This window comes from Tenrec ecaudatus, chromosome 16 (genome assembly GCF_050624435.1).
Source record: "Tenrec ecaudatus isolate mTenEca1 chromosome 16, mTenEca1.hap1, whole genome shotgun sequence".
NCBI lineage: Eukaryota > Metazoa > Chordata > Mammalia > Afrosoricida > Tenrecidae > Tenrec > Tenrec ecaudatus.
The window spans coordinates 46,833,903-47,122,260 of record NC_134545.1 but is presented as its reverse complement, the minus strand read 5'-3'; the positions used below and the strand labels follow the sequence as shown (position 1 = coordinate 47,122,260).

Here is a 288,358-nt window from a genome sequence, read left to right as displayed (position 1 = left end):
CGGGGGAGCGAGGGTGACGCGTCACACCCTCGTCATCCCCTCCCGCAGGTTTCACCCTGCCTCCCTCTGGTTGGTCCCTTTTGATGACGGAGGTGGGATCTCCACTTCGATGGCCAATGAGGAAGCTCACAGCATGCTGCTAGTTGCCGTGGCAACGGGAGCTGCATTACCTTTCGGGGCTGAGCCTGCATCAGCGGTTTTAAGATGTGGCCCTGCTCTACGTTTGAGTGTCGTGGGCGTCGGAAGTTGGGGGACGAGTAAGATCCGAACCCTTGACAAATACGCCAACTGTGTAGATGGGTCCCAGGGCCCCACACGATTGATCAGAGTGGGCTGACCACCAAGCAGCGTTCAATTATAAGGCCCACATGATCCCAGTTTAAGGCAATGGCGTGGTCCTCCCACAAGGGCACGGCCTAGGAGGTGAGGCACTGAGGGAAACAGCAGGTGGTTACGAAGCAGATTAGGGCTTCCGGGACAGGCCCACCCAGAGGTGGGGGACCAACCGCAGTAGCCACACTGGATTGTGGGCCTCACACTGTCCTGGGCAGGAAGGGAGAGCCAACGGTCGCTAAGGCCATCCCCAGCCTCAAGGCAGCTGGCTCTCGGTCTTAGGTGCAATCGCGACCTGTCTTGGACATTCATTAACCACATACCAGTGGTGGGTCTGCAGAAAACGGCGCCTGCGGCAATTCGTTTCAAATGACTGAATGATCTCTCACTACCATGGCGAATAGAAACTGCTCGCTCGTTGGCGCTCCCACCCCGAAGGTGGTGCCCAGGGCACGTGCATACCTACCATACCCTAGCTATGCCTCTGACTCCTGGGGCAGAGGAGGTGATCGGGTTCATTATTCCCATTTCACAGATGGAGAAACCAAGGCCTAAGTGGTCAAGCGCCTCACCCTTGGGCCCTGGGGCCTGGTTCAGCGCACAAGCAGGGCTCGCCCTGGTGTGGTGGCATGTTTGAAGAAGCAACAGCTCAGCCTCTGACCATTTTTGTGGATGGTGGGGATCCCCTGACCATCCCAGACGATGGGGCAGGTGAGTCGGGCAGAGAGCCTGCCCCTGCCCCTGGTGGGCCCGTGTGTGTATGTGTGCATGTGCATGCTGAGACTTCCTCCACTTAGCACCCTGGGGGTGAGTCTAATGGCCCCCACTCCTGGCCTCACGAAGCCCATCCCTTTAGGGTGACAAATGTCCAGCGACCTCCAGTGTGACAAGTGGTTCAGGGCGGCACTGACAAAGAGCACAGTGACAGCACAAGAGAAGAGGGCTTTAATTTGCCCAGAGAAGCCAGGAAGACCTCCTGGAGGAGGCAGCCTTTCTGATGATACACGACACGTTGGACAGAGGTTGCTAGACAGGCAAGGGAGGGCATCTCAGACAGACGGCCTCAACCAGGACTGTGTGCCCCTTAGTCGAGGGCTTTCTACTCAGATAAGCTTTCCTCAAACGGATCGATTCACGGATCCCCAAGGAGCACTGGTAGGGATCCCACTTTGAGAAACACCGGAGTAGAAATCAACCACTGTCAACTCCAGTGATCCACAACAGGCAAATCCCAGGCCTAATGCTGAGAGAAAGGGCCCAGAGACCAAATTTCTGTGACTCCAGTTCTCCAAATCCACCAGCACCCCAAACTGATCTATGGTACCAGAGGTCAGGACAGTAGGCAGAGGTGGCGACTGGATGGCCCTACAGGATGTGGGGTGTGCTGCTTCTTGATCTGGGCATGGAGTCCCCAGGTGGACTCTGGTGAACATCTGCCCAGCCACGTGTTAAGATGTGTTCACTTTTCAGGAGCGCTGGTGGCACAACGCTGAAGTGCTCAACAGCTAACTGGTCCGTGGTTAGAGGCGGCCAGCCGCTCCTCAGCAGAATGATGTAGCAGTGTGCTTCCATCCGGTTCCAGCGTTGGGAGCTTTCTAGGGTCAATATGAGTTGAAATTGTCTCGACAGCAACAGGGTTTAAATTCTACTTCAGGGTTTTTGTTTGTTTAAGTTAACTGCCTCCTACAAATATCAGTGTAAATGCAGTAACTGAAATTTTGTGATCATCATTTACGTGATGCAGAATCTGCTGTGTATATTTTAGATTATTCCAAAATGAAAACAAGACGTGCTAAAGTCTTGTAGAGAATGTCCAGGAGTCTATGGGGTAGTGGAAGCAGTTAATGAGCTTGGCTGCCAACCAGAAGGTGGGAGGTTCACGTTCATTTGGAGGTGCCTCAAAAGGAAGGCTTGGTCGTTTACATGACAAAATCACCCACTGGAGCCTGTGAAGTTCAGCTCTACTCACACACCCGGGGTTGCCAGGAGTCAAAGTCCACTCCACTAGTCCCTAGTTTGGAGGACACTCAGACTCCAGAGAACTTGTCTCTAGACTCCAGCATTGAAAGGCTCAGTCCTGGAGCTGGAAAACTCGATTCTTTTCCATGGAGCTGACTCTAGCGCTTAGTGATCCCATGGGACGGGGTAGCGCAGCCTCTGTGTGTTTTTGAGACAGCATCTCTTTACGGGAGTTTACTGCAGAGCAGCTGGTGGTTTTGAACTGCTGACCTTGTGGTTAGCAGTCCAGTGTGTAACCCACTAGCCGCCAGTGCTAGGAGGAGGGTAAGGAGAAGCCTGGAGACTTCCTGAGGCACAGGTGGTCACCACCCTCTGTGGTCCTTCAGATGGGTGTGCCTGGCTGGCCCTGGGAAGCTGAGGGGCCCAGGAAGATGTGACCTTTCCTCCCAGACTCCCACCCAGCTGGGATGGCCAGGAGATGGGCCCTGCAATGGCGGGTCTTTCTGGCTCCAGTGAGGTCCTGGAGGGAAGACGGTGTCTCTCATGTCTGTGTCCCTGGTGCCCACAGGACGGCTCTGAGGACCTTTACTGCCAAGGCTCCAATCTTACATCAGGAATGGGGGGTGGGTGGGCTGTGGGTCTGTTTGGAAAGGGGTGCTCAACCACAAGCTGGCAGACAACTGAAGGTCCACATGGGAGGAGAGACCCTAGGCGAGATTGTACCCGAGAGCTCCTTGTCAGTTCTCTTGTACGGGAGAGCTGAATACGGAAGGAGATTAGGCCCCAAGGGGGTGGGGTGGGGAGGCCTGGAGAATAAACAGGAAAACCCAGACCTGCCTGCCCATTGGTCTTGCTGGAGCTGGTGACCGTCCAACCAAGCCGGGAGATGGGCTCTTCCAGGTCTCAGGAGAGGGTAGCTGCCCAACTGCTCACATTGACTACTCCTGCCCCCCTCCATCCCCGGACTTTATTCCTCAACCCTGCAGGATTCACCCTCTCACCTCCTTTGAAAAGCAGCCTCCTTGTTTTGATTTTCTTGTCTCCACTCACAGTTTGTTTCTCAAATCATCCTTATGATTCCTTGCCTGAACATTGTGTTACCTAGTGTGTTATAATTTGCCCTATTTCTTCCTTTCAAACAATGCTTTGTTTTATTAACTCGGCTTTGTTCTAAGCAATTCTATTGGTGAAATCCTGGACTTGACATGTCAGCTTTCATTTTTTTCCTAGCTCACCTTAAATTTTAACAACAATATCTCATATTTAAGTGGCCAAAAAAAAAAAAACAATATCTGTTCTTGTGTCACCTAGAACCTCGGGCCTACCGTCACCCTTGAACGTAGCCATGCGATGGTCCCGGTGGAGGGGCTATTATTTATGATTAATAATCATGGCCTTGTGGGGGCTAGCCTGAGTTGTAGGCCTCTTTCCCATGGCCATGGTCTCCCTTGCACCTCCCAGTTCTTGTGCCGTGGGCACCACTGGCCTCATTGGCCACATGAGGAAGATGAAGCTGAAGAGTCCCTCTGGGGACCGCCGGGGGTCACATGGCAGTGCAGGACTTTGGTTTTGATCCAAGGTTCTGGTGCCGCCTAACCCAGCATCAAGGCAACAGGCAAGCAGGACTTCTGGGTCTGCAGTGAGACTCACCAGAACCACAGGGTGGACACAGAGCATAGAGAGTTTGAGCTAGACTCCAGGAAGGACTTCCTGGGAAGATAAATTTAGACACCAGAGTGTGTGGCTAAGGAAGGGTGTGGAGGACTCAGCCCCTCAAGTCTTCAAAACAAGATGAAGGTGAAATTACCCAGCTGGAGTCATTGCAAAGCGTTGCTGCCTGGAGGCAGGGGAGTGGACTGAATGACCTCTGATGCCTCTGCCAGCCCCACAGACTGTGTGCACCCCGCTGCCAAGGCAGGCTGGGCGCAGGAGTGCCCGTGGGTCTATGCGAGACCCAGGAACGGCAGGGAGAAGCCACAGGACGGGAGCTGGAAGAAAGCTTGTCTGGGGTCCTGCCCCTGGGAGGAGTGCCCGCCGCAGCCTCCCACCGCGAGTGAGGGCAGACAGCCCTCAGGGTGGGGGCAGCATTCTCTCACACCCCATTCCTGTCCTGTCCTGCCACTCACCAGGCCTCCAAGGACCTGGCTGACCCTCAGAATTACTGAGCCTGGCTCAGCTGACGAGGCCCAGGAATCTGCATTTCTTCAATGCTCTTGAAAGCCCTGGAGCTAAGGAGTTAGGGGGCCACTGACTGGAGGCACTTTCTTTCTGGGGCCGCCAGTAGCTAGCTCCCGGGTGGTGCACATGACTGAGCTGACCGAAAGGTCAGAGGCTCAAGTCCCTCATGAGTAAGGTGACCAGACGTCCTGCTTTTGGCAGGACAGTCCCAATTTTTAACAATTTTTCCCGCATCCCACGGAGTTTTAAAAAAGTCCCGATTTTTGGAAAGAATGCATGACAAGCTAGGGTATACGGTTTTCGGCTGCCATGTGGCTATTTCGCCAGGATCTGAGTTTTATCAATGGTATCCCCCTGGTGTCCCGCTTTACCAATGCTAAAATCTGGTCACCTTCCTCATGAGTGCCTGGGAAGAAAAGCCTGGCCGTCGCTTTCCCAAAGAACCAGCCTGGAAAGCTCCAATGGAGCATCAATCTTCTTGGACACGGAACTGCCATGAGTCAGAAGCAACTTGATAACACCTGTTTTGCCCAAGCTCCCCACCTCCCGCCCCCTAGGACAGGTCGAACAATGCAGCTGCAGACAGGGGACAGGTCGGCGAGGTGGGATGTTTGGGGAAAGCGCTCCTCCTTCGGACATGTTCGGAGGAAACACAGTGGCTGGCAGAGGGAGGTCCTGTCCGAGCATCGGGCCCGAGGCTGTCCCTTTGGTGAGCAAGGGAGGCTAGTGCTCCCGACAAGACGTCAGGAGAAGAAGTGGCGGGGCTCCCCCGGCCTCCTGACAGACCAGCCGTCAGGGGAGGGTGGGGGAGTCCAGCCCAGGAGGATCTGCCAGCGTCCTGGGGACACGTTGGTCTCTGTTTCTCTCCAGCCCTGACTCACCTTGGGGTAAGTCAAAACCCAAACCCAACCCGTGGCCATCAAGTTGATGGCAACTCACAACTCCACTAAGGGTGAGCTGCAGGGGCAGTCTTGGGGGCCCCCAGGTGGTTGGGAAGGCCGCCAGGAGGAGCCAAGCTATATATTGAGGTCACAGCCAGCTCAGCTAGTGTGGAAGAGCAGTCGGGGAGGGGGCGTTCTGACAGGGACCCGAGGGGAGTTGGGGGAGGCTGAGGGTGGGAACTGAGCCCCAGGAAGTCTCCTGGGGTCCTTCCCTGCTCAGCTGCCCCCCAGGCCTGCAACTGTGTCCTCTAGGAGGCCAGGGTGAGAGGCAGGGGCTCCGGTTACCATCGGGAGCCTGGACAAGGCCTCCGGGTGCTGCTGCTTCCAAGAAGCTGCCTTCAGAAGCATCCACCTGGCCAGGGAGTTGTTTACACGGGTGTCAGCTGTTGATGACACCCCTGCTCGTGCCACTAGCACCCCAGGAAGAACATGCTCTTCCTCACAACGTGTCCCCACTCCTGTTTTTCATGTTTATGGGCATCAGGTGGCTGACAGAGGCACCCACACCCAGCCGTGCACACCAAGTGAGGTCAGCTGGAAAACAACAGCCGCCGTTGTCCCTGGCCAGTGGCTCCGGAGGCAGCCGCCCGCCCGCCCCTCCCTCCGTGCCCCCGCTTGCGTCCCTGCCCACCCAGCCTCTTGCTTGCCCAAACTGTTGTTTATCAACACAGACCCGAACATTCCGCTGCAGCAGAAGTACACAGGGGGCGCGCAGCCTCCCACACCCTGCAGTCAACACGCTCCCACGCGCTCTTCTCCACGTCAAAGCCAGGCTCACGCCCCTTCTCAACGCGCCTGCCGGCCCAGCTGCTCCCCCCTCCCTCCCCACCCTCCCCGCCTGGAAGCCGGCCAGCGCCCCTCAGAACACATGCTTTCTCAGGGGACACGAGGGTGTGTGAGCGCTCAGTGCAATCAATAAGCCGCAGCTGTAGATGGGGTGTAAACATCAACGTGCTCCCTGGCTGCTCCCCCAAAGGTTGGGAGTTCAAGTCCATGCGGAGGTGCCTGCGCAGAAAACTTTGTGGTGGTGTGTCTCTTCTGGACCTGGCTGTCGGCTTTCCTCTCCCCTGCCCGGCTGGCTGTCAGTGTACCTCATGGTCCCCGGCTTCCCGGCTGGGTGACCATAGCAAGGCCTCCCCTGCCCACTCCTGCTGTCCTCACCTGTGAAATGGGTGTGACCACGCCAGGTGGGAGAAGCTTACATAGTGCTTTGTAGTCCAATCACCCCAGGCCCCAGCTGCAGGGAATTGTGGGAGAAAGGGATTTGGAAGGGGCTAACAGCCACAAAAGGTGGCCTGGAGGCGCCCAGGTTCAGGTGCTTGGCTGTCAATCAAAAGGCCAGCTGTTTGAACCTACCAGCCATTCCTGGGGGAGGGGGAATTGGCAATCAGCTTTGGAAACCTGTCCAGTGGGGTTGCTGTGAGCCAGAGGGGGTGGGAACAGGCAGAGGAGATTCCCACCAGCGCCAGCTTTCCTTGTGGCCTTGGTCAATCCTCAAGGCGAGGTCCGTGTTTCTGGTCCGGCCAGGGTGAGCGTCCATTGAGGGGCTGCATGGGGCCTCTGACCACCGCTCCTTGTGCACAGTAGCCCTCCCAGCAGGGCCCTCTGGACACACAGCCCCTTTCACGCTGCCAGGGATGTGCCCCCTCCGCCCCCCCCCCGCCGGGCTCCTCCTCCTCCTGCTCCCTCCAATCCCTCGGAACACAAGTGAGCAGGTGGCTCACATGGGTAAGTGCCTGGCTATTAATAAAAAGTTTGGTGATTAGAAACCTTTAGAAGGAGATTAGGAAGACTGGCCTGGCGACCTGCTTCTGAAGCCTTCAGCTTTTCTCCTGGAGAGCGGCTGGTGGCTTCAAACTGCTGACCTCAGGGTAAGCAGTCCCAGGCCTAGCCCACTAGGCCTCATCTACTTTGAGAAACAGATGTGTGCGCAGAAGAGAGGGAACAGGGTGTGACGGAGGGGGCACCCAGATGGAGGGAAGCCCATCCTGCAGGGGGCGTGCATCCAGTCAGGCCATGTTGGTGAAGTGGGTGTCCCCCGTGTTACAACTGCCTGGCCTGCCTTGATGGACATATGTGACCTTGCCGGAGAGCAGATCCTGGTCTTGTCCCGAGAAGGCAGGGAGCAGGTGCCATGAGACGGGATTCTCACCCTCTGACGCTACGAGGAAGTGACAGGAGCTCTGTTGGCTCAGGGAAGACCTGGACATGTACCACCTCTCACTTCCATGGGGCCCCAGCAAGAAGGGATGATGAAGGCCGCAACACTCGTGTCTAAATATTCAACTCCCAATGGGCTGCTGCAGGCTGCTGTGGAGCGGGCTCCGACCGCAGTCGCCCGTGCCCAGCAGGACCTACCACCGTCCTGGTCACTGTCCCTTTGCCAGCCACGGACACGATCCATCTCCTTGAGGGCCTTGCTCTTGTGGGCCACCCCTCCACTGTACCAAGCATGGTGCCCTTCTCCAGGGACGGTGGCTCCTGACAAGGCCAAAGGATGCACGATGAAGCCTTGCCAACCTTGCCTCCGAGGAGCACCCTGGCCATACTTCTTCCAAGACAGATTGGTTTGTTCTCTTGGCAGTCTGCGGTGCTTCGAATATAGTCTTTCCAGCACCACAAGTCAAATGCCTCCACTCTGTCTGCCTTCTGCCATGTCCAACTTTCACATGCATGTGAGACGATGGAGCATACCAAGGCGTGGGTCAGGCGCACCTTAGTCCTCAAAGTAACACCCTTGCTTTCCAATACTCCAAAGAGGTCTTTTTAAAATCATTTTTATTGGGGGCTCGTACAACTCTTTAATCACCATCCATCCGTTGTGTCAAGTACATGCACGTTTGCTGCCCTCACCATTCTCAAAACATTTGCTTTCTACTTGAGCCCTTGGTCTCAGCTCCTCATTTTTCCTTCCCTCCCTGCCCCCATCCTTCAAAAACCCTTGATAATTTATAAATTATTATTTTTTGGTATGTCTTACACTGTCTGACGTCTCCCTCCACCCACTTTTCTGTTGTCCATCCCCAGGGAGAGGGTTATATATAGATCCTTGTGATCAGTTCCCCTTTTCTACCCCACCTTCCCTCCACCCTGCTGGTATCACCACTCTCACCACTGGTCCTGAGGGGTTCATCTGTCCTGGATTCCCTGTGTTTCCAGTTCTTATCTGTACTAGTGTACATCCTCTGGTCTAGCCAGATTTGTAAGGTAGAATTGGGATCATGATAGTGGGGGTGGAGGAAGCATTAAAGAACTAGAGGAAAGTTGTATATGTTTCATCGTTGCTACACTGCACCCCGACTGGCACGTCACCTCACCGAAACTCTTCTGTAAGGGGATGTCCAGTTGCCTACAGATGGACTTTTCCCCCCATCCCATTCACAATGATATGATTTTTTGATGCCTGATACCTCATCCCTTCGACACCTCGTGATCACACAGGCTGGTGTGCTTCTTCCTGGTGGGCTTTGTTGCTTCTGAGCTAGATGGCTGCTTATTTATCTTCAAGTCTTTACAACCCCAGATGCTATATCTTTTGATAGCCAGGCTCCATCAGCTTTCTTCACCACATTTGCTTATGCACACACTTTGTCTTCAGTGATCATGTCAGGAAGGTGTGCATCATGGAATGCCAGTTTAATAGAACAAAGTGTTCTTGCATTGAGGGAGTACTTGAGTAGAGGCCCAATGTCCATCTGCTACCTTAATACTAAACCTATAAATATATGCTCATAGATATATTTACCCATCCTCATATATAAATATATTTACAGATGTACATGTCTGTATTTAGGCCTCTATAAATGCCTTTTGCCTCCTAGTTTTTTTCTCTATTTCTTTTTACTTTCCTCTTGTCCCACTATCATGCTCAGCCTTCATTTGGGTTTTAGTAATTCCTCTCAGTTACATTGCACTTGATCAAGCCCTACCAGGCCTCCTACACCCTCCTCACCACCAATTTTGGATCACTTGTTGTTCCTTTGTCCCTGGGTTTGTTAACACCACTTCCTTTCCCCCACCCATGTGCCCCCAGAACTGTTGGTCCCATTGTTTTCTCTTCCAGATTGTTTATCCTGCCCATCTTACCTAAATAGACCTGCAGAGATAATAATATGCACACACAAAAAGATAGAACAAAACAAAGTAACAAATGAAAACAAAACAACAAAAATACAATGGCAAAAAAAGTCTGTAAATAGTTCAAGGACTGTTTGTTGATCTTTAGGAGTATTTTCCAGTCCAGTATGATGAGATGCCACACCCTGGCCCCAAAGTCTATTTTTGGCATACCCTCAGGACTTCCTTGCTCTGCTCCCCTTGCTGTTCTGTTGCACGCCCTTAGTGTTCTCTTTAGTGTGGTGGGGTCAAACTGGGTGCAATTCCCACACCGTGTCTCCATTGTTGTCCCCTGTAGGGTTATGGGTCAGTGAGGATGTTGTGTCTCATAGGGGGGCCGGCCATATGGTCCTCTCTGTGCACTGGCTGCTCTGAGCAGGGATATTGTCCTCAAGGCTTGGTGGGCCAGGATGTGCTCCACTCCCTCTTCCCATTCATTTGCTCCCGTGTGCTCTGATCAGACATGCCCCTCTTCTTCTGGGGTGAGGGGCAGCTGTCTGTATAGCTGGGATTGGGGCCGGCCCCCCAGACCACTCTAAAGAGGTCTTGTGCAGCAGATTTACCCAATGCAACACATCTTTTGATCTCTTGACGGCTGCTTCCTTGAGCACTGATTGTGGATCCCAGGAAGACAAATTCCTTGACAACTTCGACCTTTTCTCCACTTGTCGCCATGCTGCCTACTGGTCCACTGGTGAGGATTTGGATCTTCTTTACATGGAGATGTAATCCATTCTTAAGGCTGTAAGCCTATGAATCTTATAAAGTAGATGTGAAAACAAACTGCATGCACTTGATCCTGACCCATTAGCTACTGTATAGGACAGAGTAGAACTGCTCCTGGGGGGTGTCTAGACCCGTCGTTCTCCCTCAGTGTGGCTGCTGGTTTTAATCTGCTGATCTTGCGGCTAGCAGGCAAACTCATAACCACGATGCCACCAGAGCTCCACCAAATCAGGCTAATTAATAACCTGTCAGATAAAATGCTTCATCTTCTTACTGTCACAATTGTACATTCAGGACGGTCTGAAAGGCCAGGTTTGGAGTGAAAATTCTCAGGCTTTGCCGTGCCCCTCCCTGCACCAGGGCATGTGAAGAGCATGGCAGTGGGCCCCATGGGAGGAGGCTCACTGGGCTCACAGGGACCACGGAGCAACCTAACCAGCACATGATGCTGCTCCGGCCGGACTACAGAGCAGTGCGCCTCCGTGGCAAAGACTTGCATCCAAAGTCCAGGGCTGGCACATCAGCAGTACTCGGAGTCTCTTTGTGGCTCAATTTCCTCATCTAGAAAATGGGACTAATGATGCTTCCTTGATAAAGTGATTATTATTTTTAAAAGAGATAATTCATGTAAAGTCCTTAGTGTGATTCTGAAACATAATAATTTGCCAGGCAAATTGTGAGCCATTATTGCGATGATAATTTCTCCACACACACACGGACGGTGATAGCATCGCAGCTGGAGTGGTCTATCCACACACACACGGACGGTGATAGCATCGCAGCTGGAGTGGTCTGCCCAGTCTGGCACTGCGCAGGTGAGCAAACGGGTCACTCGTGGGACTGGGGCTTCCAACCTCCCAGGAACTTGAGTTTTGCTCTCGTTAAATTTTTTTTTAATTACGGATCCTTGTACTTAATATGGGGGAATGGGTGCACATTTTGTGAAGTTTGAGGGCGGAGTCTTCAGCTGTGTGAATGGACTTGGATTGAATCTGATTTCAAGAACCTGACAGGACTAGGATCCTCTAGTTTCCAGAGTGAGTCCTCTCCTGGCCTTTTCCATGGACTGAAAAGATTGTTAGCAATCATCATTATTTCCAGACAAATACTTAGTACGCTCTTGAAAAATGGCTGGTTCTCTGCGTCAGGCACAGCCTGGAAGTCTTGGGCGCTGCCTTGTTTCTACTGTCCCTGCCTCCGAGCAGCTCAGCCAGATCCTGCTGAGTCCGTGGTGTGTTTCTGCAGATGAATGGCTTTGTTGATCTGTTTCCTCCCATTCCTTGTTTTCTTAGGATTTTTAAAAAACATACAGACATGTTGCAAGAATAGAAAAATAACACTTGGATACCCTCCGCCTATAGACAATGGTTTATATTTTTTTTGCCGTGTTTGCTTTGTACGTGTGTGCATCTACAGATATCTTCTCTTTTTAAAATCATTTTATTGGGGGCCCATACAACTCTTATCACAATCCATACATCCATCCATCATGTCAAGCACATTTGTACATTTGTTGCCATCATCATTCTCAAAACATTTGCTTTCTTCTTGAGCCCTTGGTATCAGCTCTTCATTTTCCCGCTCCCTCCCTGTTCCCCTCCCTCATGAACCCTTGATAATTTATAAATTATTATTATTTTGTCATATCTTACACTGTCCAACCTCCCTTCACCCACTTCTCTGTTGTCCATCCCCCAGGGAGGAGGTCACATGTAGGTCCTTGTAATCTGTTCCCCTTCTGCACCCCATGTTCCCTCCACCTTCCCAGTATCGCCACTCTCAGCACTGGTCCTGAAGGATCATATGAGCTGGATTCCCTGTGCTTCCAGTTCCTGTCTGTACCAGTGTACATCCTTTAGTCTAGGCAGATTTTTTTTACTGCTTTATAGATTAATCATTTATTTTTTTTTACCTTTTATTAGGGGCTCATACAACTTTTATCATAATTCATACATATACATACATCAATTGTATAAAGCACATCCGTACATTCTTTGCCCTAATCATTCTCAAGGCATTTGCTCTCCACTTAAGCCCTTTGCATCAGGTCCTCTTTTTATTTTCCCTCCCTCCCCCCTCCCCCCTAGGCAGATTTTTAAAGTAGAATTGGGATCATAATAGTAGGGGCGTGGGAGGGAAGAATTAGGGAACTAGAGGAAAGTTGTATGTTTCATTGTTGCTACACTGTACCCTGACTGGCTCGTCTCCTCACTGAGACCCTTCTTTAAGGGTTTGTCCAGTTGCATATAGATGGGTCTTGGGTCCCCAATCTGCACTCCCCCCCTCATTCACAATTATTTAATTTTTTGTTCTTTGATGCCTGATACCTGATCCCTTCGGCTCCTCATGATTACACAGGCTGGTGTGCTTCTTCCATAAGGGCTTTGTTGCCTCTGAGCTAGATGGCTGCTTGATTACCTTCAAGCCTTTAAGACCCCAGACACTATATCTTTTGATAGCCAGGCTCCATCAGCTTTCTTCACCACATTTGCTTATGCACTCATTTGTCTTCAGCGATCCTGTTGGGAAGGTGAGGAATAGAGATAACATTACATGGATTCCCTAGGACTAGGCTGTCCTGCACGGAGCACTGGTGGTGTAATGGTTACACATTGGTTGTGATCCTCGTGGTTGGCAGTTCGAAACCACCAGTAGCTCCTAGGGAGAAAGACTAGGTTTCCATTCTGGTAAACAGTGACAGTGTTGGAAACCCACAGCCGGTAGGCTAGGAGTCAGCACTGACCGGTGGCAGGGAGCTCGAGAGGCCATCTCACAGAATCATGTCGCCATTCTCACAGCTAAGAAAGGTAGTGTTAGTTTCATAATGTCATCTTATATCCATCCAGGTCATAGTCAAATTTGACCTGATTAGAAAAAAACCAAACCCAACAACTCTGAATGTAATGAATTGAGGGTTGGGACAATATTACCTGAGCGGTGTGGAACCTTGGAGCTCAGAAAAATATAACCTAACATGGAAACCAGTGACAACTGGGAACACACCAAGTGTGTCTTTCCCAAGTTCTTCTAGACGCACACGTGGGTGTTCAGGGTGGGGCACCCACGGAATCCCTCTTCTTCTAAAACACTGGTTCTCAACCTTCCCAATGCCTCAGCTCTTTAATGCAGTTCCTCATGTTGTGGTGACTCCCCCAACCATAACACTATTTTCGTCGCTGCTTCATAATGGTGATTTTGCTACTCTTATGAATCGGGCCACCCCTGTGAAAGAGTCGTTCAACCCCCCAAAGGGGTCGTGACCCACAGGTTGAGAACCACTGTGTTCTAAGACAATGGCTTTTCGAGGGGGGCCTGCAGGAACATCTGCTGAGACTGGCCCCAGGTGTCCCAGACGCTCCTGAAATCTCCCTGCAGGACTCCGACCAGGGGGCGGGGGGCGAGGCTGGGTGGGGCCAAGGACTTGTTCCTGGCCGGCGGGACAGCCAGACTGAGTCCGCCGCTGCAAAGCTGGCCAAGGTCCCGCTTCCAGTCTGCTCTGGCTGCCGCTACTGCTATTGTGACAGGCTCTCCCGGGAGGTGCGCACACTGGCAGCCCCACCGAGGAGTAGCCTGGCCCCCAGAAAGTCTGCTGGAGTCAACATCGCAGGCAGAAAAGAGGAGTGCGCAGCCCAGTTCAGTCCCCGGGTTCTAGGAAATGAGCCTTTGTTTCTCTCCCTCCCCTTTCTGTGTAGATGCAGGGCTCAAGATCAAGACTTGGGTTTTGTTTTGTTTTTTTCCAAGACTTGGGTTTTAAAGCCATCTCCTAACTAAGGACAGCATGAACTAGCACACTGTGCAAAGAAAAGCGGGCCAGCCAGCGCGGTGGGGGTAGGGGGTGGGGGGTGGGATCGGTGGTGAAGCTGTTCTGGTGACCCGAGGCTGCCTCCCTCCCCCCTTCCCAGCCGATGCGGCTCCAAGCTCCCTGGGAGTTGCAGCCAATGTATTTCTGGGCGGGAAGGGAGCCAGGGGTCAGAGAAAGTTCTAATGTATTTTGCAGCGGACCTGACACTTTGCCCAGTGCTCTGGGCCCGTGACAGCTGCCAGGACGCCGTGTTGGGAAAGTCGGGCCAGACAGAGCAGGTTTCAGTGGGGTTGAGAGAGCAGGCGGTTGATAAACATGCAGCTCAGAGATACCCTCAAGTGCACGGGGCGCGTCATCTCCAGGGAGCCACGTGCAGCCAGCTCCGAGAACCAGGATCTGGCCTGGCATCCTGTCGCCCGTCGGAAGACAAGGGCACAAGCACTCTGTGGAGCGGAACGCTTCACTAGTATGCCCTAAGTTAATCCTCACAACAGCCCACCAGGTACTTGGAAGCTATTGCCCCAGCCGTGGAGGTAACAGCGAGCGATCCCTGGCTGCGCACCATGGCTGAGGGCCTCGTCCACCAGGCCACACGCATTCCCAAGCTCACAGGGGAGGGCGAGGCACAGAGAGGCAGAGGCAGTGGATCAGGATCACACAGTCGGAGGTTGTGGCTTTGGAACCACTTGTGTCCAGAGAGCAGGGCCCACTCCGTGGTGTTCCAGATGGACGAGTCGGTTCTGAGGCAGGCGGAGGCAAACAGAAGAGGTGGGTCACGTAAAGTCACGTAAAGAAGGGCTGGGTCACTTAACGTGAGGGCAAGGTTTGCAAACCTTCTGTTTCCTGCCACAGCTCCTCAGAGCCACCCAAGGGGAGAGACACGCCGACAGCTGGCCCTGAGGCCTGGCAGCCCTTCCTTCCTCTTCCTTGACCCAGTTGGTCTGAGTCTTGCTGGTCTTGGCCTCAGTGGGAGTTTTTTGCGGGGGGAGGGCAGACGGTGGACACAATGGACAAAGAGGTAGGCAAGGGGGCAAGCGGCTTTTTGTGCACACCACACAGTGTGAGCCTCTCCCCAAGGCCCAGACCCCCTCAGGGCCGTGAGAATCTTCCCCTGGCACCTCCCTCGGCTGAGACAGTGCCCCGAACCAGGAAGTAAGCTGCTGAACCCAGCCTTGCACCCAGGCCAGGCGTCCGGTCACGTTTCGGCTCTGCTGATGGCCCCGGGCCAGCTGCAGCCCTGTCACCGGGCAGGTGCAGATGGGCTGCCTGACGTCAGCCTGCTGTCCTCTTCGTCCTCCGGGCTCTGCTTTCCCCTGCAGGTGACCGGACCCTGGGGAAGGGGCCCTGGAACACAGAGGCAGCACCAGGGAGGATGTGGACAGACCGTTTCTCTTGGTTTTGTTTTAAAATGTGAGAACTACAGTGCCAGGACGGCGTGTTGGGACAGGCAGAGCAGGCAGAGCTGGTTTAAACGGGTCAAAAGGGAGCAGACAGTTGACAGATCCAGCACTCACGATCAAGCTGTAGGTTTTTCAACACCATTTTGTAACCAGGGACAGCAGGGATCCGTACGAGTGTGGAACTGAAACATGGGGAGCCACGCCACAGCAGAGGGGGGCTGCTTTGGTGCACACCGTCTTGTCTTTTTCTTATGCCCACAGACTTAGCGAGGTGCCGTTCGAAACCAGCAGCAGCTCCATGGGGGAAAGACTGGGCTTTCCGTTCCCCCACAAGGGCTTATGACAGGCCAGCACCGACTTGAAGGCAGTGAACTTGGGTTCGGGTGTAGACTGAGCGAGGATTCCTGGTGGCATCGTGGTTCTGCGTTGGGCTGCCAACTACCCACTGCTCCTCTGGAGAAAGATGGGGCTCTCCTCTCCTGCCAAGAGGTACAGTCTTGGAGACCCACAGGGACAATTCTACCCTGTCCTACAGAGTCACGTCGGCTCCATGACAGTGAGCTTGGTTTAGGACAGACGTATATACATGGTTCTTTTTCCTTTCCTTTTAAAATGGAAAAACAAAACGGGTCCATCTGTACAGTGGCTGCACTCAGCCATACGGAGCCATGAAGCCCTGGCTTGTGGGGCAGCACGAGGAATCCTGACCACGCCATGAGTGAAATAAGTTAGCCACAAAAGGAAATGAGCCCCGCAAGCGGGATTCTGTGTCACCCCACTTAGATGAACTAGGCCAATAGAGAGAGAGAGAGAGCAGGGGTTATTAGAGGGTGGGGTGGAGGGCCTCAGCCTAGCAGGCAGGCACTGGCTTGTGTGAGCCGTGGATTCGTTTGGAGAAAGGACAGTGGTGGTGGTGGACAATGCGATGGAAGCAAAGTCACTGGATTAAGCATGTACACACGACGATCTACATTGCACCACTATCTTAAAAAGGTAGGACTGGGCTCATGTTCACTTCTGAACCACAACTTTCTCATGGCTGCGTGCTCGTCTGTCTGAGAAGGAGCTAACGCTTGCAAGCGTTCGTTCGTTCGTTCGCTCGTTCATTCGTTCGTTCGTTTGTTCGTCCGTCCGGGCGTTCCAGGCTGAGGGCGCAGTGTGCAAGCATGCACCCGTGCAGGCACTGTATGGTCTGGACGGGACAGAGACCTCCCAAGGCTACAATAGAGGGGTGTGGTTGGGGGTGAGGCTAGGCAGGGGTGGGCAGTGGTGGGGTGGTGCAGATGCCAAGTTAAGGCCTTTGGCCTGGCTTCTGTAGTTGACAGGGGCTGTCCATGTCGCACCCTCTAGGGACGGCAGCTCTCTGATGCCGCCCTACATAGTCCAAGTGCACACGAATGTGCCTGAGGCAAGCTCTCCTGCAAAGAAGAGCCTTTCTCATGTTGGCCAGGGGTCAAAGCCTGCCCTGCAACTAGGAACCTTCAGGCCATGCCAGTGAGCTTACTGCTGATGCCCTGTAGAAAAGACCGCCCAGGGGGACCCCGGGTGTCAGCCTCCCGCTCCAGCCCCAGGACTTTCTTTCACCTGTGGAGGTTTTCCCGCAAGAGGGTCGGGAGGTGCAGACATACAATTTTAACAAAGTCTGTGGCACATCTGGTGCCAAGCCCTATGCGAGGCCAAGTCAGAGGAGCTGGAGGGCGCCCATAGCTAGCCCTGAGGGGGGCAGACACACACACACACACACACACACACACTCACACACACACGGGGTGTGTGCTGACAGTCTCAAGTACACACACACAGGGTGTGTGCTGACAGTCTCAAGTACACACACACGGGGTGTGTGCTGACAGTCTCAAGTAAAGTACACACACACACGGGGTGTGTGCTGACAGTCTCAAGTACAGACACACACACACGGGGTGTGTGCTGACAGTCTCAAGTACACACACACACACACACACGGGTGTGTGCTGACAGTGTCAAGTACACACACACAGGGTGTGTGCTGACAGTCTCAAGTACACACACATGGGGTGTGTGCTGACAGTCTCAAGTATAGACACACACACACGGGGTGTGTGCTGACAGTCTCAAATACACACACACACACACACGGGGTGTGTGCTGACAGTCTCAAGTACACACACACATGGGGTGTGTGCTGACAGTCTCAAGTACACACACACAGGGTGTGTGCTGACAGTCTCAAGTACACACACATGGGGTGTGTGCTGACAGTCTCAAGTATAGACACACACACACGGGGTGTGTGCTGACAGTCTCAAATACACACACACACACACGGGGTGTGTGCTGACAGTCTCAAGTACACACACACATGGGGTGTGTGCTGACAGTCTCAAGTACACACACACGGGGTGTGTGCTGACAGTCTCAAGTACAGACACACACACGGGGTGTGTGCTGACAGTCTCAAGTACACACACATGGCGTGTGTGCTAACAGTCTCAAGTACACACGCACACACACTCACACACACACGGGGTGTGTGCTGACAGTCTCAAGTAACAAAGCCACCAGGAGTTTCCTGCCAAGCTGAGCTCGTTTCTCCCAATTTCCCTCATTTGTCTACCCAGACCAGACGGAGCAAAGGGCAGCTATCAAAGGTGTCTGGGATGAAGGCCAGCCACCTCAGGGTTAATGGGTCCCTGGGGACTCAGTGTGGTCAGGTTTCAGCCGGGGAAGAAGGAAGGGGCCCAGCCAGGAGCCCCACCCATTGGGCACAGCCGTGTGCTCTGTGTGCAACGTGCATGCAGGCTGCTAACTTCGGACGCAGCAGGATGGGGCAATTCTGGAGAGCTAACGTGCAGCTGGGCCAGTCCGGAATGCTTGGGGGCAGTGGCCCTGATCCGCCAGGCACCGCCCACAGGCAGTTAATCACTCCTTTTGGCTCTCCAGATCCTGGCATCTGCACTGAGCTGGCCTGTGGCTCATGCACGGTGGGAACAGAGGGAACCCTGCCCGAGCAGCCCGGCACCTGGGCCCATTCCCCCCTGGGCCCAGGTGCCCTGGTCCGTTCCTCCACCCCCACACTGACAGGCATGGAAGGACCTGGAACCAACCCACAGACACACCTGGGAAGCTCCACATGGACCCTACCTGCACACGTCCCATCTGCCCTGCTGGGTTTGGGAGAACAGTTTGTTCTAAGTCAGGCCCTGGAATTAACCTCTGAGTCTCAGGGACAATGGAGACAATGCTGGCACATCATAACCTGGCTGGGGTGTTGTGAGGATTAAGGAGGGCAGTGAACACACCCAGTGGGCGACAGCCGTGGGGAACCTTACTGAGGGGCGAGTTGTGAGCTACAAGCCAGGCTGGGCTCTGGGACAAGACTAGGTAACCTGCTTTCATCCCTTCCTTCCATCACCCATCATCTCTGCACCCAGGGCCTGCACCGGTCATTCATTTGTTTTCTTTCAACACAGCTCTCTTGAACTTTCGGCATTAAAAACTGCTTGGCTGACTGGGCGGCACCCTGGGAACTTTCTAGACCCTCAGTCACATCTGCGCCTGCCCACGTTGTTGTCCAGCTTTTGAAGCACTTCCTACCCGAGACTGTGCTTCTGCACAATGGGCATAAGAGGCTGCCTGACTCCCCGGGGTCCTGGGACAGACTGAGGGTGAGTGAGTGAGTGAGTGAGTGAGTGAGTGAGTGAGTGAGTGAGTGTGTGTGGAGAAAGCCCAGAGAAGCAGAAGGTTTTTTGAGTGCGAAGGGATGTCTGCAGTCTCAAAGTCCAGGCTTCACAGCATGTGAGAGGTAGGCTGGCTCAGGGAGGAGTGTGGGGAGCCCTGGGGAAAGCAGACAGCTGGGGTGTAGGGGGGCAAGGCTCTGTACCCCATGACATCTCCGTGCCAGGGCCCTTTGTCAGGAGTAAAGGGCATACCGCTTCTGTGTCTCTAGCAGGGACACCGAGGGCTGGGGGGGTGTCAAAGACCTCACTCCCCCAAAGCCGGACATGTGTCCCCCTCAGTCACCCCAGATGCAAGAGACCCCTGCCTACACCCCACAATGCACCCGGAGTTTGTCCTCAGATGTAAATCAAATCCAGTCTCCCCCACATGCTGGCTATATGACTTTGGGCAAGTTACTTAATGTCTTTGGGTCTTGATTCTCCCGTGGGCGCAATGGGGATGTGATGGCTCCTTGGTCGGGGTGCTGTGGAGAGGACATAGGGGACATGAAGTGGCAGCGGAGAACAAGGGCCCCTGTCCTTGGCTTTCCCACAGCTTGCCGGCCGTGCCCTTCCCGACCAGAAGAAACCTCATTGGAAATATTCTGAGTATTGTTTATTTGTCTGTGTTGTTTTTGGTGGAAAGGGTTCTATTTGCTCGTGGACCTTATATACGTTAGTTGTATAAGGTGTGTGATGAAGACCTTATGGCGTCCAGTATACAAGTGAGGCAGGGAGAGAAAGGCCAAATAATATATCTCAAGTCACATGGCTAGATGGTGGCAGGGCATGGATTTGAACGCAGGTCAGCCTGACTCACACTCACACACACACACACACACACACACACACACACACACACAGCCTCCTCACCCTGTGTTTCTGCCCCCCTGGATGTTCCCCTGCCCTTTCCTGCCTGTGTCTTAAGGTTTCAAGTTCTCAAAGGCAGGGAGAGGTGTGGGGTTGCTTCCTTGTCCCCTAGCACACAGTGGGGCCTCAGTGTAGGCTGCTGACTGGGTGACAGAGGCCCACTGGGTGGGGGAACTGACTCACACAGCTGGGCAGAGCAGGAGTGCTGTGTCTGGGTCTCCCTCTTGGTGCCCGTGGGGGGTGGGGTGGGGGCACTGAACTGTACATGGTGCTCTGGACAGAGTCCTCCCTGCTGTCCCTGCCATCCCGCACTCCCTCACCCCCTCCCTGGCCCTGCTGGCTCCAGGCCTCTCTACTCCTTCGGCTCCATTGTCCCCCATCTGCCTTGTGCCCTAGCCTTCAAGAAGCCTCCTGCAAGACGTGCATGCTATGTTGGGGTCCGTGGCTTCCCCCCCTTTGGCCTAATGCAGGGCTCTGGGTGGGGAAGCGGAGAGGCGGGCTCCTCCCTTGCCCAAGGAGAGGCTCTTTGTGCACCTTCCACCCAGCTGGGCCTTGCTATTTTTAGAGGGCCCCCCTCCCCTCCCAGCCTCCCATTGGGGGAGGAAATGACTCACCTCAAACCCAGACAGGTAGAGACAGCCTCTCGGTGGGCCGAGGCCCTGCCGGACCCCAGTCCTGGTCATTCTACCTAGATCCCCCTCAAGTGGCTCACCACCCCTCAGCAGGACCCACTGGGACTTTCTCAGGTAGGGGGGGGCATCCAGCAGTGTGGCCTGACTGTGCCCCTCCATACCTTCTCTAGGCCTCTGAGCACAGTGAGGCCAGCTCGGCCAGGGGCTGCACAGGATGAGGACACTGGCCATGGGCCCTCCATGAGCTTCCCCTGGGACCACAGGAAGAACAGTCTGGTTCAGTGGGGAGGGGGGAGGGAGGGAGGTGGGAGGACTGTGGAATCCGTGTGTGGAGGAGGGTGACTGGTTGCCTGGCTTGTCAAGGACTCAGGAGCTGCTGGGGCTGTGGGACTGTCACAGTGGTTGGCATCACGGCTCTGACCAGCAGACTGCACCCTAGGGAGAGGGTGGCTGTAAGGAGCTGGTCGTGACATTGGTTTCCTCCCCCAGCCTCTGGGGACCCAGTCCCCGGTCCTTTCCCTCTCGGAAGGTCTGGTCTGAGAGTGACTGAGCCATGGCTGAGCGACTGGTGAGAGCCGTGCAAAGCCACCGTGTGGAGGCACAGGGGGCTCAGGCTGAGGTGGCAGGGTAGACAGAGGCTCATGGGGGGAGGGGCTGTAGCACAGGCTTGGGGGGCAGAGATGTTGGGAAGGCACCCAAGAATATTGGGGAATAGTGACAGGAGTGCAGGGTTCGCACCAGGCAGGCTTGGTGCCCGCCTTCTTGCTGCTGGGGGCCTCCGAGTCACCTGCTGCCTAACGGGAGAAAAGGGTACCTGTCTTGTCTGCCTGAGAGGTTGTGCTGTAGGGGAGGAGTCAGAGGGGATGCCCGGCTAGTGATCAGGTGGCTTCCCAGTTTAGCTGGGCTAGTGCTGAGCCCTGGCCAGGGCTGAGAACCCACAGTTTTTGACCAGTCAGGGAAGGGGGCAGAGGTGAAGTCTGACTCCAACCCAGCCCAGAGCAGGATCTGGGGCTGTCATCCAGTGACCAAGATGGCTCCTGCCCCTGAGAGCCCCCCCACTCTGGACCCAGGCCGGGGAGCAGGGCCTGTGGCCCCTGCCTATGTGGGCTGCCCCCCTTTGACGCTGGCTCTTTTCCCACCGAGCAGGGTCAGCAGCCCGGGCAGCAGCTGTGATAACTGAGCCGGGGGACCTTGGGCAAACCACTTCCCTTTTCTCAGCGTGTTTCCTGAGCAGGAACAGCGTGGGCCGCAATTCTATCTCAGGCTACACGTGTTTATTTTCGCAGTGGAGCTCCTCCAATCGAGGTCTTCACTCAACTATTTGAAAGCAGTCACACGAGGTAATCAAGAGGAGCAGGGCTGGAGCTTCATTGCCCCTGAGGGTCGAGGGCTCCCCAAACTCACACGTCTGAGTCACAGCCACCTTGTAGAGGGCAGAGTAGCTCTGTCCCTGTGAGTTTCTGAGGCCCTGTCTTTATGAGAGCTCGAAGCTTCACCTTTCGCCGGTGGAGCTCGGCCAGTAGGTTCGAACTGCTGATCTGGCGATTAGCAGCCCAAGGGGTCCTAGCCCATGATGACCTCAGGGCTCCAGGGACAGTTTGAGAGCCAGCTGCTTCTCACAGGGTCTCCCCTCCCTAACTTTACCACTTGCCTCGGGCAGGCCAGGATGCTGGCCTCTTCCCTGGCCCCAGCCAGCCCAGGATCTGAGCTCCCGGGGCCAGCGGCTCCTGGCGTCTTCTACCAAGCGCTGCAATCAGATCTTCACACCCAGTGGTTCTCAACCTCCTAATGCCGCCGTGACCCTTTCATACAGTTCCTCATATTGTGGTGACCCCCCAACCATAACATGATTTCCGTTGCTACTTCATCACTGTCATTTTGCTGCTGTCATGAATCGGGAGACCCCTGTGAAAGGGGTTGAGACCCACAGGTTGAGAACTGCTGCGTCTAACTCCTGGGCTCTGCAGCCCTGGGGTCTGTCGTGTCGTGTTCGTCTCCCCCCCTCACAGTTCTGGGGGCCCCCAGGAGACGTGTGCAGACGCACCAACACAACTGCTAACCTCCACGGGGCACTTCAGGGCAAAGGACTTTAAAATGCTTCATCTCAAAGACACCCTGCCCCCAACCCGCCCCTCCCCCGGACAGCCTGAGGGGCAGGTATTCAATCAGCATTTGACAAGAGGAAAAGGGTCTTGGGGATCATGGGCAGCTTGGACATCCACCTGAACCCAGCAGGCACAGTTATTGGGCACCGGCCCAGACTCCGCTCCCTCTCCTGCTGGCCCTGCAGGCAGGACGTGGGAAAAGGAGGCAAGACGCTGATGAGGAAGCCCGGGATGAGAGAAACTGTCCCCTCCTTGTCCTGGGGGCCTGGCATGGTCTTCCCAGTTGACCAAGGAGGCAGGTCCTTCTCCACCCAGCACTTCCAGCTTCAGTCAGCAAGGGGCCTGCCAGGACCAAGGGGCACAGCGGAGGAGGGCAGTGGCAAGTGGGGGAGGCCGGGTCCTCAGAAGCCAGCACTGCACAAACAAGTCCGGGCAGATGCCAGCGCCAGGCAACTGACCGGGGTGGGTGTGGGGGGTTGTCCAAGGGCCTGCAGGGGGCCCAGTGTCCTCACTTGCTGACATCCGTAGCGCCCCGCCTGGGAGGGACATGCAGTTCCCACTGGTTCTCACACAACAGGCACAGGCTAGGCAGGGCCCCTGACCCCCCCCTCCCGGCGCCCTCCCAGCTGCCCTCAGCCAAGTCGTCAGTTCCTCGAATTGTGTTACAGTGACGGCTCCGCCGGCTCCAGAGCTCATCATATGAGCAGATGTAGGTCATGCAACACAATCCCCAGCCTGACTCCACCCGCCCTGTGAACCCCAGCATGCTGGGCTTGGGGTTCTGAAAGCAGAAGTGGGGTGAGGATGGGTCCGGTCTGGAGGGACCCCAGCCTCTAGATTGGCCTGTTTGCACCAGGCTGGCCCTGAGTCCCCTGTGCAGCCTGATCCATTCAGCAACTGCTGGGGGCTGGCGTCAAAAACCAGGCCAGAGAGGTCTGTGGGGTGATGATAATTATCATTTTTAATTTTACATAAAACTACTTCCTTGTGTAGCATGACTTTTGGCGCTGAGGGTTGGACTCTGGGGTCCGGGGAAAGAGGTCCTTAGCCAGCCACAAGGCAGCCAGAATAATCCCTGCTCCACCTGGGCCTCCCTCCTGGTGGGCAGTGCATGTCGCCGGCAGAGAGGTGCATGGGGTTGATGTCTGGCAGCTTGACCCAGGCCTGTGGCCAGAGATAGGATTGAGTCTCCTGCCTCTCCCGGGGGTGGGGACAGTGGCCTCGCTGCCGAGGGTCCCCAGAGCAGCAGCACGGTGTGCACCTTTGGAACCTGTCCTCGCTCAGGAGGAGGCGCCCCGGGACACTTTCCCTAGAAGGTCCCCAGGCCCTGCTCAGTCCCACTGGAGCAGGACCCCAGGGTGACCCTGGGCCAGTGAAGGTGAGGCTGAGGGGTCCCAGAGGACAGCCATGAGAGGTACCCAGGAGGTGGCTCGACTTGGTACTGGGGGGGGGGTCCCTCCCTCCCTTCAGCAGTGCTCGGGGCCCCACGGTTCTAGGCCTGGGGCTACTGCTCTCAGCACAGCAGCAGGCAGGAGACACCTGTACAAACACCCCCAGAATGACAACACGGCAGGGGGCTGCCGAAGACTGGGTTCTGCAGGGTGAGAGGAGCCCCCTGGGAACCAGGTCAGCATGTGAGAGCCCAGGCAGCTACGAGAACCAGGCAAAGTTCCACTAGGGCAGTGGCAGACTCAAGCGAACACTTGGGGGGGGCTCCCTGGCAGCTTGAAGGGGTGAGCTCCCCATCTGTCCCCAGGCCTCCACTTGCCCTGCCCTCCTGCTCGAGCTCCTCCCAGAGAAAAGTGGGAACAATTGCAGGGGGGTGGGATGGGGGCCGCCAAGAGTGCGCCAGTTCTCCATCTCACGCGGGCCCTGGAGCCCAGGTCTGGCCCAGAAGGTGGGCACCCTTCAAGTCTCTCATGTCTGGGGCTCCGGCCATTCTCTGGAGCGGAGCCCACCCCTTCCTCTCCCAGGCAACTGTGTGGCTCGGCTCGGCCAGTGGGTCATCTGTTCCCGCAGCCTCCCTAAGGCAGGTCCAAGCCTGGAACGGAGAGCTGAGAGCTCAGGGCAGGCTCAACTGCAAGTTCTGGGGCCTGGCCTTCACTTGCCCCTTCCCTCTGGGGTCCTGCCGGCCTCTTCCTTGTCCCTGCAGTGTCCCAGTCACCTTTGTGGTTCCAGTGGCTGGACTGGAAAGTGACATCATCAGTGCTCTCAGTTGATCTGTCTAGGGTGCCCTGGTGGTCACGCATTGGGCTGCCTTCTGAAATGTCAGCAGTTCGGAGCCACCAGCCGCTCTCAGGGAGAAAGACAAGGGCTTTCTACTCCTGTAGAGTCTGGGAAAACGCAGAGGCAGTTCGACCCTGTCCTCTAGGGTCAACTGAAGCTGTGAGCTGGCGTGGATTCGATGGCCCAGAGTTTGGTTTGGGTCTGTGTTAACCACATGATGTGCCAGGGCACTTCGAGTGCTTCTGTGACAGTGCCTCTCACCCCCGGTGCTCCGTTACTCCCATTGTGCAGGGGGCTACCGAGGCAGGAGGCTTGAGGCATGCCCAGTCAGCCAGCAAGTAGGGACCAAGGAGTCCAGCCCGGACAGCTGGCCTTAAGGGCCCACAGACGCCAACAAGCCAACGGCTGCGCTGCTGCCCGCAGGTTGATGCTGGCTGGGAGGTACCCGCACCAACCAGCCCACCACACCAGCACCATCTTTCTGATGTGACCTCTTCTATCCTTCTCCAGCCAGACTCTGGTCTCCCACCCACGCCACCCCAGTGGGTTGTGAACTCCCGGAGCCCAGGGATTTCGGGTCACCTTTTCCTAATCCGCTTTGCAGGTTCCACCCGTAACCTGCAGACATTCAGCAAGGGTCACACTGACTTGCCTGGCTTCTCGGAGACCCTTGGACACTGCTTGCTCTAAGCCTGTTTCCTGAGCTGGGAAATGGGCTGCTTCTCAGTCGTTGCAGTCACGTGACACACCGTCTCCTAGGGATCCTGATTTGCTCCAGAACAGACGCTGTGTCAACAGTTTATTTACCAGCCAGGTGGCTGCCGGGGCAGGGCGCGCGCGTGTGTGTGTGTGTGTGTGTGTGTGTGTGCGTGCATGCGTGCGATCCAGAGCACATGTGGGATGCTTTGTCTGGTGAAGCAGGTCCTTTCTACAGACCCAGCAGCAGCATGTGGGGAGCTAGGGTACAGAGGGGCGGTACTAGTTGCAGTCTTTTTTGCTGCAGCCTGTCCTACCCCTTGGGGCTCCCCCTCTTGTGTATGGAGGGCAGGGGGCGGTAATGGGGATTGGCTGGCAATGCCTATGCCAACTAACTGCAGCTAACAAGTGTCAGCTTGCCGCCCCGCCCCCTAGCTGGACCAGGGCAGGCTGAGGTGACTGGGGACAGGGGCAGCCAATGAGCTCCCAGGCTGCGGTGGCACCACCGGGCAGCCCGCCTGTCTTTGGCTGGCGCGCCGGCAGGAGGGGCCTGGGCCCGCCAGTCGGGGCTGTCTCTGGGCGGCAGGCAGATCTGCCTCTGTTCAAGGAAAGCCCTGCTCACTCTGGCTGTTACAATATTACCTTCTCCGAACTGGGGCGGGGGAGGGAAAGAAAACATCTCCCGCTTTGCGTCCCCACCTGCACCCTGTGTGGTGGGGTCCTGCATCACCTTATACCCAAGCTGCGACGGAGGGGGAGGAGCAGGGGCCAGCAGAGGCTGGCGGTGGTGGTCAGGGGTCCCTGTGCTACCCAGGCCCTGCACCCTCTGCCTGAGGGAGCCAGAGACCAGTGACTTGTCACCCAAACCTCCTCTGGCCCAGCAGCAGGGGCTCGTGCATCCCCAACTCCAGGCCCCCTGCTCCACGCAGACCCACCACGGCCAGTCACATAATAAACATATATTTATAGATGTACAATTGTAGATTTCTAATTCAAGAAATACAGCTTTTCAGGGGATCCGGTGGGATCTATGTTCTTATTGCACGTGGCTCAGCCCATCTCGGGACGCTGACCCAGACTGGACAGGTGGGGTGGGGGCAGAGCGCCAGGGCCTCCGTGGGGCGGCACTTGAGCCCCTGTTCAGTTCTTATCTGCTCACAGGGCCAGGGTGGCCGCTTCAGCACAGGGCAGGACCTTGTTTACAAAATACAGACTTGACATTTCCTCCCAAGCTTCCTTTCCCATCAAAAATCCTTATTTATTGGGGGGAGGTAAAGGGGGAAAAAAATCAGAGCCCAGAGACACTGAGAGGGGACAGTTGTCCCCTCCCGGCTGGCAGCTCGGTAGTAAGGCTTTAGAACATGGCAGGCTCAGTGGCATTTCGCCTGCCGGGCGAAGCTGGGACAATGTTAACTCCAAAAGCGCCCCCCCCCCCCCCGTTGACGGTGGGGAGACACAAAACGGCTCCCGCTTCCCCTGGCAGCAACTGCTGTTTTGAGAAAAATCCTTATTTGAAGGCAAGACTAAGAAAACCATTCTGATCCAAGTACATACAGCCTTTGTCCACGGGGCAAGAGAGGTGCAGGATACCACATCCCCGGGGCAAAGACCCGCCTGGGCGCCCAGCACTGTCTTTCTCCTGGAAGGAGGGCGCCCAGGGTCTCCGAGGATGCCCTTGGTCCAGAGTGGGAAAAACCAGTGGTCACATGGCTCTGTGCCTGAGGCACCTGTAAGGCAAAACCCACCTAAGACTGAGGGGGGCGGGGGAGAGGAGGTGGCCGGGCAGAGCCTGGTCTCCCTCTCCCAAGCCTCCTGCCCTCTGCTGACAGACTGGCCAGGCTCTCGGGAACCAGGCAAAGAGCCCACCTGAGCTTGTCCAAGGGGATAGGCAGCCGGAGGCCAGTGGTCTCAGCCCAGGCAGGCCCCTCCTGCAACCTCTTCCAGGACCCAACTATGACCCATTGGCCACCTGCACCGGGGGCCTTCCAGGGTTCTGCTGAATTTACACGGTCATGATTACTGCTGTTGCCTCGGAGAGCAGGCCGTCCGGTGTGTGCCCGACTTCTCCTGCACCCTCACCTACGGCTAAAGTGGGCTTGCGAAGGACCACGCTGCCGCCTTTCCCAAACAGGCCTCACTTTCGACCACGTGAAAGCACTCTACAAACAAGCAAATCCCTGCACGATTTTTAAAGTAGACTATATATATATCTTTTTATATATGTGTATTTACATATAAATAGATATATATACATACACATGCATCTATAAATTACATTCTCAACAAAGGTCTCTTTCCTCCTATCTTGGCCAAAGCCGCCTCCGCTGGCTTCTACCAGAGGTGACAGGGACTGGGGAGGGGGAAGGCAGACAGCAGGCGCCCCTCCCCCAGCCATTCCCTCCAATGACAATTGCAGCAAGTTTTACATTCTACTTTGTGTTGCCATGGTTTCTGTGTCCTAGGAGAGCGCGGAGCTGGGGCCCTGCCAGCCCTGGGAGGCCTTCCTGGCTGTCCTAAGAGCAGTCTGCAGTTACTGGGCGAGAGAGGGGCAGGTGTGCGGTGTTCGGCCTCCAATTCCACTTTAATTTTTCTTTTTATGTTTTTCCTTAAATATACAGTGCATCACTTGGCTCAGTGCATGTCACCAAAAATTCTCCAGGGATTTCATAGTCTGGGGAGGAGAGGGAGACGGTTAGCCAACAGTTGCAGGGCCCTGTTTTAGCTCACACGGGCAGAACTGCTCCTGTCCTGCCCGCCCCACCCCTCCTCCTGGAGTGCCAACACGTGGCCCCACAGTATGGAGTCTGTGGTGGGAGCTGCACCCACAGGGCTCAGGCAGAGGCAGTGGGCAGGGTCCCAGGAAGGAGAAGCAACTTCTGGACTCTGCCCACACTCCTCTGGCTTTGGTCCCAGCTGACCCCTCTGGCAAACACTGGGAACAGAGCCTACCACCCACGTGGAGTGGGGAGGAGGTTGTTACCGGGCTACCAGAAACTTTCGTTTTTTTTCTCTCCCCAATATACTGAGCAGCTTGGCATCAACCGTGAACTTGTAACCTTCTGTTCCCTTCCTCAGACCACAGGCAAAATGCTTGGGTGGGGCCGGACGCCTGTGGCTTACAGGCTGCCAGGTGCTGCAGTCATGCAGTGCGCTGGCCCCACGAGAAGGGAAGCTGGCGGGGCGCAGTGCCTCAGCATGGTTGATTCCCACCCTGCCCAGTTCCCACTGCCTGGGCGGACGGAGGAAGTAGAGGGCTCTTGCCCAGCTGCTACCCCATGTTTCCCCAGGTGTGGGCACTAACTATCTTGGGTCCAGTAATATTTGGTGGCTTCAATAGCAGGGCACAGGCACTGATGACGTGATGGACAGCGAGGAACCACGAATTCTCAGCCACAGCCATGGACCCCTCCTTCTGCCCGGCTCGTTGGCACCCTGCAGCCTCAGGCAGGGAGGACCTCAGGCTTGGGGACCAACAGAGGGCTGAAGTTTCCAAGTAGGCCTGGAGTTGCCCATCTCTGAGACTGGGGGTCAGACTCAGGGCAAGGAGAGTCTGTGCCATGATCACCAGGCTTCCCCACCCTCATCCCCACCCCCACCGAGCTGCAGGGCGCCGCAGGGCAGAGGAGGCCCGGACTCCTACTTGGCCCTTGGTGGTGTGGCTGGCCAGGACTATCCATGCAGGGAGGCCTGCACCTCTGACAGGCGGCTACAGCTCGGGGTGCCCATCTTCTGCGCTTTGTGGTACATATCTGTGTCGCCGAAGTATCGGGCCCGGTACAGCAAGCCTTCCTCTGCAAAGCAATGATGGAGGCAGGGTCAAGACAGGTTGCTGGGAAGGCAGTGGAGACAAGCTGGCACAGGCCCAGGAACCTAGGCAAAGCTGGTCTCCCATACAGGAAGACCCTGGAGGGCAAAGACCAGTATGTTCCAAAGTGGGTGATATCGCCCCCTGGGGCATGCTGGGCCAATCCAGGGAGACTGTAAAACAGTCACCTACACTGTATCTGTATTATGGGTTTAGTAGAAAAGTTTGTCATTCCTGCGTGGGTAGGTAAATGAGTGTTAAGTAATTGTTTTTTCTAACAAGGAGGTGGTGGACCAATGAAGTCCAGGAGCATGTGTGTCAGTGTGAGTCGGGCTGCTGGCAAGGTCGGGCTGGATGCTCAATCCCCGGGCACCAAGGGGAGCAGCTCCAGGCAGTCTGCACAGTCCCACTCACCTCGGGCAGCCCAAACAAGGGCAATCTGTGGGGACCTGGGAGACAGGGGGCTCCGGGGAAAGGCGCGAGCGGATCCTGGGACCACCAGCGTCTGCGTGAGCCCCTGCCCCCAGCTCTGCGGGCCCGCCTCCTCGCCACCCCACTCACTCTGCTGCTTCTCCTTCCAACAGTTGTTGCGGAGGTTGGCGATGTAATCGTCCTCCACGTTCCGTTCAACGCTTTTGAGGCTGGAGCCCGTGTACTCTTTGGAGAAGGTGTCGGCCACGTAGTAGACGACGCTCAGGTGGTCAGTGACTCGCCGATGGACATGACCCACCGACCTGGCCAGGAATAGAGCAGGCATAAAGTGGGCCCAGGCCCCCAAGCCAGGAGAGGCTGCCCGGGCCACACAGCAGCTCATCCCACCTAGTGTAGAGCAGGAACACACCCAGGGCCTAGAGTGAGGGTCTGCAGACACGCTCGAGGGTCTCTCCTCTAATGGCCGACAATGGCAGACCCTTCCCTCTGGCTCTCTGTAAACCAGACCGCTGACCCAGGGGCTCAGGCTGGGACTCGGGGGAGGGCTTGGGAGCATGTGTGGTTCTACTTCTGAGCAGCTGTGTCATGTGAACTCCTTATTTGTCCCCTAAGCCAACAGCTGCCGAGGCTGCCTGCCCTCGTAAGGACTTCCAGGGGCTTCGGAACAAAAGGACAAGGAAGGTCCTTAGAAGTTGTATCCCCCTAGCATTTGGCTTTTACCGTCCAGTGCTAGTGGCAGGCTCTGAGCCTCAGCACTAGGACACTACCCTGGGGCCGTGGGCCTCTGGCCATCCCAAAGAAGCTATCATTGCCTCCTCTCCTCTACGCAGCTGCAGAGAAAAGGGCTGGTGTCCAGTAGTGGGTGGGGTGGGACTAATGGACCGACCCTGCCCCCTGGTGGCTGAGGGTGATCCTGCCAAACCCAAACTCTCCAAACCCTGCCATCACCACAGGACCCTACAAGAGGCTCCTACAGAAAGGAGCCAAGCCGGTGAAGGAGATCAGGGAGGGGTCCACGTGGGAGCCCTGAATCATCAGATCACTTGCCTGAGTTCACTACTGAGTTGAGAGCATGTGTTCCTTCAACAAACCTTCAGTTTTCTCACGAGCCAGGTATCTTCATGCATGACTTGTCATGAATTTTCACAAGCCAATATTATTCATGTTTTAGAGACAAAGAAACCAAGGCTCCGAGAAATGAAGTCACTTGTCCAAAATCACACAGCCAGGGCCTAGGTTGTAGTCTCCGACCGGGACTTCCAAGCCCAGCCTTCTCTCAGGATCTGTAGATAGAAGATCCTGGGTGGGAGCTGGGACCGTGAAGCCAAGTAGTGTATGTGCGCACTGCCCTAGGGAAAGGGCCCACAGTGTTTCCTGCATTTTCTTGGGGACGATAATCCCAAAAGATTTGCACTCCCCACTCAGCTGCGTTCAAGTCACAAGCCTGCTACATCAAGATCTGAGGGGAGGTCCCTCCCACGGCTCCTGTCTGCCCACCGCCCAGCCTCCCCTCCACTGTGGGTACTCACGGCCGCGGGCTCAGACTGTAGGGGGGACTGGAGACCATGAGCTGGCTGAGAGCTGACACGAGGATCAGGATGAGGATGGGCATCAGTTGGACAAACACCCCCAGCCCGCCCTGGAGGGAAGAGCCAACCATCACCCAGCCGGACCCAGCCCTGGCCAGACTGTCACCAGCTCCCCAAGCACTGGGCCACCACCACATTTTCCCACCCCAAGCCGACCCCGTGACCACAGAAGCTCCTCCACCTGCCAGCTTCTCGGGAAATCAACAGTGGCAGCCGGTGATCCCTGAAGGAAGGAGGGCAGCCACACACAGTGACTGAGGGGAAGGCAGGGGCTGCCTCTAAGGGGTGGGGCTGCATTCTGAACACTGAGAATAAAGGATGTTTCGAAATGTCCAAGGAGGGTACTAGGAATTAAAACGCACACAGGTATTCACTGTGTGGGAATTTGGGATTAAAGAAAATCTTTCTGTAGTTAGCATATACAAATAAAAAACAAACAGAAGGCCACATTGTTGGAGCCTGTCTGCCAGCCTGTCAGTGTCCTACTACAGTGCCTAGAATGGCCACTCGGCTGGCTGCCTGGCGTCGGTCTGAGGCACACAGAGGCGTGCATGTGAAGCCCTAGCCTGTTAGCGCTCTCGTACACGCTTTTGATGCACGCTGGAAAGCACGGAGTATTAGTGCCTAGCTGCCATCCTCTGCAGATCTCTCATGATGTTCACTTTCCACTGCTGTTGGCTGGAAAACGTCACTCTGGCCTTATGAACAAGGGGACTGCCTGCAGGTCCCCAAGGAGCAGCAAGCTCCCACTTGCTCAGACACGTGGAGTGTGGCGCCCTCTGGTGTCCCTCAGCAGAAGGGCAAGACGGCCACAGCGCTCCTTAGCTGAGGGCCGGAGGGCACTTCTGGTCCCAGTGCAGCCAGTGTGGCGCGTCAATCCCTCCCCCAAACCTCCTCACTCACGTCACCCTGGTTCTCCCTGCGCTCCTGCCTTTGCTGGTAGGTGTAGCGCATGCGGCCGTTGCTGTAGACGTGGACGTTACCTGGAGGTCAGAGAGCCTAAGTCAGGAGCTGGGAAGGGATAGACCGTGTCTGCCATCTCCCCACCTCACCCGCTGCCCTCCCATCACCCCAGTGGGGAGGGTGGGGGCACTTACTAGAGGGGAAGCCACCGCCAAAGAACATGTTGAAGAGGTCTTCAGGAGAGATGTCGGCCTCAAAGGTGCGATGGAAGTCCCCATGCCCATGGCCGTGCCGGGCCGCCTGGGTTTTGTCATCACCGAACTGGTCATATTGCTTCCTTTTCTCAGGGTTGCTGAGTACCGCGTAAGCCGTGCCAATGGCTGGAAAGGAGGCGTTTCCTTTAGGCCTGAGGCTGCCAGCGCTGCTCCCTGGATGGGCGGGCACTCACTCCGAGTACCCAGTGATGTAGGAAGCAGGGTGCTGGGGCCAGCAGGAAGCTGGCTGCCTTGGTGGTCAGGCGGGCACAGGGTGGGGGGAATGCAGAAAGGCCCCTCCATGAGGTGGGCGGCCCCATCGGGGGAGGCCAGCACGGAGCGGCTCCTTGGGCTGGCCATGCCTCTTCTGCGTGGAGGCCCCTCTCACAGCGCAGCTCAAGTGCTCCCGAGAGCCAGCTTTCTCCATTTGCCGAGGCCAGGAATCCCGGCCCTCTGATGGAGGCATGAAACCAACGAAGCCCTGTTTTGCTCCTCTCCTCTGAGTTGCCCACTGGGCTGGGGGCAACCAATCAGGTGACACAAGGCAGAGACACAGAGGTTCATGGAAACCAGAGAACATCCTGGTTCTTCCCCTGGTAGCCACACCCCTCCACGGGCCCCTCCACGGATGGTCATGTGTCCAGACCCAGCTGGTATCCCTCTGCCTGTCCACCAGTGTGCACCACCGACCTCACCTCAGTCTTCTGGTCCTCCTCCAGCCGTCCACTATCTCAGGTGGATCGGAACCTAGGGCCTTGCACAGAACTGCTGCCTTCTCCCATCCTGACAAGTCCCGAAGGCCAGACCTGACCTCTCAAAGGGCAGACTGCAGGCAGGGGCCAGGGCTGGGGAATCGTTGCTGTGGCTACCTTCCCTCGCCCATGGAGCTCTTGGGGAAGGGCCCTTGGAGACCACACCCCAGGCAGTGGCACCTGCCTCAGACTAGTCACCACGGGCCTGTGGCCCCAAGCCTGTCCTGCACAGCATACTGCTCAGCCAGGTGGGGGCTGGTCCTTGCGCTCCCCCTTAAAGGCCCCAGGAGAACACAGGAGGGATGAGCAAAGGAAGAAGGGCCTCGGGGAGAGGCTAGGTAGCAGAGTGCTGGCATCTAGCTGGGCAGCTGAGGCCACAACTTAATGGACAGCCTTGCTGAGTCCAGCCACCCCAGAACCATCAGGCCCAAGACCAGAGATACCACGCTCCTCCTACAGCCTCAACTGGCTGAGCACGTGTGCGCGCTCAGGTTACGTGGGGAGGAGGGCAGGGGAGAAGCTGGTTGGGAGGCTACCTGGCAGGAGGTCCTGCCTGGGGCTACCCTCAGCACAGGCCAACAGGTGCCCAGACGAATGCAAACAGGTGAAGCAGGGGCTAGCTCTGTTCGTTACTGCTCAGTGGTGGGGACAGCCCATGAAGGAGGGACAGTCTGAGCTCACACAGAACCTGCCTGGGGAATTTCTGAACCCCTAGGTTTTGGACCCAGGGCCACTTCCTTCTGCTTCCCACTTCCTGGGGAAGCTGTCTTGGCCCAAAGACAAGACAGAAGCCTGGAGTGACTCACCTTTGAAAGCCTCCGTGGCCCCGGGCGCGTGGTTCTTGTCTGGGTGGAATTTGAGGGCCAGTTTGCGGTAGGCCTTCTTCAGGTCTTCGTCGGAGGCCTCTCTGGTCACCCCCAGGATCTCGTAGTAGTCTTTACACTGCTTCACCCTGGGCAGGAGGAGGAGCAGGCAGGGGTCCTTCACCGGGGCCCAGAGCCCTGTCACAGGCAAGGAGGGTGAGGACAGCGCAGGGCACGCACACTGAGTGGCCACGAGGGGCTGCAGGGCATTGCAGGTCTGGTCTGACCTGGGGGTCCTACCACTATGGTGCAGAGCCCCAGGGGAACATCAAGGACACATTCAGGGTCTCAGAGGGCAGCTGCTGTTTCACATGACTCCTGCCGCCGCCCACAGTGCCCTCCTGGATGCCTTCTGAGACAGAGTGCTGGTGTCTCAGGGGGGACTGGGACCCACGGTGGGCTTCCCCACTCACTCTCCACCTCTCTCCAGGTCATCTGACCTCCAGCTTACGGGTAACGCCGAGTTCGGAAATGGCAGGCACTGAACTGCCCAACCCCAGGACCCTGAAGAGCAAGCCTCGGTTCCACCTCCTGGGCCTTTCCCAGGGCTCCCGAAGGCCTCTCTCGTCAGTTCCTATTGCCTCAGTGCAGAGGAGAGGAACGCAGCGGGGCCCCTGCTTGGCAGCACGCTGCGGCCCAGCGTGGCTGTTGGGCGCAGGCCAGCGGAGGCCTGGGCATGCTGATGGTGCCCTCTCTGTAAGCCCCAAGCAGTGAGAATTACCCTTAGGGAGCTGGGTCAGTGGCAGTAGGTTTGCTGCTCCCTCAGGGCCCCCCCACAACTCGAGGAGAGCCCCGTTCCTCCCCCACCTGCCCACCCTGGTTCTGGACTGAAAGGGGACGGGGCAGGATGAGGCTCTGACACACAGCACTGTGTCTGGAGGCAGAGCACCAGCATCATGTCAGTGTTTTCAGCCTCAGCCGTGGGATGTCCCAGTGGGGGTGTCTGGATCTGACACCGCACCCCAGGGTCTTATGGGAAACAAAGCACGGGCATGGGAACTCAGACCGCTTGGACCTCTTGTGTCTGCTGTGGTGGGCTGCCAAGTCCAGACGCACACAGGCAGGCGGGAGGTGACAGATGGGCTGCCCCTCCCAGCTCCCTACCTTTTGACGGCTGCGACCTGTTCTGCGGTGTAGCTTTTGGCGCACTCTCCTCCGCCGCCGGCCTCCCCGTTGGCAGAGGGGGCATCCGCCTCACTGACTTTCCTGTGGGGGGTCTGGCCCTGGGCCGTGTCTGTGGGCTGGGGCTTCTGGTTGAGGGACTCCATCAGAGCTGGGTAAGGAGAGGAAACGGTAAGGGCTCAGCTCCGGGAGCCCTGGGCCACGATGCTGACGCCCCTCCACTCCACTCTCGCACACACCGCTAACCCTTCACACCTCTAACCCCCAGCAGTGTGTGCGCTGGGGGAGGGAGGGGGAGGCAGCCCAAGCCCGCCGCGTTCTGCTTCACAGCAGTGTCAGGTCCAGCAGGCGCTGGCCGATGGGACGGCTGCCGGAGGCCTCCGCTGAGCCAGGATGGGGAGCATGCATCCATCTGCCCCAGAGGGTGAGGGACGGAGTGAGGCTCTGGAAAAACCCGCTGGGTTCTGGCCTGTTATTTTTATATCTCAAAGATTGGCCATCTCCAAAAACTTGACAGGGGGAGCTGTCACTCTGGGAAGGACCAGATTTTCAGCTCTAGGTTCCCGCAGGCTCTGGTGGGGAGGGCCCCCATCTCTGGCAGGAGGCCTCTGGCCTCCGTTTATTCCAGGCACAAAACCAGTGTTCGGACAGCCTCAGTCAGGCTTGGGTGCAGTGTCCTGGGACAAAACCCAAAGTCCTTGTTGGCAGGTTCCCAGGAAGCCAGGCCTCAGGGTCGGTCCCTGAAGGGACCCAGGGTGCCTCTGCTGAGGATGAGGACCCCTTGGGCTTGTCCCCTGCTGGGCTCCAGGTCTGCCCTGAGGCCAGACACCTTCTTTTACACATCTGGGATCTGGGTTTCACTCAGGCTTGGAGCCGAGCTTGCTGGGAGCAGAGCACAGAGCTCACCCAGCAAAGGGAGGAGGAAGGCAGCCCGGAAGGGCGAGTGCAGGAGAGGGGTAAGCATCGGGCGCTGGTCCCTCCTGAGCGCCCACCGAGTGTGTGAGCAGCCTGTCGGACCTTCACGCAGGTGAGGCCCGGATCTGCTGCCACCGCCGTCATCAGGAGGGAGAAGCTGATGTGGCCTTGCTGTGCCCTTCACGCCCTCTAGATCCTGGACCCCTCCTCTCGGCCTGGCCATTACCACTACAAAAGGCAAGTGCAGAAAGAGTCAGGGTTCAACCTCAGCTCTGCTCCTTCCTGAGGTTGACCTTTCGCAACCTCCACGTCCTCATGACGGTGTATGAGGAGGAAGTGAGGTCATTTACAGGTGCACCGAGCACAGGGCCTGACCAGGGGGCAACGGTACAACGAAAAGCTGCTGATGCTGTAACTTGGCCTGGGTATGGGGGGTCTGTCAGCGGCAGGTGGAGGATCAAGGGGTGCAGTTGGTGGTGGTGGTGGTGGCGGGCAGGGGCGGGAGCCGGGGGGCATCAAGGCTCGGAAGTCACCACCTCCACACTGCACACCATGAGACCACCACAGACAAAGAGCCCGGTGCAGTGAAGATGGAGAGGAGCCAGCAGAGCTGCTTGCTCTGTCTTTCCCACAAGTTGTCTGCCGCAGTTTCTCTGGAAGCCCATTGGTTGGAGTTGAGCCTGGGATTACCTAAGGACAACTGGACCAGCCACACATTTCCCACAGGCATGCAGGAGCCACAAGGGCTCACTCCAGAACCTTTGAGGGCAGATTCTGGAAGCCTCTCATTCAGTTACCCAGAGTTCACCACTTTAACATCCCTACTCTGTAAAGACTCCTAAGGCTATACACACCCCTTTCCCACACTGCAGAGAGACCCATGGATGTATGGGTATCAGAAGGTCCCTACACGAGTCAGAAATGAAAGCCATCTGGTTGCTGGCATGCAGGTCTCTGAGATGCTGGCATGCTTGTCTGTGAGATGTGATGACCTCACTCTGAGTCTCCTGGCCCACGGACCACCAAGAGGCAGTATGTAATGAGTAGGTGATGTGCCTTCCTAGCTGTGTGACCTTTGGTAAGGTAGTTGCCATCTTTGAGGAGGTTCCCTGAGGTGTAAAACCTCACTGTGTCATTGAGGAGACGGTGAGGATATGCCAAAGCAAGTGCTCAACACTGCTCTGCGTCCCAGAGACGGGTGTGCACACAGCGGCCCCAGCACCCAGGCTTCTGCCCACTCTTGCTGCTTGCCCCGTCGCCAAGAGGGGCAGCTAGCTTTGCCATCTAATGCCTGCCCAGGATGCAGGGCTGGCTTTGATGCATGAGATCAAACACAGGTATGAGCAGCAGGAAGGACACAGGCTCATCTTTTCCAGGCCAGCTGGTAGGAAGGAACTGTCCCACATGAGCCGGGGGCCGGAGCAGAGAGTCTTGGCCAGGACACAGTGGCCACTTGTCTCTGCAGGTGCTTCTTGGTAAAGTGAGCCAAACTCAACACCACGCTCACTTGCTATCAAGTTGGTTCCAGCTCACAGTGACCCTATAGAGCGAGGCAGAACTGGCCCTGGGTGTCTGAGACAGTAACTGTGCCCAAGAGCAGAAAGCCCCATCTGTCTCCTGCAGAGCTGCCGGTGGTCTTTATCAGGGTCTTTCGATTAGCAGCCTGACGCAGAACCCCTTCGGCCGCCAGGGCTCCTTGTAGAGCGAGCAGGTCTTGGGGAGTTCAATGAGCTATTACTACCGATTTCCTTTGCTGACATGGGCTGTGTAACTATAGAACACGCTTCTTTAAAAAACAAAGCAAAAAAAAAGTGAAGGCTTACATGCTCTCCCTTAAAAGAAAAAACAACAACAACAAAACAAAAATCAACAAAGCCTCCAGATCCCTTACTCCTTGGATCTAAATACTGGTCTGAGTTGGCGGAAAAATAAAACTGAAGTGGATTTGAAGTCTTCTGTGACATCACATTCATTTCAAATGTGATAAAAGAAAAATCATAAAAAGAAAAAGAGGGACAATCTGTGGAAGAGGCTGAGCTGCCGGGAGAGGGCAGCCTGGGCAAAGGGCGAGCATCTCCACGGGCAACGCACAGAACTTTGCTCCGCACTCCGCCATGGGCCAGCAGGAGAACCTGGGCAAGTGACTAGCTTCTCTTGGCATCACTGTGCCCCTCCTAAGGGTGGGGTGGACGGCTGCTGTCAAAGGGCTGAGGGCCCAGGAGCACACATGGCGAACCGGGTCAGACCTCTGAACACTTGGCCAGCCCCTCTTCTTTCCCAGGCGCCTCCATCAGAGGAGGCTCAGTGGCCGCCGGTTTGGAGGTGCAAGCGGGAAATGCTCCTGAAGCTCTGGTGGGGCCAGCCTGTGGTCTGCAGGCTCTTGGAGGGCCCCGGTGCTCAGAGGGAACCGGAGAGGCACCGCAGGGGCGAGCCTGGGGCTGGAGACAGGCAGTGCTTGCTCCTTTGCTGATGAATGGGGACCCTTGTCCAGAGTGACACTGTGTGCTGGTGGCGTAGCGATTACCACCTGCCACTCCTTGGGACAAGACTGGGCCTTCTACTCCCGCAACGGGTTTCAGTCTTGGAAACCCACGGGGGCACCGACTCCCCGGCTGTGCGTTTGGTTTTGCGTTGGCACATTCACTATTCTGTCCACAGAACCCTCTCATATTCCAACCTAAGGTCAGAACGGGTCCTATGGTTCAGCATGAGATGAAACGCGCGGAGCCTCCACCCTCGCCAGTGCCAGACCACCTCACTCTGAAACCGCCCCATCCCCCACCCCTGCATGGCCTTCCTCTCTCTCCCCTGCACTCCAGGGCCTACCATTTCGCAAAATGTCAGAGGAAACAGCCCTGAAGAAATTCTTTGGAAAGCCTGGTCTCTCCTTTCATTATTCCTTAGCCCCAGGCAAAGCCAAAGGCCACCAGGTACAAAGCCTTGGATAGAAACTCCCTGAAAAGGGCTGGCTGGTCCACTACCTCTGTTCTGTGACCTCCCAGAAGAAAGCCTGGCTACTGGTCCCCCCAGCAACTGCCCCATCCTCATGCCTCCCATTAAGGCCCCTCAGCCTACTCCATGGAGAAGGCCACTTTGTGACGTTTCTCCACCCTTCCAGGCTGAGCCTCCCAGGGCACCTGGCCCTGCCCGGTCAGTCCCTCTGCTTCTCTCCGGCTCATCTTCCACGCAGCCTCCTGATCTGCCTGCCTGTTTCTCTGCACTGCGCATGAGAGCTCTCTCCTATCCACTGCGCCCTCTGGTCACCACTGTCCTCCCTTTACCACCAGAAGCGTCCTCTAGGCTTCAGACTCCATGGACCAGTTGGTCACACTGCAGTGGCCAGATCTTTGCTAGGACACTAGAAACTGCCACCAGCACTTCAAGTATCAGTGGGCTCCCCCCCGCTGGCAGGGAAGCTTCCGTGGGGTGTCCAGGCTCACGCAGACTAGGGAGAAAGACCTGGGAATAATACATTTCTGAATATTCACCACTGAAAATCTTGTGGATCTGAGCAGGACTGCGTTTGACCCCAGGGCTGGAAAGGTGTCCTGGTGACACAGGGTTTGGTTGCTAAGCAAAGGTTGGTGACCCCCTCCCCCAACCAAGGTGCTCCTTGGGAGACAACATGGCAGTCAGCTTCCATCAAACTTCCAGCCTTGGAAACCTTTACGGGTGGCTGTGGGTTGAGGCCAACCTGACAGGAACCAGTTTGTCTTTTTACAGACTGCAATGCTGGCAGAGAAGCCCTGGAGATGGGTAGAGGACCAGCAGCGGGTCTTTGTTATACGGAGGTCTGGCTCATGCACTCACACAGCCCCCTCTTCGCAGCTCCACCTCCTACAGCATTCACACCGAGGAGCCCATTCCAGCCCTTCAGCGCAGAGTGCAACTGTCCTGGGGGTCCGACAATAATCTCCACAGCAAGACAAAGCCTCGCCTTTCTATGGTGGTTCTGAACCATCAACCTTGTGGTGAGCAGCCACCAGGGTGACAGTGCTTGATGAGAGACCCCACCCCTACCCTTAGTCCTTTCCCCTATGGCTTTCTAACTCCTGTGGGGGCTGTACCGCTCCCCCCAGCGGCTGGCCGCCTTCTTCTCTTCTTGCTGAGACTCACCCTGCTGCCTCCATTGTCTCGCTCGCTGATGGCAGCACTTCCGCCTGGAACCTGGAGCCCTCCTCAGCACCAGCCTGACAGCTCCTCTGGCCAGTCCCCAGGGCACTGCCCACCCTGTCCAGCTCACCCCACGTCCTCTTCTCGCACAAGCTCAGCTCCCCACGCACAGAAACGCTTAGCACCTCTGTCCAACGACCCCATTCTTCCACACTGCCTTGAATAGGCCCGCACAGCCTCCCTCTCCAGGGTGGCCCACCTGGAGGGGCCTGCCTCCCTTTCATGCAGAGGGCCTGACATCAAAGCAGCAACGGGTATCTAACTGCAGAATAACATAAAAGGCTCTTCTCCTGGTCTGGCCCTCATCTGGAAAGGCCAGATTCTACATTCCAGCCTTTACCCTCTCTCTCTACAAATGACTGCCCCCCACTGCCTCCAAATAGCTCAGAACTTCCCGCCTGCTGTCTCTTCCAAGGATGCCCTTCGGCAAGTCTAGGGTGTCCTCCAAAGCCTGGTTGAAATGCTGCCTCTTGCCCTACTCCCAGAGCCTCCTTCACTGCAATAGAGCATCATTTTATGCACTTGCACACCCCACCCCCACCATGCTTGCAATTTAATGCACAGAAAACTACCCCTAGTCTCCGGGGCGCCACCCTCGCGGTCAGAGGCCGGAAGCCAAGGGCTAGCTTGTTCAGACCCCTCCACAAGTCCTTGGCGTCAAGCACTGTGCTTCATTATGGCAGACATCGCTGCCTTGAGTGGTTATCATTACTTTCTGTAACTTGCTCTACTTCATTAGAACCTACACTCTTTGAGGCAAGGGATCACATTTTCCCTGCTGTCCCTCCCCTGCTATCTCAGTTAGCACCAGAGAGGGGACTGTGCCAGGGACACAAACTCGCTCAACGGAAGGCTGCTGCACCGAGGGCACATGGGAATGAGGGTGGACAGCCACTTTACCACCACGGCCCAGGCCCTATCAGCAAAGAGCAAGGCTGCCAATTGCACACGGAGAAGTTTACCCATCAAGGGACAAGGCACATATTCTTTCAGACAGTACAAAGACGGGCAAGTGACACTTCCCCCTGAACCCCAGGAAGGCTGATCCAAGCTCCTGGATCAACAGATTGCAGCAGATTCGGGCAGCCAGGCAGAATTCTGACAGTGGGAGGGTCCCACTCCACCAGGCTCCTCTCCTACGGAACACGACTTGCTTCACATGGAAGCTTGTTGAGCAGGTTACATTTCAAGGAGGAGGGAACTGGGTCAAAGATCAGCCTGCAGAGCCTGGAGGAGGACCGCTCCAACACCCCAGGCTGCTCATCGACTGCAGCGGGTGCTTTTCCTGCCATCGCCGGTTTAGCTGGGCACGGAGGTGAGGAGACTGGCTGAGGCGCTTCAATTCCAGCTCATCAACTTAATACACGAAACCCAAGATCAAACCCACTGCCGTTCAGGTGACTGGCACACAGGCGCTCCTCTAGGACAGAACAGCACTGCGCCTTCAAGTTTCTGGACTGCCAGCCTTTATGGGGACAGACAGCTTCACCCAGTGCCTAGCTCACAGTGCTGGGGCGGGGTCTTTGTGGAGTCACAGAACTTTCCAATTTCAAGCTGTGTCATCTTGGGCAGGAGGAGCCCTGGTGGCACTGTGGTTATGAGTTGGGCTGCTAATGGAAAGGTCAGCAGTTCAAAACCACCAGTCAGAAAGATGAGGCTTTCCACTCTATAAAGTGAGTCTTGGTCTTACAGGGTCGCCACGAGTCACCATTGACTCGAAGGCAGTGAGATATTTTAAAATCATGGGCAAGTCCCTAGCTGCTGAGATGTCTCTTATGTATTGTGTACAGATAGCTGTTTTTGCTCTGCCTTCTGAGAGGATCCAGAAGAAAACACACGAAAGAGCTTGTTAAACGGATCAGCCATGTGCCTATTATTGGTATTCATCTTCTCTGCGCCGCCCTCTAACTTTCCATCAGAGGAAACCCACTTAGAAAGGCCACATGTGAGTCGGGATGAGGAAGAGGGTCTGTGCTTGAGCCCTCGGCTTACAGAGCAGTCACGCAAGCACAAGTCCCCTCTCTCTTTGGGGCAGATTCTCTGGCCCCTCCAGCTTGTGTTAAGAAAAATGTCTTTATACACTCGGTTACAGAAACTGAGAAACCACCCCTCCTCTGCTCTCTCTGATCCCAAAGCTTGGAGTTCAAGGTCGCTAAGCAGCCTGGAGCCGTCCAGCCACTGAGGGACTCTCTGGTGGGGGGCGTGGGGGCCGTTGGGGAGGTTGGGCTGGGTTTGGCTGTGGCTCGCATCTCCAGCAAGGCCACCTGTGTGAAATCTCACCATCAGGAGATGAAGTTCAAGGAAGAAGCGAGGGACTGTTGGCGAGATGGACCTTTCCGGGTGGTCGCGTGGGGCAGAAAAGCAGGTGTTGGTTTGGGGAGGCTGATTCCTTGGCCCCGAAAGGAAGTGAAGATGCTACAGAGGCGACTTCTCAGGTGAGGGGCAAGACCGTGAGGCGGCACCGTCCTGTCCTTGTAAAGGCCATGATTCTCTTAGAGGCACTGTGCTCACTCTCCCCAACCACCAGCAGTCACCAAGGAACTCCATTGCTAAGCCTGTCTCTGGATCAAGCTTGCACATAAGTGAGAAAGGTTGGGTACTATTTATATCTAAACTGTTAGTCAAATGTTTTTTCTTTGTACACAGTGAACCTTCTGAGAAATTACTTAAAAAAACACCCCCCAAACATTAAAAAAAACATCCTTCACAGAATACAATAATAAACATTTGGTGCACACTGCAAACTGGCGCCCGTTATTACCAACCACCCTATGTGCCTCCAATTCTTCCGCTAACACCCGCGGGGCGGAGGGGCGTTCGTAACGCTGGGGCTGCCTGTACACCATTTCTCAGGCCGACACCTGGCCCCGAGCCATCAAGTGGCTCTTTGGGAAACGTAGTCCTACTTCACGTCCATGAACGTTTCCTTGGCTCCCTTGCCAGGGCTTGGCATTCTCAGGGGCTTTACATCCCCAACAGTTCCGAAAGCACCAGAGCCGAAGCGCTGAAGGCACGGCCGCCGCTGCCAGGAAGTGGCCAGCATCCCGGGCGAACCGAGGGAGAAAGACTCCACCTCCCAGCAGCCACCGCGCGCCCCAGTGCGCAGGCGTAGCCGCGCCTCGCTCCCCCTCCCCCTCCTCCAACTGCTCCCGTCGGTCCGTTCCCGTGTTCCCCCCGTCAGTTCTAAAGCCGCCTCGGCCGCCTTCCCCTCCCGCTCACCGCGGACCCGTGGCGTTGGGTACAGCCGCTGCGCCTTCTCCAGGAAGCGGAGCGCCCGGTCGGGCTGGTTGCTCTGGATGGCCTTGAGGGCGATGCTAATACAGCGCTCGGCTTCATCCTTGTTGGACTCCATGGCGGAACCAGAGCGCGGCGCCGGGGCGGGGAGGCCGGCCGAGCGAAGGGCTGCGCCAGCCGCCGGCGCGTCGCGGGGCGGGCGGGCGCGGGATGATGACACGGCGCCGCCCCGCCCCCGAGGGGTCGGCGCGAGGGCGACGCGCTACCGTAGTTCTCGGAAGAGAGTGACGTGCGGCCGTACGTTCCGGGGCACGTCGGCGCGCCGGCAGCCCCGCGCCCGGGCTCGGGAAGGCTGATGAGCATGCTTCCGGGTTGCTCGCCGTGACCGCGCGCTCGAGCTGAAAGCCATTTGTGTATTCACCCAGATCCTTATTGCGTGTGCACGCACTGCGAAACGCCGAGGGACCCGGGAGCGCAGCGGGTTAAGCGCTGGACGGTGACCCAAAAGATCAGCACTCGGCAACCCCATGGAGTGCTGGGTCTGAATCCAGCAGTTGGTTCGAGTAGTGTGTGTGTGTGTGTGTGTGTGTGTGTGTGTGTGTGTGTGTGTGTGTGTGTGTGTGTGTGTAGAGTCACATGGTTGGAGTACATTGTGTGCGCTCGCGCGTGCGTGTAGAGAGTGGGTCAGAGAGTTCGAGTACGTAAAGCTTATTTTCCTGATGTGACTATCCAGAAGAAGGAGTAGCGAATGCACTAACTCGGAATGGGGATGGTCTTGGTGTTGTGACAGGATGAGCGATGCGAATAAGCTCTAGTCGCACAGGGTTCGATGGTACAGGGGATTCCAGGTGTAGCCAGCCAGCTAGCGTGGGTTAAAAGAATGTGAGCAGTGGTTGTGGAGAGGACTTTGCGCCCCAGAGGGATTGTTTCAAATGGGATCTCTGGTGGGAGTCTTCTATAAGGAGCCCTAATGCCGTAGTGGGGTACGCATGGTGCTGCGAGGCACAGGTCATTAGTGGGATCCCACCAGCTGCTCCCGAGGGGAAAGACCAGCCTGCCTGTTCCTACAGAGATGGGCGGTCTTGGAAACTCAAGGGGGGATTCTGCCGTGATGATCAAGATCTGGTTGGGTTTGATCACATCGGAGTTAAGTGGGCAAGACATTTTGGTAAGTCGGGAAAGAGGTGAAACCAATGACAGGAATAGAGTTGTGTACAAATGGTGGCTTTGGTGTGTGGCCTCATTTGACTTCACAAAGGATGAGGAGGATCAAAATCAACAAGTTCATGGCCAATTTAGTTTTCCGTCAGTTCTGACACTACCTTCCCTGACACTCTCTCCCTGCTGGGTTCATTCACTTGTTGCAGTGGCCACTGGTCACTCACAGACAGCACTCAGGGTTTGGGGAGTTATTGGGAAGTAGCAGGTTACAGCTCAGGATTAGAAGTAACTCAGGATACAGGTCTTTGATCAGGACAGCCTCTTCACAGGCATACTTCTCTATGGCCTTTGGCCTGTTGGCCTCTTGACCTCTACCCTACTCAGCAGATATTACAAAGCTCTTTCAGCTCTGCCAATAAACACCCTAAGACTGTGGTTCTCAACCTTCCTAATACTGCGACCCTTTCATACAGTTCCTCATGTGGCGATCCCCCCCACCACCATAAAATTATTTTTGTTGCTACTTCATCACTGTCATTTTGCTACTGTTATGATTCGGGCAACTCCTGTGAAAGGGGTGTTCGACTCCCAAAGGGGTCACAACCCACAGGTTGAGAACCGCTGCCCTAAGCCATTTCACTCCGCCTGTAAGCCGTGGCCAGAAGGCACTCAGGCCCAGCAAAGTGAATGCACTAGAATCATGGGCTTCTCCTGGAGTGTGGATGCCGGCGCTGTTGGCCAACAAGCGCAGCTCCACCAGAGGCTCCTACCTTCCTGAAGGTACTCAGATTTTGTGCTCCAGGGTCCCAGAACTCTACCCCTCCAAGACCCACCATGCCATCGCCTGCTGGTCTGCTTCTATGGCTGTTTCTCTGCCGCCGTTTCTCGCTGTCTCAGCTGTTACAAGTCTTTCTCTGTCTCCTGGGTCAAGGCAGTTCCCAGAGCCAGGACCCCATGTCCAAAGGACAGGCCTCACTCCTGGCTCTTCTTTCTTAATGGTCATGAAGTCCCCCTTTCTGCCTCTGGGATGGCTCATGTCATGCCTAGTGGAGTCACAAACTGACCGATCCTCACAGTAGGGTTTCACACACCTTAAGAAAAAGGAGGATGGATGGACACTGGCTGCCTCAATGGGCCCAAACATAAGAACAACTGTGAGGATGGGACAGGACCAGGAAGTGTTGTGCGTAGTCATTGAGTTGCAACACGCCGGAAATGCATCAAGGCCACCTACCGCCCACCACAGCCGCCCAACCTTGTGGTGGAGTTACACCACGACTAGCAAGCCACACAAACGCCGCCCACTGCAGCCCAGGAGGGATCTGGGAACAAGTGGAGGGGCTAGTTTCGGACAGCTGCGTGGACACCGGTTTTCAGGAAGGCTGGCCGCGTGTGCAGGTCACTGCAGGCCAGCCGGCAGATTTGGAAGTGGTTGCAGGATGCAGCGGCCCAGGTTGCTTTCATATTCTGGGTTACCAGCAGCAGCAAGGCCCTGCCATGCCCACTCAGCCCTCTTCTTCGCTTGCGTTGCTTCAGCCTGGGAAAACTTTCTAATCCAACCTTCCTTCTCAATCCTGCTGTTTCCTTTCTAGGAGCCCTGGGGTGCAGAGGTTATGTGCACCATATTGGGCTTCTAACCACAGGGTCAGCAGTTCAAAACCTACACTTGCTCTGCAGGAGAAGGATGGAGCTTTCTACTCCCATAAAGAGTTACAGTCTTGAAAACTCACAGGGGCGGTTCTACCCTGTCCTCCAGGGTCGCAATGAGTTGGCATCAACTTGGTGATACCGAGTTCTGTTTTTATTTCATTTTTAAAGCCAACCCTTACTCCTCTGAGCCAGAGTTACCAGAATACCCTGGTAATAAGTCAATCTCTCCCTACCAGGACAGTGACACATACAATAGATAAGTTTCAGTTGTCACACATTGATGGGGTCTGAGTGTGTATCAATGATTAGACACTAGGACCCCTTCCCGGTCATCTCTGAAGTTTGCTAGAATGTTAGAGGGTAAGTAACGTGAGATCTCCTCTGTCCTCTTGAGTATCATGAAGTCCCTTGTTTACTGACCACAAGGCACTTCACTTGGTGGAGGAGGCACTCACTCGGGTGTAAAATCAAGCCTGAGATGTTGTTTATGTTGAAAAGCTGGATCGGAAAGACCCAGCTACTTCCTGACTCGTGGGGCTCCCCTCCTCACATGCAGCTGCATGGAAATGACAAAATCCTGCCAGTCAGTTCTTTGGCGTGGTTGGCAAGTTGTGGAGCAGTAAGCATGTGGGGAGGAGGGCGCATGTGGGATGGTAGGGCCCCTTTATGCCTTCATTCCATATTCTCGTCTCCACTCGTTAGCTAAGCTCTGTCTCGGAAAAGCTTTGTGGTTTCACAGTGGAGTACTGACTGAGCCTGCGTGCCTAGCTAACCTGTCACCGTTGCCATCACTTCTACTTCATACCAGACTTGTTCCCAGCAAATTATGTCGTCTTCTCCTGAGGCAAATTTGCGTTTCCAGGTCTTTCTCAAGCCAAGGATCAGGAAGGGAGCCCCATCTCTGAACAGTTCATGTCAAACATCCTGGTCTTTGGTCTGTATTTTATTCTAAACAGGAACTCGTGTACCAAGGGTGACCTGAAACTACGGTGTCTACTTGACGGTTCTTGGCATCAGGTATCACAGTTGTGAGCTAAGGGAGAAATTGACACTCTTAGCCTTGTCCTGGAACTTGTGGTTGCACATTGGGCTGGTAACTGAAAGGTCAGCAGTTCAAAACCACTAACTCCTCCGAGGGTGAAAGATGAGGCTTCTCCTCCCTTAACAAGTGACAGTCTCGGAGACCCACAGGGCAGTTTTACCCTGTCCTACAGTGTCACTGTGAGTTGGAGTCGACTTAATGGCAGTTAATTATTTTGTTTTTGTTTTATAGTTTTGACTGAAAAACAAAAACTCACTAGCTGGAACTGTGGTATCCGTGAAAGTAACATACTTTCAAAGAAAGATAAGATCCTTAATAAACTCCTTCACAGACATCCAGCAGAAGTCACCAGGCAAAAGAATCTCTGGATCACTTAACTTTACTCTTAGACTTAAATCCACATTCATCTAGGGCAGTGGTTCTCAACCTTCCTAATGCTGCGACCCTTTAATACAGTTCCTCATGTTCTGGTGACCCCCCCCCAACCATAAAATTATTTTCGTTGCTACTTCATTACTCTAATTTTGCTACTGTTATGAATTGGGTGACCCTTGTGAAAGGGCCATTTGACTCCCCAAAGGGGTCGCAACCCACAGGTTGAGAACTGCTGGTCTAGGGTGACCACTAACCGTTAGGTTTTTCTCCTCTAGGATTACCAAGGCCTCACGACCTGACCATGCAGTAGACTGAGTTTCCTAGAGAAGCAACACCAGTGATATTCATATGAATCATAAATGATATTCATGAAGAAAGAACTTTCTATTGAGAAAAAAACTATCATGGAAGTGGCCCAGTCCAACTCAAGTCCACAGGCTAGATGCTAGCTGGAGCACCCAGAGAGCAACACAGCTGAAGCTGGTGACGTAGAGGCAAAGCAGGAAGCTGGCAGATCCCAGGCTGGAGAGCACATGGTTGTGTGGGGCCAAGGTTGTCAGGACGACAAACGGCTCTAAGGTCAGCAGGCTACCTGGGCCCTCAGGAGCTAGATGCAGGATCCAAACAAGCAGGGAGGAGACACGCAGCAAGAGAGAGACCAGTTCACCACACCTCTTGTAGAAATAGACCACACCCTCGAGATGTCCTTCAACGGTGCCCTGATGGAGAGGTTGGCCCGCCGTATCTTCCCACAGGTGGTCAAGTTGACACAAAACCCAACTAGCACACCTTCCCAGGCTTTGAATTACGTTATTGTGCCCTCCCCCTGTCCACTGAGTACACTCACCTTCCAGGGCTCATCTGCCTGTCTTCCTGAATCATCTTTTCCATTTGTCCACATCCGACCCATTCTTTAGGCATCGGCTCGAGCGAGTGCACTTAATAGGCGCATGTCAGGCAACGCGGAGCTCTAGGAACTCGGAAAGCCTAACACCCAAGATTGAAGCGCAGAAAGGGAGCCAGACGAGAGCATGGCAAGGCAGACATTTCAGGACAGTGTGACAGGCGCAATTATGAGGTTGCGGATAATCATCAGAAGCACATGCTGCGAATTGGTTCTGTAGGACTGAAAGGTTTCTGGGTGAGAAGACCAGATATCTGAACTAGGCCAGGGGACTGAGGAAGGGACTGTCCTGCAGGGACCCTTGCTGCTCTGAATTCCCATAGCACTTGAACCTTGGACACCTCCCAGGGTTTTAAGCAGTGGTACCCTCTGCCCATGAGTCTGTCTACATCCTGTCTCCAACTAACCCGAGGTCAAGACATTGCCCTCACCTGCCCTGTGGTCAGCGCTCAGGGCCTGACACGCAACAGGTGCTTCACGGGGATTTTTTAAAAGAATAAAGTGAGTCCTAGAGATAGGCTTTGCTCCCCAACAGCATTTTATCCAGGGATTCCCTGAGCTGGTCAAGTGCTGGCTCCTTAAGGTTTGTCATCGAAACCTGACTTTGGAACCATGAGAATGTTTACTTCTGACAAAGCGAAGCCCGAGCCCCATTGCAGATATCCAAGAGAACTCCTCCATCGTTGGGCATGGCACTAAAATCATACTGGTTCTGGTGAAAGTGTGCACAGTAAATTCGGTTCCCAGAACTTCTCCACGAAGCATTCCGGTGCCATCAGTTCCATTTTCCACAATGTGCCAGCCTTTTCTATGTGCTGAGGGTGGTTTCGAGTGCTCTCCTTTCTCTCCCCCTTCACCGTCTCCTCTTTGCTTCCCAGTAAGCATTGATCCTTCGTCTCACAGAGACGGTTTTCAAATAGAGCACCATACGTGTGGGCAGTACCCTTGATCTTGTGTCCCTACCGCTCTCTTGGGCGGGCTCACGGAATTGTTTGGGTTTAAGGTTTAAAGAGGACCTCAGGGCAGTCATCTCCAGGAGTCCTCTGGTCCCTCCTGGACTCCTGAGGCATTTCTGAGGTCCTCGACCTTTCAGTTGGGTGCTGAAGAAATCCCTTGAACAAATCCCTTGGACGCTTTCTGATAGCATGTTTGGAGTTCCACGTTAATCTCATGTTTCTCCCTCCTTCTTCCACCTGGGGATTTAGCTACGGCTAAATTTGGTCTGTCTCGGATATTTAGCTAAGGCTAAATTTAGCTTGTCTCTTGGATATTCCATCAAATGCAGGTTACGAGAAACCACAGGTTTGCTTGGTTATTTATTTTGGAGCTTGTAACAGTAATATACTCTGCGTGCTCTTGCTGATGTTATCATTCTTAGATGCGCACCCACAGATGTTCCGTGGGATGGGTTGTTCCAGCAGTGTGGTGTAGCGAGTCTGGTCTACCATCAAGCCCATGTTGGGAGCTGGAACAAACGGAAAGTTGGGCAATGGTCAACGCTAATGACATTCGAAAACGAGCTGTGGACATGCTAGGCAGCCATCATGACCTGGCTGCGCTATAATAATGTAGCTGACAAAGTTCACTTTCTAAAGAGAGAGAATATGAAAGACATTTCATATTGTGACCATTTAGTGTTGTGTCAACTTGGCTGCATCAGGTCATCAGACCCAGCCTGATGAAGGGTGTGGCACTTTGGAGGTCTAGCAGACATTGTGGGAGTTGGCTCTATCTTGCCTTCATGGTGGCCTGGATCCTGCATCTGGCTTTGTAGGACAGTGGCTACCATGTGGCCTGCTGAGCGTTTGCCGGTTGACCTTGGCTCCCCTCCCCTCTGCCTCCTTGGTCCCGCGGTGGTCTTGCTTCATGGCTCCTTGCTTCGGCCACTGTGTGAGGCAGGAGTGTCTCTAGCTAGCATCTGACCCATGGACTTGAGGTGGACTGGGCTCCTCTGCTCTGTAGCTGCCCTTGCTTGATATAAATTACTTCTTCTACGTAGACGAGTGCCACTGTTTTTCTCTGGACAACCCAGACAAAACACACAGGATAAAACAGAAACTTGTCTTAGACATTGTTACAGATGAATTGTACTACTCCTCCCCCCCAAGACGTGCCACTTTAGCTAGGTTATTTCTCTGTCTCACTAGCGATTTTCTTTTCCACCTGCCTCTCACAGCACTACTAGTAGGCCCTATAACACAGTGCAGTGGCCACACAGAATTCCGACAAGGCTCACTGTTACGGGGTTTATTATGGAAGTTAGCAGGTGGCAATTCAAGAGCGAAGTGCTCAGAATACAGCTGTTCCATTAGGTCATGTCACAAAGTTCTTTCAGGGCTGCAAATAAATGTACAGGGGACATGCCACTCCACTGAAAGTCTCACCCCGAAGACTCAACTTCATCTCTGCGGGTCAGCAAACTAGAGCACTGCACTCCAGTAGGCCTATTCCCCAGGCACCCAGCTCCAGCCCCAGCTCCAGCTCCTTCCAGCCCCAGCTCCAGCCCCAGCTCCTTCCAGCCCCAGCTCCTTCCAGCTCCAGCTCCTTCCAGCCCCAGCTCCTTCCAGCCCCAGCTCCTTCCAGCCCCAGCTCCAGCTCCTTCCAGCCCCAGCTCCTTCCAGCTCCAGCTCCTTCCAGCCCCAGCTCCTTCCAGCCCCAGCTCCAGCTCCTTCCAGCTCCAGCTCCTTCCAGCCCCAGCTCCTTCCAGCCCCAGCTCCAGCTCCTTCCAGCTCCAGCTCCTTCCAGCCCCAGCTCCTTCCAGCTCCTTCCAGCCCCAGCTCCTTCCAGCTCCTTCCAGCCCCAGCTCCTTCCAGCCCCAGCTCCTTCCAGCTCCAGTTCCTTCCAGCCCCAGCTCCTTCCAGCCCCAGCTCCTTCCAGCTCCAGCTCCTTCCAGCCCCAGCTCCTTCCAGCCCCAGCTCCTTCCAGCCCCAGCTCCAGCTCCTTCCAGCCCCAGCTCCTTCCAGCTCCAGCTCCTTCCAGCCCCAGCTCCTTCCAGCCCCAGCTCCAGCTCCTTCCAGCTCCAGCTCCTTCCAGCCCCAGCTCCTTCCAGCCCCAGCTCCAGCTCCTTCCAGCTCCAGCTCCTTCCAGCCCCAGCTCCTTCCAGCTCCTTCCAGCCCCAGGTCCTTCCAGCCCCAGCTCCTTCCAGCTCCTTCCAGCCCCAGCTCCTTCCAGCCCCAGCTCCTTCCAGCCCCAGCTCCTTCCAGCTCCAGCTCCTTCCAGCCCCAGCTCCTTCCAGCCCCAGCTCCTTCCAGCCCCAGCTCCTTCCAGCCCCAGCTCCAGCTCCTTCCAGCTCCAGCTCCTTCCAGCCCCAGCTCCTTCCAGCCCCAGCTCCAGCTCCTTCCAGCTCCAGCTCCTTCCAGCCCCAGCTCCTTCCAGCCCCAGCTCCAGCTCCTTCCAGCTCCAGCTCCTTCCAGCCCCAGCTCCTTCCAGCCCCAGCTCCTTCCAGCCCCAGCTCCTTCCAGCCCCAGCTCCTTCCAGCCCCAGCTCCTTCCAGCTCCAGCTCCTTCCAGCCCCAGCTCCTTCCAGCCCCAGCTCCAGCTCCTTCCAGCTCCAGCTCCTTCCAGCCCCAGCCCCAGCTCCTTCCAGCCCCAGCTCCTTCCAGCCCCAGCTCCTTCCAGCCCCAGCTCCTTCCAGCCCCAGCTCCTTCCAGCTCCAGCTCCTTCCAGCCCCAGCTCCTTCCAGCCCCAGCTCCTTCCAGCTCCAGCTCCTTCCAGCCCAAGCTCCTTCCAGCCCCAGCTCCAGCTCCTTCCAGCCCCAGCTCCTTCCAGCTCCAGCTCCTTCCAGCCCCAGCTCCTTCCAGCTCATTCCAGCCTCAGCTACTTCCAGCCCCAGCTCCTTCCAGCCCCAGCTCCTTCCAGCTCCTTCCAGCCCCAGCTCCTTCCAGCCCCAGCTCCAGCTCCTTCCGGCCCCAGCCCCAGCTCCTTCCAGCCCCAGCTCCTTCCAGCCCCAGCTCCTTCCAGCCCCAGCTCCTTCCAGCCCCAGCTCCTTCCAGCCCCAGCCCCAGCTCCTTCCAGCCCCAGCTCCTTCCAGCTCCAGCTCCTTCCAGCCCCAGCTCCTTCCAGCCCCAGCTCCTTCCAGCCCCAGCTCCTTCCAGCCCAAGCTCCTTCCAGCCCCAGCTCCAGCTCCTTCCAGCCCCAGCTCCTTCCAGCCCCAGCTCCTTCCAGCCCCAGCTCCAGCTCCTTCCAGCTCCAGCTCCTTCCAGCCCCAGCCCCAGCTCCTTCCAGCCCCAGCTCCTTCCAGCCCGAGCTCCTTCCAGCTCCAGCTCCTTCCAGCCCCAGCTCCTTCCAGCCCCAGCTCCTTCCAGCCCCAGCTCCAGCTCCTTCCAGCTCCAGCTCCTTCCAGCCCCAGCCCCAGCTCCTTCCAGCCCCAGCTCCTTCCAGCCCGAGCTCCTTCCAGCTCCAGCTCCTTCCAGCCCCAGCTCCTTCCAGCTCCAGCTCCTTCCAGCCCCAGCTCCTTCCAGCCCCAGCTCCTTCCAGCTCCAGCTCCTTCCAGCCCCAGCTCCAGCTCCTTCCAGCTCCAGCTCCTTCCAGCCCCAGCCCCAGCTCCTTCCAGCCCCAGCTCCTTCCAGCCCCAGCTCCTTCCAGCTCCAGCTCCTTCCAGCCCCAGCTCCTTCCAGCCCCAGCTCCTTCCAGCTCCAGCTCCTTCCAGCCCAAGCTCCTTCCAGCCCCAGCTCCTTCCAGCACCAGCTCCTTCCAGCCCCAGCTCCAGCTCCTTCCAGCTCCAGCTCCTTCCAGCCCCAGCTCCTTCCAGCCCGAGCTCCTTCCAGCTCCAGCTCCTTCTAGCCCCAGCTCCTTCCAGCCCCAGCTCCAGCTCCTTCCAGCCCCAGCTCCTTCCAGCCCCAGCTCCTTCCAGCTCCAGCTCCTTCCAGCCCCAGCTCCTTCCAGCCCCAGCTCCTTCCAGCTCCTTCCAGCCCCAGCTCCTTCCAGCCCCAGCTCCTTCCAGCCCCAGCTCCAGCTCCTTCCAGCTCCAGCTCCTTCCAGCCCCAGCCCCAGCTCCTTCCAGCCCCAGCTCCTTCCAGCCCCAGCTCCAGCTCCTTCCAGCCCCAGCTCCTTCCAGCCCCAGCTCCTTCCAGCCCCAGCTCCAGCTCCTTCCAGCTCCAGCTCCTTCCAGCCCCAGCTCCTTCCAGCTCCAGCTCCTTCCAGCCCCAGCTCCTTCCAGCCCCAGCTCCAGCTCCTTCCAGCCCCAGCTCCTTCCAGCCCCAGCTCCTTCCAGCCCCAGCTCCTTCCAGCCCCAGCTCCTTCCAGCCCCAGCTCCTTCCAGCTCCAGCTCCTTCCAGCCCCAGCTCCTTCAAGCTCCAGCTCCTTCCAGCCCCAGCTCCTTCCAGCCCCAGCTCCTTCCAGCTCCAGTTCCTTCCAGCCCCAGCTCCTTCCAGCCCCAGCTCCTTCCAGCTCCAGCTCCTTCCAGCCCCAGCTCCTTCCAGCCCCAGCTCCTTCCAGCCCCAGCTCCAGCTCCTTCCAGCCCCAGCTCCTTCCAGCTCCAGCTCCTTCCAGCCCCAGCTCCTTCCAGCCCCAGCTCCAGCTCCTTCCAGCTCCAGCTCCTTCCAGCCCCAGCTCCTTCCAGCCCCAGCTCCAGCTCCTTCCAGCTCCAGCTCCTTCCAGCCCCAGCTCCTTCCAGCTCCTTCCAGCCCCAGGTCCTTCCAGCCCCAGCTCCTTCCAGCTCCTTCCAGCCCCAGCTCCTTCCAGCCCCAGCTCCTTCCAGCTCCAGCTCCTTCCAGCCCCAGCTCCTTCCAGCCCCAGCTCCTTCCAGCCCCAGCTCCAGCTCCTTCCAGCCCCAGCTCCTTCCAGCCCCAGCTCCAGCTCCTTCCAGCTCCAGCTCCTTCCAGCCCCAGCTCCTTCCAGCCCCAGCTCCTTCCAGCTCCTTCCAGCCCAAGCTCCTTCCAGCCCCAGCTCCTTCCAGCTCCAGCTCCTTCCAGCCCCAGCTCCTTCCAGCCCCAGCTCCTTCCAGCCCCAGCTCCAGCTCCTTCCAGCTCCAGCTCCTTCCAGCCCCAGCCCCAGCTCCTTCCAGCCCCAGCTCCTTCCAGCCCCAGCTCCTTCCAGCCCCAGCTCCTTCCAGCCCCAGCTCCTTCCAGCTCCAGCTCCTTCCAGCCCCAGCTCCTTCCAGCCCCAGCTCCTTCCAGCTCCAGCTCCTTCCAGCCCAAGCTCCTTCCAGCCCCAGCTCCAGCTCCTTCCAGCCCCAGCTCCTTCCAGCCCCAGCTCCTTCCAGCCCCAGCTCCAGCTCCTTCCAGCTCCAGCTCCTTCCAGCCCCAGCCCCAGCTCCTTCCAGCCCGAGCTCCTTCCAGCTCCAGCTCCTTCTAGCCCCAGCTCCTTCCAGCCCCAGCTCCAGCTCCTTCCAGCCCCAGCTCCTTCCAGCTCCAGCTCCTTCCAGCCCCAGCTCCTTCCAGCCCCAGCTCCTTCCAGCTCCAGCTCCTTCCAGCCCCAGCTCCTTCCAGCCCCAGCTCCTTCCAGCCCCAGCTCCTTCCAGCCCCAGCTCCTTCCAGCTCCTTCCAGCCCCAGCTCCTTCCAGCCCCAGCTCCTTCAAGCCCCAGCCCCAGCTCCTTCCAGCTCCATCCAGCCCCAGCTCCTTCCAGCTCCAGCTCCTTCCAGCTCCAGCTCCTTCCAGGCCCAGCTCCTTCCAGCTCCAGCTCCTTCCAGCCCCAGCTCCTTCCAGCTCATTCCAGCCTCAGCTACTTCCAGCCCCAGCTCCTTCCAGCCCCAGCTCCTTCCAGCTCCTTCCAGCCCCAGCTCCTTCCAGCCCCAGCTCCAGCTCCTTCCGGCCCCAGCCCCAGCTCCTTCCAGCCCCAGCTCCTTCCAGCCCCAGCTCCTTCCAGCCCCAGCTCCTTCCAGCCCCAGCTCCTTCCAGCCCCAGCTCCTTCCAGCCCCAGCTCCTTCCAGCCCCAGCTCCTTCCAGCCCCAGCTCCTTCCAGCCCCAGCTCCTTCCAGCCCCAGCTCCTTCCAGCCCCAGCTCCAGCTCCTTCCAGCCCCAGCTCCTTCCAGCCCCAGCTCCTTCCAGCCCCAGCTCCAGCTCCTTCCAGCCCCAGCCCCAGCTCCTTCCAGCCCCAGCTCCAGCTCCTTCCAGCCCCAGCTCCTTCCAGCCCCAGCTCCTTCCAGCCCCAGCTCCAGCTCTTCCAGCCCCAGCTCCTTCCAGCCCCAGCTCCTTCCAGCCCCAGCTCCTTCCAGCCCCAGCTCCTTCCAGCCCCAGCTCCTTCCAGCCCCAGCTCCTTCCAGCCCCAGCTCCTTCCAGCTCCAGCTCCTTCCAGCCCCAGCTCCTTCCAGCCCCAGCTCCAGCTCCTTCCAGCCCCAGCTCCTTCCAGCTCCTTCCAGCCCCAGCTCCTTCCAGCACCAGCTCCTTCCAGCCCCAGCTCCTTCCAGCCCCAGCTCCTTCCAGCTCCTTCCAGCCCCAGCTCCTTCCAGCCCCAGTCCTTCCAGCTCCTTCCAGCCCCAGCTCCTTCCAGCCCCAGCTCCTTCCAGCCCCAGCTCCTTCCAGCTCCAGCTCCTTCCAGCTCCTTCCAGCCCCAGCTCCTTCCAGCCCCAGCTCCTTCCAGCTCCTTCCAGCCCCAGCTCCTTCCAGCTCCAGCTCCTTCCAGCCCCAGCTCCTTCCAGCCCCAGCTCCAGCTCCTTCCAGCCCCAGCTCCAGCTCCTTCCAGCTCCAGCTCCTTCCAGCGCCAGCCCCAGCTCCTTCCAGCCCCAGCTCCTTCCAGCCCGAGCTCCTTCCAGCTCCAGCTCCTTCTAGCCCCAGCTCCTTCCAGCCCCAGCTCCTTCCAGCTCCAGCTCCTTCCAGCCCCAGCTCCTTCCAGCCCCAGCTCCTTCCAGCTCCAGCTCCTTCCAGCCCCAGCTCCTTCCAGCTCCTTCCAGCCCCAGCTCCTTCCAGCCCCAGCTCCTTCCAGCTCCTTCCAGCCCCAGCCCCAGCTCCTTCCAGCCCCAGCTCCTTCCAGCTCCAGCTCCTTCCAGCCCCAGCTCCTTCCAGCCCCAGCTCCTTCCAGCCCCAGCTCCAGCTCCTTCCAGCCCCAGCCCCAGCTCCTTCCAGCCCCAGCTCCTTCCAGCTCCAGCTCCTTCCAGCCCCAGCTCCTTCCAGCCCCAGCTCCAGCTCCTTCCAGCTCCAGCTCCTTCCAGCCCCAGCTCCTTCCAGCCCCAGCTCCTTCCAGCTCCAGCTCCTTCCAGCTCCAGCTCCAGCTCCTTCCAGCTCCAGCTCCTTCCAGCTCCAGCTCCTTCCAGCTCCTTCCAGCCCCAGCTCCTTCCAGCTCCAGCTCCTTCCAGCCCCAGCTCCTTCCAGCTCCAGCTCCTTCCAGCCCCAGCCCCAGCTCCTTCCAGCTCCAGCTCCTTCCAGCCCCAGCTCCTTCCAGCTCCAGCTCCTTCCAGCCCCAGCTCCAGCTCCTTCCAGCTCCAGCTCCTTCCAGCCCCAGCTCCAGCTCCTTCCAGCCCCAGCCCCAGCTCCTTCCAGCCCCAGCTCCAGCTCCTTCCAGCTCCAGCTCCTTCCAGCTCCTTCCAGCCCCAGCTCCAGCTCCTTCCAGCCCCAGCTCCAGCCCCAGCTCCTTCCAGCCCCAGCTCCAGCCCCCTGGATCAGCAAACCAAACTCCTTGCATTAAGCACCCAGTGACTCAGTTCCAAAAGGCAGCCCCCTGCCCCAGAGCACGCGCTTTGTGTTCTGCTGGTTGGGAAGTCCAGTGCTCTGTCTCCTGCTCTTGTTCCTGGGGCTGCCGCTGCTGCTTTGAGACCATTTTTTCCCCCTGGTGTCGTAGCTGTCTTCTGGATTAAGGAAGTTCACTGTGCAGCAACCTCATGGCCCAGAGGATGTACTCTACTCCTGGCTTTGCTGTTGAGATGGCCCATCTTATACGGGCAAGACAGCAATCAATGAATCCTGTTAACAAGCACTAAAAGCGGAATCCTGTCAGGATCTTCCCCCACATCTTATCCAGACTCCTCAGGGACAATTCATTTGACGGGAATAACCAACACAGCCAGAAATAATTTACTGGCCTGCGGTCATGATTCTCAATCTGTAATTATCCTTCATTTTGGGAAGGATCATCCAATGTGTGGTAAATCGTAACCTACGTGATAATGAGGTCATTATGTTAATGAAACAGGATACAAATGACAGGGTGTGTTTGTATTTTCAGTCAATCTCCTTTGAGGTGGGTGTGAAAGAGATGAAACAAGTCAGCAGAGGTCAGAAGGACCGGCCTGAGTGCCATCAAGACAGAAAGGTCTGCTTCCCTTCCCTGACTGTCTAGTGCCCCTAGACTAGAAATGCCACCAGCGGTGGCTCTACCAGACACAGCTTTCTTCTCCGACAGGTGAGGAGATGGGATGCCCTGGTTCAGTGCCAGCTCTGGGAGAAGGCTCCCCTCTGCGTCAGCTCCAAGGGAAGGGCCTTCCCTTTTCAACACGTGGGGCATGCCTTGGGGACCATCATGTTGTATCCTGGCGTCAATTCTTGCTCTAGGAGGTTCTCAGCGCAAGGACTCTGGGTCCAAAAGGCATGCTCCACTCCTGGCTCTCCTTTCTATGACAGGCTATGACAGGCCTCCGCGAAGCTTGCTTCTCTTTGATCTCTTTTGAGATTCAAACAGTGACTCAAGCAAGGGTGGGAGTCGAGTAAGGTGGTGACTTCTACACTCAAGACACAACCCCCCTCATCCTGCCTCATTAGAACATAGAAACGGAGATTTTAACATAGAAATAAGTGTTCACAAATTGGAGACCCGAGAATGACCACACCATTCTGAGAACCTTGGTCTGGCTAAGTTGACACATGTTTGGGGGAGGAAACAGTTCCATCCATGACAAAGAGGTGTCACAGGGGACTTACAGCCGAGTGGTTGGAAAGTAACCCCATCGTTAAGATAAGCTCAGATTCAAAGTTGTTTTACTGTGATGCTGTCTATTCCTGGCTCCTCTCCTAAACTATCTGATGATTGAGAAACCATCTAGAGCCTTGTGCCTGGTTAGGGGGCCTTGAAATTGAGAGAACTCATTGTTTTAGGAGGTTCCCAAATCTTTTCACTTACCCCTCTAGACTTGCTAGGTTCAGACCTTTAGATTTACCTGCCATCTGGATATTTCCACTCAGAGGCACTTCCACATGTAAAAATTGGCCTTTCGGCTGCACCCTAACCTTGGATTTACTCTCAGCGGTCCATTCTCATGGAAGAGTAGGGCACCTACTCCATTACCTACCTACACAGAATCGTTTCTTTTTTTTTTGCATGGTAGCATGCTCACCTCTGCCCCACATGATGGTCCCCGTGGAGGGAGAGAGAGTTTAATGGTAGCCCCGGCCCCTTTTATATTCTCTGGGGACATGCAAGCCCCCTAATTACAGGTGAGGACATACGTCACAGGAAGGGGCTGTACTATAGGTAATACAGAAATCAGAAGGGGTGGTCTAGGGACATACACGTAATAGGAAGGGGAGGGATTGGGGTTATACATGTGACAAGATGGGCGCACCCTAGATTCAAGATGGCGACCTAACCTTGGTCATCCTTGGGTGGGTTTGACCTCTCTGGGGTCTCCTACAAGGAAACAGACAACTGCTATCCTTATCAGAAGGGAGTGGGCCCTATTTGTTGTGGGATAAACAGTGGTGACTACTTGCTCTAGATGGCTGATAGCTCTCAGGGAAAATAACCCCTGACCTACTTCTGATGACCTCCAAGTATAGTCATTCCTGAGCAGTTGCCTGGCATATATCTGGGGGAGACAGTTTGGGAGAAATCCTCTGTATCCCACAATTCCCCCTTTGGTTTTATACATAAAATTCAAAAGAGCCACAGTGACTACATGGTTATTTTCTATACGTTAAAGCTGTCCAGGCAAAACATCATGATCCAATTAATATTGCCAAAAATTCAGGCTTAATAGAAATATTTTGAATCCAGGCATGGAGGATAAAGTCCCCCCTAAGTCCATCTGCTATTGGAAGACGGTATGAGAGGGGCTGGCTGCCGCGGCAGGTAGGAAATAGAGCCAAATAGGACTGTCTGCTTCCTTAGGGAGAATGAATCAACCATGTGCTCACGCTGCAGCACAGCTTTAAGGGAGAAACTGTGGACAATTTAGACAACCGAAGGAACATGTACCTGGACTATATCTCCAACTTCCAGCCGTGGAGTTCTAGTCTTCCAGATTCCCTCCGTTCAAGTCAGGGAATAAGTCCCAGTCATATTTCCTACAGTGCTAGTATCCCACATTTCCCCTCTCTGCATTACGTTTAAGATTTAATTGTGCAACGGAGGCAGCATGGTCTCTCTTCCTATCTCTCAGCTTCCTATAGAAGCGACAGGAGACTGCAAGCATCACAATTGTGATGATAAACAACACAGCCAGACTGGAACTTAAGCTATGTGAGATACTTTACACCCAAGCACGAGGGTCCAATCCTTCCATGCCCTTCACGAATTGCTTAATTATATCAGAGCTAGGAGGTGCCTCAAGCCTGTCTTTGAATGTATAGAAAATACCCTTTTTAAGCTGATCAACATATAACGAGATGATTCCCTTAAACCCTTGCAAATGTTTCTTGATCAAATCCCAATCTGCAATGTTACATTATATAGGTAAGGAGGTACACAGAAATCAGTTACATTCCAATCACATTATAGCATAGACAAGTCCAAAATCTTGATCTTTCATCAAAAGTTTGCAGTAATAGTCCAGTTACTATTGTATAAAATGTTCAGTTATGATAGAGTCCCAAAGTCTCTTAGCATCAGCAACGGGATATCTCAGCGGTCAGCAATCACCATTCTCAGGAATCTGCGAGGTCCTTGACGTTTTGAATAACTTCAGTAACAGGACAGGGTCTGGTCACACATCAGCTTCCCTGCTTTCTTCTAGGCCTTGCTGCCTGAAGAGAAATCCACCTATCTCCTTTGCCTGTAAAATATAAACAAATTGCCCCTCTCTTTGGGGTGTCATTAACCTGAAAAAGGAATTATGATTAATATTGGGTGGCTTCTCCATCTCTTCCTTGTCCATCTTTCTCCAAACGTGGTCGCATCTTTTTAAAGAGAGTCCATCAGCTTTATTCTGTAAAAACATAAATGCATAACCCTTTGTCCAGGTGACAGATGAACCAGGATCCCAAACGCTGTTTCCATCATCTTCAGATTTCTTACAATCAGTTTTCTCTGTAGAAGTGAAAATGTGTTTATCTGCCCTAATTTTGTTACACGTTTTTAGAAAGGAGAACATTTTTTTGGTTAAACCGACTAAATGAACTTTGTCACACATAAGATTCCTCTTCTCACCCTTCTGTTTTTTTTAAACAATTTATTAGGGGCTCATACAACTCTTATCACAGTTCATACATATACATACATCAGTTGTATAAAGCACATCTTCACCCTTCTGTTTTAACAATTCAGATTTTAAAGCACTGCTAGCAATCTCAGTTAACTTGCTAGGTCTTGACTCAGTATAAGGACTAGTTAGCCTTCATTGTTATGTAAATTTTCGCTCTCAGCTCTCAGAGAATTAAGAGAGCTGATTATTTGGGAGAACTTCTTACCATACTTTGAGAGACTGAAAAAATTCTAAATTTGTTCAGCTGTTCTTTAAGTAACTTACCAAACAGACATTTTTTTCTCCAAGCTTACCAATAAGGTTACAGGCTCAATTAAGCCGCTTTGCCCTTCAGGCTTCTCACACTGGATGATTTTACAACCTTGCAATCGTCTCTCTTGGTTAACTTCACTCATTCCTTCCAAGCTGGATTTAGGGGAAGTGAATGGGAGGGTCTTAGGCCCTCCTGAATGCCCTAAAGCAATGACTCAGTATCCAAAGTTAAAAAACCTTCTCTTCAATTTCTAATTTCATGTGGGGGTGCTGGTGTTTCCCCACCACAGCATTCCAAAAGACCTCTTGATTTAAAGGGTGGTCAGATTTCTTAAGTACTCTTTCCTGATAGACATACATTTTTACTCTAGGAATGCAAGGAAGCAAAAATTGGCTTAAGCGATCTTCTTTTATAAACCATGATATATCAGAATTCATCACTGCCTTAACCTTTTCATAATCTTGTTCAATAATTCCAGCAACAATCAGAACACCTTGAGAATTTACATTAGACTCTCCTGATAAACATCCCGTAGTTCTTTCAGCGTAGTTCTTTCAGGTAGCGAACCCCAATAACCACTCTTAATTTCTGATTCAATTACAGCTTTTGACTTTACTTCACAACTCTGATCAACTCCAGTATCAATTTTAATTTCTTGAGTACTTAGGTTAAAACTTCCTAATAACAACTGTATTACTCTTTCAATAAGAGGCTCCTGTTCTTTAGAATCAGCAAATTGCTGTGAGGGCTTCTGAGCCATCTCTTGGTTACTCAAACCAACTGCAGCGAGAACAGAGGCTGGGCTTTTGCCTGTTTGACAAGTTTTGGTCTCCTGCTGTGAGACTGGGGGATGCCTGCAGTTTCTCTCTAAGATCTTTGGCAGGCAGACACCTTGCTTCCCACGCTTTGGCAGGTGGGGTTTGTATCAAGCTCCTTCCTCTATGACCTGTGCTCCGTTCAAAGGGGCTCGGCGCACGCCCCACTAGGCGTTTTTTTGGCAGGGCATTACTTCCAGGTTAAATGTCCTCCATTGCTAAACTTTGGGTGACCACGCTCTGCCCAGTGACCACCTCTCTCGCAGCAGGGGCAGAGTCCAGTTTCCTTGGACTCTTTCCCTGGGTCTTTTCCGCTGTGAATCGTCCTGTTCTTTTGCGATATCTGCCTGCAGTCTCCCTGGTAATGTCCCTCTGCTCCACATGTAAAGCATCTCCCTTTGGGTCTGGCGTAGCTCGCCAAAGCAGCAGCCATGAGGTTGGCTCTATGCTCATCTGTCCCTACGTCTTTGCAAAGCCTGATATAATCTAGTAATGTGCTCTGTTCTTTGAAAGGGCGTATGGCCGCCTGACAAGATGTATTCGAGTTCTCAAACGCTAATGTAAGAATAAGATTATCCGCTGCCCCTTTGTCTGTTACATTCTTGTGGACAGCATCCTGCAACCTGGATATAAACTCTATATAAGGCTCATCATTCCTTTGTTTTTCTGTTGCATAACTAGGCCTCCTGCTTCCTGATGGTATTAATGTCTCCCAGGCCTTAAAACAGACTTCTCAAACTTGAGCAAAAGTCTGCTCATCAAAGTTTAACTGTGCCTCAATTGTGATATAATTCTCATCTCCTAGCAGCTGGTGAATCCCTATATCTGTGCCCTCTTCTGCATTTTTGCGTGCTCGTGCACGGGCTGCCTCGTTCCATAGCATCTGATATTGCAAAGATTCTGAAGAGGAAAGGCACGCTTTCGTCAAAGCTTTCCAATCTGCCGGGATCCAGTTTTCCATATCTGCCATATTCTTGACCATACCAATTACAAACAGTGAATCTGGACCATAACTAGATACTGCTTGCTTGAGATCTTTCAGTAGCTTAAAGGGAAAGGCATTATGTCGCCTTTCTTGACTCCCTTCGGGGTGCTGCTCGTCGGGCTCCCTGTCTACAATTCTAACGGGATAAGCCATCCTGAATTCTAAGTCTGCTTCTTGAGCTACACTCTTCTCCACCCGCGAGAGCAAAGGTGCTTCACCTCTCACTTTCCCAGCCTCACTTGCTAGGTTAAATCTCTATATTTGCATTCCTTTGGGTCTAATCTCTTCTCCTCCAGCACTGGCTTGCTAGGTAGTATTGTAATTCCTTGCACTATACTCTGGCGGGGCAGTTGCTTCTACTCTGCTATCTCCTGATTCGAACTTCATTTTCCCAGCTACACCTAAATTCTTCTCATCTGCCTGAAACTCATTCTGCCTGCTTCTCGTCCGATTTAAGTCTGCGTAGCTTAGAGGTTTCTCACTGCTCTGCTGGTCTTGATCTTTCGTTCTCTCACCTGGCAGCGGCTCCAACACTGCTTTAATCTGCACCCACAGATCCCAGGTCTCCTTCCCTGTGAGCTTTTCTTAAATTAATGGCTACCTTTTCCCAGATCTCCATATCGAAGGTTCCTGACTCCGGAAAAGAAGGATTACATTTCTTTACCAATTGAAGAAACTCTTTCATTCTCTTATTGGTTACCCTTACATTTTGTTTCTTCAAGCGGTGGCAAAGAGTGACACCACACTCTGTATCCTTGCTCTTTGCCTGACCCATATCTCACTCGGACTAAAAAACACACTTAAAAAATAAACTCGAAAAAAGTCCCGATTTACCCTCACTGTCCGATGAGGCCGTACAATTGTTACACGGGATGTAACTCAAAGAGTTCTTTTCCCACAGGGCCGCACGTAATGGGCGCCAGTGTCAGGGGAAGCCAGCCCCTAACACACCATTACGGGTCCGGTAGGCGCAATTGTACAGCGGTAATAAGTAAAGATCATAGTAAAGTTACAGAGAGCATGAGAGATAGAAGTGAAGTATTGAAATAAATGGAGTCAGACACATTTCATGGTAGCATGCTCACCTCTGCCCCGCCTGATGGTCCACGTGGAGGGAGGGAGACAGAATCGTTTCTTAATACCTTAGTTACCCTTTTCTCTCACCATCCTTTCTGATCCCTCTCAAGCCAAATCTGAATATCACATACATCTTTTCTTTCCAACTGGAACTCAGGCTTCAAACCTCTATTAATCGCTTGTTTTTGTTTGTTTGTTTTTGGTTTCCCACCTAAACCCCACTCTAATCTTTCTCTGCTTTGCGGCCAAAGTCATCCTTCTGAAATGCAAAGCTCATTATAGTACATCATTGTCCTCCTGGACATATTTCAGGTGCTCCTATCACAAGGATCAAAGTCCACCTCCTTATTGGGGTTGACAGACTCCTATATGATGTGGCCTTTATAAGTTTTCCTCCCCTGTCTCACATGAAGTACCTGGGTTTTATACTCTTTAAAGTGGGTTTTTTTAAACTAGACTCAATTTGTCAGAGGAAGACACTCAAGAAGACGGTTGGACACCGTGGCTGTAGCACTGGCTCAAGCACAGGAATGATTATGAGGACGGTGCTGGAGCACGCAGTGTTTTGTTCTATTGTGCAGTCACTGTGCGTTAGCACTGAGTCGACGGCACCTAACAACAAGAGTTGGTTCAGATTATATATATTTTAAGGTTTTATTGTGAATTGGGTGAAGTTTACAAAGCAAACCAGTTTCCCATTCAACAATTCATACACATTTTGTTTCATGTCATTGATTGCAATCCCACTTGTAAAAGCACTTATCTCACTTCCTTCCCGAGCTTCCCGTTTCTCCTCCTCCTTTCTTAACCCTTCTGAACTTTGTCTTTGGGTAAACGCTGCCCTCTATCTCTCTAGTGTTACCGCCCCTCCTACACACCCGTTTATTGCTTGGCTGCAAATTGAGCTACGGGGTGAATTCAATTTTAGACCTGAAGGGTGGCTAGAGCTATAGTCTGCGGGGTCTCTAGCCAACCACTAAGTCGGATATTTCTGTGCGACTTAGAGTTTTGTTGCACATTCTTTTGCTATTTGGTCGTGGACCTTCTCTGTGATCTCTTTCGGAGCAGTTGCTCGTGGTGGCTGGACAGCATCTAGTTTATCGTCCTAGGGCCACGGAAGCGGACGTTCACCTGGTTCATTAGTCCGAGGGACTAATGGTTTCCTTGCATCTCCAGTTGACTGTGCTCTGACTTCCTTTAGAGCAGACACCAGTACTTGCTGCTCACGAGCTCACCAGCTGATTTTCACCAAAGTAGATGCAGACCATCGTCTTTGTGGGTTATGTTATGCTGATTGAACTTAGCGTCTCCGAAGGCAATGACCCTGAACCTCCAGGCTCTGTCTCAAGGAGTTTTGCTATGGCTAAGAAGTTTCTTATCACTCTGCCCTTTATATGCCCCACGACCTTCATGAGCATGTTTGCAGCATAGGTAAATAGATGTGTAGAAATAGCCTGTTAAGCCTATCGATACTTATCCAGAGTCCTTCTCCCTCCCACACCTGTTCGCCCTGCTGCCGTGCATCACATGGTTGCGGACTGCATCGTTACCAGTGCTGTCTCGGTGCGTCACTCCTGCATCTCTGTGCCCTGGCCCTCTTCCCTGGCATCCATCCTATTTTGCTGATCGAGTGCACATTGCCTTTTCCTTCACCCAAGTTAATGTGTCTCCCCTTGAGTTAATAGTTTCCCTCCCTCCCCTTCCCACCCCTGGTACCCAGCCAAGAATGTTTCTTTTATGTGAAAACCTTTTCTTGACTTTGTGTAATTCTGGTCTCGTACAAGAGTTATTCTTTGGCGACTGACCTGTTTCACTCCGCATCTTCCCTCGCATTTCATCCATGCTTTAGTAACCCGTGGGGGTCTGTACCGTGGCTTGTATGATTACACTTCAGATTGCGGCAGAGCTGACGTTGGATTCATTTTAGAAAATAATGTTTTATTGTGCTTTGGGGCAAAGAAGTCACCAAGTAGCTTCCTCTGACGGTTTCCAAACACTGCTCCGTGACGGGACATCTTCCACAGCACCGGCATTCTTTCACTGCAGCCTGCCTGTCCTGTCCGCAGTTCTCTAGTTTGCAGTCACATGTAGTTTATGTGGATTTAGATACTGTACGTTTTGTAAGGTGGTAAAGTACATTTTAACCATTTTCTAACGACCTTATTTCATTGTGCAACTGCCGCCACCACCCCGTCACCCAGTTGTGCTCCTTGTGATTCTTTGGGCGGTATTTTGTTGTTCTTTCGCCAACTTCTTGAGCTAGATGGTTAGTTGTTGGGTATCTTGTGGGTAATGATGGTGGATTGCAGGTGTGGACGAAGTTGGTAAGTTTCCCTTTAGCTGGGCCCTGGTTGTATTTCTGCAGAGTCCTTGGGCCCTAATGGCTACGCATTGTGCTATGGGACCCTAAAGGTCAGCAGTTTGAAACCACCAGCCTCTCCTTGGGAGAAGGAAGGGGCTTACCATGCTCCTAAACAGAAACTCACAGAGGCAGTCCTACCCTGTCCTGGAAGGTCCAGTAGCTGACACTGACTCACTGGCAGGGAGTACTTTCACAATCATTCAGCTGTAAGGATTTTCCCCTATGCTCTGCTGGTTACATAATCTCCTGTCAACTTGAGCGAAGGGGTGGAGTCTAGCCTGTCAGTCAGGCCATAGCCAGTGATGCCGCTGTGTGGGCATGGCCTTCGGGACTCCCGTCTTCCGCCCTGGAGGCGGGACCCACACTGTCTGCTTCACACTCTGTTGACAAGCTACATGAAGCCATGCTGATGGCAGCCAGAGCCCTGGAGCTGGAGGAGCCATATGGAGAGCTGTGCCAGCGAAGAGATGCTTCCACAAGACTTTCACCCACTGGCCTGTGATCTTCCTGCTTGAGTCTGTAGAATTTATGGACTAGTTTCAGGCAAATGGGCTAATATCAGGACTTATGGACTTGATCTGGACTGGACTGGACTGTTTTCGTAATATACAGTTGCTCTTGGCTATAAACTCTCTCTCATACACCTGGGTTTCTCTGGATTTGTTTCTCTAGTCCACTCAGTAAAAGGCGCTGTGGTATGCGATGTTAAAGCACTTTGCTGTCCCCCCAAAGGCCAGCTGATGGAGACACCAGTCCTCTGTGGGAGGAAGATGTGGCACAGTGTGTGACAGCCTTGCAAATCCAGGAGGCAGTGCTGTCTGATGGCTGGAAGGACTCACAGCAGTGCACCCCCCCCCCCATCAAACCCTTGGCTGATATCGGACAGTGTTCCTTCTGTGACCTGACCAGCCCTGGGGCGGGGTATGCAGTCTGCCTCTGTAAATGGTGACTGCCGCCAACGCCCCTCATGCAGACCGGGTCTGCTTGTCCTTTAGAGCAGCCAAGTCTAAGTCGACTCTACGGGAGGGAGGGCTTTACACACTTATCGCTATTTTTTTAATGTCCAAATGCTGTCTAGGACGATGGGCCCCGCCGGCAACGGGTAGTGCGATGGCTGTACAACAGCGGTCACACTGTGCGCTTGTGAAACGGGCGCGCCAGACGGAGGGGCTGGCAAATAGTTCGTTCGCTAGGTGGACCACACAGGTGCAGGTCTATGAAAAGCAAGGATGATTGTGCTTAGTAAACTTTACTGCTGCCTCCTCAGCAAACAATGCAATTAAAGTATCACACAATAAAAAATAATAGTCAACACAGAAAAGGCACAAGTGTACTTTTGAGTTTTCTCTGCATGTGCGCTTGCGCCTCCACCGTCATGCCTGGCTCACAGAATGTGCACGGGGAGGACCCCTCCCGTGGTGTCATCACCCTCCCTCTCCTGGGCCAGCTCCTCTGCAGGACTCCCACCCCCCACCAACATGCCTCCCTCTGTGTGCTCTTCAGGCCCTACTCAACAATCAGGTCGTTTTTGCTTTGAAATTAAAGATAATTTAAAAATATTCCCATGGGAAGCCTTCCCCGAAGTATCCTTGGTTACATGTATTTATATAAAATTTTGTTATTGTGGCAAAATGTACCTAAGCAAAAATGTTGCCATTTTAAAGACTAAATACCAGCGCTGTGTGCTCCCCTGGTCTCCGGCTAACTCCTGCCTCTCTATGAGAGGCCCCATCAAAGTGCTTCGGCACCGGATGGCTGCTCGGAGGGTCCCCACGGCTGTGAGAAGGTGAACTCCGGAGTAGGGGTCAGTACCAAGGACAGAATGGGTACAGTGAATCTGAGCTCTTCACTTGCCGGTTAAAAATTCCTGTGCTGGCGGGAGCCTGGGTGGCCTAGTGAGTTCTGAATTGGGCTGCAAACCACAAGGTCAGCAGTTTGAACCCCGCAGTCTCTCTGGGAGACCGAGAAGGCTTTCTGTTTCTGAAAGTGCCTCAGAAACACAGAGGTAGTCCCACATGAATCCACATGTAAGAGGAATTCTGAGTATGGATTCCCATTCTGATGTTAAATAAAAGTATTCCTGCAGGCACTATTAAAAAAATTCCTATCCTGGTGTCCCAGGCTCATATGGACTTGTAAGGTTTCTGAGACCGTAATTCTTCACAGGTGTAGGAAGTCTCATCTGTGTCCAGCAGGTGGTTTTGAACTTCTGGCCTTATGGTTACCAGCCCATAACCCACTTTACCACCAGGGCTCCCTCTGTTCTACAAAGTTGCTATGAGTCGGAATGACTTGATGGCAGATTGTGGGGTGGGCGGAGTTTGGGTCACAGAGAACACCACACGAGCATTGCTACTTTCCTCCTTTCATATGCATACCCAGAGTGCCCATCTTCATGGTTATGGCCCACCTCTGGCCACTCCACGCTGCCCAGGCCCCTTGAAGGCCCATTCTCAGCACCATGGCTGGGTAGAGGCTGACCTCCAGCAGCCAGATCCCTGTACTGAACTTTCTTGCCAGCAGGTGGCAGACGAAGCATGAAAGTTGAACTTGACTTCCTCAGCCTCCCATTTAAAAGCTTTCTGGGTCCTGTTACCTTGTTTGTAATGAGCCCACTGCTAACTGTAAGGTCAGAGGTTCAAACCCATCAACTGCTTCATGAGAGAAGGCTGAGGTTATCTGCTCCCATGAAGATTAGTTTCAGACACCCTATAACAGCAGTGAGATTCTGTTAATAGGGTTACCCTGCTTGTGGGTTTATCCCACCAGCCACTCCCAAGCCTCAAAATCCTTAAGGAGATCTACTTTGTCTTGTAGGTCACGCGAGTTGGAATCAACTTGAACACAAGGCTTTGGGGCTTTACTCTGGCTTGAAGAAGATGCCCTGGCCATGGCTTCTGGTTCCCACACTGCTGACCCTGCGTGTCAGGTAACCTCACACTGCCTGGTCTCCTTCCCAGGAGTGCTCACTTCTTACGGGTGTCTGAGGATGTGCTCCAGCCAGAGTCAACACTAGGCAGGACAATGCCAGCTACTAGAATACACCTGTCCAAAGGCCGCGCCCAGTCTCCAGCTCCCTAAGAAACCCCCTCCCTGCTTCCCCTGCTCATCCTCTGGGACAGTGCGACTGGGGCTGGGGCCTCTCTGGGTTTCTTTCCCCAGCTCGGGGGACAGTCTTAGTTATTTGCCTTTTAGCTAGTTGGTTTCTTTTTTACTTTTTTGATATCAATAGGATCTGAAGACAAAAGGGGAAAGTTTGGGCACGGAATGGGCTGGGGTAGGAAACTAAAAGGCAAAAACTGGAGAATTTTAAATATTTTCAAAAGAGCAGAGAGCATAGTAGACGACTGTCATCTCACACTGACAGGAGTTTTGAGAAGTGGACTGTCCTCTGATCGTGTCGCTGTGCTGGCTCTAGCTCTGAAGCAAGACTCCCCTAAGAGTGACAAGTCGCAGAAGGGTGGCTAGAGGTGGGCAGGGGGCCCTCGGGGCAGACATGGCCCTGTTGATGCCGTCTGAGGGTGGACCATCTGGGCTGAGTCGACAGGGAGGGGAAGGCCATTCTACCCCTCACCATGCGGTTGATTCTGACCAGGCAACCCTTAAGGGACAGGGTAGAACTGCCCCTTTGGGCTTCCGAGGCTGTAAATATATAATTCATTGATTTTTATCATTATTTTTTGAGGCTGTAAATCTTTATGGAGCAGAATGCCTCATCTTCCCCCAAGGTGGGTTCAAACTGCTGACCTTGCACTCAGCAGCCAAAGTGTAGACCCCCGGCCCCACCAGGGCCCCTCCTCCACAGGCAGGAGGGACAATCTCGGTGGAGAGCTGAGAAACACCCTCAGCTTCATGTCCAGATGCTCCCCAGCCCACCCTCAGCTCTGCTCACGGGTGCCTTCTCAGCCTGCTCACACACCACCTGGCTTCTCACCTTCCTTGGGGGACCAAGACCCCTTTGGGCTTATACAATGTACAGGGCACATTTACCCTTTTAGGCCCAAGTTGTGAGATAGGCCCATTTTCTTGAGCATCTTAAACTTGGTTTCAGGACCTTGCCAGGAAGATCCTTACCTCTCTGTCACATTCCGGCCCTCAGCTTCTAGCAAACCCACGTCAATCACGCTCATAAAACATGTACACATAACTCGTTTTTCAGGCTGAAGAGTGAGCAGGAGGGTCAGGCAAATGAGTCATTTGGGACAAATATAAAGCAATTCACATTTTGCCAATGCTTCAGGCCTGGGAAATGAGCAAGCAAAGCCCATTCTTGGGTCCTAGGAACACCCCGAAAGAGGGGAAGAGTGGGGTTCATAAGTTCTTTGGGGAGCCATGTGTTGGGCCCAGGTCTCTGCTCTCTGCTGCATGACAGGCACACCGACCAACACTCAGAACCCGTGGCCTCTCCGGGACACTGGGAGTTGGTTGTGGCAGTTCTATTCCACCAGCCTTAAGACGCTGCCATACCAGGGGGGTCAGCTTGGAGTTTCTTTCAGGAAGAAATCTTAGAGCCCATTAAGCTCAACCCTGTCCGTCGTGTCGATTACGGCGGAGGTGAGCTACTGGCTGAGTCATAATCAGCCGAGATACAATCAGGATGTGCGTCCATCACACACAGTTGCTCTGGATCTTCACCCTGAGGGCGCCTCAAACACACTCCACTGCTCCGGCTGAACTCCCCGTGGGGCGCGAGTAACAAATGGCTCTGTCCCGAGACGGGCTACCAGCCTGGCTGTGCTGGGACATGGCCGCCACTAAGCTGCAGGTGCCCTCACTGTCTGTCTGTGTGGGTGCTGTCCTTCCCTCGGGGAGGGCCAGGTGGCGGGATCTCAAAGCCAGACGGGGGATGAGAAGGGCCCTGAGGGATCATAAAATAAAGGAGACGGGAGCCTTTCGGGGTGGGGAGGTTTATTGCAAACTGGTATAATTAAAGTGATATTTTACAGTGCTTCAGACAGGGCAGACGGGCTCCGAGCCAGGCCTCAGCTTTGGCAGTGCGGTGCGCTCCCAGATGGCCCGTACTTGCAGGGAACAGGGAGCCTGCCAGGAGAAGAGGGGAGTGGAGAGAGCCTTGAGCGGCTGCTTTATATTCCCAATCTGCTCAGGTCCTTCCTGGGGACAACAGGATCCCTCCTCTGGCCCACGCTGCGCCCAGCTCAGGGTGCCTGGGTCACCCATACCACCACTCATGGCGGGCTTGACTTTCCCTGCCGAGGCTTTCCCAGTGTGCACTGGGCACCGGCAGCAGCAGCAGAAGAGGCAAAACGCTCCTTGACAGAAACCTACATGGAACATGCTCTGAGAACTGGCCGGGCTGCAGGGCTGCCTGTGCACAAGGGAGGCGCCGAAGGGCGAGTTCTGGGGCAGCACACGCTTTCGAGACCCAGTGGGAGGATCACAGAGTGGAATCTGGGCCTAGCACAACACTGGAACGTGGGAGGGCGGAGAAGGACAATGGTGGGCTCCCGGGCTCATTCCCAGGAGGACGGGAGCATGACTTTGGAAGGAGAAGTAAGGGCTGTGCCTCCGCTCTGCTCAAGGGGCTCTGGGAGGTGGCCCTGCAGTGTGGGGTCACTGCGTGGGCACAGCGAAGTCCCAGGCAGCCTCCTGTGCACATTTCCACATGGCCTGCACCAGGCGGGTGAAGCCCATGTCTTTGGGCTTTTCCAAGCCTCGCATCAGCCGCTGCTTCATGATGGAGACAAATTCCTTGTTGCTCAGCTCTCCGTTGCCTGGAGGGAGAAGCAACACAGCAGGGAGGATGAGGAAGGCTCTTGGAACAAAGCTACCCAGAAAGTCCCATGGTTCACCAAGCCCAGCCTCTCTCCAAAGCCAACTCAATTGCCTGGTCCCCTTGACGCTTCCGACTATAACTCAGTGACAGTGTGGTGAGGTCTGACAACAGTTGAACGAGAACATAAAGAGATGCTAGGTCCTGTGTTAGGCACTGAGAGAGGAGAGACCCTGAGCTATGAGGGGCTTCAAAAGTTAGTGGGAAATTGGAATTTAAAAGATAATTGAGTTTTTCCATGGACTTTTTGAAGGACGTGCAGTGAGTAAGAGGCAGGAGTGGGATCCCCAAGAATCGTGAAAAGGCGCCCTCAAGGCTGGCATGGCATCTTTCACACAGTGGAGTACCCAGCAAAGGTGGGAAGCACAGGAGCTGGGTGAGGCCACTCTTCTATCTGGGGTCAGTTGCTCTGGCTGGATAGGTGAGGGAATCAGTGGGTGTCAGAACTGGGGTCAGTTGCTCTGGCTGGATAGATGAGGGGATCAGTGGGTGTCAGAACTGGGGTCCAGGGGCCTGCTGAGGGGTTGTGCAATAATCCAAGTGAGAATCAAAACAAAAATCAAATATACAGACTTACTGAGGAATAATACAACTTGAGAATTGGGCAGCCGTGTGTGTGTGCGCGCACGTGTGCTCTCTTATTTCCCTAGAGAAAGCCAAAATAAAAACCTAGCGTTCTGAGTTCATCCCATTTCCCAAGGCCTGCCATCCCACCACTTCCGCGGGAGACTCTGGGGCCGCGAGCAACATTGGGTCCAACCAGGTGGCCCTGCAAGCCACAAGGCGCAGCAGGCCTTCTACATCTGCCCACTGACCAGAAAGCCCCGCAGCAAACGCTGGCTGAGGAAAGAATGGGCGCTGTTCTGGTGGGGATCCGGAGGCTAACCAACAGACCTTCCTAATGATCCGTCTGGGGAGAGGGAACAGTACATGGCCTCCTTCTCAAGAAGGCACCAGAAAACCGAACTTGGAGCAATTTTTCTGGCTCGGGAGCCTCAGAGATAGGATAGTTCACAGCAAGATTTAAAAGGAAAACAACTCCCCCAGAAGAATTTATTTCAAAGGACAGCACTGAATCTGCAGTTCCAGGAAAGGGACATATCTGATCCGAGCACACGGAGCAGATGAAGGGGGAGAAGGAGAGAGTAGAGCACATCCTCGCCCACCAATCTTTGAGGACGATGTTCCTGATTAGAGCAGCCAGTCCACAGAGAGGACCACATGGCCAGCCCCACTATGAGACACGACATCCCTCACTGACCCATAGCCCTACAGGGGACAACACCAGAGACACAGTGTGGGAACAGCGCCGGACCTGATCCCGCCACACTGAGGAAAACACTAAGGGGGTGCAACAAGGGAATGGGGCGGCGAGGTCCCCAGGGAATGCCGACAAACAGTCCCTAAACTAACTATAAGCTTTTCTTTCTTGTTGTGTTTTGTTTTTTGTCATTCATTTGTTGTTTTGTTGTATATTGTTGCTTGGTTTTGTTCTGTCTTGGTCTTGTTTTTGTGGATGTTATTATCTCTGCAGGTATGTCTAAGATAGTCTGGATGAGCCATATGGAGGAGAAAACAATGGGACCAACAGTTCTGGGGGTCATGGGAGAGGGGGAGGTGGGGGGAAAGGCAGTGGTGTTAACAAACCCAAGGACAAGGGAACAATGAGTGATCCAAATCGGTGGTGAGGAGGCCTGGTAGGGTGTGATCAAGGGTAATGTAACTGAGGGGAATTACTAAAACCCAAATGAAGACTGAGCATGAAAGTGGGACAAGAGGTAAGTAAAAGGAAATAGAGGAAAGAGCTAGGAGGCAAAGGGAATTTATAGAGGTCTAAATAAAGGCATGTACATATGCAAATATATTTATATATGAGGATGGGGAAATAGATCTATGTGCCTATATTTATAGGTTTAGTATTAAGGTAGCAAATGGACATTGGGCCTCCACTCAAGTACTCCCTCAATGCAAGAATACTTTCTTCTATTAAATTGGCATTCTATGATGTTCACCTTCCTGACACAAGGTAAACAAGAGGTCATCAAGCTCAGAAGCAACAAAGCCCACATGGAAGAAGCACACCAGCCTGCGTGATCACGAAGTGCCGAAGGGATCAGTTAGCAGGCATCAAAGAACAAAAAATCATTATCATTGTATGCTCACCTCCCTGATAAGATCACTGAAGACAAATGGGTGCATAAGTAAATGTGGCAAAGAAAGCTGATGGTGCCCGACTATCAAAAGATATAGCATCTGGGGTCTTAAAGGATGAAGGTAAACAAGGGGCCATCCAGCTCAGAAGTAACAAAGCCCACATGGAAGAAGCACACCAGTCTGTGCAAGCACAAGGTGTCAAAGGGATCAGGTATCAGGCATCATCAGAACAAAAAATCATATCACTGTGAATGAGGGGTGGAGTGTGGAGTAGAGACCCAAAGACCATTTGTAGGCCACTGGACATCCCCTTACAGAAGGGTCTCGGGGAGGAGATGAGCCAGTCAGGGTGCAATGTAGCAACAATGAAAAATACAACTTTCCTCTAGTTCTTAAATGCTTCCCCCCCCCCCACTATCATGATCCCAATTCTACCTTACAAATCTGGCTAGGCCAGAGGATGTACACTGGCACAGATAGGAACTGGAAACACAGGGAATCCAGGGTCGATGATCCCTTCAGGACCAGTGGTGAGAGTGGCGATACTTGGAGGGTGGAGGGAGGATGGGGGAGAAAGGGGGAACCGATTACAAGGATCTACATATAACCTCCTCCCTAGGGGATGCACAACAGAAAAGTGGGTGAAGGGCGACGTTGGACATTGAAAGATATGACAAAATAATAATTTATAAATTATCAAGGGTTCATAAGGGAGCGGGGAGCGGGGAGGGAGGGGGAAAAATGACCATAACAAACACCGAGGCGGGTGTGAAGAGACTGGAGCCCTCCCACACTGCAGGGCGCTGTTCCAGTGACACACCCTGTGGGGAGCAGTGTGGCGTTTCTGCAACAGCTGCAAGGAGGAGTCCCATCGACCCCACGTGCCCTTTTCTTGGTGTGTGCTTCCCGGAAGTAAGGCACGAAGCAAGAGCAGGTGCATGCACGCCGGGGCCCAAGGCAGCCCTGCTCCCACCACAAGGAGCTGGGACAGCGCAAAGGGCCATCAGCATGGACCAAGCACGGCGTCTGCGTACTGCTCAGAACGGTGGGGACACTGTGCAGGCCCTGGTGGCATGGGTGGATCTGGAGGACATTACGAGGGTGAAGTTAGGCCCTCACAATAGGAGGCCACTGCTATGAAAGAAAAAAAAAGAGAAAGACTCATAGCATCAGAAACAGACTTGGATGGTTATTATCAGAGAGGGCAAGAGTGAGGAGGGGGGAAGGAAGCAATGGACTAGAGGGGAGAGAGGTGAACATTCAGAAGGGTAAACCCCACCTAATTCACAACAAGAAATAAAAAACACAGCCACCACAATGAAAGCATGTATACAAACTAACAAACCCACACCTGCCATGCCTAGGTCTGCACAGTAGGAACCATCATCTGTGGGCCCGCACTGGGACGGGAGGCAGGGACGCCGGTCGCACAGGCAGACTCCAGCACGCTGTGCGTATACTCAGGATAGTTACACTTCTCTGTCTGCACACTGCACTTCAAGACTGTATTGAAGGGATCAGAAAGGCCTGAAGGGAATCTTATACTTTAAATTCAGAGAAGCTGGAAAAAACCTCACGCCACCCAACTCCTATGGACCTGATTTCCTGCTTCTCTAAGGGCAGCTCTGCCCACTCTGAATTACACTAGCCATGAACTGGGATCTATGTGCCTGTGTGTCACCTGCGTGTGATTTATGAACACAACACTACAATTCTGTGATTAGTGAGTCGGCAGGAAAATTGGAATTCTTGGCATTTGGACCTAGGGTCATGCGCTTGCAGAAATAAGCATGGCTGTGTATTGAATGCCCTTGCTCTTTCGCTAGATTAATCAGCGGAGGTGTAGGTGACTTTCCTGAGGTGATTCGAGCAGCTATGGACCCAGCCTCCTGAGTGCGGGCAGAGCAGAGCTTCTCGAGGGAGGAGGGAAGTGGGGCGCTGGCTGCCCGTGCTCCCATGCCCATTACACGGGTCAGCCCTGGCGTGGCGCTTCTGTGTAGACAGAGGCTCAAAACGACACAGATTCAGGTGGGTTGGTAGGTTGGTTTGGGGGCAGGATTCAAGTCCCCTATCATGTCTCTGTGATGGTGGAAGTGGCTTTTGTCTGTGCTGCGCACGATAGCAGCTCCTGGTCATGTGAGACTCTGCCCACTGAAAACGAGCTAGGCAGACTGAGGAACTGAGCTGTTCATTTCATTACGTTTCGACACATCCAAAAGTTAATAGCCACGTGTGATTACTTCCGTCCAACTGGGCAGGATCGAGAGTCCCTCTGCTGACCGGAGGGGCCGTCATCTCCTGGTCCTGGCCCTAGAGCTTCCTTTGTGTCAGACCTTGGTGTGTGGGTGCAGGAGGGGAGATGCCAACACCTGAAGCATTGGAAAACAATGTGCAAGTAGGACTTGAGGTTCTACGGTAGCCCCGTGGTGGACAGGATGTGGGACTCCCTTCAAAACTTATTGGTTAGCAGGAAAGTTCAATCATATATACACCGAGATAGGACAATCTGAGCCCATGCAAGGAATACGAAGGCCAGAGTGTCTCATAATGCTGAGCCCCGAAGGGGAGGTTTTAGAAAGGCAGGAACGTCTGAGCCGTTTCTGAGACCCCCTCGCCTCGCTTCCCGGAGAGCGATGCACAGTGACGGCTGGCTGTGAGACAAGCGAGCGGCAATCCATTGACAGGGAGGCGGGACAGCTTGGGTTCACACCCCAGCCACTAGCTTGGCGATCCTGAGAGAATGCCTTAACCTCTCTGAGCTGCAGCATCCGCAACTGTACAACGCAGTTAGCGCCTCCGGTCAGCACATTAAGTACTGAAAACAGACTGAGTCTCCATTGTTAATATGGGCCTTGTTATTACTGTTATCAGCCAACCCAGCTGAGCAGACCCCTGCCAGCGCACCAGCACCTCTTGCAGGCCTCAGCTACTGAGCAGGCACAGCCACTGCAGAGCGACAGACACAGCTAAGCCGATGAACTCTGCATGAAACGTGTCCCAGGAGATGGCGACGTGGGTACCACGTTCTTCCTAGATGCACTCAAATGATTCCTGGGCCCCCAGTTTACTAAGCAGCAAGCTTGAATATTTCTGCATCTCTTTTGAAGATCCCACAGCCGTAGGTTAAATAAGGCCCTATAGGAAAATTGGAACAAGAAGAAGAAAGAGAAAATACAAAACAGGGCCAGGAGCTAAATGAAGGAACTTCAAAGAATTATAGAAAATTAGAATTATAAGATAACATAATTTTGTACAGAAAGGAGCTCCCAACACACGGAATCTAGGACAGACCAACCCTTCAGGACAATAATGCAAGTAGCGATATCATGAGGATAGGGGGAAGGTGGGAGAAGGAGAGAAAGGGGAAACTGATGGCAATGATAGATGTATTTATTCCCCCTCCCCCACCAGGGGACAAGCAACAAAAACAAAGGGAGACAGCGGATGGTGTAAGATATGAAAATAACAATAATTATCAAGGAGTCACAAGGGTTGGAGGAAGGGGAAAAAGAGGGCTGATACCAAGGGCTCCATTAGAAAGAAAATGTTTTGAAAATAATGATGGCAACATATATACAAATGTGCTTGATACAATTGATGTAAGGACTGTTCTAAGTGCTGTAAGAGCCCCCGATAAAATGATAGATAGATAGATAGATAGATAGATAGATAGATAGATAGATAGATAGACAGAGATAGATAACAGCACTTGAAGCCGCCGCCCGTCCGCTGTGTTTGTCAGCTGCTGCCGGCAGACACTGCTCCCCTTTCCCCGCTGACCGAGAGCCCCACTCACCATCGCAGTCAAACAGTGCAAACACCACGTCGCATACGTGGTCGGAGAGCTCCACCTTGGCCACTGTCCTGGCCACTTGCCGCATGGTCACTGGGGGGAGAGAGAGGAGCCGCGTTAGCTCGGCAGAGGCTCTCAGTTTGTTTTCTCTGGATCCGCGGGGGGAGCCGTGGTGACGGCGTGGTTACGCTTTGGACTGCAATCGGCACAGTGCGCAGTTCTAACCCACCAGCAGCTCTGGGCTGTGTACTTCCAGGACAATCACTGTCTGAGGAGCCTGCAGGGGTAGCTCTGGGTCAACACTGACTCGATGGCAGTGAGAGGTGGGGGGGCGTGGGGGTGAAACGGGGACGGGACTATTTAGTGACAAGCAAACTTTTGAAATACTTTTAAGTCATATTGAAGAAAATGAGAATTTGCTTTTTACCCGACACCCTTTCCCTTCCCCGTGCTGCCACATTTTAGAAGGTCCTCAGTCGGCCGATGAGGACTGAGCGCATACACACATGGCGCTGTGGTCCAAACAGAATGCGTTCAGACGCCTCTCTGCCACCAGTGGATGGCTGCAGCAACTGCCGTCAGTGCCGTACACACACGCACGCACACGCCCAATCACAGCGGTGCCTTCCAGGGCTCTGCTGGGCCAGTTCAATTCAAGGCAGGGAAGCCAGCTCAGAAGGTGACGGCCAGTCTCGGGGAGATTCTCATGACTTTCTGGGAGGGCACAGGGTGGTCGCAGGAACTTAGGAGGAAGAGTGAAAAGCGCATTGGGAGGAGGCGAGACCAGGAACGTTGCCACGCCAAAGACGTTCTCCACCAGGACGAGGGGCCAAGAGTTGTTCTACAGGGGTTTCACCGGAAACCCTATCCCATCCACCTGGACGTCAGGGTCTTGCCCTTTCAGCCTTCTTCTTGTTCCCCAAACTGAACGCACACCGACAAGGAACACGCTCTGAGTCCCCTGAGGGCGCCGAAACCGTCTTTCATGGGGTCAAAATGGAAGAGATCAGACTTCTTTGGGGAAAAGGTTAGAGAGATGACATACCACCTTCAGACGTGTTCTTCCATCTAGACGGAAGATATGTTGAGACCTAAGAGCTTCACATTTTTATATTCTTGTTGAATAAAGGCTTCTATGATTGTACACCAAAAAGAATTGGTCGATGGTCAACCATTTAGAGAGAGATCATATAATCAAGAACCAGGGACATTGCAGGGAGAGGCCCCAGCTGCACAGAAGGCACTGGCGAAAACCAGGGCAGAATTGTTTCCACCAACTGATACAGCTCTGGAGGTGCTCATTTGTTTCCCCAAGACCTGGAAGAGATCCCTATGTGTGCCCATGCCAGAGAAACGGGAGCCAACAGAAGACAGAAATGACCAAGACAGTATCATGAACATCGCATGCAAGTGAACGTTGACCGAAGGTGAGTGAAAAGGGGTCAACAAAAGAGAGGAAGACTCTCACGGAGATGGACAGACAGAGCCACTGAGGGCTCAAAGTGCCATCAGCAGTGGCGGTGAGGACGGCAGAGGGCCAGGCGGGCTTCCTTCGGGCAAACACGGGGGACGGAACCAACTCGTGGGCACCTCGGAACCGTGATCTTGTAGCAATACTTTTCCACGCAGCCTTATATAAATTAAGAATATCGGATAGCACTATAGTCTCCTTCCTGCATTTCCTTCTCACTGGAAACAGTTTAAGGTATGCTGGTGTCACAGGGGTTAAAGCACTTGGCTGCTAACCAAAAGGCCACTGGCTGAGTCCACCACTGCTCTGCAGGCGGAGGACATGGAGGTCATTCTCTGTATGGACTCTAGCCTCGGAATCCCTTAGGGGGCAGTTCGACTCTTATGAGTCAGAATGGACTGGACAGCAGGGGGCTTGGTTTGGATTTTGGGCAAGAAAACCATGGTGACAAAACGTCATGATAAACGTAGCAAGAGCAAGTACACTAAAGCGTCACTCTTCAGTCCTGAAGTGGCAGCTAAGCACGTCTGGCTGCTGCCTCCCTCTCAACCTAGCGTGCGAGTGACAGGGCACAACCGGGCCAGAGGGGCGAGTCATAGGTGATGGCAATGCTGCTTTGGTGCTGGAAACGACAGCACTGGGATTCCAAATACCAGCAGGACTATGCATGGTGGACAGGCTTCAGGAGAGCATCCTACGACGGACTAGGGAGCAAGGTCGGGTGGTCCATCTCTGAAAACTGCCTAATGACACAGAACATGTCCACTATGTGCCGGAAGACAAGCCCCTTCTGCTGGAAGGCTCTCCACGCACACTGTGCTGCAGCCACGGACGGGACGCCGTGGTCCGTTACACGTCTGCTCCACGGGTCGGGGCCCACTCAACAACCACCGCCACGGAGCTCCTGGCAGCTCCCTCCCTCCTCCCTCCTGGTGTGGGCCTCACGTTGTCTTCTTGTGTCTGATAGTAAGGCTTGGGATCAGCAGCGGTCGCATCTCACTAAGTTATTACTTGGCTTCTTTTCCCCAGACCTCAGCAGAAAATCTGTTCTCCTCTCGCATTGTTCTTCTCTGACATTTACTGATTGATCAACACCCGTGATCACGTGCGATTCGGATACTCAAGAAAGACAAGTTAGGCAGGACAAGGCAATTTCCACAGCCTTCTCTCTCATTTATCTTCACACTTGGTCTACCTACACCCATCATTTATTATTTTTGTTTACATACATTTGTGAGCCAGCTAAAGCTCAGAGGAAAGACAGGGATTTGGTTATATCTATGAATCACTAGCAGTGAAGTATTCTCCCTAAGGATCAGATAAATTCGCCTAGAAGAAATGTGAACTAACCCCGCCAAAGAAAACCAAACCACAACACAAACTAGTCAATATGCCTTCTTTGTGGGTTTTATTTCTATAGCTTCATGTCTTGTGACCAGTTTTTCTTGTGTCCTTTTCCACACTTGATATCATGACGTTACCTCTGTCCCTTCACCATGCTCATTACGGTGTCCCCTACGTCAGCAGAGACACGAGCCAGGGTAATACAAAGGAGCCAGGCAGCGCAGCAGACCAACTGGGCATACAGTCCCAGGGCCTGGACTTTGGTCCTGGCTACACTGCCAACTAGCAAGGAGGCCCTGATGGAGCTACCTGACCTCTGCCGTGTTCTCACATCCGGACGAGGAGATGCCACAAGGCACCACCTGGGGTAGTTTTAGTAGTGCCACGGAGGACTCACCTGAGCGGAGGACAGAGTGGAGCGAGACAGAGAGACCAGGGAAGGGTCAGGTGTGAAAAGAGAAATCTATTTTGACCACATGTTGGGTTGTGTCTCCCCAGCTCGAGGGGGACTGGGTTGCTCAGGAAGGGGGACAAGTCTGTTTGTTCTTGAAACTTTGGGTTACTGTGGGTACATGCCGTCCTTCCTCCCAGGCTGAAGGAACAGTAACATTCCGCGGAACGAAAAGACCTCAGGAAGTATTGTTGTGGCAGATGCTCACAAGATGTGCTGAGCTGCGGAGGGGAGCTGGGCATTCTATCAGAGTGTGTCGAGTCTTGCTTTCGTGCTAACGATTAGAACAGTCTTTTCCACAGTGGGTGACCCGGCCCCTGGCTGTGTGTGCGCTAGACTAATCGGAGTGGGGTGGGGTCGCTGCAAAAGCAGAAACATACACCAGGAACATCCTGGATTATGGGCTATAGTCCAAAGGTTTTAATTGTAGGAGGGAGTGTGCTGAGTAATTTTTTTTTCTTCTGAAAAAGGGCCAGTGGGCCAATAGGTTTTGAGAACCTAGGGGCCTCGCGTACCTAGCACCTAGCACGGTGGATTTCACCCTTCCTAATGCCGTGGCCCTTTAATACAGTTCCTCGTGTTGTGGTGATTGATCCCCAACCATAACATTATTTTCATTGCTACTTCATAACTGCAATTTTGCTACTGTTATGAATCACAATGTAAATATCTGATATGCAGGAAGTATTTTTATTGTTACAAATTAAACATAATTAAAACATAGTGATCAATCACAAAACAATATGTAATTATATATTGTGAAATATTTGTGTTTTCCGATGGTCTCAGGCGACCCCTGTGAAGGGGTCATCCGAGTCCCAAAGGGGTTGCGACCCACAGGTTGAGAACCGCTGACGTAACACCTGAGCAGGGCTACGTTTTTCCCTGGCTGGTCCAAGAAGAACTAATTCCTGCTAATTGCATTGCCTAGAGAAGGGACAGAAATCAGAAGGCCAATTCACAATGAGAACACGTAGGCAGTGAGTCTTCAGAACAAAGATGGTGACAGCTGGTCATTCTACTTCTCAGTGGGAGAACTTACAGGGGAAACCCAACTCACTGCGGAAGATGGCTTAGCAATCGGATCAGAAGGAACGAGACGCACTCACACGGCGACTGCACACGGAATTCCCCTTGTTGCCACAGCAATGTGTCCTCTGAAGGGGATCAGGGCACCGGTCTTAGTGTAATGAGAATAAACACTAACAATCTTTGTAACCACTCCTTTTTCTGTGTCACACATCAAACCCTGACTTTCGATGGCCATCACTGATAACTAGACTCCCCTTTTCTCCCAACTCTCCCATTTCTCAGGGCAGAAAGCCTATTGCAAAGTCTCCTTCCTAGTCTAGGACAAGGCTCTTTCTTCTAGGTAACCATTAACTAAATGATGGCCAAGGGTGTCGGCGAGAGAGAGACAATTTTTAGTGAGAAACCTTGCTTGACAAAGTAGTATCAAGTGGTTGTGAATAGGGACCCCTAGAGGCTGTCAGAGGGAATGCCTCATTACAACCCCACCATCTCGACACGGAACTGCTACCGATGATGTTCTCTCTCGTAAGCAGAAAGAGGGTTCTGACACCATTTATGTGACAGGAGGAAAAATCATGGTAATGGAAATCAATGGAGTGCTACCAGCCAGTCAATAGCCCCAGGACCCCGAAGTGTGAATCATAGTCACAGCGGTGGAAGACACAAACCTTCAACTAGCTGGTGAGCTGTCAAGCAAGGGAGTGCTTTGGGAAATTGGGATGACAGCATCTTTTAAATACAAGCCAAGTGCTTGACAGCTGGTCCTGAGAGCTGGCTCATTCATATTTGCTTCCAACATCTCTGAATCAGAAAGTCTTAATTAAATCGCAGCAAGCAGAACAATTCCCTTCCTCCGAGCTGCAGACCAGGGGTTGGCAATGGAATTGTGGGCTCCTCTATCGGATTGGCATTCCAGCTCCATGGGGCAGGAGGGTGCCTTGGGAGGGGCCTAGGTTTCCGAAGCCCAGTGAGTCCTTTTGGCCAGACCTGGCCCTGCTGCCCAAACGGCAGATGCCCTGGACTGGGCGGTCCCTTTGAGCTGGGATGGGGTAGAGAGTGTGAAGATGCAAACCCTACTGGCACTCAGAACTTTGACATCCGGCTCACTGAGAGCCCAGGCAGGATGTCAGTTCTGCCAGGTCCAAATCTGTCTCTGTCATGGCCCCTGACTGGACAAGGCAACAATAGAAAAAACACATAGTGAGTGTGTGCGACTATACTACCAGAAGCTACATTATATAGAACTCTCCAACCATTTGGAAGCTGATTGTGGTAGCATTTGTACAATACTGCTTGATGTGATTGAACTATGAAATTATGTATCTGTATTAGCTCCCAATAAAATGGTTTCATGAAAACACCCCACCCCCCCCCAAAAAAACCCACAAAAAACCTGTCCAACACCAGTGAACTGCAGGAAGGAGAGTCTGGAGTGCTAAGAGCCCAAATACCTACCTGGAATCAGAGAAATCTAGAACTGGAAGAGACCCTCAGAGTCGAGGTAAGCCACAGAGAGTTAAATAAGTTACCCAGGGTCTCAAAGCTAGACGGTAACAAAGAAGGGACCCCTGACTTCCTTACACACACTGGGTCTCTTTGATTCCTTATGTGGACAGAATCTGTTCACCCTAAACAAGAGAAAGCACAGGGAACAAAAAGCCCAACTGAGCTACACGAGGGAGGTACCAGCGGGCAGCGATGACTAACTCAATACAAGAGCTGGGTGATGTGTGGAGCCAGCACTGTGGTTTCTTTGCAGCTCTCTCGAGTGGAAAGACATTTTTTATTCCCTTGGAGCTCACTCACACTGACAGCTTCTGGGACACTTTAAAGGTGTATTGAACAGCTATCTAAAGAAAAGCATGTTAAACAGAGGCGGCCCCATGAGTTTTCCTCCATGGCTGCAGCGGACGCACAGATGAACCTAATGACAGTATAACCCATTGGGAAGTAGCCTGTCTCTTCCTGATGCAACGGTGCTTGGAAAGGTGATACAGCGAGCTGGGCTGACAGGCTCTAGCTGTGTGGCCGTGTGACTGACTGACTATTCTTGCCTTGCTGGACTGCAGGGGGGGGGGGGATCCAAAGCTGGTTAGTGACAGCCAAGGGTAAGTCCTAGAAGGTTTGTGGTGCAGTTTCTAGGCTTCCTAAGTCCCCCCCCCCTCCCCCCGAGATGGCTGGGAGTGACACTGGCCATAGAGAATGGAACCTGCCTCTGAGAAAGCACTGTTTCCTTCCTTTGCATCTTCTGCCAAGGCGTTTTGGCTAACACAACACACACGCTTCAGCTTGATCTGGGAGCAGGTGGGCAAGACCTAGCAATTAAGGAGCCCAAACTGATGTATCGTTGTAAGGTGCCTAGTCCCGCCATCCTCACAATGGTCACGTCTGAACTTACTGATCAGCCGCCACGTCTTTCATCTATCTGCTGACGGTCTCCTCTTTCCCACCGCCCTCCAGCAAACATGGTTTACTTCTCGAAGGGCTGGACTCTCCTGATCACTTGTCCACCACATGTGAGACAGAGTCTCCGCATCTTCACTTTTTTAACTTATACATCTTTTTAAAATCATTTTATTGGGGCTCATACAGCTCATCACAATCCATACATACATCAATTGTATAAAGCACATTTGTACATTCATCGCCCTCATCAGTCTCAAAACATTTGCTCTTCACGTAAGCCCCTGGCATCAGCTCATTTTCCCCCCTCCCTCCACGCTCCCTCCTTCCTCATGAACCCTTGATAATTTCTAAATGATTATTTTGTCATATCTTACACTATCCGACATCTCCCTTCACCCACTTTTCTGTTGTCTGTCCCCCAGGGAGGAGGTTATATGTGGATCCTTATAATCGGTTCCCCCTCTCTACCCCACCCTCCCGGTATCGCCAATCTCTCCACTGGTCCTGAAAGGATCATCTGTCCTCGATTCCCTGTGTTTCCAGTTCCTATCTGTACCAGTGTACATCCTCTGGTCTAGCCAGATTTGTAAGGTAGAATTGGGATCATGATAGTGAGGTGGGGGGCGGGGAGAGGAAGCATTCAAGAACTAGAGGAAAGTTGTATGTTTCATCGTTGCTACATTGCACCCTGACTGGCTCATCTCCTCCCCGAGATCCTTCTGTAAGGGGATGTCCAGTTGCCTACAGATAGGCTTTGGGTCTCCACTCTATATTCCCTCTCATTTACAATGATATGATTTTTTGTTCTGATGATGCCAGATCTCTGATCCCTTCGACACCTCGAGATCACACAGGCTGGTGTGCTTCCTCCATGTGGGCTTTGTTGCTTCTGAGCTAGATGGCCGCTTGTTCGCCTTCAAGCCTTTAAGACCCCAAATGCTATATCTTTTGATAGCTAGGCACCATCAGCTTTCTTCACCACATTTGCTTATCTTTGTCTTATTGCTTTGTCTTCAGCAAAGGTGTCAGGAAGGTGAGCATCATGGAATGCCAGTTTAATAAAACAAAGTATTCTTGCATTGAGGGAGTACTTGAGTGGAGGCCCAATGTCTATCTGCTACCCCAATACTGAACCTACAAATATATGCCCATAAATCAATTTTCCCATCCTCCTATATAAATATACTTACATATGTACATACCTTTATTTAGACCTCTATAAATGCCCTTTGCCTCCTAGCTCTTTCCTCTATTTCCTTTGACTTTCCTCTTGTTCCACTATCATGCTCAGTCTTCACTTGGGTTTCAGTAATTCCTCTCAGTTACATTACCCTTGATCATGCCTTACCAGGCCTCCTACACCCTCCTCACCACCGATTTGGATCACTTGTTGTTCCCTTGTCCCTGGGTTTGTTAACACCACTACCTTTCCCCCTACCTCCCCCTCTTCCATGTCCCCCTGGAACCGTCGGTCCCATTGTTTTCTCCCCCAGATGGTTCATCCAGCCTATCTTATTTAGACAGACCTGACAGATGTGAATTCTAAGGGACTAATGACACAGACTGTTCCAGATTTGTTCATGTTCGGAAGTGGGTGATGTGGGCTAGGGATGGAGGTGCCAGAACAAAGTGTTAAAAGCAGGTAGAAATGCTAACGATTGACTAGACCCCGACATGAAGCACTGAACCAACAGAGAGGTCTGTGGGGCTGGCCCCGATCCCAGCTATGTGGACCTGCACCCCAGAAGAATGCACTACAGAGGACAACACTGAAGCTACAGCTCAGGGAGAAGGGCGGGGCTGCTCAGAACACAGGAGCAAACTCAGAGGGAGGGAGAAAGAGAGAGAGGGTGAACTGCATGTTGGCCCACCAGGCCCCATGGACGATATTCCTGCTCGGAGCAGCCAATGCACAGAGACCATAGGGCTGGCCCTACCATGAGACAGAGATACGCCATCCCCTCGCTGAGCCTTAGTGCTATGAGAACAACACTGACTACAGTGTGGGAATTGTGCCTGGTCTAATCCCCCCCTCACCCCCCACCAATGAGGCAAAATACGAAGGGAGTGCAACAGAGCAGCAAGGGGAGCAAAGCAATGAAGCCTCCGAGGAATCCCAATAGTAGACTTTGGGGGCAGGGCTTGGCACCTCATCAGACTCTATTGAAAACATTCATAAGGTCAAAGGTCAACAGACAGATCTGCAACTATTTATAGGCTCCCCCCACCCCCCATGTCTATCTATATAAGATAGGCAGGATAAATAATCCCGAAGAGAAAATAATGGGACCAACCATTCCAGGGGACACGGGAGAGGGACAGGCGGGGGAAAGGGCGCAGGGAGCCATTAACCCAGGGACAAGGGACAAACAAGTGATCTAAAATCAATGGCAAGGAGGGCATAGAATGCCTGGTGGGGTTTGATCAAGAGCAATGTAGCCAAGAGGAATTACTGAAAACTGAACGAAGGTCAAACATGACAGTGGGACAGAGGCAAGTAAAAATAACTAGAGAAAAAACTAGGAGGCAAAAGATATTTAGAGATAAATAAAGCAAAAACATGAAATACATTTATATATAAAGATAGGGACATAGATCTCAGTCTACAAACATATATATGTATATGTTCATTATTAAGGTAGCAGACAGAAATTGGGCCTCTACTCAAGTCCTCCCTCAATGAAAGAACACTTAGTTCTAATAACCTGGCATTCTGTAATGCTCACCTTCCCTACACGAATACTGAAGAGAAAAAAAGGTGCATAAACAAACGTGGTGAAGAAAACTGATGGTGCCCAGCTATCAAAAGATAGAATGTCTGGGGTCTTAAAGGCTTGAAGATAAACAAGCAGCCATCTAGCTGGGAAACAACAAAGCCCACATGGAAGAAGCACACCAACCTTTCCCCTACCCTCCTGGTATCATTACTCTCATTACTGATGCTGATAGGTTCATCTGTCCTGGATTCCCTGTGTTTCAGCTCCTATCTGTACCCTTGTACATGCTCTGGTCTAGCCGGATTTGTAAGGTAGAATTGGGGTCATGGTAGTAAAGGGGTGGGGGGGGGGGAGAAGCATTAAAGTAGAGGAAAGTTGTATGTTTCATCAGTGCTATACTGCACCCTGACTGGCTCTTCTCTGCCTTGTGACCTGGGAGGGGATGTCAATTGTCTACAGATTGGGTTTCCACTCTGCCCTCCTCATTCACATCGATATGCTTGTTTGTTCTGGGTCTTTGATGCCTGATACCTGGTCCCATGGATACCTCATGATCACACAAGGTGGTGTGCTTCTTCCATGTGGGCTTTGTTGCCCACTCACATTCTTATAATTAAAAATAATCCCCACAAGATCCTCCCATAATAGTGCTACCTTAAAATTACCTCATACAAGCACATGGCTGATTGCTCTCTGGCCGGGAGCTTTATGTGTAGGAGCAGACGTGTTGCAATTGCTCTCCCTGCTCAGGGGACAGTCACTCCCATTACCTGGCCCCCTCCCCAGCACTGGTGTTAGGTCACACCTCTAATGAACTCAGGGACAGTTAAGAGTGAGGGCACAGCCCACTTCTTCCATATGTAGTTAGCTGTGATCAGAGGGGCTTGCGTTCCCCGAGGGGAGAGAAGGTGATGTGCGAATACAATCTCTTTCTCTCTTTGCTCGAACCTGGTTCCTGAAGCCATGATGGAGGTGAGCACCCCCAAACTTTTGTCTGCCTCTTAATTTCCTCCTTTCCAGTACACAATTGTCCCTTAGGACCTGTCCAGATGTGAGGCTAGATCTCACAAACAATGCCTGAACAAGGGCATGAACCTTAGACCCTGATTCTCAGCAGGACCCTAGACCCAAAATGCAGAGGTCAGAAGCGCTGGAAGTCAGCGAGAGGTATGGCCGTGACAGAACCTGCTACCGCGCCCATGTCTGCCTCATAGCAGATTGGCTGTGATCTGGCACAGAGGAGGGTGAGTGGAAGACGAGTGAGTGGGGCAAGATGGTCTATGAAGACAGACAGGAAAGCAGCTGTGGCGAGAGGCCTTAGAGACCAAAGCTGTCACTCCTTTCACCTAGGGGCACCCCACTTCACAAGCCATGGGGAGATATCCTGTGTTACTGAAACTCACTGCATTCCAGCTGACTAACAGCACAGGGTTTCCAAGGCTGCAATCTTTAAAGGTGACTGCTTGTCTTTCTCCCTTAAAGCACCTGGTGGGTTCCAACAACAGGGCTTCCACTTAGCAGCCCAGTGCTTAACCCACAGCACCACCAGGGAACTTTGGACCCTATATTTGGGATAGTAACACAAACAAACAAACACTTGGGAGTTTCAGCTGCAAGTAGTTTTGGGATACAGAAATACAGCCCAGAGCACTGTGTTGAGAAACTCAACATGATTGATTATTGATGTCTGCCTCTGGTGCCAGATTAGGGTGTGCCAAGACGTGTGCTTCAGGGGTTTCCCATCCCTGCCCTGCCCCCACCTGGAAGCCCACAGAGGGGTAATGATGGGCACGGCCCTGCACAACAGGCTGCTAAGGGAGGAACACACCACAAAACCACATGCTTCTCACCTTGACAGCAAAATGCCGGCCAGAGAGCCTACTGCCCCCAATGAGTAAAGCCGAAGCTAATTTAGACCACTTTCCCACCCCTAGAAAGAAGCCATCCTGAGCCTCTGAGATAACCATGGAAGAGAGGTGTCGCACAGATCTGAGAAAGCTGCCAGGACTTGGCAGCTGTGCTTCTCTTTGGTCACTGGTGCTGAGAGGGAATGGGACACAGACCATGGTGACGCTCTAAACACAGGAGCTAGCAGGAGAATGCCATGAGTTCTTGGGAGGTGGCCCCCATGTCCCTCCGAAGTTGCTGGCAGGCTTAGAATTCACAGGGTTATGAGGCCAATGGAATCCCAGCTCTGTCCATCCAAACTGAGGGCCTCAGGCTTCCTCAAACTCCCTGTCTCCTCCTCAGTCATGACTTGAGGAACCGGGTCCAAGCAGTGAGCTCTTTCTTGTCTTTTTAATGACACTTTGCTTTCTTCATAAATTGTTTTTGAATAACATGTTTCTGAATAACATCCCAGTTCTTCAGGTCTTCTGGCATCAGTGTTCAATGCAGCGAATCGGCTCTTGAGATGTTCTCAAAAGTTAGGCGGGAAATACTCAAGGTCTTATTGTGGCACTTTATTCAACTTCAACTTGAACTTATGTGTGTGCAGTTGGTGGCCTTTTCCACAGTCAGCCATTGGCCTGGTTTCAGTCTCTCCATCATCTTTTCCCACAGATGTAGTCAATTTAATTTCTCTGTCTTCCACCTGGAGAAGTCCATGTGTATAGCCACCTTTTGTGTTATTGAAAAAAGGTATTTTATATCAATAAGTCATTGGTCTTGTAAAATTCTATCATGCAGTCTCCAGCTTGGTTTCTATTACCAAGACCAAATTGTCCAACCATTGCTCTTTCTTCTTTGTTTCCAACTTTTGCATTCCAATCTCCAATAATTATCAATGCATCATGACTGCATGTTCGATCAATTTCTGACTGAAGTCGCTGGCAGAATTCCTCCATCACTAGCTTTAGTGGTTGGTGCATAAATGTGAACAACAGTTTATTGACTGGATTTTCTTGTATGCGGATAGACATTACCCTATCACAGACAGCATTGTACTTCAAAATAGATCTTGAAATGTCCTTTCTGACAACGAATGGAACACCATTCCTCTTGTGTTTTTCCCAGCATAGTAAATCAGACAATTTTCTGCTTCAAAATGTCAATATTGGTCCATTTCAGCCCATCTTGATAAACAGAGAAAACCTTGAAGTTGTCAAAGATTTTATCTTGCTTGAATCCATAGTCAATGTTCATGGAAGCAGAAGCCAAGAGATGAAATGACACATTGCATTGGGTAAATATGCTATACAAGACCACTTTAAAGTGCTGAAAAACAAGGATGGTTCCTTGAAGACTAAGGTGAACCTGACCTAAGCCATCGTATTTTCAATTGCTCATATGCATGTGAAAGGTGGACAAGATAGGGAAGAGTGAAGAAGAATCAATGCATTTGAATTATAGTGCTGGAGAAGAATATTTAAAATACCATGTGCTGCCAAAAGAACAAACAAATCTGCCTTGGAAGAATGCTTCTGAAAGGCAAGGGTGGTGTGATTTCTTTTCAAATATTTTAGACATGTTTTCGGCAGAGGCCAGTCCCCGGGGAAGAACATCATGCGTGTAAAGCAGCGGGGCAGCGCAAAAGCAGAAGGGCCTCCACAAGACGGACTGAACAATGAACTCAAATATGAAACAGCTGGGAGGAGGGCACAGGACTGAGCAGTGTTTTGCTCTACTGTACGTGGATGGGGTGGCTATGGGTAAGAACCGACTTGATGGCACCTGACAACCACCAGTCAGCCCTCTGGTGGGACTTACAGAGACCGCAGCTAGGAGGTCTTACCAAATTATTCATTCTACCATAAAGATGCCATTTGATCACTAAGAGGTGATTTACTTGTTTTAAAAGTCAAATGGTACAAAAGTGTACACGTCTTCCTCCAACCTAATCCCTAGAGTCAACCAATATCATCAATTTTTTCCAGAGATATTTTATAGATATCTAATCAAATTCTTAATCTTTACTTCTCTCCCTTCTCCCATATAAATAATGACATATTAAATCTATGGCTTTTCTTTTTTCATTTAACAATTTCTCTTAGAAGTAAGATATACTATATACACACACCAGTATTTACCCTAAGAAGCTTTATTTCTCTTAACACAGTCTGGATAGTAGTTGGGATGTAGTCAGTTATTTAATAGGGTTCTCCAGAGAAGCAAAACCAGTGAAGATTTTAGGTAGCCACAACGACTTTTATATGAAGAAAGTATGGCATAATTAAGCTGGCATAATTGTAGAAGTGGTCAAGTCTAGTCTGGTTCAAGTCCATGGGTCAGAAGTTGGAGGTTTTTTATTGGCTCATGTACCTGCCAGGGTCCATGAATTAGTAAGCAGGAAGTCCACAGAATAAGCAGAGTAGGCAGAGTCAAATGAACACAAGGTTGGCAGGCAATACAACAGGCTGCTGATAGCTTCCTGGTGGATAGGACAAGACAGGATCTGGATCTGGATCAGCAAGAGGAAATGAGCTAGCTTCCCCACAGTGTCAACTGCTTGGCTGCTCACAGAAAATCCCACCATAGAGTTGATCATATTATGTTAGATTATATCATGGGAGAATCCTGGCCCAGCTAAGTTGACATAAAACCCAAGTATTGCAGTCCACCCCTTGTCAACTTGGCATCTGTACATATCTCCTTAAACCATACACAATCTCCAAAGACAGCAATATAGTCATAATTTCACCTTACATGGTGCAACTAACAAGGATATGACCCTGCTAGCCATAATCCTGTGACACACTATAAATGTAAGCCTCTATTCCTGTGGTTTTAATCCCATTTTAGAGGGAGTTCTCTGTTACAGGATTAAGATTCTCTGAGTCTTCATTTTACTAAGGGATTTACCAACTTTGTTCCTTGGATGAATGGCCTGCTAGAAGTAAAAAACCACGCCTCCAAAGCCTACTCTTTTATAACCTCTGCTTGCTGAATGAATATTGATAGAAGCAAGACCTGCTGTGACTTTCAGCAATTTTGAATTCTGGCTTGGGATCCTGCACTTGCCTCCTACTGTCTGACCTCTGGTTTTTAGGACTTAAGTTGTGGACTTTCACCTGACCTGATTTCATCAGTTTCTGCTGCCTTGTGAATGAGGAGGATCCTCCCAGTAGGCATGCGAACTTTGATGTTCTATTTGAGCCATTTCCTTTAAGTTTCATGAGTTCTGAGAGAAGATTTACAGATTGCAGGGATGTGAGGGAATGACGAGGGGGAGGAGTGGTGGTGAAACAGAACAGTATAACATCTTGGAAAAGTCCGACATTTGGGATATCTTTCACTCCAGCTTCCTTGGGAATGGTGTAGTATTCTTCTCAAAGAAATAATTACCACAGAATTCTACTCAACTCACAAGATGCATTATCATTTATTTATTTAACTTTCATAGTTTTCTGTCCTCAATCTGGAGGAGAAAATACCTTCTTATTCCCTTTATAAAATGACGTGGTGGTCAGTAGTTTGAAGGTGAAAGTGAAATCAATTTGTATACTATGGGTTACTAAAATACATCTTTGAAAGGCTAAGTTGTGCTCACCTTTAAAATGGTCTTATTGACCCTGTAGAGGCTTCCATGGCGCGCATCCCCCGAGACCTCAAAAGAATCAGTGCTTGCTATGAATATGAACCTTGACATCTCCGAGCATTAGTGTGATTCTTGTGACCATTCCTTCCTGTGGGCTGGCTTTGTCCTGACTCATCGATAGACGTGCCTGCTTTGGCAGCTTCTCCTGCCCTCAGCCTCCCTGCTTCCTAGTGGTTAATCATGAATCTCGGAGCAGCTTTTTCCTGACTTAGGCACTTACATAATTTACCAAATCACAATATATTCAAAATGATGCAGTTATGCCAGAATCAATCTTTAGAATTGCTAAGTGACTTTAAATTTGGGAAAACACATCAGGTCTCTGGAAAGAAAAATGCCTCATAAAACAAACAGTTATTTCAGAATGTGAGCTTCCTTGTATGGTTTCACTTTACAGATGGATGCCTTTGTCTGAAGTGAATGGAATCCTGGCCAGCACTACTTTACATATAAAAATGTTCTTGCAAATGCATTGGTGGCTGAAGCACAGGGCTGCCTCCTACAAACTCTCAAAGGATTCATACAATGGGAACCTTCTGTCTTTTGTAACCTCTCCTCCACACATCTTTGTGACATTCCTCCCTCCCCTCCATGCTACATATTGACTGGAGGGAGAACATGAAAGAAGTGGCTGGGAGAGGCTCTGGCTTGAATTCCCCCTATCCACTTCTGCCTCACACAAAAGCAGTGAGCCCCTCTCTAATACCCTAGGCTCTTCTAGCTTCAGTGGGTGGACCGAATTTCCACCCTGTTTTCTATTACATTAGCTGTGATTTAAGCACATAATTTTCCTTCATCTGCAAATAAGGGGGTTAAACACAATAAAACAAAGAGTTTAAACAAAATTATTTCTAAGCTTTCTTCTAGCCCCGCAATTTTGCATTGGGCAAATTTACTACACAAGACTTATTTAAAGCACTGAAAAACAAGAATGTCAATTTGAGTACTGCAGTGTACCTAACCCAAGCCACAGCATTCTCAGTGACCTCACGTGGGAGGTGGACACTGGATAAGAAGACTGCAGAAGAACCACACATTTCAATCATGGTGCTGGTGAAGAATACTGAAAGTACCAGGGACTGCCAAAAGAACAAACAAATCCAGAAGTCCATCCTGAATGGACACGATGACAGGAGAGACGAAACTCTGGAAAAGTTACCATGCTTGGTTAAACAGAGGGGCTGGGAAATAGAGGAAGTCTCTTGACAATATGCATCCATGGAGTGGCTACAAGGGGCTCGAACATAAGAACAATTGTGACCCTCCCCCACACTACCATGATCCCAACTCTACCTTACAAATCTGGCTAGACCAGAGCATGTACACTGGTACAGATAGGAACCAGAAACACAGGGAATCCAGGACAGATGATCCCTTCAGGACCAGTGCTGAGAGTGGCAATACCAGAGGGTGGAGGAAAGGTGGGGTGGAAAGGGGGAACTGATTATAAGGATCTACATATAACCTCCTTCCTGGGGGATGGACAACAGAAAAGTGGGTGAAGGGGGACATCGGACAGTGTGAGATATGACAAAATAATAATAATTTGTAAATTATCAAGAGTTCATGAGGGAGGGAGCGGGGAGCCGGGAGGGAGGGGGAAAATGAGGAGCTGATGCCAGAGGCTTAAGTAGAAAGCAAATGTGCTTGACATACAAAGGATGGATGTATGGGTTGTGATGAGTTGTATGAGCCCCCAATAAAACGATTTTAAAAAAGAAAAAAAAGAACAATTGTGGAGATGGCTCAGGACTGGGCCATGCTCTGTTCTCTTGCACACAGGGTCATGAGGGGCTGGACTCGATTACATAGCACCTAATGATGACAACAACAATCACCACAAGTTGTGCTCAAATCTATCAGAGCTGTGAGATCGCCCTGAGCACAGTTACACATTGCGAAGTTTGTACGAATTTGTTATTAGGAACAGAAAGCAGAGCTGGCCAGTGGGGAAGGCACTTAGGGTTGAAAATGTCTATTGTGGGTTCCCCAAACTCTTACCTATGTATTGTTGCCTTCATTTCAGGTGCCTTTTATAGGACACCCACTCTTGGGTAACCAATCCTTCAAAGAAGGAACGCCGTCAATTAGATTTATTGAGGTACCAGCCAAGAACTAATTAAGTTAAAGGTACCCAGTAAAGTCTAATGATTTTCTCAATTTCCTAAAAGAAAAAAATTTAAAACTGCCACTCTTCTTTGGTGAATTCAGTAGCCTGGCTCTGATTTCAAATGTATTTGATTATTATAAGTTAATTCTCAACATAGCTTTGGATATAACTTAGGCTGAAACATGTTTCTTAAAACATTGTTATCAGTAGTAAAAGATAATTTAGTTATATTTAGTTCAAATCTAGAAAAACTCTTGGAGAGAATGATTCAATTGCGAATCAGAAGGGACAGCTTTGCCAGACTGTCCAGTGACACGAGTGACGTGGGATGGCGTCACAGTCCTACCATTCTGCCGCTCACTCTAGGTCCTCCGCATAGCCCACCACCCTTTCCAGGAGCTGATCAGATGCAGGTCAATGCGCTCACGCATGCAACACTAAGTAAGAGTTGTTCTACACCAAGCTAATTCCAAAGACAAAGCGAAAATAACCAAGTCGTGGTGGTCTTCATGTTTTGTTAAAACAAACAGAAATCTTGACAGGTTTTTTTTTTTCATTTGCAAAGCCATGTTTCCTGGCCAAGAATGTCATATTTCCTGATAACACTCCAATTTAAAAGGCATGCTCATTACCTTTGAGATTTTCAAGCTAAACTACTCACGACAGTAAAATACTCCTATAATGAATGCATGAAAGGTATTTCTGCTTTGTTCACTTGGGGATTCTTGATGTATTACCAATCTCTGCTACAATTTTGGATTTTTCTCTTAACATAGTAACCTGGGAATTAAAGCGCATGGCAAAAATAAAAAAAACAACAAAAATCCTCTTTCTTTCAAAAGCATGACCCAAATGAATAGGTGGAATAAACACATTACTGAAAGTCGATAATCAGTTCTACTTTCACCTTTTACTGTGGAAATCACTGTGTGCTACATTTCAGGAAGTGCACAGATGCATTCTGTTTAATGTGACGTAGCTAAGGCACTGACCAAAAACATTAGCATTAGCCGGGAGCTTTTTGCACACGGAGAATCTCGGGCCCCTCTCAGAGTTACTGAATCCAAACCTGCATTTTGACAAGCTCCGTATGTGATTTGTATGCATGTTAATGCCTGAGAACCACTGATCTGGTGAACACGATGGTTAGTTTTGAGGGGTCCTATCTGGCTGCCATGGAGTCAGCTGTTCTGGAGGGCACTCTGGAATGGAAAGGAAGGTTGTTAGCATCTGAACGTTGGCCCCACTGGTCAGGGGCAAACATTAAAGGTGAGGGCATTATACAAACAAATGGTTGAGGTTGTGTGCGAAACAAAAAATACCTTAAAAATTCACTGCAATATTCTTTATAATAATAGAATAATTGGAAACCTATCACTACTAACAAGAATTGGCCAAATAAATTATGATGCGTCTAAAAAAATTAAAAAATAAAGAACTGTTCTAAGTGCCGAGGAGGATATGAACTTGCAAAACTCTAAGGGATTTCAGTCTCATAGAAAATGCCTCCCTGTGGGGAGGGAGGGAAAAAACTGAGGAACTGATAGCAAGGGCTCAAGCAGAAAGCAAATGCTTTGAGAATGATGATGGCAACAAATGTACAAATGTGCTTGACACAATGGATGGATGGATGGATTGTGATAAGAACTGTACGAGCCCCCAATAAAATGATTAAAAAAGAAAATGCCTCCATGAAGGCTGAGGATACTAGAGCTATTAATAGGGGTTAGATATTCCTAGGAATTTAAATACTGACCCATGTAACGATAAGGCTTCTGAAGGTAAGACCTCAAAAATCTTCGAATGAAAGACGAAGCCAGTTATTTCAGGCACCGGTGAAGGAGCTCCGCCTCACGGTGGTCCTCTACCCAACAGAGGACACACTGCTCAGGGACTGCTGCAGCCGCTGGTCAATCCATCTTGCTGAGTGGCTTCCTTTTCTCACCGACCCTCCACCACGCCGTGTCCTTCTCCAGGGATGCTCGTCTGCCACCCTCACCTTCTGCCTGCACGTCATCTGAGATCAACTTGCTTGTTCTGGCCTTCCGTGGCATATTCAACCTCCTCCCCCACACCATACTTCAAATGCATTGATTCTTCTGTCTTCCTCCTCTACTGTCTATCTTTCAAAAAATAATGCGGTGACTGACAATACAATGTCTTGGGTCAGGTGCACTTTCGTCTTCAGAGTGACATCTTTGCTTCTTTCACACTGTAAAGAATTATTTCGCAGATTTCCTCAAGACAATGTGTGGTTTGATTTCTGGAGGGCTGCTTCCATGGGTATTGATTGTGGGTCCAAGTTAAACGAAATCCTTGACAATTTTAATTTGTTCTCCATCTATCATCATGTTGCTTATGGGTCCATTTGTGAGAATTTTTGTTTTATATTCTTTTCCCCCTATGTCAAGAGATAAGCCATACTAAAGGTTGTATGTAGCCTTTGATCTTCATCCACAAGTGTTTTACGCTTTCTTTGTTGTCAGCAAAGAAGGTCGTGTCATATATCGCAGGTTCCTAATGAGTCTTCCCCATTCTCATGCCACATCCTTCTTCATATAGTTCAGCTTCTCCAATTATTTGCTCAACATACAGATTGAGTAAGTATGGTAAAAGAACGCAAATCAGATCTCATAACACCAATTTCCACAGAACTTAACCATACAGGTAAGTAGGGAACAGGCAAAGTTGTATAATAATTTTCTCTTTTCTAATTAATTTTTCCTTTTTAACATCATTTTTTTGGGGTTCGTACAACTCTTATCACAATCCATTGTGTCAAGCACATTGGTACATTTGTTGCCATCAACATTCTCAAAACATTTGCTTTCCACTTGAGTCCTTGGTATCAGCTTCTCATTTTCCCCTCCCTCCCCACCCTCACCTCATGAACCCTTATAATTTAAAAATTATTATTTTGTCATGTCTTACACTGTTCCATGTCTCCCTTCACCTACTTTCCTGTTGTCCATCACCCAGGGAGGGGGCTACACGTAGATTATAACTTTCTATTTCCTAATAAGGAATTAGCCAGCAGAAACTACTTTCTAAGAGAGAAAAGATAAGCTTGAGCTAGTCCTAGGGTGATGTTGTTTGTTTTTTCAAGTAACCTCTTGTGACATTTCCATATTGTTTCTAGACCGTTACCTCCCTAACAAGCAGGCAGAGGAAAGTCAGTAACTCAGAGCAGAGCATTAGACCAAGCAGTGGAGTGCAGTTATAATTTCAACTCGAGTCGTATCTTAATCCAGTATTAGTTCATGTGGGTTTGATAAGTACTCTGAAGCATGCATGTTAGCATCATCATTTTGCATATCAGGAAACAGGTGTTTCAAAACATGCTGTTTGTTCAAGGTGAGTAGCAGGAGCTCAAACTCTGGCAGGCTTCACTTTGAAATAAAAATGTTATTACTTAGCACCGTTTCTTGCATACAGCTCATTTCTACAAATGCTACGTGTCAGCACTGTACCCCAAAGTGTAATGAAACATTGCTTCTCTCCAGCAGCTGAGAAGCCCACACAGAGAAAGCCTGCATTTTCATGTTGGAACAGAGGCGTAGCAGGCGTACATACATGTCCTCGTCTGTTCTGCGGGGGAGGATGACCTTGAAAGCAACATCAACTTTCCTAGTTTCATGACCTTGCTCAAGGGACTTCAGGCATTTGTGCAGTCGCTCCAAAGTCGTGAGACTAGCAAGGTGACGAACACAGCTGTGTCTCCTACGATGCTCCCCACAGGGACGAGAGGCTAGGTTAGCTGGCGACTTCTAGAATCTGTGTCACTGTAAGGCACGCACTCCAAGTGCCAGTGTATCTGAGAGGTAGAGGAGAAGAAGGCCATCTTCCATCGTCAACCAACGGGCACCATCTCCACCAGACTTTAGTCTCACCTTCAGAGTGGCCAGCTCTTTGCAGAGGGCACCTACAGCCCGTCTCCCCGAGTTACCAAGAAGCCTGTTTCAAATGGTGAGTCTGCATTCCCTCCTGGCTTGTGCTTCAGCCAAGCTTCTCAAATGGCAAAAGCATTTTGGGATCTACTAAGAGGGCAGATTTTTGGATCAGACAGGCCTGAGTTCAAACCCTGTCTCGACCACTATTTTGCTCAGGAACCATGAGCATGCTGCCTCATTTTCTGTCGGGTGTCTGTAAAACGAGGAGGAAGACCACCGCCTTTCGGGTTTTAAGGACTAGGAGGCAATGCATCTAAAGCCTGGCACGTAGAAGCTGCTCACAGCCCAATCGGCGTTATTAGGGTCCCAAATGTGGAATGGCCACTAGGCCCTTGAAATGGTGGCGAGACAGGACTCTTAGGGCTCAGGGGAGGGTAGCGGCTCCTTTGTCAGATAGAAGCGTTTACTCGTTCTTAATTTCTGACCCCCCAAGTACCGAGCTGAGCTCTGGATGTCAAAAGGCCAAGGCTCCTTTCCAGAACCAAACCAAACCTGCTGCCACCTAGTCAATTCTGACTCATAGGGGTCTGAGGGGGTACATCTTTATGGGAGCAGAAAGTCTGGTCTTTCTCCCTCAGAGCGGCTGGTGGGTTCAAACTGCTGAACCTGCGACTAGCAATCCAGTGCATAACTCACTGTGCTGCAGGGCTCCCTGACTCCAAAATTCAAAGAATTTGAAAGCACAGAGTTGTCAGAGGTCATCAAGGTGGACTGTGTTACTTTAGAATGAAAGGAAACAGATAATTTGATGTAGTGCCTGACACTTCACAAACAATACTTGGACGTTACAGAAAGTACACTGTAGGAGGTACGACTCAGGTCTAACACGAGAATAAAGAGCAAAACCCGTTTGCAGTAATATGTGCATAAAAACTACTATACAATATATATCATATTAAATGAAGGGGGAAGTGCAGAGTGGAGACCCAAGGCCCAAGTGTCGACCAATGGAGATCCCCTCATAGAGGGGTTTAGGAGAGGAGATGGGTTAATTAGGGTGTGAGGTAGTATCGATGAAGAACACAACTTTCCCCCAGATCCTGGATGCTTCCTCCCCCCAACTACCATGATCCGAATTCTACCTTGCAGGGCTGGATAGGACAGAGGCTGTACACTGGTACATATGAGGGTTGGAGGTACAGGGAATCCAGGGTGGATGATACCTTCAGGACCAAGGGTGTGAGGGACGATGCTGGGAGAGTGGAGGGTGAGTGGGTTGGAAAGGGGGAACTGATTACAAGGATCCACATGTGACCTCTTCCCTGGGAGAGGGACAGCAGAGAAGGGGGGAAGGGAGACTCCGGATAGGGCAAGATATGACAAAATAACGAGGTATAAATTACCAAGGGCATATGAGGGAGGGGGGAAAGGGGAGGGAGGGGGGGGGGAAGAGGACCTGATGCAAGGGGCTTAAGTGGAGAGCAAATGCCTTGAGAATGATTGGGGCAGGGAATGTATGGATGTGCTTTATACAATTGATGTATGTATATGTATGGATTGTGGTAAGAGTTGTTTGAGTCCCTAATAAAATGTAAAAGAAGAAAAGAGAAAAAAATGATTAGGGCAAAGACTGTACAGATGTGCTTTATACAATTGATGTATGTATATGTATGAACTGTGAAAAGAATTGTATCAGCCCCAATAAATTGTTAAAATAAAAAAATTTAAAAAAAAAACAAAACAAACTACTATACAGGTATTAAAAAAAAGAACTACTACACAGAATTAAAGGTACCTTGGTGGAACGGTGGAGTAAGTATTGCACTGCTAACTGCAATGCCTGTGGGTCAAATCCACCAGCCCTTGTGGGTTACGTGCTCCCTCGGAGGGTCCCAGTGTCTGGAACCCTGTACAGGGTCACTGCGTTGCGGGCAGGCGTGTCAAATACTAGGATTTTCAATCTAAGTAGAGTCGTGCTAGGCATGGGGCGTAAAGGCCACGGACTACACTTCTGTGATTATTTTCCTGTATTAAGGTTCAAAGTACAATTAGACCTGCAAGGTCACTAAATCTGAAACTCCCACAGTGTTTTATAATCGGGCTTCACCATACCTAGCAACCTTTTACTCCGTGTGGAAATAGGAGCACTCTAAATTATAGAAGCCATAGCTCATTCTGGACATTCATCTCAGAATATTCCCAACTTTTCATCACAGGAAGCTATTGGGAAAGAAAAAGTCAGGCTCAATTTTCCATTACCTTCTTCAGCAGACTACTTAAATCATTCAGACAGTCCTTCAGAGATCATCTGTCTGATTTTATGCCCTACCTGTGTACGCATGAGCAAAACCTCAGTTTCTCCTAAGTGTTAAACAAAAGCAGGACTCCTTCGTGGCGGAACTATGACACAGTCTCCATGGACAAAGGTTCTTCAATGGTCACAATGCACACTTCATTCTTTCTTCTTTTAATCATTTTATCAGGGGCTCATACAACTCTTATCACAATCCATACACTCATCAATTATGTAAAGCACATTTTTACCTTCATTACCCTCATCATTCTCAAAACATTTGCTCTCCATGTAAACCCCTGGCATCAGCTCATTTTCCCCCCTCCCTCCCTCATGAGCCCTTGATAATTTATAAATTATTATTTTGTCATATCTTGCCCTGTCCAACGTCTCCCTTCACCCACTTCTCTGTGGTCCATCCCCCAGGGAGGAGGTTATATGTACATCTCTGTAATCAGTTCCCCCTTTCTACTCCACCCTCCCGGTATCGCCACTCTCACCACTGGTCCTGAAGGGATCATGTGTCCTGGATTCCCTGTGTTTCCAGTTCCTATCTGGACCAGTGTACATCCTGTGGTCTAGCCAGATTTGTAAGGTAGAATTGGGATCATGATAGTGGAGGAGGAGGAAACATGTAGGAACTAGAGGAAAGTTATGTTTCATCGTTGCTACACTGCACCCTGACTGGCTAATCTCCTCCCTGTGACCCTTCCGTAAGGGGATGTCCAGTTGCCTACAGATGGGCTTTGGATCCCCAATCTCCACTGCCCCTCATTCACAATGATATGCTTTTTTATTTCTTTGATGCCTGATACCTCATCCCTTCAACACCTCGTGATCACACAGGCTGGTGTGCTTCTTCCATGTGGGCTTTGTTACTTCTACACTTCATTCGTAACCTGAGAATTGTCATTCTCACACAGGCCATGCAGAATCAAAGAACTAGCCTGTATGCATCTTGCCTTTTTGACTCTGAAGGATTATGCTGTAATATGGTAAATCTGCAGGTGCCACCTGCCTGGGGGAACGTTGTCTCTGTAAATTGTTAAAAGATATTTTGGGAAAAACTGGTCTGGGAACCACATTTCTCTCTTGGAGATTAATAATGCACATCAGCATATTACAAATTTGGCAGGAGTGAAGAAAGAAATTCTGTGTAACTCCGGCATTTTCAGATGAATCTGAACCATGGGACCGCTTTTTGCGGATTGTTTTTAAACCCACAGAACCATTAACATATTGCAGTCGTCTGGGAAATTCTGTATTAACTGAAGTCTAAAAATCAGTTCGTAAGCTCTGAAAGACTAGGAAGAGACGGCGTCAGAGCCTTGCTGGGTGCCAAGTTCTGAAGCCCCCAACCTTCTGAAAAAGATGGAGAGAGCTGGAATGGAGAGTCAAAGCCAGGCAACTTTTGTCCATAATCACCCCTCACTCCCACTTTTCTCCCTACCCCAGCACAGGTCACGGCCCCATTTCTCAGAGCCTCTCATGCCTAATTCGTACCTTCTCAAGGGCGGGAGCCTGTGTCTGGCACAATAACTGTGCTGTTGGGTAAATGGATGAAGCACAATTCACCAACTGAATAACAGAATCAGCTTAGATTTATTAACAGTTGGATCCCAAAGGCACAGGGAAGTGATTTACCTAGATCCGGTCTCAGAACATCCCTAAGAGGTGGGTACTACTATCCTGATTTTAGAAACACAGAAACAAAATTTCAGAACTTGTCAAGACTCACATCCAGGCAGTAGGCTTCAGAACCAGCTACACTTTTCTTCCGTCTAGTCAAAGCGTGGCGGCAACAAGGGAAATCTGTATGGGACTGAGGCCCATAGAAAAACCACCTGCATAGCCATCATCAGGACCCGAGCTCCAAACCCAGTCCACTGCTGTAGAGGCAGTTCCAACTGACGGTGCCCCTAGAGGGTTTGTCAGGCTGTGTTTTTTTTAAAATAAACATTTTATTAGGGATTCATACAACTCTTATCACCATCCACACATACATCAATTGTGTAAAGCACATCTGTACATTCTTTGCCCTCATCATTTTCAAAGCATTTGCTCTCTGCTTAAGCCCTTTGCATCAGGTCCTCTTCCCCCCCCCCACCTCCCCTATCCCCCCTCCCTCATGAGCCCTTGATAATTTATAAATTATTATTTTGTCATATCTTTCCCTGTCCAACGGGGGTGAAGGCTGTGCTCTTTATGGAGGCAGATGTCCTCATGTTATTCCTCTGGACTGGCTGGAGGGGTTGGAATACCAGTCTTGTTTAGCAGCTGAGGGCTTACCCAGTGTGTTTTCAGGGCTCCTGTGGTCAGAATCAGGGAGGTTCAAAGGCAAGGGCCTAGCCCAGTGCAAGGAGACCCTGCAAAAGCCAGGCACATCTGGCAGAGTGAAGAAAACTGGACAGGCTAGGTGTACACAGCCAGTCTTTCTATGCACACTCTAGGACAGGAACAGTCCACATGGCTGATAGTATCACCCCTTTACGCATGGAAGAAGGGGAAACGGATGCTCAAACCTGACGATAGGGGTTACAGAAGAACACAGAGCATTCATCTATTAGAATCTCTTCCCTGGGTGGACTGTGAAGGGTGAGGGCTTAATGGCTTAGGATCCTATCTTGGTGCCCTGGGGCTGCTGTACAGAAATATCCCAAGTGGGTGGTTTTAAAGAACAGGGATTTATTTTAGCCTTCGACGGCGAGGAGTGTGAATTCAGGGCACTGAAGTCCTTTCTATGTCACTTTTGGGGAAGATGCTCAGCTTTTCTTCCATAGTCTGGCCTTCCTTAGTTGCTCAGGATGGGACACGGATTAGAATTCCAACATTTATTTTGGAGGGACATAAGTCAATCCAATACAGGTTTTATACCTGTTGAAAACAAGTGTGTGGGAAAGTGGAATGAAAGGGTCATGAAATTTCCCCATAAGCTTCTGAAGCCCCCTTGCTTATCAAGGTGCTCGGTCAATCAATCATGACTGATCAAATTACTAAGTGTCCCAAGTGCCAGGTACTGTCCCAGGCATCCGGAATTAACAAGCCAGCATGCCAATGAAGGAAGATATAAAAATTGGTGGAAAAAATCTATTATGTTTCAATTCCATTTTCCATGAAATTTTAAAGTCCTTTCATATAATAAATGCATCATTAATTGAGAAAATATTAGTGATAAATGTTCTAAGGAAAAAAATAGGGCAATATGATATCGAGGGCGAAGGAGCTACTTTAGAATGGGAAATCAGAAAAAGTATTTATACTGAGTCCTGAAATACTAGAAGCAAAGAGGAGGACAGAGCTCCTGAAGAGGGGGCCCTGCTAGAATGAAGGCCCTAAGGCAGCAACGGGCTAGGTGGATTCGGATCACCAGAGGAAGGCCGTGTGCAGTGCAGTGAACTAGGTGGGAAGGGAAGGCAGAAGGTTTTAATGAGCTCCTTCCTTTAACTATGAAAGCTGCAGACACAAGAATGGAGTTTTGTTTATCTGTTTGGGAATCATTTTCTATTAAGCAGTCAGGGAAGGCCTCTCTGAAGAACGGACCTCTACATGAAAACTGTGTGATGCTCAGGTTACGTCATCTTATCTGGGCCAGGATTCTCAGTGGTTTAGCAGCCCCGGAGTACTCACCCCTCATGAGCTACGGGATCATGGGAGCACCTCCAGGATGAGCTGTTATGAACAGCTGTGGGAAACTGAGGAACGGGAAGAGAGTGTCTTTGGACAAATTCTTTATTCTCATAATTCAGCAGTGTGGGAGGCCTTGTGAACTAGAGATAAATCCTGATCACATTCTCATCGTTAAGATGAATCCCCACAATATCCTCCCCTAATAGTGCTACCTTAAAGTTACCTCTCACAAGCACATGGCTGATTGCTCTCTGGCCTGCAGCTTTAGCTATAGGAGCAGACGTGTTCTCCCTCTCCCTGACCTGCACACGTTCCTCCTCCAATGAATCAGGGACCCCGAGGGTTAAGTACGGCCCACTTTGTTATGTATGCAGTTACCTTTAACGAAGGGGTTTGCAAGTGCCCAGACTATATAAGTTGATGTAAGAATACATTTGCTCTCTCTCTCCTTGGTTCCTGATACCATTTTGTCTGGCTTTTAATTTCTTCCCTTCAATTTTTTTAACTTTTTAATGACTGTTTATATTCTTCTTTTATTTATTTTTAAAAATCATTTTATTAGGGGCTCATACAACTCTTATCACAATCTATACATACATCAACTGTGTAAAGCACATTTGTACATTCATTGCCCTCATCATTCTTAAAACATCTGCTCTCCGCTTAAGCTCCTGGCATCAGCTCATTTTGTCCCTCCCTACCTGCTCCCTCCCCTCATGAACCCTTGATAATTTATTAATCATTATTTTGTCACATCTTGAACCATCCAACATCTCCCCTCACCCACTCCTCTGCTGTTCGTCCCCCAGGGAGGAGGTTATATGTAGATCCTTGTAATCGGTTTCCCCTTTCCACCCCACCCTCCCTCCACCCTCCCAGTATCACCACTCTCAGCACTGGTCCTGAAGGGATCATCTGCCCTGGATTCCCTGGGTTTCCAGTTCCTATCTGCACCAGTGTACATCCTCCAGTCTAGACCCACAAGGCAGAATTAGGATCATGATAGTGGGGGGGGGGGATTTAGGAACTAGAGGAAGTTATATGTTTCATTGTTGCTACCCTGCACCCTCGTTGGCTCGTCTCCTCCCACGGCCCTTCTGTAAGGGGATGTCCAGTGCCTACAGATGGGCTTTGCGTCTCCACTCCGCACTCCCCCTCATGGCCATTGAGCCTCCACTCAAGTCCTCCTTCAATGCAAGAATACTTTCTTCTGTTAAACTGGCATTCCATGATGCTCACCTTCCCGACAATTGCTGAAGACAAAGAGGATGCATAAGCAAAAGTAGTGAAGAAAGCTGATGGTGCCCATCTGGCAAGAGGGATAGTGTCTGGGGTCTTAAAGGCTTGAAGATAAACAAGAGGTGTAGAAGGGATCAGTTATCAGGCATCAAAGAACAAAAAATCTTATGATTGTAAATGAGGGGGAGTACGGAGTGGAGACCCAAAGCCCATCTTCCCTTCAATTTATACAACCATCTCTTAGGACCCGTCCGAATGTGGGCTGGATCTCACAAGCAGCCACAAGCTGAAAAGGTGATCCCTTGGAGGATGCTGGGTGTTCAGTCCTGTATGCAGTATACATGGGTATACTGGCAAAAGACTGTAGTTCTTTGCTCTATTTGTTTCTGCATCTGGCTCATCATCTGTTGTGTTCTGGACTTCAATCAGTGACCTGCCACACTACCTGCTGATATTGGAAATCATTAGCCTTTTGCAGACTGTGAGCCAAAAGCCTGCCACCTTCCCGGCCAACTCTGGATTCCTCGTGATGTAGATTGACAGTTATGCAATGAGACAGCCCCAGATGAGATCTAACGGAATATAATGACCACCATGGTGAGCTCTGCTATGCGTAATCAATTAGTTGAAAGGGAGTTTCCTTAGGGAAACTACCCAACTCATATGGACACTTTCTGTTGATACAGATCCTGTATCTGGTCTGTCATCACCTGACTTTTAACTCTCTGCACCTGAGCCAATGGTCTGCCCAACTGCCCGACAATCTTGAGCTCTGTTAGCTTCCCCAAGCTATGAGCTGGCACTGTGCCTGTCAGCTCCTACAAGGACGTGAGTCGGGAGAAACCTCCAGAGTCACGATTTTTTCCTCTAAAGAGCACAGCTTCAGACAGACTGCAGAGATACATACAGTTGTCTACTTTTGTGGTGTAGTGGTTAAAAACCACCAGATGCTCTGAGGGAGAAAGCGGACTTCCAAATTTCTTAGTATAGGCAAGTGAATGTTTCCATTCACTTAAAATTGTTGAACATTTTAAGTGGCAGTCTGTCAGTTCCTGTTTTTCACTAATACCTTCCGTGCAGCCTGCATGTCTTCTTCCTTCAATACCATTGGTTCTGGATATGATTAGATGTCAACTAATTCTTTTTTGTATAGAGACCTTGTATATTCCTCCTTCCATTTTCTTTTGATGTTTCTGACATTATTCAATGTTTGCCCATAGAATTCTTCAATATTGCAACTCCAGGCTTGAATTTTGTCTTTAGTCTTTTAACTTGAGATATGCTGAGCATGTTCTTTGTTCTTCCCTTTAGGTTTTCTAGATTAAATATTTGCACATTTCATGATAATGATTTACTCTGTCTTCTAAAGCTTCCCTGTGAAATTTTCTGTTCAGCTCTTTTACTTCATCATCTCTCCCATCTTGCATTAGCTACTTGTATTAGTCTGGGTACATTAGAGAAACAAATCCACAGAAACTCATAGGTATAAGTGAGAGTTTTATATAAAGGGGTAAGTGCACACCAAGAAAACATCCCCAACTTGTGAGCTGCCCAAATGTCCGACACCAATCCACAAAGTCCTCCTCCATCTCATAAAACACTCACAATGATGCCGACTGCAGGAGGAAAGCCGAGTCAGTGAACGTGTAAGCATCTCAGTGCTGGCAGGGATCTCTACACAGCTGCTCCAGCACCCAGGGCTGCATCAGGGTAGGTCCACGTGGCTTCTCCTCAGGGATGTTTTGCAGGAAGTGAGCCTTGCCAGCTGAAGCAGGGAACTGGCTAAGGCAGCTGCATCCTAGTTCAACCATAAGAAAGCAAGATACCCGAGAACAAGAAAGGTGAGGCTCACTGAGCCATTTATCTCTCTGCCCTTCAATTAACCACACGTGTTTATCGGCCAGGTTGGCACACTAAACTTTAACTATCTCACTACTCTATGTTTAAAATAACTTTCAGAGTCTCTTCTGATATCTATTTTGGTTCTTTCTTTCTTTCTTTCTGCTTTAATGACCTTTTATTGCTTTCTTCATGTATGATGTTCTTGATGTCAACCCACAACTTGTCTAGTCTTCAAGTCATTAGTATTTAATGTGTCCAATCTAGTCTTGAGATGTTCTTGGAATTCAGATGGGACATACTCAAAGTTGTATTTTGGCTTGTGTACACTTCTTTTAATGTTCTTCAGTTTCAATCAGAACCTGCACATGGGTAATTAATAGTCTGTTCCACAGCCAGCCCCTGGCCTTGTTTTGGTTGAAGATGTTGCTCTTCTCCATTGTCTCTGTGCAGGTACAGCAAATTTGATTCCTGTGTATTCCATCTGATGAGGTCTGTGTGTAGTCGCTGCTTATGTTGTTCAAAAAGGTATTTGTGATGATGAAGTTATTGGTTTTGCAAAGTTCTATCATGTGATCTCCAGCTTCATTTCTATCACCAAGGGCATATTTTACAATTACAGTTCATACCTCTGTTTCCAACGGATTGCATGCTCATCAATTTCAGACTGATGAAGTTGGCACAATTCTTCAATTTATTCATCATTGACTTTGTAGTTGATGTGTAAATTTGAATAATATTTATATTGACTTGTCTTCCTTGTAGATGTAGAGGTATTGTTCCAACACAGACTGTATTCCATTTCATTTTTGATGACTTCCAATTTTCTTAGATTCTGAATTCATATAGTCCATGTTCTAATTACTAATGGACCTGTGCAACAGTTTCTGCTCATTTGGGATCGTCCCCAAAGCTTTGACTCTCATTTGAGAGGGCAGCTCTTCTGTAGATAGATTTTGAGTGCCCCCTGGTGGCGCAGTGGTTACAACATGGGTGGCTACCTGCACTGTCCTCAGTTTGAAACCACCAGCTGCTCTGGGAGAAAGCCAGGGCTTTTTACCCCCATAAAGAGTTAGGATCTTGAAAACTCACATGGGCAGTTGTACCCTGTCCTCTAGGGTCACTATGAGGTGGCATCGACTCAATGGGAAAACCAATGATTTTGGTTTTCCAACATGAGAGGTTCATCACAGCCTCTATACTTCATGAAGTTTGATGAGGCTAATCCGTCAGAGATGGATCACCTACTCCTTCTCCGTAGTCTATTCTTAGTCGAGAAGTTCTGCTGAAATCAGTCCTCCAGGTGATCCTGCTGGGGTATGAAAAACTGATTGCCTAACTTCCAGCATAATGGCAAACATGCAAGCCAATAACAGTATGACTGACAGGCAGATGAGCAGCAACAATGCTGTCATAGCAAGTGAAGTTCTATAACTTTGTGATTTTCATTTTTACGTTGCGGGTTCTATATGGATTATTTTTCATTCTTGGCTAGTGTACTGGGTCAGTGATGGCCCTAAAAAGATATGTCGACTTCCTAACCATCAGAACCTGTGAACGAACATGGCCTTACACAGGAAAAGGTCTTTGTAGATGGAAACAGGTTACGGATCTTAAAATGAGATATCCCTGGATTGCCTGGGTGTAGGCATGCCCTACATTCAATGAAAAGTGTCCTTATAAAAGGCCCTGTGAGGCTTGGATGAGGGGCTCTAATATCCTGAGAGAGAGGAGAAGGAAAGCGAGGGGGGCAAACGCAAGCTATTGGGGGATTTGATAAATTGCCAAAGTTGTCAAATATAAAAATGATGATCTGAAATGTAAGCCTTCATCCAATTAAAAGGTTTTTTAAAAACCCGGAAAGGTACAAAGAGGAAAGAAATCTACCAGGAGGGGAAGGAGGGAGGAAGATCCTGGTGTTGAAGCCACAAATAAGGGGTGTCTGGAGTCAGAGGGAGCAGTCTTGACCTGGACGGCTAGCCTCCAGACCTGTGACAGAAAACAATGGGTATTTTAAGGCACCACGTTTGTGGTCCTTTGTTACGTCAGCTCTAGTCAACTATTACAGTTGGCTTCTCCGTTACTCTGGAGAAAGAGGAGGCCGTCTGCTCCAGTACAAATGTAGTCCTCAGAAACCTGACACAGGTTTGCTGCGAGCTGGACTTGACTTGATGGAAATGGGTTTAGATGTTAGACTCCATTACTTAGCATTATTGTGTGGTACTCAGAAGTCAAAACCAAATATATATATACACACCAGATGTAACTGTTTTTCTTGTATTATTGTCTCTGTTACCAAGGAAAATGAGGCATAAACTAAATAAAGCTTAAACATCCTTAGAAAAGATCCAAGTTATTTGAAAGGAACCTTTTTTGTCTTTTTCTTAAATAACAAAGCTGCACTTCCCTTTTGCCGCCAGCATACCGAATCATTCAATTTTGTACACCCTATCATTTTAACAGTGACCCACTCTACATCAACTGTCTTTAGTTGAGCTTTTTTAAAAAGGGAGGCAAATACAGAGCGTATTAATGTTACTTTACAATAAATAATGACTTTGAATCTTATATCATTGAATTTGCGGTGATGACAGTACAATTCTCTTTTTTGGGGATGACTATTCAATTCTTAATATGACAGACTACTGAATTATTTGAATGTGAATGATACGCCAATATAACTGTTAAAAAGTAAATTATTGAAAAAAACTGTTATTCCTCTTACTTTATTCGACAAAGATGACTGCTGAAAATAAATAACACACTATAAAAGGATTGTACCATTTATAGATAAACGTAGTATAGAATGTAGACAATTGGAGAACAGAAGGGGAGTGATGTAATAGAAATGACTGAAAAGTCCTCACATTTCCCTAGAAGTGGTATACATGTTAATTCTAAGTAGAGTATGAAAGGTTATACTACAATTTCCAGAAATTTCACTTAAATAAAAGCAAAAAGGTACAGCTAAAATGCCAATGGGAAGGCAGCTAGCAACAACAAACGGCCCTAAGACCCGACGACGTACTGTCCAGGGGAGAGGACTCTGAAGAGAAGGGACAGGATAAGCCACACAAGTCACGAGCACGTGGGCACTGGTCCAGCTGTGTTAGTATGAGACAAAAGGGGCTCCAAGAAAGGGAGGACTATCAAATGGGGAACATCTTTCTTTTATTCCTGAGCCCTTGTAAGGTATGCTTGTCGCATGCTTTCTAAACAACAGTTGGAAATATGAACACCTACATGCTACCTGCTAATAGTTATTCTGTTTGTAACCACAGCATAGATTCGGTGTCCAGCGACTTTCTTCTTTTTTTCCCCATTTGTTGTGGGGTTTTTTCTTTTGACCACAGTATTTTTTAAAAATAAATCATTTTATCAGGGGCTCTTACAACAATCCATTCATCAGTCGTGTCAAGCACATTTGTACATATGTCGCCCTCATCATTTTCAAAACATTTTCTTTCTACTTGGTATCAAGCTCCTTTTTTTCCCCTCCCTCTCCAACCCTCCCGCCTTCGTGAACCCTTGATAAATGATAAATTATTATTTTCATATCTTACACTGACCACTGTCTCCTTTCACCCATGTTTTTGTTCGGCCCCCTTGGGGTGGTGGTGGTGGTTGGCTATATGTCAATCATTGCGATCGGTTCCCCCTTTCTCCTCTTCCCCCACAATATCCTCATGGTATCACTTCTCCCATTACTGCTCCTGAGGGGCTTATCTGTCCTGGATTCCTTATGTGGAGAGCTATTAACTGTACCAGTATACATGCTCTCGTCCAGCCGGATCTGTAAGGTAGAATTGAGGTCATAATAGTGGGGGGTGGGGTAAGCATTAAAGAACTAGAGGAATGTTGAGTGCTTCGACGGTGTTATGCTGCATACCCTGGCTGACTCCTCCCTTGCTTGTGATCCTTCTGTGAGGGGATGTCCAACTGTCTCCAGATGGGCTTTGGGGCTCCACTCTGCACCGTCTCATTCATATCGATATGAATGTTTGCTTTGGGTCTTCTGATGATGACTGATACCTGACTCGCCAACACCTTGTGATCACACAGGCTGGTGTGCTTCTTTTATGTGGGCTTTGTTGCTTCCCTGCTAGATGACTGCTTGTTTAACTTCAAGCCTTTAGGAACGCAGATGCTATATCTTCTAATAGCTGGGCACCACCAGCTTTCTTCACATTTGCTTAAGCACCCATTTTGTCTTCAGTGATCTTGTCGGGAAGTGAGCATCACAGAATGCCAGGTTATTAGAACCAAGTGTTCTTGCGTTGAGGGAGGACTTGAGTAGAGGCCCAATGTCCATCTGCTATCTTAATACTTAAGATATAAATATATATACATAGACCTATACCCTGATTGTTGTATATTAATATATTTACATAGATACATGCCTATAGTTAGACCTCTATAAATGTCTTTTGCCTCCTAGTTCTTTCCTCTTATTTACTTTTACTTTCCTCCTATCCCGCTATGATCTACAACCTTCATTCAGCTCTCAGGAATTCCTCGCAGCTACATTGCACTTGATCAAACCCCACCAGGCATTCTACGCCCACCTCACCATCGTTTTGGATCTCATTGTACTCTTGTCCCTGGGTTTGTTGGCGCCCCTCTCCCTTTCCATGTCCTCCCAGAACTGTCGGTTCCGTTGTTTCGTCCCCAGGATTGTAAACAATCCTATGTTATATAGAAAGATACGAGTGTGTGTGTGTGTGTGTGTGTGTGTGTGTGTGTGTGTGTGTGTGTGAAACTATAAATAGTTGCAGGTCTGTTATCTGACCCTTATGAATGCTTTCTGATCAGTCTGGTGAGGTGCCAAGCCCTGGTCGTGAGTCAGAGTCTATTGCCAGGATTCCTTGGAGGCTTCATTGCTTCGCTCCCCTTGCTGCTCTGTTGTGCTGTCTTCGTGTTTCACCCCAGTGTGTGGGGGTGGGTCAGAGCAGGCACAATTCCTTACCGTCTTTCCAGTGCTATTCAAGGGGAACATTTCACAAAGCTAAACGGGCCAATTATTCAAAATGCATGATGACTACTAACGTGTATGCACTTGATACCGGAGTTCAAAATAGAGGAAACAAAGGCTAACAGCATTTAAAGGAAAAATAAACCCACTCAATCATACTGGGGCATTTTAACATCCCTTTCCACTAAGAGAACTGAGAGAGCTGCCATCAGTAAGGGCACAGAGGCCATACGACATAGATGATCTGAGCAATACTACTAATTACCTTGACCCAATACATTTACAGAGCAGCAGATGACGTGGTGGGTTATGCAGTGGTTTTCCACCACAAGGCCAGCTGCTCTGTGGGAGGAAGAGGAGGTTTCCTGCTCCCACAAAGAGTTACAGCCTCAGAAACCCACAGGGCAGGTCTACCCAGTGCTGTACGGTTGCTGTAAATTGGAATTACCTTGATGGTTGTGAATATATGTATATATATATGTGTGTGTGTGTGTATTATCTCCCAAATCCTTGGGTGGTGTAGATGGTTAATGTGCTCAGCTAGTACTCAAAGGCTGGAGGCTCAAGCCTAACCAGAGATGGCTTAGAAAATAGGCTTGCATATTGACGTCCCAAAACCAGCCCCTGAAAATCCTATGGAGCACTGTGCAGATTCACAGAGGGATGCTAGGAATCACTGCAAAGGCAACTGATGTACCCCACATGCAGACGACGCATTCTTTTCAAATGCCCCTAGAACACGCCCCTGGGCTGTGCTGTAGAACCAGTGTGTCCTCTGACCACAAGGAATTAAATGATAAGTCAGTTAATAATACTATATCTGGAAAACCCCCAAATATGTGGAAGTTAACACACTGACAAAGCTAAATTTTATCGGAGTGAGAGGATCCTGGAGGACAACAGTTACAGAAATCTCCCGGCCTTTTTGTTCAAGAGGACAGCTTGTTGTAAATAACTGGCGGATTTAATGATCTCCTTTGTTTATTTAGATTTCTAGGAAAAACAATCTTTCCTTTATTTTCCCGAGCGTTCTTGCTATCTTCTATTCTTTAGGATTCTAACTCTATCTCCTTCCCCCTGGGTGTCCCGGGGCTGCTGTCACACATGGTCCTTTCCTGCCTGAACACTGGCACGTGTAAGCTTTCCTTTGGCAACACTTAAAAATAATGCCTGGGTCACCAAAGGGGAAAAATAAAGAAAAGAAACAGGTTTTAAGTGGGATTACAAAAACGATGTGACACAGCGAAACTTGTGAAATGTGAAGCAGCAGTGTGTAGAGAAAAAGTTACATTCTAAAGAGGCTATTTTCTAAGAGGAAAGTACACTTCCACTTTAAAGAGTGAGAAAAATGGAACCTAATGTAAGAGCCGTAAGTTAAAATTAATCAATGCAATATACTGCAACCCAAACAGAAAATGAACTCTAAAGTTTTTCTCTGTAATAGCAATAAAAATTGATAACCTAGGCAGAATGAATAAGAAAGAAAGAGAGAACAAATCCATCAATATTGGGAATGAAGGAAATTTCAGGCGCTCCATGAAGTTCACGGAAAACTCATCTTCTCATTCTTTTTTTGCATAAACTGCTTGAAGTCCCACATCCATTTACAAGATAATATGGAAGTATTATAGCAGCTTTATAACAACAAATTCAACAATTTAGATGGAATTATTTGAAAACAACAACCCACAATTTGACAAAATTGATGCAAAAGGATAAACACACGGTGGCACATAAAATGGAATATTACTCAATGATCAAACCATAAAATGACACGTAAGGAACTTCCAATATGTATTGTGTAAGTGAAAGAAGCCAGTCTGAGATGACTACATTGTACAAGGGGCTTCAAAACGTTTGTGGAAATAGGTACAGGGAAGAGCTCAGGACACAAGGAGTGCAGGTCGGATAACCCTCAGGAATAGAAGTGGGAGGAGCGACACCAGGAGGGTGGGGGGAAGACGGGGAGAGGAAGGGGGCAGAAACCGCAGGGGAAGGGAGACAGCAATCAGTGTCAGACATGAAAGTAATAATTTATAAGTACCAAGGGGTCCCGAGGGTGGGAGGTGGACAGGAGCTGATAACCAAGGGTTCAAATAGAATGTAAATATTTTTAAAATAATGATGGAAACATATGTACAAATACGCTTGATACAATTAATGTATGGGTTGTTACAGAGCTATAAGAACCCTCAATAAAATTATATTTTAAAAAATTTTCTGGAAAAATGCAATTAGAAGATAATGAGAGGGGAGGGACAAAAGGAAAATGAGGAGCTGATTCCAGGAACCCAAGTGGAAGGTAAATTTTGAGAATGATGAGGGCAACGAATGTATAAGTGTACTTTACACAATTGATGTATGTATGGATTGTGATAAGAGTTGTATGAGCCCCAATAAAATGATTTAAATAAAAAAACACCCAAACAAATAAATAAAAAGATAATGAGATTTTCTCACAAATGACTTAAAAGCCCTCATTAATAATTCCAATTACATTACATCTTGGAAAAGGTAAAACCATTGAGAAAGTGAAAAGATCAGTGCTTTTTAACAATTTGGAGAGGGCTGGAATTGTGAGAGGGGGAAAGCGATGAAGCAGAGGATTTATTTTGTTGTTGGGATCATTTCAGAGCTCAATCATGTTAAGTAGAATGTACAATTGTTACCACAATCTGTTTCCAAATCTTCTCTTTCTACATGGACTTCTTGTCAGGGTCTCCCTTCTACCCCATCACCACCACTGTCCCTCCTCACAAACCCCCGATGCTCCTTGCTGTCCCTGTAGGTTCATCAATCCTGGGTTTTGCGTGCTGGAAAGTGGAAAAGCATACAACGCAGCTTCAAGAGGGTGACTTCCATGCCCTAACACCTCTGAGGTATATACTCTAATACGAACAAACACATATCGAAGCAAACACTACAAACCAAAGTTACAGAAAATTGTGGAAACCAGATCAGGTCCAGCTTGCATCCGAGGGGGATCTACTGACAAAGTTTTGACTGTTCAGTTCAGATTCATGTCTTTGATCTTCTGTCCGCCTCTCTCTAAGCACTCTGTTTGCTGACTGCTTTCCTCCCATCCCTCCACTTTAGATCGGGGGAGGTCTCCAGGGGCTTCTTTCCTGTGTCGTTCCACAGGGGAACCTCAGGCTCCCACTGTCATCGTCCCCTTCTGCCCACCGGATTCTCCTACTCTAGACGGACACGGATCCCTCCTTCGACTTCAGGTTATATGGATGCCAATCCTTTGGTGACTGGTGATGGTGTGCTTCTTTAATGTGGACTTAGCTGACATCTCACTTAGAAAGAAGGCTGCTTGTTTGGAGACAAGCCTTTAAGACTCCAGATGCTATTGTATCTGCTAGCCAGGCACCATCTAAGTGCTCTGACACATTTTGCTACAGCACCAGTAAATTATGGGCTCCCTTCCCGAGGACCAGTATCAGGTGGGGCCATGATGTAAGAACTGATTGTTCTTAAGTTGGAGCTAGGATTTAGTAAGAGCCCAAAGCCCATTTCTGGATCTATGCTTTTATTTATTATTTTTTAAAATTTGCTGTAACTTGGGAGTTATATATACGTATGTCTCATCATTCTATAGTTCAATCACGTCAAACACAATTGTACAATTGCTTCCATAATCAGTCTCCAAACACACTCTTCCTTCCTCGACTTCTTGACACCTCTTCGCTCCTATCTCTCGCACCGCCTGAAACCCATGTTCTATTTGCTCGCCCTATGGCTCAACGTCCCTGAGTTCCATTTACCGAAAAACAGAGAAACAAATAACACAACTTCAAGAGGGTGACCCCCAAGGGCTATGCACCTCTGAGATACACCCCACTATAAACAAGCATAAGCAAAATATAACAGAATGACCGTCACAGGATAAGCAGAGGAATTTTTAGGGTGCAAAACTACTGTATATAAATATGATGATGGCTACAAAAGCCAAAGACTTACACAACCCAAAGATCAAGCCTTAGTGTAAACTATGAACTAATAGTAATGCATCAACATTGCTTCATAAAAATGTGGTAATAAGCAAACCAAATTTCCTGTCGTTGGTTGATTCCGACTCAGTGACCCTACAGGACAGAGTAGAACTACTACATAGGATGTCCAAGACTGTAAATCTTTTGGAAGCAGACTACCTCATTCTTCTCCTGCAGAGTAGCTGATGGGTTTGAACTGCTGACTTCGGTTGGTATTTCAACATTTAACCGACTGTGTCATATGCCAATGAAAGAGCTAAAACAATAAAGCTTCTAGAAGAAAACAGGTGACTATCTTCACAGACAGAAGTCAGTCTGACAGTAATAACCAAAACCCAACAATGCCATCAATTAGACTTCATTAAGAACAAATCCCAAACCAACCTGCTCATCAACGGCACCATTAGGAGAGTGAACAGTCAAGCCACAGACTAAACACATCTTTGCAAAATTATACGCGATAAAAGTTTGTGTCCAGAAGAGATAAAAAAAACTCCTAAAACTCAATGATAAAAAAGATAGACACCTTAATTTTTAAAAAAGGCAATAGACTTGAACAGACATTTTCCCAAAGGTAACTGAAGTCTAGGAAGGAACATAAAAAGCTGCTTAATGGTAGTAGTCATTAAGAAATATAAGATAAAACCACACAGCAATACATACATCACACAGTAATTTTTTTAGTACTTTTGATTGTTCTAGAAATTCATACAACTCATCAAAAAACAAAAGAAATAAATTACTGACTATGCAATAACTCAGATGGATCTCAAAAGCACTTTGCTGAGGGAGATCTCAGAGTATTCATTTTAACAATTCCATTTGTATGAATTTCTAGAAAAAGCAAAATTAATGAGTGATTCTGGGTGAGTGGGTGGGGACAGAAACTGACTGTGAAGCAGCATGAAGAACTTCCACAAACACCGGAGTGTAGTTACTGATAGCCGTGCTGAAGTGCTTAGGGGTTGATGCGCATTTCTGCCTGCAGCTGACTTTGAATGCATCAAAAATCCAGAGAGATTGTGAAGAATGAACATGTGACAGAAATGGGACCAAGAATATATAATATCAAAATATAAATTGAATTGGATATATACAAGTATGTTTTCTTTGAAGTTATTTAAAGGTTCTGGATGTTTGAAAATGTTCAAAATAAAATGTTGGGTGGGGGGCAAGAGAGGATTTGTGCTTTCCCTTCCTCTGCTCTCTCACAGTTGCCTGTAGGAACTGGAACAGACTTCCACTTTACATTGTATGGGACACGTCAAAAAGCACATGGAAAAATGGAATGAAAGATCATGCAAATTTTCCACAAATGTCTGAAGCACCCTTGTACGTGTCATGTCATCACTCTAACTCAGATGAGAGAAGTCAGGCTGTTTCATGTGCTGTCCCCTTAGCCTGGATGCCGATTCCACGGGTAAGATCAAAAGATGGGTATCTGCCCTGACTAGAGCCTTTAGTTTGTAAGAAAACGTATTTGCTAAGTTTGGTATCTCAGGGTAAAATCCAAGATTTGTGCAATCTAATAAAACACAATGTCAAGAAAAGCACATTATTTTAAAGAGGGAAATTTACCTATTTATTAGATTATTAGATTGAGTCAATGTTTATACCTGCAAAGAAAAAAAAGACCACTTTTGGATTTTATTACCTTTATCAAGAGATGCCCCCGCCATATGGTAGAAGCTCAAGGCAGTGTCCACATCATTAATATTCTTTAGGAAAGTAAAGAAGTTCTCCACCTCCTGAAATGTTAAACCCTGAAAGAGAAGAGACAGGAACATGTATCCAAAAGTAGACAGGAGCATGTATCCTAAATACAATCTTAATGCAGTTATTTATGTCGATAAATCAAAGATTTATGTTCATGTTTAGAACCGAGACTGAATGAATGAGTCAAGAAATGTCAAATTTGTACATAATCTTGGGGAACAAAAATGCAAGAGTTTTATCATGAGAAAAGCAAATTGGATAATTACTTCCCCCTCACATTGTAAAACTTGACATAAAACCGCTTACAGTGAAGGATGGATATCTTTAGTGAAAATGTTTCTGCTCTGATCAGGTTTCAGTCATCAAAGAACAAAAAGCATATCATTGTGTGTTCACCTCCCCGATACGATAGCTGAAGACAAATGGGTGCATAAGCAAATGTGGTGAAGAAAGCTGATGGTGCCCGGCTATCAAAAGATATAGTGTCTGGGGTCTTAAAGGCTTGAAAGGGTAAACAAGTGGCCATCTAGCTCAGAAGCAACAAAGCCCACATGGAAGAAGCACACCAGCCTGTGCAAGCATGAGGTGTCAAAGGGATCAGGTATCAGGCATCAAAGAACAAAAAATCCTATCATTGTGAATGAAGGGTAGTACAGAGTGGGGACTCAAAGCCCATCTGTAGGCAACTGGACATCCCCTTACAGAAAGGTCGCAGGGAGGAGATGATGAGCCAGTCAGGGTGCAGTGTAGTAATGATGAAACACAACTTTCCTCTAGTTCCTAAATGCTTCCTCCCCTCACCCCACTATCATAAGCCCAATTCTAACTTACAAATCTGGCTAGATCAGAGGATGTACACTGGTACAGATAGGAACTGGAAACACAGGGAATCCAAGACAGATGATCCCTTCAGGATCAGTGCTGAGAGTGGTGATACTGGGAGGGTAGATTAGAAAAGGGGAACCAATTACAAGGATCTACATATAACCTCTTCCCTGTGGGGCAAACAACAGAAAAGTGGATAAAGAGAGGTGTCGGACAGTTTAAGATAAGACAAAATAATTATAAATTATCAAGGGTTCATGAGGGGGGTGAGGAGGGGAAAAATGAGGAGCTGATGCCAAGGTCTTAAGTGGAGAACAAATGTTTTGAGAATGATGAGGGCAACGAATGAACAAATGTGCTTTACACAATGGATGTATGTATGGATTGTGATAAGAGTTGCACAAGCCCCAATAAAATGATTAAATAAATAAATAAAAATAAAATTCGGAAACGTAAAAGAAAGAAAATGTTTCTGCTGGGCTTGCACTCTCCCATTAAACACACCATCTACTGTGACCCTACCTAAGCGGGCTGCAGCCACGTGAACATCGTAACTAGCTAAAACCAAGGGAGGACTTACATTTTAATAATTTGCTCACAGGCTAGCCAAGCTTCGGAGGATTTAGCCAATTAAGGAATCTCCAAAGTCAGTGATATCACCCAAAGTCACTATTTTCCAGAACTCAAGCACTGGCAAGCTGTTAATTATTTCAACTTAAGAGCTACTAACAAAGCAATGTGTCACTGAACTTCAGTCTGACACAAGTCTGTGACTGAAGAAATTCATTTTAACGCTTTTCAAAGATGTGCTGACCTCTATTTCTATCTAAAACTTCTATTTTGTAGGATGGCTCAAGAGCTGGTAGCTGTACCAGTCGTGGCTTCAAGACGCTCCTTTGCCAGGGAGAATGGCTGGCACCATCCGCCGGGTTTGCACTGCTCACACATATGCTGGAATGACACGCGTGCCTTGGAAGGGCCACAGACAATGAGGCTAGTGCCTTTTTTTTTGTAAATAAAGTTTTTTTGTTTTATTGGCATATAACCACATATAATACAATAGTTCAATAATATCACGAATAATTGTACAATCATTACCACAATCAGTTTTAGAACATTTTCTTTTTTTCCCCCTATGGCTAAATCACTTTTTATAAAATTGTTTTATTAGGGGCTCATACAATTCTCATCACAATCCATACATACATCAATTGTGTAAAGCACATTTGTGCATTCATTGCTCTCATCATTCTCAAAACATTTGCTCTCCACGTAAGCCCCTGGCATCAGCTCCTCATTTTCCCCCTCCCTCCCTGCTCCACCTCCCTCATGAAACCTTGATAATTTATAAATTATTATTGTCATATCTTGACCTGTCCGACATCTCCCTTCACCCACTTTTCTGTTTTCTGTCTCCCAGGAAGGAGGCTATATGTAGATCCCTGTAATCGGTTCCCCTTTCCAACCCACCCTCCCTCTACCCTGCCGGTATCGCTGGTAGTGCCTTTTACGTCAAGCACCAGGTCCTTAACAGAGTGCAGACGCTGCCTGATGACTTCTACTTCGTGCCACTCTCCTTCCTTCCATCTCCATATATGCCAGAGTATCAGGGGCTCCGTCATAAGGAAACAGAATACAGGCAATCTAAACCTGCTCGACAGTTCTTTCCTGGCACTCTCCACACTGGGCCAGTGGTATCATTTTCATTGTATCAATCAGAGAGCTGGCCTATTACGCCCCCGCGCGCGCGCACACACACACACGAGAGATTATGTCACCTGATCGTGGAAAAACTATTTTCCATGTTTTTGCCAGGTGTCATGTTGGCGTCTCATATCAACACAGTCCTGTGCCGTTCTCACAGCTGTTTCGTTTGAGTTCACTGTTGCAATCACTGTGTCAATCTGTCCTGTTGAGGGGCTTTCTCTTTCACCTTACCGACCTGTCCTTTTCCAGGGAATGCTCTCTCTCCTGACAACAGGTGAGATGACATCTCAGCATCCTCACTTTCAAGCAGCACTCTCCCAATAATTCTCCCCAAGACAGGTTTGTTTGTTCTTATGGAAGTCCGGGGAACTTTCAATATTCTTCTCCAACGGTAGGCTGTCGGTCTCATTCCTTACTTGGATGTCACAGTATATTATACGATGCAAGCCCAAGGCTAAAAGCAACCTCATAATTCAGATGCATCAGTTCTTCTCAGGCCCTCCTTATTCACTGCCCACTTTTCATATGCTTATGAGGTGACTGAAAATGCCAATCACCTTTCATAATTTTTTCCTCAGAATCACAGAACTTAAAAACTTTTTATTATGTAGGATAATGACCACATAGAAAGAAACCCGCAACATAAATATACATGGTTGTAAAACGAGCACTCACATTCAGGTCAAGAAAGACAGACAGACATTAACAGCACCACAGAAATCTCTTCCCTTCAACATGCCATTTTCCAATCATAAAGACTCCCCTCTCCCTCAGGTTGGTACTTACCTTGACCTACAGGTGATTCACTTCCTTCCTTTCTGTATAGCGTTACTATTCATTTATGCATTCTTAAACAGAAATATATTTTTTCACTTTATAAATAGCATCATGCAGTTTACATTCTGTTCTACACAGCTCCTCTCAAGATTTGTCCGTGCATTTGTGTTTATCTGTAGTTGATTCTTTTTTATTGCTATAGAGAACGCCATCATATGCATAGAATGCAATTTGCTTACCTATTCTATTGCTAATGGCGACTTGGACTGTGTCCAGTTTCTGGTAATTATGACCAGTGGTACATCTGTATCCCAGTATTCACTCACTGGGTACCCCACGGACTCACTGTGTAGTACACTCAAGTTTTGGCAGTGAAACTGGAAGGCTTTGAATTAAGTAAATTTTCCCTATCTTGAGTCATTTTCTTTCCTTTTTTTTTTTTACTTAACTCATTTTATTGGGGGCTTTTACCACTCTTATAACAATTCATACATCAATCGTATCAAGCAGATTTGTACATATATTGCCATCATCATTTCCGAAACATTTTCTTTCTACTTGAGCCCTTGGTATAAGCTCCTCTTCTCCCCTCTCCCCCTCACAAACCCTTGATAAACTATAAATTATTTTTATATCTTACACCGTCCACTGTCTCCCTTCACCCATGTTTCTGTTGTTTGTTATTTGTCACCTTCTCCTACCCTCATGGTATCACTAACCCCATTACTGTTCCTGAGGGATTTATCTGTCCTGGATTCTGGGTGTCGAGAGCTGTTATCTACATTACAGTACATGCTCTGTCTAGTCAGATTTGTAAGGTAGAACTGGGGTAATGATTGTGGGGAGGCAGGGGAAAGCATGAAAAAAATGTGTGTTTCTTCAGTGTTATTTGGAACCCTGGCTGGCTCATCCCTTCCTTGTGACCCTTCTGTGAGGGAATGCCCAATAATTTACGGATGGGCTTTGGGTCTCCATTCTGACCCCATTTTTCACATCAAAATGGTTGCTTGTTTTGGGTCTTTGATGTCAGATACCTGATCCTTCCTATCAACTCCCTGCTTGTGATCACACAAGTTGGTGTGCTTCTTCCATGTGGGCTTGTTACTTTGCTGCTAGATGGCTGCTTGTTTAACTTCAAGCTTTAAGACCCTAGACATTATATCTTGTAATATCTGGGCACCATCAGCTTTCTTCAACACATTTGCTAAGGCACCCATTTTCTCTTCAGCGATTGTGTGGGAAAGGTGAGCATCTAGAACAAAGTGTTCTTGTGATGAGGGAGGTTGAGTCATTTTTTTTTACTTAGACTGTAGGTCTCCTTCCTTATTTGGAGGACACAGTATGTTACACATTGCAAGCCAAAGGCCAGAATCAACCTCATAGAGGGGAACCCCACTGGACCACAAACCCAGGTTCCGTAATATCACTGCTAGAGATGGCTCCACTGACACCAATCTTTAGTGTCTCTCTAACAAAACATGCTATCTTGTGTGTCTATATTTTTATAATAAAAGAAAGGGCACAGAGGACATGCTAAACCGTATTTTACTTTTCTTATTAAGATACAGATTTCCATGGATGGTGTTTTAAATAACTGAGTTTTATTATTGACAGTGTTTTTCAGGTTGAAAAGTTAAACTAGAAATTCCTAAAAAAAAAAAAGGATGGTCATGGTAGAGAAAATGTTTTGTACTCTGATATAATCTCAAATGTTTTAGTCAATTTATTTTGAAACAACAAATACCAATATCTCAAGACCAGAGTGCTTGCATTGAAAACTATTTGAAGATGGGCAGAGAACAATTTTAAAAAATAAATCATTTTATTGGGGGCTTGTACAGCTCTTACCACAATCCACACATACATCCATTGTGTCAAGTACTTTTGTACATTTGTTTCCATCATCATTCTCAAAACATATGCTTTCTACTTGAGCCCTTGGTATCAGCTCATTTTTTCTCCTCCCTCCCTGATCCCCCCTCCCCAATGAACCCTTGATAATTTATTAATGATTATTTTGTCATACTTATACCGTCCGACATCTCCCTTCACCCACTTCTCCGCTGTCAGTCCCCCAGGGAGGAGGTTACATATAGATCTTTATAATCTGTTCTCCCTTTCTCCCTCACCTACCCTCTACCCCCCGGTATCGCCACTCTCACCAATGGTTCTGAGAGGCTCATCTGTCCTGGATTCCCTGTGTTTCCAGTTACTATTTGTACCAGTGTATATCCTTGGATCCAGCCTGATTTGTAAGGTAGAATTGGGATCATGATAGTGGGTGTGTGTATGTGTGTGTGTGAGGGGGTAGGAAGCATTCAAGAACTAGAAGAAAATTGTATGTTTCGTCATTGCTACACTGCACCCTGACCGGCTCATCTCCTCCCTGTGACCCTTCTACAAGGGGATGTCCAATTTCCCACAGATTGGCCCTGGTACCCACTCTGCACTCCCTCTCATTCATAATGCTATGAATTTTTTTGGTCTTTGATGCCTGATAACTGATCCCTTCGGTGCGTTGTGATCTCACAGGCTGGCGTGGTTCTTCCATGTGGGTTTTGTTGCTTCTCAGCTAGATGGCTGCTTGTTTACCTTCAAGCCTTTAAGACCCCAGATGCTATATCTTTTGATAGCTGGGCACCATCAGCTTTCTTCACCACATCTGCTTGTGCACCTGTTGTCTTCAGTGATTGTGCCAGGAAGGCGAGCATCTCACACTGCCGAATTGTTAGAACAAAGTGTTCTTGTGTTAAGGGAGTATTTGAGTAGGGGCCCACGGACAGAGAACAGTTTGAATGTAGTGGCTATTCATTGCAATGATTTTGAAAAACAGTACAATATAAACCACATTATCTGCCACTGGGAAATGTACAGTAGCATGAGAGAGCTTAGTGGTGTGATGAAAATGTTTTAAAATGGCACTGTAGTGATGGGTGCATACCTCTGCATATTTACTAAAAACCATCTAATGATCCACCTAAACCGTGAATTTCATAGTATATACATTATCCCTCAATAAAACCCTTAAAGGATGGATGAAAGGAAGGAAGGAAGGAGGGAGGGTAGGTGAAAGGGGAGAAAGAAAAGCAGTCAGAGTAGATAAGAGGGGTCAGAAAACTTTGGTTCCCTCTGGAGGGAGCTGTAAGAGTGTCTGGTGATGACTGGCCATGGAAGAGAACAAACAGCCTGAAACGGATCATTCTCTCGCTTCTCATCAGTCATAGCACAGCCACTGGCTGGGAATCAGTCCAATTGCTCACATTCTCTCTATGAATCACTGGCAAGATAAAATTACCTCCTTTCTCTTTCTTAACCTATTGCATGCCTCCTACCAGTCTTACCATGTGTTATCTGTCAACTTCCTTACTTTAATTAAAATTTTTTAATATAAATTAATATTTCTGTACCAGGTAATACGTGATCATGATATAAAGTGCTATCCAGTACCAAGCAAGCCCCTTCAATCCCTGACATGTGGTTACAATTAGCAACTTCTTAGGTAACTGAAATTTAGGATGAAATTAAAAAGTTACAATTTAGTTAAATGGCCAGAGACCGCAATGTGCAAGAAGACACTTAAGCCAGATGTTATGAGAAAGATAAAAGATGAACAAAAACATTCCTTATTCTCAAAAAATGTAGTCTGTATAGTCTAGTAGAATGCTAGAGGAAACTGTGTATTCAACGGACTGTCACTTCATAGCTATTTACTGAGTCCTTATTGTGTGGCAAGTGCTCATCTAAATATTGGGGGCCCCGCAGATGGGAGAATCGGTCTGTGCCCACAGAGCTTACAGTCCTGGGGGAGGGAGGCAAACAGTCAACAACTAAACACATGGCGCCTCATTCTTGACAGCAGTGTCTCCAGAGATACCACTATCTTCTGCTCCGACACAGCGTCTACACATTGCAAACCCCAGGTGGTACCTGGCAGCAGGAGAAAGTATACCACGTCTATCTAACACTTTGATTTCTCTCCGTATTTAATCCTCTTAAAACACCATTTTTCCGTATCTTTAACCCTTCCGCTCATTTTTTAAATAATTTCTCACTGTCAACTGGGATAAAACTTAAACTTCTTTGTCTAGCATTGAGGATCCTCCGCATCTGATCCCACATTTTACCTTCATAGCTCTCTCCCAAGAACTAGCAGCTAGAGTCCAATGACAATGATTTTCTAATTTCTCCCCAAACCTTGAGTTTATTCAGGTCACAGAGAGCAAAACAAAACAAAACAAAACAAATAAAGCAAACTCACTGTCATCAGGTTGACTGCAACTCAGAGAACAAGGAGCAGCAATAAACAGGCTCATTAGTAGAGAGATAATTACAGTTCTGTTGGAGTGCCATCTCTTAATTGCGTCTTAAGTGATCTTAAATACGTACGTCCCAGGAAGCACATCGTACCTGGAAAGCGGGGATCTCTTTAACCAGCAGGATTGCTGTGATACTCAGGGAGAATTGAAGTAATGTCAGCATATAAGATGGGGCTTCACAACGTTCATGAAAAAACGGTACTGGAAGAGAATGAAACATTTCCACCGTCTCTGAAGCCTCCTTGCTGAATATCAGTCTTCTTCCATGAGCAATGTAAGCTCTATGAGGGCCGAGACTTTTCTGGTTCCCGTAATTACCGTGTCCCCAATATTTAGATGAGTACTTGGCACATAGTAGGGGCTCAATAATATCTATGAAGTTACAATTCTTTGCAAATTCGTTTTCGCCCACTAGACTATTACAGACTATATATTGATTGGGGACAGGGGATGTTTCTGTTCATCTTTTATTGTTCTCACAGCACCCTGCACACAATGATCTCTGGCCAATGAACTGAACTGAATGTAACTTTTAATCTCTGCCTTAAATCTAAAAATTATTAAAGTTTAAAAAAATTATTAAAGTTTAACTGCTTCAACACTCATAATACAGAGAACCATGACTGTGAATTAAGCCTCTAAGATCTCTAAAACCTGTCTGTGTGAAATAAAAGCATATGGTAATTACTCAGAGCCCCAGTAGAGAAAAATTTCCCGTTAATGCCAAAAACAAAACGAAACTCCAAACCCACTGCCTAGTTGATTCTGACACCAGAGACCAGATGGGGTCCAGGCAGACTGCCTCTTGGGGCTTTCACGGCTGTGCTCTCTAAGGAAGCAGACTGAGAGGCTTTCTCTGATGGACACCTGGTGGGTTTGAGCCACTGACCTCTCAGCAACCAAGAGCTTTAACTACCACGAGCTTTAGCTGTTACTCAGGGATAAAACAGCTAGAAACACCGATGGAGCACAGCACCCTCAGAGCAGAGGATGGCTGCACAATGGACTCACCTGAGGAATAGATTAAAAGCCAAACCAAACCACTGGTGCTTGGGCCCAACCCACTGAATGTCACATTTAACTGGTTTGAAGGCAGCTCTGGCCACCATACTTCTTAGGTCTTCCCCAAGGTGATCCTTTTATGAGGTGGCGATGCCAAATACTGCTTTAGTGGACTGTTTCCCACAGAAGGCGATACCATGCTCTGGAGGGGGGACTCTGGAATGATCCAGGGGGGCTACAAAAGCAGATCCTGGATTATGGGCTACATTATTAATGTTTTTAATTGTTGTGGGGGTGTGCTGGGTAATTTCTTTTCTGAAAAAAGGGTGGAAGGCCAAGTAAGTTTGGGAACGTATGTTTTTGACTGGAAGAGTATGCTAGGGGAGTGCACCCTGCCTGGAGGGCCAGGGTCTGCGGCAGGAAGCCTTGGATAAACCCAGACTGGGGCTGGGTCATTAGGATCTTTTCTATGTTTCTGTGTTCACAAAGCAAAACACAATCTTACAAGGTTGCTAGAAAGACAGAACAAGAAACAGGAGTCTGAAGCACTGCACATAATTACTTAGACACAAGTCGGTCCTGCAGTCTTTTAGGTCTGGTTTCATTTCGTGATACCGAGCTCCACACTGAAGTGAGCAACATGAGTCAGATGAAAATGGCATCAAACCACAAAACAGAACAGAAGAAGCAATTAACAAGCAGAAGGCTACTCCCTTTTCATGGGAAATGGTCTTATAGAGATGGAGTAGTAACCTTAGGCCCAAGGCCTTTCATTAAGCCTCATTTTAGTTCACTGCTATGTTCGCAAATGACTCCATCTCAATCTCCTCCTTCAAGCAGGCTAGACATTCTACCCCAGAGTAATTTAGCTCCCTAGGTTTTCGTCATCTGTTAATATTTGCCCCTTTACTTTAGAACTCTTGTGCAAGGCCCCAAGTCCTAAATGAATTCCCACCAAAGCTGAAGTACTCTATTCCATTGAGAAGGTTGTCTCTAACCCAACTCACTGATTCATAATAAAATAATAAAGTATCAGATCATGATACATAACAAACTCTAACGCTCAAATCAATGTCAAACATTTTTTTTCAAACATTAAAAAATAAATCTGGTCAAAAGAGTGTTTCTTTTCTCTTTAGGAGTGGTTCTTAACACAGACACTCTGCTAAGTACTACAACAAACACTCCTACACACTGTAATCAATACGAGCTGTGCACTGGGTAGTATAGAAAAACTTTCTTCTGTCACTTTCTGTTGACGACGATCCTCAGGCCTTTCTCCCCTGACTGCTCCCTGCCAATAGCAAGCCTGCTGTGGGAACAGGCGGAAGGAGCTCGGAGGTGCAACCTTTTCTCTCAGAGCCCAGACGTGTCCAGAGTTTCTCAGCATTCAAGAGCAGGCGGAAAGAGACGACCTGATAAGAACTACTTTTTACCACGATACAGCAATGTTAGTAGGAGCCCTGGTGCCGTAGTGGTTGGACTTCGCAAGGTTGGCAGTTTGAAACCACCAGTAGCTCCTCGGGAGGAAGACTAGGCTTTCCTATTCCCTAAGCAGTTACAGTCTTGGAAACCTACAGGGGGTCGTTATGCGTCAGCACTGACTCGATGGCAGGGACTTTGGTTTGAGTGAGTTAGGACAATGTTATTTATAAGAATTCTTATAATAACCAAGAAAGCTGAGACAAGCACAATTTCTCATTTTCAATTACTGAGTCTTTAAACCTGGATAGGTTCTTATGAGCATCCAAACCAAACCACTTAATTCATGTGGTCAATTGGTTAAGTGTCTAATGTATATGCAATCTGAGGCAGGACTTGAACTCAAATCTTCTGGCTCTCTACTTCACTACACTATTTCAATAATCTCTCATGGCACATTTTTAGTGCTGATTAATTTCTGTCACAGTCAGATGGTGATCACTGTCCACTGAAAAGGTGTGCGTATGTGTGTGCACATGCAGAGTGTGCAAGTACGATCTTGATGACGATCATCAAGTTAACTAGCTCCTGCTTTAGCTTGTCCATACCACCCCGCTTGGTAAGCCCCTTGCAGACTTAGTTTCATAAACTGCCTTTGCCATGGAGGCTATCAGAGACCAGTGTTGACTAGCACCACGGAAATTCATAATCGTCAATCTCGGGGCTGCGCAAAAACACTTTCAATCATTTTTCTTCCAAAGTTCTCTTATAAGAACCTCAAGTTCTATTGTTTATTCCTTTCCACACAAAATATAAACAGATACAACCATGTCATGTGATTGCTCACAGCCCTCTGCATTCCCGCTGTCCTGTGAACCCAGTCAAAACTCCTTCCGTGCCTAAAAGGCCCTACATGTCCCAACCAGGCTCTTCCTCTCCAGCCTCATCTCAGGCTATTTGCCTGTTTGTCACATTAGTCTCTTACCAGCTTCTCACGCACATAGTTTGTCGTTCCTGCCTCGGAGTGTCTGCCTATGGCATTTCCGGCCTCCTTTTCTCGGCTTCTTACTTCTCGTTCTAACATCCCTTCTAACGGCACCATTCTAGTGAAGTAGCTCCACCAAAGATCTCCAATCATTACCATTTCACCCAAACCAATGGATGTTTATCATCTTTTTAAAATTTTATATTTTAACTAATCATTTTATTGGGAGGGGGTTCTAAGAAACCATATCACAATCCATCATTCAATTGTATTAAGCACACTTGTATATGTTGCCATCAACATTTCCAAAACATTTTTTCCCTTGCCCCTAGGTTTGTTTGTTTTTAATCATTTTATTAGGGGCTCATACAACTCTTATCACAATCCATACATGCATCAATTGTGTAAAGCACATCTGTACATTCATTGCCCTCATCATTCTCAAAACATTTGCTCTCCACCTAAGCCCCTGGCATCAGCTCCTCATTTTTCCCTCCCTCCCCGCTTCCCCTTCCCTTATGAGCCCTTGTTAATTTACAAATTATTATTTTGTCATATCTTGTCCTGTCTGACGCCTCCCTTCACCCACTTCTCTGTGTCCATCCCCAGGGAGGAGGTCACACATTTCTTTATCTTATTGGGCCTTCTCCGTAGCAAGAGACCTGTTTCTGGACCCTGTACTTCCTCGGTTTGATGTCACTTCTCACTCTAAATATTTTTGTATTTTGTCTAGATTTCCTTTCTGAAATGCTGACATGTCAGTGTTCCACTGGATTCTACCCTTGACCCCTAGTTCTCTTCCATATACTACCCTCCCTGGACACTCTCATGGTCTCAGCTTTAATGGCGTGATGGCTGTAGATTTGAATCCCCATCTGCGTGTGGACAGTCTTTAACTGGATAGCCCACAGGCAACTTATGTTGCTTGCAACTGATCTCTTTCTTCCCTACTACGCCAACTCCTTCCTCTCAGTTCCTGATGCCACCACTCTCAGCCCAGAGGAGAATCCTGAGAACTAGTTTGGACTCTCTTCTCTTCCTTCCTTCCTTGGTCTCATTTTTTCTATCCCTTTGGGTCTGGTATTAGAGATGAATTAATCAGAATTCTTGGTTGAAGACATACTCTCATGGTTATGTTCAGACCTTGGCAATCTCCCTATGTTCCCATGGCTCCTTTTCTTCCTCCAGGTAAAGCCACCTACCTTTCCTTCTTTGAAGTGTCTCTTGAGCTGTTTTTGCATGGCGGTCAGTTTCTTGGACTGCACTCCACTGTAGGCCAACAGCATGCCACCGAACTGCCTCTCAGTAATTCTCCCATCCACAGGGTCATGGCGTTCAAACTGGAAGGGAAGCCAAAAGAGTATTCTTGGGGTCAGGTGGAAAATAATTTGATGTGGAATAGAAAATGATCCATTGTTTTAGATGGCAGAAAATAGCCAACGTCGGAGACGGTCTGCTTAAATTAAAATTTTAAGCAAGATCTGAAAAAATTATTCACAGTAGAAACAGAAGATCCAGGTTCTTATGCTAACTTTGTCACTAATTAATGATGACTTCGGGAAAGTCACTCAACTACTCTGGGCCTCAATTCCCTCAGGGATAAAACAGCTGCTACAATATCTCATCTACCTCACAGATCATGAATATACTTGTAGGGATTAAAAACAATTTTAAAACCCCATGCCCATTCAATGCCTTTATTAGGAATAAATGCTCTTAGGATCATCTCTGCTCTTGTTCCTTAGAGAAGACTCAGAAGGTAATTACTATCCCTTAATCTGTACTTATTAATAGTGTTACTTGTATACTCACTGAGACTTGTATGGATTTCAAAGGAGAGCAGTAAATTGTCAAGTTTGCCCAAAAGCAGCAACTAAAAACTAGGATTTCAGTAGAAATTGGGGGGGGGGGGTGTATGTGTGTGAGAGAGCATACCGTGCCGAATGCCTTAATTAGACTTACTAACCTAAAAGCTACCGAGAAAACATTGAATATATTTAAATATGCAGATGGAAGGTTAATTATACAGGACCTCACCACAATCTAAGTGATTACCAGATAATTTAGGTTTTCATTTATGAATGGAGGGAAAAAGAACGTTATCTCAGCCCCAGTTGCAGCGCTAATGACACTTACAAAAGCATAAGTAATAAAACGGCTGAAGCTGTACTACGAAACCAATTAGAAAGCAAAGCAATTTACAGGTGGCAACATTTCTCTGTGGTCTTGTGGGAAAATAACGACTACCAGGAAACCTTCAGATTCCTCTGTGGCAGAGCGTAACCTTACTCTCACAGACCTACGAGGTGGCTGACTAAGTCATGTCAACAAGCGCTCCTTGGATGTCTGTCTACTAGTGGCCCAGCACTGAGCTTCTGTTCCAGGGATCTTACGCTTTAGTATGGAGATGAAACTTACATATGAGACACTAAACAGGGAAGTGCACATTCAAGAGTGAAATTCTCACTTCCTCAGCTGAGTAAGTAGAATGAAATCTTAATTTATTTCCTCATTGGTGAGACTGTGTCAGGGAGCAAGACACCAGCACTATGTTTGAATAATGGCTGTACTGTGGGCATGTACTACGGGCAAGGCACTGTGCGCACGTATTTCTAAATTCAGTCACTACTCTATGGAGAAGGCGCCCTGGTGATGCAGTGAGTTCAGTGTTAGCTGCTAACTGCAAGGTTGGTGGTTCAAACCCAGAAACAAGCTGCTTTGCAGGAGAAAGATGAGGCTATCTGATTGGAAAAGACACATCTTTTCTGGAAAAGACAGCCTAGGGAACCTGAAGGAGCAGTTCTGCTTTGTCCTATAAGGTTGCTATGAGCCAGAATCGACTCGACAGCAGTGGGTAGTAGGTCTACAGGGCAAATATTAGTTTCACTTTACAGATGAGAAACTGAGGCAACACGCAACTGTATATGGAAGAACTAGAATTCAAACTCAGCTCTATCTGGGTCCAAAGACTACTGTCTCATCCTTGTAAGTAGTACTGCATATACAAACTAGAGGTGACTGTGAGGGTATTTTGGATAAACTGATTGGAGGCCATGGAGTTTAGTCATATTTAGGTAAGAAGCCAGACTATTTTCCCTCAAAATTAGCAACATCAATATTAAGTGAAAGCCTTTTTTTCAACACAACCACTCGATATTTCATGATGGAAATACCATCATTCCTCCAGGGCTAATTAATTTTGACAATACCAGAGTTTTCAAGATTCAATTTGTTTGATTTATGGTTCAATTTACCATTCTGAAATAAATTTTGCAAATGGACAGGCTTTCTGCAGGATTCCGATCAGATTTGCAGGGAAACGTGGCCCCGAGACAAACATTGGGCATGCACCGTGTCTCTGCACATCCTCCAGGGTGGGGGACAAACCTGTGGCCTTTGCTCTCGGCTTCAGCTCTCAGAGTGCATCCTTCCACTCTTTGCTGGGAGAGTGCACAGCTGTGGGGAAACCCCGGACGTCTGAATTATGAGCCTTAAGGTTTCTCTCTCAAGATAAATTCATGGTTGAACTATTTCTTGCTCATTAGTTTGGGCGGTAGCTGCAACTTGCTCCAGTCTTCTGAAAGGCCGTCATCTCTCGGTTCTCCTTGGGGGCACTGACCCCACTTCTGCTAAGCTTCACATACAGCACAAATGACTTCCAGCAGAGAGCCCCAAGGAGCAATTCCAATGCTCAAATCTGCATTTCTCTACTAACTGTCTGTAAGCCCAGGTGTTTCTACTGATGAGCTCTTTTACTTATCATTACTTTAGAAAGGTGGTTAGAACCCTAAAGAGATTAAAAAAACACGATGAAATTCCAAGTGCCCATGAATGTAGTGTGGCTGGCTTCAAAGTTATTAGGAAAAGCTTGAAGCTTTTTCATGATTTGAAACTACACAAGCAGCAAGTGAAGGCAACTGTGATGAGGAACGTGCCGTGCAGTGAGTTCCATCCTCCCAGAGTGAGGGCATGTGCACACGGACATCTAAGGGATGTCCGCTGTGGTGGAAGAGAGGAAGAGCAAGCAGCAGCTGTCTGCTCCGGCCAGTTCTACCCTGGCCTGTGGGGCCCCTATGAGACAGAACCCGCTCAACGGCAGGGATTTTTCGTTCTCTGAGTAGTTATGTGAGGGACCCCTAGTGGCATCGTGTGTTATGCACTCGGCTGCTAGGGGCGAGGCCAGCAGTTTGCAACCTTGGGAGCAGCAGCTCCTTGGGAGAAAGGGAAGGCTTTCTTCTGCTGTAAAGATTGGTACAGAGAGCAACTGGAAACACAGGGAATCCAGGACAGATGACTCCTCCAGAACCAGTGATGAGAGTGGCGATGCCTGGAGGGTGGAAGAATGTAGGGTAAACAGGGGGAACTGACTACAGGAATCTACATATAGCCTCCTCCCTGGGGGAGGGACAGTAGAGAAGAGGGGGGGGGGGAGATGTCAGACAGTGCATTATATGACAAAATAATAATAATATATGAATGATGAAGGGTTCATGAGGTGGGGGAAGTGGGGAGGGAGGGGAAAATGAGCAGCAGACATTAAGGGCTCAAGTTGAAGGCAAAGTTTTGAGAATGATGATGGCAACAAATGTATATATGTTCTTGACACAATGGATGTATGTATGGATTGTGATAAGAATTGTACGAGCCCCCAGTAAAATGATTAAAAAAAAAAAAAAGAGTTACAGTCTTGGAAACCTACAGGGCAGTTCACTTCTGAGCTGGAATGGGCTCCGTGGCAGTGGTTTTGGTTTGAGGAGAGCTTGTGTTCTTTTTAAGATCTTAAACTTTGCCAGAGGTAGTAAGGAAGTTTTTTTTCTTTACAAGTAAATATAGGAAACAGACCTGAGCAAAGGTGCTGTTCATTCAACATTTATTCACTAGCCTAGGCGAGGGAGTTATCAAGGACCCACCTTAGGAATAAATTTTCAAGGGCAACAGCTAACCAACATGTAGCCCTAGGGGTGAAATGCGCATCTGACACCCAGACAACCCGTGAGTGCATTCTTAGAGCACCATGCCCCCGTCGTGCATGCTGTGCCTGATACATGGGGGCTCAAGGGAGGGGGCTTTGGGGGGAAAGGCAAATTATTACAAATTATCCACTCTATAAAAAGCTTTTAGTTTTATGTTTGGAAGCAATGAAGATATTTACTAGCACTTTAGAATTTTATTCTATTCAATCCCATGACGAAGAATGTGTGCTTTCTAACACATTATCCACCGTTTGCGTTGCTTATCTGTGTCTGGGGGAGCTGAGGAGCCCAGCCTCTCTGCTGAAATCACCGAGCGCGAGCTGCTGTCTTCCGGCCATCCCGAGAGCTGCAGGAGAGGCAGGAAGGGGCCGGGGCAGAAGAGCCAAAAAACTGTCAGCAAGATTTTCCCTGGCTTTCTGGCTATACGATGCTCCTTGCCCCTTGTGGGGAGCAGGGGTGACCTTTTGGAAAGACAGATGGGCTATACAAGTCCAGGTGAAATGATTTAAAGAAGGTGAGGAGCCAGGAAGAGAAGAAAATATGTATGTCACAAAACAAATGTCAAAAATAAGATTAGGAAACCAGCAAAAAGAAAAAGAAATCAGCATCTACAAACGGCTCTTGATTCACCGAAGTCTCTTGAGGTTAACACATTCCAACAAATGTAAAGTTCAACATCATTTTTCTTCATTTATTACTTTCAGAGACTGGCCTGAACACATTCTTCCCTAATACACGTATTTACCCATGATAATTCTTGCCAGGCCTTGGCTAGTTCCTAAACCGCACCGTGCAAGGAATGCACAAGAGTCGCACACCACTGAGCTGAACATATCTATGTTTTCCGATCTGATCGTATTTGGCTCTTGAGAGTTCAATCACACCATTGCTGCTGAGACCGATTGGCAAAGAAGCTGAATTCTTCCACCCCTATATTTCAAGTCTGGAATGACTTTAAGGAATTTCGCCAGGCCAACACCCCCCTCCACCACACCCAGTTAACTTTAAACTTGTGGCATATTATAATTGCCTCCCTCATTTTTAATTTCACCTCCCCTTGCAAGAGTCATGTGCTTCTTGATTCCATTCCCTTCCCCAGTAGCACTCAGCATTTGGTCAGTACAGACTAGACACAGGAACAGGAGACCAGACACCTCTGACCTTGAATTGGACCCAGGAGCAAAGAACTTCTGGACAGAGGGCTCAATCGCGAGGAACCGGTGGCGGGGTGCACCTGCACCATCTTATAAGGAGTGGCGCTAGCTCATGCGGCAGCAGTCCTCATTTTGACAGGTGTTGAGGAGGCACCCCCAAGTCTCCGAACAACATCCCTCCCAGCTCATCTCCTTTGCCCCTGGCGCTGCGAGAGTGGTCTGTGTGCTCCAGGCCCCCCGTTGGTCCCTTGCAAGATGCTTCTTTATCCAATAAACCTTTTTCTCCATCTCCCTTTGCAAGGTACCTCTCTAACCAATCTATTTGCTCGTGAGGTAATCTTGGCTCCCTGCTTTGGTACCTTTCCGAACAGGGGAAGAACCTTCAACTAGACGCTTGCTCTGTTAACACTGCTACCAGGAATGAGGAGAGCTGAACAGGAATATCCTTGACCTTTCGGTGGGAGGCGTATCTTCACTATCAGCCCTCATCACGTTCTCTGGTTGTCTTTTAGCTCAATGGCTCAGTCTGAGGAAGAGGGTCTACAATTCAGAGTGGAAGTAGCATGGTTCAAAGCAACCATTACAAAGGGCTTAAGTGGAGAGCAAATGTTTTGAGACTGATGAGGACAATGAATGTACAGATGTGCTTTACACACTTGATGTATGGATTGTGATAAGAGTTGTATGAGCCCTACTTAAATGATTTTAAAAATAAATAAATTTTAAAAAAGGAACCATGAATCATGTTTCCCTTTTCATCCTGGTTATTGGAATCCTAAGAGTCAAGCTTGTGACCCCCTTTGAACATAAAGAGGACTCTTTAAAATCCTTTGATTACAGAGCAATCTATTGGTTTAATACTCCACAATGAACCATTCATCTCACCCAACCACCACAGTCTTCTCTCTCAGTGTAATGTCCCTTACCCACTGCCTCCCTGTGTTTCCTGTTCCCATTCCTCATTTTTCCCTAACTCTCTAAAACTTTTGTCCTTGGTTAAATGTCCTTGGGTAAACACAGCCTTTTGCTCTAAAGTGGCTGATTATTAAAAAATGGGCGGAGTTCAGTTCCAGACCTGAAGGATGATGAAGGGCCATTGTCTTGAGTGTCCCTCCTAGAATGACCAGTACGTCTGCTCGCTTTAGTAAGCTTGATTTGAATTCTTTTTTTCCCCTTTTTAAAAAAATTGTTTTATTAGGGGCTCATATAACTCTTATCACAATCCATATATACATTCATCAATTGTGTAAAGCACATTTGTACATTCAATGCCCTGATCATTCTCAAACCATTTGCCCTCCACCTAAGGCCCTGACATCAGCTCATTTTTCCCCTCCCTTCCTACCCCCCTTCCCTCGTGAACCCTTGATAATTTATAAATTATTTTGTCATATCTTTCCCTGTCCGATGTCTCCCCTGACCCACTCTTCGGTTACCCGTCCCCCAGGGAGGAGGTCACTTGTAGATCTTTGTAATCGGTTCCCCTTTTCCAACCCACTCACCCTCTACCCTCCCAATATCGCCACTCACACCAATGATCATCTGCCCTGGATTCCCTGTGTTTCCAGTTCCCATCTGTACCAGTGTACATCCTCTGGTCTAGCCAGATTTGTAAGGTAGAATTGGGATCATGATATTGGGGGAGGAGGAAGCATTAAGGAACTAGAGGAAAGTTGTATGTTTCATCATTGCTCCTTCGCATCCTGACTGGCTCGTCATCTCCCCGAGACCCTTCTGTATGGAAATGTCCAGTGGCCTACAAATGGGCTTTGGGTCTCCACTCCGCACTCCACCCCCTCATTCACTATTTTTTGTTCTGATGATGCCTGATACCTGATCCCTTCGACACCTCGTGATCACACAGGCTGGTGTTCTTCTTCCATGTGGGCTTTGTTGCTTCTGAGCTAGATGGCTGATTGTTTACCTTGCTTGGTTTGAATTCTGTTCTACATTTCCCTCTCACTCTGACCTTCTAATGGGATCCTTTTCAGAGCAGTTGGTAGTGGTAGCTGGGGTACCATCTCATTCCTCTGGTTGTGGGACTGGTTTGTGTGGTCCATTAGTCCAATGCTTCACTTTCATCACTCTCGTGTCTTCAGACAGGGAGAGATCAATACTTCATCACAGATGGCTTCTCATGTGTTTTTAAACCCCAGTTGCTATGGACTAAAGGAGGATGTAGAACATTGTCATTTGTGAACTATGTTATGCTAACTGGCCTTCGTGCCACCCAAGACAAAGAATTTTGTAATATTTTTTATACTGACCTTAAACCTGGCTTTCTCTTTCTTTCCACGTTCTTTCTTTGTCTCATCTCTCTCAGCAAGTTTTAATTTACCTACATGAGTGTATTTTTAAAGGCTTCCATAAATCCTTTTGGGACAAGGGAGAAGATCAATAAATGGTGTTGGACAGCTATACTTTAAGTTTTTGGCTATAATAACATCACTGTGACAAATCTTTTCGGTATTTAATAATATTTTAGGATATACATATAGAGGAGGAGAAGTCCTGGTGGCACAGTGGTTACATGTTGGGCTGCTAATCATAAGGTCATCAGTTCGAACCCTCCACCCGATCCGCAGAAGAAAGATGAGGCTTTCTGCCCGCATAAAAAATCATAAGCTTGGAAACTCACAGGGGCAGTTCCACTCTGTCCTACAGGGTCACCACGAGTTGGAACTGACTGCAAGGCACGGTTTTATTTTATACTTAGAAAGGAGTCACTCACTAAGTGAAAATATGTAAGTACTTTACAATTTTATTTTAAAATATTTGAGAAATACAAATTATATAACATAGAATCAAGAATCAACATAATAATAAAACAAACACTACAAACCATGACTGGAAAATCTATGACAAGGAGATATGGAGAACAGGCATGCGAATAAACTTCTCTGGATGGGGCTAACAAGTGAAGATATCTGTGTCACATGTGACGCTCATATGCAGAGGAGGGATTTCATGGTCAAGTGGAGAGGATGACATGTTCTGTGGAAACCAGTCATCGTCTTCCCCATCCACTCCCGCCAAAAAGCGGCTACGGTGGGAGGTTATGCATGGGCTCAGCAACATGGACTTCCACTCACCAAGGCTGACTTGGTTGGCTACTGTCACTGCTGAGTGCCTCATCTCCCAGCAGCAGAGATCAATGCTGAGTCCAAGATATGGAACCATCCCTTGGGAGTGGTGGGGATAGGTAATTAACCAGCAACCTGGTGGCAGGTTGATTACATAGGAACACATCCTTCATGGAAAGGTCAGTGTTTTGTTCTTACTGGAATAGACACTTAGTCTAGACACAAAGTTGCTTTCCCTGCATGTAAAACTTCTTCCATGACTACTATTCATGGACTTACATATCTCATCCACTGACATGATATCCTGCAGAACGTCACCTTGGACCAAGAGATTCTCTTTACAGTAAATGAAGTGCAGCAATGGGCTGATGCTCATGGAATCCACTGGTTGCCGTGTCCCCCATCATTCGGAAGCAGCTAGCTATACAGATGGAATGGACTTCTAAAGATACAATTACAGTGCCAGCAAGGTGGCAACACCTTGCAAGGCTGAGGAAGTGTTCTCCAGGAGATTGTAGATACTCTAAACCAGCATCCAATATATGGTGCCATTTCTCCAACAGCTAGGATTCATGGGTCTAGGTACAAAGGGGGGAGGGGAATGGGAGTGACGCCATTGACCATTACTCCTAGTGACCCCCTCACCCCATTTTTGTTTCCTGTCCCTGCAACCCTCTGCCCTTTGGATATGGAGGTCTTAGTTCCAAAGGGAAGAACGCTTCTACCTAGAAACACAGCACTGAAATGGAAATCAAGAATGAGTCTGGCCATTTTGGACTCCTCATGCCCCTGGATCGAAGGAAGGAAGTGCATTACTGTACTGAGTGGTGTGACTGACCCTGAGTACAAAGAAGAAACTAGATTAGCATTGCATTATGGCTGTAAAGAAGAATGTGTCTGGAATCTAGGACATTATTTTGGTCATCTCTTAGAATTACCATGTCCTGTGATTAAAATCAATGAAAAACTACAGTACCCCGATTTTGACATGGCTACTAATAGCCTAGACCCTTCAAGAATGAAGGTATGGGTCACTCCACCAGACAAAGAACTATGCCCAGTCAAGGTCCTTGCTGGGGGGAAAGGAACAAGACGGGGGAGAAAGAAGGTAGCGCTAAATACCAGCTACATCCATGTGACCAGCTGCAGAAAGGACTGTGATTGTTATGAGTAATGTATATTTTTATGCATGCACCAAATATATGATTCACTTTAAAAATATAAGATGGAAATGAGGCTATTATTTTTGGTTGTACTTGTGTTAGTTCTATCACGTTAGGCACAAGTACGATTTTATTATTGCCTTTGGTGATTACGTAGGGATTAAGAGTTGTGTATAGGTATCAAGCTGACAAGGGGTAGTCTGTGAACTAAACACTCCTGGGTAAGGGCTAGGGGTGGGGCCCAACCTATCAATCAGGTAACAGCCTGATGATAACTCCTTGGAGGTATGGCTTTTTGTAAGAGAGAAATTGGGAAGAGCCAATTTCTCTTCAGCCTTTTACATTCTGCTGGAGCTGGATCCACCAACTTGTGCTGCCTCCTTGCTTAGTCATCCTGCTTCCCATTATTCATCAGCTTTCATGGTAACGTGTCAGGAAAAGCCCGACATAAACCAGACTGGACACTCCTATTTCACTAAGCCATTTCTCGATATCAATCTCTTTCTAGATACAACACATACAAGCGTCACTGGTTTTGCTTCTTTAGAAAACCCAGCTTAAAAATAAAAGTCTGACCTCCTCCCTGGGAGAGGGACGGCAGAGAAGGGGGAAAGGGAGACTCCGGATAAGGCAAGATATGACAAAATAACAATGTATAAACTACCAAGGGCACATGAGGGAGAGGAGAGCGGGGAGGGAGGGGGGAAAAAAAAGAGGACCTGATGCAAAGGGCTTGAGTGGAAAGCAAATGCTTTGAGAATGACTGGGGCAAGGAATGTGCGGATGTGCTTTATACAATTGATGTATGTATATGTATGGATTGTGATAAGAGTTGTATGAGCCCCTAATAAAATGTTTAAAAAAAAAAGTCTGCACATAAGTGGATCCATGCAGTACAAACCAATGTTGCTCAAGAGTCAATTGTATATATACTCATAGAAAGAACTGTCACGTCAATACCTTGACCCAGTTATGTATGAGATCCTTTGATTTCACATCTTCATCAATAGTAGCGACTCTTTACATAAGTAGAAAGCCTTATCTTTCTCGCTTGGGGTGGCTGATGGTTTTGAACTGCTGACCTTGGAGTTCACAGCCCAACTTGTAACCCACTAATAGGTATAAACTCTTCAATATTTCTGAGTATATTATAGAACCCATTTCTCTGTACCTTTAACAATACTTAAAAAAACTCTTCTTGATCCTTGCCGACCCAGTATGGGCAGAAAAACACTCACCAAACATAAATAAGAGACCGCCACATAGAACAACCTCACCCAGAGGGCAACAAAGAGAAAACAGACCTCAAGATAGCATTGACTTAAAGATGGAAAGAATTCAAAGGCTGCTCAGGTAAGCTTTAAAAAAAAAAAAGGCAAAAGGGCATAGGGAAAAAGCTACGGTATACACACATTCCTGGGGTGAAGACCAGGTAATATGGCAGGGACCAGACCAAATACAGGGATACACATGGTAGATAACTAAAAGGGAAGTGGGGAAAGGAAAAAATAATAATAAAAAAAGAAAAGGGTAGCGGGGACGCAGGGCACTAATCCACCCAAGGGGAGGGTATTGTTTATATCTCCACAAGGAAAGAGGGACCAGACTTCAGCCCAGTGCTCCAAGATGTGAATGCAACATGCCGGCGTGGAGTAGGGAACCAGTGGAGAGTCGGGGGGGGGGGGAGGGGCGACCCCAACTACTAAGTGGACCCCTGTCCCTCCCCTCAGAGGAATTTATTTCAAAGGACGGCACTGAATCTCCAGCTCCAAAAGAGGGACATACCTGATCGGAGGACATGGGAGCAGATGAAGCGGGAGGAGGAGAGAGTGGAGCACATCATGGCCCACCAGGCCGTGAGGTCGATGTTCCCAATTAGAGGAGACATTCGACAGAGAGAGCCACATGGCTGGCCCCATTGTGAGACATGACGTTCCTCACTGACCCATATCCCTATAGGGGACAACATCAGAGACACAGTGTGGGAATTGCACCCAATCGGATCCTGCCACACCAAGGCAAAACATTAAGGAGGTGCAACAGAACAGCAAGGGAATGGAGCAGCAAGGTCCTCAGGGAATGCTGAAGGTGGACTTTGGCACCAGGGCGTGATGCCCCAATAGAATGGACTAGAAAACACTCCTAAAGGACAACAAACCATCCTTTAACTACAAGCTTTTCTTTCTTGTTGTGTTTGTTTTTTTTGTCATTGGTTTGTTGTTGTTTTGTTGTACATTGTTGCTTGGTTGTGCTCTGTCTTGTTCTTGTGCATGTTATCTCCGCAGGTTTGTCTAAATAAGATAGGCTAGATGAACAATTGGAGGAGAAAACAATGGGACCGACAGTTCCGGGGGACATAGGAGAGGGGGGTGGAGAGGTAGTGGTGTTAACAAACCCAGGGACAAGGGAACAACAAATCGGTGGTGAGGAGGGTGTGGGAGGCCTGATAGGGCATAATCAAGGGTAATGTAACCAAGAGGAATTGCTGAAACCCTGGTGGGGACTAAGCATGATAGTGGGACAGGAGAAAAGTTGAAGGAAATAGAGGAAAGAGCTGGGAGGCAAAGGGCATTTATAGAAGTCTAGATAAAGACATGTACATATGCAAATATATTTATATATGAGGATGGGGAAATAGATCTATGCGCCTATATTTATAGGTTTAGTATTAAGGTAGCAGAAGGACATTGGGCCTCCACTCAAGTACTCCCTCAATGCAAGCATACTTTCTTCTATTAAATTGGCATTCTATGATGCTCACCTTCCCGACACAACTGCTGAAGACAAAGAGGGTGAACAATCAAATGTGGTGAAGAGAGCTGATGGTACCCAGCTATCAAAAGATATAGCGTCTGGGGTCTTAAAGGCTTGAAGGTAAACAAGCGGCCATCTGGCTCAGAAGCAACAAAGCCCACATGGAAGAAGCACACAAGGTGTTGAAGGGATCAGGTATCAGGAATCATCAGAACAAAAAATCTTACCATAGTGAATGAGGGGGAGAGTGTGGAGTGGAGACCCAAAGCCCATTTGTAGGCCACTGGACATCCCCTTACAGGGTCTCAGGGAGGAGACGAGCCAGTCAGGGTGCGACGGAGCAATGATGAAACATACAACTTTCCTCCAGTTCCTAAATGCTTCCTCCTCCCCCACTCTTATGATCCCAATTCTACCTTACAAATCTGGCTAGACGAGAGGATCTGCACTGGTACAGATAGGAACTGGAAACACAGGGAATCCAGGGTGGATGATCCCCTCAGGACCAGTGGTGTGAGTGGAAGCCCTCACCCTATCTGTAGGCCCGCGCGTACTGACCCTTGGGCGAGCGCCATCTGGCCACAGGTAAGGCATGTCACTAGCCTTGCTATCACACAGAAAGTAGGGTAAGGAGGATGATGATGGAGTTTGGTTAAAATGTAATATTTTATCACATGATCTCCTTTTTGACCCTTTTAAAAGTTGGTCTAGTTTTTAATATTTTCTGCTTTATTTCAATTGAGGTTTTTCACTGTTTACTCTGTTATTGTTGCTAGTTTTTATTTTTTTTTTGGTGGGGGGAAGTATATTTTTCTGTGTATAAAATCCAGGAGAGGAAAATCTCTCGAGATAGTAACTGGATTAATGGTTTCTTGGGGGGTACAGTAGAGGAGATGGGGTGGGGATAAGGAGTTAATAACAATAAATACAAGCAAGAAGAAAATTTTCTAAAATTGACTTGGTGAAGATGGTACAATCCTTCTTCATATGACGGAACTACTGAATTGCATGATCCATGAATTATATGCCAATAAAACTGTTAAAAAAGAGAAAGAGCTGATCACCAGCTAAGTTGTTTCAGAAAGTCCTCTTGACTGCTGACCTTTTACTACTCCAGATTTGTGGGGAACTTAAACTAAAATAGGGTGATGTTAGCTAATTTAATCACGTTTTCTCTGCCAAGGGAATAATCACAGATAAATTCTGTTCAATTGAATTCCTTTTTCTTTATTATTTTTTTAAAATTTCTTTTTCTTAAATGTCACTTTACAACAGCAGTTCTCAACCTGTGGGTTGGGACCCTTTTGGGGGTCAAATGACCCTTTCACAAGGGTTGCCTAAGACCATTGGAAAACACATACATATTTCACAATATATAATTACATATTGTTTTGTGATTAATCACTATGCTTTAATTAAGTTTAATCATGTTCAATTTGTAACAATGAAAATACATCCTGCATATCAGATTTGTATATGATAATTCATAACAGTAGCAAAATGACAGTTATGAAGTAGCAACAACAATAATTGTATAGTTGTTGGTCACCACAGCATGAAGAACTGGATGAAAGGCGCGGCATTGGAAGGCTGAGAAGCACTGCTTTACAAGCTAAGGAGAGTGCTGGGGGAACGTTCCAAAGAAAAGACCCCTGAAAGAACTATCACTCTCACATGGAAAAATCTCCTCAGTTGTTAAAGAAATATTTTAACTATTTATTAATTACTTTTGAAAACTACTTATTAACTAACAACTACTTATAAATATTTAACAATTGCATACTAACAAATACTTATGTAGCTCTTACGTGTTAGACTTTGTTCCAAATGCTCGCCGCACATTAACTCAGGATATTACATTATACAAACTGTGTGTGCTTACTTTCCCCCGAGATAAGACCTTGAGCAATATGAAAAAGCCATAGACTTAAATGTGATTTCATATTCCAATCAAGCTGTGAAGCTAATGTTTTCACAAAGAACCACTATACAGGGTTAGGTTTGTGCTATTTCCCCTTCAAGGTAACTCTCCCGGCAAGCAGATCTTCTCATATCCAATTCCTGCTTTCAATAATGGTTTTCTTCTAAATCATAGCAACATGAAAAAAACTCTAACCTCATACTATGCATTCCACTGAGATTTAAGAGATCCAACAGTACACAGAGTTCAAGGATGCCCTCTTTTCACAGGAAATCACAAGAGTTCCAGAAGCATATTGGAAAAATACATAAAAGCTCTATTTTAGGAAATAGGAACCAAAGACTGATAGAAAAAGTAAGCATACTTTTCTCTCACTGAAATGTCAATTAGCTTTCCTCTGACTAAATCATCTCTGCAGAATATTCTCTAGGTGAAAATTCAACACATTTTATTTTATTCCCCCTCGGTAGTGCTGATAACACATCAGCACTTACAAAAGAGTTGAAGATTTACGTTCTTCATTAGGCAACCACCGACACAGTTGGTGTCGCGTTGAGTCTACTGCATGGTGACTGCATGTCAGAACTGAACTGTGCTCCATAGCGTTTTCCATGGCTGATTTTTTATAAAGTGGACTGCTAGGCCTTCCTCCAGAGGTGCCTCTCTGGGTGTACCCTGAACCTCCAAGCTTTTGGTAAGAAGCCACTTTAACTGCGTGTAGTCCCAGGGGGCTCCAGTTGAGACCTAGTGACTAGCAAAGGCTGAAGTGCTACTTTTCCCTAAAGGTATAGCACAGCGTGGATGGTAGCAATCAAATGAAATGCAGTTGAGGGGGAAAAAAGATACACAATTTACTTTGGATTTGGTACATTTATAGTTGATTGCTTCCTCATCACAGTGACTGAATAAACTAAAATATACATCTTCCTAAACCAGTAAATAGTAATAAGAATATAAAAATTTGCCTAATAAATGCAAGGAAGATACATGTATATTTTAAATTGGGTCTTAGCATGAAACAAATTAGCGATTAACTCACTAAAACATGCAATATACATTCTCTAGGTAGTACTGATCATACACCTAATGCTTTTTCATCATAATAAAATATAAACATAAATCCACTCAGAAGAATTTATTTCAGAGGACAGCACTGAAGCTAAATCTCAGGGAGAGGGATATGTCTGATCAGAGCACAGGAGCAAATGAAAGGGGAGGAAGAGAGTGGAGCACATCCTGGCCCACCAAGCCTTGAGGAAAATATTCCCGCTTAGAGAAGCCAATGCACAGAGAAGCCCATATGGTCAGCCCCACTAGGAGACATGTCATCCCTCACTGACCCATAGCCCAATAGGGGACAACACTGGAGACACAATGCGGGAATTGCACCTGATCTGATCCCACCACACCGAGGCAAAACACCAAGGGCAAGCAACAGAACAGCAAGGGGAGCAGAGCAAGGAAGTCACGAGGGAGTATGAAAAATAGTCTTTGGGGCCAGGGAGTGGTACCCCATCACCAGAAAACACTCCTAAGGTCAAAAAACAGACCTTGAACTATTTACAGGTTTTGTTTTGGGTCATTGTTTTTTAAATTTTGTTGTTTTGTTGCTTTGTTTTGCTCTGTCTTGTCTTTGTGCATATTATTATCTCTGCAGGTCTATCTAGGTAAGATAGGCTAGAGAGACAATCTGGAGGAGAAAGCAATGGGCCTGAAGGGTCTGGGGGGACCTGAGAGAGGGGGAGGTGGGGGGAAGGAAGTGGTGTTAACAAACCCAGGGACAAGGGAACAAGTGATCCAAAATCAGTGGCAAGCAGGGGATTCAAGGCCTGGTAGGGCTAGATCAAGGGCAATGTAACTGAAAGGAAATACTGAAACCCAAATGAAGGCTGAGCATGATGGTGGGACAAGAGGAAAGAAAAAGGAAGTAGAGGAAAGAACTAGGAGGCAAATGGCATTTACAGAGATCTAAATACAGGAACTTATATATGTAAATATATTTAAATATGACGATGGGGAATTAAATCTATGTGCATATATTTGTAGGTTTAGTATTAAGGTAGCAGATGGACATTGGGCCTCCACTCAAGTACTCCCTCAATGCAAGAACACTTTGTTCTATTAAACTGGCATCCTATGATGCTCACCTTCCCAACACAATTGCTGAAGACAAATGGGTGCATAAGAAAATGTAGTGAAGAAAGCTGATGGTGCCCAACTATCAAAAGATATAGCGTCTGGGGTCTTAAAGGCTCGAAGGTAAACAGCAGCCATCTAGCTCAGATGCAAAAAGCCCACATGGACAAAGCACACTAACCTGTGTTATTACAAAGTATAGAAGGGATGAGGTATCAGGTGTCAAGAACAACAAGTTCTATTGTGAATGAGGGGGAGTGTGGAGTAGGGACCCAAAGCCCATCTTTAGGCAACTGGACATCTCTTTATAGAAGGGTTGCAGGGAGGAGATGAGCCGGTCCAGTGTGCAGTGTAGCAACGATGAAACATACAACTTTCCTTTAGTTCTTTAATGCTTCCTCTCCCCCCCCCCCCCCCACTATCATGATCTCAACTCTACCTTACAAATCTGGCTAGACCAGAGCATGCACACTGGTACAGATAGGATCTGGAAACACAGGGAATCCAGGACAGATGATCCCTTCAGGACCAGTGGTGAGAGTGGCAATACCGAGAGGGTGGAGGGACGCTGGGGTAGAAAGGGGGAACCGATTACAAGGATCTATATATAACCCACTCCTTGGGGGAGAGACAACAGAAAAGTGGGTAAAGGGAGACATTGGACAGTGTAAAATGACAAAATTATAATAATTTATTAATTATCAAGGGTTCATGAGGTGGGGAGGGGAGGAAAACGAGGAGCTGATGCCAAGGGCTCAAGTAGAAAGGAAATGTTTTGAGGCTGAGGGAAATAAAGGATGTATTCTATGATGAGGGCAACAAATGTACAAGTGTGCTTGACACAATAAATGTATGTATGGATTGTGATAAGAGTTGAACGAGCCCCCAATAAAATGATTTTTTAAAATATATAAACATAAAAGCCTTTCTGCAGCAAGGGGAATCCAATCAATTTGATATTCTGTGTTTCAATGGAGGTTTTCATAGGCTATGACAAGACTTGTAGTAAGTTGTGGTTTTAGAGAAGAAGGTTTATTTCCCTGTTTTGCTTCTTTTTAAACAGTTATTGGCACAGGAGACCTAGTAGTGTAGTGGTTATGCGTTGGACTGCAACCTGCAAGGTCAACAGTTTGATACTATGAGTTGCTCTCGGGAGAAAGATGGGGAAACTCACAGGGGCACTCCTACCCCGTCCTAAAGAGTAGCTATGAGACAGCATCAACTCGATGGCAGTAAGTTTGGTTTGGGTAGGTTTATTGGTACATAATTCACATTCCATACAATTCAATAGCTTAATCCTATCATGAAAAATTACCAGAATAAATTTTAAGACATTTTATTCTTTCTTGTACTCTGTACTCAAACTCAAACTCAGTGCCATTGAGTCAGTGCTGACTCACAGCGACCCTCTGTGGGTTTCCAAGACCGTAACTGTTGACGGGAGTAGAAAGCCCAGTCTTTCTCCCTCAGAGCTGTTAGTGGTCTCAAACTGCCGACCATGAGGATTGCAGCCCAGAGTAGAAACCACTACTCCACCAGGGCTCCATTTTCTTATACTAGGAAGGCTTATTTTCTGCTAAGCATTCGGATTTGTCTTTGTTATTTTTCCTGCCTACATAGTTCTCCTTATCTACATACTGAACAAATCCCACTCTCTCTGAAACGAACTTTTCTTCATGGCCTGAACAGTGACTCCAAAACACACTCAGCCTTCCCGGGGCTTTGGAGCTGGCACAGCAGCTGTGCTACAAGAAGAGCATGCTCTGCTTTCTTCTTCATCTCTTGAAAGAGTCTCACTCATAACATTACATCTTCTTTGAAGGAAGAGCTTGATTAATATATATATATATAATTTTACTGTGACACACAGCAAGTACTAAACAAATGTTTTGGTTGACCGATTAAACCTCGACCTCATTAGTAGGACTCATTACCAGTTCTGTACTTATCATCCACCAGAAGCCCAGAAACACTTCCTAGCCTACACTCCTAAAGCCCAAGGAGCCACTGTGCCACTTCAGGAGAGCTGCTAATTATCCCCAGGAAAAAGCTCTCAAGTTGCTCTAAAGTTCTGTCGAAAATGTCTCAATACTATTCAATTTCTGCCTGACGGACTAAAGGATGTAATGAAGAGATATGCAGATAAATCAGTCAGCCACTAGGAGGTCTTCAGGCAAGATAGGTAATGCCACACTTTGAAGGCCAAAACAATCTGTACTCTGAGTCCGGACTTAGGTGAGGACGCTAGGTACATTTATTTAAGTGACAACCAGAGAGAGAGAGAACACTCCAACAGTAAATTCCCTTTCTTTTGTCACTCATTCTGGCATCCTAAAAGCTCCATTATCTTCTAATTCTATATTTTCTATTGATTTTTAAAACTCCCTGGCCATATAACTTCAAGGTAGTTTTTTTTAAGGTAACTTTCGTTTGAAAATCATTATAGTCACAGTTTAAGCATCAGGAAAATAAGAATATTTTGATAACAACAGAGACCCATTCACCTAAACAGTCTGAATTATATGTATTTATTCAGCTGAAGATATTTGTAGTCTTCACTCAGTAAAATGCCACGTCGGTAGCTTCTGGGAAATATTTTACGCAGCAGAAAATAGTCTCTGGGAGTATTAGGGCATTGTACCTGTGTCTGTACAGGTGAAACGGAGGTACAGGGCGATGAACAGACGTAACAGGGACAGCAGAAACAGAAATGGCTTTATTAGGAGGGAAGCTCCAGGCCGAGGTTCCTTGACCTAGGCCAACAGATCAGGGAAGTCTGCTCAGCAGCTGGGGGTGGGGTTTTTTTTTTTAATAAAGGGGTGGTGAGGAACGTATGGCAAGTATGGCAAATAGCATATGGGTGTGGAAACTCCGAGAATTGATTGTCAACTCCTGGAGGCTCTCTTTGAACACAAAACATCTGGTTTCTCTAGTTATCTTATTTGGGCCACCTGCTGGTGACCTTTGGGATGGGTCCTGACCTGCTTCAGCTTAGTCCAAGCATTCCAGCCTTTGTAGTGACAGAGACCTAAATCAAAGAGCCTCTGATCTGCTGATAAGGGGTGATGGGGGCTAGGGGGCTGTAAGGATGTAACAAGAGTTGGTTAGTAATTAGATTGGATGTGTTTTTCATTCATTCTTGAAGGAACTTAAAAGGACAAGGTTAAAATAAAAGTAACAGCAAGCAAATTATTACCAGGGGTCCTACCAGGGGTATGACCCAGGACATAAGGGATTTGGGAACCAGGAGGTGGTTGCTGTGTTGCCCCAGTGGCGACTTTTGATTTCTTTGGCCATGGTTTTTAACACTTTAACATTTTGCTCAACCACTCCCGACTTATTAATATAGTAACACTTTTTCCTAGAAACATGCACATACCTCTCTTGCCAGCTGTTAACAGATCCAATGCACAATGGTTCTGAAGGGTACCTGTCCCAGGGATATAAGTTGTCACTAAGGGGTGAGAGACTTCAAGGTAGGGTCTATGGCTAGCTGGAGTTGTTTGTTAAAGTTTTGTGTTTTGAGTATGCTGTGCCCTAATGGGTGAGTGTGCAGACGTGGGCATGTGCAAGCATGAACACAAGTGAATGAGTTTGCACCAATGAGTGTGAGTGGGATTAACAGTCTGCAAACTCCATGCAGAGAAAAGTCATCCTCATGCTGATTTGTGAAGTAACAAATTAGCTGTGGCTGGGCATTGGGCAGTGACAAGGAGGGGAGGGGGCAGGCTGATTTGAATTAGTTAGGCTGTGGGCGACCTTGTCTGCTCTGTCCCTTCCCCATGTTCTTGGAGAACTAATGTCCTTCACATTTCTCACACTGTGATCTTTCTTACCATGAACACATTCACTTCTTTCTCATCAACTTCTCTGCAAACAGCTTTCCGTAACTCTCAAATGTCTTCACTTTCTGGCACAGCCAGACATTCTATAAGAGTTATCCAACTCTTTTCCTGATTATTTGCAACTTACTCTGACCTTCTGAAACTTACTGTCTCCTAAGTTTGAGCAAAGGGTTAAAGGGCTGTTGGGAGTAGCTTCTGCTGCATTGCATAAAGGCTGCTGCGACCACCACTAGTGGAGTTTAATGGTTTAGTTATATGGGAGAAACTGGGGATCTAATGTAAAGTATTTGTTCAAAGTTAGTGGTCAAAGGTTCTTTATGACTTCGTGTTTATTTAGAGTTAACTCTGAGTAGTGGGGGTGGGGCACAGGCTTAAACAGATAGGGGAAGGAGATATTTGGAGGGAGAGAGAAGTTACGGGAGTTGGGCTGTGTCTGCTTTAGAACTGTTTTAGGAGAGGCTGCAGGTAAAGGCAAACAGATGCTGACCAGATGGGTTAAGAGGGATGGTGAAAAAGGTACAGTGGAGGAGGGTATATGGGGCAAAAGAGTATAGGGGTCAGGGAACTACTGGGTATATGGGGATAAGGGCGTACTGAGGTTGTCAGAAAGGAGGCATTATATGATGGGTTAACACTGGGAAGCAATGAGTTCTGCAGGGCCAGTTCTTCCAGGTTGGGTGAAAGAAAGGGAAGGAGCAGAGGTCCTGTGAGACCAAAAGCAAGGTAAAAAGAAGTTCCTAAGTAATTTAAATCGTTTCTTCTGAACAGAGGGACCGGGCACAAAGGGATTATAAGGCAGGAATGAGTAAAGGGCTAGTACACCTGAGGCAGGTAGGCTTGCCATCAATATCCATGACTGAGATTGAGGAAGGACTGCTTAGCCCTGAAAATGAGGGCAGGTCAGAAAATATACTTGCTGTGTTAAGAAGGAAATTTACTCACCCAATACCTTGAGTAATAGCCCAGGCTTGGTGAGAGTTATGGGGGACCAGTCAGGGTTTCCTCAGTTTTCGGCCAATCCCAGTAGGGCCAACGGCGGGTCAGGAATCAGAAGGGCAGTCCCCCGAGTGGAGACGGAAAGGGCCTGTCACTTTTCCAAGGACAGTCGGACTTCCAGTGTCTGCTTTGACTTCACGCCAGGAAGGGTTTGGGTGGAGCTCTAGCTCTGGGGCACTCCCGCGACCAGTGCCCTTCTCTGTACTTGAAGCAGGGACCAGGTGGTGGTCATTCCCATACACCCTTGCCCCACGCTGCTCTTTTGGGGTCTCAGGGGATCACTGGTCACAGGAACCGGGCTTCACAGGCTGACTGCCTGCTCCTCACGGCTGTTTAAACCTTAAATGCCATATTTGCTAAATCTCGGACTAGGGTTTAAGGGTCTTTCTTCCGCCTTTTAAGCTTTTAAAATAGAGCATCAGTTAGCCAGCGTAAAAAGGTGGCTGGATTCTCATCAGGCTTTTGAGTGCTTTTAAGTTTATTAAAATTGACTCCTATATGGGAAATGGCCTGAAGCCAAGCCAGGGCACACTGAAGCATTTTATTATGGCAGGCACACCTGTCCCTACCTGCTTGATTGTTAATTTGATAACTCTAACCAGGTTTTTGTCTGGGAACTGCTTAGGTCAGAGCCAGTCAAATGAACCTGGTCGCAGTGCTGCTGAGCAGCGAGAAAGATGCATTCCTCCTTATCTGTGGTTAGGGTAGAGGAAAGGATGACAAAGATATCATGCCAGGACAAATTCTAAGCTTGAGTTAAATATCCAAACTCCTTAATACAGGTGCTGGGATCATTAAAAGGAGTCTAAACGCTCTTCAATCTGAGATAAATCAGTGAGAGAGAAGGGAACATGAAATGGACCACGCTCTCAGTCCCGGCCACTTTCCGGAGTGGACAGAGGAGAAGGGGGTTCTGTGCTCACGTGTGCTTGCTACCTGGAGAGGCGAGTGCAGACTCAGGTTCCTCCCGTGAGGCGGGTAGATGGAGAGAAGAGGACGTGGGGGCTCCAGGTGGCCAGAGTATGGACAGGGTGAGTAGGAGGGGAGACAAGGTGTTCAAGCAGGTCTGAAAAGGTAGACCCCAGAGGGGGTGCAGAAGCAGGAGGAGAGGAGGGATTTTCTTTAGTCACGAGGACTTGGGAAGGGCAGCAGGAAACACAGTGGAAGGGACAGGAGTGCAGAGAAAAATCTCAGACTATTTGTGAGTTTACTGGCAGAAATTGTCCAGATTTCAGAGGATAGTGAAATCAAAAGTGTGGCAGGTGATTAAAGTTGTTACTTTCCAGAGCTTTCTGACCCCTCCCTCCTGCGGGTCTCAGGGTGGGGACCACGGATTAGTGTGCTTCTTCCCTTACTGGGAGAGGTCTGTCAGAGGCTGGGGTGTTGACTCAGAGGAGGCTGAGCAGGGAGGGAGCAGGGAAGAGGGAAGGAGGGAGAGAGGGAGGGAGGGAGGGAGGGAGAGAGAGAGAGTGAGAGACTGACTCCAGGGAGTCTGAAGGGTTTGGCTCCGGGGGAGGGGACGGGTGTTGGAGGCACAGTGCCTCCCTCAGTCTTTGGGAGTTAAGTGGGGTAGCGGAGGGAGGTGATAGTAAAGGGTACTCAGAATATGGAGGAGGCCTTACTAGGGGCACAGACAAGGAGTCAGGGGGGTTCAGAGAAAGACGGAAGGGGAGTACTGTCTGGGCCTGATTAAGAGTGTTTGGCTAAGAGAACTTGAGCAGGGTGACAGGTAGAGAGGGACGGGAGCAAAGAAAGAAGACCTGAACATATAGGACTTCTGATTATTTGTTAGTTTGTTGACAAAAATTGTTGAGGTTGCGGAGAACACCCAAGTCGAAAGTGCTATTTTCTGGCTAGCGCAACTCATTGTCCAATTGGTATTGAGGCCAATCTTGGTTACAGAAAAAGACCAGGTGTTTAGGGCGGTGATCATTAGCCAAACCCAATTCAGTAAGGTTGGCAGTAGGCAGTAGGCACCCCAAAGGACTGTCCTTAGGGGGTTCGACAGAAGACTTCCCATGTGCCTCCAACTGCAGGGGTATGGACAGAGCAGAAGGGCATCCTCTGGTGCCTGTTCACACTCGTCAGTCAGGAGGTGGCCCGGTAACCTTGAGAGGCATCCTGGTCAGAGGTAGGGGCCCAATGGGAGAGTCCTGGACTATCCGGAACAGAAAGGTTCCCTGGCACAGGCCTGAGGCTTTAACTGGCAGACAGGAACCTTGGGTCAGAGAGACACAATGGAAGCCGAGGAGGGGGGAAGGGGGCCTGGCTTTAGGGCCAGTAAAAATGAAGGTTGGTTAGGCCTTTGTTCAGGGTGAGAGAAAGGGGAAGCAGAAAATTTTAGAGAAAGTAATGCAGAGCCGCAGACGCAAAACACACAAACAGGTAGAAAAGGCTCAGACACACCCTCTGTGTTCCAGTCCAGGCAGAAGGTGCAGTGACTGCCAGGCTTAGTGCTAGGAGTCCTGAACACAGAGACAAAAGGCTGGGGGCCACATGAGAGATGATAGACACAGAGAAAAGATGGACACCAGAAATTAACCTTTTCATTGCATCCCTTTCGGTGAAAGGCAGTTATTTCCAGCTCCTTTTGGTATTAGGGTTGCAGAATAAACCCCTGCAGCGGCGCCACGTTCAGCTTCTTAGTGTACTTGCATTTCAGGGCTTTCAGCTAGTTAGCCTCCCGCGGACCCTAAATTCTCATGAGTTTGCTGGTCCTCGGTGTCCAGAGTGACAAATGAGACAGAATGAAATGCACAGAGAGACACTGACCAGAAGTCCCTATTTCAGACAGGCTCTGGAGGTTAGAGAGGAGAAGGGAGGAGAGGTGGGCTGAATCCCAGCTGAAGCAGGACCATTACAGCATGGAGCTGGTGTCCCTACCTCTTCTGGGTTTCGGCACCAAATGTAAAGGTGGAACTGAGGCACAGGGAGACAGACATAATTGACAGTACAAGGGACAACAGAAATAGCTTTATTGGGGGGGAGCTCCTGGACGAGGTTCCTTGACTTAGGCCAACAGGTTAGGGAAGTCGGGTTTTTGAAGGGGTGGTGAGGAATGTATGGCAATTATAGCAATAAACATATGGGGTCTGGAAACTGAGAATTGCTTGACGGCTCCTTGCATCTTTCTTTGAACCCAAAGCATCTGGTTTCACTGGTTATCTTATCTGGTGCCATTTGCTGCTGACCTTTGGGATGGGCCCTGACCGGCTCCAGCTTAGTCCAAACAGTGTCCACATCAGAGATCTTGATTATTTGGAAATATTAATAAAGTCAAAATTGTATACTTGCAATATAGGGTTTGTAGTCAAACAGTCCTGGGCTTGGGTTTACTCTTGGTTACATGTGAATTGTGTGCTCTTGGGCAATCGATTTTTTCTTTCTCAACTGTGCCTCCCTCATTTGTAAAATCGGTATGACAATAATACCTTCTTGGGATTATTGGAGGGTTAGTTTAAGTAATACATGTGAAAATAATCACCCCAAATCATCTTTTCTTTTTTTTAAAATCATCTTTTCTAAGATGTATTTGAACACATATATACACATATATATGAGGAGGCTTCAAACAGCTCATGGAAAAATGGAGTTCAAAGATAATGGAACTTTCCATAAACTCTTGAAGCACTTTTGGGTGTGTTTGTGTAAGTATGTGTGTGAGCCTGCCATGATTATTGGTTTTTTAGGAGCCCCAGTGACACTGTCAGGTAAGCATGGATCGATGACTAATGGGACTAATGGCAAAGTTAGCAATTCAAACCCATCACCTGCTCAGGAGCATTTGCAGAAACCTACAGAAACAGGGAAGCCCACAGATTAAGCCTCTACTGAATTCTAGTTCTGAGCATTACAAAGGTGTAGTTTTGCCCCCAGGCAGAGTGCACTTCAAAGTGGAAATCTCCACTCCCTCCTCTCCAGTCAGCCCAGGGAAGGGCAGTCTGTCTTAGGGGCTTGCCTGGGTGTCCTTGACAGAGATCACCATACTGGGGACAGTACTGGGGGTGGGGGACATAGTCATGTGTGTGTGACACAGTCAAGAGTCATACCCTGCCAGTTTGACCCTGACTGAAGCTCCTCTGGAGAAAGATGGGCTTTCTACTTGGAAAGTTACAGTCTTGGAAACCCGTAAGGGGTGGCTGTGAGCCAGCAGTGACTGATGGCAGTCGAGTTTGGTTTGGTTTTCCTTTCTTTAACTCAGATGATCTTGGGCTAATGGCTTCTCTCATTTGAATGGCATGTCTGTGTCTTTTTAAGAGTTAGTAAATGTTCTCCTTATATTATCTTTAAGATCGGGGGTCTCTTTTGTACCCTAAAACAAAAGACAACATAGAACAAAAGTCTGATAAACACAGGATCACTTTCCATACTCATGAGACGGGAAGAAAAGGAAATGAGTAGGAACAGTATTTTTAAAGCATCAAAAGTTAAATTTTAAACTCTTTTTTCCCTATTAAAACTGAAATTTTATGCAAGTTCAGGAATCAGGACTTATAAGAACAAATTAAGCTATGCAATTACTAAGTAAGTGGTAAAAATAAACAGTTTGAGGGATGGCTTACAAAGTGCTTCCCATTCACTCATTCATAATAAGCTTTGCACAGGCAGAATAGCTATTGCTTCTATTTACATACGAGAAACTCAAGGTTTAAAGAGCTACTGGGATAAAGCCAAGACCCAACTCAGTTTGGCGGTTTTTAAAATTACTTTAGATGGAAGATTATTACTGCGCCAAGATAAAACTACATACTATTGCTTCTCCTGCAGGACGGCTGGTGGTTTCGAATCGCTGACCTTGCAGATAGCAGTCCAACTTGTAACTCACTGTGCTAGCAGAGCTCCTTAACTCAATGTAAAAGATTATGAAACAAAAGCACAATTGTTTGAGTGTAGGGAGGGGTGACTAGTATAATTAAGTGATCTGAAGAAAAGGTATAAGGAGCCTGGACAGTGTGTAGCATAAAAATGCCTCCTGGAGAGCTAGTGGAGCATCGAAGGAAAGCATCCTTGATTAAGTGAGGTTTACATGTGCTCTGAGGGGAAAGAGGACATAACAAAGACAAGCAGAAGGGAATAGAATATTGCAGGGGAGTCAACAAGAGAGTAAAGGCCTTTGGGTAGACACTGCTTGGTATAAGGTAAATTTAAAGAAAGCAGTGCTTAAATTATGCAAAGCCTAATGGCAGGGGTTTAGGCAAATGTGGCTAGAGTGAGCCTTGTTTGGGCAAGTGAGGCAGTCCAGCTTATACCAGCTAGTGGTGGAGAAGGTGAGATTGTGATGACACTACCTACCATGATTGAACATCGAAGTGCCTAATTCGTCTACACATTTTTTTAATATGGCTGTAACTGTATGCAATGTCTGTAGCTGTTAGGCTTTCTCACCGCTTACCCCCAAACCTTTACTGAAACCGTCATTTCTGCCTGGCAGGCCTGTTTGTTGTTACAAGCTAGCAGCTTATCATGTCTGAAATTATACTTTCTCGAATCCTTAAACTGCTTTTAATGCCACCCCTTCTTGGGGATTTGTAACAGCTGACACATCAATCTGAACAGTCAATACAAAGTCCTAGGAGCAGTGCTGTTCCCCAAATCTCCTGTTTAATTTCAAGAGTAATTGATTTGACGTGTTAGATGAAACACAGAGGAAGATGATATGAATAAATAGAATGAATTCTTTTACAATTCAAACAGCCACCTGAATAACAAGTCTCACATTTAGAAAGGATACAGTTGGGTTAGAACTTAAAGTCTGAACACCCTCAACTGCAAAATGGTAAGGATGGCAGTGACTGACAGTCCAAAATAATGGCAGAGTCCCCACATAAATTAAGCCTCCATTGAATGCTTTCTGATCATTAACCAAGGATGTCGACAACTTGCCCTCTGGCAGAATGCCTTGGAGTGTAAATTTCCTCCACCTCCCTCTGGCCAGCCCAGGGAGGGGCAGTCTCTCTTAAGATTTGCCTTGACTGGGGTCACTGTACTGGGGGTGGTAGAGGACGTTGCATAATCAGGAGGCATTCCTTGGTTGCAAGGCCCTGGAACAATCTTTTAAGTTTTCTACCTAATGATGTGTATGTCCCAACCATGGTCCTGTCCCTGTTTTACTGATCCTGTCACCAACCATGCTTCTGTGACAGGCTGCTTTGCCCACCCGTGCCCTTTTTAAAGCTTGGTATCTCAAAGAACCCTTGGATGACATTTCAACCTCGTGTGGGTGGCTTCCCTCATCCGGATGACGGGTCTGTGTCTTTGTCTCTTTTAAGACTTAATAAATGCTCTTTGTAAATCATACTTGGAATGGGGTCTCTTTTGTCCCCTAAAACACAAGTTTCTCCAAGATTTTACAATATCAAAGAAGGCTTCCATACAGATTCAAGGCTAAAATGTTTCCAGGTGGGCAGGGAGGAGTTAATCAGTATGCTTAGATAAGAGTCAGCTAATTGAATACACTAAAAGTCATGGTAATTTAAGGAGGAAAACTACATATTTTCTGTGACATATTTCCCAATTAATATGGGCAGAGAGAGGCAGGGATTTCAAACAATTGCAACTATCTATTAATTGGGAATTAATATATATACATGATAAAGCCAAGACAGGCCAATCAACTGTCACTGAATCGATTCAGAGTCAAAGTGACTTTGTAGGACAGAGTCAACCTGCTCCCTTGGGTTTCTGAGGCTATAAATCTAATTTTGGGGAGCAGGAAGTCTTACCTTTTCCCTCTCCTGGTGAGAGGCTCCTGGGTTTGAACTGTCGATCCTGTGGTTCTCCCAATATGTAAACTGCTATACCCCCAGTGCTCCTGACAGATATTAGTTTTACCAGCACTCACATACTAAACCATACATATTTTACTCTGTTCTGAAGATGTACTCTTAGGGGTCCCTCTGACAAATGGTCCTGGTGACTACTGAAATGTCCAGTGGGAAGGTGAGCCTTTTTGGGTGATTTCTAGAACACACGTTTAAAGGGTGCTGGAAGGCTATGTCCCATTACACCAGTTTGAAATGAATTACGCTTGACTGGGCAGCACAGGCTCTGAGCACGGTTGACTAGGTGTGTGTGCAATCTGATTAGGTTTGGTGAGTTAATGGTTGCACATCCAAATAAACAGACTTAGTACATTCACCAGACCCACCAACTCCACAATTTACGGTTTTTTGGGCAGAAACTGAGTGTGAAACCACGTTAACATTACATTTGAGGTTTCACCTACTCAAAAGAGAGGGAATCCATGACTGTTCCCCCAGCTATCATGACACATGACGATATATATTCGAGGTGAGGTTTAAATCTTCATTCAAATCCACAGCTAGCACAAGAAGACACCACAATATTCTTTAAGACAAGCTGTGGCGCTCAGGGAAGTTTTGTTAATCATCCTGATACAAGAAGAAAAAAACACTGACTCGGTTCTTTGAAGCCCGAACTGGAAAAGATCCGTAAATTAGCCGGGATAATTGCCTGGCATAGGGTCCCCAGAACTACTATCGGTCCAAGTTTTAAAAGCTGTCTCCCTCAAATTCAACCTGGCACACATCAACTTAATAAAAAATATGAGTTCTCGGAAAAGTGTAGTTCAATTTAAGTTGATAGAGGCTTTCTGATGGACAGCAGAGTAAATTCCTATATCTTTGCTTATTATCACAGTTGGATAAATGTTTACACCTAAGTGAGTAGTTGAAAATTTTATGTAAGAGAACAACAAAACAGTACCACATTTCTGCTTAGAAGTTCAAAATTTACTAGGTATAAATAAAGTTTCACATTCCAGAGTGATTTCAGTCAGTGATGAATTATTTAAGTTTTATAGACTTCCATGTATCAGGAAAGGAGTCCTGGCTGTGAAATGGGCTGCGTATTGCCTTGTGAACTATAGATCAGGGGTTCAAATGCACCAGCTGCACCTCAGAAAAGAAGATGGGGCTTTAGGCTTCAGTAAAGATGTACAGCCTGGGAAACTTGACCAAGCAGTTCTACTGTGTCCGACAGGGTCGCCATGAGTCAGCACTGAGTTGATGGCAGTGTTTTTGTATCATGAAAACAAGGGGTCCTACTGGCACAGTGGTTAAGCGCTCAGCTACTCAGTGAAAGGTCAGCAGTCATAACCCCAAAGTGCCCCGTAAGAGAAAGATGCAACTGTCTGCTTCCATCATAATGACAGTCATGGAAATTCTTCAAGGGAACCTCATTCCATCCTATAAGGATTGCTAGGAGTCAGACTTTGGTATAGTTTATCACAAAAATAAAAGAAAAGCAATCTTTTGGTTTGTTTTAACACACTACCATTATGTCACAGTGAAAATTCCTCAACTGGATTATAAAATGCCTCACAGGAAAAAACTAAATCATGCTGTTAGTCTGGGTTGACTATAGAAACAAATCCAGAGGCATTAATATGTGTAAGAGAGCTTTATCTACAAGAGCAACTGAATATTGAGAAAACACCCCAGCCCAGTCCAGGTCAAGTTCCTAAGTCCTTATATCTGATACCAATCTATAAACTCTTCAGACTATAAACTCGTCATACTCTGTCCTAGAACTTCAGAGGCTTCCTCAGAGATTCTAAACGGTGCACAGGAGCACATGTTTGTCCAGAGACAGAAGGAACTGGGATAGGAGTAGAACAAGCATTTGGATGGCTTGGATCACAGGAATATGTAGCTTTTGTCTGGTGAAATGGAAAGTTTTCTCTCTTATAGAAACTATTGACACACAGTGTTCGACTACTACTCTGATCTTCTGGAAGAAAAGTCATGAGACTAACTCTCTAGAGGTAGTTAATGAAAGCTGTTGGAGAGGACGAGGATGACCTTAACATGTGCTGGATGGTATAAAATGGTAAAAACTACACAGGGGCACAAAGTTTCTACTAATGTTGGTAGAATAACTATTGATATTCAGGTAAGGGGTCATGCATAAAGGGGTCATGGCAATGGTTGCCCAACATGATGAACACACTCAATGTCTGTGTATTATACATCTGAAAATGGCTGAGTTGGCAAATACTTGACCAAATCTAAAAAGAAGAGAGGCAATAAAGTATCTGAAATGAAATCACCGTAGAACATAAAGATAAATCAGTGGACCGGCCTCTGCAAGGAGTCAACTGGTGGAAACAGAGGAATGGTGTTAGGCACAAGGACAATACTACTGGGGCAGCATGTCATGGAGCTGGTGTTGACATAATCTTCCTGAGCCAGCCTTGAGGGAAGGTTATATCCCATTACACGTTTGACAATTCTAATCTTTTCTCAGTTTATCATGAGATGTTACCTATTGGTATAGTTGTGAGAATTTTTGTTTTCTTTACATTGAGCTGCAATCTATACTGAAGCCTGAAATTCGTGATCTTCATCAGCAAGGGCTTCAAGTCCTCTTTCAGCAAGCAGGGGTGTGTTATACGGCTGTTAGGTAAGCCTTCCTCTACACCTGATGGCCCATTCTTCGTCCTATAATCCAGCTTTTCTGGTTATTTGCTCAGCATACAGATTGAATGAGAATGGTGAAAAGACAATCGGATGCACATCTTTCCTGATTTTAAACCAGGCACTATTCCCTCGTTCTGTTTCACAACCGCCTCATGATCCATATACAAGTTCTGCTCAGTACAATAAAGTGTTCTGGAATTCCCATTCTTCTCAAGGCTGTCCACACAGTTGAGTGTCTTTCCATAGTCAATGAAACACAAGTAAACATCTTTCTGGTATTTTCTGTTTTTAACCAAGATCCATCTCAATGACATCCCTTGTTCCAGATCCTCTTCTGAATCAGCCTGAACCTACGATAGGCTCCCTGTCAGTGTACTGCTGCAACCGCTGTTGGATTTCTTCAGCTATGTTACTTGCATATGCTATCAATGACATTGTTCTATAGTTTGAGTGTTCTATTGGGTTGCCTTTCTTTGGGATGGGTTCAATGGATCTTTTCCTGTTAGATGGCAAGTTAGCTGCCTTCCAAATTTCTTGCCATAGATGAGTGAGTGCCTCCATTGCTTCATCGGCTCGTTGAAACATTTCCATTGGGATTCCATCAGTTCCCAGAGCCTTGTTTTTGGATAATGGTTTCAAGGCAGCTTGAAGTTCTTCCATTTTCAAAAGCCTTCCTTAATATCTCCTACTCGGGCAACCATAACAATTGTGTAAAAAGTTTTAATTCTTTGCTAACTCGCAATTAGAATGCTGTCTGAGTGACCTTTCTCAAAGTCCAATTCTAAAACCACTTCCCCTTTTAAGTCTTTCAATGGCTTCAATCGCTTTAAGAAAAGTGCCCGCACTCTCCAGTATGACAGCACTTCATGATCTGGCTCATGATTTCTACGGGAAATATTACGCTCCAGTCTTTCCAAACGGTTTCATTTCCTGGGAAGCACCACCTTTCTTCTTTTCACTGGCTATTTTATTTTCCTAGAATTTATTTTTGTTTCCAGTTTGTCTGATACATCCTTATCCTTTAAGGCTTTAATTTCTACCAACATCTCAAAGCCTTTGGAAATGCTACCTGAATCTTCCCTCTCCTGTCTTCCTGAGCAGTGCTCTTTCATTCCACGTTTGATTGCTCCTCGCAGGCATTTTGCTATTCCCATAGCCATCTGTGCACACTTCCGTTATTGCACTTTTCTTCCTACACAGTAATGGTGTCTACCGAGCTGGCTATAATGCCCTCACATTCAGGAGTCCGGTTTCCTTGTTTTGGTATCACCATCATCTAACACAATGTCTTGTACCTATCTAGATACTCAAAAATTTTATGGGATTAATGACTAATATTGTACATTTGGGGCTTTTGTTTATGTTTCTGGTAAGTATACTGGCTGGCTATCTAATCTTAAAGAAAGGCTGGTAAAAACACAGTCATCCTCCAAAAGATTTTTTTTGGCTATTAATTATTTGAAGAATTTTTAAATGATAACAAATGACAGAATTACTTTATATCTCAATAGGTTAAGTAGCTTTAATAAGTATACTATCCATGCTAATGTTGTGGTAGACTGAGCAAAACAAATCAGGAGAGGTTGAGTGGAAGGAAAATGTTATTCAATGACAAGAACAATGAGAACCAAAAGCAGCTGGGCAATCACGCGTGCTATTCACTGAGATCTGAGACGCCAAGCTGATGTAATACATGACCTTCTCAAGTGGCCTTTGTTTCGTCTGATTCAACAGGCTAGCATGCATTATTGATTCACAAATCACTTTGCAAAGCTGGCTCTGCTTCCTAAGACACTGTCTAGACCAGTGGTTCTCAACCTGGGGTCGTGGCTTTTTTTTTGGGGGGGGGGGCAAATGAACTTTCACAGGGGCCGCCCAATTCATAACAGTAGCAAAATTACAGTTATGAAGTAGCAATGAAAATAATTTTTTGATGGGGGGGGTGTCACCACAATATGAGGAACTGTATTAAAGGGTCACAGTATTAGGAAGGTTGAGAACCACTGGTCTAGACTCTTCTAATGTATAGCTGGCTACAGTCTAACGGTATTTAAAGAGATTTTCTTTGTGAAAGAGAGAGAAGACACCTAATAGAGTTCAAGCCAAGCTGATTTAGAGAGAAAACAAACAAAACATGGAAAACTAGCTACTTTCTATCCATCAGCACAGTTATCACTAGTCCTATAAATTGACATGCATTTAATAGACTTATTCTGATAGAAGTCTGCAGCTAAAGATGGCTGTACCCAAATCCAACCAACCCAAATACACTTCTGTCAAGTCAATTCTGACTCATAGCAATCCTTTAACAGAGAGTAGAACTGTTTCATTAGGTTTTCAAGGCTGTAGTCTTCATGAAAACAGATCAGAATGGCTAATGGTTTGAACTTCTGACCTTTTGATTAGCAAGTTCTATGCAGCCAGGGTCCAAAGATGGCTGCAGGAGGGATAAAAATGAGAAGACTTATTGGTATTAACACCACAGACCTCTTTCAGCTCAAGCTTCCTCATTCTAAGTCCATTAAGTCAAAGTTGATCTGCCTGTAGGTCTTAGATGAGAAACCCAGAGACGCTTCCCCTTTCTTTTAACACACTTTCATGTTTAACACTTCTTTTTAATGATCGCTGTAAGACATGGTCTTGATGGTACAGAGCATTGTTATCAATATGAGAATCCCTAGGAGATACATCAATTTAAATTGGTTTGAGAGAAAACTCACAAATAAGGACAATCATGTTGTTTGTCCCTTCTCTTGACCCTGTCCCAGTGTGCCCTTACCTCTTCTCATCTAGCCTATAACCAGAACAAAGACCAAAGGAGTATTTACTACTTTATATTATTTAGGCAGAATGAATTCCAGAGTTAAAACTGATTCTAATATCTCCATCTATAAGAAAACATTCTTTTTATAGGTATTTTCATTTCATATAGAAGGTTCACTTTTTATTTAAGATCAAATTTTCAGACGCTTACTCTGTGACTTCTGGGATTCATGTCCTATTTAAAATAACTGCTCCCATTTAATAATTACAAAATCTCACAACAAGTTTTTTTAAATAACTAGTGCCATTTTATCTATTTACCCCACATCTAGTACAGTACTTATGTCCCTGTACAAGGATTTATGGCCCACTCTTCTCACTTTTATAAGCTTCTGGGGAGCAGGGAACATCTTTTGTTCATCTTTGTGTCTTGGGTATTTAGCACAGATCCTGAAGTCAGTTAAAGTTTGTAGATAATAGAATACAGAGTCATATGGCTTGGAAGTAAATCTCAGCTCCCAAGGTATGAAGCTTTGGGCAAGTTGCTTAACATTTTATGCTTCGTTTGTTAAATATAGGTAAGTATAGTATAAGGCTGTGAAGAAATGACTGATAAAGATGAGGAAATTAAGCACTGAACTGTGAGTTTACAAGCATCTTTCTTTATACGCTTCATTTTACAGTATGGCATTTCAACTAAATTCTATAGTATATTGCCTTGTGTGAGAGTAAAACTTTTGTCACTGCATTCTGAATTACAAATAGTTGGCATAATAAACTTTCATCTTTTCTTCTTTGTTTTCTAAATCCTCGTGTGTTTCCAGTTTGTGTTCTTCCTTCTTCCCCACCCCTTCTGAACTTAGTCCTTGGGCAGATGCTGCCTTATGCTCTCATTCCTTCGTGTGCATACCTCCCTAATGGTACTGTTCCCCTTAGAGACCTGTCTATTGTTTGACCGAAAATTAAGCCACTGGGCTGAGGAGTTGAGTTCTAGATCTGAAGGGGACTATGAGGGCCACAGTCTTGGGAATGAGGATCCCACTGCAGTAGCCTGCTTTAATTAGCCATTTTGTATTAGTTGTCCTAAGTGTATTAGCCCAATTGTGGCCACTTTGTAACTACTGTAACTCTTTTTGCAACTCTGACCTGATACGATTTATTTTTGTAATTGTTGATCTTGCTTGTAAACCCACTTTCCCCTATATTTTAAGGAAGCTTTATGAAGTCATGTGTCTCGGGGCAGAAACTGAAGAGGCATTCAGCACTTGCTGCATAACAATAATAATCGTGTAAGTTACACAACTTCCTGTTTCTCCACGTAGCATCACTCCACCTGTCCCTATACCTTGTGTGTTCCACAGTAGGAAAACTCCTGTCTGTAATCACTCAAGGTCAGAGTGGCTTAGGAGATAGCCGACACTCTGGGCACCAGCCAAATAAACCTTTGTCCTTTTGACACCATACCGAGCTCTTTTTTTAGCTTGGCAAAATACCACCAGTCTGCATCTCACCAATAAGCCTGGTCCTTTTAAAAGAAAGTTGTATTGGCATACAGCTCATATATTATATAATTTAATAGCTGAATTATATTAAGAAGATTTGTACATTCATCACCACAATCATTTCGGAATATTTTATTCTCATACTCATTGTTCTTAGCTCCCCATCTCTTCCTATGCTCCCCTACCAAGGCCAGGCAATTTTCAATCCAGTACTGTCTCTATAGAACTACATACCCTGGATTTTATACACAAAATCATATAAAACACACAGAGGAAGCAAACAAAGAAACAAGGACAACAATAACAAGAACCAGGGAAAAAACAACAGAAAAACCTCCAAAAAAAAGACAATAGAAAGATATTAAAAAATTAACCAACTTCAAAATGGGTCAAAAGGAAAATCAAACGATAAGGTACTACATTTTTAACCTCACTACATCTGCCACAATCGGCTTTACAGTGCTTTGTCTGATAGCAAGGTTACACATATCCCTTGACTGATCAGGGGGTAACACCTGAGGCTTAATCCATGTGGGGACCCTGTAAATGGATTTTGGGCTTCGACTGCCCTCCACAGCCTTCTGAAAACCAGAAGTCTGGTCTTGTTAATGATTTTGACTTATGTTCATTATTTTTCTGTTATTCTACCTAGGACCTTCTAATATGATCCCTTACAGGTAGCAGTAGCCAGACAGCATTGAGTTCTTCTGATCTCAGGGTTTTGGAGGCTGAGGGTCATGCGTTCCATTAGACCAGGGGTTCTCAACCTGTGGGTAGCGAGCCTTTTGGGGGTTAAACAACCCTTTCACAGAGGTGACTCAATTCATAAAGTTGAAGTTATGAAGTAGCAATGAAAATAATTTTATGGTTGGGGGGGTCACCACAACATGAGGAATTGTATTAAAGGGTCACGGCTTAGGAAGGTTGAGAACCATTGCATTAGACTACTGCATAGATTCCCAAACTCATTTAGCCTCCTGCCCACTTTTTAGAGAGAAAAAAATGTATTCAATGCCCCCTGGCAATGACTTTTGTACTATAGCCCATAATCTAGCATAAAGTACAGGTATCTGCTAGACATTGGGCCTCTCCTCAAGTACTCCCTCAATGCAAGAGCACTTTGTTCTACTAAACTGTCATTTCATGATGCTCACCTTCCCAACACGATCGCTGATGACAAATGGGTGCATAAAAAACATGGTGAAGAAAGCTGTTGGTGCCCGGCTATCAAAAGAGACAGTGGCTGGGGTCTTAAAGGCTTGAAGGTAAACAAATGGCCATCTAGCTCAGAAGCAACAAAGCCCACATAGAAGAAGCACACCAGCCTGTGTGAGCACCAGGTGTCAATGGGATGAGGAATCAGGCATCAATGAACAAAACAATCATATCATTGTGAATGAGGGGGAGTGCAGAGTGGAGATCCAAAATTCATCTTTAGGCAACTGGACATCCCCTTACAGAAGGGTTACGAGGATGAGACAAGCCAGTCAGGGTGCAGTGTAGCAACGATGAAACATATAACTTTCCTCTAGTTATTAAATGCTTCCTCCCCACACTATCATGATCCCAATTCTACAAGTCTGGCTAGACCAGAGGATATACACTGGTACAGATAGAAACTGGAAACACAGGGAATCCAGGACAGATGATCCCTTCAGGACCAGTGGTGAGAGTAGCGATACTGGGAGGGTAGAGGGAGGATGGGGTAGAAAGGGGGAACCAATTGCAAGAATCTACATAGAAGCCCTTCCCGGGGTGACAGACAACAGGAAAGTGTAAGACAGACAGTGTAAGACAAGACAAAATAATAATAATAGTTTATAAAGTGTCAAGGGTTCATGAACGGGGGTGGGGGAGGTGGGAAGGGAGGGGAAAAATGAGGAGCTAATATCAAGGGCTCAAGTGGAAAGCAAATGCTTTCAGGATGATGATGACAACAAATGTGCTTGACACAATGGATGTAGGTATGGATTGTGATGAGTTGTATGAGCTCCCAATAAAAGGGTTAAAAAAATATAGGTATCTGCTTTTGCAGCCACCCTGGATCATTCCCAGGAGACCTGGTGGCACAGTGGACACGAGGTGGACTGCTAAAGGTTAGCAGTTCAAAACCACCGGGTGTTTCTTGGAAGATGGAGCTTTCCACCCCCTAAAAACTTACACTATCGGAAACTCACAAGGACAGGTCCACCCTGTCCTATAAGGTCACTGTGAGTTGGCATCAACTCAATGGCACCAAGTTTGGTTCAATTTTGGATTATCCAGCAACCCCCAGGGAACGGTACTGCTCACTCTAGGAAACAGTTGTCTATTGGACGAATTGTTTCCATGTGTGTTCAATTGTCTTCACTCTTCTTTCCTCCAGACAGGGTAAGACCAACAGTTACACGAACTTAAATGGCTGCTCATGAGTTTTTCAGACTCTAGTTGCTACTTACCAAGTAGGATGGATGACATATGATTGCAGACTATGTTCTGCCAACTGACCTTGGCGAACCCTGAGATGTGACCTGAGCCCAGCCTTAGTAGCTCACTCTTTCAAGGTGCTCAGAAGTTTTCATAATTTTACCCCCTGTATGCTCCTCCACATTCACAGATATATTTTCCGTGTAGGTGTAGGTAAGTATAAATGTGAAATGTCCTGTTAAATCTATATATATTTGTGAGGGCACTCCCCTTCTCCATCACGCACAAGCTCAGCTTGTGTGTCTGTTGATTTACCTGCAGATGGTAAGATTCTGTAAAAACATGAACTTTTTAAACACATGGATACACAGCTCATTCATAACTTGACAAGTAGTTATATTCTACCCAAAATTGGCTGTTATATGATTTGAAAGACAGAAGAAAAAATTTCCACTGGAGAAAAAGAAAATTTCCATGGTTTATATATAGCTCCTTTTGGGGGATTCTTTTTTTAGTTTAAAATGAACATTAATGATGTCCACTGATAGGAAGATCCTGGAGATTGCCAAGTATTAGAAAGATAGCACTAACTTTTCATTGATTTTGAAATTGCAACCCAAAGCCTATTGCTATTGAGTTGATTCTGATGCACAGCTATCTCCAACAATTATCTGCGCTTTAACGATCAGTTTGAAAGGTCAAATTCAGAAGTGCTAAATCTTTTTAAAAAATCATGCCCAGATATATTTTAAGCAACAAGCATCATTTTCAAAACTCTATTCTTCAAAAGACATGAAACAAAAAGCACATTTTAGTATACTTTTTACATACTTTAAAAACTTTGTAGAGAAATGGAATTAAAAGGTAATGGAATTTCCACACAAAAATTGTAAAGCCTCCTTGTCCTAATTATCAAGGTTGCATTTAGACTTAGAAGCAGTTTTACTATCACCATTGACATTCTACCCTATTTTCAACCTGATCTTTAAGGCAGAAAACATATGGACCACAAGTAATACATCTGAGAGAGAGAGAGAGAGAGAGAGAGAGAGAGAGAGAGAGAGAGAGAGAGAGCAAGCAGAATTTCCAGAAGTTAGTTTTAGTTTTAGATTTAAAAAGTGCTCCTCTATCATCTTAAATTTGCTCGCCCTGTGAGTTAGCTAACCTGGTAAAATCAGGGTAATATATGGGACCTTCTCCAAGATATGATATAGGAAAAATATATGATTAGCTTTTGACTCAGAAGCAATGGCTGAAGAAAATGAAACTTCTATTTCACTGTCTACATTTCTGTTTGTTTGTTTAGCAATGATTATTTCCTATAACATCCCTTAGTGCCACCAGCAAAAAAAGACTATTAGGTTGGATATAACATATTTCTGATTCAATTGGTTAATTCTTAGAATATGAGCAGATGGCTAGGTTTATGAAATATCAGGGCGCTTCAAAAAGTCTGTGAAAAATGGAATGAAAAGATAATGCAATTTTCCATAAACTTTTTGAAATCTTCTTATGGAGTAAAGATAAAATAAACGATACAAGAGGAACAAGAAATAAAATATTTCCTATTCTTGGAAGAACAACATTTTCTTGCTTAGAAGGCAAGAAAAGTTTTCTAAGAGGAAAGGGGAAGGTAATGTTTGAGTTTTTATATTTCCCCACAACTTGCAACAATACTATTTTAACTACCTAGGTTTCAGGTAGGTTCTTTTTTAACATTTAGGCAAATGATATTTGTTATGGACTTTCCCCATCTGCCTTTTATAAGGATAAAGCAGTTCTTATGGACCAAGTGCTTTAAGGTCCTTAGGAAAAAATATACCAGTTTAAGAATTTTATTATTGTAACAAAATATGAACGTTGCAATTTTCCTATGGTTAGGATTATTATTTTAATTAGCTAAAGTTATGACTAAGTAAAATTAGCCAGTTATAAATATTTCAATTAGCTAAAATATAGATAAGTACCCTTTCATAAACTTTTTAAATGGCTTCTGGAAAATTCAAAAGGAGAAATGAAAAATAGAGATTTCTTACTATCCACGCTATGCTCCAGAGGCACAACAGGGAACCTCACTGAACACACTTCATTTCAGTTCCTGGTCTTAGTGAAACCAAGAGTCAACTCTTATCCCGGCGTTAACATAATGGAGTCCTTTTCCAGGAAGCAACCACAACAGAAATACTAACAGAGTAAAAAGAAACACCTGCTTTTGCCTTCTGGTCTCCGTGCCTGAAATCCCTTGGCCTCGAAAGGCACTGAGATATGTGACCCTTCATTTTGCCCTCCGCATCAAGGCAAGAGAGACGCTGAAGTCTACGTCAGCACTTCAGGGAAAGGGACACAGAAACATCACATCAGACTCCACGTTCAGAAGTCAATCAGAGGAGGCGTAGAGTAACTCAGTCTGAAAGCCAGTGTGGCACAGACTGAGCTGGATGTGTGGTGGGTGGGGTACTGTTTTCTCAATTTTGTGAGGTTTTATTGGAAATTCCACTCCCAACAGTGGTTTATTATGGCACGATCAGTGAGAGAACCAGAAAACTGCAATTATTTTTAAGATCAATCCCCTCATGGACTAGACAAAAACCATGCCAACCTAAACCCAACCCCAACTAACCAAAATATTTAGAAACGGAAATAGCACGGCTACTGTTCTGGTTCAACAAGCGCTGACTGGTTCTCTCTTGCCCTCGCATCAGCTGTGGTTGTTGAAGCAGATGCATCACCACTTCTGAGTCTGCAAGTAGAAGCGAATACCCTTTGAAAAGCAAACACAGTCTCTTTCTCGTAACCCCCTTCTTGACTTCAGCTTTGTGCTCTGAACGAGACACGGCGTGACCTACCAGCAGCACTTGCTGGAGGTGAACTAGGGCAGCTGCAGGCCTTCCAACTGAGTAAATGCTTACTGATCTTCACCCTCTGTAACGCACTCGCCGTGTAGTGTAAAGGATAGAGAAGCCACCTCAAGGAACTTGCCTTAATTAGGAAAATCTGTTACGTTTTGCTTTTGAGGTAAATACTCTTGATAGAGGACACATTTTCAAAAGCAAGGACAAAAGCACATTTCAAAGTTTGATCTGATTTTTATTTCCATGTTTTTTTGTTCCCTTCCTAGAGAATGAACACTAAATAGGATTCTTATTAATAACGGGAATTCAGCTGTGATTTTTCAAACACTGTCCCATTGGATTAAGTGGGTGGAAGAGGTGGTAGTCGTCGATGAAAATCTTGGGGAAATACTGGGAGTGGTTAGAGAAGTAAAATATGTACTCTGAAAACAGAGTCATTTTTCCCCACCACTACTTTCATGTGCTTTTGTCATGCTATTCAGCGGTGTGGAACTCAAATAATGTTAAGACGGGGCCCTGAGAAATATTAGTGAGCCTTATAAAACAATTTCAAGAAAACAGAGACATTTTTTCGCCAGACAGAAGTAAACCTAGATGATATTTGAGAAATGTATTGAACTGAACAGAATCAGTAGCCAGTTGATTACCCCAAACCCCACATAATTCACACTATGGAGGAACCCTGTATTATATTACAGGATTGTGCCAGGGCCTGAGTGGACTGTGGGTCTAAACTGAGTGGAAAAGTAACTTGCAAAGCTCTAAACACAGCAAGATCCCTTGGGAACTCTGAACACAGGTTTACCGTGCATTTTGTGTTTGCAGCTATTTATTGCCGACATACAATTTCACAGGAAGAGCTTTCTATTAGCCCCTCAACTCTACCTCCTGGCTCCTCCCACACGGTCAGCAGAAGACTGGGGCCTGTTTGCTCTGAACTCGGAGTCACTCCCTCCTCAAGCGGGGTCTCCAAAACCAACAAAGGTGTTCCACGTGGACCCTTTTAACTTTCACTCCCAGAGCCACCGGGCGCTCTCACGGAACGTGGTAATTCCTCCCGGCCGTCAGCCTGTCCACCTCCACCAGTTCCCCACACCTGGAGGTCCACTGGGAGAATCCCCCCAGACAGGCCGTCCCATCCCAGTGGCTTCGGTGCACGTGCGTGGGACAGTTCCCGGAGCCCCTACCTCTAGCTTTAGAACATCGTGCTGAAGTTTACGTTGAAATTCCAGGAAGTTCTTGATTGTCAGCTTCCCCTTGAGATCAGCGCCAAAAAAGTAGGTTGTGAGGGCTGAACACAAGCCCGACTTGAGCGTGTTCCCAGTGGTAGGGCGATCTCTGTGCCGCATACCCATGCTGGTTTGGGAGCGGATGATGCTCTGAACCTAAGGGAGAAGCAGACAAAGCCCACCCAGAAACAATTACATTGTGGGGCGTAAGTAGAAAAGTAGCTTTAACGGCTTACTACATGACCGCACGGTTACAATTTTCTCTCAATTTTCCTAGTGTTCCTATCCTGTAAATCCTGTTCTTATCCTCATTTTAAAGATGAGAAGGCAGAGCATACAGAATAAATGATTACTTACTCTGGGTCATGTAGCCAGTAATAAGCAGGGCTCTCACACATTGAGATGCTCTGACAAAACCTCTTTTCAGAGGGAAAAAAAAAACACAAACGTTTTTAAGGGTCAACATCTCATACACAATTATCAACCTCATGGCAATGCCTTCCAGATGTTAAAATCCCACACTTCGCTGCTGATTCAGCAGAGCTGGAGGCAAGGACTTGATATTTCAGGATGTAACAAACACATTTACTGGAACGGCGGGTGAATACAAATGGCGTATGAGATCATTCTCCAAGAAACGAAGGGGATTAGTTAAATCTTTGAGTCAGCTTTAAAACTATTTTTGTTGTAGAAAATATACAGGAAAAACATATGCCAATTCTCCCATTTCTACATGTACCATTTGGCAACACTGACTGTATTCTGTAAGCTGAGCCTCCATTCGCACTCTAGTGCTCTGCACCGACCCTCCTCCTTCAACCTGCTTCTTGAGAAAGGAGAATTTTTTGAAACAGGAGACACGTGGTCTCACTGTGCAAATAAGATTCCGAGGCAAGTGTGTTTACTATAGCTTATTTTATAAAACCAGTTCCTACAGGCATTTCTATCTCTTTATTACCTAAACACCAATAAACAGATATCCACAAAATTAAAACTAGGATATAGAAGGATAAGTAATAAAGTATAACATCACTATCCTTAGGTGATGATTTTTAAAGTGCAAGTTACAAAAACATAAAATTTAAAATGAAATATGTATATCACAACATCTTAATTACATCTTTTTGTTTTATCCATGATCTCCAACCATAAAAACTTACTTTTTTTCCTCAACAAATAGCATTAAAAACATTATTCTCTTATAATAATGGGGGAGGCCTGGTGCTATACTGGTTATTCGGACTATTAGTCACAAGGTCAGCAGTTTGAATCCACTGAAGCCAACAGCCACACCACATCAGAAAGACAAGCAAGGCTTTCTACCCCGGTAAACTGAGTCTAAGAAGCTCACAGGAGCAGTTCTACCTTGTTCTGTAGGATCACTGTGAGTTGGAATCGACTTGATGGCAGTGAGTTTGGATTTGATTTATTATAATAAAAAGGCCAAAAAATTGCCCCCCAAAAGTGCTGTTGCTGTTGTTGTTAGGTGCCATCGAGTCAGTTGTGACCCGGAACCACTCCACACACAATAAAAGGAGACACAGCCGGGTCCTGCTTCCTCCTCGCCAGTGTTCTAATGGGTGAGACTGTTAGTCTATCTCATGAAGGGCCTTCTTTTCTGCTAAACCCTCTGCTTTATCAAGCATGATGTTTTTCTCCAGGGACTGGTCTTTCCTGACAACATGTCCAAAATAAGTAGGATGAAGTCCTGACATCCTTGCCTCTTCCCTGCCCCGCCCCCCATAGATGTATTATTATCTAGGATTCCATACCATTATCTATTCATTCACTTTTCCATGAATTTCTGAAGCTTCCTCGTATACTTGTACACATGAGCACACACAGAGAAATGCGCAGACACAATGAGACACATTCTTTTACGTAAATGGAATTTTACCCTGTAGCTCATTCTTTTTACTTGACAGTGTGACTTGGTCAGTGTTTACATATATAAACATGTATGAGTGTGGAGTCAAAAAGGATTGCTAGCAGGCTTCCCGTCATACAGAAACAGGTTTGCTCCAAACAGAACATGCTTACACAATACTCGCTAATCAACGATGGCTGCAGACAAGTCCCTCAGAAACTCACTTGTCTAGGTGGTATTGGGGTGCCTTCCAAACTGGCTTCCAAGGGGGTCTGCTGGGCCAGTGAAAACCAAGGCAGAGATGTCAACTCAGAAAGTTATGGTGACCTTTTTTTGGGATTTCAAAGGGGTTGTGGTCATGCTGACAGATTTTACCAAAGGACAGAGGGCATTAACAGGGCTCACTGGAAAGAAATTTTTAACAAAATTGGAAACTCTTGGTGAGAAAAAGGCCAGGAAAGTTACACCAATTAATTTCTCCCTCCATCATGATAGCGCACTGTTCATTCTTCAAGGGCAGCAAGAGCTATCTTTGGGAATTTTGTTGGGGAACCTTACCTCATCCATACTAGAACCATGACTTCTTTTTAGGAACATGTTTGACCCCCTCAAGAATGCCTGAATGGCTACTTTGATGAGGTGTAACTTGAGGAGCACAGAACTCTTCTGGGAAGGGTTAAACTCACTGCCATCAAGCTGGTTCTGAGACTCGGATAGAACCGGGCAGAACTGGCCCTCTGTGTTCCAAAATTTTAACTCTTCCTGCGAGTAGAAAGCTTTGTCTTTTTTTTTCCTGGAGCAGGTGGTAGTTTTGAACTGTTGACCTTGTGGTTAGCAGCCCAACTCATATCTACTATGTCACCAGTGCTTCTATCGCGGAAAGGCGATGGTTGTTGTTAGGGCCTGACTCACAGTGACCTATGTACAACAGCATGAAACCCTGCCCTGTCCTGATTTAGGATGGTCATTGGAATAGAACTCTGCTGTAATGGGGAATTACATGGACTCCTGCAGGACAGACCACTTGCCTGTTCAAACTCCTCCATGTCTACTTCTCCATCTCCATTCAAGTCAAACATCTTGAAGGCAATTTCGAAGTTTCTCTGAGGAGCTGAAAGTAAAGAGGAAGGGTAGAAGGAAGACATGAAAGAAGGAAGGAAGGGGAAAGAATTGGAATCAAGGAAGGGAGGAAGGAAAAAAGAAAGGGAGAGAAAAGACATTTAGAAGGCATTGGCTTAAAAAACTTGTGTAAGAAAAAGATGGTTAAACAATACAACAAAGTCACACGGGAATCATAAACGGTAGTGTGTTTATCTACAGCATAGTTTCTTTCACACACTTATTTGGTATACTGCTCCTTTCAGAAAGATAAGTTACTCAGTGCCCCGGCAATTAAATTTTTTTGTCCTCTAGCCTTTAATCCAGGATTATAGGTATCTGCTTTTGCAGCACCCCCTGGATCATTCCAGCACCATCCCCCTCTCCCAGGGGTAGTATCCTCCATTTTGAGAAATACTGGTCCAGGCCAGTCACTTAACAATGCTCAAACCCAGCAGAGTCTGGCTGTAAAGACAGCAATTCTCCATCATTGCATTGCATTGCATTACTTTCTACCTTACATATATTTAGTTGGCTTTCTTAGACACAATCTACTTAGTGGTTTAATATTAATGCTGCTTTTATGATGCTTATAGCATTATTTACTTGGGTAATAAATTCTGAGTTAAGACATACAGCTGGAAACTAACAAGCTGAAAAGCTAAGTCTCTGCCTTGTGGACCAAGCTAGCTTTCTCCTGCGTTCTGTCCAGTTTCTCCACTGCTAGTATCATCAGGAGTCTTCAAGATGTCATTCTGTTAAGATGTATCACTTACTAGTTTACTCATGATCACTGAAGTTCTATATGGGTAGGCAGAAAAGGTCACTGTAATTTCTAACTGAGAAATCCTGGTGGCGTGATGGGTGAGCACTGGTTGTTAACTGAAACACTAGCAGCTCACCTAGAGATTATGCAGGAGATTATGCTCCCTAAAGGAAGGTTACAACCTAGGACACCCTATGAGGCAGTTTGATTCAATGACACCCAATAACTATTACTCTCTCTGCCATCGAGTCAATTCTGACCTTATATAAAGGGCAGGGTAGAATTGCCCCCGTGGGGCTCTGAGACTGTAACTTATGGGAGTAGAAAGCTTCATCTTTCTCCCAAAGAGCAGCTGGAGGTTGTGAACTGCTAACCTCGTGGTAAGCAGCCCAATGTGTAACTCTCTATGCCGCCACGGTGGTGATACAAAAGTGACTGAGAAATTTACACTTAAATGCTAAAGTGAAGCTGAAGTTTAAAAAGGCAAATTGAAAACTGGAAAGTCTAGTAGGGGCAATTTCTCTCTCAATGGAAGCTTCTGTTGCGTCTATTATTTAAAGAGGTATAACTGGGACTCAGAGTAGTTACTGACTCACATGTGACAGTGGTGGTAGCAGACGTTTCCTTAAGTTACATGGCTTCCCGTACAGAGAGAGAGAGTTATGATAATAAAAGCATACTCTTTATTCTGATGTATTTTGATCCAGACACAGAACAAACTCACTGGTTATATCGGTTTGGAGTATTGTCAACCCCTCAGCTCACTCCACATTCTATGCCCAGCACTTTGGGCTGTACCAACTGGAGACCCATAGGTGACATGGGGTCCACCGACATGTTTTACATGCCTTTAAAAATTCTGAATAAGAATCTCTTAAATAGGAATACCTTCTTCTGCTTTTCCCTGTTGTCTCACACTGGCTCACATTTTTTTCCCTTTACTAGTTAGGAATTCTTCAATTTATTAAAACTTGGCATAGAATTCATCTGAGTATACTCTTGCTTTAAAAATTCTTTGTTTCAGGTGAAAGTTTACCCTAATAGATGGTTATTATAAGCTGTCCAGTCTACCCTAGTAAGCCCAACTGTGCAGCTTGAATGTCCTTCAGTACCGTCGGTTCTTGATCACATATGCTACCTCTTGAAATGGCTGAATGGCAACCAGTTATTTTTGGCAGCGTAACTGACTGTATATTCTATTTTATTTGGATACTTCCTTTATCATTCACTATTTGCCGTCCCCATAGGGTCGCTATGAGTCAGAATTGGTTTTGATGGCAATCATTTTTTAAGAGAATCTGACTTAACCTGTTAGCTCAGCTGAAACCTGTCCACTATGGGTGAACTTGCTGGTATTTGAAATAATGGTAGCTTAGCATTCAACATTACAGAACACCCAAGTCACCACCATAAAAACCAAACTCATTGCCATCAAGCCAATACTGACTCAAGGCGGCCTTATAGGACAGGACAGAACTGCCCCTGTGGGTTTCCAATGCCGAGGAGCTGTTGGTGGTTTCAAACTGCTGACCTCAAGGTTAGCATCCCAATCCTAACCCCCTATGCCACCAGGGCTCCTCTGCCCACCACAGTGCTGAGCAAACACTCTGAGTCCTTGGACTACACAAAGAACATCCAATCAGAATTGGAGGAAGATTCATTAGCAAGCTGTGATATGTAAATGACACAACTTTGTTTGAAGCACTTGGTCTGCTAACTACCAGGTGATGATTTAAACTCGTCAGCTGCTCTGTGGGAGAAAGATGAAGCTGTCTGCTCTTGGAAAAATTCTACAGCCTTGGCAACACTGTGTAAGGTTTCTATGAGTTGGAATCAACTAGACGGTAGTGGAATGAAGATCAAAGACTATAGCCTTCAGTGTGTATTATACCTAAACCCAAAGAAAACTAAAATCCTCATAACTGGGCCAATAAACAACATCATGATAAATGGAGAAAAGATTCAAGTTAACAAGAATTTAATTTTCTTTGGGTTCCAAATAAATACCTAGGGAAGCAGCAGTCAGGAAATTAAGTTATGTACTATATTTGCTTATCGGCTACAAATGATCTCTTTAAAATGTTGAAAAGCAAATGTGTAGTTTCAAGATTAAGGGGGGCTTGATCCAAAGCATGGCACACTGAGTCACCTTATATGCACTGGAAGCTAGCTAGACAATGCATAAGGAAGCTCTAAGAAGAACTGATGCTTCTAAGAAGAATATTGGATATACCATGGACTGCCAGAAAAATGAACAAATTCATCTTAGAAGTACAACCTGAATGCTCCTGAGAAGCAAGACTGGGGAGACTCTCTCATGCACTTTGGACATATTGCCAGGGAGACCATTCCTGGAGAAGGACCCCACACTCTTGATAAAGTGGGAGTCAGTGAAAAAGAGGAAGACTCTCAACAAGACGGACTGACACAGGATCGTCAACAATTTCAGGATCATCATGAATGTTCAATCTTGGTACCCTTTAGTTCTTGAAGACACACGCCTGGCACATTGAAATATTTCCGTCTACAGCTAAGATTAAATGGATTTGACCAAATCAAGCATAGTGTTGCTACGTCTTTTTATTCTGTCTGACTTGCTTTCAAGGAGTTCTTGCGTGGTGCAAATCATAAGGCACCCAGCCTTTAGGTGAAAGGTTCGCAATACAAAATCCACCCAGAGGTGCCTCCACAGAAAAGGCTAGTGATCTACTTCTAAAAAAGCCTGCCGGCAAAACGTGCTGTACAGGTAGTTCTGCTTTGTTACACAAGGGTCACCACGTACTGGGATTGACTTACTGGCAACTGCTTTGTTTGCTTAGTGACTCTCAAGCAGGATATTTGCTTTAGCTGGAGACGCTGCGGAGCTAATGTGGACTCATAGCAACTCACAAGACAGGGTCTTCCTAAGCTGTACTTTAGCTTAGGGCAGACTGGCAGGCCTTCCTCCCATGGAAGCCATTAGCTGATTAGAACCAGCCACCAGAACTCCTAAGGTAGAGCCACTCTAAAGGCTGAAACTCGGTGCCCTGATCACTGAGAGGCAAGTCCGGGAAAGAGATCTGCATATTATTATTATTATTATTCAGGCCTGGCTAATCCATCGGGGAAGAACTTTCTTTTTAACTAGCATATACTTCACATACCAAAATATTTTGTCATTCAATTACATTAAGAAGCTTTGTGCAATCATCACCACAATTAATTTCAGAAAGTTTTCTACATGTATTCATTGTCATTAGCTCCCCATCTCCCCACAGCCTCCTCAGTCATGTCCGTAGGTGATTAGCAACCCAGTTTTATCTCGTTAGACCTATCTATCCTAGGCTTCATTTGTAGAAAATGATATGAAATACAGTCACCCAACCAAATGAACAAAAACTCAACAAGGACAAGACAAAATATAGAAAACCCACACGTAAAAGAAAGCATAAAATATTAAAAATGGAAATACCTTTAAAATGAGCCCAAAGGGAAATGAAGACATTTTACTTTCCCCTAACTCCGTCTGCTATAATCAATTCTACAATGCTCTCTGTCTGTCTGATAGCAAGGCCATTCAGATCCTCGTGACTCTGAACAGAGACTGGAATTCACTGGAGGCTTAGTCCATGTGGGGACCCTGCAAATGGATTTTGGGCTTTCATGTCATCTCTAGCCTTCTGCAAGCTGAGCGTTCACAATTTAAGCTCTGATCCATGCCCACTTTTGGATTTGAATGTTGTTGTTTATAATCCTTGGATCACACAAGCTAGTGTGCTTTTTCCATGTGGACTAGGTTGATAGCTCATTCAGAATCTGGCTTGCTTGCTATAGTCCTCATATCTTCATGGATCTCTTCATGAGGGTGGGCATCAAGCAGGGTCATATCCTAAGAACCAATTGTTCTTAGCTTGAGGCTATACTTAAGTGTGAGCCCAAAATTGGTAGGACTTTCCAGGAGAAGAAAGGCAGCAAATGACTCATTATGCTTTTCTGGAGAGCCAGAATTAGAGCACTAGTGCGTTAACTTCCCGTTAAAGAACAGCGAATGAAACAAAGCCACAGACAGGGGAACAACCAGGGAAGTAAAAGCAACAAGGAGGACACAGATCCCAGAGGTGTTGGAGCAACAGCAGTCTAGCTAAGAGGAGTTACTAGAGGCTAGAGAAGGACAAGTGTGGTGGTGGGGCAGGAGGAAGGTAAAAGGAAACAGAGGAAAGATCTAGGAAGCAAAGTTATGGAGAGAGGTATAAATATAGGTATTGGCCAATGTACAGATATTTATATGGCAATACATTGAGGAAATGGATGGACTTCGGTCCTCTGCTCAAGCCCTCCCTCAACTTAAGAACACTTTGTTCTAACAATCTGAGATGTTCACCCTGCCAACACGGTCGCTGAAGACAAAATGGGTGCATAAGCAAATGTGGTGAAGAAAGCTGATGGTACCCAGCTATCAAAAGATATAGTGTCAGGGGTTTTAAAAGCTTGAAGTTAAATAAGCAACCATACAGCAGAGAAGCAACAGCCCACATGGAAGCACACCAGCCTGTGAGATCATGAGGTATTGATGGAATCAGGTAACAGGCATCGAAACAAACAAAAATCACAGTTAAAACAAAACAAACAAAAAAAACATATTGTTGAGAACAAGGGGGGTTGGAACAAATACTCCAAATCCATCTGTAGACAATAGGACATCCCCTCACAGAAGGGCCACAGGAAGGGATGAGTCAACTGGGGCACAGTATAGCACTGATGAAACACACAATATTCCTCTGGCTCTTTGAGGCTTCCTCTCCCCACACTATCATGAATCCAGTCCTGTCTTTCAGTTATGGCTAGACTGGAGCATGTACTCTGGTACAGATAAGAGCTCACGACATGCGGAATCCAGGTCAGAAAAAACCCTCAGGAACAGAAATGGGGGTAGTAATACCAGGAGGGTGGGGGGAGAAGGTGAGAAAGAGGGAACCGATTGCAATGATCAATGCTTTAACACCCCCCGCACTCCTCCACCCCCTACTGCCGGGGGGGGGGGGGGCGGAGATGAACAACAGAAATGTAGGTGAAGGGAGACAGTGGTCGGTATAAGGTATGAAAACAATAATTTGTCAAGGGGTCATGTGGGGGAGGGGTGGTAGGGAAAAAGAGGAGCTGATACCAAGGGTTCAAATAGAAAGTACATGTTTAGAAAATGATGGCAACATATGTACAAATATGCTTGATAAAATGGATGTATGGATTGTTGTAAGAGCCCAGAATAAAATGATTTTTTTTTAAAGAACACTGAACGGCCTGGCCTTGAAAAATCTCAAGACCCTCTCTGGTATTACTGCTTGAGACTTACTACACGTAGAAAAAGATACTTTATTTTTTCTTCTCATGAAAGCGAAGTAGAGAAATCTATGGTTCAAAAGCAGTCATAGGTTACTGTTGATTGTTAGAGGTGGAATGCACGTATTGTAAAAACAGATATTTACCAGAACACACAACAGTTTTGTTTCCTAGTAACAAATCAATCATTTCACCAGGGATGTCTAAGTGAAAGATGTTTAGTAATGTGAATCGGCATAGAATCTTATTGCCATTTCAATTAGTTCTGACAAACATCAAGGTCATTTTTTTATAGAGTGTGATATTGCAGCAGAGAGAGAAAGCTTCATCATACACACTTTAAGGAGTTTAGACTGCAAATGGATTCTTTAAGATTGGATTTTTAAGGAAAAAGGTTATAAGTTAAGGTAAACCCAAATAAATAAGCTGTGATTCTGCCTGTCTCTAAAGTGCTGTCCCCTCATATTTAATTGACTTGTTTGACTCACATAATAGCCCGACAGTAAAGTAGCAAAATTAACCAACCAGTAGCTCCAACTGCAAGTGCTGTGTCAGATGTGCTATCTTTACTTGAACATGTCAACACGGCCTCTACTACGAGTTAGGGAGCCGCTGCTACAGTGAAAGCGGAAGCAACTCGTATTCATATAAGATAGACAGCAATATACATTTTGATTTAGACAATTATATGGCTTATTATTCTGGGAGTGACAAATTCAAGAGCAAGGCGTCACATTCATCAACAAAAAGGGCATTTCAAGATCAAATCTGGGAGTTCAATGCTGTCTGTGAAAGAATATATTGACACACATACAAGGAATCCAGTCAATAAAACTATCATCCAAATTTATACACCATCCACTAAACCTAGTGAGGAAGATATTAAGAATTTTATCAATCTCTTCAGTCTGAAATTGATCACATGTGCAATCAAACTGCATTAATAATTACTGGTGATTGGAATGTAAAACGCTGGAAACAAAGAAGGAGGAAAAGTAGATGGAAAATATGGTCTAGATGATAGAAGCAAAGCTGGAAATTGCTTGATTGAATTTTGCAAGATCAATGACTGCTTCATCAGCAATACCTTTTTTTTAACATCACAAATGGTGTACAATACAGAAGAACTTCTCTAGGTCAAATACACAGAAATAAAATCGTCTCTGGGAATAGACGATGGAGAAACTAGCTATCAGCATCAACATGAGGCAGGGCTGGCTGCGGAACAGACCAACTACTCCTGAGTACATTCAAGTTGAAGTTAAAGAAAGTTAAAACAAATCCACAAGAGGCAAAATATGACCTTGAGTATATTCCACCTAAATTTTGAGGACATCTAAGAACAGATTTGACTCATGGAATATTAATGACAGAAGACCTGATGAGCGGTGATATTCAAAGAATGTGATATCCAAAGAAAGCAAGCTGTCATTAAAAAGACAGGGAAGGAAAGAAAGGGGAGCTGATATCATACAAAGAAGAAAATGTCTTGAAACTGATGGTGGTAGTATTTTTATAATTATGCTTGATTTAATTGAAATAAGGATTGTTACAATATCTCCGAAAGCTCCCATTGAAATAAATATTTTAAAAATGACAGAAAAGAAATAAAAGATTAAAATGGATGCCAGAAGAGACTTTGAAATTTGCTTTTTAAATTGTAATTAAAATTCATTTTATTGGGGGCTCTTACAGATCTATTAACATTCCATGCATCAATTGTATCCAGTATATCTGTACATATGTTGCCATCATCATTTTTAAACATTTCCTTTCAAGTTTGCTTTTGATTGTAGAGTACTTAAAATACCGTATATACTCGTGTATAAGCCGAGTTTCTCAGCACATTTTTAATGCCGTTTTGGTGGTAAAATTAGGTGCCTCCGGGTCACAACTCCAAGGAGTTGGAAACAGCCCAAATTTCCATCACCAGACGAATGGATCAAAAAACTGTGGTACCTACACACAATGGAGTACTGCACATCCCTACAAAGCAGCGTTGAACATAGGAAGCACATTGCCGCATGGGAAGAACTGGAAGAAATCATGCTGAGTGAAGTAAGTCAAGCACCAAAGGACAAGTACAACACGAGTCCACTGAGGTAAGCTTTTAAAAAACAAAACAAAAACATGCATAAGGGAAAAGCTACTAAATATACACATCCTTGGGGTGAGGTCCAGCAACTATGACAGGGGCCAAACCGAATCCAGGGATACTCATGGCAGCCAACTAAATGAGAGGGAAAGAGGAAAAAAACCAGATATGGGTAGAGCGGCAGCAGGGCACTAACCCACCCAAGGGGAGGGTATTGCTTATATCTCTACAGAAGAGGGAGAGACCAGGCTTCAACCCAATGGGCCAAGATGTGACTACAACATACCAGCATATACCAGGGAACCAAGAGAGGTCTGTGGGGCTGACCCCACTCCCAACTTTGTGGACCACACCCCCACCCCCCCTACCCCCGCTTTAGAAGAATGCACTTCAGAGGACAACACTGGGGCTACAGCTTGGGGAGAGGGGTGTGTCCAATTGGAGCACACAAGAGAAACGAAAAGGGATGGAGAGGGAGGAGGGGACATCCTGGCCCACCAAGCCCCAAGGACGATGTTTGTGCTTGGAGCACCACGGGACACAGTGTCCCTCACTGAACCATGGTGCTGCGGGGGACAGCACTGGAGACACAGTGCAGGAAGAGTGCACTGTCTGCCCCATCACGCTGGGGCGAGGCACTGAGGGCATGCAGCAGAGCAGCAGGGGGAGCAGAGTGATGAAACCCCAGGGAATACCGAAAATAGATTTTGGAGACAGAGTATGGCATCCCATCACAGTGGAAAAGACTTGTAAAGACCAACAAAGAGACCTTGAACTATTTATAGGCTTTTCCATTTTTGTCAGTGGCTTTTTTTTATTGTTATTTTGTTTTTTATTGTTGTTACTGTTTGTTGGTTTTAACTTCCTTTGTTGTTTTATTTGGCTTTGCCTGGTTTTTGCACTTATTAATATATCTGCATGTCTATCTAGATAAGATAGGCTGCATAAATGATTCGGAGATGAAACGAATGGGATCCATGGTTCGGTGAGGGGGGATATGGGAGAAAGGGAGGTGGGAGAAAGGAAGTGGGGGATGGGGGGTGGCACAGGGGGAACCAACCCAGGGACAAGGGAAGAACAAGTGAACTGAAATCAATGGAAGGAAGGTCGTAGGGTACCTAGTGGGGCTTAATCAAGGGCAATATAGCAGTGAGGGATTACTAAACCCAAATGAAGGCTGACCATGATAGTGGAAGAAGAGGAAAAGTAAAAGGAAATAGAGGAAAGAACAGGAGGCAAAGGACATTTATAGAGGCCTAAATACAGGCATGTATATAGATATATAACGAGCAGAGAATAGAACTACATACTCATATCTATATGTTAAGAATTAAGGTTGCAGCTGCACACTGGGCCTCAACTCAAGTACTCCCTTAACACAAGAACACTGTGTTATAATAATCCAGCATTCCGTGATGCTCACTTTCCCAACATGACAGCTGAAGACAAAATGGATGCATAAGCAAATGTGGTGAAGAAAGCTGATGGTGCCTGACTATCAAAAGATATAGCATCTGGGGTCTTAAAGGCTTGAAGATAAACAAGCGGCCATCTAGCTGAGAAGCAACAAAGCCCACATGGAAGAAACACACAAGGTGTCAACACCATTAGGTATCAGGCATCAAAAAACAAAAAAATCTTATCATTGTGAATGACAGGGGACCTAAAGCTCATCTGTAGGCAACTGGACACCCCCTTACAGAAGGGTCGCGGGGAGGAGACGAGCCAGTCAGGGTGCAGTGTAGCAACGATCAAACACACAACTTTCCTCTAGCTCTTTGGTGCTTCCTTCACCCACTACCATGCCTTCAATTTTACCTTACAAATTGGATGACTAGAGCATGCACACTGCTACAGGTAAGAGCCTGCAACACAGGGAATACAGGATAGATAAACCCCTCAGGGCCAACAATGAGAGTAGAGATACCAGGAGAATTGGGGGAGGGGAGGAAAAGGGGGAATTGATCACAAGGATCAACCTGGAACCTCTTCCCAGGGGAACAAATAACAGAAAATTGGGTGAGGGGTGACGGAGGATGATGTAAAATACGGAAATAATCTGTAACTTATCAAGGGTTTGTGAGGGCGGGTGGGTGGAGGAGGGAGGGGAAGAAATGGGGAGTGTATATCAGGGGCTCAAGTGGGAAGAGGATGCTTTGAAAATGACGATGGTGGCATATGTGCAAATGTGCTTGACATACAGGATAAATGTATGGATTGTGATAAAAGATGTAAGAGCCCCCAATAAAAGTATTTTTTTTTTTTAAATTAGGTGCCTCGGCTGATTTTCAGGTCAGTTTATACTCAAGTATATATGGGAAATGGAAAAACTGATGAAGTAAAAGAGCTGAACAAAAAATTTCAAAGGGCAGCCTGAGAGGAAAAAATAAAGTATTAAAATGAAATGTGCAAAGACCTAGAGATAGAAAACTGAGAGGAACATTTTAGCATACCTTAACTAAAAAAAATTTTTTTTAATTCAAGCTTCAAGGTGAAATTTTGAAAGATTCTATGGGTAAAATGTAAGATATAGGCAGCATCAAAAGATGGAAGTAATACACAGTCTCTCTATAAAAAAGAACTAGTCTATATTCAACCATTTCAAGAGGTAGCATATGATTGCGAACTGATGGTACTGAAGGAAGAAGTTCAAGCTGCACTGAAGCCATCTGCCAAAACAAGGCTCCAGGAATGGAAAGAATACTAATTGAACTGTTGAGATCAGTCTACGGAAAAGACTGCTATGCTGGGTAAAACAGAGGGGCAGAGCAAATGAGGAAGATCTCTGAAAGGATGGCTTGATAGTGTGGCTGTTAACAGTGGGCTCAACTTAACAATTGTGAGGATGGTGCGGTACCAGGAAGTGATTCCTTCTGTTGTACACCAGGAGTCAGAATCCCTCAATAGCAGCTAACAACAATATACCGTATATAATCGAGTATTAGTCAACCCGAATCGCAGCCGAAGCACCTAATTTTACCACAAAAACGGCATTAAAAATTTGCTGAAAAAACTCGGCTTCTACTCGAGCACATACGGTACCTTTCTGGTTTTATCCAGGGCGAGGCTATAATCTCGTTTCTGTGTTAGAACCTCATTATGATTAGTTTTGGACTGCCTGGACATTCTTCAGGTTATCACATCACATTACTCTTCCTACAGATGGCATCATATTAATCAGAGCAGATGAATGCCAAACAGCAAGTACACTGGAGCCTTTGGGGGGTACATCCATGCTCTAGAAGGTAAAAAAGAAACACTAAGAAGATTCAAGGACCCACCACGTCAGCAAAGATTTCAGGATTCTAAGCATCTGTGGTGTTAAAAGATGTTTTACCTGACGAGTTCAGTTGATAGTAAGTGTATGTAATTTATGAAGGCACTACGTGTCAAGCCCTTTGTCCAGTCATCGTTAATAAGATTCTGGTGATTTAACATCAAGTCATGTTCCTCTTTTCAAAGATCCAGTCATAGTAGACCACATCCAGGGTATAAGCTTCCATTATCTAGAGTGCTCTGAATTTACAAGTATTCTCTTAAAATAGTTCTAGAATTATTAGGGAATATGTAGGTCATTTCTAACCATCTCACCTGAATTCATCTCACCTGAAGACTAAAAACAAACACCTAATTCTGTTATTTCATAAGAAAGGTGACTGTGATTTTTGGAATGAAGAGTGAAGAGAGACAAAAAGCAAAATGCTAGCTCTTTAGATGTTAATTAGCTTATTGAAAAAAGAGGCTACTACTCCCTGCCCCTTCCCACCCCCAAGGACCTGTGGAGGCTCCCTATTTTTAACAAGACCACTCTCTCTGCCAGGAAGTACCCAGTGTCACACAGCTTTCTAGAAGTTTCTTGTCTCCTACCTGCATTTAGGGGAGCCGAGTCTCTAGCTTGCAGCCCTTTCTAAGCTGTGCTCAGTCTAATCTATGTCTGCCCCAGTCAAGCACCCATACCTGATAAATGACAAGAGAATGTGATCAGGTCATGCTGCTGTTTCTCTGCCTGTGGGTTTTCCCACGAGGCTTTATGTAAATCACATTCCCACTGCATACACTGTGCTGGTAGGATGTGTGTCGGTGTCACCTTGGTACAATACAAGGGAGACATAATTTTGTTGGAGGAGAGCTTCCTGAGAGGCAGCAGATTAGTCTGCTTTAACACCTCATCAAGCCCCGTCTTTTTCTCTCCATTTATCTTGGTCCAGACTCTAAGTGTGTCCTCCCACTTTGTGGAAGGAGCCCTCAAATGTTTGATCAATGCCCCAACATCCAGAAGCCTATGGAGTCAGGCACAAAGCAGATTTATGAGTAGGGTTAGCACTATAAAAGTCCAGAGAGATGGCCAATGAGTTTTCTGCAGCGCAAGAAGCCACACTCCCCATCCGTGCGAATGTGGCACTAAGATACAGCAATGTTCTGCTTTGAACATGTTCGTCTCTGAGGGCTGGAACAGGTTCATTATGCACCCATTTCCCAATAAATCACCACAGATAAGATGTGACTCTGTTGTCTGCAAAGCAGATTCTGTTTATTAAAATGCAGTTAAATGTTACTTTACATATAGCCTAGACTTGAAAAGGGAAACTATTTATGGAAACAGGGCAGTGCTCCTGTGGTGATGATAATTACCCTTTAATTTATCTGCTTTATAAGTCTACATTTTGGATCACTGCTTTACTTCTTTATGTGAAGTATCCAATACCTTCTCTCATGGATTCATATTTACTCCGTTGGATTAAGAGCAACTCTGTGACAGCTGACAGCACAGGAAGACTGATGTTAAACTGTGCGACTGTCTTGGGGTTTCCAGGGGTCAATGCACCCAGTTGGTACTAGGTAACAGATTAGACATTCAAAGTATTAGGCCCAACTGAAAAGGAGAGGAAAGGTAGGGGGAACATAATAGTGGGGAAAGAGGGCACTAACCCACACATGAGGAGGGTATTAATACGTTCACAGGAAAGCGAGAAAGGGACCAGACTTCAACCTCGGTGCCAAGGCTTGAAAGCAATGTACCGCATGAAGCAGCGAACAAACAGAAAGGTCTGCGGGCTGGCTTCAGTCCCAGCTACGTCCACCCCTCCCCAGAAGAAGGCACTAGAGGACAGCACTGAAGGTACAGTCTGGGGCAGTGGTGGGGATGCCCAGACCACAGGGGGACAAACTAAGAAGGAGAGAGACAGATAGAGAGAATACCGCATCCTGGCCCACCCAGCTTCAAGGAGGATATCCCTGCTTGGAGCAGCCAATGCACAGCGAAGACTGTGGGACTAGCCCCATCATGAGACATGATGCCCACCCCCCACTGCCCCATGGGGCTACAGGGACAGCACTGGGGACACAGTGCGGGAACTGTGCCCAGTCTAAACCCCCACACTGGGGTGAAACACGAAGGGACCAACAACAGAGCAGCAAGGGAGCAAAGCCATTAAGTCCCTGAGGAATCCCAAAAATAGACTTCGGAACTGGTGGACAGGAGGTGGCACTTCACCAGATCCGATTGGAAAATAACCAGAAGGGTCAGCAGACAGACCTGGAACTATTTATAACTTCTTTTTTTCTTTTTCTCATGTCCATCCATATAGGATAGGCAGGATAACCAATCCCAAGGAGAAAACAACAGGCCAACGGTGCTAGGGGGACATGGGAGAGGAGACAGTGGGAGAAAGGGAGGGGAGAGCCAACAAGCCCAGGAAGACGGGGACAATAATTGAGAGCTAAAATCTATGGAGAGAAGGGCATAGAATACCTGATGGGGTTTGATCAAGTGCGATGTAGCCCAAAGTACTGAGGGTTGAATGAAGGCCCAACATGATAGTGGGACAGGAGGAAAGTGGGAAAAAAAAGAGATATGAACTAGGAGGCAAAAGACATTTATAGAGGTATAAATGTAAGCATGCACATATGTAAAATATTAATATATAATGATAGAGATATAGGTCTATGTACATATATTTACAGGTTAAGTATTAAGGTAGCAGACAAGCATTGGGTACTCAAGTACTCCCTCAATGCAAGAACACTTAGTTCTAATAACCTGGCATTCTGTAATGCTCACCTTCCCACCACAATCGCTTTAGTTAAAATGGGTGCATAAGCAAATGTGGTGAAGAAAGCTGATGATGCCCGACTTTAAAAAGATATAGCATCTGGGGTGTTAAAGGCTTGAAGTTAAACAAGAGGCCATCTAACAGGGCAGCAACAAAGTCCACATGGAAGAAGCACACCAGCCTATGTGATCATGAGGTATTGACAGGATCAGGTACTGGGTATCAGAAGACACAAATATATCAATGCAAATGATGGTGGTCAGAGTGGAGACCCAAAGCCCATCTGCAGACAAATGGACATTCCCTCACAGAAGGGTCACAGGGAAGAACAAGACAGTCAGGGTGCAGCATAGCACCAACAAAACACACAACATTCCTCTAGTTCTTTATTGCTTCCTCCCCCGCCACTATCATGACCCCAGTTCTACCTTACAAATCTGGCTAGACCAGAGCATGTACACTGTTACAGATAGCACTCTCAACGCATGGAATCCAGGTCAGATAAACCCCTCAGCAACAGTAATGGGAGTAGCGATACCAGGAAGGTAGGGGCAAGGGATGTGACTATAATGATTGACATATAACCCCTACCCCCAGGGGTACAAACAAGAAAAAACATGGTTGAGGGGAGACAGTGGAAAATAGGAAAATAATTATAATTTATCAGGAGTCCATGACGGTGTGAGGGAGGGGGAAAAAGAGGAGCTGATACCAAGGGCTTAAGCAGAAAAAAAATATTTTGAAGATAATGATGGCAACATATGTACAAATGTGTTTGATACAACTGACATCAATTAGATGTTTATAAGAGCTGTAAAACCCCCCGATAAAATGATTTATTTATAATAATAAAAAGTATTTGGCCCATGGAGATATTCTAGGTACATAAATACATTTAACTGTAGCTCTAATCCTTTCTTTTTTTAAAAATCATTTTATTGGGGGACTTGTACAGGTCTTAATCCATAGATACATTAATTATGTCAAGCACATTTGTACATTCGTTGCCTCCATCATTCTCAAAATATTTGCTCTCCACTTAAGCCTTTGGTATCAACTCATTTTCCCTGCTTCCCCTTCCTTCATGAACCCTTGATAATTTATAAATTATTATTATTTTTCATGTCTTACCCTGTCCGACGTCTCCTTTCACCCACTTTTCTGTTGTCCATCCCCCAGAGGTGGAGGCTATATGTAGATCCTTATAATCGGTTCCCCCTTTCTATCTCACCTTCCTTCTACCCTACGGTATCGCCACTCTCACCACTGGTCTTGAAAGGATCATCTGTCCTGGATTCCCTGTGTTTCTGGTTCCTATCTGTACCAGTGTACATCCTCTGGTTTAGCCGAATTTGTAAGGTAGAATTGGGATCATGATAGTGGGGGTGGGATGGGGGGTGGTGGGAGGGAAGCTTTCTATTTTTTTTGAAAGCTAAGAAACTAATACCTTTTCCTTTTTAATATTTCTATATAGTAAGGTACCAGTTAAATGGACCTCTAGAATATTACAGTGCCAATCAACATAGACAGGTTTTGTAAATAGGTATTAATAATAATAAAACAAAGAGAAGAAAGTTTCAAAACCATTAGGAAAGTTATTACTATTAGCTAGCAAATACAGTACATACCTTAACCACCCCCACCCCCACCCTCCACCAGCCCCATGGCTAACATGAAAAAAAATGTAGCAGATTCTGGTGCTTGCTGGTACCCATGTTTCCCTCGAGAGGGATGGTGGTGAGGTGGTCACATAGGGCTGTGAGTGCTAGTATTAAACCTTGGGCTTTTCTTCTGGGTGAGATTGAAATCATTGGGGGCCTTTGAGCAGAAAAATACCAAGCTTTTATTTAACAAGACAATTCTCTGTGTTGACCAATTAAGAAAGTATTAAATAAGTCAAATAAAATATGAGTTATCTTGGGCAAGCGTAGAAGCAGTGAGTATAGTGAATATCTTGGATTCTGGATTTCCAGGTAGAGCTGACAGGAGTTGCAGACAGATCAGAAATGCAATTATCCAGTGTTTTCTTCTTTTATTAATGCACACACAGATACAGAGACTCACCCCTATTATTATACACATGCATTTTTCAATTTTTTTCTTTTCCCAAATGGTATTATACTATATGTACAAAGGGCTTTCAAAAAGTTTGTGGGAAAATTTTTATTATCTTCTAATTCTATTTATCCACAAACTTTCTGAAGCCCTCCTGTAAGTTCTGGACTCAATACTCTGTAAACATTTTTATGATAATAAATCTGTGAATTATATATATTAATAGCTGTACAGAATTTCATTGTAGAAATGTATCACAATTTGTTCAACCACTGTTTGATATTTATTTCTTTTCAATTATTTCTCAACCAACAGCATCCTTATACATATAATTAATTTCTTAGACTAAACTTCCAGAAATGGAATTTGATAGGCAAAATAGTAACCACTTCAAAAAAGGTTTCATTATCACTATTAAGATTCTAAAAAGTTTGTGATGGTAATTTATGTTCTCAATTATAGTCAGTCAAAGGAGCCCTGGAGCTGCTGCAGAACAAGCATTGACTGCTTGCTCACTGCAAGGGGCCAGTTCATACTCGCTGGTCACTTCCTCCTGGGAAAAGCGAAGGTTGTCTGATCCATGCAGGCTTACAGACCCTGCATCCTGTCACTAAGAGTTGGAATTGATGACAGTGGGTTGCCAGTCAACAGGCAGCCAGGATTCCATTAAAATAGGAAGGGGGAGGAATCGTGTGAAGTCGTTCTTCCCAGCAGCACTTACGGGAAGGATCTAGTTACAACACCCACGTTCCCATTCAAATAAATTCTTGACCATAAAGTAAAAAAAAAAAACACTTAGTGCATGTTTTCAAAACACACTTACGATTTACATACAGTCAGCCTTGCTTCTATATGAAAATCCTAAAACAGTGAAACTATCAAGACAGTTCCTATGGGTTTGCCATAATAGGCTCTGCAATGGCTAAATATAGGAGCCCTTTATTCTTTTTTTTGGGGGGGGTCAGAGTATAATTGTTTTCTTTTTATTAACTCCTCATTGTGAAAGTTTTCACAGCAAACTGGTATTCCTGATAGCAAATCACACACTTTGTTTAGTGACATTGATTGCAGTCCCCACAATGTAATGGCACTGTTTCTAAACACCCCCCCCCCCCCATGTATAGAGCATTCACCCTTGTCTCCTCCCTTCTGAGCTTTCTCCCTGGGCAAATCATGCTCTCTTAATCTTGTATGGTAGGCTAGTTCTTTATTTCATCTTAATGTACATATTTAATATATTTATTTAAATACAACTGGCTGGGTTTCAAAGATAACACCAAATCCTACAGGTCAAGAAAGGAGGGCTTTGGAGGCCCGATGGTTAAACACTCAATTGCTAACGGAAAGGTTGGCTTTCTGAATCACTGGCTCTGAAAGCAAAATGCATGGTGATTAGCTCCCATAAAGAATGTACCCTATAAAATCCTATGAGGCATTTCTACGGAGTTAAAATGGACTAGACAGCACTCACAACAACACGTTAAGAATCCAAGTTTTAAAATATTCCCTGATTCTAAAGTACAAAATAGGACACACACACACACAATTCCACGTGTGAATCAAATCACTGCTGTACACAGCTATCTCTGATCTACAGCTCCAGCTCAGTTACCAGATGACCTTCAGAGAGCTACCAGGAAGTCTTTCATCGAAACTCTCCTCCTTACACTGATCTGCAGGCTCTGCGAAAAGGGAGCGTGTTCATGCCAGAGATGTCAAAAAGCTTGAGTTCCCCCAGGTTCCTGGGGAGAGATTCTCAAAGGCTTACTAGTGCTTTGCACTTGCATTAAGGTCATATTCTACTGCCTTTTTAAATGCATGACTGGATCTGTATGCCTAAATTATACAAACGTGTATGATGAATTCCCAAAGTTCTAAAAATTAAACAAAACTCAACACCCACTTGACTTGTGCTTTATTCTATACTGGTTCATTTCATTCCAGGTGCTCAGTAGTGGCCAAAGTGACAACTTACGCCGAGATACAAGTTATTGTGCAGACAAGCAGCTGCTTTAATAAGGGCTGATTTTTGTTACCTAAGCTATGCTAACTTGAAGGACTTTTTGATGTGGCAGTGTTTTATTTGCTCCCATAAGGATTTATAGCCTTAAAAACCCTGTAGAGTAGTGATGAGTCAGAGCTGACTCAATAGCAGTGGCTTATGTAGATAGAGAGCAAATAACCATTACTTCAAAAACAGTTTTACCAACAATCTCTTCCATGGGAGAAAGGTGCTGTCATTGATTACAACCTTGGAAGGCCCTATACATGAAGTCTACCCTCCCCTCTAGGGTTGTTATGAGTTGGAACTTACTCAAAGACAACAAAATTTTAAAAATAATTATTAATCATTGAGGAAAAAAAAGTCTCATGGATATCCTCCCCAGAAGGGCAATGATTACCTATACCAATGACAATCACTGTCTGACTCTAACCCCCCTTTGTACTTTCCATTTCCTCAGCACAACCATTATACATTTTTCCAAGTTGTTCCAGGTGAAGGTAAGCCACAGATCATGAAGCCTAAGTATAACCGAATATTACTCAGTTCTAAGCTTTAGGGAAAGGCCGGTCATAATTGGACCAATATCTGTGATCCCAGTCCAGTTTCTAAGAGACCAAGGATGTGGAAAAAGTGAGCTCACAGACTATAAGCAAAAGATTCTAAACATTATCAACCAATTCCTGGGGCCCTAAGTCCGACAGAGCCATCCCAACCATGAAAATATCCACAGGACTAAGCAGAGTCTGAGGGAATTGTAAGAGGTGTAAGGGCCTGACATCAGGGACATTTTCTACAATCTACTCTGTGGAAATGAAGGGAAGATTGCAGAGGTCCAGTGAGGTCCGTCTGGCAGTGTAATCACTGGGCGGCTTAGATCTCCTTTCTACACAACAGGGATTCAAGAGAAGCTACATCCCTGTTCTTGGTGAAATCTTTTGATGTACATTTTCAGGACGTTCCAGACATCTAGTCTGTCTTCTGTTTATGTGCTCTCAGTTATGTTTGGCAGTGTATTTATGCCGGGCATTGGGGACCCTAAGTTTGTCCCTATTTTTTCATCGATGATTTTTATAGTCCTAGGTTTTACATTAACACCTTTGATCCACCTTGAATTCATTTTTGTATAGGACGTGAGATAATGGTCACATTTCATTCTTCTGCAAATAGTTATCCAGTTTTGCTGGCATAATTCGCCTGAGACTTACTCGCCAAACCCCTCATAACAAACCCCTCTTGAACCTAGAGGACAGAGTGAAATGATATTAAATGATACTAATCACAAAAGACAAATATTGTAGGCGATCACTATTACAAAACCTCAAGAAAAGATTGCACGCAAAAAATAACTAGGGGTGGGAAGGGAAGATGGGAAAGGCACCAGCCCCAACTTACACAACCCTTTCACTCATATATTTTTAGAAGACTACTATAAGCAAGGTGTAGTTTGGTACTCTGAGGATAGAAAACAGTATTACATAGTTCCTATTTCCTACTCCAGAGATATTTAGTGATAACATAGTCACTGCCTAAACTTTAATCTGTGCCAGACGGAATTAACAAGCATTTTCATTCAAATAGCTCTAGGGTTACCATAGGACCCCTGAAATAATTCGTAACTTAATGCAAAAAAAAGTTTTTTTTAATCTTGAAGGTCTATCTATAAAATCCTAGCTGAGATATAATAGGAGAAAGGTAGTTTTAATTTGAAAAGTGAGGAGAGAAAAATAAAAAAGAATTAAGTTTATAGGTTAAGTACTGCGATAGTTTATTGTGCCAGCCTGGCCGATAAACACAAGTAGGATTAACTGAAGGGCAGAGGGACAAATGGCTCGGTGAGCCTCACCTTGGTTGTTCTGTGCCTCAGTTTAAAGGGGTACACTACCTGTGGGATGCCTAGCCTGTGGACTGTGTCGCTGTAAGTTGAGGCCCCTTTAAGCCCACACGATTGGAATGTTCATCTCTGGAGCTGGGGACTGACAGTTGATGACAGTTGGGGACCTGCCTTGCTGTTTGCTGCCTGGGTATATATAGCCCAGCTCTCTCTACAGAAGGGGACTGGCAACTGGCAGCTCTCAAGCCTTGAAGGACTGCTAGTGTCTCACTGCTTTATAATTTAACTGTTAATTTCTTGTATTATCTATCTGTATATTATTTAATGGTTTATTTCTCGAATTATATATCTATCTTTATAAATATATTTATATATAATTACTAGCAATCTGGTTTGTCTCTCTAGAGAACCCTGTCCAATACAAGTACTTTCTCCAAGACAGAATATATAGGTTATTTCAGTTTTACTTTTACAGTTTTGCAGCTTCATTCTACTGGCAAATAAGGCCTACTGAGGAAGGAACCTTTGACTTTACCCAATGCTTTTCCTCTTAGGCTTTCTCAAGGACCTGCCAGCCCCTCCTCTTTTGTCTTCCAGAGTTCCTTTCTGATTCCCAGTTCCCAGAGGGAAATGACTCCATGGCAAGGAAGTATCAGCTGTTGGAAAGAAGACTGAGTAGATGCAGGTGATACAGAACGTTCCCGAACCACTTCATTCGATACTCTCCTTTTTACAGCCATTGCCCCATTGGGGAAGGAAGTCCAGAAAACAGCATGGCCCTAATTAGATGTTAATAGCATTTAAAATAAACTTTAAGTAAAAAAAAGGAAAATATACCTATTGAAATAAACACAACCATCAAAAGACTAATAAAGAGAATGAACTGGTTCCTGCATGGATATGAAGTGATGAAATATTCTGCAAGATATAGTTGAATCTTTTAGTACTGTGACAGGCAGATTTGAAAGACATAAACACCACTATTTTTTCTAAGTCATTTTATTGGGAGCTCTTAACAGATGTTGTAACGATTCATAATTCAATTAGATCCAGCATGTTTATACAATTGTTGCCACCATCAGTTTCAAAACATTTTCATTCTTTTTGAACTCCTTGTTATCAGCTCCCCTTTATCCCTCCCTCTGTCTTGAGGTGTTTTTGAGACAAATATGGAAATGCTTTGACTTTTTGTAACAACTAGGGATACTGAGATGGCATCCAAACCAAATGGACTGCCATTGACTCAATGTTGATTCATAGCGACACACAGACCCTCAACCCCCCACTGTGGGTTTCCAAGACTGTAACTGTTGACTGGAGTAGCATACTCAGTCTTTCTCCCCCAGAGCTTCTGGTGGTTTCACACTGCCAACCATGCGGATTGCAGCCCACTGTGTAACCACTATTCCATGAGGACTCCCCTGCTGAAATGGCACAGCATTCTCAAATTTACTTGACTGAAAAGGAATGGTGTAGGCCTGTTTGGGGTGGTTATGTGCTAGCATTGACTCGATGGCAGCGAGTTTGGTTTGGAGTTTTATAAATACTTGATAATCGAGCCCTGGTAGCACAGTTCTTAAGTGCCCGGCTGCCAACCAAGTGTTGGCCATTCAAACCTATCGGCCTGCATGGGAGAGAGATGTGACAAAATCGGCTGGCTTCCATAAAGATTACAAGCTTAGAAAGCAGGGGGGTTAATTGAGCGCTGTCTGCAGAGCAGTGCTACCCCACAGACAGGGTCATCATGCGTTCAAGTCCGCTCGAGGGCAAGTAACGACAGAGTAGCATCAATACACAAGGCTAGAGGTAAACAGGAGACAGTTTTCAGATAATTAAACAATTTCCATAGTTTTTATTTATTTTTACCATTACCTTTATACTTACTTCTTCACCCCAGATCAGGTCGTGCTATACATTATTGATAATTCAAAACAAATACTATTTACTTGTATCTTCTATCTTCAATTAACTTAGCTTTTAAAAAAATCATTTTATTGGGGGCTCGTACAATTCTTATCACAATCTATAAATACATCCATTGTGTCAAAAACATTTGTTGCCATCATCATTCTCAAAACATTTGCCTTCTACTTGAGCCCTTAATATCTGCTGTTCATTTTCCCCCTCCCTAACTTAGTTTTTTAAAAATAATAATACCATATAATCCTCACAAATGGATGAAAGGAAAATTCAATACTTACTGGAAAGAACAGTTGTAAGAAAAATGTAGTCTGAAAAGGATATGAGTCCACATTCTCCAAGCGTGTAAAATATACTGCCTTCATCAGCAAATTTTTCTCGTTCCTGGGCAATTTTCTATTAAAGTTCGAGTCCCATCAAAAAGATAAAGATAAATTGAATTAGACAACAAGTGATAGGTGATAAGTCATCATTTATCTGACAGGTGTATGCCATTTCTCATAAGCATTTTTTCTGATGGCCATTCTAAATCAATGAATCCTTTACAGTTTTCAAGGTGATGAAAATTATAAGACAAAGAGGCTGTGTGTGCGTGTGTGTGTTTTGCTCGTTTCAATACTGGCTTAATATAAAAATTGGAAAATAATTTCAATTTTATGACCAGCTGCCCTTAATAACATAGAGCCCACTTAAGGATCAATTTTGTTTTCATTTTAAAAACAATACATCGTCTTGTATAAAAAACAACCAAAAACCTAGAGTTTCCAACACTGTAAATCTTTACGGAAGCAGAAAACTTCAATTTTCTTACATGGAGCAGCTGGTGGGTTCAAACTGCTGACCTTGTAGTTAGCAGGTCAACAAGTAACCCACTATACCACGGCGCTCCTTGCCTTCCTGTATAAAGTAGTTCAATATAAAATAAAATAAAGTAGTTTTAAAAAAAGAACTAAACACTGAAAAATAAAAGGAAATAAATCTGCCTCCCCTAAAACAAACACCCCCCCAAAAAAAACCCCCAAACTGTTAATAATCGGAAATGAAGAAAGCTGCTATTTCCCAGGCCCACATAACTGTTTGGAAAACCTGTTTCTTTCTTAAATAGGAATGTAAAGTTTTACTGTATGATCCCAGAAATCTGAGTTTGGGAATGCAGAACGATATGCAAAGTAAACAGCATCCTGAAACCTAATGTTAAATGAGAAATGTATGCCAACCTTTAGGCATGACTTAATTTAATCACATAAATCGGCTATTTGATTAAATGACCTCCTAAAGATGTACACAGTGCCTCTCTCAGCGTCAGTAATTGTCTACATCTAGCAACTGCTCTCTTCTTTGGTATTTAAGCAAACCTACCCTTCCCCACCCACCCCGGACTTTTTTTTTTTTTTTTTTTTTTTAGAATTCCTAGCCAGATCATGAACTCAGCAGTGAAGAGATTTTTAAAACTGAAAAGGAGCCATCAAGAAGTTAGACTTGGAATGAATTTCTTTAGTTCTGGGCCAAACAAAGATGTTCAGAGTTATTCTGAGTACCAAAAAAGAAAGAAAGAAGGTTTTAAGAATCTAAACCAACAAAGCGCAATCAAAGTTATAATGTCATGCAAGCACAAAATAAGAAGAGGCAGCATTGCAAACGTAACTTCTGGAGGAGTACCAGGAAAATAAACCAACAAGCACCAACACACCAGCATCAAGGTACACAGCTATCCAATGGGTTACCTCTGTCTAGTGTAGATCCATCATACACCACAAGGGAAAGAAAACTGGTTAACCAATTGAAAACACAGTACTAAGTGAATCATTATGAAGTCTGTTTGCAAGATTTTTTAGTAAACCCATTCAAAACAGCCCCCGCAGAGAGCTGCCTGCAGCAGAAGCCTTGGGGCCGTCAACAAAGCAGCGGCAGGCTCTCTCATTTTCTCAGTGGCAGCTAGCGGCAGACTGTTCTGCTGGATTGCACTTCGATATTAGCTTGCTGCGCTGATGGCAAAGATGAGCACATTATTCAATAGGTTCTAGTTAAAGGGAGACCTCATGCCACACTTAATCTTCCACCAAGAATTTAAACATACACATCAGATCAAAAAAGGTCAGCAGCTAGAGCAGCAAAGCCTTTCAAGGGGAAGTTAACACAAATTTTCTCAACAAAGGATTACATTTTTTACATTATAAACAGCAAACTTAAGAATAGGAAAAAATATACAAAATGAGTACAGGCCCCCAAATGCATACCATTACTAGCTCAAACATTAATGTGTATAGGAGCTACACATTTCATAACAATTAGGAAAAAAATTATGAGATTCCTATAGCAATGAAAAATAAGTAATACATTTATTACTTACAGTCAGAACTTTTATTTTCTAACACAGAGCTAGAAGTTGAGGTGTGGTCAACCTGAGGGCAACTGGTTTGGGTTTTGGTTTTTAGCCAAAAATTGAGAAAAAGAAAAACCGAAGGGCAGAGTGGAACTTGGCAGGTAAGCCAAGCGTACCAAACACTCTTTCCAACAATCATCTGGACTTGCTGATGCTCAAAAGATAAAATGCAAATCTAATTTTGTTGCTAACTCTAAATTTTCATGTAATTTCAAACTCACAGACAGTTGAAAGGTTTATAAAAGGAACTATCATCTTCAGATCCACCAGCAATTTAACTATTACCCATTACTTTATCACTGCGTGTATTATACATAGATTTCCTCTTTGCACTAGTTTGAGAGTAAATGGGAGACTTCATGACCCTTTACAGCAACACTTAACACTAATACTTCCAAATACATTTCCTAAGAACAAAGACATTCTCTTACATGCTACATTACAAATATATCAAAACCAATACATTTAACAACGCCACTCAAACATCATCCAGTTGATGCTCCATAGTCAAACTGAGTCAACTGTTGCAATAATATCCTTTATAAATTTTTTCCCTGTCTAGATCTATGAGTCTAGGATCTTGCAATCCACGATTATATATTACATACCGCATTTAACTTTTAATTTTTATTAACTTGCAATTGCCTTTGTCCTTCTACATTGAGACAGTGTAGAAAATTGAGGGGAAATACCCTCTATTTGGATTTGTTTATGTTTCCTCGAGATTAGAGTCAGAGCATGCTCCTTCAGCAGGAAGATTACACAAGTGACATTTCGTCCTTTTCTTTGGATAACACCAGAAGCAGGTGATGTTGGGCTGTCCCCGTTTTATCTGATTAAGGCGTATCAGCCCAATTCTCCACTGCAAAGTGGCTATGCATAAGTATGTTGTGACTATATAAACTTTCACCACTTTTAGCACTGATTTGATCTGTCACACTATCATCCCTTCTATAATTAGTGGTTGGCATCCATTGTAAAGAGGAGTTTTCTTTTCTCTCCTTTTAATATTCCTTTATATAGTATAGACTTGTCAATTTTGTTATTAGTTATCGATATTTATTTCAATGATCACATTGTCCTAGATTTGGCTAGTGTGACCTCTGAACATGGATGCCTATGTCCTGTGTTGTTTTCTGATACCTCTTCTTATCCCATCCCCCCATGCCACCACCACCACCACCCCCCAAAAAAGAAAAGAAAAAACAGGTTTGAGCACTTCTATCTGTATGGTACAACTAGATGTTCCAGATTCACCTTATATTTTTCCAATCCTAGAATATGTTTCAGTAACAAACCCTAGCTACTTTCAGTGGACAGAAATATTTACAAACTGAGCTCTAGGTGGTAGGTGTGATCATTATTTCTAGGTTTTCTCAGGGGACCAAGCTGACATGTATGTGTTTACCTCCACATACAAATACTGCTACTTATCTATTAATTATAGTTTATACATTCACAGTAATGTCTTAATTCTATTCTAGTGCTTTAAGGCACAATTTAGCTATTCTCCAAATAGAACCATAACTCTCTTCTCTATAAGAGAAAGCTACATTTTCCATTATCTTCAGAGAAAACGGTTTTCCATTATTTTCAATATATTTATTCATTTGCTCAAATTTATATAACAAGTAATTTTAGAATTACTAGTTCATACCCCTGGGGGGGGGGAAACCAAATTGTTAATAATGTTAAAATCTTTTTTAAAGTAAACTGTACATACAGTAAAATGTATAATTAATGCCCACAGAAGCAGCAGTCAAGAAATTAACATTGCATTGGGCAAATCTGCTGCAAAATACCCCCTCAAAATATTAAAAAATAAAGATGTCACTTTGAGGACTAAGGTGTGCCATGGTATTTTCAATTGTTTCATATACACGTGAAAACTAAACAATTAATAAGAAAGATCAGAGAAGAGCTGAAGTCTTTGAATTATACCATGGGCTGCCAGAAGAACAAACAAATAAGTTTTGGAAAGAAATACAGCCAGTATGCTCCTTTCAAACTGAGACAGTCAGGCTTCACCTCATGCGCGTTAGATGTGCTATCAAGAGGGACCAGTTCCTGGAGATGGACGTCATGCTTGCAGAGTCGATGACAAAGGAGGAGGCAGCTGCTCATGAGCTGAAGTGCCACAGCGGCTGCAAAGGCTTCACCAGAAGGGGATGGGGTAGCACGAGACAAGGTTTCATGTAGTTTGACACAGGGCAGCTGGGAGCTGGCCCTGACTGGACAGCACCTAACAAAAACTAAAGGCATACAATCAAACAGTTTTAGAAGTATATGAACTTCGAGAAGTTCATTGAAAAATTCCATTTTTCCGTGAACTTTTTGAAGCGCCTCATGTGTTCTCCGGTGTACCATATCCTCATCAAAACATCGACCAACTCTATCAGCTGTGGAAGGTCTGTATGTTCCTTTGCAGTTAATTCCAACCATATTTTCCATTGCACTATTCCAGACTTCACTTATCTGGAATCACTCAAATATTCTGTGTCTAGTTTTTTTTTGTTTTTTAACAGCCTTATATCATTTATTGTTAAACTTGATTAGGAAGTAAACAACCAAGGAATAAACCAGATTATTTGCCAATAGAAGTTCAAGTCATCAGATGGGGACAAAAGTCATGATTTGAGCCTGGGAAAATGCGGCCATGCGTGCCACCCTTCAGGGGGCTCCTTACAGACCCAGCTTGGTTCTTCTCCAATGTCTTCTCTTGGAGTTGTACCTGATTTTATTACCGGTTTTTATTCAAATCCATTGGGGAATGGGCCGATTCTGCTTCTGTTTCTTGACCAGGAATCTCTTGATCCTGAAAGTCTTATGAGACGACATGGTGAAGTCGGAGCACCACCACACTCGGGGTGGCAGAGAAATGGAGAGAGGGAGGAGAGCTCGGTGTTTAGTTTTTATAGCACAGCATAATGTGAGGAAGAATCATACATACTGTTACATTTACCTTTTAATGGTGGTATGAACTACTATTGGACAAATGAAAATTTTAAATATATTTATTAATGTTTTACTAACATAAATTATCCCCTGTATATAAAATTGTATGCATAATACAAATTATACAATTTACTTATTCCCTTGTTGATAAGCACTTGTTTTTTTTCAGTTTTTGATTATGAGAATTCTTAATATGTATCTTTTTTAGATACATATTTTTGCTTCTGTTGGATCTATAACTCAGAGTAGAATTGCAGCACCAGGGTAGCTAATGTATTTAATGCAAATAATGAACACATTATTATTATTTGGAAATTGTACATTTCCCTTTATACTAGTTTCTCATGCATACTATGCAATTTATTTCCTTGGACACATTATTTGTGGGAAATTTGCTATGTCTTTTCCTATATATGGAAATGCCAAACTTTCCGCCAAATTGTTCCATTTTTTTACTCTCATCATCGATGTATGCAAGTTCCATCATTTGTGATGCAGGCATTTTCAATTTTAGCCATTGCTGTGGGTGTGTAGTGGTATCTCACTGGGGTTTATTTGCACTTCTTGCTGAAGCCTGTGGTTGAGAATTTATTGTTTCTTGGCAATTGTCTTTGTGTTTTGCCCATTCTCAACTGAGATGTTTCTTTTACTGCAGGAATTTATTGTATGTTCCAGACAAAGGCTTTGGTCCTCCAGAGGACACCGATAACGCCTGCCTCCTGCTTTGTATGCTCTTCCACAGTCTGGTCCTCTCCACCCTGAATCAGGGTGGGGCTGATTCAAAAGAGGCTTCCAGAAAGTTCATGGAAAAACTGCATTAACAGATCATGGAAATTTCCAATGAAGTTTTGAAGTCCTTCATAGAATACAGATGAACTGATTGATAGCTGTTGTCAGGTACCATCGGTTTGGTTTGGACCCATAGCAACCTTATGTACCACGACTGAAACAATGCAAGATCCTGCTCCATCCTCACAATTGTTCCCAAACTTAAACCTATTGTTGTAGCCACTGTGTCAATCCATCTCCTTGAGGGCCTGTGTTGTTTTTTTACCCCTGCTGTTCTTTACAAAACTTGATGTCCTCCAGGGACTAGTCTCTCCTGATCACATGTCCAAAGTAAGCAAATGGCCTTGTGGTGTCTACTTTACTCTCCTGAGGGGAAGCATATTGCATTTTGAAAGAAAAAAGAAAACACTCAACAAGGCCTATAGAGAGGTCTACCAGGTCCAGGAGCTATCAGTACTATTTCACCCGCCATGGAGTAAACCACTTTGGAAGCAAGCGACTCCTCCAACTTCAACAAGTGGATCTAGGCCTTAACTACTGTTTGAGATGGAAGCCAAAACCATGTAGCCAAATTGCTTCCAATTCCTGACCCACAGAAAAACATGTATTTTTTTTAAATTTGAGATTCAAATGGGTGAGGCCAGCGAGAAAAAAGTATACTTACAAGCTAAATCGCATCATTTCTTCTAGTCAAGACTCACCTTTTAAGTTCTAAAGTTCTACACAAACTTTCTTCTATCAGATTGTGTCAATGGAATATGCCTGAAAAATAGATGGGTTCCCTACCATCTAGGATTTTAAACCATGTTTAGTATATAGAAAATTGGATAAGGAACATAGTTTCACTATTGAAGTTCTAATCTTTTATGAAGCAGAAATAATTGGCAGACTCTAATAGTAATACCTTTGGTATGTTACAGAAATAATTTTCAAAGTTTATCTAAGTCGCTCAAGCAACAATTGTGCTTATATTTTAAAAATAAATTAATGGAGATAATTAAAATACTTTCCCTGAAAATGCTCTTTGGTATATAATTTTCAAATGACAAAGACTATTTTAAAACTTAAGTCAAGTCAGGGTATGGGGAGAAAATTCAGCAGTTTCCCCATGCAATTAATGCTCATACTTCATTATATGTTGGCGCATAGATGGACGCTAAAGCCTTGGTTAAGATACCAGTCTTAAGCAATCACACTATTCCCAATCAAACAAAATGTTGCACAGTTAACATGTGCTACGCTTCCTCCACACCCCTCCCTGAAGTTGTAGAAAGGCAGAATTTGGGAGAATGCCAGAGAAAAAATAAATTATGATGCTTCCAATTATAGTAGTTATCTTCTCTTGATTCAGATTTTCTTCCAGGATTTTCAAAAGTTACAGTGCTTTTGAGGCACATGAATACAAATCACTATGCAACAAATTGTGGAAGGTGAATGCTTAAGATACTACAAATTGCAACCTGCCAGAAAGCAGTTCTCTTTTCAGTCCCAATTTTAACCACCTTATTAAGTTCTGAGAACCATTCCAAAAAACCTAAAATACAAATGATCTCATATTTCATTAACTAACTGGCTATCGAGAAAATGAGTACTAATGAAGATGGGTTTTTTTTTTTAAGGCAGAGGTTTGAGTAAAATGATAAAAATTTTAAAAGTACTATAAAGTCATTAACTTCCAGGGAAATGATACAACTTTACTGAAAGGATTTATTTCAGTCCCCAGTATCTAATGAGGTAGCAGCAAACTTCTACAAGGGGAAAATCTTGAACTCTATTAATTTTCTACTACACGATTCCTAAGTACTTGCCTAACATTAGCTCCGGATGAGCAGAGTATGTTTTGTCATTATTGCTCACCTGCTACTTAAACTTGAGAATTTAATTGCCAGCTTTGGCCACCCACACAGCTCAATGCTGAAGAACACTGCCCTGGGCTCAGTATGGCAGAGTCCTGGTGGCCCAGTCCGTTCAGTGTTGGGTACTGTGCATGTCAGTGGTTCAAATGGGCACTGGGAGAGAAAGAAGAGGCTTTCTGGTTCTGTAAAGATTTACGGCCTCAGAAAACCAAAGAGCAGTTCTAGTCTGCCCTACATGGTGGCGATAACTTGGCTGTGGGGCTTCAACTTGGCAGTGGGCAAACTCGGCTTCACTCCTAGGTGTGGAGTCACAAGAGTTATAAAAAGCTTCCCTTCCACTTAATGTCAAAACAACCTTAAGAACAATTTTTTTGAGAAATAAGTGAATATAGAAGTTTCATCTCTCATTAGGAAAAAAATGCAACATAAGAACAAAAATAAAATAATCTCTTTTTGGAGGATCACTCTTCACATCCTTGATTTATATTGTTCGAGTCACTATCATCTCTGGAGGATGAAGCTAAAGGATTTCAAAATCAACCTTGAAACCAAACAGTTATGAGCATCCCTTGAGCACCGCATATCATTAAAGCGATGCCAATAATTTAAAAATTATAGCTCCGTATTCTAGCCAGGACTTACTATATTTGTTTTGTGCTTATTGTACTCTTTTCAGTCCTCCATACAAACCTATGAGGTAGGTAATAGTATTACCTTCACCTTACAATTGAGAAAATTAACGCTTATAGAAGCAAAATAAGCAGTTCACGGTAAAAATGGTATTTAAATGGTACAAGAGACCATGGTCTGATTCCAGAGTGCATGCTAGTAAACATTATATGTTACTTTGCACAAAATGTACAGGAATACACTGGGTATATATCTATATTGCTTGCAGTTTCTAAAAAAGGGATATTCAAAAGCAAAATATAATTCGTTACCGTGAAATATTAACCTTGGGGCTTAGCCTGAATTCAAGTAAACTTGAAACTAAGTAGGAAACTTTATTCAAATGTATATTTTAATGCTTTTCAAAATAAGCATCAGTTCAAGAATGGTTTCTTACAGTTTTATTAATAGACGTTAGATTAACCTGCAATTGATGAAGTTCTAAATTTTGATCAAAAAATTTGAAAATCCATCATGCTAAAAACAAATACGCAAGCAAAAACTGTTCTCACACATTCTCTATAATTATAGTTCATCAATAGTTGTTTTGGCTAAGTTGAGAGTCCATTTTACCAGAAGAAAAGTAAAAATAAATTGTTGATTAGCTTTCTTACAAATTTATTTGTGTGACCTTAAATGGTAGCATATTTTTGCTACAATAGTAAGAAAAACTAAATATATCTGGAATCAAGTCCCCTAATGTCAAAGTGAATTTAAAATCTTGCTTAATGATAAATAGCTAAAATTGAAGATGTTAGAAATGTTTGTGCCTTCAAAATCAACAGTGATAAATCAGATGGGTCCAATTTCAAACATATGAGCTTCTAATATAAAAATGTATATAAAGACATCATAATTTGAGTCCAAATATTTGGAGCAACCAAAGCAACTACGATCTCCTTTGGAGTGAATCCCCGTTTCTACTTTCAAGCTTGAATAAGCAAATGGGTTAAACCAAGGGACCTTAGTAGTGGTGGAACTCAGAGACTGGAAAGAGACATTACAGATACTCCTCACAGCAATAGAATGAGTACATCACACTGTTAACAAGCTGCATCTGAAGAACAGCATTCTAGTCTACCAGGAAAACAGAACAATTCCAGACTTTGCACAGGCAAGAGGAACTTGGCATGCAGAGGGCAGGTTCTTTCAAGGAAGCAAGCAAGAAAGGTCCCTTAAGGATTCACGCTAGTGTCATCAGAATCACTGATATTTATAGAACCCCAAATAGATAATTCTCCAGAATCTATTTTAAGGGGAAAATTACTGTTCTATCTTTTTTTTTAAGATAAAAAGCTTATTCAGAAAACAGGTGCTTACTCATAAGTGTGGGAAACAAAGATTTCTCCCAAATTGTCTCCCCCAAATATGTTAGATTTAAGATACTGCTTACCACTGTGATAAATAATTGTCAAGTTACTTCCCTGAAGGCAGTCAACTCCCAGACTACAGTCTGGTCCCACCAAGGGAAGGCCTACTCCCTGCTGCTAAGGACAATGGCCTACTTCTGCCTAAAGGCTTGCAACCATTAGCTTGGTTCCTGTAGGTGGGGTTCACACTCTATTGATAATGGTTTCTATGGAGATCCATAGAACAGGTCAAACCGGCTCAGTGACATCCAAAATTAGGCTGCCATCCTGAATCTAGGATCCGCCCATCTTGTCACATGTATACCCCCAATTCCTCCTCTTCCTATTGCATGTATACCCCTAGATTATCCCCCTCCCATTACTGTATTACCTATAGCACAACCTTTCCTGTGATATATGTCTTCACCTGTAATTAGGGGGCTAGCATGTCCCCAGAGAATATAAAAGCCTTGGTTAGCAATAAATATATCTCTCCCTGTGGACCACCAAGTGAGGCTGAGGTGAGCATTGCTACCATGAAATTTGTGTTTCACTCCATTATTTCAATCTTTCTTCTATCTCTCATGCTCTCTATGACTTTACTAAAATCTTTACTTATTATCGCTGTACAATTGAACCTACCGGGCCCGGGATGATGTGTTAGGGGCTGGATTTACCCTGACACATAAAGATATCACTAAGGCAGTTAACTTGATTGAAAATCTATGATCAACACAGGCTACTAGCTTCAATAGTGAAAGTGTATAGAAAACTGATGCTCTCTGTCAATTATCGTGGTGAACTACTCAAAGCTGCAGGAGTCAGAGGATTTACCCAAGGATTGCAAGCATTTTCCATTTCCTCCTCTCTGCTGCTTACTCTGGCAAGGGAGCCTACCAAATACAAAGCAGACAGCTCTCAAGGGGGACAGGAGCTTTTCCCTGCCTCTTGCACATGGTCCTTCCAGGAGTCATCCCAATCACAGACGTTAGCATCTACGCTGATTTATTCTTCCTACATCCTTCTGACCGTTTAACTACACATAGAATCTCCAGGATTAGAAACATAGACAATGGGATTATTAATGATCTTTCTTGGGGCCAAAATTGTTTAATTATTCATTGGTATGCTTCAGATGATATCTGGAAGATAATCTGTTGCACCAATCACAAGATAGTTTGACTTAGCCATTTGTATGCCAAGTTCATCTCTCTCATTTCCTCCCACTCTTTGTAACTCTGTTGGTATGGGGACTACTAAATATATATTCGACTTTAAAAACAAAGAAGTATAGAAAAATGTACTATTAAAATAAAGAAAACCTTGTGATTGTCACCAATTCTATCATCATTTTAAACCACGAAATGTTTTAAATTCAGTTTAAAGTTTTAGCACTGCTAGCTGTCAGAAATGCAAGAGTAAATTTTTAAAATTTAATAAATTTTAATAATTTTATAAGATAAATTAAAGGGTCAGAGCTTTCAAAGATCAATTTTTAAAAGCAGTTTTTGCCAGCCTAAAACTTGATTTTTTCCCCCCAGTTTTCTCCATATGTCTGCTGTGTTTCCCAGTTAGTTGTTGACTAGCTGGAAAGACAACGTGCAACTAGGGAAATGCTTATCTATGTTTATTACAGAAGGACTTAAAAACCCGAAAGATCGCTTTCCGTGCCAATTAACAGTTCACTGGGAACATGGCATCTCAAATAAGACCAAACAACCCAACCAACTGAGCATACCTTATAGATCACAGTGATTTTAAACAAAGGTTCTCCATCTTTTGTGTAGCTCTTAATGTGGAAAGCCTCCTTTAAATGATGCTACGTTCTGTATTCTTGAGGACACGTGCAGTGTCTGAATTGCCATATTAAAGATAAAGTATGCTAATTTAGGTAGACAGAATGGAGTTACTCTGAAGGGAGCAATGGGAAGGACCTGAGCATGCACTGAACCTTTCCTGAAGCATTACGATTATGGCTTTTGGAGCATTAATTTAAAGCACATGCTGCTGAGTCAATACCTGCCAGAAATCCTGATCAGAAGATGAGAAAAAGGAAAAAAATTGACATTGATTATATATCACAAAACATTATAACAGATAAACAGCCAATTAAACACTTGTAATAAGATCACCAGACATCTGGAAAGAGAAAATGAGGAACACATAAAAATGTCCTATATAATTTCTGCTAGGCACAGTTAAAACAAAATTCAGTTCCAAAGGAGCATAAAATTAAACATACAGTTGTAGAAGACACCATGTTTTTACAAAAAAAAATACAGAAAGTTACATATGTTTTAAAGAAAAGAAACAAACATTTCATCTGCCTCCCTCCTCTACCCCAAGGCCCACCCTCCCCACCCGGGCCCAACCCCAGGGGAGTAGAAACCTCTCACTAACTTTCTTATTTTAAGATGCCTCCTTAATCTTTCCAGGGCTCTATTTTAGTTGCTTTACCATCCTATTAACAGGCAGGCAACTGAACTTGGATGAGTTCAGCATATTAGTAGTGTCTAAGGAAATTTCAGGATGGCTACATGGAAATACGCTGTTTCTCAAATCAAGTCACACTAAATAAAGTGCAATCCACTTGAGTAATAAAAAGTCAGACATCAGGGAGGCTGGCCTTGGATGCAGCAATTTAGGTTAGATAATTTAGCTACTGTTTTCCCACTGCCAAGTCAATTACGACTCATAGTGACACTATAGGGCAGAGCAGAACTAAACCGTGAGTTTCTGAGACTGTAACTACTTATGGGAGTAGAAAGCCTCATCTTTCTCCCATGGAGTGGCTGGTGGTTTTGAACTCCTGATCTTCTAGTTAGCAATTGACCATGTAATCCACTACTTCACCAGGGTTATCTCCAAACTTCAAATGGATTTAACATTTTTTTTTTGTTTTTAGACAAATTAACTGGCAGAGAACACAGGGGCTTCCACCACAGTCCTCCATCTTACACGGTTTCTCCTATTAGCATCCTGCCACAAGCTTTATGTAGTTCAGAACACAATCAATTCTCCAATCACTTACACAGTTTTCAAATACAGAACTAGCTGCTCAAAATGGGAAGTCCCTGGAAAATATTCGACAGGGAAGATGCTACAGATCCAACTTTCTATGGCGTGTAAAGAAAAACTGAGGTTATTAATATGAAAGAAGACCTACCAATCAAAAACCAAATTCATTACCATCAGTCAATTCTGATTCACAGCAACCTTATAGAACAGAGTAAGAAACTCAGTGGGTCTCTAAGGCTGTAGTCTTTATGGGAAAATGTTTTGAAAACAACTTAAAGGACTTGGATAAGAAAGAATGAAAATTTAAAATATCACTAAAAAGAAAATTCAAGCAGCTGTCAACAGAATTCCAAAAATGTTCAATCAGTAACTGAATTCATTTCAAAAATTGAATTTCATTCTAAATGAGTGCTTGTCCCTCATGGCAGTCCCACGGCCATCAAAGTGGAACAGTGCAGGGTGGTTTGGGGGCAGATCACCGGGCCGTTTTAGTCTGAGATGCTTTCCCCGTAGACTGGCACTACCAATCTCTTGGTTAGCAACACGTGAGTTCAAAGTCCGCACCATCCAAGGACTATTATAAAGAGGGACCAGGAGGAATATTTACATAACAACGATGATGCGAAGGCAAACAACAGGGCAGGGTTTCACATAAGGCGTGTTTTGTTCTATTGTACCCAGGGGCCTAAGAGTCAGAACCAGTTGGATGGCACCTAAAAGCCCCATATAAATGACACTACATTTAACATACAAGCTGGTGAGAGGAAATAATGTGAAACAGAAAAAACATTTTCTCCGTGTGATATATTCTGACAGTGCCCATCTGTGTGGCTTCAAAATGAAATATGATGTGGTTTTTCAAGTTATTGTGGGTTTCTACCATACTTGCTCATTGTTCAATCTGTATGTGGTGCAAACAATTGGAACTCCATGAAGAATGTGGATCAGGATTGGCAGAAAGATGCAGAAGACACAAGCTTGCTTGCTGAAAGTGAAATGACTTGAAGCACTTATTGAACACTATAGTATTTAGTATGGATTATACCTCAGAATAAACAAAACTATTCACAAGTGGGCCCAATACGCAACATTATGCTAAGTGGAGAAAAGACTGCAGCTGTCCAGTATCTCATTTTGCATGGAAGCATCCACTGGAAGCAGCAGCCAAGAAATCAAATGATTGCAGTGGTAAACGATTTGCATTGGGCAAACGTCCTCTTTAGTTCAAAATCAAATACACCTATCACTTGGAGAACTCCAGTGTGCCTGACACGGCTATGGTAGTGTCAATCACCTCATATGCACGTGAAAGCTGAAAAATGAATACAGAAAATCTTAAAAATATTGGTGAGGAATACTGAATCTACCACGGATTGCTAGGAAAACCCAGTCAGGATAGTACTTATTAGCAGGGATGGCGAGAAGGCTTTTCCTCACACACTTTAGACATGTTATCAGGAGGAATCAGTCCCTGGAGAAGAACATGAAGAAGATACCATCTGCAGCGAGATGGGTGGACACAGGGACTCCAACAAAGGAAGGATTATGGTGATGGTGCAGGACTGGGCTATGATTTTCTGTACTATGAAGGGTTGCTGTCAGTCAGAACCAATATGAAGGCACATTACAATAAGAAACCTGTGTGTTACCAAAACAAAATGGTTGAGTTTAACAACTCCTACTTTTAGCAAGTTATAGGAAGGCAGTAAAATGAGAGAACCAATTGATGAGAGCAAGTTCACTTCACTACTAGGCCACAGATGCCAACTGCTTACCTAGGTCCGTGGTGGTTCAGAAGAGTGGGTAGGAGGGGAGCCAGCTGAGACTCCTGGCTCTATCACTTGCCAGCTGTGTGATTTTAGGCTACTTAATTAACATTAGGCTACTTAATTAACATTTGTGTGTGCCTGTTTCTTGGTGTCTAACGTGGTAAGAACAATGACCTTTTTAAGAGAGCGATTGCTTAGATAAAATGAGCTATTACATGGAAGTACTGAGATCAGTGGCTGGCCCATAAATAAATATGAACGAAGCTTAAACTAATCATTTTGTACTGTTATGATTGGTTATAATAGTCTCAAATAACAAAGCCATTTTTTCATTCAAAAATTTCACGGTTCACCTTGAAAAACAAAGTGACAATCAATGAATAAATTTATTAACGGATTTCTTTAAAAGGGCTAAAATGTCACTGTAAATAACATGAAGCTATGAAACGTTTGTGGAGGACTTCTGGTCTCCAGGACTTGAAATTGCTTGCACATTCTTTTGGACAGTTACACTTTTGTGTTTTTAAACAAGAACGTCCCTGTTAGAGAATATCAGCATATAAGTGCTGCACTCTAAGATGGGACTGCGAACTTAATCATGGTGGACGAATCAAGGTACATTAGGATACGTGCTCAGCTGGCCTTCCTCTTGGCCCCATTTGAATTTGCTCTAAGGTCTGCTTAATCCGCGATGGAAGTTTCTTCTTCAGCTTTTAAAATACCATTTGAGGTCTTTTCTTTATAACTCTTTAATTTTTTTCTTGATATTATTATTGGCTTCTTTCTGTTTCATTTTGTTTTCATTTTTTATTGTTTCTGTTAGGTTTCCTAGTTTATGAAGAAAATGAGAGAATGCAGACAGACAATAACTCATGCAGTAGTTTATTGGGGCTGGGCATGGGGTGAGGGTGGGGGTGGGGGAGGGTGAGAAGAATTGGAGAGCAAACAATGAATGTGGGAGGAGGAGGAGGGATACTAGAACTGATTGTGATGAAGTATATATAACTCTTTTTAAAAGCAATTTGAAGAGGTTGTACACTGGTGCAGATAGGAGCTGGAGGCACAGGGAATCCAGGGCGGATGATCCCTTCAGGACCAGGGCTGTGAGGGGCGATATGGGGAGGCTAGAGGGAGAGTGGGTTGGAAAGAGAGAACCGATTACAAGGATCTACATGTGACCTCCTCCCTGGGGGACAGACAACAGAAAAGGGGGAGAAGGAGACGTCAGACAGGGCAAGATATCACAAAATAGTAATTTATAAATTATCAAGGGTTCAGGGGGGAGACGGAAGCGGGGAAGGAGGGGAAAAAAGAAGACTTGATGCAAAGGGCAAATGCTTTGAGAATGATGAGGGCAATTGTACAGACGAGCTTTACACAATTGATGTATGGATTATGGTAAGAGTTGTGTGAGCCCCTAATAAAACATTAAAAAAAAACCAAAGTGCAAAAAAAAGAAATTTGACTGTGGAAGTATATGATATGTGAATATTATATCAAGAAAAGTACTAAAAAAAGAAAGAACCCAAAGTTGACCAATGGTCACCATGGGTGAATGAGGAAGAGTTTTTGCTTAGGAGGCTTTTGGTTACTGGTGGTGGAAAAGGTTATCAATAGTGGTTGGAAAAAAGAGGAGCAGAATCAATGACACTGAAATATACATGAAGAAGTTGTTCAATTGGGGAATGTTGTGTATATTTTTTGCCACAATTAAAAAATAATAATTACACTAAAAAAAGTTTTAAATGCCCAACATTTTAAACTTTTAATGGCAAAGTTAGGATTAGAATCTAGGACTGCCAAATCCCCTACTTGCATACAGTTTCTTTCAAGAACAACTTTAAGTAAAGAATATTATGTCCATGTATTACAATGCATTTTATTAAAGATCATTTAAGAATTCATTCTTTAAAACAAAATGGGAATGATAGGACATATGAAAATACTGATCATGAGCAGAACCCACCAACTTCTTTCCACATATTCATATTTTCAACAGAAAAATCTGAATAGATTAATTTATCAAGCATTTGTACTTGATTAAAAAAATCTCTGGAAGCTGCAAGAAATAGAGGGGTACTAAATAACAGTGTAAAATTACATAAGAAAATCCAATCTGCTACCTAAGTTTAAGCAGAACTTAAGAAGTTCAAATAAATCTGTGAAGATGCATCAAAGTCTGTCTCATGAGAATTTTAGTCCGCATTCTCTTAATTTGAATTTCTTTGATCTGAAACACATTTCAATCTTAAGAGGGCAAGCAATTGCTTACATAGCTCATTCTACATATCAAGGTTCTTATTCTAGACTCATATCTTATGCTTTTATGAAATAATCACAACTCAAATAAAGCACTCAGACAGTAACATTATAGGGGAAAAGAAAGTGCCCACACGTGAGTAAATAGAGATCTTCTGTCCCAGAGAAGGGCGATTGAAAGTCAATTTACCGGTATTTTAAAGAACCTTTACCTAGTAAATAATTAAGAGTGGTTGCTTGTATTAAAGCTTTGCTTTCTCGTGTTTTTTTCCTGTTGATCAATCTTTTCTGTTACACAAACCAGGAGTACTTCCCTTTTTAGGTTTTGACCATGCGATTCATCGGAATGTTGACAATATATCGTTGTCATGTGGTATAAAATGTCTTCCTGTTCCATGTGAACAAATATTAATAAAGGAGATAGAAAGAAACATTTAAATGCTAATTTCTTCCTCCAAAAGTGGAAGGCTCATTGAAATTCTAAACATTATATTATATTAGCAAAAATGAAAATTCTGAAATCAGAGGTGGTGCTTCTAAAATATTCTGGGAGAGATTGGATGAAAAGGGAATTCATAGAGAGGAAAATATCACAAGCGTATTTTCTGAAAAAGAAGTAAACTGTGAAATAATGACAATGCACACTAGTTTCAAGGGCAAAGTTTTCTTACTTACAAACAGGAAGTGGACTTCACTGTTTCAGTATTCATCACACAGACCTAGACCATGCGGCTTTCTACTACAGGTGCTGTGTTTGAAGTCTGTGCCGTGGATTAGGCAGAGGCTACTGTGATGTTGAAAAACATGGTGTCTGATTTGGATAAAGGGGTCTATTGAGGGTAACAGGGACTAAAACACCCCATAATTTCTATTTTTTGGTTTGCTTAGTTAAAGAAAGGAGAGGTAGTAGAAAACTGAGTAATCACGAAGGACATTAACCACTTGAGATATTAAGAAACAACAAAAAACAGCAACTCAATGGTTAAATGAAAGAAAGATTTGACAATAGGATAGCATAAAACCTCTTCTTAGAAATGTTTATAGGCCAATCACTAGGTAATTAAAACAATTAAACCCCCCAAAATATATAGTTTTCCTTAAAGAAAGAATCCAAAATTCATGAAAAGCCTGTATGAACAGATCTAAGAAGAATACATGGACAGGGAGGTGTGTGCATTTAAAATCTGTAACATTATTACTAAAATGGAAGCCAGGCCATGCTTTTTATTATCATCTCTACAAAATAGTGCCAATAAGCTATTTACAAGGATTTCAAATATCCTCTCAGAGAAAAATCTGAATTTGTTCATGTTTTGAAGTTTTAAAATTCTTAACTCTAGTTGATTATTTTAAAAATATCACTTACCATATATACTTTATTATAAGCTGAATCAAATATCAGCCAAAGCACCCGATTTTACCACAAAAACTGCATTAAAAATGCGCTGAAAAGCTCGGCTTAATTTCGAGCATATACAGTGCCTACAAAAATTTTCCTGATATGTCCTAAAGATATAAGGAAGGCCATTGACTACAGGTGCTAACCATTCTTTATACAAGGCCTCTATTAGGTACCAAAAATAATAGTTTTCATGACTTTTCAACAAAGGAAATTGCTAGTGTCCTGAGAGTAAGTAGCACGCATTTAAAAACATAAAGGTAGTATTGGATTCTCAAAAGTCTCTTTAAAATGATGATAAGATGTGATACTTAGGTTCAATTTCACTGACCACTAGTGAAATTTTGTTTGTCATGGGAATTTCCCAGTCAGTTAAAAAGAATAGGAGAGTTGATAATGGGTACCAAAGCAAGAAATAATAACTCAATTATCTGTCCCCACCATCTGGGTCATTCATGTCTACATTACAATGTGGAGGTCCTATGAAATTCAAGTACAAATGAGAAAATATATTATTTTCATCTTGTTCTTACTTTCAGTGATCAAAAAAGATTAACGCGTATTGCAATTAGAAGGCAATATAATAAGCTAGTGTTAACAAAGCATTTGCTACTGTTGATGTATGTTCATCAGTGGTTAAAAGTTAAAAGAATGGAGGCTAAGATGGTGGGAGCAAGTAATTCTTTAAGCGGTTGTGACTAATTTCTTTTCCAAGTTAAAATTAAAACATTATTTAAAGATCAGAATAAATGTAAAAGCCAATTACTCCAGAGCAGTGTTTCTTAAGGGTGATACTGCCCATTAGGGGTCTTTGGAAGGATTCAGAGGGGTTACTAAACCAGGTAACTATACTTTATCCTGGGCCGTGGGCTGTAGTGCAAAGGCTTTTAATTGTCAGGAGGATGCTGAGTAATTTTTTTTCTGAAAAGGTGGGCAGTAGGCCAAATACGCTTGGGAACGTATGCCCTATGGTGTTCACTTTTTAACAAAATATATCATGCAAATTACAATAATTACCATGGAAATCTGTTTTTCAATACCAAATGGAATTTAGGATTTATATAATCAAGACACTGCTACTTAAGGATTAAAATTTCCTGTTTGAGATAACAAGAGTTATGAAGAGCCAAAGGCACAAACAATAAGATTGGCAGTAGAATAAGTACTGATCTTTAAGGTTAGCGAGTAAAGGGCTAAAAACATAAAAAAACTGGAAAAACTTAAACTGATCAAATACTTAGTGAATTTTGCACTGCTAACAGATAAAATAAAGGAGGTTTTAATCTGGGCAAAAGTATAGAAACTAGTTTCTTAAATTTTATATGAAAAAAAAAGATAATCCAAAATGATATAAATCATAGGTGAAATCAGTTTTAAAATCCTATTTAAGAAGCTTAATATTAGCTACAAAACAAAAAACCTTCAGGATGCATTTCACAGAAATGAATATAAAATTTAGATAGAGGATCTGGAAAAGGGATTCAAAATGCATATCATAACATGGATGGAAGGGAACTATCGCTTTTATACTCCTTGCCAAGGTTCAAGGCCAATGGCCCACTTCTACTCATTCTCAAGTGAGTTCTCCATTTTTTTCTTTTCAGAACTTCCCCGGGAAGCATGAAAGCAACCTTAGTGTCAGTGACTTTTATAAACAAGTCACTTTTAATACAAATTTTTAAAATATATGGCTTGTATACGAGTCATACATTTCATGTACAATGTATTCATACCTCTAATTGTCCCTTTCACATGCCAATTTCAGAATTGGACACTTCAGTGAACAAATACACATTTGCAAATACAGCCTTCCAGGCCTGCCTTCCAAACACAGAAACATTGCCATTTTTGTTTCCCCTCAGGTGAGTACTCAAATACTTTAATATTTTAGTGTATCCTATTACTCCTGCTATTTTGCAAAAATAAGTGGAAATAAAATATTCCAAATGACATTGATAAAAAACGTAATGCCCATTTATCTAATATAGTTGAAATAAAAATTAAACCCATCAGCCATTCTGAAAGCTGAACTGAAAAAATTTAGCATTAAGTGGATCCTTACTGAGCCAAAATAAGAAAAAATTAAACAGCATAATGAAACAAGAGATACCATTAAGGATTTTATGTTGGCCAAATCTCTGGTAAACTCCTATTACAACATGTAAATCTGCTACGCAACTTGCATTTATTCAACTTCTTTAAGTTTTCAGGTTTACATATACTACATGAGTCGAATGCATTCTCACACTGCTCTAGAGGCCCTGCGCTCTCAAAAAGATTGCTATGTTAACAAGTCACACCTCCAAGGAGGATGTGATTTACTAACTGACTGATTTTCTGCAAATCACCAAACATTTATTAGTCACGCTCTATGCTGTTGTGTGACACAAGGACAGACCAGAGACTTGTACTCTCCCATCAGCGTCTGCAGTCAGCCTTTATTAAAGTGACATAACTGAGAGACACCAAGGACTAGAAGCGGCTGACCCAAAGCAAGTCAGGACTCTACACTTGGGTCTCTTAACACCTAGCCTAATTATATATCTTTTTTGGTCTTTCTTTCTTTTAGAATATGTGGCTACCCAAAAAGGATATCCCCAGATGGATGCATTTTAGGCCCAAAGTTACCTGAATAGGAAAAGTAACTTTCAGGTGGATAGCCTTGGCTGATTGCTCAGATCATGGTTGGCACTCATTCAGGCCACTTATGGACTATACCATTGTTAAGCAGCTTCATGTAATAATTCAGGCAGAGGCATCCGTATCCACTAAGCCTTACCCCTACGCCATCTAAACCCTCTTTTGAAATCCTGCCTTTTGCATCCACTCCATGAGTTTCCTTCTGAGTTTCTCCACTTTACGCTTTGTAAAGTCACGCTTCATTTTTGCTTCTTTCTGATGCACTTTCTTGCTCGGCTTTAAAATTAATCCTTTAGCTGTCTTTCTGACCCTGTGTAATATGCTTTTTTTCTTTTTCGAGATTTCACCCTAAAACGGAAGAACATGTTTGACTGAGTGCGTTATAAGATAGTAGTACTGAAGGTTCTGTTCTCCATACTCAATGGATTTACTTCATGGCTTACACAGGTACAAAACAAAGAACTATCAGCAAACAGGATGTGAAATCTGTCTGGCCATCATAATAATGATTTTACAAGTACTTTTGTGATTTTCCAGTTAGGATTATTGCTGGATATTATGAGAACATTTGAGGAAGGCAGGTGTTTTGCAAGAAATGCACATGTAATAGCAGGAGCTAGTTAATTATTTTTTTAATTTTATTCAGTTCATTTAAATAAGGATAAGGCAACTTGCAAGACTTTTTACATACAAAAATGGACACTCGGAGGTTACATTTTTCTGTACTGAAGTGTAAAGCCTGCATAAGCATTCAATGAAAGCGCACACTTCAAAACATGATCACTTTGAAGCTTCTACCTACTAAGTTAAACAGTCAAAGCATACGCATATACTGGGCAATCTCTTAAAGATACACAGGCAGAAGAAGCTGTTGGTTTTTTTGGATTTTGTTTATTGTAAGGGTATTTAAGGGTAAGTGTAGATACAAGCCTTCTATCACTATGCAATATTAACTTTAAAAGATAAACACAAGGTACTCTGGAATCTCTCCTATCCAATTCTAGAAGAACTTTGGAATCTTACTAAACAACAGAAAATATACACACTCGGGTATCATAGTTCTCTCACCTTTCCATCAAAGCGCTTTATTATATATTGATCCAGGCCCAAGTCTGAGAAAGAAAAGAAACAGATATTTAGTCCCTGAATATACTGCAAGTGAAACATAAAATGACAGCTCTTTTAGTTCTAATCTTTCCATTGAATGAACTAGATAATTTAGTTACAATATTTATTCAACTGAGGCCAAAGCAACAAAAACTTTGTCTCACTTTTCAGACTCAAAATGGTCAAACTAAAAGATATCAACAGTGTTATTTAATGTCATGGGGAGGAGACGAGCCAGTCAGGGTGCAATGTAGCAACGATGAAACATACAACTTTCCTCTAGTTCTTGAATGCTTGCCTCCCCCCCCCCCCACTATCATGATCCCAATTCTACTTTACAAATCCAGCTGGTGGACTGGAGGAGGTACACTGGTACAGATGGGAACTGGAAACACAGGGAATATAGGACAGATGAACCCCTTAGGACCAGTGGTGAGAGTTGTGATACCTGGAGGGTGGAGGGAAGGTGGGGTGGAAAGGGGGAACTGATTACAAGGATCTACATATAACCTCCTCTCTGGAGGTCTGACAACAGAAAAGTGGGTGAAGGGAGACATTGGACAGTGTAAGACATGACAAAATAATAATGGCTTGTAAATTATCAAGGGTTCATGAGGAGGGGAAAAAGGAACAGCTGATGCTAGGGGCTCAAGTGGAAAGCAGATGTTTTGAGAATGATGTTGGCAACAAATGTGCAAATGTACTTGATACAATGGATGTATGTATGGATTGTGATAAGCATTGTATGAGCCCCCAATAAAATGATTTTTTTTAAAGAGTGTAGGGGTGGAGTCTAGCCTGTCAATGAGGATCTAGCCAATGAAGCCTCTGTGTGGACATGGCCTTCCCCTGAGGTTTCTGAGAACTCCTGTATTTCCTCCTTGGAGGCAGGAGACTCTCTCTCTCTCTCTCTCTCTCTCTCTCTTTCTACTTACTCCCCACGAGACATCCCAGTGGAGAAGAAACATGGATAAAGACTGATGGAGCCAGACCTCTGGAGCCAAAGAAGTCGTGTGGAGACCCCTACCAGCGCTGAGATGCTTACAATGCCACAGGACCCACAAGACTCCCACCTACTGGCCTGTGATCTTCCTGCATTCAGCATCATTGCATGTGTTTCATGAGTCTGAAGAGGACTATATAGGTTGGTATGGGGCAGATGGGCTAATATCAGACTTATGGACTTGATCTGGACTGGGCTGGGATGGTTTCTTAATGTACAAAAAACTCTTTTTCTTTCTTATACACATGAGTTTCCCTGGATTTGTTTCTCTAGTCTACCCGGACTAACCCATTAGCTACCATGGGACTACTGAATATTCAATTCTGAACATGATGAAACCAAAATGAAAGCAAGCCCACTGACATCAAGGCGATCTGAATTCATAGTGACTCCCCACAGGACTTCTGAGAATGTAAATCTCTTTAGCAGCAGACACCTTCATGTTTACCTGGAGCCCAATCCAAGTCTGGGTGCCAAGGATTTTTCTCTCTTTACCACTCACTGCTCTACATGCCTAGCACTTGGGACAGTGGCTGACCCATACATATCTGTAAAAGAACAAGTAAGCAAAATGCAGTTCTGGGCTTGTAGACACATAAATTAATTTTTAAGGGAGTTTACAATTCATTTAATAGGGTGCTATAGGGTCTATATGTATCAGAATCAACACAATTAGACAGTGGATTTGTATTTTGTTTGACTGATGGTGGGAGATCTGAGAACAAATTTTTCTTTTCTTTTTTTTTTTTTTGAGAACAAATTTTTCTTGAGAACAAAAGTGTTCCCTGTATTCATGCTAGTTCAGGTCCTTATCTTGTTATGCCCATAACATTACAATCATCAAATTACTGTTGCTCATAGAGAGCTTTTTGCATTTCTGCTTCCACACACTTGTTTACACATGCTCCTTATCTGAAAAGTGTGTCCCTGTCTCAAAGCCTGACCTGCACCAACTGACCAGAGACTGCAAAAGAAACATAAATTCAAGACACGGGAGGAAATTGAAAAACAATTTCAATTTGTAGCCTCACTGATATTGAAGAAGATATCACAGTCACAAAGGCAGGACAGATTTCTATGAGAACTCAAGGGAAGAACAAAGAATTCTAGACAATTAAAACTAAGATTACCTATGTTAAAATATTTTTAAATGAAAAGATTAGCATAAGAAAATTTCCCAGACTACTGCCAAAAAGAAAGCAACATGGAAAATAGGAAACATAAGAGAGAATTGTAGAAAACATACAGACCAAATTGAAATGGTCCAATATCCTAAAGGATTCTTTCCTACTCAGAAATAGGGAGGGAAAAAAACATTGAAAATATTTTAGAGCTGAAGACAAACACAAGCTCATTTTAAAACCGCTAAACATTAGGGCTTTAAGTAGTCTGTTTAGCGTAATTATTTTTGAACTGTTCTAAAACTAAAACTCACAAATTCTCATCTGTTATGTATAAAAGATATGAAAAAAAGTTGAATTATGAGTTAATAATCAGAATCTCACCATTTGGTGACAAAAATCCAAATTATTAAAAAACAATCTACAGGCTCATGTCTTCCTCTCTTTCAAATCACACGAATATGAGGTTGCTTCATAAAGTTTGTGGAAAAATGGAATAAAGAGATAACAGAAAATTTCCACAAACTTTAAAAAATCTCATATTTATTCTAGTTTTGCTCCATTAAGATTTGTAGAAAATCCTATTCAGGAGCAAGAAAAAGTAAAGTAAAATTCCCTAAGAAATTTCAATTTAATATACAAGAATTTTTGCTCATGACTAGTATCCTAGAAGAAAAGCAATTATTAATTATTCAGCCTTTTATGAAAACTAGAAATGCATTTGGCATATTAATTCATTTAGTAGCTATCCTGGCCATGTAACAGGACTTAAAAGCTTAAGAAACCAAATAATACACAGTTAAATTCTAATTAGAATATAAAATACAAATATATAATGATTTTCAACTAGATTAAAATAATTTTCCTCGAATGACCAAATAACCTTTTGTGACTTTTCTAAAGTCTTGTTTCATTTTCTCTGTTATAGTGGAAGCAAAGTGCATTCTTAGTTAAAGTAAATAATATAAATTAGAATTCATCTGAATAGGTATAGAAATATCTTACTATCATTCTATAATTTTAAACCAAGATATATTCTTGGGTTTCTATAATAATCCTCTTTTCTCTTATTTTATGCACAGGTCTTTTTACTTCCTTCTATCCAAACTAAAGCTGATAAAAGAGTTAAATTAATGGAAAGTTTCATATACATTTATCTTCCTTCCAGAGGGAAAATATTTTTACCTGTTCTGTTCATTTCTGCATCCTCACACCTAGAACAGTGTTTAACCCATAAAAGATAGATGGTCAATCAATATTTGCTGAGTAAATGTACATGGAGGCTATTTATATCTATAAATATATAAAATATAGTTCTTTATAACGTCAACATTCAGAGAGCTAACATTTTGTTATACTCCTTTCCAGTCATTTTTCAGTTTGTATAGATTCTATAGAAAGGACAGATGACCAAATTAAGTAATACTATAGGAATTTAATCAAAATCCAAATGACCTACATTCTTCCACAAACACATGGTGTCTAGTGTGGGTTTCTAAAGAAGCAGAGAACCCGTATGGGAGGACTAGAGAACATGAAACAGGGAAAGGGGCCGTGTTATCAATCTGGTTACTACTCTAGACAACCAGGCTTCAATTTGATCCCTCCTGAGAAACCACGTAGATTGTGCCTCAGATGTTCACCCGGCACACTGGAAAAGAGAATATTTACACTCAGCCTCAACAAAGGGCTCTGGTGATGTCGCAGGTGACGAGATCGGCTGCTGACCACTCTGCAGGAATGCAGTGAGGCTGTCTACTCCCATCAAGATTTACACCTTTGGAAACTCACCGGGGCAGTTTCCTCTGTCCTACAGTTTAGAATCAACTCAATGGCAGTGAGCGTTTTGTTTGGGTTTAATCCCCAACAAAAGAAGTTAATTCCTTGTACCTCCAAATGTACGTTTGTGCCAACATGGTTGAGTGGCCTTTGGTTAGATGTCCTTGTTACAGCAGCAGAGATGTTTTGAGGCAGAAAGCAAGAAATATGTAATGTAATGCAGTTAATTATTATAGGAGCCACTTGAGCAAAAAGATATGCTGAGAGATGTGAAACAAAGCATAAACACAATGTCTTACCAGGACACAACACCTGACCCCACCACACTGGGGTGAAACACTAAGGGTGTGCAACAGGGCCGCAAGAGGAGCAAAGGGGAATACTAAAATTAGACTTTGGGGTCAGGGCGTGGCACCCCATCAGACTCAACTGAAAATCACTCCTAAAGGTCAACAAACACACCTGGAGCTATTTATAGGCTTTTCATTTTTTGTCATTGGACTTTGTTGTTTGCTTTTGTGGCTTTGTTTTGCTCTGTCTTCTTGTTGTATTTATTATTGTCTCTGCCTGTTTATCTATATAAGACAGATGGGATAAACAATCTGGGGAAAACAACAGAACTGACAGTTGGGGGGAGCATGGGAGAGCGGGAGGAGGGGGAAAGGAAGTAGGGTGTCAAACAACTCAGAGACAAGGGAATAGTGACCTAAAATCGATGACGAGGAGGGCATAGGATGCCTGGTGGGGCTTGATCATGGGCAATGTAGCCAAGAAGAATTACTGAAACCCAAATGAAGGCCGAACATGATAGTGGGACAAGAGGAAAGTCAAAGAAAATAGAGGGAAGAACTAGGAGGCTATGGACATTATATACAGGTCTAAATATAGGCATGTACACATGTAAATATATTTAGAAATAACGATAGGGGAATAGAACTATGTACATATATTTATATGATAAGTATTAAGGTAGCAAACAGACATTGGGCCTCTACTCAATTAATCCCTCAATGCAAGAACACTTTATTCTAATAACCCGGCATTCCTGTGATGCTCACCTCCCCCACACTAAGGCTGAAGACAAAATGGGTGCATAAGCAAATGTGGTGAAGAAAGCTGAAGATGCCCAGCCATCAAAAGCGATAGCTTCTGGGGTCTTAAAGGCTTGAAGGTAAACAAGCGGCCATCTAGCCGAGAAGCAACAAAGCCCACATGGAAGAAGCACACCAGCCTGTGAGATCATGAGGTGTCTGTCAATGGGATCGGGCAACAGGCATCAGAGACCCAAAGCAAAAAGTCATATCAATGTGAATGAGTGGGAGTGGAATGTGGAGACCAAAAGCCCATCTGTAGACAGGGACATCCCCTCACAGAAGGGTCACAAGGAAGAGATGAGCCAGTCAGGGTGCAGTACAGCACCGATGAAGCATACAACTTTCCTCTAGTTCTTTAATGCTTCCCCCCACCCCAAACTATCATGACTCCAATTCTACCTTACAAATCCGACTAGACCAGAGCATGTACACTGGTACAGATAAGAGCTGGAAACACAGGGAATCCAAGAGAGATAAACCCCTCAGGACCAATAGTGAGAGTAGCAATACCAGTAGGGTAAGGCAAAGGTGGGGGAAAAAAGGAGGAACTAGTCACAATGATCTACGTATAACCCCCTCCCAGGGGGACAGACAACAGAAAAGTGGGTGAAGGGAGACATCAGTCAGTATAAGACATGAAAAAAAATTATAAATTATCAAGGGTTCATGAGGGAGGGAGGGAGGGAGGGAGGGAGGGTGAGGGAAGGGAAAATGAAGTGATACCAAGAACTCAAGTAGAAAGAAAATGTTTTGTTCTGTTTTTATTAAATACTTTTACATCTCGTATCACAATCTGTACATTCATCCATTGTGTCAAGCACATTTGTACAAATGTTGCCATCATTTTCAAAGCATTTTCCTTCTACTTGAGCCCTTAATATCAGCTCATTTTCCCCCTCCCTCCCCCACCTTCCATTTCTCGGGAACCCTTGATAAATTATAAATTAATATTTTCACATCTTACATAGTCCTCTGTCACCCGTCATCCACTTTTCTGTTGTTCATCCCACTGGGAGGGAGAAGATGTTTTGAAAATGTTGCTTGACAAATGATACTTGACACACGGATGTATTTATGGATTGTGAAAAGAGCTGTACGAGTCCCCAATAAAATGATTTTTTTAATGTCTTGCATAAATGGTAGTGGGGAAAAAAATAATAGGCAGAAAACATTACAGATTAAGAAAGACTTAAGAGATATAGCAATCATGTGTACTGTGTGATCATGTTTGGAAGTTGATTTAAACAAACCACATAAAAACATATAATTAGATTGATATTTGATATTATAACTTCAATTTTTAAAAATTTAATACAGATAGTTCTTGATGAAAAAAACATTCAAATGACAACAAGCCATGATTACAATCAAGCATTTATAATTCTTAACATTTTAGAATTAGCAACATGTATTGAATACAATGTTGCAGTGTGTAATTGCTGTTACCATTCTCAGCTGTTGGCTCCAGATGTTTCATGTTACAATTACTAATCAAAATACTGCCATTTAGCAGGCTGTGGACATCAAGAATGAAGTCTGTGTTGATGTTGATATAGGGAGTCATAACAGAATAGAAAGTTTGCCAATGTTCAAGTCTAATAACATCCAAAAATTGGAGTATATACATGTTCAATAACTTATGACTCTGACTTCATTGTTATAATACTGAACACAACAAAGAGATGAGATTTAGAAAGATACTGATAAATACAGGCAATAGTAATGTAAAGATTTTTTTAAATGCTCATTTTTTATTAGAACTAATTTATAATCGAATTACTTAAAATGGCATGGTTATGTTTCCTTAAAGTAGTCTCGTCCTTTAAAGACAAAGACAGATGTAGTACAGATTAAATGAATTGATGGCCTAGATAATTTTTAATATATCAATAACCATAAAATGGAAATATTCAGCAAATGTCATGTACCTGGAATAGCTAATTGTAGGCAAACACTTGAAATATGACAGGGGAAGAGCTGCCTCCTAAAAGGAGAGTTGACCTTAATGACGTGGATGAAATGAAGTTTACACACCTTCCTGTGCTGATGTGGCATGGCTTACACAAAGAAACAGCTGTAAACATCCACATATTATCAGGTGGCGGACTGTTAAATGAATAGAACATATAAACATCAGTCTCTTAGGTATTAGTGAGTGGAAATGGAGTAATATTGGTCCTTTTGAATCAGATAATCACCTGGTTCACTATGCCAAATGATAAAAATGAAGAGAAATGACACTGCATTCATTGTCAAAAAGATCATTTCAAGATCTATCCTGAAACACAGCACTATCAGTGACAGAACCATATCCATATGTCTATACAGAAGATCAATCACTATAACTATTATTCAAATTTATACACCAAACACGAAGGCCAAAAATGAGGAAATTTAAGTTTTTTCCACCTTCTGCATTCTAAACTTGACCACACATGCAATCAAGGTGCATTCATAATTGCTGATGATTGGAATGTGAAGGTCAGAAACAGAGTAGTACTTGGAAAGAATGGCCTTGGTGATAGAAACAATTCTGGATAGAATTTTGCAAAACCATCAACGACTCAATGGAAATACCTTTTTTTCAACAACATAAATGACAACTATAGATGTAGACCTTGGCAAATGATAGACAGGGGTCTCTAATCAATTACATCTGTGGAGACAACGAAGTTCAATGGCATCAGTCAGAACAAGACCAGGTGCCAATGGTAAAAGAGTCCATCAAATATTCATATGCAAGTTGAAGTTGAAGGGAATTTTTAAAAATCCACGGAGCCAAAATAAGACTGATTATTTCCCACCTGCACGAGGACTGGAGGAAGAGTCACTAACAACTAGTGATATACAGATGGCACAGCCTGCGTTGCTGAAAGTGGAGAGGGCCTGAAGAAATTACTAATGAAGACCAAGGCCTACAGCCATCAGTATGGATTAGACTGCAACGGAAAGAAAATAAAAATCCTCACAACGGGACCAATAAGCAACATTGTGATCAATGAAAATTATATTGAGGTTGTCGAGGATTCCACCTTACTCGGACCCACAATCCAAAAAAGCCTTAAAGCAAAGAAATCAAATGATGTATTGCATTGGTCAGTTCGGCTGCAAAAAGCCTCTAACCTGCTGAAAAGTAAAGCTGTCTCCTTGAAAAGTTAAGATGTGCCTAATTCAAAGCATGGCATTTTCTATCTCCTTAGACGCATAATGAGGATAATTGAAAGAAAATGTTTGGAGAGGATGATGGCAACATATGTACCAATGTGCTCGACGCAATGTAGGGAATGTTATAAGAACTATAAGAACATTAAATAAAATGATTTTTTAAAAGAAAACATTAAAAAGTTAAAAAAAGGCTAGATAATAAATAAGGAAGACTGAAGAAGACTTGATGCATTTGAATTCTGGCATTTGCACAGAATAATACATTTACCATGGAGTCTAAAGGAACAAATAAATTTGTCTTGGGAAAGTCCTGCCACTCGATGGGAGAATCAGCAGAACCTGTAGGACCTTCTTTGGAACTGACATTCTCTATTGTAATTTTGTTCCTGTTTATTTTTAAATATTCTTTTTGTTTCACTGGAAAGGAAAGATGCTCAGTTTTAAACGTTAAAAGTGTACAAGTCGCTTTGTTACAATAAAACTAAATGTGTACACACACACACACAAGAAAGAAAAGTATAGTCAGAATGCTCCTTAGAATTGGGTCTGATGAGACTTTGTTTCAAAATCTTTGGACATCTTGTCAAGAGGGGTCAGTCCCTGGAGAAGGACATAATACTTGGTAAAGTAGAGGCTCAGCACAAAAGAGGCGAAACCACCAGATTGACTCAATCGCTGCAACAATAGGATGACCACAGCAGGAATGAAGAGCGTGCAGGACGGGCAGGGTTCTTTCTGTTCAATACGGAGCGGTGCGGAGCTGGAACCACCTGGAGAGCACCTAACAATACCTCCCTGTCTTTTATTTCTCCTCTATATGTATGAATGTTATTAAGTTTGAGCAAAACACTATAAACTCCCAGGTGAAGATATTTTAACTATTTTTGATTCCTCAAGCTCACCCTGCTGTTTAAAGTGTTAGTATATATTTGATATATATGGTGCCCTTTTCCTTAGCATGAGGGGGTAAACCGCCCCCCTAAAAAAGACCAGAAATATTTTTTTACCAAACTATGTATTTAAATGTTTTTCTAAAATAACCATAACTACTTCAAAGCACTCTCTATTACACTTACTACATTTGTCAAATCTGCAATTCCAATCTTGGAAACATTTTTCAAACTCATCTGTTTGGGCTGACAGCACCGCCCTCATTTTTTCTCCACCTTTTCTACATAGTCAAATCGCTGTCTTTTCATGTTCCTCTTCATTCGAGGAAACAAAACAAGTCACATGGATCATGCTGTTTTTTGGCAAAAACTGGCACACTGAGATGACTGTGTGAGCAGATGCACTGTTGTGGTGGTAAAACCAGTCCCCCGCCTGCCTCAAATCAGTCTTTTTTGTTACACACTGTTATGCTACCTTTTCAGAACTTCTAAATAGAAAGCTTGACTAACAGTCTGACCTGGTAGTACGAGCTCCAAATGTACTATCTCCATCACATAAATATATATATATATACACACAAAAAAGCACCATCTTGATCTTTGATTTCACCTGATGAGCTTTTTTTGGGTGAGGGGAGGATGGTGTCTTCCACTGGCTTGACTGATGTTTGCTTTCGGGGTCCTAAGAATAGCACCATGTCTTGTCACCAGGAATGACCTTGGGAAAAAGTCTGGGTGCCTTAGGAACTGTTCTTTCAAAGCACAGCATGTTTCCACTCAAGGCTTTTTCCTGGTCAGTCAGAACCCGAGGCACAAATTTCACAATGATCCTTCTCATCCCCAAATCTTCCATTGAAATTCATTGAACCAAGCTTCAAGATAGTCCAGATAACGGTCCCACCTCTTCAATGGTTCGTTGTCAGTTTTCAAGCACAAATGCACGAATTTTGTCCATTCAGGAAGTTGACAGATGTCCAGAATGAGGTTTGTCATCAATCATCATAAACCTTTTTTGAAACAAGAAAACCAATCCTACACTTGAGTATTTCCCATAGCTCTGTCCTTGTAAACTGTGTTCAACATCACAACAGTTTCTTGCAACATTATTCCTGAGCAGGAAGCCAAATTTCACAGCCACATGCGCACTCTTCTCTTAGATTGGCCATCACAAGATGTGGTTCAAGCAAAAACACTTTTACAAAACAATTCACTGTGACCAGAGAGACCCTACCCAGGTGATACCACTGGGTGCACTAACCTAGGGGGAGTTGCTCAATGCTCGCCTACAGGGAACAATGCATACCACAAGAGCTCTGCCCAACTCTTCAAGAAAGATATTGAGAAGCAATAGTCGGAGGGGGGAAAGGGAAGGTGAAAGAGAAAGGGGGAAAGGATCACAATGATCTACATGCAACCCCTCCAAGAAGGACGGACAACAGAAAAGTGGGTGAAGGGAGATATCGGTCAATGTAAGACATTAAAAAACAATAATTTATAAATTATCAAGGGTTCATAAGGGGGGAGGGAGGGAAAAAATGAGGAGCTGATACCAAGGGCTCAAGTAGAGAGAAAATGTTTTGAAAATGATGGCAACAGATGTACAAATTGGAAAGAAATGGGCTTGACACAATGAATGTTTATATGGATTGTGATAAGAGTTGTACGAAACCCCAATAAAATGACTTAAAAAAAAGAAAAAAGCTCTGCCCAGAGGAGCTTTTTAATGTTTTCTTTTGTGTGGGGGGGGGGAAAGGGTGGATTGGGTACCCCATTGCATATATAACAAGCTACGGTTATTTGTTAAATACGCAACTCAAATGTATTGCCTCTTGGAAGTCTTTCCTACCCAGCCTCTGAAGAATTAGTTCCTTTGCCTTCTAGTTTTGTGCTATATACATTCTTACATTTAAGCCATTTATTCTGTTTTCTCACTATTAAGCCATTTATTCTGTTTTAACATACATTGTTTGTACAAGTAGTTTTCTTTACATGGGAAATTCTTTCCACTAGTCTTTGTCTAACTTTTGTTCACATTTAGATATATTCTTTAGAACTCACTATCCCAATTTCTAGATTACGGTAAGTGCCCCTTCTTTATACTACTATATGCTCTTTATATTCTTAAATTGACAAACAAACAAGCCCACATTTCCAAGGTTACTCTGTCCATGTTTCCATCTCCCTTATTAGAGAGTCACATTTAGCGGACACTTCCTCCAGTGACCCTCTCATTCCAGGCACTGGGTCTTGGCCCACACGGCACGGCAACTCTAACTCTTTACCCTGGTTGAGAAGTACCGCAGGCTCACTCTTTCTGTACTCCTAAGGCCTTGCACAATGCCTCACATTCAGCAGTTACACAGGGAGTATATTTACTGTAGGACCTGTAATATTTAGAAAATGTTACGAAAGATTTAAAGAGTATGAAACAAAATAAATAGTGCAGCTTATTTTCCACTTCAGTAACTTACGTTCTGGCTGTTTCTCGTTGGGCGTTATAGATCGCACAAAATCTTGTGGAGTCATAAACACTTCAGATTCACCAGGCTCACTGATTACTTTCAAGGTGGCAAAATACCGGAAGATTTTGTCTGGTGTAGAGTAGGCTCGAATCCTATTCTCATACTCCATCACCTGAAATTGGAAATTTAGAGTATGCTAATATATCAAGCAATGTCCACTCTCATATATTTCCCACCTTATTTGAGCAGGAAATTGTATTACATAATTTTGCACTGTAACAGTAATTTTTATATTAAAATAGATTTGACTTTTAAATATGTTGAATCTCTTTTGCAATATGCCATTCATATTCTAGTTGAAGGAATATTTGTGTAACTTAAGAATTTTTTTGAAGCGGGTTATAATTTCTCAAATCACTGAATGCTAACAAAATTGAAGAATGTCTTTAGATAATTTTTTTAAATAACTCAGTAACAGATTACACAGCCACATATAAGGTCCCTATAGGTTCCTGTAAGGCAGAATTAAAATGAGGGCAAGGGGTTTTAGGTTTATAGGTTCTTAAATACATATTTGTAAAAAGCGATTGATTTTACAGTTCTTACTTCTATGCAACTTCCTGAATCTTAACATGAAACAGACTTAGAATTTCATAGTTTTAAACAGCTAACAGTCATTCAAAGACAAAGCACTTTAAATAATGACATAAAAATGTATCATGGAAACTTAATAATCAATTATGTTACTTAACCGAATTTGCGATCGAATTCAGCAGCTGTGAGCACTTTTACACATGGCACACTCAAAGACAGCAGAGGTGAGAGGAGCATACGCTCCACTGAATGGCAGTAAATCATGTCATACATGTAACTCACACTGCAACGTTTATAGGAAAGGTTGTCCTCTTACATGTGCATGGAACATACAACATGCTGTAGTGAATTTGGTGAAAAAGATTTCACTCAAAACTAAAATTTATCTGTTAAAATAATCCACCAATAAATAATAGTTTCTAAAATTCTGGCTGTTAAGTATAAGGAGAAGCAAGTCAGATTAATAAAACACACACCCTTTAAATGTCTATAAGGCGACAAACTAATATTGAGAAAGGATTTTTAATGTTTATATTTTCTGACAATATAACCAAATTATTGCTGCCTTTATCAGTTCTGGCTAGATGGTCCCCTTTAGGTCACTGTTTAACAATGGCCTCGATCCCACTGCCACAGGTGCGTTAGCAACCGAGAAGCTCAATGTGTAACCATAGGTGACGGGAATCTTTCCAGGGCTAACTTGCGTTGAAGTCAGAACACTAATTTCAGAACAGATTTTATCAAAAGATTTTAATTTTTCCATCTTAAATTTCATCTATTATTGTTATATTTCAGGAGCACAGAAGACTTAAAATAGAAAATTTTACTCGATTAGCAGACTCACTGTCATTTCTATATTTTCATATGTATTGCTCTTTGAATTATGAAACATTTCCAGAGAGTGTTGCTGCTTCCTAGACTCTTGCTCAGTAAAGAGTCTATTCATCATTTTTATATTTACCTTTCTTCTTATTATTTTTACATTTCTAGCAGCTCTGCTGATTCTGTTGTTTTTGAGCTGTTAGTTTCTTTGAGGTTGAGTTCAATGGTATTTTCAATTTAAAGAGGGAAATTACTTAATAGATAAATAAAATGATAAATTATTTTCATTATCATCTTTTAAAAGGCAAAATTATCTGGTTCATTGCGGATGTAAATTAAATTGTTTTGGCAGGAAGACATGAACACTAAAAGAGCTAAGAAAACGGATCAGGTAACTGGAAACCTTCCTCAATTGACCTAACATATAAATAGAATGAATAGGAATGAAGACGGACAAAGAAAGTAACACTAGGGAGCATCATATATCAAATTTCATCCCATCATTGGCAAGTGAAGAAATTGAAGCATGACAATTCAGTGACTTGTTTAAAGGCATACAGCTGGTGCTAACAGACGCAGGATTCAAATGTATGCTGCAAGATTCAAAGTCCTTGCTCATTCCATTGCATTCCTTACTATCGCCTGCTTTGGTCACGACATTTGCTCATGGTGCACCGTGGGGTGAGTTAAGTGTCACGACACTTCAGTGGCCTTACTATTTCTCAGTGTGATTTTGAGCTGCGAGCCCTCAGTTTATTTGTTGTGATGGGGATTGCTAGCTGTCTACTAAGTTGGAGTGAAGAAGCCGCTTCCACAGCTGGTTCATTAAGCCTCCCACGGTGCTTTCATATATGATTGCGTTTGCCTCATCTGATTACAAGCGCGCTTTGTCAGTATAGTTACTATCATAAATACCCCAAATGTTGTGTTGTTCAAAGTAAAAACAGAACACATATGGTCTAAAGCAGGGCACTCTCCTACAGCCAGTATTTACCTAGAAGATAGTTGTGGTCTAATATAAAACGTCTTTGATGTGACACATGCAGCTAAGTCTCAAGGCTTCTAATAGGTTGAAAAGTTCTTTCGGGTGTTTTAAGAAAATTGAAAACTGAGGAGAAAAGGAAAGTTACACCATGGAATTTTTTTTCATCATGAAAATGTCTGCTCTGTCCAAATGAGGTATTCATTAGAAAGCCTTAGCTGCTCCACACCACAGTTCTGATCTTGTCCCTGCAGACTTCTGTAGACTCCCAAATGCAATGGAACGTTTAAAAGAAACGCAACGGGTATGCCATGACTGCTTTTTTGCGTGGTGTAAGCTTAAGAGCACAGAATTCTGTATGGATGCAGCCTTCAGAAGTATATAAACCTACATACCTGGTATGTTGAGAAACAGTAGCTTCATACCTTAATATTTTTGTTTAACAAAGGTTTTATAGCAGAGCCTCTGGAATTGCCCTCATAAGCATACACACATATATGCATATACCAAAACCCAAACACACTGCTGTGGAGTCCATTCTGCTGAACAAGGTTTCCAAGGATGGAGACTTTAATGAGAGCAGAAAGCCTCAAGGAGTAGCTTATAAGTTCAAACTGCTGACCTTACTGTGAGTAGCCCAAAGTGTATAACACACGATGCCACTAGTGTTCTACACACATAAATACACACACACACAACCACATACATATACTTCACAAATACAGACATATTTGCCTTCACACATACATAAAATTGTCTATCAGTACATACTATTTTGGTTATGTACCTAAGACTTTTTAAAAATTAAAGAAGATAAGTTAGATAAACAGTCTGAAGGAAAAAACAACGGGACCGATGGTTCTGGGGGGACATGGGAGAGGGGGAGGTGGGGGAAAGGAAGTGGTGTTAACAAACCCAGGTACAAGGGAACAACAAATAATCCAAAATCAGTGGTGAGGAGGATGTAAGAGGCCTGGTAGGGAATGATCAAGGGCAATGTAACCGAGAGGAATTACTGAAACCCAAATGAAGGCTGAGCATGATAGTGGGACAAGAGGAAAGTAAAAGGAAATAGAGAAAAGAACTAGGTGACAAAGGGCATTTATAGAGATTTAGCTAAAAATATGTACATATGCAAATACATTAATATATGAGGATGGGGAAATAGATCTAATGTGCATATATTTGTAGGTTTAGTATTAAGGTAGCAGATGGACATTGGGCCTCTACTAAAGTACTCCCTCAGTACAAGAACACTTTATTCTATTAAACTGGAATTCCATGAACATGATCCATGAAGACAAAGCGGGTGCATAAGCAAATGTGGTGAAGAAAGCTGATGGAGCCCGACTCTCAAAAGATATAGCATCTGGGGTCTTAAAGGCTTGAAGATAAACAAGTGGCCCTCTAGCTCAGAAGCAACAAAGCCCACATGGAAGAAGCACACCAGCCTGTGTGATCACGAGGTGTCAAAGGGATCAGATCAGGTATCAGGCATCAAAGAACAAAAAAATCATATCATTGTGAATGAGGGGGAGTACAGAGTGGGGACCCAAACCTGTTCTGTAAGTAATTGGACATCCCCTTACATAAGGGTTGCCAGGAGGAGACCAGCCAGTCTGGGTGCAGTGTAGCAACAATGAAACATAAAATTTTCCTCTAGATCTTAAAGGCTTCCTTGCCCCCACCACCCCACCCCCATTATCATGATCCCAGTTCTATCTTACAAATCTAGCTAGACCAGAGGATATACACTGGTACAGACAGGAAATGGAAACACAGGGAATCCAGGACACATGATCCCTTCAGGACCAGTGGTGAGAGTGGCGATACCAGGAAGGTGGAGGGAAGGTGGGGTAGAAAGGGAGAACTGATTACAAGGATCTACATATAACCTCCTCCCTAAGGGATGGACAAAAGAAAAGTGGGTGAGGGGAGATGTCGGACAGTATAAGACATGACAAAATAATAACAATTTATAAATCATCAAGGGTTTGTGAGGGAGGGGAAAAATGAGGAGCTGATACCAAGGGCTCAAGTAGAAAGCAAATGTTTTGAGAATGATGAGGGAAACATCTACAAATGTGCTTGACACAATGGATGAATGTATGGATTGTGATAAGAGTGTATGAGCCCCCAATAAAATGAGTTTAAGAAAAAAAAAAACAGTAGCAATGCAGGACAGTGCTTTACCTGAGGAGGAAGGGAAAGGAAGGGGCTTGGGGAGGAGTACACATAAAGTTTGAGCTGTGTGTATGTACAGATAATTATATGTATAATTTCCCCATCAGAAGCAAACATAGCAAAATGTTGACATCCGACAGAGCTGAGTGACAAGAATGCTTCTTATAGAGCTCTGCTTTTTGGAATCTGTGAAGAATTACACAACAAGAAGAAGAGAACAAGCCCCTCACCCTCGGCAAACACACAAAGGAAAAGATGAAGATGCAACAGACAGCTGTGGAGATCCAGGGGAAAATGGTGAGAGGGACCGTAGTTAAGGGGGAAATACATGAGTAAACACGTGGTTTCTCTAAGAATAAAAAGAAGAATCTTTTAAAATAGAACATCTATAAATATAGGCTATATGAAACGGGTGTCCTGAAAGGGGGCTTTGAAAACACAGAAGGGAGAATGAACAGGTGATGAAGCAACGTTCTGGAGGAAAAAGGATGGGATTGTCAAGTTGGACAACAAGCCCTGAGCAGGTAAGAGTCTCCTTCTGAGACTAGTGGGAGAAATTATTTCATACAGAGATTTCTTTTGTATCAATCAGAAGTAGAAAGCAAGTATTACACTGAGAGCTTTATTTTCCTGTGAAGTATGAGCCATGGCCAACGACCGGGCAGAAGATATGAACAGATGAAGTAGGCTCACAATCCAATATTTAACTTTGGATTATTTTAGCTCCAGTCCATAAGATGCAAAGTTGTAAATAAAACTACTCACAAAGTAAAAGTTGAATTTCCTTTTAATTCACTTAGGTCAAAAGAACATATATGTATCTTTGTGAAAACACCAGGACACTCAATGACTAACTAACTTGATGAGATTCACAACTGTTGTTCAAAGGCATCTCAATCAGTTATGGAGCTGGGGAAAGGCATACATATTTAGTAACATCATTCCAGAAGATAAAACGAGAAAGAGGGTCCAAATTCCTCCAAGGACTTCTTACAAATATAAACAGCCACCACAGAAATAATGCCAATGACCTTGCAAGGTTAAGAGTTTAGAAACTGAAGGCAAACCCCTGAATTTTAACCTTAATAGTGTAAAGCTGTCTTTAAAAAAATCGCATCCTGGGGGGAAGGGAGACTCCGGATAGGGCAAGATATGACAAAATAACGAGGTATAAATTATCAAGGGCATATGAGGGAGGGGGGAATGGGGAGGGAGGGGGGAAAAAAAAGAGGACCTGATGCAAGGGGCTTAAGTGGAGAGCAAATGCCTTGAGAATGATTGGGGCAGGGAATGTATGGATGTGCTTTATACAATTGATGTATGTATATGTATGGATTGTGGTAAGAGTTGTTTGAGTCCCTAATAAAATGTAAAAGAAGAAAAGAGAAAAAAATGATTAGGGCAAAGACTGTACAGATGTGCTTTATACAATTGATGTATGTATATGTATGAACTGTGAAAAGAATTGTATGAGCCCCAATAAATTGTTAAAAAAAAATAAAAATTTTAAAAAATCGCATTCTTTTGATTTTTCATCTCTTGTATTTTCTGAATGCAAATGTCAAATATCACAGATACCATCACAGTAGAAGTGAGGTTTTTCTGACATTAAGCTACTATATAAAAGTACATTGTGTTAATGACATAAAATGTTGACAGTCAAAAAAAGGAGGAGCTGATACCAAGAGCTCAAGTAAAAAGAAAATGTTTGTTTTGAAAATGAGGATGACAATCTACGTACAAATGTGCCCAACACAATGTATGTATGTATGAACTGTGATAAGAGCTGTAAGAGCCCTCAAGAAAATGAGGTTTTTTAAATGTTGGCGGTCTGAATTAGTTAGTTTATTGTGCCAACCTGGCCGATAACACATGTGGGGTTAATTGAAGGGCGGAGGGATAAATGGCTCAGTAAGCCTTGTCTTTCTAGTTCTCGGATCTCTTGCTTTGTGATGGTTGGACCAGGGTGCAGCGGCCTTAGCCAGTTCCCTGCTTTAGCTAGCAAGTCTCATTTCCTGCAAGACATCCCCAAGGAGAAGCCACATGGACCTACCCAATGCAGCCCTGGATGCTGGAGCAGCCGTGTGGAGACCCCTGCCAGCACTGAGATGCTTACACATTCACTGACTCGGCTTTCCTCCTGCAGCTGGAGTGATAGTGTGTGTTTTGTGAGATGGAGGAGGACTTTGTGGATTGGTGTTGGACTTATAGGCTTGGGAAGCTCTGGGTTGGGATGTTTTCTTGATGTGCACTTAACCTTTATATAAAACTCTCTCTTATACATCAGTCTCTGTGATTTGTTTCTCTAAAGTCCCCAGACTGACAAACAGCCATTTGAAATGTATGCTGCCCTGACCTCAAAGTGTTTTAGTTTGTGGCAATACGTATATCTCCAAAGAGATTTTATTCTCCCTTTACAAATAGGCATCATAATAAGAAAAACTACAAAGACTCGACATATACAATAATTAGCATCATGAAGATAGAGAAAAGAAGTTTCCTTAGGTAGTTAGAATTAAGAAAGAATATGTTAATCTTGGTTATTCATTCTAAATCCTTTTAACTACTTCCCCCCTTAGCGTCACATTCCAACAGAAGTTATGGTTCATACTATGTTGAAAAAGAGCAAAGATGTGAATAAATTAAACGTGAATCTGAAATACATGCTAAAAGAGACTACATGATATCATTCTATTTAAGAATTAACTATTGTTCTGATTAACCTGTAAGCTTTGTCCCATACCTTTCTGTCTCTGAATCCAGAACGTTTCTTCTTCTTCTCTTCTGAATAAGGCTCAAGACTAGTATCTGCGGCCTTTTTTTCATGGTGATAAACTTCTCCTTCACCATCATTCTTCCCTTCAGTCTTTAGGTTGTTCACTGATGGCTGAGATTCTGCTTGGGCCCTGCAGGTGCAAAGAAGAAATCTAAATTAATCATTGTGTCAGTCTGGGTACTTTAGAAAAGAAATCCACAATTTGTTTGTTTGTTTTTGTTTTGCTTCTTTTCTTCTCTTTCATTCTATGTCTATTTATATGAGATAGGCAGGATAAACAATCCCGAGGACAAAACAACAGGACTGGTGGTTCCAAGGGGACATGGGCGAGGAGGGGAAGTGGGGAGATGACAAACTCAGGGACAAGGGAAGAACAAAAAATCTAAAATTGATAGCAAGGAGGGCGTAAAATGCCTGGTGGGGTTTGATCAAGTGCAAAGTACCCTAGAAGAATTACTGAGAGCCAAATAGTGGATGAACATAATAGTGGGACAGGAGAAAGGTGAAAGGAAGTAGAGGTAAAAACCAGGAGGCAAAAAGCATTTATAGAGGTATAGGTATAGGCACGTGTATATATATAAATATTTTAATTTGTAATGATAGAGATATAGGTCAATGTACATATATTTATATGTTAGGTACTAAGATAGCGAAATGAACTTTGGGCCTCTACTCATGGCCTCCCTAAACACAAGAATACTTTGTTTTAATAACCCAGCATTCTTGATTGAAAGGCTTGAAGTTAAACAAGCAGCCATGTAGCAGGGAAGCAACCAAGCCCACATGGAAGAAGCACACCTGCCTGTGTGATCATGAGGTGTCTACGGGGTCAAGTATCAGATATAAAAAAATCCAAAATAAAAAAATTACATTGATGTCAATGATGGGGGTCGGAGTGGAGACCCAAAGCACCCATCTGTGGGCATTTGGACATCCCCTCACAGAAGGGTCACAAGGAAGGGGCGAGCCAGGGTGCAGCACAGCACCGAGGAAACACACAACATTCTTCTACTTCTTTAATGCCCCTCCACCCACCCCCCCACTATCATGACCCAGTTCTACCTTACAGATCTGGCTGGACCGGGGTATGGAATCCAGGGAAGATAAACCCCTCAGGTACAGTAATGGGAGTAATGATGCCATGAGGGTAGGGGGGAGGTGAGGACAGAAGGGGGAGAAATGGGGAACCGACTATAATGATTGACATAAACACGCATACCCCTGAGGAGGACGAACAACAGAAACATGGGCGAAGGGAGACAGTGGACAGTGTAAGATATGAAAATAATAACAATTTATCATTTATCAGTGGTCCGCGAGGGTGGGAGAGCCTGGGAAGGGAGGAAAGGAAAAGGAGGAGCTAATACCAAGGGCTCAAGCAGAAAGAAAATGATTTGAAAACAAATGTGTTTGATACAATTGATGTATGGATTGTTATAAGAGCTGTAAAGACCCCAATAAAATGATTAATTTTTTTAAAAAGGAAAAATCAACTAATATTTTATGAGCACTAACTATATTAACTATATTACTCTGGCCACTGTGGAAAAGATCTATAAACATGTAGAAAGCATTAACAAAATCAATATATGAAGGGAAGGGGAGAATGGGGGTCAGGCGAGAAAGGAGGAACTGATCACAAGGTTGGATATATAACACGCCCCCCAAGGGGATGAATAATAGAATGTGGATGAAAGAACACAAGAGGCAGTATAAGATACGAAGTGACAATGATAATATATAATCGATCAAGGATTCAGGAGGGAGGGTAAAGAAGAGAAGCTGACACTAAGGGCTCAAGAAGAAAGAAAATGTTTTGGAAATGATGATAGCAACATCATCATAAGTGTGCTTAATACAACTGAATTATAACAATTATGGATTGTTATCTGTAACAGCCCCCTCTAAAATGATTAATAATGTCAAATATTAGCAGTATGATATGGTTCACCCTAATGAGTAAGGTAATTAACTGAAGACTAGATCCTATACTTTTTCTTTTGAGTTTCCAGAGTATGTTATAAACCACTGCCTTACAGAGAAAACATACGATGTTTTTTCTCTGTAACTAATAAAGAAACATCAATAAAAGTCCTCTTCTATGTTTACCAGATAAGTAGTTAGAAAAGTATTCTCAAACCGATTACAAGGATCTACATATAATCTCCTCCCTGGGGGATGGACAACAGAAAAGTGGGTGAAGGGAGACGTCAGGCAGTGGAAGACATGACAAAATAATAATAATAATTTATAAATTATCAAGGGTCATGAGGGAGAGGGTAACAGGGAAAGAGGGGAAATAATGGGGAGCTGATACCAAGGGCTCAAGTGGAAAGCAAATGTTTTGAGAATAATGAGGGTAACAAATATACAAATGTGCTTGACACAATGGATGTATATATGGATTGTGATAAGAGTTGCATGAGCCCCCAATAAAATCATTTTAAATAAATAAATAAAGTATATATTTATAAAATAAAAAATAGAGTAAAAAAGAGAAAAAGAAAAGGTATTCTGAGATTAAGGTACTGAAAGATATAAAGTTCTTAATGTATACTCAAGTAAGTACTCAAAAACAATTTAAATCAATATTCTCTACTTTGTTTACTTGCAAATAATATTTTCTAAAGACAAAGACATTTTAAAATTTGTAAACAAAACTATTGCTCATTTTGTCAAAAAAAAGCTAAAAACACATTTTTTTATAAAGCAATAAGTAAACACCACATTGATTTAAGTCTTTCAAACTTGATTCACAAGTAACCTTTGGCCTTAGTTCAAATTCCCTTGCAGTCTTGCCCAAGTGATACACTGGTTCACATCATTGTATTATTCTCTTAAGGGCCTTGTGTATCTAAAAGACAGTGAACTAACACCAAAAGGATTTGATGTGGAAACCCGCCTAAGCTCAGACTTACCCATAGCACTCGGACATAAGTCTGGAACTCGCTGCTGTGAGGAAAAGCAGATGGCTGCTATCCCACAGCTACAGAACCGGGGTCTGGATTTGGGTTCAGATCACTTGACTTGAGGGTGTCCACTGAATGGGGGGCCAGGACAACCATATACTATTTTAATGCCCTCCTTGCTTTATTATGATATGTATTTAGGCACGATTCTGCCACTGTAAATGAATATTATTGAAAGTTTTGCCTATCACCAACCCCCATCGTGTAAATAGTGTCCAGTCCCTTAAGAGTTTAATCTGTACAAGTCAACAATTCATGTATTGCAGTTTGTAGCCAACCTATGCTTGTATAATTTCCTTTTCTCAATTTTGTTTTAAATTCTATACTATTGGCTACCTTAATGGCACTCTCAATAGAATTATCTTATGCCTCAGGGAGATGATTGAAATGTTCTCTAACAGAAAATAACAATGAACGAGAGGCATATAAAAACCAGAGGTATAGGAATGGATGTGGGGTTGGCACTTAATTCTAGCCCCAATCTAAGAACAATTAATTCTTATCACAAGGTCCTGCTTGATGTTTGCCTTCATAAAGAGGTCACTGAAGATATGGGTGCTATAGCAAAATATGGTGAAGAAACTAGATGATGCCCGCCTGTCAGGAAGAGTATCTTCTGGTGTCTTTTTTTTCTTTTTGGGGTCTTAAAGGCTTGTCTTCAAACAAGCAACCATCTATGTGAGGTGTCAACTAAAACGACATGGAAGAAGGACATCAGTCTGTGTGATCAAAGGATTGTAAATAATATAATCTAAATCTGAAGGAGGGAAGGGTATCAGCTTAAGTTGTGACCATCTGGTTTGCAGCAGGATGACAGTGGGTGCCCAATATCCACTTGCAGGGTCCACATGTTGGTTAGATTAAACCTTTCGTGGACTCCCTCTGACCCTGGTCGAGGGACATGAGCAGCATTACTATCAGACAAAAAGCACTACAAAACTGATTATAGGTAGAGCTGGGTAACAATCTATTATGGGAGGTATAGTACCTTGTCATTTGCTGTCCTATTTGACCCATTTTAAGGTTACTTCAGTTTTAAAAACATCAAGGGTAAATAAATGTGGATTAAGCCCCTGGAGAATTCCCTCTGATGAGAGAGCAGGGATATGGACAGCCTTGTTGTCATGCTGAGTGCAATGGAGAGGGGGTTATTATAGATATAGAATAAAATATAACACCTTATCATAGGATCTCCTTTTTGACCTAATTTAAGTTTGTTCAAGTTTTTAATGTTATACTCTGATTGAGGTGTTTTTCATCTGTTTTACTTTGCAATGGTTAGGGTTTTGCTGTTGCTGTTTTTTGGTAAATGAAACCCAGACTAGATAAATCTATAGAGAGCAACTGGATTAATGGTTTCTTGGGGGTTTGGCAGGGGTAGTTGGCGAAAAAAGGGGAGCTAATAACAATATGTACAAGAAAGAAGAAAATGTTCTGAAACTGATTGTTGTAATTATTGTACAATTCTTGATATGATTGAATTATTAGATTTTATGATATGTGGATTATGTGCTAATAAAACTTTTAAAGAGAACATTTTTTAAAAAAAGATGATGACTACTGAAAGAGGAGAGTCAAGTAAAATAGCTAAACCCACATAGGCTAACCGAGAACAAGACCCAGGAATGCTGAAAATGATAAAATTTACAGAAAAGGTCTTTAAGCATAATGATTATACAAAGGGATACCCCCAAAAACAGAAATATCTTTTCAAAGCCATGTATTTAAATATTTTTATGAAAAAAAACCTTATCACCTTCAAAGTATTCTCCATTACACTTGTTAAATACATTTGTTAAATATGCCATTTTATTCTTGGAAACATTTTTCAAACTCATCTGTTTGGAAGGTTGACGACACCTCCCTCATTTTTTTCTTCACGTCTTCTATGCCATCAAATCGCTGTCCTTTCATGTCCCTCTTTAATCACAGAAACAAAAAGTCACATGGAGCAAGGTCAGGTGAATAAGGCACATGGGGCAAGAAAGGCATGCTGTTTTCTGCCCCAAAACTGGTGCAATGAGATGGTTACGTGAGCAGGTGCACTGTGGTGGCAAAATCAGGCTTTTTTGTCACACACTGTTACACTACCTTTTCAGAACCTCTAAATAGAAAGCTTGATTAACAGTCTGATCTGGTGGAATTAACTCCAAATGCACTATGCCCCTTCACATAAAAAAACAAATGAGCACTGTCCTATCTTTGATTTCACTTGAATATCTTTTTGGGGTGAGGTGATGATGGCGCCTTCCACTGGCTTGACTGATGTTTGCTTTTGAGGTAGTAAAAATCGCACCATGTCTCGTCACCAGTAATAACCTTGGGGGAAAAGTCTGGGTCGTTTCAGAGCTGTTCTTTCAAAGCATGGCATGTTTCCAGTTGACACTCTTTTTCCTGGTCAGTCAGAACATGAGGCACAAATTGGGCAGTGAACTTCTCATTCCCAAATCTTCCATTATAATTCACTGAACCAAACTCCAAGGTAGTCCACATAACTTCCCCATCTCTCCAATGGCTCATCATTGGTCTTCGAGCACAAGTACATGAATTTTGTTAATGTTTTCATCCATTCCAGAGGTTGACAGATGTCCAGACGAGGTTTGCTATCAATCAACATTTAACCTTATGTGAAATAAGAAAACCAATCCTACACTTGAGTTTTACCCATAGCGCTGTCCTTGTAAGCTGTGTTCACCATCACAACAGTTTCTGCAGCATTTTTCCTGAGCAGGAAACAAAATTTCACAGCCACATGCTGTTCTCTTCAATTGGCCATCACAAAAAACAAGATTTGAGTAAAACTGCTTTTACAAAAATTCACCATGACCAGAGAGAACCTTCCCAGGTGATGCCACTGGGTGCACTAACTAACTCAGTGCAAAATGCTTGATGCTCACCTAGGGGGAAAATGTGTACTACAAAAGCTGTGCCCAGTGGAGCTTTGTTCCTGTTTTTTTAGGGGGTATCCCTCATATTATATAATTTTAAAAATTTAATAACTACTTTGAAATTTGTATTTATTTAAATTGTCAAAGAGCAACACACTTGATCTTTAAAATAAAAAAATTTACTAAGATAAAAGACAGATGCCACAACCCCCCCCCACCCCCCCCCACCCAGCGTGGCAAAAACAGAAACATGGGTGAAGGGAGACAGTGGATGAGGTAGTTAAGTTTATTTTGCCAACCTGGCTGATAAACACATGTGGGATAAATTGGAGGTGGAGAGATAAATAGCTCAGCAAGCCTCACCTTTCTTGTCTCTTACTCTTTGATCATTGGACCAATGTGCAGCTACCTTGCTTGTTCTTTGCCTCAATTTGCAAGCTACACTACCAGTGGGACACCTAACCCATGGACTGTGCCGCTGTAATTTGTGGTTCCTTCAAGACCTGCTTCGCCACACCACTGGAATTTACATCTCTTGAGCTGGGGACTGTCGGACCTTGTCATCTGGCTGACTGTTGGTGACCTGCCTTGCTATTTGTTGCCTATGCCCAGATAGTCTGAATTGCTCTACAGAGGACTACCCGGTGGTCCTCAAGACATGAAGGCCTGCCAGTGTCTCACAATAGTCTCACCGGAGTGAGTTGCACTGAGCCATTTGTACTGCTTTATAATTTAATTAACTTTATTTCTTATGTTATATATATATATATATGTATAAATGTATATAAAACTATTACCATTCTGGTTTTGTTTATCTATAGAACCCTGTCTAACACACTGGACCATGTGAGATATGAAAATAATAATAATTTATAATTTATCAAGGGTTCATGAAGGTGGGAGTGGGGAGGGAGGGAAGAAAATGAGGAGCTGATATCAAGGGCTCAAGTAGAAAAAATGTTTTGAAAAGGATGATGGCAACATATATACAAATGTGCTTGACAAAATGATGTATGGATTATTATTAAGAGCTATAAGGGCCCCCAGTAAAATGATTTTAAAAAAAGATAGATGTCACACAACATAAATATTGTCAAGGAATCCTGAAAGAGAAGCTGCATAAAGACAAGGCCATGCCCTCAAGGTCAGCAGGGGAAAAGACTTCCTCAGCCAGTGCCCTGAGTTTACATTCTGAACTTCCTAAACTGAGAGGAGAAAATGTAGGTTCATTAAAGTTGCTCACTTGAGCTATATCTTATTACAGAAGCACTAAGAAAGGTAATCAAAAATGTATTACATGAACCAACTAAAGGGGAAAATGTATAAAATTACATCACAGATGCTTAAAGGGCTTCTGAGAAAATCCAGTATCCATTCCTCATAAAATTATAAGCAAACGAGGAGTACAAGAGAATTTCTTAGATTATTAGCCCAAACCCACTATTAGCCAATGCGATATTATGTAATAAAATACTGATGCCACTGTCACTTAATTCCAGTACATTAAAGGTATGTTTATTATTATAATTCAACATTACTTCTGAAATTTGTAGTCCAAGTAGTCTAAAAACGTGATCTGAGGCAACAGCTCAACAATATAATTGCTATCATAATATGTGGCACGAGGCCAAAACACCTCCTCTGAAAAACTTACAGCCATGCATCCATGCTGACTCGTAGCGACCCTAAAGGACAAAGGAGAATTTCCCGTGGGTTCCAAGACTAGCAACCTTCAAACTGGTGACCTTGCAGTTAACAGCCCAAAGCGGAACCACTATGGCACCAGGGCTACTGAAGCACTTTCTAGAAGGGCCAATATTGAAAATTAGATGGTAATTAATTTTTTATTAAATATCTGTGGCACATAATTTATGACATCCTAACATAAACTTTTTCTTTTATTCACGATGGTCTACAAAGGAAAGCAGATCACAGAGTGCTTTCCATGAGAGGCTAATAATCCAACAACAATGATTTTGAATTTCCTCGTGGCATAGATCAATCAGTGAGTCTCCGGGGCACATTTACGGAGGAGCCCGAGTGGCACAGTGACTCATGCATTGGCTGCCAACCACAAGGTCAGCAGTGAAACCACTGTCTCTGAGGGAGAAAGATGAAGCGTTCTACTTTTATAAAGAGTTACACTCCAGGAAACTACAGGGGTAGTTCTTCTCTGTCTTATAGGGTCGCTTTGAGTTAATGAGTGGTTTGGGGGTTTTGGAGGGTGCAATTGGTAATGACTGGAGACTTTTTGGGTCACCATCACTAATGGGTGCTATGAGCCAGGGATGCTGCTAAGCAGTACAGCCCTTCCACAACAAAATATTTTTTTTAACAATTTATTGGGGCTGATACAATTCTTTTCACAGTTCATACATATACATACATCAATTGTATAAAGCACATCTGTACAGTCTTTGCCCTAATCATTTTTTTCTCTTTTCTTCTTTTACATTTTATTAGGGACTCCAACAACTCTTACCACAATCCATACATATACATACATCAATTGTATAAAGCACATCCATACATTCCCTGCCCCAATCATTCTCAAGGCATTTGCTCTCCACTTAAGCCCCTTGCATCAGGTCCTCTTTTTTTCCCCCCCCTCCCTCCCCTTTCCCCCCTCCCTCATATGCCCTTGGTAATTTATACCTCGTTATTTTGTCATATCTTGCCCTATTCGGGGTCTCCCTTCCCCCCTTCTCTGCTGTCCCTCTCCCAGGGAAGAGGTCACATGTGGCTCCTTGTAATCAGTTCCCCCTTTCATGGAGCCCAAAATGTCAAAAGTTCAAAGGCTGACAGTAGAGTAAATGATTTAGATCACATTTATGACTAGACTGTGACATATAGCTTAATTGACTTTCAAATTGTACAATAGTAAATAAAATATTTACATGTATTAGTTATAACAGATTTATAACTCAAAATATCATTTAAATATGGCATACTTCTGTATATAAATAGATTTTATATGTATGTAGAGTATTCATTAAATGAGATGATCAAATTATATCTGAATATGGTTCCATGGAGGTTGCCTCAAAACAATAATCAACATACTTCAAAGACAACCATAAAAACACAACAAAGCAAAGTCACTAGCATTGAGTATATCCCAAATCATAACAACCCTATAGAACAGAATAGAACTCCCTGAGGCAGTTTCTGAGGCTGCAAATCTTTACAGGAGCAGAAAGCTTCACCTTTCTCCCATGGAGTAGTTGGTGTGCTCGAACTGCTGACCATGTGGTCAATAGCCCAAATGATAGCCCACTACACAACCAGGACTCCCTTCAAACATCAAGCTAATAGCTTCTACCACTGTAAGCATTAACTCTGTGGTGAAAAAAAAAACACTCTGAAGATATTAAGTAATGTAACAAAGATTTTAATAGCCTAAGTAAGGCTGAATGTTCTTCAAACTTAGAGGATTTAAACTTTCACAGACTACTGTACTTATTTTGAGGTACAGACTAAACAAGCAACTATTTTACTACTTTTTCAAGCACAAAGCAAAACACCCTATATGAGCATTCAGTTTTTGCTTTCCAGTTTATTTCATCAACCACCAAAGATCTTTGAATATTTATAATACTTTAATACTGAAGAAAAATGCATACTAAAAACTCTTTACCTACCTACTGCTCTTAAGTCTCTTTCAACTCATAGAGACCCTAAAGGGCAGGGTAGAATGGCTCCTGTGGATTTCCAAGACTAACTTTTCACAGGAGTAGAAAATCCTGTCTGACTTTCTCCTGCGGAGCAGCTGGTAATTTTGAATGGCTGACCTTGCAGTCAGCAGCCCAGTGTATAACCATTACACTACCAGGGCTCCTACTTTTAACTGTTAAATACAGAAAATGAAAATTATTTATTTAGAGTATTTGGTAGCTATATAATCTGGTGTCAATTTGGGACTTGAGAGGATTAAGAGTGAAGGGGTGGAGTCTAGTCTGTCAATCGGATCACAGCCAATGAGGCCTCTGTGTGGGCCTGGCCTTCTCCTGAGAATTCTGGGAACTCCTGGATTTTCCTCCTTGGAGGCGGGAGACACCTCTCTCTCTCTGCTCACTCCCTGAGAGACTCTCTACTGACAAGCCACACAGCACTAATGCTAATAGACCCTGTGCCCTGGGAATTGGAGAAGCCACATGGAGACCCCTGCCAGTGCTGAGATCCTACAACACCACTGGATCCAAAGACTGTCTACCCACTGGCCTGAAATCGTCCAGCATTCAGCGCCATTGTATGTGTTTCATGAGTCTGAAGAGGACTTTATAGAATGGTATTAGACATATGGGTTAATATAGGACTTTATGGGCTTAGTTTAGACTGGACTGGGTTGGAATGCTTTCTTAATGTACAATTACCCTTTATATGAAACTCTCTCTTACACACATGAGTTTCTATGGATTTGTTTCTCTGGTCTACCTGAACTAACACAGAGTACACCTTGAGAATTTTTTTCTTGATATGCTTGAAGATTAAGATTTTAGTTATTACTAAATAAGATGCTAAGCAAAATTCCTGAGACTAAGAGTGGAAATAGGAGAGAGGAAAATGAAAACAGAGTTTTTCTTTCATTTTCTTCAACAACCTCAGTCTAATGAAAAAGATACTATCAGTTTCTTCCTTGGTAACTACTCTGCTTTGGTATGATTTAACAGACTAGTCTGATTTTATGTGCATGTCTACAACTATTTCACCTACAGGTAAATTAAATGTTTTTCCTATTGCCATCAATCTGTTTTTCCTTTCTATTTTACATCTGTCATTAACTTTCCTCTTTACCATTTTCTTTGTTTTTTTTATTCAAGATCATTTTCTTGACCATTGTTCTCTAACTTACAAATCAGTATTTTGTCTATAAACTTTAAGCTTCTCTGGAAGTCTCTTAAAAAAACTATAAAACATTAATATATTTTGCTACTAATATATTTCAAATTTCCTTAAATTGCATTTTAGGGAAACAACCACTTCAAGGCCATATGGATTATAGAAGTGAGGAAGTTATTAACTAATATGCCAACCTTGGCAAATCCTATTTTATGTTCAGTCTCTAACTCAGCTTTACAATGCAGACAAAAGAGGAACGCAAAGAAAGCTAAGCTGAAATTCCTAGTAATATAAGGATATATTTATCAACTTCCCTTTTAGTGATGCAGTCCTATTCTGAATTAACACACAATTCCTCTTGTTCAATACAGCAAACAATCACTGAAGGCTCATTATGGAAAAGACAATGAGTTAGGCTGTAAAGACTGCAAAATAAAAATAGACCCACTCCTCACTAATCCACATAGTTAGGTTCCAAAGACCAAGTTGTTATATGAAAATCAGTGTTATGCAAAAGGGTAAACACATCAAATCACAAAACCAAGGATGACGGCATCATTACATAACGTGCAATTACATAACTGTCAAAACGCTGAGCATCATGGCCTAGCCAACGTGACACACAGTCTTAATAATCACAGTAAGCACTTGCTATTCATTACTGCCGGACATACATCATCATGCACAAAATAGCTGGAGAGTAGATTTGTTACTATGGTAAATGTGAAATGTCGGAGGACAAGACAGTTGGTAAGTGAAAAGGAGGTGCAATATCTCCTTCTCTAGCGAATCTAAAATCCACTTGGAGATTTACACAGAAATTTTTTGGTGTTTTTGTTGTTTTAAAACTTGATTTAATAATTTTTTGTCTTTGTATGTGATTTTTTAAAATCTTGCAAGGATACAGTTTGTGCTGGATGTCTCTTCTACACACAGAAAAGGTTAAAAGGTAAAGAAACCTCTTTCCTAGTGTACTGTCCTTAGTTGTTTGTTCCTTCAATTTTCAGATAACTCTGCTGTTCGATGACCTGCCCCTTTTGAACCACTCAAGTCGTGAGCCTTTAAAAAGGGCCCATAGAAGTATGCGAGTAGGAGCACCAATAGGGCACTGCCCTCAGTAAACCCACAGGATAAAAATTCTCTGGAGGGAAAATCTAAGGACCTAAATCTTCGAGGTAAAACAGTAAGTGTGCTAAATCCCGAAAGATCAAATTTGAGGGTCGACCCCACACAAAGAGAGGAAGAGGAGTGGCAAACTCGCGGCTGGTCACCTGCACACCCCAAAGCGCCTCCCAGCATGAGGAACAGTTCCTGGAGCGCTCCGCTCCGTAGTCAGGCCGCAGCGGGGTTAAGGCCTGCTCTCCACATCTGCCAGGTGAAATGGCGGGAATACCCAGGACTCAGTCCAGTTCACCAAGAAGGCAGCTGTACCACAGCCTGTCTGCTCTCAAGTGGGGCGAAACACAGGCCCACCAAATAAGGATGGCAAACCTAAGGGAGACTGACTCATAGCAGGTTTCCCACGGTGCCCTGGGACACAGGCCCGCAGATTGACACTCAGTTACACAGAGGTAGAGGCAGCAATCTGCCCCTCGCCCCCAGCTCCTGCGCAGTTCCAACAGAGGCTCTAAGAAGAGAAGAATGCTTGCTACCAGGGCCATAGTAGGTCTGTGACAAAAGTTTCCTCCCCTCCATTCTTCTTGCATTTTATTTTTTTCTTTCTTTCCCCCCCTGTTCTTTTTTCTGGCTTTGGCTTGATAGCACAGACACAAAGAGCTGGGACCATTCCTGGTGACCACGGAGATCTTCCTCAGGCAGCAGGCCTTAAGAGAAGGATGATGTGACCCCTGTCTGATTCTGGACTTTGGTGTTTCTCTGAGGTTTTCTTTTCCCTATTGTTTTATTGTTTGGATAAACCACAAGTGGAGAGACTCAGGACAACAGCAGTGGCGTTATACCTAAATCCCCACAATCCTCTGTTGACCATAGATGTCACCAACTCTCACCCAGGTGCTCCCAAAGCAGCAGACCTACTGTCGACACCCAAGGCAGGCCCTTGACACACACATGCTGGTGACTAAGAAAGAGAAAGCAGCCGTTGGTTCTGGCTTGGGTGTTTGTGGTCGGGGGAAACAAGGGAGTTATTAGCTCACTCTTGATATCAGTGTGTATCTTTGTGCTTTGATTTTTGGTTTTGTTTATTATTCCTTTTCAGATGCACCTGTTAAGAGTCAGTTGTACTAACTACCTAGCCAACCCCGCACCTTCAACAGTTGCAGCTAGGGACAATGACCACTGCAGAATCAACAAAGAAAAACAAAAACAGTAAGCAATGTCTCAGGAAACATCAACAGGAAACGTGTGTTCAAAAGAAGATGCAAGACAGAATGACACAAATGCGTGACCAACCACAGAGCCAAATGACCTCTCGAGGAAGAAAAAATATTGGAACTACTGGAAAAGAAACTCAGGAGACTAATTCTCAGGTACTTTCAACGGATGGAGAGCTACGGGAAAAAATAAACAGAAAAAAATCTAGAAAATGATTCAACATTAGAAAAACAATCAATGTAATCCACCATACAAATAAAAGCTAAGAACTACATGATCCCCCCAACTGCCATGATCTGAATTCTACCTTGCAAGACTGGATAGAGCAGAGGTTGTACACTGGTGCAGATAGGAGCTGGAGGCACAGGGAATCCAGGGTGGATGATCCCTTCAGAACCAGGGGTGTGAGAGACGATACTGGGAGAGTAGAGGGCGAGTGGGTTGGAAAGAGGGAACTGATTACAAGGATCTACATGTGACCTCCTCCCTGGGGGACGGACAACAGAGAAGGGGGTGAAGTAGACACCAGATAGGGCAAGATATGACAAAATAATAATCTATAAATTATCAAGGGCTAATGAGGGAGGGGGGAGCAGGGAGGGAGGGGGAATAAAAGAGGACCCGATGCAAAGGGCTTAAGTGGAGAGCAAATGCTTTGAAAATGATGAAGGCAAAGAATGTACAGATGTGCTTTATACAATTGATGTATGTATATGTATGGATTGTGCTAAGAGTTGTATGAGCGGAAGTAGGAAAAAAAAAAGAGTTGTATGAGCCCCTAATAAAATGTTTTTTAAAAAATAAATAAATACAACAGGCTCTGTTAGCAATGGCACACAGGCCTCACCACTAAACCAAAGGCTCATGATGGAGAAAACATATGGCCTCTTCTGGACCTGTTCCTTTTCTTTCTTGTATGGTCCTTGAGGAATTATGAAGATGTTTCCATGTTCTTATTAAAATGGATATGAAAATCCCACTTCAAAAAAAAAGTACATGATCATATCAATTGAAGCACAAGAGGCATTTAATAAAAATCTAACACCAATGCCTAATGGAAACACTCAGAAAATAGGATTGAGGGGAATTTCTGAATACAATAAAGGCCGGGTATATGTATGTGTGTATATATATGTATATATAAGCAAAATCAACAACCAACATCTCATCAAACTGAAGTATCCCTCTTGTGAATAGGAACCAGAAAAGAATGCTTTTTATTACTTAATATTTATTATAATATTATTTAATATTTTGCTGGAAGTCTTAGAGCTATTAGAAAACAAAAGAAATCAGAGGTATACAAATTGGCAAAGAAGTAAAATTCTCTCTATTTGCTGATGATATGATTCTGTGAGTAGAAAGCCTCAAGATTCAACAAGAAAATTATTAGGAATAATCAAGAGGTTCAGCAATGTGGCAAGATACAAGATCAACATACAACACTCAATTGTATAGCAATGAAGAGAGCTCTGAAAATCAAGAAAACAATACTATGGCAGTCAGATTTTATGTCAACTTGCACCTGTGTGAAAATGTAGGGATGGAGTCCAAACGATGCCTCCTTGTGGATGCAGTCATTTTATAAGGGAGACACTAAGAACTTCTCCTCCTTACTGGGATCTATGTCTGCCTCCACAGGCAATGCCATGTGGGCCACTGACCCTAGGAGCCAACCTCCAAACTGTGTGTGCCCTGCCACGCTTCCACCAACCTTGGATCTATGCAACTCAACTCTGCCCCCACTAGCCTGTGACCCCTCTGCTTCCCACTTCACCTTTCTGTGGTATCGCCCTGTAGTTCATGAGTCTGCAGAGAGCTCCAGACTCATATAGCATGAGACTCACGGACTGAGTTGGATTAGCTGGAGACGCCTTCTAGATATAATTTCTTGATACAAAGCTCTTTCTTATATTAGTGTTAATGGTTTTTCTTTCATCCAAGCCTGACAAATATCATTTACAATAGTCATGCAAAAGATGAAATATTTAGCAATAAACCTAACCAGACAAATATCAGACTTGTGCAAAGAAAATTACAAAAACATAATTATAAGAAATCAAGAGACTGACATGGATAGGAAGGCTTAATATTGTGACAATGTCAATACTATCCAAAGAAATCTATTTAATGAAATTCCAATCCAGATCCCAACTTCATTCTTTAAACTAAGAAATTGAAAAACTAAATACCAATTTTAGAGAGAGGAAAGAGACCCAGGATAAGGAAAGAACTATGTAAGAACAAAATAGGAGGCCTCTCATTTTCTGACCTCAAAACCTTATAAAGACAAAAACAAACAAAAAACCTTTACAAGGCTATAGTACTCAAAATAACCTGGTAAGGTATAATGATAGGCCAATGGAACAGAATAAAGAACCCAGAGATAAATCCATTCACCCAAAGACAACCGATCTTTGACAAAAGATCAAAAACATTAAATGGGGAAGAAATAGTCTCTTTAAAAAAATGGTGAGAACAAAATTAGATTTCCATCTGCAGAAAAATGAAACAGGATCCATACTCACTCTGCATACAAAAACAAACTCAACATGGATTAAAGAGCTAAATGTAAATCTCAGGGCTATGAAGAAGTTAGTATATACATACAATGGAATTCTATGCATCACTTAAAAATAACAAAACTGCAAAGCACCTCAGGGCATGGCTTAACCTACTGAACATTATGTTCAGTGAAATTAGTCAATCACAGGAGGATAAATATTGCTTGAGCCCACTCAAGAAAAAGGTTTTCATACCAAAGAAAACAGACTTTGATGGTTATGGGGGGGGGGTTGATGGTAAGCAGTTTCAATTATTGAATACAAAAGTGATGGTATGAAATATAAACCTCTACTAATTCACAATAAATTTTAAATTTTTAATTAAATACAAAGAATATAAAGTTTATTAATAGTCCTTGGGTGGAGTAAATGGTTAAACACGAGGCAACTAACCAAAAGGAAGGTGATTGAAACCCACCCACCCAGTGGGGCCTCAGAAGACAGACCTGCTGAGGTGTTCCCAAAAGGTCACACAGTCTTGACAACCCTACTGGGCACTCGGGGTTGGAACTGACTCCACAACAGCAGCTCACTCATACGGTTGCCTAATTGTAAAGGCGCAGAGAGCACCATTTTCTGAAGCTACTGCTGCTAGCGCTGCCACATTGTTACAACTCGTCAGAGAGGAAGGAAGCAGTCCTTGAAGCAACGTGTTCCCTATTTATTGCCTTGGCATGATCCCCGAATTCTTTTAAACACCTTATATCACAAATATTATCAATGTCAAATCATTTGGACATGTGTTCTAATACAAAATTGGGCCAGAAGTCAACTCCGTGCAGGTAAGAGACTAGCTGAAGAATGAAAGTAGATGCTATGAACAGGTAAGGCCCACCTCTTCCACAGGAGACCAGTACTCGCAGTTGCTGCAGATGCTCCCAGGAAAGCTGCCATCATCAGTCGTCTTCTCATCTGCGTGGGCTGTGAGCCTCCATGGCACCATCGAGTGCCCAAAGCCAGCTTGGCCAACGTAGAAAGTGAGTTAAGACGAAACATCCTGCAGACGGAAGTAGAAAGGTTACTCCTGGCTAGGAGTGGCAGCAGTGACGATGGCGATAACGATATCAGATATTACCAATGAACGCGGATTAAATCGTTACTCTATAGCAGTTGCTACTCTCAACACTTTGGATATATTACTCATTTAATCTTCAGGACAATCTCATTAGAAAGGGACTAATTATAAACCCAATTATCTAAGTCAGGAGCTGATTAAGAGACAAAAACAACACGATCATTTGAACAGGGAAAGTTTAATACAAATAATTTTTCATGTGACGTGAATCCTGTAAGGTAAAGAGAAAGCAGATATAAGGCACAGACTTCTACAGCTAAAGTGGAGCGTCAAGAAAGGAACACAGGGCTGAGGGCTATCCACATTATCCCTGATCTCTCAGCAAAAGGCTGAGCTCAGGCAAGCATGTGCAGCAGAACTCGCTGGATAGCTAGCTGTCTTCTGGGATGGTGGAGGAAGCCATCTAAAGGAAGGTGCCATTTCGGTGGCCCTAGCTAGAAAGGTGTCCTTTAGGGTGCCAGAGGAAGTCATTCAAGCAGGGAGGCCAGCACATGGGTCTCACCTGCAAGCTACTGCATGCCACTGAGAGGCCGGTGCACCGCCAGCCACTGTGCCACAGGATCATGTAGAGCACGAGTCCCAAAACTTACTGTATACCGCCACCATTTCAGGGGGGAGAAAATTACTCAGCACTCTCCTGGCAATTAACAAATTCTGTACTCTAGACCATAGTCCATGATAAAGTATAGGTATCTACACCTTTTTTTTTTTTTTAACTAAAACTCACTGCCACCAAGTCAAGTCCGTCTCATAGTGACTTTCTAGAACAGGGCAGAACTGCCCCTTTGAATTTCTGAGACTATCACTCTTTTTTTTTTTTTTTTTGACTATCACTCTTTATGGGAGTAAAACGTTCTGTCTTTTTCCCATGGAGCAGCTGGTGGTTTTGAACTGCTGACCTTGAGGATCTCAGCCCAACACATAACCACTGTGCCACCAGGCCCCTCTGGTAGCTACACTTTTGAACCCCCCTTAGATCATTCTAGAACCTCACCGGGGGCAGTATCGGCCACTTGGGGAAACACTGATCTAGAGGCTAGGACAGGTAGATAAATCACAAGAATAAACTTTACCTAATTTTAAAATATTTTTGTTATAATTTTGCTTTTATGTCTTAAAAAGATACAACAAAATATTTACTATCATCGAGTCAATTCTGACTCATGGCAAGCCCTGGTGGTATAGGGGTTATGTGTTGGGCTGCTAACCGAGAGGTCAGCAGTTCAAAACTACCAGTGGCAGTTTTGAAAAATGAGGTTTTCTATTCCCACATAGAGTTACAGTCTCAGAAACCTACAGGGGCAGTTCTTACAGGGTCTCCATGAAACATGCCCTGGATGGGTAAGATCTAGCACCAAAGAAACATCCCACTGTATTTTTTTGTCAACTTGTTCCCCGATTCTTTCCTAAAAGAACATTTTCCAAATCACGTATTAACTGATTTTGGCTACAAAAAAACTGAGCACTAAATCAAAGACAAATGTATTTTTAAAATGACTCATTACAAACAGAAAGAAAAAGACCAAGTGAAAAGCAGCACAACTAATTCAAAAGCTGGCATAAGCAAACAGTACAGAAGGCTGGATGATACGCTCAGCATACCTAATTAGATCTGGAGAGTGGCTGAACACAAAATCACATGGTAAGACACAGATATTTAAGAAGATACTTGGCATTTTTCATTGATCATATGTATAATAGAAAGCTAAATCAAGCTCTTAAGTAGGAAAGAACATGGTGACAGAGCATGGTGGAATACTAGCTGAACAATATATCTATTTACCAGCAGGGAAGGGAATAAAGAGTAAAGGTCAAGAGAAGTGGAAAACCCAGTTATGAAATGATGACGTCCTAGATGAGGATGGCAGTATATACAGAAACTAATAAAGAAAAATAAAACAAAACTATATGATACGGTATCTAATAGACATTAACATGTAACTGTATAAGCAACATGCACAACAGAAACAAAAACACGAAAGAGACTTAAAACAAAAACTAAGGAATATGGTAGAAAATGAAATGGAACCCAATGACTCAAGATCTACCGTATATACTCGAATATAAGCTGACCCAAGTATAAGCCGATGTACCTAATTACTACCTGGGAAACCAGAAAAACTGATTGACTCGAGTATAAGCCTAGGGTGGAAAATGAAGAAGCTATTGGTGAGTTTCAATAATCAAAACAAATGGAAATAAAATTACTAAAAATTGAGACATCCGTGGGGTAATGTATTTAAATATTTATTTTAAATAAAAAACATACATAAAAGGACAAGTCATTTAACATTAGTAAACCAGCACAGTAAGTGGAAAATTGGTTCAACAAAAACAATAAGGTATCAACAATGATACCATAAGGGTACTATTCCCTGAGCTCAACCAGCAACCAAGCCAAAATGTAAAGAGTTAAAATCCTTCAAAACTGGATTCCTCATCATCATCCGTATCCCAATGCAGAGCTTCAGCTGGTGTGAGGTTATCATAGACGCTGTCCTCACTGAGATCGCCGTCATCACCATCACTGCTGTCATTTTCATACAAAGCACAGTCTTCTCTGCCATCCATAGCATTACTAATACTACATTTCTGGAAGGCACGTGGCACCATGTCTTCTGGAATGTCTTCCCATGCATCTTGAAACACACTTTGCTATTAACTCTATGTCAGGCTTCATGAGATTTCCTCCTTTTGTTAGTCGGGCTTGACCAGATGACATTCATTCATGCCACATCCTTCGCACGCAGTCTTTAAAAGGCTTATTCAAAGATACACGACATAGGACGACTCTGATTGGTTAGATGTGAGTAAACAAACATTCAAAGCCGTGCAGTCAGTGTGGCTTTGAATGAACAGCAGAGAAAGTGCAATCACCCGCGAGATAAAGGGTGCTCATCCCAGTACTTCGGGGGGTGGGAGGGGGGGTGCGGTGGCAGCGAGATGTTACACCTCACCAGGGTACCACTGACCCATGTATAAGCCAAACCCCAGTTTTTCAGCACATTTTTTGTGCTGGCAAACAGCTTATACATGAGTATATACGGTAGTCTAAACTCTGCAGGAACAGGTCAGGTGCACAAAAAAGCTTGTCTCCCTTCCTTGGGGAAAAGCTTTTACCCAATAATTACCCAGGTGAGTTTTAGGGTTCCTTTGTCTTTTTTGTACTGTCTTATCTCTGATGTACCCTTGTTGCTAGATGACAATAAGTCAGCTTCAACTCATAGCAAACCACATACTCATCATGAACCTACATACCACAAAAGGAAACACTGCCTGGTTCTGCACCGGCCTCACAATTATTGCTACGTTTGCGCCAACTGCCACTGTGTCAATCCACCTTGTGGAGGGTCTTCCTCTTTTAGCTGACCTGTTACTTCACCAATCATGACAGACTTTTTGAGGGACTGGTCTCTCCTGGTAAACATGTCCAAAGTACTTGAGATGAAGTCTGGCCAACTTTGCTTTTAAGGAACTGTACTGGCTGTACTTATTGTAACAGAGGTGTATTTGTCCTTCTGGCCGTCTATGATACCTTCAGTATGCTTTACAAACACCATAATTCAAAGGCATCGATTCTTCCTTACCCAGTCTAATTTATTATCTAACTTTCACATGTATATGGGATTACTGGAAATACCATAGGTTGGGCCAGTCATGCATCATTTGAGGAGTAAGGTGGGCCAGACCCAAGCTACCATGTGCCATTAAATATATTTCACTTGAGAGACTAAAATCATGTTACATCAAGATTTATTGGTTGCATTACGCAGGGTTCTCTAGGGAAACAAAACCAGGACACTTATGATTATATATATACATATATATACACCTATACATATATATGAATAAGTTAATACAGCAAGGAGGAATATAGCAGCTAATTAATCCACACAGCAGTACAGAGGGTTCAGTTCAACTCACTTCTGTGGAACAGTGAATATACTGGAAGCCCTTCAACTCACATGGGCGCTGGAAACAGACAGCAGAGTCTGCCCACAGGCAACAAGCAGCAGGGTGGGTCACCAACAGGAGCTTAGAGAAGCAGGCCCCGTGGGCTATGGAACTGAAGCCATGCAAGACAACAGAATCCACCAGCCTCAAGCTCAAGCTCAAGCGCAAGCTCAAGAAGCAGCAGCGTGGTAAAGCAGGCCTCAAGCCCTAGCTACACAATCCACGGGCTGGTTTGTCCCACAGGTGGTGTAGCTCACAGGTTGAGGCAGAGAACTGTCTAAAGCAGCAGCAAGCAAACTCCAGCACACTCTGATCACCAGAGAGCAAGAGAGAGAGGGGTGGGTCTTGCAGAGTCATTTATCTCTTTGCTCTCCAATCAAACTGCAACCTGAGTAATCCCACATGTTCCTATTGGCCAGGTTGGCACAGTAAACCTACCTATCACATTGGTTTTGCGAATTTATTTGTGAATTCTATGGCTCGAGGGAGTTTCAAACTTTGGACATTTTTGAGTTTTACTAACTTTATGTTCTGATCTTGTCCTTCAAAATGACTAACTTGATTTTCACAACTGGTTTTAATTTCAGTTCCTAAAGTACACATCAAAAGAGCGATCTAATCATCCTCACTAGTGCAATTTCAAAGATGCTAAATAAAAACAAAACAGAGAACAGACTCTACTACAATTTAATCCCTAATTTTGTAGTAAAGAAACAGTGCTGGATTTTCCCGCCGGTGGGCTTGGATGGGCGTTACACCTGGAGCAGCCCACCTGGGCCGGGTGATTGCAATTCAGCCAATGGGATCGACCTGGGGTTGTTCACCACACCTCCCCCGGGAACCCTTGAAAAGGCAGGGACCGGAAGCGAGAGGCTCTCTTGGAGCTCTTGGGCTCTTGGTCTTTTGGCTTGCCTTGCTTGGTGGTCTGGTCGTCTTCGTGGGAGGGGAGAGATCCTTGCGTGACCTGGGGCAGTCTCTGCCAGGACGCATGGTCAAAGGAATCCTATGGGTGCCGCGTAAAACCTGATGCTTCTTTGAACTTTCATTAAATTCACTTGGATCACGAGCCCGGCTTCGGCGTGAAATCTTTCTCGCGTGGAGCTAAGGACCGAGGCTGAGATTTAGGCCGGAGAGAGAAACCTAACACCACCACGCAGTAACTAAAATATACCAGTACTGCCGTAGGTAGTACATGCAGAGAATGGCTCCGTGTGGGGAGAAGTCAGATGCTTACTTCCCGAAGGCAGTTGCTGCCAGACTGCTGTCTCACCCCACCACAGGGGTGGGTCTGCTCCCTGCTGCTGGGGACATTGGATTTCTTCTTCCGAGGCCTATGACCATTAGCTTGGTTCCTGCAGGTAGAGTTCACACCCTACCGATAATGGTCTCTATCAGTTGAGGCAGGGAATAGGCCAAACCAACTTCATATGGAAGGGGAAGAAACCCAGAATTAGCAAAGAACTCCTCAAGAAGAAGGACAAAGTGGGAGGGCTTGCTCTACCTGACTTTAGCGCGTACTGTATGGACACAGTAGTCAAAACAGTGTGGTACTGGTATAACGACAGGTATTCGGGCCAATGGAAAAGAGCTGAAGACCCAGAAATAAAAACATCAGCATACAGGCAACTGATATTTGATAAGGGCCCAAAAAATATCAAATGGGAAGCAGATGCCCTCTTCAATAAATGGTGCTGGAAAAAATGGATATTTACTTGCAGAAAAATGAAGCAAGACCTTTACCTCACTCCATGCACAAGAATAAACTCAAGGTGGATCACAGACCTTGAGATAAAACCCCAAACAATGAAGGCCATTAATGAGGGAATTGGGACAAACCTGAGAACCTTGGCACAGGGAATACAGAGGCTATCAGAAATAGGGAAGGATACAAATACAGAGGAGTGACAAATAGACAAGTGGGATATACCGAAGATAAAACACCTGTGTACATCAAAAGAATTCACCAAGAGAGTAATAAGAGAGCCCACGGACTGGGAAGACATCTTTAGCAATAGCACATCAGACAAAGTCCTTATTACTACAATCTACAATACTTTGCAAGCTTACAATAAAAGAAAAACTAACTGCCCACTGAGGAGGTGGGCAAAGGACCTGAACAGAAGTTTCAGAGTCTGAAATCTGAATGGCCAATAAGCATATGAGAAAATGTTCTCAATCATTAGCCATAAGAGAAATGCAGGGGAGGGGGGAGCAGGAAGGGAGGGGGAGGAAGGAATATGAGCTGATTCCAGGGACCCAAGTGGAAGGTGAATTTTGAGACTGACGAGAGCAACGAATGTATAAGGGTGCTTTACTCAACTGATGTATGTATGGATTGTGATGAGTTGTATGAGCCCCAATAAAATGATTTATTTTTAAAAAGAGAAATGCAAATCAAAACAACTATGGAAATCGATTTGGCGATATCTCAGATAGAAATTGAGCTACCATACGACCCAGCAATCCCCCCTACTGGACATAAACCCAGAAGAGGCAAGAAACCCACCACTACCAGACATCTGTGCTCCAATGTTCATTGCAAAGACACAGTTGACAATCACAAGGAGTTGGAAACAATGCAAATTTCCATCAGCAGACGAATGGATTAAAAAACTGTGGTACATACATACACTGGAATACTATGCATCGCTAAAAAAGCAGTGATGAACGCATGAAGCATATTGCCACATGGGAAAAACTGGAGGAAATTATGATAAGTGAAGTAAGCCAAGCACAAAAGGACAAGTACTATATGAGTCTGCTGAGGTAAGTTTATAAAAATAAAAAGAAAAGAAAAATGCAAAAGGGGCACAGGGAAAAAGCTACTGTATACAAACACTCCAGGGTGAGGTCCAGGTAATATGGCAGGGTCCAGAAAAACTCTAGGGGTACATATGGTAGCTAATTAAAAAGGAGGGGGGGTGGGGAGAAAAGGGAAAAAAGAAAAAAAAATTTTTAGGGAATTCCCCCTAATAAAACTTATTCTGTCCTGCCCTCCCTTGTCTTGTCAGTTATGTCTGACCGTCTCCCTATACCTCAGTTTCACCTTTACAAAAGGGATTAGGGTTCCTTGAAGAAATGCTAGGGTATGGAGAACTCGAGATAAGCCAGGTACATTTCGTAGAGCTAAAAAGTAAGAAAGTACTTTAAAAATTGTGAGAGTATATTGAAAGATAAACTTGGAAAAACTCACAATGGCCAGATCTGGCACAATTAGAGCAGTAAAACAAATGGCAGTATGAATTATAACTCGTATATTAAAATAAACACCCATGAGCTTATACTGACAGAAATACATATATGCGTGTACACAGAGAAGGGGCAGCTTTTCCTTTCAGTGTAATTTCAATGTAGTTATAGACAGAATGGTGGAAATGATCTTAAATAACCACCAACGTAGTAATAATGGTTGCCAGCATGAGCATTAGGGAGGTGAGAATATGATGAGAAGTAGAGATCTGCAATCAGTCAGAATTAACTCAATGGCACCCGACAGTAACAGTATCCAAGTGACTCCCCAATGATAGCTATGAATTCCAAAAGGAACACAATAGCATTTAATATTGACAAAATCTCACAGGCACCACCTTAACAAAATGATCCAAATTAATACTGCCAGGTTTAAGAAGCACTGACACTTTGTACACCTCCTGATATGATACATGTGCTTGCATCGGAGGTACATATACTAAAACTGATATGACACACTGAGAAGAGCCTTTTTGTGTGTATGTTTGTGGCATTCTTGCCAAAATGCACAATTTCAATAGCATCACAAGCAAGCGTCACATAAACCTAAACTGAGACCTGGTCCATAAAATCATAGCATCCTTAATTATTAGAAAACGTAACATTAAAATCACAAGAGACCTATTTAATACATATAAGACACCTATTAAAATACATAAAAGTAAAAACAGTAACATGAAATTATCCTGGACAATATCAAAGACAAAGAGCAATTGGAGCATGCATACATTGTTGATGAAATACAAAATGGGACATCAAAACAACAAAACAAAAAAATGGTACATTAATCTCACTCATAGGGATTTATTCTACGAATGAAAACTTGCATCCGCAAAAAAATCTATACATAGATATCTTTTTTTTTGGGGGGGGGGGGACAGTAATCACCAGCCCAACTGGAAATGACTTTCAACAGTTGAACAGATAAATAGACTGTTACTCAAAACAAAAGGAACTTTTGGTATGTGCAAGAAAAATTTCAAAGGCATTATGCTGATGAAGAAGCAATCTGATAATGTTACATCATTTTATATGATATTCAGGAGATGGTACAATGTAGTGTACAGCAGATCAGAAGTTGTCAGGAATTGCAGGTGGGTGGAGGCTTTGATTACAAAGGGGCCATAGAGAAAGAGAGGGAGTGATGCTTATGTACTCAAGCAACAATGAGCATATGTGAAAACTCAAAAAAATGCACACCAAAAAAAAGAGGGTGGTAGAAGAAAGTCAATTTTGCTATATATAGAAATTATAAAAACTATGAGAAAATGTTCCCGTTCATTAGCCATAAGAGAAATGCATATCAAAACAACTATGAGATACCACCTAACACCCTCAAAGATAGCCCAATTAAAAAAATCAGAAAGCAACAAGTGTTAGAGGGGCTGTGGGGAGATAGGAACTCTCATCCACTGCTGGTGGACCTGTAGGTATGTACAGCCACTATGGAAATTGATCTGGCGATATCTAAAACAGATGGAAATTGAGTTATCATACGACCCAGCAATCCCTCTACTGGGCATATACCCAGAAGAGGCAAGAAACAAACCACAGCCAGACATCTGTGCTCCAATGTTCATTGCAGCACAGTTCACAATTGCAAGGAGTTAGAAACAACGCAAATTTCCATCAACAGACAAATGGATTAAAAAACTGTGGTGCATACATAAAATGGAGTACTATGCATCGCTAAAAAGCAGTGATGAACGCATGAAGCATAGGAACAACTGGAGGAAATTATGTTAAGTGAAGTGAGCCAAGCACAAAAGGACAAGTATAACATGAGTCCACTGAGGTAAGTTTGTGTGTGTGTGTGTGTGTGTGTGTGTATATATATATATATATATATATATAGAGAGAGAGAGAGAGAGAGAGAGAAAGAGAGAACAGAAAGGTAAGTGCAAAAGGAGCACAGGGAAAAAGCTACTGTATATAAACACTCCAGGGGTGAGGTCCAGATAGTATGGCAGGGGCCAGACCAAATCCAGGGGTACATATGGTAGTCAACTAAAATGGGAGTGGAAGGAGGAAAGGGGGGGGGGGAAGATGTGTAATGGGGGAATAGGGCACTTACCCACCCAAGGGGAGGGTATTGTTTGTGTCTCCACAGGGAAAGAGGGAGCAGATATAAAGCCAGTGCCAGACGAATGCAGTGTTCCAGCAAAGAGTGGGGAGCCAGTGGAGGGGCCTGAGGGCTTGGCCCCCATACCAGCTACATAGACAACTTTCCCTCACCCCAGAAGAATTTACTTAAGAGGATGGCACTGAAGCTGCAGCATGTTCGATCAGAGCAAAAGGGAGCAAAGAATGGGGAGGAAGAGAGAGTGGAGCACATACATCCTAGCCCATAAAGCCTGGAGGACGATATCCCCGCTCTGAACAGACAATGGACAGAGTGCACAATATGGCTGATCCCACTATGAGACACACTGTCCCTCGATGGCCCAGGGCCCTAAGGGGGACAACACTGGAGACTCAGGACTGGGACTGGCCCAGACTGACCCTGTGACACTGAGGCAAACCACTAAAAGCGTGTGACACAGCAACCGTAGGAGCAGAGCAGGGAGCCCCCGAGCATACAAAGGACAGACTCTGGGGCCAAAGCATGGTACCCCATTGGACCTGACTGAAGGACACGCCTAGAGATCAAAAATCAGACCTTGATCTATTTACAGGTTTTTCTTTCTTTAAAAAATTGTTTTCTTTTAATTAATTTATTCTTCTGTGGGGAATTGGTTTCCCTTTTTAATTGTCATAGCTGTGTTCTCACTCATTGACTATCTTGCAATGACTTGATTTTTTGTGCATATTATTATCTCTACAGCTCTATCTAGATAAGATAGACTGGATGAATAGTCTGGAGGAGAAAACAATGGGACCAATGGTTCCAGGGGGACACGGGAGGTGGGAGGAGGAGGCAAGAAGGTGGTGCTGACCAATCCAGGGACAGGAGAGCAATAAGTGATCCAAAATCAGTAGCAAGGAGAGTGTGAGTGGCCTGGTAGGGATTCAGCAAGGGCAAGGTAACAAAGAGAAATTACTGAAACCCAAATGAAGGCTGAGCATGATAGTGGGACAAGAAAAAAGTAAAAGGAAATAGAGGAAAGAACTAGGTGACAAAGGGGATTTATAGAGGTCCAAAGATTGGAATGTACATATGTAAATATATTTATATGAGTGTAGGGAAACTGATCTATGTGCATATATTTATAGGTTTAGTACTAAGGCAGCAGATGGACATTGGGCCTTCACTCAAGCACTTACTCAATGCAAGAACACTCATTCTATTAGGTTGGCATTCCAGGATGCACACCTTCCGACACGATTGCTAAAGACAAACATGTGCATAAGCAAATGTGGGGAAGAAAGCTAATGGTGCCTGGCTATCAAAAGATATAGAATCTGGAGTCTTAAAAGGCTTGAAGATAAACAAGAGGCCATCTAGCTGAGAAGCACCAAAGCCCACATGGAAGAAGCAAACCAGCCTGTCTGACCACAAGGTGCAGAAGGGACCAGTTATCAGACATCAAAGAACTAAAAATCATATCAATAAGTGCCCACTTCCCTGATACGATCAATGAAGACAAACGTGTGCATAAGCAAATGTGGTGAACAAAGTTGATGGAGCCCAGCTATCAAAAGATATAGCATCTGGGGTCTTAAAGGCTTAAAGATAAACAAGTGGCCATCTAGCTCAGAAGCAACAAAGCCCACATGGAAGAAACACACCAGCCTGTGTGACCACGAACTGTCGAAGGGATCAGGTATCAAGCATCAAGGAACAAAAAAATCATGTCATTGAAAATGTGGGTGAGTGCAGAGTGGAGACTCAAAGCCCAATGGTAGCCAACCAGACACCCCTTACTGAAGGGTTATGGGGAGGAGATGAACCGGGCAGGGTGCAGGGTAGCAATGATGAAACACATAACTTTCCTCTAGTTCTTAAATACGTCCTCCCCTCCACTATCCCATTCTACCTTACAAATCTGGCTAGACCAGAGGATGTCCAAAGGCACAGATAGCAACTGGAATCACAGGGAATCCAGGACAGATGACCCCTTGAGGACCAGTGGTGAGTGGCGATGCCTGGAGGATGGAGAGAATGTGGGGTAGAAAGGGCGAACTGATTACAAGAATCTACGTGTAGCCTCCTCCCTGAGGGAGGGAAAGAAGGCGGGGGGGGGGGGAAGGACATCGGAAAATGTAATATATGACAAAATAATAATTTATGAATGATGAAGGGTTCATGAGGTAGGGAGGAGTGGGGAGGGAGGGGGAAAATGAGCAGCAGATATTAAGGGCTCAAGTAGAAGGCAAATGTTTTGAGAATGATGATGGCAACAAATGTATATATGTTCTTGACACAATGGATGGATGTATGGATTGTGATAAAAATTGCACAAGCCCTCAATAAAATGATTAATAAATAAATTAATAAACTAATTAAAGTCTTTAAAAAAACTAAAATTTTTATTTGGGGTTTTTTTGAGTTCCAGAAGTTTTAATATCTCATAAATCAAACCTGTTGTTTTCCCTTTGAGTATATTTGAAATGATCAGTTTATCTCCTATCACTTCTTAAGATGAATTAATTGGCCAATATTGAACCTAATTTTGCATCCCTTGAACAATACCTGCTTGGTCAGGGTCTTTCTTTTAACACATTGAAAACTTTGTGTGCTTGTGTATGACCGTCTCATTTAAGGCTTCTGTATCTACATATATCACCTAGTAAGAATGCGTTGTAATCTTGTATTTTGTCATCTCTGTGTAATTCTACTTGAAGTTTAAGTAATGTTGCAAAGCATTGCTTCTTTTAGACCTCTGGGGCAGTTCAAATAGTATAATGGTTCCTCAGTGAACTCCCTCCACCCCCAAATAAATCACCTAATCTCTCACTTCTTTGAGAGGCAGTTCTGTGCAGTGTTGGCTTTTCCCAGTCAGTGGTTTACTTACATTCCGACTTGTACCAATTGCAGGTGATGAAATGCAGTTAGGAAAGGTTAAGTAGGTCAAAGAATGTGGGGGGAAAAAAAAGAAAGAAAACAAGTCAGACTGGAGCCCAAATCTTTGGAAGGCTCAAGTTTAGGTTTTGTTTTGTTTTTAGTTTGCCAGGGTGCCTAACATAGTAAAAGGCATATGTCATCTACAGAATAAGCAAATTATTTCCAGAACGTTTTAGAACTGGATTCATCTTTGTTTATATAATTCTTGATGTTACATTTTTAACTTTGAATGTTGGTTCTACCTAACTTAGACCAGAGTATAAATAATATCTGTCATTGAAATTAGTATTTTAAGCCCTAAATATATAGTCTAATCTACTGAGAATTGAAACTAATAAAGGATTCACCACTTTAGACTTTTTCAAAGCCAAGCCCAATCTACACCAACTGGGTTAAATCAAAATACACTGTAAGCTACACAAGTTAGTTCCTCACACACTGGATATAAAGCACTTGATTTTCTTGTAGCAACTACAACACTTAATTAAAAACAAAGTAGTGATTATTGGCCATGCATAAGTAAATATACTTCCATCAAAATGAACTGTTTAATAGTATTTTTTTAAATCATGGTCTTAAATTGGCTAGAGTGAAAACACATATTTGAACCCAATAAGCTTTAAAAAGATAAGATCAAGAGATTCTTCCCATTTTTGGTATAAAAGTCATAAATGACGGCAGCTTCAAAAAGTTCATGGAAAATGAAATTAAAAGAAAACATGCTAACCACAGACAAAATGAAATTAACAATCAAGCATCCACTTAAATTCAATGACGAAACTAGCTGCCACACATTTCAGTTAGCAGCTAAACGTGTTAAGCATATGCACCACGCAGGCTTTCAAGCTCACTGCCATCTTTCTCCAATGGAGCTGCTGGTGATAGCGGACAGCTGACAGTACGGCGATGCATATGTGCCTTATGCAACCCAACCTGTAACCTACTATGCCACCAGGGTACCTTTCTCAGTAGCCACAAGTTTAAATCAGAGCTTTATAAAGTACCTTCTATCTTAAATAGACTGTTGATTAATGAATTAGCTAACAAACCAGTTACAAATGAAGATATTGTCATAGGCTTATAAAGGCCATTTACCATATATACTTGTGTATAAGCTGAGTTTCTTCAGCACATTTTAATAGTTTTTGTGGCTGATATTCGGGTTGGCTTACACTCAAGGATATGCGGCAGGTATGTTCTCTCCCATGACTGGAGTAAGGAGCCCTGAACAACCAGTTGCCATTGAGTCAACTCGCACTCTGGCTCATGTATGTCAGGAGAACTATTCTCCAACCAATTTTCAGTGACTGATTTTCCACAAGTAGATTGCCAGACCTTTCTGCTGAGGTGCCTCTAAGCATGGGTTACCAGCTCAGAGCATTAACCTTTTGTGCCACTCAGATTAGAAAAATCATGAACTGTCATAACGATTGATCAAGATTGAAAAGACAGGGGAGAGAATCCAGAGTTCGTGTTTAATGAAAGCAGTCCTTTTTATCTGTGGAGTATCATTTATTGTAGAATCTTTAAAAATTTACTTGGCATCTTCATGATAGTAACAGTAATTACCATTTGTTAACAACTTGCTGTGAACCATTGCTAATTTTAACAAAAGAGCAGGAATTTTAATCTGTTTTACATAGATATATCTGACTTCAATATGTTTTTTATTTTGTTTTTGCTTTATTTTTATATTTTTATTGAGATATCTTACAGTTGTTGTTTTTTTAATACCTTACATTCTTGTGGTCCAATTCTACCCATGTGATTTTATTTTCACTGTTAAGGGAATTTATGTTTACATTGTTACTATTGAGAAGATTTAGGTCTCAGACATAACAGTTGTGAGATGGTGCTGTACAGGCAGTATTTCGTTCCGTTGGGCATAGGAAGGGTCACTAGTGGAAGAGACCAAATGGCCCCTAAGAGCAACACCAACTACAACAACCATTGAATTTAGAGTCACTGAGTGGTGCATAAGGAGTCCTGGTGTCATAGTGGTTATATATTGAGCTGTGATCCGCATGGTTGGCAGTTTGAAGCCACAGACAGTGGTTTCTACAGGGGAGAAAGAGTAGGTTTTTTATTCCCATAAACAGTTACAGTCTCAGAAACCCACAGTGAATCACCATGAGCCAGCATTGACTCAATGGCAGTGAGTTTGGTTTGGGTTTGGGTGTGCATGGCTATGCATGAGTTGGTTCAAAACCAGCAGTGGTTCCATGGGAGAAAGATGACGCTTCCTACTCCCTTAAAGAATTATAGCTTCTGAAAACCAGAAGCATTTCCACCCTGTTCTATAGGGTTGCTGTATTTGGCAATTACATAATCTCTTGCAAATCTGTGAAGGGGTGGAGTCTAGCCTGTCAATCAGGTCACAGCTTGATGAACTCATTTAGAGGTGCCAAGGAGATAAATAGTTCATTGGAGGTCAGATACAGACAGACTCTGCTTGTCTTCCTGCTGATAAGACACATGGAGCTGTGCGAGAGCCCTGGAGCTGGAGGAGCCATGTGGAGGAGCCATGCCAGCATTGTGATGCTTCCACTGCCACTGGATCCACAAGACTTTCCACCCACTGGCCTATGATCTTCTGGCATTTGGCGTCATTGCATGTGCTGCGTGAGTCTGAAGAGGAATTTATACATTGGTATCAAATATATGGGCTAATATCAGACATGAACTTGATCTGGACTGGGCTGTGATGTTTTCTCAATATCCAATTGCTCTTTGATATAAAGCTCTTTTTTGTACACATATAAGTGTCTATGAATTTATTGCTCTAGTCAACTCAGGCTAACACCCTATAGGGTCACTGTAAGTGATAACTGACTTGATAGTCATCAGGTTTTTTTATTTTGTTTTTTGACTACTGAAAAAATATATAGTTATCAAAGGTATTGGACTAAGTCAAACTCTTATAAAGGCTGAGCTGATGCTAGAAAGAGTAAATGAAAAAATATACTTATAGTTAAAATATTTATCAACAACGGCGCATTATAAGTACCATAGAACATAGAGAATACTTATGAGCTTTTGTATTAAATTAAAAGCTCTAAATCCTACTGAGATATAGAAATGACATGTGAAGGCAGAATGAAAGAATCAATACTTAATAGGAATGCCAGCTTGCATTCGCACATAACTCTATATTTTATGTACCTATGAAAACTCTATCATTTGTACTACATTCAATTTCCAGACAGAGAAAATGAACTATCTATACTAAGTAATAATGTCAGAACGCAACTGTGAGTCCATGACAAGTTATCGCAGACTTATTTAATAACAAAACACTGATTCACATTATAGGTATGTCTGGAAGTCTCATCTTTCTATATAAATGACAACTTAAGTAGAGCTTGTTTTATTTTTTTTAAGAATCCATAGCAACATTCATCTTTATAGATGCTCTTTTTATAACAATCTATCTAAATTTACATCCTCTCTAGAAAGAAATCTGCTGGGCTGACAGCAATATTAGATACTTCAGGATTTCTCCCTGCCTTTTTCACCTCTATTCCAACTTCTGTTTACCCAGGTGGCATCCCTGAGAGTTGCAAATGGTTAATGAACTTCGCTGTAACTGAGAGCTTAGAGATTCAAGTCCACCCAACATGCCTCAAAAGAAAGGCATTATAAGTCAAGAAAAGTCAGCAGTTCTACTCTAACAAACATGGGGCTGTAGTTAGGTGGGCGTGGAGTCGATTTACCACATATACTCGAATATAAGCCGACCCAAGTATAAGCCGAGGTACCTAATTATTACCTAGGAAACCAGAAAAACTGATTGACTTGAGTATAAGCCTAGGGTGGAAAATGCAGGATGTGAATTAACACAGAGACCAGAGGGGAGAGACAGAGCGCAGCCACAGATGCATCCTTACCAGTTCAGCTGCTGGTGTAAGTGAATCACTACAGCTGCTTCTAGGAACTGGAGCCGTCCAGGTCCTATGATGGCTCTGATTGGTTAGATGTGAGTAAACAAACATTCAAAGCCCTGCAGTGTCAGCAGGGCTTTGAATGAACAGCGGAGGAACCGCAATCACAGGAGATGTTACACCTCGCTGGGGTACCACTGACCCATGTATAAGTCGAACCCCAGTTTTTCAGCACAAAAAACTCGGCTTATACACGAGTATATACGGTATTTATTTCCTAGGTATTTCTTTGAAAGATTTTCTTTGTTTCCTTGAAGATACTGGGAATTAGTTAAAGCAAAATTAAAAATAAGCCTACTGCCTTTGAGTAGATTCTGACTCACAGTGTCCCAATATAGGGTTTCTGAGGCTATAAATCTTTATAGAGTCCAATATAGTCCACATAGAGTCCAATATAGGAACATAGAGTCCATGGAACAGCTGGTAGTCCTAAACTGCTAATCTTGTGGTTAGCAGTCCAATGATTACCCAGACTCTTTAAAACAAAACTAGATTATCATAAATGAAAGTTCTACTGAATGTGTATATAAATATACCATATATACTCATGTATAAGCCGAGTTTTCCAGCACATTTTTAATGCCATTTTTGTGCTAAAATTAAGTGCCTCGGCTGATATTCAGGTAGGCTTATACTCGAGTATATACAGTACATGGTATATTATTGTGTTTTGTTGTGTTTTAATAAATGAAGGCCCAGTTAGTTCACCACCACAACAAAAACCCAACTGCCATGGAGTCAATTTTAGCAACCCAGTAGGACAGAGAACTACTTCATCGAGTTTCTGAGGCTGTAAATCTATGGGAAAAGAAAACCTTATCTTTCTCTAGTAATGTGCTAGTGGTCTCAAACTGCAGACCCTGCAATTGGCGGCCCAAGATATAACCCATCTACAACCAGGGCACCTTTGTCTTACTCAAATTCTCTGGCACCACACCCTACAATCGAATGGGTCCAAGGGATGGTTGTGTAACTGAGGTGTAAAATTAAAGAGGCATAAGGCAAGATAAAGAATGCAATTGCTCACCTCCCGGATGGCCATGATCTCAGCAGCCAGATCCACGCAGAGAGCAAATAAATTTGCAATTACAGCTTACAGACACTTAGGGGATGTGCAAGTCCCCCTAATTACATCTTAACAGGAAGGGGTTGTACCACAGGCATTTGTGCAATAGGAGGGAGTGAGCTAAAGGTGTACATCCAATAGGAAGGCAAGGCATCAGTGGTATACATGTGACAAGATGGGCAGACTCTAAGGTCAAGATGGCAGCCTAACCTTGGTCCTCCCTGAGTTAGCTTGACCTTGTCTTTGGGCTCTCCTTCAGGGGAACAATCCACTATCCTTACCACAAGGGAGTAAGCCCTACTTAGGGTGGGTCAGACTATAGGGTCGGTTTGCTCTAGATGACTGATAACCCTCAGGGAGATAATTTTTTTAAACGTTTTATTAGGGACTCATACAACTCTTATCACAATCCATACATACATCAATTGTATAAAGCATATCTGTATATTCATTGCCTTCATCATTTTCTCTTTAAAAAAACATTTTATTAGGGACTTACAACTCTTATCACAATCCATACATACATCAATTGTATGAAGCACATCTGTACATTCTTTGCCTTCATCATTTTCAAAGCATTTGCTCTCCACTTAAGCCCTTTGCATCAAGTCCTCTTTTTCCCCCTCCCTCCCTGCTCCCCCCTCCCTCATGAGCCCTTGATAATTTATAAATTATTATTTTGTCATATCTTGCCCTGTCCGGAGTCTCCCTTCACCCCCTTTTCTGTCGTCCATCCCCCAGGGAGGAGGTCACATGTAGATCCTTGTAATCAGTTCCCTCTTTCTAGCCCACTCTCCCTCTACCCTCCCTGTATCACCCCTCACACTCCTGGTCCTGAAGGTATCATCCGCCCTGTATTCCCTGTGCCTCCAGCTCCTATCTGCACCAGTGTACATCCTCTGCTGTATCCAGACTTGCAAGGTAGTATTCGGATCATGGTAGCTGGGGGGGAGGAAGCGAGATAACTAATAAGCAGTTGACTTCCAAGTGTATGGTCATTGACCATGTGTTAGCAAGCAGCACCTTAAGCTTGCATATAATATGAGGGGACAACCTGGGAACAACCTTTCTGTTTCCCACATATGATGAAAGAGTTAGTCTGCTATTGACCAAAGTACTAGAAATATAACAACATTTAGTTCGTTGAAAATCCAAAATGTAACAGCCCTTATAGTCAACAATCCTTTTAAGCTCAATCAGTAAGGCTGTTCCCACTCCCGAAGGTGGTAAGCAAGGCCATTATGATAAGTAGCTGGACAGGAAACATCCCCACTTCAGCGGCCTCAGGGGATGGTGGTCTGGTAGAGCACTCAATTTAGATAAAGAGGGCACATGAAGCTTTAGGGGAGGGTAGGCTAATGAACCCTGAAGAAATATGTTGCTGTTGTTCGGTGTCAATGAGTCAATTCGGACTCTATGCAAGACAGAAGGAAACATTGCACAGACCTGCCCATCCTCACAATTGGATCCATATTGAAGTCATTGTTACAGTCACTGTATCAATTCATCTCATGTAGGGCCTTCCTCTTTTTTGCTGCCTCCACTTTATCAAGCATGATGTCTTTCTCTTCAAAGACAGAGAGGCTTGGACTTTTAGCAGTTCACCATCGAGTCTTCTTCTTCACAAGTATTTGAGGCAATGGAAATTACCATGGCTTGGGTCAAGCACCTCAAAGTAACATCCTTGCTTTTCAACACTCAAAAGAGGTCTTGTATAGCAGATTCACCTAATGCAACTTGTCTTCTGATTGCTGCTTCCATGAACACTGATTGTGTGTATCCAAGCAAACAAAATCACTGACACCTTCAATCTTTTCTCCATTTATCCTAATGTTCCCTAGTGATCCAGGTGTAAGGGTTTTGGTCTTTACATTGGGTCACAATCCATACTGAAGGCTGAAATCCTTGCTCTTCAACAGCAAGTGCCTCAAGTCCTCTTCACTTCCACCAAACAAGGTTATGTCATCTTCATACTACAGATTGTAAATAAGCCTTCATCCAATCCTGATGTCATACTTTTCTTCATAAAAGCCAGCTTGGCAGCATAAAGACTGAATAAATACGGTGCGAGGATTTTGTCGCACACCTTTCCTGATTTAAAACCCTGCGGTATTTCCTTGTTCCATTTCATAAAGTCTTTGTACCTTATTTTAAAATTTCAAACCTAAAAAACTCAAAGGACAATATTATAAACTCTATATTAAGTGTGATACCTATGTTACACAATTAACATCTATTATATTTAATCTACTTATAAAGCTATTTTAAATTCTAAAACACTTTAAATTAACTTACAGATATAATACTTTACCTCTAGATATCTTAACATTTTCCTACTTGGCTGTACTACATCACCAAATTTAACCAAATTAACAATTTTCTATTATCATCTAATACCAGTACATATTCTAGTTTTCCCAAAATTTCTAGCTGATTTTCCGCGTCCTTTTCCCCCCAGTAGTTTTATTGGGATATAATTTACATCACACACTTCCATAGTTCAGCTGTATTAAACATTTGAAACATTTTTATTTACTACTTATAAATTATACTTAGTCAAACTCATCCATAGTAACACAAATTATCAATCATCAGTTTTTACAAACTTGCCAAATGTATAATATTCCTCTATAGCAAAGAACTTCCCATTTAATAGCAGTACAATATATTCATGAGTATAAATTCTAGTCCAGAAGTTAATAAGGATCTCTGGTGGTGTAGTGGCTATGCATTTGGACTGCTAACCACAAGGTCAGCAGTTCAAAACCACCAGATGTTCTGTTGGGAGAAAGACAAGGCTTCCTACTCTTGTAAAGAGTTACAGTCCTGATGCCAAGGGCTCAAGTAGAAAGAGAATGTTTAGAAAATGATAACAACAAATGTACAAATGTGCTTGACCCAACGGATGGATTGTGATAAGAGCTGTACAAGCCCCCAGTAAAACGATGGGGGGAGGGGGTTTCAGTCTTGGAAATCATCAAAGGCAGTTCTACGCTATCTTAAAGGTCATTTTGAGTCAGCATTGACTCAAAGACAGTCAGTTGGGTTCAGTTTGGTTTTGAGAAATTAATAAAGTAACAGGCATAACATAATAAAGGGAAAATGGCACATAAACTGTACAATGAAAGTATAAAATTACTCTTGAGTACATCTTTTGTTTTTGCCTGTTCAGGAAATAAAATCTAAATTTTCCTTTAGTCACTCTTTATGGCCCAACCTTAATCCATGAAGTTTTGAAAACTTGCACCCACTCTGGGTTAGGACCCAGATCCAAACCTGGTAAAACAAAGCATTCCAACCCCATGGCTACAAGGACTGCACCTGGGATGGGCACTGATCTAAACCATGATACTAAGACTCTCATACAATACTGGTTTATTTCTTTGTTTGTTTCTATATCATTCAGTCATGCATATGTGCTCAGGAAATTAACATGCAAGGGATTTTTAAGGGGGCTGTGTAATCTGTAGAACATGCATGTAATTTATGTAAAGGTATGATCCAAAACAAACAAACCCACCGCTATCCAAAAGATTCCAACTCATAATGCCCTTACAGGATAAAGAGTAGAATCATCCCTATGGGTTTCAAGAATATAAATCAGTACGGGGGCAGAAAGCCTCATCTTTCTCCTGCTGAGGGGCTAGTGGTCTTAAATTGCTGACCTTACAGTTAGCAGCCTAACTTATAACCCACTACCCCAGGTCTCCATAAAGGAATGGTAGTTTACTAGAAGAAACAGAAAATTCTCTCTTCTGGTATTTCTAAGGTCAAAGAATGAGTCACAGGTGGTGCCAAAAAAAAAAAAAAAAAGAATACACCCGGGTCACCTCAAAAAGACAGTCCTAGAGGGGGAGGGGAGGAAGTATCTACTTTCTTAAAGATTTATTTAAAAAACAAAACAAGCTCACTGACATCAAGACAGTTCCGATTCATAGTAATCCTATGGACCTTTGGGTTCCAATACTGTAAACCTTTGCAGGAGACAACCTCATCTTTCTCTCTGGATCAAAATGCCGATATTGAGGTTAGCAACTCATAGCCCACTGCACCATCAGGGCTCCAAGAAAACCCCACGGGGCAGTTCTGTCACATGAGATCACTATGAGTCAAAATTAACCCAATAGTACCCAACCCCAACAGTAGGAGAAAAGATAAATTTGGGGTTTCAACTTCAATGTTGTGATTTTCCATTTTTCAAAAGTAAGTAAATATTTTTTATAAAAGGAAAAGTATACTCGACACAGTCGCTAAAGACAAAGCATGTGCGTAAGCAAATGTGATGAAGAAAACTGATAGTACCCGACTATCAAAAGATATAGAGTCTGGGGTCCTATAGCCTGGAAGATAAACAGTGGCCATCTAACTGAGAAACAACAAGCCCACATGGAAGAAGCACACCAGCCTGTGAGATCACAAGGCATCGAAGGTATCAGGTATCAGGCATCAAAGACAAAAAAATAAATAAAAATCATAGCATTGTGAATGAGAGGGAGTGCGGAGTGGGGACCCAGGGCCCATCTGTGGGAAATCGGATATCCCCTTGCAGAAGAATCACGGGGTGGAGACCAGCCAGTCAGGGTGCAGTGTAGCTATGATGAAACATACAACTTCCCTCTAGTTCTTGAATGCTTCCTCCCCACCCACTATCATGATCCCAATTGTACTTTACAAATCCAGCTGGACAGGAGGATGTACACTGGTACAGATAGGAACTGGAAACACAGGGAATCCAGGACAGATGAACTCCTCAGGACCAGCGGTGAGAGTGGTGCTGGGAGGGTGCGGGAGAAAGGCGGAACCGATTACAAGGATCTACATATAACCTCCTCCCTGGGGGACGGAGAGTGGAGAAGTGGATGAAGGGCGACGTCAGACAGTGTAAGATATGACAAAATAATAATAATTTATAAACTATCATGGGTTCATTGAGGAGGGAGGAGCAATGAGGGAGGGGGGGGGGAATGAGGAGCTGTTACCAAGGGCTCAAGTAGAAAGCAAATGTTTTGCAGATGAGGAAAACAAATATACAAAAGTACTTGACACAATGGATGTATGCATGGGTTGTAATAAGAGTTGTACTGCCCCTGCCAAAGGGACCAGGTATAAGGCATCATGCAAAAAAAAATTTATATATATATATATATATATATATATATATACCATAGTGAATGAAGGGGGAAGTGCAGAGTGGAGACCCAAAGTCCATTTGTCGGCCACTGGAGATCCCCTCACAGAGGGGTTTAGGAGAGGAGATGGGTCAGTCAGGGTGCGATGTAGTACCGATGAAGAACACAGCTTTCCCCCAGATCCTGGATGCTTCTTACCCCCCACTACCATGATTCGAATTCTACCTTGCAGGACTGGATAGGGCAGAGGTTGTACACTGGTGCATATGGGAGCTGGAGGCACAGGGAATCTAGGGTGGATGATACCTTCAGGACCAGGGGTGTGAGGGACGATGCTGGGAGAGTGGAGGGTGAGTGGGTTGGAAAGGGTGAACTGATTACAAGGATCTACATGTGACCTCCTCCCTGGGAGATGGACGGCAGAGAAGTGGGGGGAGACTCCGGATAGGGCAAGATATGACAAAATAACAATCTATAAATTATCAAGGGCTCATGAAGCGGGGGGAGGGAGGGGAAATAAAGAGGACCTGATGCAAAGGGTTTAAGTGGAGAGCAAATGCTTTGAAAATTAATAGGGCAAAGAATGTCCGGATGTGCTTTATACAATTGATGTATGTATATGTATGGATTGTGATAAGAGTTGTATGAGCCCCTAATAAAATATAAAAAAAAGAAAGAAAATGATGATGGAAATGTATGTACAAATATGCTTGAAACAATTAATGTATGAAATGTTATGAGCTGTAAGAGCCCCCAATAAAATGATTTTTTTAAGTTGTATTGCCCCAATAACATGATTTTTTTAAAAAAGGAAAATTATAATGTCTTAAGAACATGAACTTAAAAAAAAGAACATGAACTCTTTTTTTCATAATTTCCTGAAGGAAACGGGTTATCTGTCCTTTTAATTTTTGTTAGGTTATCTGTCTTAAAATAATTTTTTCTCCTTGGCACAAAATAAAGCTATTGTCATTTTATGTGGAGAAAAAGATTATAAGCCATTTTAAAACTTGATTGTTGTTGGATACAAAACCCACCACCTGTTCCACAGGAGAAAGATAGACCTATCTGCTCCAGTGAAGATTTATAGCCTCAGAAGTCCTCTATCTAGGGTTGTCTGAGTTGGAACTGACTCTGGCAGTGGGTTTTTTATGGATACAGAAAGAGCATTTAAGCTGCTACCCACACGGTCAGCAGTTCAAACCCACTCACACCAAAGGAGAAACAAGAGGCTTTCTACTCCCAGAAAGATTGACAGCCTTGGAAACAGTATGGAGCAGGGCTACTCCCTCCAATAGGGGAGGAAAATTTCGCTCAATGCTCAGCAAGTGCTGCGGCCATTGTACAAACTGCTCAGGAGGTAGAACTAATTTTAAAGAACAAAAGTGGTAAAATCTGCTTTAATCATATTCAGCCAACGAGTTGATTCTGACTCCAACTCATAGCAACCCTGCAGGGCAGAACAGAACTGCCCCTGTAGTTTCCAGGGCTGTCCATCTTTACAGGAGCAGAAAGTCTCCTCGGTCTCCTGCAGGGCAGCTGGTGGATTCAAATGGCCGACTGTGAGGTTAGCAGCCCAACACATAACCCACTATGCCACCAGTTTAATAGCTTTATGAATGACTTTAATCCTATCATTCTGGGTAAGATATTGCCAGCAATTGTCGGTTAAATCTTTCTGTTTTAATTATTTAATAAAATATTGCACTGTATAGAAAAGCATAGCACTTTTCTCCCTCCAATTTAGGAAAGTCAATCTCAAAATGCACCCCTTGGGAATGGCAAGTGCTCTGTAGCCTATGAAAGAAGCTGGCAATAACCTACATGCATTTGCTCGCTTGCTGTTACCATGTCACCATTCTTTCCCCTTCTCCGCGGACACACAAACCACTCCTGAATCTTCGCTGTTGTTCATGTGACCTGTGCTTCGTGACCCTCGTAAGAAAACTTGGATGGGCAGAATCACCTGCCCACAACTAAGCGGCAGTCCAGAAAGTTTCAGGTTTCAAGAATAAGGCAGTAGTCATCAAGCTCATCACCTGTCCTTATCGACAACCAAATCTAGATGTCAAGATGAGGCACTTGGTTCACCTGCCCCATTGAAACTGTCAACTCTCCTACAATGAAACTGTCAACTCTCCTACAACTGCAGCTCCCACCCTGTTCACCTTTGCTGCTACGCATATACTGCCTGATCACCTCCATATAGCTTTAATAGAACTAACTCCATGCTGTAGAAGTGTGCATGGGGGTGGGTGTGATCTATTTATAAAAGGAAGAAAATGAGTCTTGGGTCCCACAGAAAGAATACAACTCTCCTCTGGTCCTTTACCTACAAAAGATCTCCTGTTTAAAGTTGACGTAAATAAAACCCGGTGGCACAGTAGTTTAAAAAAAAATCGGCTGCTAACCAAAAGGTCCGGTTTCAAACCCAACAGCCACTCCGGGAAGAAAGATGTGACATTCGGCTACCGTACAGATGAGTTCTGGCAATCCTTTGGGGGTCGTTACACACTGTCCTATGGGGTCACAGAAGATGCCAAAGACAGCAACTTAGAGTTTTAAAAACTCTTCTCCCAGATTCACGAGCAGTCGGTCCCACCCGGCTCCTTCTCAAACTATCTAAAGTGGAGCCTGCGGGGAGACAGGATGAGAAGGCGAAGCAGCTGGACAAGATAAAAGCCACCCAGTCCGAGAAGCGCGCCTTTGGATTGCCGCTCGGCGTCCACAGACCCACAGGGGCGCGGCTCCCCAAGAGCTGGGTCCAGGGGAGTCAGTGGGGGCTGCCAGTCTCCGGGTCACCCGTACGGCGGCGCCTACGGGAGCCCAGCGATTGGGAACGCGGCACGCAGAGTTCTCCTCGGATACGAAGAGGGGACCGGGTGAGGTAAAGAAAAGCGGAGGTCGAGACGCAGGCAGGCAGAACGACTCCTCGCACCCGCCGAAGCTGAGCGCATCCGAGAGAGACCCGAAAAGTCGCCCAACACCAGGAGAGGCCAAGTGTCCCCACGTCCAAGCGTCCCCTGAACGGCGGTCTCCCCTCGGTCCCCCAACTCCACGACTCACCCGGCCGCGACCGAGCGCCGGCGGCTTCCTGCTCCGAAGGCGCCCAGTCCTGACAACCATAGAGCCGGAGTCACGGCAAACGCAAGCCTCCACCTGGAACGCCCCCTCTCACGTGACTCTCCTAGCCGCCGGGCCTGCCGGGAGACCTGCGCGTGGGCAGGGCGCGGAGAAACCGGAAGGGGCGGGGCGAGGGAAGCAGCCCGCCCCGCCCTGGTCGCTGGCCCCGCCCCCTCGGTGTTTAGGTACCAAAGCCACTCGTACTGGTGAACGTGTTGGCTAGGCAAAGAAGTGAAGAGAAGCCTGGGACATACAATGAATTGGGCATGGTGCAGCTGTGCTTTGTTTAGACTTCCTGTGATAGCATTTCGTTATTTCCTTTCGTAGCATTTTTGGATGTAGAAACCTCACCACGTCCTCTACTGTATGTGTATTTCAAATGCTTTATTTAAAAACTACTATTATTAGAGTTCCGTTCCTTAGCTACTAATAGCATGCGTTTCTCTAGAGATGTTGCTATCAGACGTGGGGATGGGAAGGATCCTTTTTTCTGGTATTGAAATAGAGGGAAAATATCACGGCAGAGAGTCTTTAAATAAAAGTTTGTTCAACAACGATCTACTTAACAAAGCTTTAGAAAAGGCGATCCCTGGATACAGAAGCAGTCAGATACTCTGAACTTTCACGGATTCCACTGTAAAGTGAAACCAATGAATTACTTTTCCCATTTCTCCTCAGGACCCTCCTTCCTCAATAACGTAAAAATAGCAAATTATATTAACTAACATCTTATTGAACACTAATTATGTTCGTGGTTAGTCCAACCCTTTATGTTATAGGTACCATTTTTATTGATTTGCAAGTAGGAAGCTAGATTCCTATTTAGTGCAGTGGCTGAGACGCACATCTGAGTCCAACAACATCAGAGTCTGCGCTCTTCCACAGCAGTATTTTGTGATGTTATAGCTGGATCTGAACGGAGCCCTGGTGGCACCACGGTTAAGCGCACAGCTGCTAACCAAAAGGGTGGTTATTGAGTCCACCAGCCGCTACTCAGAAGGAAGACCCAATAGTCTGTTCTGGTAAAGATTCCAAGTCAAACCCACTGCCATAGTTCTCATTCCGACTCAGAGCCTAGGAAACTATGAAACCAAACTCACTGCCATCTAGTCCATGCCAACGCATAGCAACCCTGTAGGACAGAGTAGAATGGCCCTTGTGCGTTTCCAAGTCTGTTAACTCTTTATGGGAGTAGAAAGTCCGGTCTTTCTCCTGCTGAGTGGTTTTGAACTACTGAGCTTGTGGATGACAGCAAAGATTAAGCATTTCACCAGCAGGGCTCCTTGAGAATACCCTATAGGGCAATTCTATTCTGTCCAATACAGGGTCTCTATGAGTTGGAATCTACTCCACCGTACCCAATAACAACCTGGGATTCATCTGCTATAAATCAAACTCACAGCGATGCATAGAAATCCTATAAGCCACAGAGATCTTGTGGGGCAGAGTAGAGTTTCTCCTTAGGGTTTTTGACCCTCAATCTTCAGGTTTAGATAACTTCCTCTTTCGCTTGTGGAACAGCTAATAGGTTTGAACCACAGACCTTTTGGTTAGTAGCCCAAGGCTTAATCCACTGTGCCTGCAGAGCTCCTTTTACCTGGGCAGAAGTCAGGAGCCTTTGCTGATTTCTTTCCTATCACAATATCGTTTCTATGTCCCTTTCCATTTAGAGCTTGCTCTTTGTTCAGTGAGATATCTGACAAATGAATAAACTTCCAAGACTGAAAGTATTCCATCATTTCTTGACATTTTGTTTTTGGCTACTGCTTAGTGCCACTTGTCCTTGGTTCTTGCTCACATGCTACTTTCTGATGTGGTGGAATGTTGACTAGTTCTTTTTGGTACAGTGACTCTGTTTTCTTTCAATCTTCTTTTGAGGTTTCCTGCATTGTTCAATATTTGCCATAGACTCCTTCAATATTGCTCATGATTATGGGGGTTATTAATGAATTTAACAAGCTAGGATCCAAAAACATTAAGGATATCATTCTTGATGGCCTTACAATTGCCTCATACTTCTGAAAGGGCTCTCTTATATTTAGAAGAATGGCAAAACTGACCAATCCATGAGTCCTCTACACCTTCTTTGCATGGGTTCACCCAAGCACTTGGTGAGAGTTACAGAGAAATGGCTAGAAATGTTGTAGCTATTTCACATCAGGACAATAATATTACTAAGTATCTAATATAAATTATATTAACTGTTATCCCTTGTCTGTGGAACTCTTTCAGACACTTAGCATACATTATCTGCCATTCAAACTACAACCCTGTATATCTGAGTGATATCGTTTCCTTTTGACATAAAAAAAAAGCCCTGTGATGCTTTGTAACTTGCTCAAGTAGATATAAGAGTAGGTACTGGATTTGAAGAGAGGTCTTGGTGATGCAGAAGTTAAGTACAAGGTTGCTAACCAAAAGGTAGGTATCTGGAACCTACCAATTGTTCTGCTGTAAAAAGATGTGGCAGTCTGCTTTCAAACAATTCATAGCCTTGAGACCCTGTAGGCAGTTCACTGTGTTCTATAAGTGTGCTCAGAGTGTGTTCTATATGTGTGATAAGAGTTGACATAGACTCCAAGGGAATAGACTGGTTTTATGATATGTGTTAATATTGTAGACGCATTCTCTGCTCTACTGGTTCTTTAAAATGTTTATTCTAAGGACATAAATGAATGAGAGCACAAATACACATTAAAATAAAGTAAATGTCCATCGGTACTTTGTTAATAATCCCAAAAGAAGAGAAATAAGTAAAATGTCCATATATAAAGAATTGGTTAAAGTCCAAAGGACAAAATACTGTGGAGTCTTTAAAAAGTAAGAAGGATATATATGTGTGTGTGTGTGTGTGTATTAACATTGCACAAGTAGACTGGTTAAATACTTTTTAAGTTACTGATTAACTTACCATTTATGTAAAAGAATGACTGTGTAGTTAGCTAGCTAGCTATATGAAAATACATATAAGAAAAAATAATTGGCAAATATTTGAATTAAATGTTAGCAATTATCTGGAGGGTAACATTGTGTGAGGTTATCATTCCTTACTTTAAAATTTCTCATTTTTGACTTTTTTATTTTAATAAGCAGAGATTCACCTTATAATAAAGATGCTATATTAAAAAAAAAACAAAGTAAGACCCCCCCCCTTTATGGCTGTATATAATAAACAAAAGATATTTAGTTAAGGTAACTCCGTTGTTAACAAATGTTGCATTTTTAAGTATCAGAGCAATATCTTGGTATCAAAAGGCTCCAAGCTTCAACTTTTACCACTTGAGCAGCAAAGTCTGAAAGAAAAAAATTGCTCAGTGTTCCTAACTGCTGGATAGTTGAACTAAAACTCCTACTTGAAAATACCTGAATGAGCCCAGCGTGAGTCCAGTCTGGTCTCTCCATGGACACAAAGGGGTCCCTCTAAGCAAGGCTCTCAGGCAGGCAGCATAACAATGCTGGGCCAGTGCTTCAGAACATACATCATTATGCTCTTTATACGCTTTATTTGCGTAAAATATGGTAACCATGGCTCCAAAGAAAGTTATCGATACCCTCAGTAAAGCTAAGAGGAAAACTGAGGCCCACCATAAATTTAAAGAAAGAAATTATTACAAAATTGAAATCAGGTCGCCGCTTGCCTGATTTGACAGCTGACTACAACATGGAGAAGTCGACGTTATCAATATTTTTGAAAAAGATAGAAATGTGATGAAACTGGCATGGAATGTTAACCACTAAACAAAGAAGTCAGACCACCCACGAGGCTGAAAGTCACTGTTAGTTTGGGTAAATCAGAAACAAGTTGACGATAGCTTATCTGAGGCAGTGATCCTTGAGAAGGCTAAAAGCCTCTATAATGAATTTATAAATGTGCTTTTGGGGCCTCAGAACCAATTATTTGGTTTTTCATTGTTTCTTATGGGAAAATATGGTCAGTTCTCAAATTTTTAGGTGTTCAAACCAAAATTAGGAATGAATTGAGTTCAACAACTGAGATATTACTGTTACGATATTTCAAATGGCATCGTAAAAATTATCACTCAAAGGATAGAAATATTATTGTTTATTATTTATCATTATATATGCCAATTTTAATGTTCTGGATAGCTACTTATTATTGTTTAGCTAATAAAGACATATAAATGACTATGAGCTGATTTTATAAAATAAGCTATGGTAACCAAATTTGGCTCAAGATATCATTTACATAGTTAATTTCTAGTCTCAAAAATTATCCTTTCCCAGTGCCAGACCAGTCCCCATGAACCACACATCATCACTCCAGGTAAGTGTAGTGTAGGTCACGTAACTGGAGGGCGCCTCAGGACAGCTGGGATCAAATGGTGGGGAAATGGGGGGCTGCTGTCTGCTGAGTGTTTGCCATGTGGATCTAGAGTGAGGTCCCGGGCGATGGAGGCTGCCCTGTCAGAGGGATGAGGCTTACTGAAGGGCGGGGTATTGCAGGAGAGGGGAGAGGGAAAGGTCAGTTTGGGGAACATAGGTGCCTGTCTATTGTGGGAGGGGAGGGAGAGCGGACCTCCAGGTGGGGGAGGAGTGACTGAGGATGCATTGGGGGACATTAGGTGGGGATAGTCTTTAGTGTTGTGCAGCAGGTGGGCAACATTGAACTAGGGCATCTGGGGGTATCCCGGGAACCCAGACCGGGTGCCCCGAAACACTGGGACACTGAATCCTGGATCTTCAGGGTGCATGTCACGCTCTAGAGGCTGCATCGGTGAGACCCCATGTGGGAACTCCACTCGAAGAACTGGACTCTACCTCAGATACACTTGTAACCTGAGGACTTATGTCGGAAAACACATGGGTCTGAGGAAGCAGAAGGCAGCTGTACCAAGACTGGTGCACTGTTGGTTGGTTGGTGGACAAACACGGCCTTGCTACATCGACGCTGTATTAAGATACGTAATGTCCCAGCAATCCTGTGACGGACATTCTGTTATATTTTGCTTATGCTTGTTCATAGTAGGGTGTATCTCAGAGGTGCATAGCCCTTGGGGGTCACCCTCTTGAAGTTGTGTTATTTGTTTCTCTGTTTTTTTGGTAAATGAAACTCACGGACGTTGAGCCATAGGGCGAGCAAATTGAACAAGGGTCGCAGGGGGAAGGGGCAGATAGACAGGGGTGGGAAAGATAAAACAGAAATGATGTCAAGGAGTCCAAGAAGGAAAAGTAGGTTTGAAGACTGATTATGGAAGCAATTTTATAATTCTGTTTGACGTGAGTGATCTTTGGAATGACATGACATATGTATTAACTCCCAAGTTACAGCAAATCAAAAGGACAAAAAAGCTTAGATCCAGTAATGAGTTTGGGGCTTGCACTAAATCCTAGCTCCAACTTAACAATTAGTTCTTACATCATGGTCCTGCTCAATACGCACCCTCAGGACAGGAACACCGAAGACAAAGGTACTATAGCAAAATGTGGCAAAGACTTTAGATGGTGCCCAGCTATCAGATAAAACAGAGTCAGCGGTCTTAAAGGCTCATCTCAAAACAAGAGCCATCTGAGTGAGATATCAACAAAGTGCACTGAGATGTCAACAAAGTGCACAAGGAAGAAACACACTATCTTCAATCACTGAAGGATTGGCATCCATATAATCTGAAGTCGAAGGGAAGGATCCATATCAGAGCCTAAATTGGGAGAACGTGGTGTTCAGAGGCCAGGGTTGACAGCGGGAGCCCGAGGTTCATTTGTGGACCTACATAGGAAATAAGCCCTATCTAAAATGGAGTGATGGAAGGAAAGTGGTCACTAAACAGAGTACTTAGGAGAGAGGAGGACAGAAGATCAAAGGCAGAAATCTGACTTTGAACAATTAAAACTATGTCAGTAGATCCCCCTCTGATGCAAGCTGGACCTGATCTGGTTTCCAAATTCTTCTGTATTTTTGGCTTGTGTTGTAATTGTGTTTGGCTTTTGTTTGTTCATATTAGAGTGTATCTCAGAGGTGCTATGTCAGTGGAAGTGACCCTCTTGTTCTATCCTTTTCTGTTTTTCAGTAGATGAAACCCAGGATTGATGCACCTATAGCGACAGCAAGTAGAATCAGGGCTTCGGGGGGAGGGACAGTGGTGGTGGTGGATAAAAGGGAGGCGACGTCAAGATGACCTTGTAGAAAAAGAATGTTTGGAAACAGATTGTGGTAGCAATTATACTACAATTCTAATTCGCATGATTGAAATATGGAATGATATATGTATTAAGTCACCACTAATAATCATCAGAAAGAATTATAAAGCCCTGGAGTTTGCATATTGAATGTATGTGGATATCCTTTCCCTAAAAACTCGTTTAAAGCTTACACAAAGATTAAACCAATTCCCCAAGTTTTCTTAGAGAATTATTTCATATCCACTTTGTATTTCATGTGTCCTTCTAGTAATTATGCTCTCTCTCAGGTGTCAAGTATTTGCCTGCGGCTATGCTGTCTCTCTGACGACCAATGCTGAGTCAGAAGCGAAGTGCAGAACATTTCCAAAAGCTCCTGGGATATGGAAAATACTTCCATGAGGTTGGTCATTGTTCTCCTAGTTGTGGGAGAGAGGTTCTGAGCCGCAGAAACTTTGTCTTCCTTTCTTTTTCTGAAGAGAGATTTTCTACAAGGATCTAAATTTTACAGCCCTCAGGCTACTTGGGTTATCAGCCTGGTTATTACTTGCTGGCAACATGACTCTGAGCAAGTCATCACTGATTATATGTGCTTCAGTCTTCTAAATTGTAAAATGAAATGAATAATAAGACTTACTTCGTATGATTTCCATAAGAATTCAGAGAGAAAACTGTTAACACTATACAGGCAAATAGTAAACAATTAACAAAGCAGTCATTATTGCTACTTTTCTACCCCCCACCCCTTTTTGTTGCCCCACAATGTAATTGTTTCTGGGTGGGCTTTGTCTGCTTCTCCCTTAGGTTCAGAGCATCATCCGCTCCCAAACCAGCATGGGTATGCGGCACAGAGATCGCCCTACCACTGGGAACACGCTCAAGTCGGGCTTGTGTTCAGCCCTCACAACCTACTTTTTTGGCGCTGATCTCAAGGGGAAGCTGACAATCAAGAACTTCCTGGAATTTCAACGTAAACTTCAGCACGATGTTCTAAAGCTAGAGGTAGGGGCTCCGGGAACTGTCCCACGCACGTGCACCGAAGCCACTGGGATGGGACGGCCTGTCTGGGGGGATTCTCCCAGTGGACCTCCAGGTGTGGGGAACTGGTGGAGGTGGACAGGCTGACGGCCGGGAGGAATTACCACGTTCCGTGAGAGCGCCCGGTGGCTCTGGGAGTGAAAGTTAAAAGGGTCCACGTGGAACACCTTTGTTGGTTTTGGAGACCGCGCTTGAGGAGGGAGTGACTCCGAGTTCAGAGCAAACAGACCCAAGTCTTCTGCTGACCGTGTGGGAGGAGCCAGGAGGTAGAGTTGAGGGGCTAATAGAAAGCTCTTCCTGTGAAATTGTATGGCGGCAATAAATAGCTGCAAACACAAAATGCACGGTAAACCTGTGTTCAGAGTTCCCAAGGGATCTTGCTGTGTTTTCAGCTTATGTATCCCTCTCCAGAAAGGAGTCGTGGTGGCATGGGGGGTGATGCTCTGGGCAGCAAACCTCAAGGTCAGTCGTCTGACCCTCTGCAGGAGAAAGGTGCGACTTTCAGCTCCAGTAAAGATTGACAGCTTCTGAAACCCACAGGGGCAGTTCCACTCCACCGGACAGCATTGTTGTAAGTCAGAATGGGCTCGATGGCAGGGAGTTTGTTTGTTTGCCTTCCGTTCCAAGTGTAGACCTTCAGTGCACTCAGGCCCCGGCTCCATTCTCTAAGAGGTTTAGTGTTCTGTGCTTTTCAACTCAGTTAAAAACATGACTCA

General features: G+C 45.0%; 2 protein-coding genes across 3 annotated transcripts; both read right to left on the bottom strand.

Moving 5' to 3' along the window:
• Positions 1-26,915: 26,915 nt before the first annotated feature.
• Positions 26,916-43,914, bottom strand: DNAJB12 (DnaJ heat shock protein family (Hsp40) member B12). 2 transcript variants are annotated; one of them, XM_075535014.1, is made up of 9 exons: positions 43,710-43,914; positions 35,385-35,553; positions 34,224-34,369; positions 32,606-32,791; positions 32,412-32,491; positions 31,449-31,558; positions 30,049-30,221; positions 29,376-29,473; positions 26,916-28,353 (listed from the first exon to the last, which is right to left on the bottom strand). In XM_075535014.1, the coding sequence occupies exons 1-9, from the start codon at positions 43,840-43,842 to the stop codon at positions 28,324-28,326; spliced, it is 1,125 nt and encodes a 374-aa protein (XP_075391129.1). In that variant the 5' UTR covers positions 43,843-43,914; the 3' UTR covers positions 26,916-28,323. The 2 variants fall into 2 exon arrangements, with proteins under 2 accessions (XP_075391129.1, XP_075391130.1); XM_075535015.1 differs by having other exon boundaries at positions 29,323-29,473; positions 43,710-43,878.
• Positions 43,915-71,526: 27,612 nt separating this feature from the next.
• MICU1 (mitochondrial calcium uptake 1) lies at positions 71,527-280,548 on the bottom strand. The gene is made up of 12 exons (XM_075534108.1): positions 280,413-280,548; positions 254,763-254,924; positions 238,304-238,466; positions 230,988-231,150; positions 219,426-219,469; positions 197,553-197,667; positions 175,161-175,243; positions 172,224-172,421; positions 131,251-131,388; positions 118,953-119,061; positions 78,377-78,466; positions 71,527-72,367 (listed from the first exon to the last, which is right to left on the bottom strand). Exons 2-12 carry the CDS (start codon positions 254,921-254,923, stop codon positions 72,207-72,209), a joined length of 1,425 nt encoding a protein of 474 aa, XP_075390223.1. The 5' UTR covers position 254,924; positions 280,413-280,548; the 3' UTR covers positions 71,527-72,206.
• Positions 280,549-288,358: the final 7,810 nt, after the last annotated feature.

What these genes read in the sequence shown, in the direction of transcription:
- MICU1 (XM_075534108.1), bottom strand. Translation starts at nt 254,923, where the DNA reads ATGTTTCGTCTTAACTCACTTTCTACGTTGGCCAAGCTGGCTTTGGGC. An exon ending in TAAAGCGCTTTGATGGAAAG is followed by an intron (nt 197,668 to 219,425) that starts GTGAGAGAACTA and finishes GAACTTTAATAG; the next exon opens with AAAATTGCCCAGGAACGAGA. An exon ending in TGCACTGTTTGACTGCGATG is followed by an intron (nt 72,368 to 78,376) that starts GTGAGTGGGGCT and finishes TTCTCCCTCCAG; the next exon opens with GCAACGGAGAGCTGAGCAAC.
- DNAJB12 (XM_075535014.1), bottom strand. Translation starts at nt 43,842, where the DNA reads ATGGAGTCCAACAAGGATGAAGCCGAGCGCTGTATTAGCATCGCCCTC. An exon ending in GGCCACGGAGGCTTTCAAAG is followed by an intron (nt 32,792 to 34,223) that starts GTGAGTCACTCC and finishes CCTCCTTTCCAG; the next exon opens with CCATTGGCACGGCTTACGCG. An exon ending in GCTGTAGCCGCCTGTCAGAG is followed by an intron (nt 28,354 to 29,375) that starts GTGCAGGCCTCC and finishes TCTCCTCCCCAG; the next exon opens with ACTATGAAATCCCTGGAGAA.